Source organism: Heteronotia binoei, chromosome 9 (assembly GCF_032191835.1).
Source record: "Heteronotia binoei isolate CCM8104 ecotype False Entrance Well chromosome 9, APGP_CSIRO_Hbin_v1, whole genome shotgun sequence".
Taxonomy (NCBI): domain Eukaryota; kingdom Metazoa; phylum Chordata; class Lepidosauria; order Squamata; family Gekkonidae; genus Heteronotia; species Heteronotia binoei.
The window spans coordinates 36,829,156-37,117,513 of NC_083231.1; the positions used below are offsets into that span (position 1 = coordinate 36,829,156).

The 288,358-nt window shown below is 43.4% G+C and overlaps 2 protein-coding genes across 2 annotated transcripts; one reads left to right on the forward strand and one right to left on the reverse strand.

Moving 5' to 3' along the window:
• Window positions 1-44,884: 44,884 nt before the first annotated feature.
• Window positions 44,885-46,278, forward strand: CLDN22 (claudin 22). Its single transcript, XM_060247314.1, has one exon. It carries the CDS (start codon window positions 44,934-44,936, stop codon window positions 45,600-45,602), a length of 669 nt encoding a protein of 222 aa, XP_060103297.1. The 5' UTR covers window positions 44,885-44,933; the 3' UTR covers window positions 45,603-46,278.
• Window positions 46,279-48,204: 1,926 nt separating this feature from the next.
• WWC2 (WW and C2 domain containing 2) lies at window positions 48,205-242,466 on the reverse strand. Its single transcript, XM_060246480.1, has 23 exons — window positions 242,258-242,466; window positions 176,182-176,291; window positions 136,894-137,097; window positions 135,450-135,526; window positions 124,092-124,171; window positions 119,732-119,861; window positions 113,229-113,375; window positions 111,834-111,907; window positions 105,810-106,049; window positions 93,866-93,955; window positions 89,461-90,077; window positions 84,177-84,300; window positions 81,453-81,533; window positions 81,267-81,353; window positions 78,052-78,244; window positions 73,832-73,996; window positions 72,947-73,080; window positions 70,249-70,447; window positions 65,568-65,726; window positions 61,645-61,737; window positions 59,666-59,908; window positions 55,891-56,018; window positions 48,205-51,902 (listed from the first exon to the last, which is right to left on the reverse strand). Exons 1-23 carry the CDS (start codon window positions 242,386-242,388, stop codon window positions 51,836-51,838), a joined length of 3,573 nt encoding a protein of 1,190 aa, XP_060102463.1. The 5' UTR covers window positions 242,389-242,466; the 3' UTR covers window positions 48,205-51,835.
• Between the last annotated feature and the right edge of the window lie 45,892 nt (window positions 242,467-288,358).

Sequence of the window (288,358 nt, forward strand, 5' to 3'; positions counted from 1 at the left end):
AGAAATTCCCACCTTTGTTTTGTTCCTGCTGCTAGATACACCTTAATTCATATTAAAGAGCACATTACCTCTATATACAAATTGGGTAGCAAGAGCATAGCAATTACCACAATTAGGCCTTCCTCAAAGGAGCTCACAGTGGCATATGTGCTTCTCCACATCATCATTTTATTCCCAAAACAATACTGTGAAGTTGTTTAGGCTGAGAGTAAGTGGTTGATCCAAAGTCATCCAGTAAGGTTTTTTTTTTTTAAAAAAAAAATAGGGATTTGAACCAAATTGTGCTTGGTGCTAGTCTAACACAATAGCTATTATACCATCCCGGTTTTCTGCTGGTACCAGAGTCACTGCTGGTGGGAAAAGGGAGGTGGATGTTATTTTGGGCAACTCCCATCAGTGAAGCCCAATGTACCCCATGCATTTTGTCAACAAGCTTCCACCAATCTCACATTTTGAGAGGTTGCTGGGAAATATGGGAAAGAGATATATCCATGAGTGCCTTCTACTGGCAGCTTGCAAGATCAAACTCATTGTATTTAATGCCATGTAAGGTAACTGGTCTATCTATGATAGACCATACAGGTAAGCCACTCTAATGCATATGCATACATGTATTGGCCCAGTTCATTGCAACCTCTTTCTCATGCAATAACATTTTACTTCTTAGTGAGCACTGAGTAGAAAAATGTTTCCCTATAACAGCTTTTTTTTTCTGGAAAAAGAGGTTGCAGAACTCTTAGAAATGAAAGAGAAACACACAATTGTCCCTCATGAACATTTAAACATTTTTTGAGAATTTTGATTCCATAAAGAGGTTCTGGAATTCTGTTCTGCCACATTCCACCAGAAAAAAAGCCCTGCCTTGTAAAAAGAGTACTGGAAACTTGATTTTTCAAAATAATAAAGGCTGAGCTGCTTGGAATATCTTGGAAAGAAATGGACTGTTGAAACAATGCTCCCTTGGCTTGTCTACTGAGCCCTTGTAATCAATGTGACATTTGTACAGTTTAGCACAGTTACTCAGGAGAAAATTTCCCACACTAATAAACAGAGGAAGTGAACAGGAAACATGCTGAAAGCATGAACTGTGTTGAAGGAATTAATATTTCTGAAAGGAACTCAAGTAGGCCTTCTGGCAGCTCCTCAGCCCTTCACTTCTGTTTGACAGACACATGAGATAGAGATTTTATTAGAATGAAGTGAACCGTCAATAATGAGCTTGTGGCAAGGCAGTGCGGAGCTGTGTAGTGTAATACGCCCAGGCATTGCAGATTAAGGCTTGACACCTGTGAAATTATGAAAATAATTAAAATTAATAGCTTCCTGGTATGGAGATGGCCGTTCTTCATGTTCTGTAAATCGCCTGCCCTGTGTATGACAGAAATGATCCACAAGAGCAGGGTGTTCCTTTTCTGAAAGGGGAAAAAAATGGTGCAGCAAAGGAAGTCTGATATTTTGGTTTGCACCCATTTTCTTCAGTCCTTCCTGATAGTATCTGCAGTTACTTATTTTCCACTCTATCTGCCAGGAAAATTTATGTATGCCAAAGTCATGGACATTATAAAAGGGATTTTGAAAGGAGATCTTTGAATATGCTGCGTTGTGCACATGACTTCTAAAGACTTCACAATGAATGTAACTGAGAATGTACAAAGAATGCGTTATGAAGTTTAAAGAGATATGTTTAGGATGGATTAAAAACAAATTTGATACGTGGCAAAGACTGCACCTTTAGCATGATGAAATTGGATTTGGGGGCAGCCGCTGGTTTCACTTGATATAGAGAGTGCAAAGTGATTGGAGAAGAGCTTGGATTCACACATACACACATTTTGGGGGGGAGGTGGAGTTTACTATCTCTGGTGAACAAGATTTTGCAGGGCTTTTTAGTACTTCAGAAACCACCAGAACCTGTTAGTACCCTGAACTCGTTTGTTAGCTTAGTTTGGGGACCTATGTTGTGGGAGGTGATATGCATAAACTGGGTGCATTTATGCCTCTGATGGTATGCCAGTAATTCAATTCAATTCAATTTTTTTATTTATACCCCGCCCTATCCCGCAAGTGGGCTCTAGGCAGCTTACAACATTAAAAACCTTACAGAAACAGTAAAGAAATCACATCCAGACTAGAAAATATCATAATTACAGAATTCACAAAAACCATGATCCACATCATTGGCTTGTAGTGTTCAGCATAACATAAGCACCTAGATGGTAAGGTGCTAATAAAGTGCTGGGGGAAGCGATGATTTCAGGGGACACCTGCTGGATCAATTAAAAGCCTGGCGGAAGAGCTCTGTCTTACAGGCCAAGCGAAACTTAGATAAGTCCCGCAGAGCCCAGATCTCCAGCAGGAGCTCATTCCACCAGGTGGGGGCCGCCCTGGATTTAAAGATAGTCTATCCCAAGCTAGGATTTTTCATGTATGAATTTAAATTTCCAATAATTAAGTCCTGCATACTCAAGAGGTTGATTCTTTTCTGCGGGGCCCAAGAAGGAACAGTCCTGCAGCAGCTTCTACACTGCCAAAGTAACAGGAGTCTAGGGTCTCACTTGGATTGTGGTAGGATCCTTGCCACACCAGTAGTACCAGTATGATTGTACCAGCTGTGGGCCAATGTCCATATCACAAGGATATTTTTGGTAGATGCTCTGTAATTGTGAAACTTCTTTAGCCTTGGAAACTCTGAAAAGTTTTATCATGTGATAGAAGTACCACCTTTCTGTATGTGCTGCCTTTTAATATCCAGGATTAAATAGCCCTGACCTGGATATCCCAGGCAAGCCCAATATCTTCAGGTCTTGGAAGCTAAGCAGGGCTGACCCTGGCAAATATTTGGAAGGGAGGACCTCCTTGGAATACCAGGACTGGGAGGCAGAGGCAGACTGTATCAAGCCACTTCTCTGAACATCCTCCATGCCCCAGCAGGGGTCCCCATGACTTCCAGGCATGCATGCACACACACACACACTACAAAAAATACAAACAAAATCTAAGGTTAAATGCATTTTCATTTGAGGATTATGTTGATTTGTGCTTAAATTGGTCTAAAATTGTGAATGTAATACGTACTTTGCCTGAGAACTCACTGGATTTCATTCCATATTCTTTCCTACAGTAACATGCACACATGGCGCATATAGATTCAAAGGCACTTTTGGTATCTCTTGAGCAAAAGTGGTATAGAAGCAGCCTTGATCTGATAATGTTGTGGGTTGGGTATGGATTTTTCAGTGCAATCCTATAAAGAATTACACCTGACAAAATGGCTTTAGAAGAGTGGAACTTTGTTTAGGACTTCATTGTTAACATCATAAATTGTGCTAGGGTTTCGGGTTATTTTAAAAAAATTCTATACCTGCAGCATTTTCTGTCATTGGCTTTGGATTCACTTCAACCCATCAAGACTCTCTACCTGTTTGGGTAGCAAAATGTGGCTTACAGAAGAAATTGACTGCCAGATTTCACCACTTTATCAATCTTTTTTATTTTTGCCAGAACTCTGGTCCAAATTTTAAACAAAATGGGTCATAGCTCTTCTAATCTCTTGAAAATGGATCAATCCATGTTAGACCCTTTCAAATTAACTGCAATGCTTTCCTGTTATTCCCATAGCTACTAATTTTCCTTAATCACCTATTCAACCAGGCTTTTGGTCTTGTTTAGACTTGAGATTTGTCCAGTTAGAGGGCAGCCAGCTATTGGCAAGGCAAAATGCATGCAGGCAAAACCCAATGATTTAAACCCTTGTTTTAGAGAAGAATAAATGCTATGGGTAAAGCTGCTTTGTCCAAACAAGGTAGGGATTTGACATTTCAGCTTTTCCAATGCTGACTGCCAAAAGCTGGATTCCAAGCAAATCCCCAACACAAAAAAAAGCCTTTGCCACAAGCTCTCTAAACCTTCAAATATAGAAACTGTTTCTGCATTATTTTGTTGATATAATTGAAAACTCAAAAACAATGGAACAAACAGTAGTGTTCTACTAGATTAGGAAAGATCAGAATGTTAAATTGATGATGTACAGCACTGGGTTAGGTGTGCCAATGTACACATCAAAAGACTTCTTTAAAAAAAGAAGACTTGGCAAATTGCTCCAAGCAGAGAAAGTGGGGAACTAGTCCTATAGAATTCACTGCCTGCTTCGGGATACAGGAAGCCTCCTCCTTTGCAAAAATACAAAACCCTTTGCAAGTTTGGAATACCATGTGCTATAGATTGATCTCTTATCTCCACCCTCCACCTGTTTGAGGAGCAAAATGTGACATTTAATGCAGTTTTTGGGAACATAATGCCGAGGTGCAGAATCTGGGAGTGCTCCTCTTTAAACCCCTATAGATAAGTGCTCAGAGAAAGGCAATGGCAAATGGCAAATGCAATACAACTGGAACCCCCATGCTATATATATATATAGCATATAAAATGAAAAGTTGAGAGACTAAACCCAATTAATTTAGCTTTCAGCTCTCCTCCTTGCAAAGCATCCCAAAAGCAAGTCACTTCCATCTAACCATCTCTCCTGTCTGAAGAATAGCGCTAAGGGCAAACTTTGTGTGAGATGGATGGAAGTAAATGAAATAAGGTTTAATAAAGATAAATGTAAGATAATACACCTGGGGAAAAATAATAATCTGTTATACAAAAATGGGAGGTTAGTGTTTAGAAAACAGTAACACAGAAAAGACCAGGAAGAAGAAGAAGAAGAAGAAGAAGATATTGGATTTATATCCCGCCCTCCACTCCGAAGAGTCTCAGAGTGGCTCACAATCTCCTGTGTCTTCTCCCCCCACAACAAACACCCTGTGAGGTGGGTGGGGCTGGAGAGGGCTCTCACAGCAGCTGCCCTTTCAAGGACAACTTCTGCCAGAGCTATGGCTGACCCAAGGCCATTCCAGCAGGTGCAAGTGGAGGAGTGGGGAATCAAACCCGGTTCTCCCAGATAAGAGTCCGCACACTTAACCACTACACCAAACTGGCTCTCCTGTGGACAATTAATTACTGCAGATATGAACCCAAAATGTAACACTGCTGCAGAAATGGAATCGTATCCAGAGACCTAGAGAGGAGGTCTGGCTTTTCTGTGTTAATAGAATTTTTAGAGAAAGACAATAAAAATTTTAATGTCATTTGTACTGCAGAGCGGCATACTGAAAAGAATTATAAGGGCACAGCCAGATTCCTGCCTCTTCCACAGTTTATGCATTTGAAATTGCTACTGGTGTGGTTTATATGAAGAAGCATTTGTTTATGCCGTCATGATAACTTACACCAGCCTGCAGAACATTATCATGCTGGACTGCCTATTCCACAGAGAATTAAAGACTAATCCCGAGAAGGATATATCTGAGAAACTGTGTATAAAGCTAAAGGCAGCTGAAAGCAATCCCAGTCCATTGCAATATATAAACATGATTTGATTTAGCACAAGGACTTTCTTTGGCTGAGCAATTAACAGTAGCTTTTTTTTTTTAAGTCACTTAGATTTATAAAAAGAAGCACCTGTTCACTAAAGCAGGTGAGTTGTGTAACAAATAAAGGAGAACAAACATGACTTCAAAGAACTTTCAGAGGACCTTGTGAGAAGCTTGATAGAAGAAAGGTGAGCTTCTTCATGTATGGATGCAAGAATAATCAGCAATGAATATATCCAAACAGAAATCCAAGACACAACCAGATGTCTAGACATGGAACTTTGGTCTAAAACAGAAGAGAGATCAAAGGGGTACTTCTGGCACAGAAGGTAAAAGATTTATACTGTTGTTTCACTGAGACCTTTGCCGCATATGCTGTTTTCGATAACTTCAGAAGGGTTGGCTCTGGTGTCAGTCCATTACAGCCCCTCAAAAAGAACAGAGGGGAGTTGGAGGGCACCTTAAAGGCTACTATGGATATTGTAGCAAATGCTTTTGTGGACTAGAGTCCATTTCATCAGAGTCATTAAGTGTATATTCCATTAGCATATGGACAGAGAGAAAGGTCTTAACCCCCGGGGCAGTCTTACCTATGGGGTAGCTTGGGCAACTGCACAGAGCCCTGTGGTGGGGCGGGGGTAGAATGGCCAGTGGGGCCGACAGAAATTTGTGGTGGAAATATAGATAAAAATGCAAAGTGTGGTGTGTTTTTGAAGGGATATTCTGCATTGTGAAAACTGAGCAGTATTCTTGGTCAGAACAGGTTGGGTGGGAATAAAGTGGATATGGGCTGCTCATCAATTTTTGCCCAAGGTCCCAGAATCACTAAGACTACATAAACCCCAACATTAAATCAGTATAGAGGGGGAAAAATGTAAACAGCATCGCTAAAAAAAGCTCTGAAATGCAAGAGGGGCTGCTATATATAAGATAATCAGTGCCATTCACAATAGCAGTAATGGGTGACAATACCATCTTTCATCTTGTCAAAGCCTAGTAAACACAAGCAGGGGGTGAGAAAACTTTGTCTCAACTAAGACTGAAAGGGCTATAATCAAGCTTTCTTTGTTGCATTTTACAGGGAGATTTCAGCATGAAATGCTTGATCTTAAATTCACCTGGAAGTCAGCAGTTGCTGTGAATGGTCATTGTGCTGAATAAATTTCAGTTTTTCATAGGAGAGTCTGAGACTGTAGTACTTTGCATTTCATGTCATTTTGGCCCTGCTGTTTCTTTACCTCTCACCACAAACACTTGGAATTTCTTATTCATTACATGTGTTCATCATTACATAGCCAAACCTGGGATTTTAGGTCTGGGACATCATAGCAAAACCTGGGACATTATAGGTGTTTCCTTGCTTGGCAATTAGTGAATTATCCCTGTATTTTTAAAATTAAACCTTAACTTTACATAAGTACATTTTGCCCTGAGTTTCCTTTATTTAATGGCCCCTTGACATTGATGTGTTGCTGTTTTTTTAAACCCTTACAATAAAATGACTACAATGTAGGCTCTAGTCCATGTGTGCTCACACTGGAATAAAATTTTGTTAGTCTTTAAGATGCCATAAGACTCCTGTTTATTTTTGCTGAGACACAGCTGCCCCTCTGGAATTATCTACAGAATTTTGTTAATCATCAGAAAGCTCCATATGGCAGAAGTCTGTATCCCAGAAAAGGATGTTCTAAACAGAAGCACAGAACAAGCCATTTGTTCCAATGCATTCATGCGTAAATGCTAATAATGTGCTTCAGAAGGCAACACTCCACATTATTTTGTACTGCTGCATTTTAAAATGCCACCAAATAAAGCCTTGATTTCCATGGATTTATTTTGTTTCCAGGCTCCTGTAAAATGGAACATCATAGCCAAGTAAAAGAACGTTTGCCACAAACTACTTCTTGCAGCTAGGAAATATCCATCATGATAGTATGAAAACATGCTGGCATTTCAAACTATCTCTTTGTAGTTCTGTGTGAAATATCTAATAATAGATCTGTGATTTCAATTATGTTTAAATAAATATGCACAAATGCTGCTTTTCTGCATAGCAAATGCATTTCAAGCACTCCACTGTTGATACAAATAGCATATGCTGCTTCTAGTGTGCACCACCATTGGTTCTTTGAGAGACTGGAGCCAGTTTGGTGTAGTGGTTAAGTGTGTGGACTCTTATCTGGGAGAACTGGGTTTGATTCCCCACTCCTCCACTTGAACCTGCTGAAATGGCCTTGGGTCAGCCATAGCTATCGCAGGAGTTATCCTTGAAAGGGCAGCTGCTGTGAGAGCCCTCTAAGCCCTACCCACCTCACAGGGTGTCTGTTGTGGGGGGAGAAGACATAGGAGATTGTAAGCCGCTCTGAGTCTCTGATTCAGGGAGAAGGACAGGGTATAAATCTGCAATTCTTCTTCTTCTTTGAAGCACCTTCTGTCAGTGCATGAATCTCTAGAGTGCCAACTAGGACTGCCAGGTCTCTCACTGGCATTCCCAGTTCCCTGCTTGTTGTGTCTTGCATTTCAATCCCAAAATTACAACACAGCGGACACTACAGAGGTGACCAGTGGAAGTCCACTGGTCCCCGGATGTAGCTCCACAAATACGCTCCGCCAATCAAGATCTGTGGCGGGAAGTTTAACTGGCCAGGATTGGACCTGGCCAGACTGAGGGTTGTTCTGGGGTATGTATATAATCGGGACCCGGCCCGCGTTGCCCTGCCTTGTGATGTACTCGCTAATAAAGCATGTTGCCTTCAACACGTCTCGTCACTCAGTACATTACAGTGGCGACGAGGATAGGATCCTAGCCAGGTAACTCCCCAAGCGGGACTTCACTGACCTGGCCGGAGACGAGGAAGGCACGCATTCGAGGGAGACAGAAGCGCCCACCGCCACCGCCGCCACCATGGGGAACCCAAGTGGGACGACAGGCCACATTGCAGAGTTCGACCCCGCCAACCCCGATAGATGGGAGACCTACACGGAGCAGGTTGACTGCTACCTACGAGCGAACATGATTACAGATGACAGCCGTAAGAGAGACGTGCTCCTGAGTGGCAACCAAGCTGGTGACTACAATGTTCTGTAAGGGGTTTTTCCTCACAAATGCCCTCTGAAATGAAACCATCTTACTTATCTTCCTAAACGTGGCAGGTGAATATGCCTAATTGCACCCATTCTGGTAAGCCAGTCCAGAGGAACAGATCTTCCACAGAAAAAGCCGAGTAACCAAACAATACCATACAAACAATCCTAGAAGAGGGTATCATGACTGGCATATGGGAGTATAGCAGAATATATGTTGTAAAAATGAAATTGAGGAGGAAGAACTGTATGGCAGTAGGTGATTGTTAAGGTATGCTGATCTCAAATTGTAAAAGGTTTTAAAGGTCAATGTAAGTACTTCAGCTTGGTCCTGGAAACAAATGGGGAGCCAGTGAAGATGGACCCAAAGTGGAGTGATATGGCCTTTATGATATATTCCAGTTAGCATCCTGGCTGCCACATTCTGTACCAACTGAAGTTTTCAAACAGTTTTCAAAGGCAGATGCATGTAATGTGTATTGCAGTAATGTAATCTAGATGTTACCAGGACATGTACCACAGAAAGCAGGTCTTTATGTCCTAAAAAAGGCTACAGCGGGTCAACCAGCTGACACTGGTAAAAGGCAATCCTAGCCAATGGTGCCACCTGCTTATTTAACAGGAGACCCAGGTCCAGCACTAGCCCCCACCTATGAATCAGCCCCTTCATGGGGAGTGCAACCCTATCTAGAACAGGAGAAACCTTAAATCCCAGGCCAGTCTTACTGCTCATTCATAACATTTCTGTCTTGTCAAAATCAAGCTTCAGTTTATTGGCCTACACCCCCTCTTAAACTGCTTCTAGGTACTGGTTCAGGGTTTCTACAGCCTCCCTGGCATCTGCTGGAAACATGAGACAGAGCTGAGTGTCATCTGCATATTGATGACAACCCAGTCCAAATCTTTGGATTGCCTCTTTTATTTATTTTTTTGGGTTTTATCCCACCCTTCCTGCCAAAGGTGTAAGCTGCCCTGAGCCCAATATAAAAATCATACAATAAGATACATTATATAAAAATATAGTCAAAAAAGAAAAAAATCTAAAATTACATCAATTTTCATAGGTCATTAAAAACATGGAAGAACAAGATGGACATGGAAGAAGAAGGTGGAAACCTGCTGGACTCCAAGTAGTCAAGCTGCACTCTCCCAACACCATCTTCTGAAGCCTACCTTCCAGGTAAGGCTGGAAACTGCAAAATGATACCTTCCATTCCCAGCTCCAAAAGGCGGTCTGGAAGGTTTTCATGATATGTGGTATTGAAAGCCACTAAGACTTCAAGAACAAGTTGGGGCACATTTTCCTGTCCATCTCAAGGATCTCAGACTGGGTTAAAGCCTTACCCATCTACTGTCAGTTATTCTTGTCTAAAACCTGAATTTAAGTTAAGTTTTTCATCATTAAGTTTTTTAAAACCCCGCACAATGGAGAACTATTTTCTGTGTTGGGTAAGGAGTGGCCAGTTGATTATAAGTACCGGTAAGTAAAAAGTATAAATTAAACTCATTCTATTTCGTGCTATCGGACACGCCCTGGCTGGTTAAATTATGGTTGTCAACCACAGACCTGAAGTTTAATAAAGTCAGAAGAAAGGGTGATTCTGTCTCAACCCTGTTCATTTTCTGAGAGAATCAAAACAGACATTCAAGAAAATGAAATGTTCTGGCAGATGACTATCCAACAGATTTTATGCAAAGTCATTTGCATACTGTCTGATCTCCCCCCCCCTCCCCCAGATGTACCAAGCAGTTAGGCAGGACATCTCATAGCAAATGTGGCGCCTTAGAAATTGTAAAGCTTGTGACTTTCCAGTGTGAGGCAAATCATATTGTCTGTATCATCAGAAGAGGTTATTTTGTGCTTGGATTATGTGTATGCTTGACACATCCCCATACTCTGGAGACTGTCTCCTTCTCCCCACCCCAAAAGCATAACACTTGCCTGAGTGCACATAAAAATTAATAATCTTTCTTTTCTCTAGATACAAAATTGTTGACATGTTAGAATAGAGGACAATATTTTATTTGCTTCCACAAATTTGAAAATAATGGCAATTGACGTATTTACGGTGGATTGAAAGAAAAAACAGTGCTCAGAAGAACATGGCAACACAGATGCCATAGAAGCTGTCTTCAGCAATATTCTAAAGAGATGTCCACTTCCCAACCACCTTGTTGCTGTGTCTCAGTTGTGTGCCTTAATGTCCCCTTCACCACCACCACCCCAGGAGGGAAGACTCAAATTTCCAGGAACACTTCAAAAATATTGGAAACAAAATCACAGTTCATTTTTTCCTGTGACTTGTTATTTCACAGTCCATCCATACTAGGCTTACAATTAACAATACTGTGAGATTTCAGGACTTGAGGGCCATCAATGACTAGGGGCGTGTAAAGATACCCTTTTTACCCTAAAACACAATAATTTAGATCCTTCTCCACATTCTTCTTACTAGCCCACTGGTCCTTGTGGCTTTCAAGGCTCACTTCTAAGAAAAGTCCCTGCACTCCCCGGGTGCGTACAACAAGGATTTATGTCAGACTGAGGTGGCTTTGGCATACCTTGTTGATGACAGCAGAAATCTACTGCCATAGGACACACCATCAGACCAGGCACTGCTGAAGGACACTTATGATTGGAAACAATAAATTTACAGATAACAAAGCAACAATCCTCATTATATGAATTGATTTTATACATTTGACACTGCTTTGTTCACAATTTTAGCCACATTGGTGAGGCAACATCACAATGTTAAAAAAAATAAAATAAATAACTTTTCAAGTGGAAGATTGTTTCACTCAGAACAATAAATCACTTAACACAATTATGATTGACAGTCTGGACCTAGTATACCTAAAGCAACAGAAATTATAGATCTTGGTGGTTATATTATGACATTTTAGTACAAGAAGCAATATTGGGACCACATTGGTGCTTGGGGATTCGGATTCCCCGCTTTGAGGAAATTAGCATGAGAACAAAGCTTTGGACCAGGAAACTCTTTATGTCTTGTCAAAAGGGACAAGATGTGTGGTGATCCAAACCTTATTTTGGGTTGCTGAGGGCATGTGGTTTCTACAGTTCTTTATTTAAATCTGCTTTGAAATTCAGGTCTCTGGGTGGCAGTCCAAATAGAAGCTTGTATGCCAGAACCAGTGCTTGGATCGTGCACCACTGTATGTCCTCTTACAGAGGAAGTCTCTGGAGTGTCTGGATCTGTTGTATGGGGTGGTCCAAAGATTATTTTGGGGTGTGGAGGGCATGCAGTTGTTCCAGTTCCTTAGTCAAATTATTGAAATAGGGGCTTCTTGGTGGCAGTCCAAATAGAAGCTTGTGGCGCCAGAACCAGTGTTTGGACTGGGCATCGCTGTATATCTTCTTGTAGGGAACAATCTCCAGAGTGTGAAGATGTATCATTTGGGGTGGGTCAATTATTGTTTTGGGGTGCAGCCTGGCCACAGTGTCTGCCTGTGTGATTGTCCTGGGGGCTCCCCACTTTGGAGCAGCTGGCACAAGAACTGTACTTTGAACCAGGAAACAGCATGTGTCCCCTCAAAGGAGTGAGTCTCCTGAATGTGAGGGGAATGTGGTGGTCCAAACCTTACTTTGGGGTTCAGAGCTTTTAAACTCTTCTTAGTGTTTTTTGGCTGAATTCTTGAGTGTCACAGATAAGGAATTGGGAACCAGCTTCAGCTTCCTGGCATTACAATGGTTTCATTCCCTCCTGGCTGTTGCAATTCACACCACTAGAGCGGAGGGGTTCTGGAGTGCACCGTGCACCTCCAGCCATGTGGGGGGTCAAGCCGAAACCAGAGAGGAGGCACTTGTTAGAAACCTTTCTAGGCATTCCAAATATTTTCTCTATGACCCATGGTGGGATGCAGTAGGAAGCAGGGAAAAGAAAAGGTGGGAGGAGCTTCTGGGGCCTCCTGCAGGCCATCAAAAGCAACAGAGGTGACCAGTGGAATCAAGCATATGTTTGCTAAAGGGCTGTAGTAGAAGTCAAACCACCAGCTAATAATTAGAGTCTGCACATCAAGGACCTTGTCCCATGGGGCAGTTGTTTTGAGTCCTTTTAAACGAGAGATATGGAGTGTATCTGTACCTTGTCTCATAGCTTATAACATTAACTACTTTCCCATTCCATTCTCACCAGAACCCTTGTGAGACTAGTGGGGGTTGAGAAGGGAAAGAAAGTGGGGATGGAGGGGAAGGGAAGAGGGAATAGTGGAAGTAGAGAAGGAAAGGGAAAGAAGAGTGATAAGAGTGGTGGGAGAGAGAAAACGGCAGACAGTGGCAATGGTAATGGTTGGGGGTTGTTTTGTAAAAAATAGGTGGTGCAGCTCATTAGCATAACTCATTAGCATATGCCTCCCCCCCCAGCCAAAAGCAACCCGATGCAAGAAAGGAGAGCTCCGGGTGGGTGAGGCCTGCTTGGGCTGACTAGAGATCCAGCCAGCCCAAGCAGGCCTCACTTGCCTGGGACTCTCCTGGTCTGCTCCCCCTCAGTCTAAAGGCCAGCAAGCCACCCACTGCCCAAAATTACATAAGAAGTGAAGAAAGGGTGGTGTGGGCTTCTCCAGGAGTTAATGAGGGCTGCTGGGGGCTTGGCAAAGCCTCTGGTGGCTGGCTGGCTGCCCGCTCTCCTAATCCAGGGATTGTTATGCAGCTTCACCTACTATTCAATGGGCAAGGTAGGTGAGGAGGAAGAGGGGGAACCATCAGAAAGGTTCAGGAGCTTCACTCCTATGAGCTCTTGCTGAATCTTAGGCCTGGTGGCAGTAATGGGTTAGAGGACACAGTGGAGGTAACATGTTAGAAGACTCAGTGGGGGTGGTTAAAAGATAGAATACAGAGACAGAGTTGGTGGAGGAGGGAGTTTCAATGTGCTGGGGGGGGGAGAGGATCGAATGGGAAACTCCAGATCATTGCGTCTTCAGCACACCCTTTGCCAATCTTGCTGTTTCTGGAGCCTTTGAAACAATGTAAACAACAATTATAAAAACCTATTAAAAGTCGCAATTTTATTTATTTATTTAATTTAGGGTTGCCAAGTCCAACTCAGGAAATATCTGGGGACTTTGGGGGTGGAGCCAGGAGACTTTGGGGGTGGAGCCAGGAGACGTTTGTGATGTCATTTCCTGTGATGTCATTTCCAGGTCAAAGGTCAAGTGATGTCACTTCCACCCATTCCAATGGTGTCACTTCCAGCACCAAAACCCCGCCTCCTCATGTGATGTCACTTTCTGGGCACTCTCCCAAATGTGCCCGTTCCTGTGAAGCAATGTCCATTTTTACAAAATTCAAACACTGTTATATATCACTTCCCACCCCCACCTTTCCCCCATTTTACATTACTTTTAGGCATGTAGGCCTGCACCTCTGGCCTGCACCTCTGGGGCAGCAATCCTGTGCATGTTCAAACTAATTGGTATTGTATTTTTAAATGGCACTTGAATGATGCATTTCTATTAAAAAGTCACACAGTAATGTGTGTTGATAAAAAATAGGAACAGGATCCATGCTCCGTTAAGCACATGTATTGGAAGACTCAAGGCAAAACTACTGATCAAACAGCATAAGACATCTAACAATGCAATAGGACTGGGATTACAAAATTAGAAAATAATGCAAACAGAGACCTGTGTAAGACATGACATACTATAAACAGTGCAACAATGTAGGAGTCTAGAAGCACCTTTAAGACCAACCAAGTTTAATTCAGAATGTAAGCTTTCATATGCAGGCATACTTCATCAGACAATGGAATGGGGTACAGTCTGATGAAGTGTGCCTGCATATGAAAGCTTACATTCTGAATAAAACTTTGTTGGTCTTAGAGGTACTACTAGACTCCTACATTGTTCTATTGCTTCAGACCAACACGGCTGCCCATTTGAATCTATAAACAATGCAGAAAGAGAATCACTAAGGTAAAGTGGTAAAGTGTTACTACTTTACCTTTGTAATCCACTTTCTGCATTATTTAGACTAGAGGACAGTTAGAAGCTAGAGTACACATATAAGGGTAAAGAGAGTTTTAGGTATTTAGCTGTGTTGGTCAGTCTGCAGTAGAAGAGCAAGATTTGAATCCTTAAAGACCTTAAAGACCAGCAAGATTTCCAGAGTGTAAATCAAAGCTCCCTTTGTCAGATACCTTTGCCAGATACGATGAATGCTGCACCAGACTACAATCTTCCCTGAGAACCAACCTGGCAGAGAGAAATGAGGGGGCGTCAACAAAATCACGGCTGCGCAGCCGCTCGCAACTAGATTGGGAGGGCTGTGAACATATGAACATATGAAGCTGCCTTATACTGAATCAGACCTTTGGTCCATCAAAGTCAGTATTGTCTTCTCAGACTGGCAGCGGCTCTCCAGGGTCTCAAGCTGAGGCTTTTCACACCTATTTGCCTGGACCCTTTTTTGGAGATGCCAGGGATTGAACCTGGGACCTTCTGCTTCCCAAGCAGATGCTCTACCACTGAGCCACCATCCCTCCCTGTGGCTTAATTCCACTCAGTCACCGGGTCATCGGCTGAGCGGACAGCTGCTCTCGCATGTGCGCTCATCCCGTTCTGTGGCTCTCTTTCCCCCGTTCCCTTCTCTGATTTTACCTCAGAGAAGTGGCTTCGCCCGCTCCGCTCCCCTCTGAGGGAAAATGAGAGATGGGGAGGGTGGAGGCAGGCCAGGAGCGTGGCGAGTCCCCAGTCCGGGTCCTTCTGCATAGATCTGAGAAGGGGCCCATTTGCACAAGCACCACATTTGCATGCAAGGGGAAGTGGATTCCTGCTGGGGTGGGGTTGGGGGCAGGGGAAAGAACATCCACAGCGTTGTTTGCTGGGAGCTCCAAGCTGCTGCACGCTCGCTCTTGCAGCCTGAGTCCTGGCCTGGCCTGCGCCCTCCCCTTCTTATAGACGACCCCCTCACCTCAGGACTGGAGGAGAGCTGAGCCGAGCAGGCTGCCGTCGCTGTGCGCTGCTTCTTGCAGCCTGAGTCCTGGCCTGGCCTGCCCCCTCCCCTTCTTACAGACGACCCCCTCACCTCAGCTCAGGACTGGAGGAGAGCTGAGCCGAGCAGGCTGCCGTCGCTGTGCGCTGCTTCTTGCAGCCTGAGTCCTGGCCTGGCCTGCCCCCTCCCCTTCTTACAGACGACCCCCTCACCTCAGCTCAGGACTGGAGGAGAGCTGAGCCGAGCAGGCTGCCGTCGCTGTGCGCTGCTGCCCGCTCGCTCTTGCAGCCTGAGTCCTGGCCTGGCCTGCCCCCTCCCCTTCTCTGATTGACCTCAGAGGGGAGGGGGGAACAGAGCAGGCCGACGCCGCCGACGCCGCTGTGCGCTGCTGCTGCCTCTTCTCTTCAACTTGCTGCTATGAAGGCCCCGGACTTGCGGCCTTTGCGCCGTTTCCCCCCTCCCCCCCTCCCGCTTCCGTTTTTTGGGACACCGGGGGAGGAGGGTGCAATCCCGGGGTTCCCCCGCCAGGGCGGGAGGATTGGGACCCCTAATTTAATTCCATTTATATCCTGCCCTCCCTGCCAAGGCGGGCTCAGGGCGGCTTACATGCTCATGCGTATGCATGAGTATAAAACATATAAAGACATAAAAATGAAAAACACCAAGTTGGACTGCCAAGCATTCAAAACTAATGCAATCTTCAATAAAACTGTCTTCAGCTGCCTCCTACCCACCTCCTGATTCACCACTTCCTATCTCCTGCCAACCATCCTTCTTCCCACCAACTTCCACTTTAAAATTTGTCATTGGCCCTCTTGATGATTTACCATAAGCCCAACAGCGGGCCTTTTTCAAGCTATCAGTTTGAACTTCTGAGTTTACAGCTGTGAATCCAACAGCCAAGGCACAAGCATATTTATACATCTCTGTCTCCCTGGAGCATTGCGATGCTGGAGATGGTGGAGTGAGACAAGACAGCTGGATAAAAGTCATAGAACTTTATTCTTATATATGACAGCAGCAGCAAGATTATTATACACGAAAATGGAAAAGTTCGATATTACCCACATCAGAGGAATGGTTGGTGGAAGATTATGAAACTAGCAGAGATGGCTAAACTTCCTTCTTTGATTAGAGAAAAATCATTATCTACATTTATTGTTAACTGGAAACCCCTTACAGTTCAGTTTAATAGCCCGTAAGCCATACGTCGTGTCATTTGGGGTGGTCCACTCCAAAGATTGTTTTGGGGTGCAGCCTTGCCCCGGTGTCTGCCTGTGTGATTGTTCTGGGGGCACCCACTTTGTAGTGGCTGGCATAAGAACTAGACTAGTATGTGACTAGCCCAGTGCCACCTGGAAGCTTCTTTGGCAGAGTGGAGTTTTGAACCGAGAGTTTCCAAGCTCCTAGGGCAACACTAACCATTACCCAACACAGAAAGCTATCTTGGCAGAGATGGGTTTTAAACCTAGAGTCTCTCAGATCCTAGCTACTACTCAACGCTATCCCTGTTCATATGTTACACTGAATGCTTGTACAACCTGCATGTCCATGCATACACCAGTTTTTAAGAAAGAGCCAACTTGACTTCACCATATTCATAAACCAGGGAATTGGTACCAGGATAAATGTGTGGTTTTGATAATGTATTCAGCTGTACATGAGTTAAATGTAACATAAGAATTACTCAATGCACATACAAAGAAAAATCCAGTGTACACTATACATGGGTTGTATTTGTGTTCACATGGGTTGTATCTGTGTTCACAGGGCTTCTGGCTTTGACAATTCTGTGCAGAGTCACTCCAGTCTAAGCCCATTGATCTGGATACTGGAATCACTCAGTGTAAGTTTGCAGAAAATAGTACATAGACACAATCTGATCCAGCCTTCATATTCCCTGTCTGTAGATAGGATTGGAGCTCCTGCTATTCCTACAGGATTGTAAACAGCATGAAATAACTTATTAACTCATCAGGGGGAAAAAAACACAGCCTGGATACATTTGGGGGTCATATTCTTATTTCCATGACAGTTGGAATCTTCACTTAAAACCACCTGCTGTTTATTTTTCAACACCTAAGAGCAGGAAGTGATGTTCGCACCTTGACAATGTGTGTTTCAGTGAGGAAGACAAAGTTATGGAGGCATGTTCAAGACTGGAACACATTGCTGAATTTCACCTTGCTGATCTAATGTTTGATAATGCAGGCAGGATTCCCCCGCCTCCAGAGGAATGCATTAAAGATAACAAGCTGCTCTCTTCTGGGTGCAATTAATGAGAGCTGTTATTCTGAAGAGGAAGAGATTATATTTCCTATAGATAGGCAGTATGTATCACTTTACATTCTTGGTCATGGATTTTTGGAATTTATACAAGTTGATGTCCTGCTGCTCTATTACTTTGGTTTTAAAATCTACCCCCACAACAGGGCTGTGTTTACAAAAGGGACTTTTAAAGTTATCTCTAAGCATGCATGTTATCATGCCTTCCAGTTTATTCTATTTCAAGGAAACACTAGTTTTTCCCTCCCTCCAATAGGAATTCATGTCAGGCAGACATTTTCAAACACAAATTAATTCAAACATTTTCCACACCGTTTGTTATCTGACATGAATAAAGAGGCTATTTTTAAAGCATTTAATAGGTATTCCAGTTGTCATAAAAATAGACCAGAACGATTTTTACAGAGGACAGAATAAATATGCAAATACAGCATCTTTGTCTTAAAATTAAAAATTCAGACAAAAAAAAAGATCATGCATGAAACTAAGAATATGAGATGTTTGCCCTGTGATAAGAAATAGCAAATTTGATTAATGTTCGTTTACAGCTCCCAGCCTAAAAACTAATTTCTGAATCAGGATCATGTTTATGATTTTAAAAAGACTTATATGTCTTGTACTTGAATACAGAATCTCACATTTGTATCCCTCCTTTTCTTCATGTAGATCAAGATAGTATAGACTAGGGGTGACCAAACTTCCTTAATGTAGGAGCCACATAGAATAAACATGAGATGTTTGAGAGCCGCAAGACATGAACAAATATTGCACACACATTCTTTGCACAGAAGAATGATAACGTACATTTGTATGCACTTTACAACACAGCCCTGCTAGAAGGAGACTTTTTAAAAAACAAAAGCTGGGAATAACAGTTGCCATAATACTGGTGTAGGGAAAGGTTGGGGAATTATTTTTGACACCAATGGGAGAAATAAGCACACATGTACCATATAAATCGCTGACCACTGTTTGCATCATTATGCATCTCTCTTTGTCTTGACACCAAGGTTAGTAAATACAGCTCTTACAAGAGCTATGAGTCTAAGGGGTAACCCTGTGCCCCCCTCTTTAATTCCGTCGCTCCTTCCAATGGCTCCCTTGGCTCTTGTGCTGTCTTTCCCTGCTCTAGGACTTCTGTGATGGAGGAGGAGAGCTTGCAAGCTTGCCTATTTTGCCCTCCTTCCTCATTTCACACACTGCAGAAATAGTCACCTACCTATGGGTCAGTGCTCAGAGGCTAGGCTTGCCAATCCCCAGGTGGGACAAAATTAAAAAAACCTGAAACAATATTTATAAAAACATTTGTGAATATATTATAATACTACAGTTGTGTGATTCAGCAAAGCATAAAAATAAACAGAGCATCCAAAACCCAGATCCACAGTCCTAAAATCTCTCAGAAAAGCAACTCAAGGCACACAATATTGCACACAATATAGCTTGTTTGGGATTGGTTAGTCAAACTCTGGATCAAACTGTCATTAGCCAGAGCTCAGTCTCAACATTGAAGTTAGGCCAGTTAAAGAGATTTCTCTAAGGGCGTTTTCGCACTGACCTTAATCGGCAGCGACGCCCCTCTTCACCGCGCAGGATCTGCGCGGATTTCGCACCAATTGCCGCAGAGCACCCGGAAGAGCCGCAAAGTCCCGCGGCTTTTGCGGCGCAAATGGAAACCGCCAAAAACCAGTTTCCATTTGCGCCGCAAAAGCCGCGGGACTTTACAGCTCTTCCGGGTGCTCCACGGCAATTGGTGCGAAATCCGCGCAGATCCTGCGCGGTGAAGAGGGGCGTCGCTGCCGATTAAGGTCAGTGCGAAAATGCCCTAACAGTGTCATCCTCAGCAGAGCTGCATCCTTCTAAATCCATTGAAATCAGTGGGTGTGCTTAAGAAAGGTGGAACTCTGCTTTGGCACAGCAAATGCCTTAGATACAGGAGTGGTGATTAAGAATGTTGGACTCATATTCAAATGAACACAGATTTCATTTGTTCTAGAGTAGAGTTACTATGTATAGCTGAGATCATGTGATTCTGGAGAGTCTGAATTGGATTCTGTACAATTAGAATTGCAGTGGTTCTCTGGGGCAATTTTGTTGGCTTCAGAAAAAGATAATTGTAAAGTCTTTTCCCTTTTCAATGGTCCCTTCCTTATTTTTTGACAGGGGAAATCCAGGAAGAATTGCGCAATTGTGCATTGCTCAGAATTTTTAGTATTTATTTCCTTAATGCAGGGCACTGCAACATGTTTGAGAATCACACAAGTTTAATTCATGTCATTTTACTTGTTTATAGCTTGTCTTATTACAATTTAAGGCAGATTACAGAGTAAAGAAAGAGAGAGATGGCATCGTAGAATTTGAGGCTGAAATTCACATTTTACAAAATTTGCCTCAACATTTTATTCATATAAGCAGAACTCTGCACATGTCTGTTTTCAAGCAAGGAAGCAATAGATCGTGCTAATCCACAGCTCAGGTCTCTTCCACAGGCCTGTGTCCCGGTGACAGCATTTGGCAAACTAGTTGTGGAATTGGGCAATTTTGCCTTTTTTCAGCTTGATATTTGCATCACATTCCAGTGTGATTCCAATGCACATGCAGGTACAGCAGCTTGATGTACAATTGAGGACTTTGATCTTCAAGCAAGAAGCACCCACCAAAGCTCTAAAAACTTGTGGTTTGTCTTGTTGCATTTTCTATGTGACACTGTTGAGTTGGACATCAGCATGCTAACTTACCACTAAAGAAAGAGAGGGAAGGCACCTGTATGGGAGATTAAGAAAAGTCCTCAAAGTTACGGAGGAATGAATGTATCGGTGCACAATGCATTCTAGATTAAGTGATTCTTCCTCATGGTAACTAAACTAGTCTTTCAAACTGCTTAACCAGTTATGCATTATCTGATGAAGCAACCCATGGCTATTTGCAGTGCTTAGTACTTAGAGAGTCCTAGGAAAATGTTATAGTTAAATCCTCATGCTGGTCTTCTCTTGTGACAATTTTGTTGTTCAGTCTGATTTCTGTGTTGCCCATCAAGTGATGTCCATGTGTAGAGTCATCTTTTAGGTTGTTGGAAGAGGATTTTGCTATGACCAGCTTGTTTTCTTGACAAAACTCTATTAGCCTTTGCCAAGCTTCATTGTGACAATACACAGCTGTATTTCATGATGTAGCAGTCCAACCATTAGTCTGATTGGTTTGCTAAACTGGTGGCATTTGTTGAAAACAATACCAGCCCTTGAGATCTAAAAAAAAAGGATGGATCACAGATTTAGAGTGTTCCTCCCCACCAATAGCAGCAGAAGGACAAACTAATCTGTTGGTTTTAATTAGTTGGTTTTAATGTAAGATGATAATATGTATTTATGATTTGTAAATTGTTTTGTATAATCTTGTTTTTAACTGTTGAAATGTAGCATATTATATTATGCTATGTGAGCCACCCTGAGCCTGCTTCGGCGGGGAGGGCGGGATACAAATTAAAGATTATTATTATTATCTTTTATGGAAATGTCCTTCATCTGGGAACTGACTTGCTGCTCTGGGTTGATGAGCCCCAGGGTAGCATCTGAGGCCAATCCATTACTAGTAAGGGGAGAGGAAGACTTTGGCATGTGGTGTGTTCAGCGCACCTGGCCACAATTTACAAACCAGTCATCATTCTACAGGGTAGAAGCAAGAGAACTTGCGAAGGGAAGTTAATGGAAAACTGCACTTTTGACGGTGACACACTTCAAAACACTGCGTGACTGTATTCCTCAATATATAGTTAGACCAAACTGTTTTATTCACTTTGAACACTGTGGGATCTAATATCAACTGTGGTAACCCCATGTGGAGAGGCACTTCCATTTCTGTAATCAGCAATGAGACTTTATTCTCTTGACACAGTCAGGTTCTAATGCATCTTAAATTGCATACCTACTGATTTAACATGATACCTGGAGAATGGCATCCTAACTTGTTCTCTCTTGCATGCCACCAGGTGCTGTATCCTCTTAACTCATCATTCCCCTACCCCAGAAGGAAACTGGTAAAGGGACAAGAAAGAAAAAAGGAAGAATAGCCCTTTTAGATATGGAAAAGGCAGCATAGCAACTCAACCAGCAGCACTATATTTCCTTTATTATATGCTTTTGTTCTTTTGTTTCATGCTCTATTCACACAGGTAAAGGTTCTCCTCCACCCTCCTTCCCTGTTTTGAAGAAAAAGGGGCATGGAGTCACCTCCTGTGCCGTGTTCACACAGCCACTTCTATGATATGTGTAACCAGGGCTTTTCATAAGAACATAAGAGAAGCCATGTTGGATCAGGCCAATGGCCTACCCAGTCCAACACTCTGTGTCACACAGTGGCCAACCCCCCCCCCCCAAGCGCCATCAGAAGGTTCACAAGTGGGTCTAGAAACCCTTCCACTTTGCCCCCCCCCCTTGCCAAGCACCAAAAATACAGAGCATCACTGCCCCAGACAGTTCCAATAATATACTGTGGCTAATAACCACTGATGGACCTCTGCTCCATATTTTTATCCAATCCCTTCTTGAAGCTGTCTGTGCTTGTAGCCACCACCACCCCCTGTGGCAGTGAATTCCCCATGTTAATCACCCTTTGGGTGAAGAAGTACTTCCTTTTATCCGTTCTAACCCGACTGCTCAGCAATTTCATCGACGTTTCTCCAAGCTAAAGAGTCCCAAGCGTTTCAACCTTTCTTCATAGGGAAAGTGTTCCAGCCCTTTAATCATTCTAGTTACCTTTTCTGGTACCTTTGCTGACTTTCATACCTTCTGTAAGGTCCGCATTTATACACAACCTTGCATTTTGTTCAGAGTATATTGCTTTTATCATTCTTATACAATTTTCTCCCGGCTCCATTTTTTCCATTACTGCAAACATAAAGTCCCAGTTTAAATTGTCAAATGCTTTCTCTGCTTTGTCTACTTTGTAACGCCGCTGTATCATTGCCCAAAAAGGGTGATCTGGAGCGTCATTATAAGGCTCTGCATAGCAATAAGTTTGATGCTGATTTTCCACCCAAAAGTGAAATTCGTAAACTGAAGTTCAAAGAACTTAAATCTAAATTGGCTGCATAGCAACAGTTGATGGCGAAGTCAAGGTCACATTCGGTCAATGCAATGGTATCCTTCAAGGTCAGCAACCTGATTGCAAAGAAATGCAAACCTTTCAATTTGTAAAAGATTGTTTTCTTGAAGCAGCAGACAATCTTTTTGAAGGATTTAAGAATAAGAAAGAGATCATAGCTGCTGTTCAAGATGTACAATTGTCAAGAAACACCGTTGTGCGGTGAATAAAAAAGATGTGTGGAGACACAACTGAACAATGTTGGAGGATGTTTCAGTTTGTGTTGCTTTCTCACTCCAATTGGATGAATTTACAGACATAAGAGACATAATCTAGTTACTAGTCTTTATCCAGATGGTTTTTGAAGACTTCAGTGTTAAAGAAGAACTACTTGGGATGATTTCTTTAAAAGAGAGAACTACCAGTCAGGAAATATTCAGCTCTTTCCATTCTTTTGTGTCAAAGTGTAATCTTCCATTGCAAAACTTGTTTCCATCACTACTGATGGAGCAAGAGCAGTGATAGGTGAGGTTAACGGTTTCATAGGCCTCTGTAGACAGCATGACGACTTTCCAGATTTTCTTTACCACTGCATCATTCACCAGCAAGTTTTGGCAAGCAAGAGACTCAATACAAAGACTGTCATGGATATCACTTTCAAAATTGTAAATTCAGTTCTTGGAAGATCGCTTCAAAGATGGCTTTTCAATCTTATTCTTGATGAAGGGGCAGCAGAAATCATTTTGCACACAGATGTAAGGTGGCTAAGTAGGCACAAATTTCTGCAAAGATTTCATGATTTGCTGAATGAAATAAGAAGGTTTTTGAAGTAGAGGGGAGATGACAAAGCAGAGTTGGAAGATAAGGAGTGGTTATGTGATCTGGCTTTTCTCGCTGACTTTACAGGTGAACTAAGTGATATGAACCTTGAACTACAAGGTAAAAACAAATGCATTGCTGAGATGATGAGTGCAGTTTCATCCTACAAGAGCAAATTTGAGCTAATGATGGCTGACCTTGCAAACAACACTTTTGATCATTTTCCTAATACGCAGGACCATCTGGGACAATATCCAAATTTTATTTTTCAGAATGAGAAGTATGTGACGGAAATCTGCTCTGTTATCCAGGAATTCGAAAAAAGATTCTGTGACTTCCAAAGAATTGAAAAAGTTGTGGAGTACTTGACATACCCATTCAAAGCAGATATGGACATTAAGGAAACTGCAGCTGCTATCAGTAAAAATTACTCATTGAACAAGGCATCTCTTGAAAATGAAATAGTAACCCTTAAAAATTACATTTTTCTCAAGACCCGTGCTAAGCAAGAACCGTTTTGGAAGCTAGTGCCTAGAGACAAATTTCCCAACTTGAGAAGATGCAGTGAAGCTGTACACTCCTGTTTCAGTTCAACTTATTTGTGTGAATCTGCGTTTTCCCATCTGAAAATGATGAAGAGTACACAGCATTCCAACATGACAGATGAACATCTCCAGGATTCCCTGAGACTGGCCCTCACGCAATATTCACCCAACTTCAAAAAGCTGGTGGATGAAATGCAGGCTCAGACATCTCACTAATTAGCAAGAGCGAAGTTTTAAAGATTGCGCAAGATCAGCCTGGATCAATACTTGACCTGCATTTAACACAAATTACTCAATAAAAGTTAAAGAAAGTTATTAAAACAGTTAAAGAAAGTTGTAACAATAAACATTTAAGAAAAACCGTTCGCAGTTCTTTCTGGATCTTTGTTTCTGTTTTGGTTTTGCTTATTTTGCTTACCAGTAAATGATGGTGCATTGTAAAGGGTGGGGGGAGCGGAACCCAACTTTGGTGGGTTAAAATCTAATTCGAAACTAATTTGAAACTTAATTTTCACGGTGGTAGATCACCAGCACTTTTGTCCGGAAAAAATAAATCACGGCCTGTTCGAAGTTGGACATGCCTGCTCTATATGACAGCCCTTCAAGTACTTGAAGATGATGATCATCTCACATTTCAGTTGTCTCCTCTCCAGGCTAGCCCAGCTCCTTCAACCTTTCTTCATAGGACTTGGTCTCCAGACCCCTCACCATCTTCATTGCCCTCCTCTGGATCCGTTCCAGCTTGTCTATATCTTTCTTAAAACGTGGTGCCCAAAACTGAACACAATACTCCAGGTGAGGTCTTACCAGAGCAGAGTAAAGCGATACCATCACTTCATGTGATCTGGACACTATACTTCTGTTAATACAGCCCAAAATTGCACTTTCCTTTTTAGCCCCCACATCACACTGTTGTCATCCAAAATCCTCAAAAGAATGAAGCCCTTATAGTTAGTAATAGCACCAAAAGGCCCAGGTAGAGGCTGGTGTCAACATACCTTGGAGAGGGGTAGCTGCCAGGGCCTGGAATTTTTGGTGTGGCCCTCTGCTACTAGCCCCCATCTCCTTTTGTCCACTCTTCCTCCACCTGCTCGCAAGTGCTCCAGTATGTGTGCTCTGAGCTAAACATGCTGCTCAGCATCCTTGGGAATGAGCATACAGGGGTTACATGGCAGGTGCGCTCCTGGCAGCCAGAGCCACATCACCTGCAGCCATACACACTGTGCATGATTGTCAGACAAAAGGCATATAGGTGGCATGGGTAGCTGTGAGTGTGAGTGGTAGGAAGGTTTGCATGCAGGAGAAGGAAACACAGGTGGTCCTAGGCCCCAGGTATCTGCCATGTCTGTGTCAGGAGGTCATCTATATGGTTTAGGTACTTAGAACTTGTAGCTTAACTGTAATGTTCTTCCAGGAGCCACTGCACAATCTGTAGCTATCCTGGACTCATGTCCTCTGCCCCATGCAGAATTTCTGAAACTTGGTTTTGCAAATGCTTTTCTTCTTATTCAGACCTCCCACTTTTACTACAATCCCTTAATGTGTTCTCACAGAGATGGGAGTGAAAATTAGACAAAAGGAAGATTTTGCATTCCTCTTTCAAGAATGAACTCTGGGTCCATGCATATGTTTCCAGAGCATACATTTCTGATGGAGGCATCACATGGATCTCTAAAACCATTGTGTTTATGTGTGCATGTTTGTGAAGACAGGCAGCTTTAAAAGTTGCATAGAATGAAAATTCTCATGCCCATTGCAGCTTTGTGGTGGGAAGACCCACATATAATTTTATCCAGTTCTTCAGAGTCTAGGAACATGATCTGAAGGTTCAGGTTGTAGCAATATTGCTTAGGCAAAACAGGTCTGGGTATGGTTGATGCCTGGATGAGAGTCTGATAGGAAAAGGTGGGAAATCAAAGAAATGTGGGCAATGTAACAAATAATCAAATGTAGAAGCCATTCAATATCAGCAGTGGGAATCTTTAAGGAGACAGAATTCTAAAACATCAGAAATAGAAAGTTTGTCTGCTCATTGCAGAATGAATTTGTCAGCCTGCTCATGTATTTTCTTTTCTTAGAAAGTTCTACCAATTCTTGCAGTGACTTTCCAGTGGAGAATGTGAATGCATAGATACGATAAATACACATATATAGTCAATTGTATAAAATATATCCATTACTTGTTGTTTCCGACTCTTATCATTTAAGGCAGCAGATGAACAATGTCATACAGGAGGAAAGTCTGCTGTCAATGTGTGTGTGTGCATGCGTGCGCGCGTAAAGCACAGGATGCTTCAGATCCTACATTGCTGTTGTTTTGAAGACAAACATTTTACAATATTTGAATATTTATGACCTATTGCTGGCATCAGTGGACAGCATTTTTTGAAATACAAGAAATGAAGCAAAAGGCAGCCCAAGGGAAAGAGTGCTTGTTTTCAGAGCACTTGCCTTTGCCTATTGCTTTTCTTTTGACAAGATGTCTCCCCCCACCTTAAAATTTACATTTGAAATAGAGGTGGGTTGCCTCATTGCCTTGGTTCTTGTCAGTCATCCATTGTTCTGCCTGAATTCGGACTATAAGGGCAATTGTGTGTAATTCTCAGATCCCGTTTGTAGCCAGCATTTCCCCCTTTTTTGTAGAAATCGCTTTTTAATATAACATGATTGATTTCTCACAGCTCTGTTAGGATAATAACGGAATAAGGGCTTCTTATGCTACACCTGACAGCATATATTTCCACCAGTGACCCATCCGCCCACTGGCACTTGACTTCAGATCAGGTGGGAACAGCAGCAGGAGATTAATTAAAGCGAGATCTTCTTTTCATGTAAATGGCCCCAGTGTAATGCCCAGCTGTGCTTTCTAATGACTCAATACTGCTACTTTCTAAGAAGCAGCTGTGCAGTCATGTGATACTAGCCTTGGGGGACAGGAAGAATTCTGCCTTTGGAAAAGAACTGCAATGGGAAATGGAGTGATGGATTTGGAAGGCACTGAAAGATAGTCGCATTCACCAGACAAAGAGTACCCCACCACTGGTCAATGTTACTTGGAAAGGCTGGGCAGAGTCAAAGGACATTTTCTTTCCCCACATGTTACATTGCTTTGAGAACATTCCCATTGCAACGCTATTGGTTATTTCATATCTCTAGCAGTTCGAACTTAAACAAAGATACACCCTTTAAAGTCCATTGACAGGATGAAATGGAGAAGAGGAGAATGATGCAAGCTGCTTGGCCTACAGAAGTCCCCAGGATCAATCCATGGCAGCTCCGGTAAAGATCAGGTTGTAGGTGATGTGTATTGGGTTCAATGTGTGTGTGTATAAAGAAGCTTTATACACTATCCCCAATCTTCCATGGTTCCCAGTTTTGGGGAAAATGCTGTTCAAATTACAAAGATGATCTGACTCCAATGGTAACAAGAGAAGGAAATTTTACTTACAAAAATAGAAGCACATCTTACATGACATATTAATGTAGGTACATTTGATATACTGTGAACAGATTAACCTCATAAAGGTTAATATGCTACAGCTCCAAACCCATGTAAGAGAGAGGAGAGAGAGTCTATATAAATTGAAAACAGAAGGCAAGCAAGGGCCCAAAAGGCTCAATATCTAATCAATGAGAGGGTAGCCAAGTGTACCTGAGTGAGAGAATTCTCTTAATCCTTTCCCTCCCAGATCCTCCTGCATGTAAAGTTACAATATCTGACAATGGGTGAAGGACCTCAGCCTGAGACCTTGGAGAGCCACGTCTAGTCTGAGCGAACAGTACTGACTTTAATGAACCAAGGATCTGATTCAGTATAAGGCAACTTCAAGAGTGCATGTGCTTTGGATTCTGATTGGAAAGAATGGAAGGATAGACATGGAGTAAGTAAATAAATAAACTCTACTTAGGGAGGTACTGCAAATCTTTTAAACTGCAGAAAATAGGGATGCAGCTAGGACTCCACGCAAAATACAAAACCAAAGATTGACCACACTTCATATTTCCAATAGACTCTGGTTACTTCCATAATATGAAATGGGGCGGGGGGAGAGAAAGCTATATGTGTGGGAATAAATTTACAGAGACCTTTTCAACACCTCAGTGTTGCCACTGCTTCCTGGCAAGTTGAATCTCCAGGTGATGCTCTAGCTTTGCAGCACCTCTTCTATAAAAGGACATTTATTTTGGTGATTTTTTTCTTGAATTCAAATCTGACCCTCCCCGTGTGTTCCACATGTCCTTTGAAAAGGGGTTGTGTGGCTGTATTGTCATGCACTTCATCAGTGATGGAACCTCCTTTTTTGTGCATGTGTAGTAACATAACATTATTTTTAAAAGGCTGGATGTATCATGAGGAACAGCATGGTTGTCACAATTTCAAAGCCCCCCTGCTTCTCCTTAGTCACCAACTAAGAAAATGGTTGGCGTTCATTGAACTGGATACAGCAATTCATTTAACTGTTATTCAGTAAGCATACTAAATGTGTTGTCACGTACTTCATCAGTGATGGAATCTCTTTTTCTTGTGTGCATGTGCAGTAATATTATAACATCATAACATTTTTTAAAAGCTGGGTGTATTGTCGATGACAGCAGGGCTGCCGCCATTTCAGAGGTCCCTGCTCCTCCTTAGCCACCAACAGAGGAAACAGACAGTGAAGATTCCCACAAAATCCCAATGAAAATAGTATTCCATTCGTGATCGTCAAACTGGAGACACAAATTCATGACAGTGTTATTCAGTAATTATGAAGCATGCTAAATGTGTCATCATGTACTTTACCAGTGACAGAACCTCCTTTTTTGTGTGCACATGCAATAGCGTTATAACATAACATTGTAAAAAGTGTTGGATGTATTGTGGGAAACAGCATGGTTGCCACCATTTCAAAGGTCCCATGCTCCTCAGCCACTAACTAAAAAAAAAGTGACTGGCAATTGTTGAACTGGATACAGCAATACATAATACTGCTTTCAATAATTATGAAGCATGCTAAATATGCCACCATGTACAGAACCTCCTTCTTCCACATATGCAGTAATGTTATAACATCATAACATTGTAAAAGAGCAGAGAAGGGGGGAGAATGAAGAAACAACACAAGCATCTGGCATCAAAAAAATAAAAAAAACAGAAAGAAAGAAAAGAAACTTCATGGACAATTAATTGCAAGGAGATGGCTACATGAAATCTCACTACTTGTTTTGTCCCAACATTTATAACATTGCTATATTATGTTAAAATTGTGTCATAATGCAATCAACACGATTTTGTAAAAAAACTTGTGGATTGCTCAGGGGACAACCTGAGGGGTCAGAAGGATGGAAGGGGGTGATCATGTGATACTGATGACAAAATTCGAAATCAGTATTCCTTACTGGAAAACTGCAAGTTCAGATCTGAAGCGGGGAAAATCATGGAAAAAGTGGATTTTGAAAACAGTAACAGGGCACTAAACTTAGATCTACTCCTTGGGAGGCAAAAAGTTGTGCAGAAAGTTTTGCAAACTTCTATTATTTAAGAATGCCGATGTGGAGGTTTGCACTTGTGAGGAAATAGAGTCTCTTCTGGAACGGCTAATAGAATCACATTTCTATTAACAAAAGCAAATGCGGCCATGTTTTCTTTTCATTCTTTCATTATTCACAAGATAAGAAATTTGACCACATGCTTACGCCTGCCATGTAACTGCAGCTGTGAGTTAGGTTATCATGCTTGCCTCAAATGAACACAGAAAATGCTTCCTGAAATGAAAACGGTTGCTAAATGTGTATTAGTTCCTTTCCCTTTATATTTTTGCTGTATTCATAGCACATTTTTACTATTTCGTTATTATAATAGATCTCTTTATTGAATTATTGAGCAAAAATTTTAAATAAAACATCAAAGGATATTTCCCTGCTATCAGTTCTTCCAGAGTTATAGGATGTATATCGACCCTCAGGACTGTATTCCCTACCAGAATGCTAACTTTGCTGGATTTATCATTTCTAAACATATTTTGCAGAAGAATGTCCAGCTTTTTCCTTTCAAAGGAAAGCAAGCATCTTATAAATATGAAAAACCAGATTGTTAAACAATCTTGTGTAATGTCTCTTTCTGTTCTCTAATTTGCATTTCTCCTACATTGTGGAAGCAACGGATAAATTACACTCCTTGTATTCAAGATAAGCCTGCAGATATGTGCTGCACTAAAATGGAATTGCAGAGAACACTAGATACCTACAGCCAAAGAAAGGTTCAGATCACTGGAAGTTCAGCCCTCTGTCCCATGGGCCTCTCCGAGACCATGATTGGGGGAGGGGGGATGTTAGAATTGTTCTAGGTGTGGCTTTTGCCTTCAAAGATTTACAGTGATAACAGAAGCTACATATGATGGAACTGTCTCTTCTGTATAGTTTTGAAATTTGGACCATCTTAGGTATGAGCCTGTCAATTCGGTGCCATGTTGGCTTCCTGATCTACATTCCTCAACCTCCTACACTTCTTTTGTTGTTCACACCTAGGTTTGCATTGACCTTTTCTTTCTTCCTTGTATCCACTACCCATTATTTCACTTTTCAGTTGGCCTATGGGACAAAACTACATTCCAGACAGAGACCCACATGACAAACCATTCTAGCTTACTATGAATACGTTTCCTTCCTCCTGTGTTGTAACATTCACTCTATGCATTTTAAACATTCATTTTATTTGTAAGATGATCGCTAAATCCACTGTCACTATGACATCACAATGACCTAGATATCAGTGTGACTCATGGTGATATGATTATAATGAGTTCTGTTCTATTTGTTGTTTAAAATGATCTACGGGCTCCAAGGGCAGCAAGTAACAGCCTCACAAATCCTAACATCAAGAAAATTGATGTTATTTAAAACCCCTAACAGCATGGGGGATGGGCAAAACTCCCAACAGTATAATTAGTGAAATGAAGAAACTTTGACTGAGAATGTTACTGAGGTACCTTCATTTGCTGAAGGTGTTGCTGGTACACACATTGTTGTATAAACTCAGTTATGTGAAAAAGCAATCAGATGCGGCATTGATATACCCTTATTTTGAACAAAACTAGTTTTACACCAAGGGAGTGGGTGCACAAGGAGAGCCACTGTATCCTGCTACCAGGAAGAATAGTTTGCCAACGAACAATGGATTCTAGTTCCACCTAACTTATTCCATACTCGTTACTTCCTTTGTTTTTATGGAATGCTGCCTGCATCAATTTATATCAGGCACATTTTTTGAAATGCTAACTTGACACTGTGTGCTTGAAATGAGAGATATGTGAAATGCATTTTTGTCAAGTAGTAAAAAGTTATGTTCAGTGGTTTTTTTAATTCTAACATCCTCATGTACTCATCTTTTCCACTCAGTTGATTTTGAACAAAAACACTAGTCTTTGTTGGAATGTTATGGTTGTTTTCAGATGAAATAATAAAAAAACCCTTTGTTCCAGTAATAAAGGATTCATTAAAACCAACATTAAAGTTCAGATGGAAAAATGCCCAGTTTGTCAAAGCAGTTTATTATGTAGCTCTGCAGGAGGCAAAGCAGTTCACAGAACAAGTGTGACTCCAGTAGACCTGTTATTGAACAGAGAAGGTCTGGTTATTATGATGTCCTTGAAAGACTAAAAGAAATTGAGCCCACTTATCTAAAAAAAGAGATGAGGTGTTTGAAGTGCTCAAAGGAAAGGGCTTAGCAAAAAAAAAAAAAGCACTGAATATCCATATAAAGAGCTTGTCTTCTCCAGCATGTTTGGATCATTCTTGCAACTTTTACTTGCATGTGTAAAAGGACCCATTAAAAAAAAAGAACGACACCTAAAACCTCCTGCCTTCAACTCATATACTACCTAGCACTCCCTTGAAATTCATTGTTATTATTAATCTCATTCAGAGTGTTTGGTGTCTCTTAAAAATCTTAATTTTCTGTACAAATTATGGGTTTTGATCCAGTTGAGTAGTTTTATAGCTACTTGCTATGACTGGGCATGTAACAAATCTCATGGGGAATATGGTAGTCAGGTGGGTACAGGGCCAGATCTGGGGGGGGGGGGGGAGAGCAGAGCAGAGGGGGCACTTGCCCCAGGTGCCACCAGAGGGGGGAAACACCAAATTGGGTATGGAGTCCATTCAATTCTATGGTCCCATAATATAGAATGGGCCCATAAGGGGGTGTCATTTTTTAATTTTGCTCCCCCCTCAAAAAACATGTAGGTCCTGGGTGGGTAACCATATTGGTCTGAAGCAGCAGAACACAGATTGAGTCTAGTGGCACCTTTAAGACCAACAAAGTTTTTTTTTCAAGTGTAAGCCTTCATGTGCATGCACACTTTGAACATATTATGTTCCACTGCAGAGACCAGATATGTTTCCTCTAAAGAATAAGGAATGCTCTAAAGCAGTGGTCCCCAACCTTCTTGGTACTGGAGACCAGCACCAGGGCTGGCTCGCCCACCGTGGCCCCAGGGCCGGCAGGTTGGGGGCACCGAATTTTTCCCCACCCCCTGTGGCACTGCGCAGCCTCGCCACCCCCCCCCTGGTGCCATACAACCTTGCCGCCCTGCCCCCGTCTTCTCACCACTGGCCCCTCGCAGCGCCTCTGCAGCGGCTGGCAACCCGCTGAAGAAGCAGCCTGCTGGAGTTAGCTCCATCGCCCTCCCCGTGTGACGAGGCTCAGGTCCCCCCCCTCCTGCCACCTTCCCTCTCTTCCCGGTGCTGCAATGCAGTGCAGTGCTCTGTCGTCGCCCTCCCCCTCCTCCCTCCCTCCTCCCTCAGATTGAGCATAGCAGAGTCGAAACTGGGCCTTACCAGTTTTGATGAGGCCAGCGTGCCATCTAACACTTTGAAGTACGCGCGAGAGAATGCTTCTCCCCTCTCACTTACGGTTCCAGGAAGGAGGGGGGAGAAGCATTTTCTCACACAAACTTCAAAGTGTTAGATGGCGCGCTGGTCCCATCGAAACTGGTAAAGCCCAGTTTCAGATCGGCTTGGCGCAATCGGAAGGAGGGAGGGAAACAATGGAGCGCCGCACTGCATTGCAGCACCGGGGAGAAAGGGAAGGCAGCGACAGGGGTTGACAAAGTTAAACTCTGTGAGGGGGGCTGCCAGGCTTCGCGGCCCACTTGCAGACAGGCCGCGGCCCAGTGGTGGTCCCCGACCCGGGGGTTGGGGACCCCTGTTCTAAAGTATTTGTGCCTTTGTGTGTAGGACTGCTTTGCCTCTAGGCCAGGGGTGTCAAACTCATTTGTTATGAGAGCCGGATCTGACATAAATGAAACCTTGTTGGGCCACACCATGTCGGGTTGAGCCCAGTCATGTTGGACCGGGCCATGTGTGTACCTCTTTAAGTTTAGGTAGGAGAGATATAAATTTTATAAAGAACACAGACAAACACAAATATATATATTTTAAAAAAACTTAAAACAGCACTCATTGGTCTTAAAGATGCTTTCTTTGTATTTCACCCATGGGATCCAGGGAACTGGACAAAGGAAGCTCTGGCTCTTTCCTTCCTTCCCCAGGGGACTGGGGGGGGGGGGGAACCTCAGTCAATAGAGGTTCGGTTCAGTTGCTCTGCTGTGCAATTGAGAGAACCTGGCAAGGCAAGCTATTCCCCCCCACTTTCTTCCTGAAGGGAGGAGCCTCAGCCAATGGAGAAAATAGAGGTTTTGCTCTGTAGCTCCTTGGCAATTGAGCAAGCCTTGCAAAGCAAGCTGTTATGCAGAAGAAAGCAAGATATAGGAAGAAGGAAGCAGATGACAGCCGGTTGCTTGGGGGCTTGATAGGAGTCCTCTGGGGCCTGATTTGGCTCCCAAACTGCATGTTTGAAACCCTTGCTCTAGGCTATGAACGAGCAGCAGGCAGCATCACCGAAGAGGCAGGGAGAACCGTAGGCCATAGCCAAGTCTGTAGGTCCTTCTGCTCCTTCCCAGGTATGCCAAAAACCCTCACTGATTCTGCCATTTAAATGCTTTACATCCCATATTTCAGTTCATTCAGCTTTCCAGCATAGCTGATACATAAAGCTAATGATATCATCCATAAAACCCAAGAAGCATAAGACAGTCCACTTTCTAACAATTAAAACAGAAACAGTATAACAACAATTAAAGGGTGGGGTGAATGAGCTTGTCTTCACATGGTGCCCAAAAAACTAACAGAGAAGGCAGCAGGAGGGTGTCTCTGTTGAGGGAATTCCGTAAGTTGTATGCCATTATAGAAAAGGCTGTGTCTATGGTTGTCCCTTGCTTCACCTCTGAATGGGAGGGGCACCTGAACAAGAGACTTATTAGGCAATCTTATTGGTGGTTCCATATGGGAGAAGGCAGTTCTTTAGACACCTTGCTCCCAAGTCTTATATAGTCAAAAACAGAACTTTGCATTATACTCAGTGAAAAGCTTGAAACCAGTGAAATATTTTCAATACTGCTGAGATGTGTTCCACTCAGTAGTCTAATGGCTGTATTTTGAACAAGTTTCCAAGTAGTCCTCAAGAGCAGCCCTACCCACATGCCTTGCACTATCTTATCCTAGATATTAACCAAGACATAAATAACTGTGGATACACTATCTCTGTCCATGAAGGTTGCAGTTGCCACACCAATAGTAGCTGGCGGAAGGGTTCCTTGCCAATGGTGTCAGGGGCAAAATCTCATATTGAACAGGTTGAATACTTCCTCCTAGAGCAGTTGAACTACACAGCAATGGAATCAATCTCTGTTTTGTCTGGATGGAGCTTCAGTTTCTTTGTTGAAAATATTTGTATATCATTCCTCCATCATCAAAGTGTTTGAAGCCTTCATTCAGACCTACTGAGTTCATTGTCCTTTCTGAATCAGATGAAAAGCAGAAATAGAGTTGTCTGCATATTAATGACACATCACCCCAAACCCCTAGGTGGTCTCTCCTATTGGTTTTATGTAGATGTTAAACAGCATGGGGGAATAAAACAGAACCCTGAGGAACCGTGAAGTATAAATGACATGATGCAGAAAAGTTATGTATACAGCTGTGACCTTGCATTGAGTGAGCTTGTCAGGGAGAACATGGTATCTTCAGCTTTTTAATTTGACTGGCAAAAGAAAGAAGCACACTATTTCTCAAGATAACATAAGAACATAAAACGTAAGAGAAGCCATGTTGGATCAGGCCAACGGCCCATCCAGTCCAACACTCTGTGTCACACAGTGGCAAAAATGTTTATATATACACTCACACTGTGGCTAATAGCCACTGATGGACCTGTGCTCCATATTTTTATCTAAACCCCTCTTGAAGGTGGCTATACTTGTGGCCGCCACCACCTCCTGTGGCAGTGAATTCCACATGTTAATCACCCTTTGGGTGAAGAAGTACTTCCTTTTATCCATTTTAACCTGTCTGCTCAGCAATTTCATCGAATGCCCACGAGTTCTTGTATTGTGAGAAAGGGAGAAAAGTACTTCTTTCTCTACTTTCTCCATCCCATGCATTATCTTGTAAACCTTTATCATGTCACCCCGCAGTTGACGTTTCTCCAAGCTGAAGAAGATAATTCAAAATGTTCTGCTAGTAGCTTTAACACATGCTATTTGTTAAGTCTCCAGGTTTTTCTTTTTAAAAAATTTGGGTCTGAATTTTCAATGATGTCATTCAGTTCTTGTGCAATTTTCTCATTCACATATTCTTGTGAGTAGCTATTGGATTTTCTTGTTTTTGATGTATATATTTCTTCTATGTAATTGTATATGTTTTTCAAAATAGACTTTTCGTATGGTTCGCATTGTTAGTGGATAGTTGCCTCCCCCTCCCATTTGTGCTGCTGCACTTTTTTGTAGTTTGTTTTGAGGGTTAGGATTCTGGCTTCTTCGTCATGAGGCAGATCAAAACACCTTCAAGCACCATATTTTAGCTCTAGTCTAACAAAGAGAGCTTGGAAGCTTATAACCTGAAATAAGAACATAAGAACATAAGAGAAGCCATGTTGGATCAGACCAATGGCCCATCCAGTCCAACACTCTGTGTCACACAGTGGCCAATATATATATATATATATACACACACACACACACTGTGGCTAATAGCCACTGATGGACCTCTGCTCCATATTTTTATCTAACCCCCTCTTGAAGCTGGCTATGCTTATAGCCGCCACCACCTCCTGTGGCAGTGAATTCCACATGTTAATCACCCTTTGGATGAAGAAGTACTTCCTTCTATCTGTTTTAACCTGACTGCTCAGCAATTTCATTGAATGCCCACGAGTTCTTGTATTGTGAGAAAGGGAGAAAAGTACTTCTTTCTCTACTTTCTCCATCTTCTTGGTCTCTAAGCAGAAACCAAATTCCTGGAGTACAGTTTCTCAGGCAGACTGTCTCGAAGATATCATGCTTGATGGTAATAGAAACTGCTAAGAAGTTAAGGGAAATGGTCAGTCACACATTCCTGGTATTTCTCCTGTTCATACTAGGGTTGCCAATCCCAAGGTGGGGGCAGGGGATCCCCCGGTTTGGAGGCCCTCCCCCTGCTTCAGGGTCATCAGAAAGCAAGGGGAGGGGAGGGAAATATCTGCTGGGAACTTTATTATTCCCTATGGAGATGTATTCCCATAGGAAATAATGGAGAATGGATCCGCGAGTATCTGGGGCTCTGGAGGGGGCTGTTTTTTGAGGTAGAGGCCCCACATTTGCAGCGTAGCATCTGGTTCCTCTCCTCAAAATACCCTCCAAGTTTCAAAAAGATCGGACCAGGGGGTCCAATTCTATGTGCCGCAAAAGAAGGTGCCCCTATCCTTCATTATTTCCTATGGAAGGAAGGCATTTAAAAGGTGTTCAGTTCCTTGAAATGTCATGGCCAGAACTCCCTTTGGAGTTCAATTGTGCTTGTCACAACCTTGCTCCTGGCTCCACCCCCAATGTCTCCTGGCTCCACCCCCAAAGTCCCCAGATATTTCTTGAATTGTACTTGGCAACCCTAGTTCATACTGATAACCAGGGTGTCCATGATGTTTCACTACCAAACTCAGGCCAGAAGATACATTGAAATGGATCCTCTTTATCAGGGGTGGAATTTTGGCAGGAGCTCCTTTGCATATTAGGCCACATACCCCTGATGCAGCCAATCCTCCAAGAGCTTACAAAAAAGAGCCTTGTAAGCTCTTGGAGGATTGGCTACATTAGGGGTGTGTGGCCTGATATGCAAAGGAGCTCCTGCTAGAATTCCACCCCTGCTCTTTATAACTATCATTCACCCACCTACCTGCCAACGAGCACCTTTTCTTATCCCACAAAGGAATAAGGTGGTTTTTACACCCTGCTTTTCACTAAAGAGTCTCAAAGCGGCTTACAATCTGTCCCTTCCTCTCCCCACAACAGGTACCTTGTGAGGCAAATGGGGCTGAGAGAGTTCTGGGAGAATTGTGGGTATGATCAGACCTGTTGCTGCAGCAGTTTCCTGGCTTTGAAAATATTGGTGCTATTTGAGGTGCACTGTGGCAATCAGACAGTGCTCGCCCGGTTCCAAGGAGAGGCATGGGCTATACACAGGCCAGAGGAGTGTTCATACCACTCTTGTGCATGCGTGGCGTGTGTGTGGCATGCCCCAGCTGTTCAGACAGCCAGAAACATGCCATGAAGGCACAAGAAATTTGCCCCTGGGAAGTACCCAGGGGCTATTAAACACACAGCTGAGGCATCAGAAGATGAGGTAGGTGTGATTATGTGATGTAGGTCAGATGCATGTGTGTGAACACGCCTCTTTAATCTGGGGGTAGGGGTGGCTATGGTGGGGCAAAACTCTCATCTGATCACACCTTGCGACTGACCTAACAGTCTTCATGTGTGGAGTAGGGAATCAAACCCGGTTCTCCAGATTAGAGTCCAGTACTCTTAACCACTACACCACACTACAAGGAAAAATTGCAATAGAGCAGTTGTCAGTGTCCAAAGAAGACTTGATGGTCGTCTTCTTAAAATCGTTCAGGGTTACCCCCTCTTGTAAGGAGCCATTTATCATCTTCTGTATCCAACCAGCTACATTCACCCTGGCAAAATGTTGTAAACCAAAACGAACAAGGGCTAAAGAACCAGTGGTCAGGCTCACCACATCAAATGCCCTGTCCCTATCCTTGTGCTTGATCCAGATAGGCAGCCATGCTGGTCTGAAGCAATAGAACAAAGTTGGAGTCCAGTGGCACATTTAAAAACAACAAAGTTTTATTGAGAATGTAAGTGTTTGTGTGCTAAAATCACACTTCATCAGACAATACTATGGGGTGGAATTAGCAGTCCTACATGTATAGAGAATGGGCAGCGAATTAGTATGCAAAATAGTAAAAATGTTTTTAGCCCGTTTAAAAGAATGACAAGTTGAAGTCAGGTAACTGTCGGTTTAACCCCAGTCAACCCAAATTGATGATTAGCAGACCCCAATTTGTCATTATTTTAATTTGCTAAAAACATTTTAACTATTTTGCATACTAATTCACTGCCCACTATCCTTGCGCTGTAACACCAGAAATTCAGCCGTAGTGGTGTCCAAGTAGAGCAATTTTATCAGTGAACTTGTGAGCTGCTTAGCAAATAAGTCATCAAGGGTCCTCTTGAGATTCCTTAGGGGCTTACCAGAAGGAGAACCTACAGTCACTCAGAATAGCTCAGCAGTGTGTCACTGTAGAGATGTAATGGGAACAAAAGAGCGTCTTTCTTTGCTACCATCACCAACACACAGGGAAAGCACTAAATCAGGTGTAGGCACCTTTTCTGACCCAAGTGCTGAAATAAATGTAACGTCTGCTCCTGAAGATGTCGGTGCGTTAGCAACATAACTTGAGTGGGGCAAATATAAGAGTTGTACTTGGCCAGGTCTACTTGGAGCAAGCCAAACCCCAACAGCACTGCCAACATCTCTGTGATTTGCCTTACACTTGGCTGGTGGCTGTGTAGTTCTGGGAGGTGTTTTTCAAAACCATGCCTGTTTCCTTCTCACCTGCTGCTGGTCCAACAACGCTGCCAGTGCTTCAGTACTATGGGCAGAAATCTGGGCCTAAGTGCCAAGCAAAATGTTCTGGTGAGTCATTGTTGGTCTGCGTGCCAGAGACTACCTATCCCTGCATTGCATTAAAGTTAGTTCTAGGTTGAGTTTGGCTTGAGTTTTAATCAAGTATATAGAGTTTCCCAGATGCTGCTGAAGCTGCCAATGCAGTGTAGTGGCAATTGGGTTTTCATGGGGCAGATTTCCGCAAAGTTTTCCTGGCCCAGTGCTCCAGCAGCAGCCACCGTTCACCCATCACCAGGGCTTTTCAGGTTTTTGTTTTTAAAACAAAAAGGCAGCTAAATATTGTTGTACTGCTATTATAACAATATGTATAGCAGGTAATCTAGATGTTTTGCTCTCAATAGAGTAAATTTCTAGCTCTAACAAAACCAGTCTTTAGTTTTGTTGCAAAAATATGCCTTCCCTTCCCAATGAAAGGGATTAGGCACTTTGAAAAAAAGAAAGCTGGAAATTCAGAGAATCTGTTACACATATTCTTATACTGTTCACTTTAACAATATTCAATTGCCAGATTTTAAAAAGCCCCCAGTGATGGGGGAAGGAACTGATTGCTGTGGATAAAATGGCTGCCATGTGCACAGGAACAGGAAACCCAAACTTTCCTACCCTCATGACAGCCATCCAGGATTTGCTGCAATCATTTCCAAAACTTGGCAGCAAAGCAGGTTTGGGAAAGATTGGAAAAAGCCAGTATGTGCACAACCTTCTTCCCAACAGTACTGAACTTGAGGTAAATGTAGGATTGCCAGGTCTGTGTTGGAAAATACCTGGAGACTTTGGGGGTGGATCTATGAGAGGGTGGGGTTTGGGGAAGGGAGGGGCCTCAGCATGGTACAATGCCATAGAGTCCACTATTCAAAGCAGCCATTTTCTCCAGGGGAGCTGATCTCTGCCAGCTGGAGATCAGGTGTAAAAACAGGAGATCTCCAGGCCCCCCTGAAGGCTGGCAACCCAAAACCCATGCAGAAATGACGATTGTCTCATGCTGTAGACTGACCACCGTGGGCTAATGAATAACTGCCTAATATTTGTGGTATGAAAGTCACTTGGTCATATTAACTTCCCATTTAACTACATATATACCTTATGTATAGTAGCTCATCTTTCCGAAGAGAATCAACCGCTTTTAATAATATTCCAATATAATGTTAATATTCCAAGATTCTTGGAGCACAAAAACACAACAGTACTTAATTTCATGAAAGATCCAAATTACGAGCATCTCCCTATCCCAAACTCTACCCTTTGTGTCATAAGATAGACAACTGACGGCAGCAGCTATTATTTTCCGAATCTTCATTTTGTAAATTCTTAGATGTTTGTAACTGTACCTCTGAGGGCTGACATGCTAATTTTATGTTATTAGCCCTAAATATCAGTGTACCTGTTTGAATGGGTCATGCTTAAAAGAAAGGTCTATCGAGTTGGCCTGAAACAAGAGTTTTCTTCTAAGACAGAGGAGTAACACAAAACTCAAAGCTTTTTTTTGTTTAAGCAGGCAGGGGGAAAAATGCTTGCCTGTTGCACTTTGTAAAGGAAACTGAACAAGGAGGCTCATTTAAACATATGTATTTCAGTGGAGCTGTTCTGGCCGTGCTTTAGTGGCTTTTCAGCCAGCACGGCTGAAGGAAGCATTGACAAGAAAAAGCCCCAGTAAGAATGCAGCATTCAAAGATCAAGCTGCATTTAGAAATTCTGGAAAGGCAAACTTTCTTTTATTCCCACAATGCTTATACAGTGCCGCTTATGTAAAGCCATAAGACAATAGAGGTTGCCTTTCTTTTATGATCAGAAATTCTCTTTTTTCCTTTTCCCCCTCTTAAAGATTTTCACACTGTCCTTATAAATTAGATATTTTCTATTAGTAAATCCCCACGGCCATACAGTGTCTCAAGGATACAATATTAATTATCTAATACATACTGTATCTAGTATTTCAAAGGATCTTTTCTGTGTTTCGATTTGCAACATTTCTGCCAGGCACTGCCTCGAAGAAATCACCCCAGTTCTTCCTTTCTTTTGCCCAGCATACCATGAATTCCACTAGATGTATTTATTTTTGCTGCTGGTAGACTTTCTCAGATTGAAGCTTTTAACCCAAAAAATTCATCCTCACTTGTAGCAGAAAGCTAAAAAATACTCTATCTGTTCCCCAATATGGCTGTCTGCCCCCCCCCCCACAGTTAATATTTCAATTGACTTAACAATGTCAGTCCTGCTGTTGAGCCTTTCATGTTTTCCTTTCACTAGTCTTCAAATGCTGCCAAGTTCTTCCCCTTTTTCTGCCCTTGAGAAAACTTGCTGAACTCTTTCACGAACTTTGTATTTCCATTCCTGCTGTTATGTGTTATATAGCCAAGTGAATACAGCAAATCACATAACCAGAGTTGTCCCCTTGAGGTTGTGGGAGTGGCCGTTAGGAAGGTGAGGGGCTTCAACAGGATAGAATACCATAGATCCCACCAGGGCCCACTGTAAGCTCTTAGAGGATTGGCTACATTAGGGGGAGTAGCCTAATATGCAAAGGAGTTCCTGCTACAAAAGAAAGCTCTGGATTCCACCCTCCAAAGCAGCCATTTCCTCCAGTGGAATTTCTCTCTGTGACCTGCAGATCTCCAGGTGCCATCTGAAGGTTGGCAACCCTGCATGGACAGCAACTAAGAAATTCCCCCATGGCCACTCTGGAGCTTGCATGTTAATTGTACAGCAGTTGCTTTGTATTAAAGGGTGAGTTCCCATATGCATGATAGTGTCATCATGGGATTTTATTTATTTATTTTATTTATTTACATTAGACTTTTATCCCGCCCTCTCCACAAGCGGACTCAGGGCGGCTTACAACAGCCGTTTACACGATTAAAACAACAAGTCAATAAAATCTATAAAACATTAATACAATTAAAATTTTAAAACTATTCCACGGTGCTGTACCATTACTATGTTGGTGGTTCTGCTTTTCAGACGGTTGGTCACCGGGAACTCTAGCTGATGTCAGGTGGCAGCTCTCTCTCAGTTTAAGCATCGAAGGCCTGTTGAAACAATTCAGTCTTACAGGCCCTGCGGAATGTAGGAAGGTCCCGCAGGGCCCTTATGGCCTCCAGGAGAGCATTCCATAACTTTGGTGCTGCCACCGAGAAGGCCCTGGCTTGTGTCAAACTCAACCTGGCCTCCTTTGGTCCAGGGGTGGACAGCAGATTTTTTGTCCCTGAACACAGTGCTCTCTGGGGGATATATGGGGAAAGGCGGTCCCGCAGATAAACAGGGATGACCTGCATGCGAATCATCAATCGATGATCAAACTGCAAGGCTAGCGGGCTCCCTGGGTATGGCTGCCAACCTCCAGATGGGTCCTAGACATCTGGAATTACAACTGAACTCCAAGCAACATAGATGAGTTCCCTTGAAGAAAATGCCAGCTTTGGAGGGTGAATTATATAGCATCATAACCTGCTGAGATCCCTCCCCTCTCCAGGCTCTATCCCCTAAATTTCCAGGAATCTCCCAGCCACAAAGTAGGAACCTTGTCACTCGGCCTCTTACTGTAGGCAGTGGTCAGGACAGAAACTACGATTTCTGTCCTGAAAAGTTTTGTCTGACAGGGTGTAGCCTAAAATCAATTAGAAGCTGGCAGGCTCTTTAAATGCAGGGGGAGGCCACCCCAGCTGCTTCTGCTGGCACTATCCGTGATCGGGAGAGTGTCCAGGAGCAAGCGCCAGCCTCACCAGGCAATTTAAAGGCCCTACCGATCAGCTGATTGGTGGGACCTTTCCCAGGCACAGGAAGGGGCAGCAGCTGTTCCTGGGTGCCCTCCCACACAATTTAAGTCATCCAGGCAGGAAGGTGCGGCCCCACCTTCCCAGGGGGTGCCCAATTTGGTGATGTTCTGGCCATGCCAATTTGGTGCCCCCCAGGGTCACACCCTAGGCAACTGCCTAAGGTTGCCTATTGGGTGCACCAGCCCTGCATGGTGGTTCTTTATAATGTACTATGCCTCTCTAAAACGTTGTAACAAAATCTAGCAGAGTCTTATCAGGAGCAAAACAACAACAACAACAAAAACCACCCTCCCCTGGAAAGTAAAGATTAGTGAATATGTGAGGTAATGAAAGAATACACTGAAACCTGCAGAATTCTAGGAATGTTGGTTGTGCTTTGCATTGACTTTAGCATATGTTCCTCAGGTTTCTCCTTGCTATAGCTTCACAAGTAGGCTAATGCTTGCTGCAAGTTGTTTGTTCTCAAAGATTACATTATATAGGATGCATAGTAGGATTTCTCATGAGATCAGGATAAACCAAACACCATCCACGGAGTAATGAGCTTAGTAACCTTTTTGATAATATTTCTAGACCCCTTTCAATAACTGAAGACCTCAGAAGAAATGATATCATTCAGAATTCTGCTTTTAAGCTTATGGATAATATGGGCATGCATGTATGAATAAAACAAATTCCAGCTTTTAATGACTATCCTTTTGGAATGAAGCATAAGTCCAAGGAACGTATTTGCCACATGTTTTGTATAAATCAAGAAAAACACAATAGTATATTTTTCTAAAACCATCCCCTTTTATCTTGTATATATGGAATCAATTATCAACTATCTTACATCACTCCTGGCCACTCCTGGACATATGGTGACATCCAGCAAGGTGGTTCTTATCTTCATAAACTAGAGAACATTTTCTAAGTTCCATATTTCATGTGGAAAGGGGCTCCAGAGCAGTGTACGTAAGAACTGCACATGAGAAAAACCAATTAATATCCATGTTCCTCATGCACAAACTGTTTTGCATAGCTTATTATTTCATTCATCATAAGCCTAGAGAGTTGCAAATTTGTCATTTTACAGAACATGGCCCTAGTGGGAGACCTCAGTGGAAGCCGGTATCTTAGTGGGGAATACTTTAACATAAAGCAACCAACGGCACTATTTAAAATGAATAATGAATACCCCATAATTGGTGGTGCATGCTACAGGGCTGTTTCAGAGTATTTTGAGCTATCACTACTTGCCCCATTGTACTTTTTAAAAGGTCAAATACACAACAAAGCTTACTTATAACATATTATAGGTAGAGCACATGAGAAAGCTCTTTTACAGTCTTTTCTGTAGAGGTGAAAGATGAGGAGAATGAAATACAAGCCTTTGGGTGTATATATACATATATTGAGGAAGTCTAATAATACAGATTATAGGAAAACAGTCTACCTTTCTTTACAAAGGCCTTGATTTGCAACCCTGAAATCTCAAATTTAGCTATTACAATGAACTCCTGTTGCAGACAGAGCTGGGTTTTTTTATCACCACTTAAAATCTAATTAATCCGTATTGAAGCACAAAGATTTCTGTTGTGTTTTAGGGTGAGGGGTCATAGAGCGTTCTTTGTTCATCCGCAGACTTGTAATCATCAGGCATTGGGATATAATTTTACCAAGCAAATTGGAAGGTAACAGATCAAATCCTTATCAGAAAACCTAACTCATGGTTAAGCAAAGTCCTTCGTCCTTTACAAGAAACATTATATTCAACAGAACAAAAACACATTTCAGAGCTCTGAAAGGGTTAATTCTCAAACCTTATATCCTGGGCAGCAAAGAACTAAAGATCATCAGAGCGGCGGCTGCCATATAAGGCTAGTAGTTCTTATATAGAGAGTTGGCAGATAAGACTTTTCCGTCATTGCAGCTTCAGGGTTCTGCCCTTGGAATGGCTTTAGTGTATAGAACTACGATGCAGTTAGCTGGCATTTTACTGTGTTTGTTGGGATGGGTGTTATCCTGTCTTACTACCTACTTACCACAGTGGAAAAATCTCAACTTAGAACTGAATGAACTGGAGATCTGGACAATGGGACTCTGGCAAGCTTGTGTGGTCCAAGAAGAAGGGGGAATGCAATGCAAGGAATTTGATTCTTTTCTGGCTTTGCCACCCGAGCTCAAAATTTCTAGGATTCTGATGTTTGTAGCAAATGGATTAGGACTTTTGGGCCTTCTGCTGTCAGGTTTTGGACTGGACTGCTTAAAGGTTTGTGAACAACAACAGGATCTAAAGAAGAAGTTACTGATGTTGGGAGGAATCCTCTTCTGGATATCAGGAATAACAGCCATAATCCCAGTTTCATGGGTTGCTCACATGACTGTGCAGGAATTTTGGGATGAGACCATTCCAGAAATTGTTCCCAGGTGGGACTTTGGAGAAGCACTGTTTGTAGGCTGGTTTGCTGGATTCTGCCTTATCTTTGGAGGCTCCCTGATGAATTGCACCTTCTGCTCAACTGACGCTCACTCATCCTCTCTTCATTATACTATGGCAGAAAAGCAAGATACCTGTCAACACTCGGAAAGTGTCAAAAGACCCCAAAGCATAAGAGTTTGAGAAGACAGAAAGGCTTCTTTTTCTGTTCAGACTCTTAAAAATGCCAGACAAAACTTTGCTCAGATTAATATTCAAAGGACTCTTTGGTCCTTTGCCGATTCATTACTCTTGGGCATCTAAGTCTTTCTTCCTCTGCTTTTTATTTAAACAGCAATGTTTTACCTTTGTTCTTCCAAAGATGAAAATGCTGGCTTTGCAGGAAGGGATTAAAATGACTGTCTAGAAACTACCACCATATAGTTTTGTCTGTTTCAATGGAAATGTAAAAACAAAATGAAAATCCACCAATGTTCAAATAAGACATAAGGAAATTTAATGATTCCTCATATCACACAATTACACACTACCAGATTCAGCAATTAATTTCCATGCGTGGTCCTTTGACTTTAACGTCCTGAACAAACTAGAAATGGGTGGAATATTCTGGTGTTAGGGATCTAATCTACTACAAGAAACCAGTCGAACTGATGCAATGAAAAGTTTTTAGTTGCCAAGTACTCTGCAAGATTGGCATAGCGTTTAAAGGATTCCTCTGGCTTGATTAATGGTTATCTTCTATGGAAGAACTAGCGAGTCAACACATGGAAAATGCCAAGTTCTTTTTCAAAAATGCTCACCTGGATACACTTGTGTCTGCCTATATTTTTTAAAATGTGGAAGCAGAAAATAAACCCAAAAAATCTACAAAATGTTATATTTTGTTCTTGAATATAATCAGTGCTGTTTTAAATAGCAAAGGTTTGGTCTGAAGCCTGCATAATCACCTATATTTCCTAAAAATCTGAGAAATACTGCATTCATTTTGCTATATGAAAGAAGCATCCTCTTTAGTTTCATTCGATGGTCTTGCATGTAATGGTCCCATGAATATGCAACTTAAAAAGCCTTTCTTTAAATAACCCGATTGTTAATAATTTAATAATACTAACATATTAAAAGCTATTAAAAAGGTTAAAATAAAACTGTAACCCGTATTAAGAAAAGACACAAAAGTTTCTGTATTAGCCTGATTAGAAAATGGGCTTTGTTTCTTAGAAACAATGGTTTGCTGTTGTTTCCCAGTATGCAAAGTATTTCTAAATGGTATCAGACAATATAAAATGTACTTGATGTCCTTCAGCAAAAGCAGGCAGTTATAAAAGAATTTCAAAGTGTGAGAATATAAATTTCTCTCTGTATTAAGTACTAAACAGTATCTCTACCTGTAGCAAGTTCAGAAGTTGGTGCCAAAACCTGAATAATACTGACCTTACATTTCATGGAAATGTTACAGTATTTGCTAAGAAACATACTAGCTGATGCATTTAATCACTTGTAAGAGTGGAATATTAGATTTTTTTTAATGAAGAAAGGATAGCAGGAACTTTAGAAAATGTATGTGTTCCAAGAAAGTACCAAAGAAATGTTGCATAAAAATTCTAACCTTTTGCTCTCTAGCTGTGCTAGAAGAAGGCATTTTGGAAGACTGCAGCAACTATGGGGGTGGGGGAAGCTCTTTGAATTGATGAGCGGGGGGGGGGGGGGGGTCTTTGAATTGATGTACAGTGAAACAAGAAGAAAGTATAATTGTTTCTGACTTGAGTGTTTGTTGGGGGGGGGGGCAGAAATTCAAGCCTTGCTTTGCTTCCTTGGTTACCCATTTTGAAGAAATTTCATAAGAAGCACTAAAAAGACTGCCGCTAGACAATAATGTGATTACTTTGGTAGATTCCTCATTCTTTGCCTAGTAATTGGACATTCATTCATTGAAATTCTTCAGTCTTTTAGGCCACTGCAGGCTACTGTCAACTGACAATACAGTCAGGGATAAACTGGTACATTAAAATGATGAAGAGGAGTTATCCGCAGATAAGACAATGCAATCTTCATTTAACTAAAACATTTAAAAACTAAAATACTTTCTGCCAAATCTTGAAGGTTTTACTCAAATCTTGAATGAAAAATTTAGCCCAAACTGTACAGTGACCTCACATGTTGCCTTCAGATTGTTCCTGATTTGTACGAAGAGCTGTTTACTCATGATCACCACTCATAATTAGGGGAAATAGCATGACCATTGCCCAACAAATAAGCAGTTTCCTGCTCCTTCTAGAATAGAGGCTAAGCTGCCAAGGGTTTAAGATGATAACCAACAGGCTCCTGTTTGACCAGTTCATTCAGTTTATCCAGCAGAGACTGGCTGTAAAAAAAACCTGATACTGGCTGAACCAGATTTCATTAATCCCATTCAAAAAAGGTATATTTGATGCTAGAGTTTCATGTTTCTCTGTTCCCACATGAACTGAGAAGGACATGAGCGTAAATGCCTATATTTCCTAAATTCATGCATTTGTTTGGTATTCTAGTTTTCAGGCGAATCATATAGACAACAGCATATATCACTGTCCACCTACACTTTTTAATCAGGTCATTGATGGTAAATATAAAGATACAGCTTTACTGATTAGTGATCATGAGAATGAATTAACCACTAATATTGCAAGCAGTAGCTCTTCAAATAAAACCGAAAGTTTCTGTATGTAGAGACCTTTTTCCAAAGTCATGACAACTTGATCTGGCTGAGAAATTTTTGTAAAAAAAGAACACTACCAAGCAAGAGAGCTTTGTTAAAAAAATGTATTTTTTTTCCAAATCATTGAAACACATGGAAAGTGCAGAGATGAAAGTTAATCTAGGTGATGTACATGTGTACATTTATAGACAATATTAGCAAAGAAAGACATTCGTGATATAACCTGATTAAATATTTAGTTCAGTCCTGAGCATTTTATACTTAATTGTAACAAGATAAAAAGTTGAAATCTCATTTTCATCCTATAAACAATTTGCTATACTTTTGTTCATTTGGCTAAACAATAATATTGCCTTGTACCTGTAATACTTAAAATTTAGCAAGCATATCTGCACTAATATACTGATAATGGGATCATGAAAGATGTTTGTTATAATTCTTCTGTTCCTTGAAGAATAACATCCTGCATTAAATGTGGTATCTGTATAGACTGGAATTTGTCCATATTGATTAAAAAAAATTGGCATGCTGTTTTATCACTGTAAAATACCTGGGCCAGTTTTTTAAAAAGCCAGAACTCTTTAAAATGTATTTTTGAGTTATATGTGTACCCTTGGGTAGTAACCGGGCATATTAAGGCATGGAAGATCTCTCTCATTTAAAAAATGAAAAAGTCTCATAAATAGCCAACGATATTATTTGCCAAAATCTACGGGTTACTGGAGAAAATCCATTTTTAGTCCCCTTCTGAAATTCATTTAACTTGTGTCTCTCTATATAAAACAGGTTGCCTGCCAAGAATCAAGAAAGCTGTATAATCTTTCTTACAGTTGTTTTTTTAAACCTGCAAATTTAAATGGCCAGAACTGAACTATATTAAACGGTAACATAAATAAGACTGAAAATAAATAAATCATAAGGTACAACTCTATACATCAAATCTATGAACATTTTATAGTGTCAAAACTGAGAAGCTGAGACAGTCAACCTTCATTTCTATATTAAATAATTTCAAAACTTTTAGCTTTTAGAGACTGACCTCATCACAACGAATGGCATGTGTGTGCTTATAACTAGTTCTAAAATATATGTAAAACAGTAAAGGGGATCCATGAAGTACCAAACACAGTTAATTTCCCTAACTGCCTCCATGTCTGAAGTCATGTTTACAGGATCTGAATAATTACACAGACTTGTGCATAACAAGACAACCCTCTGAGGAAATTTACATTTTAAAAAATTAAGGCACAGGTGTGTGGGTGTGTGTTTTAAAAATACACCAGTTGTTCTGAAGATGGCAACAAACATATTGTAGTTATGTTTTCCTGATCTTTCAACAAGGCAATGACATCCCAGCAAAAGAAAATCCTGTATCCTGGTGGGCCTAACCATATAATATTTTGCTGGTTCCAGCAGGGACAGTATTCAAGCAGCTTCTTGTTTTCTCCCTCGATTTCACATGTAGGTGTGTTTTTCTGTATATGTCACATATCTAAGCAGCAAGTGTCATCCTCTTGTGCTGATCAAATGATTCAACCAATCTGTACTCCCAAGGTGTAACTGAAAAGCCCTTCAAGCAGAACCTCTGTGGCTTACAGTTCAGTCTTATGAACTACAATGAAAACAGAACGGCTGTTGTAATTTTGCAAGTTTGCAAGAAGTTAGAATTCAAATTCTAAGGTCTTCCGATCCTCTTCGGCAATCAACTGCCTTGCCCTGGACTGCTCAGCCACTCTATGATACAAGGTTGCCAACTTTGGCTTGGGAAACTCCTGGTGATTTGAAAGTAAAGCCAGGGATGAAAAGGGTTTGGGGTGGGGCCTCAGCAGGGTATAATGCCATAGAGTTCACCCTGCAAAGCACCCATTTTCTCCAGGGGAACTGATCTCTGTGGTCTGTAGCTCCAGGCCTAGGATTCAGCGGGAGCTCTTGAACCTTTCTGAGAGTTCCACCTCCTCCTTCCCACCTTGTCTACTGAATAGTAGGTACAGCTGCATAACAATCCCTGGATGAGTTCCACCACCTATTTTTCTACAAAACGACCCGTGTAGTTCACTTATAATTCTGGAAGATCTCCAAGCCATACCTGCGGCAAACCCATTGTGACATCACAGCAGCCAGAATGATTACTTCTACTAGCCAAGCCCTATTGTGACCTCAGTGAAGACCAGCTATTTGTGGCAAGATGACACTCAGAAAGAATATGCCAGTATATACGCATCCACTTACACACTTTCAGCGTTATGTTGCTTAAAAAAGTAATTCTGGAAGATCTCCAAGCCATACCTGTGGCAAACCCATTGTGACATCACAGTAGCCAGAATGATTACTTCTACTAGCCAAGCCCTATTGTGACCTCAGTGAAGACCAGCTATTGTGGCAAGATGACACTCAGAAAGAATATGCCAGTATATACGCATCCACTTACACACTTTCAGCATTATGCTGCTTAAAAAAGTAACTGGAAACTTTTGCTTCCCAGTACCAGCCCTGAAAAGCACATTCATATTGTCTTTTGCCTTTTCATCAATACAAACAGCTATTTAAACAAACCAAGATTCTAGTTTCATAGACACAATTATTTCTTTTTGTGCTACACTTAATTTAGGAATCAGCTTCCATGGTGTATTTAATCTTTTACCAAAACTCAACTTTAAGTGCTCTAATATCATGCAGTTCTCTTTAGAAGACATTCCTATACCAACAACAGGTTCGGCACTTAGACGAATTATGCATTTTGCCAAGAACCACTTATTCAAAAATTGCACAAGTCTCTTAGGGCTTCATACGCTTGACTATTCCTATAGGCTACTGGCTGTTCTGCTAGACATACACATTACACTGACGTGTTAGTTTTATATGTTAAGTGTTTGACTCCTCAGGTTTAAAATGTTTTGCATGAACCTGAGTCCAGTTTCAGAAAACAGCTGCCCTTGGGTAAGTTCAATTTAAAACATTTCAGGGTTAGAGGGTTACCACACGTTGCCTTTCCTTGCTTTCGGATGCAAGGAACCTCGACAACCTGAGTGCAGCCCAAGGTCGAGTACATTCACAAAACCATGCTCCTGTAGGTCCATGTCACAGGACTTTTTCTTCATATATATAAAAAGTCAGGAGTTCTTAGTTAAAAGTTCCAATCCGGGGGACAGAAGTCAACAGCACCTGTCTATATGAGGCAGCCTTGCTGTTTTGGAAGAAGAGCTTTCATTTGTTGCTAGCTAAAAAAAGAAGTCACATGTTTGTACAAAAATATTTGCGTGGCCTAGCAGCCATCTTCACAGTCTGCTCTTGTGAAAAAAAATAACAGTGAAAAGAAAGCTCCTGCTGAACATAATATTTCTTGACAGTGCAGTTCAACAGGATATACTTGGTACTGCCTTTGTTCTTTAGATCCATCTTTACAAAATAGTAGCACATCTGCAATACATACAAACTATACAAAATTAGCAACAGTGTACCAGAAATAACCTACTTTGGGTTTTTTTGGTATGGGAAATTTGCACAGAGGAGAAGAGAGAGGGGTTTTTTTTGCATTTAAAAAAAACACATATAGGAGAACAATTTACTGTTGTTGGTTTTTTTGTTTTTTACAAACAATATCAATAACTGAGATGTAAAATAGAAGGCTTTAAACCCAGGTAGCTATACTACAAAATCTGTCATCTTGATATAAAAAAAGATGAACAAGTAGAAAAACACCTTGTGGAGATGGGGGGGACAGTTAGACATCATCAGCTGGAAGTGAAGGTATGCTGATTTTTGCTCTTGTGAAGTATGCGATCTTCTCCCTTTAAAAAAGAGGGAAGGGGGTAGAGAAATGCATGGTCAGAACTTACAGAGTTTGCTGTGGTATCTGCTGTTAACACGCACTGCAGCTGAAAAATAAATGTGTTGGATCTAGTGGCAGAAGAGATCCACATCAGTGAAGCTTCATCACCCCCCCCCCCCATTCCTTTGCAGTCCCAAATGCTGTTCCTAGAGGACAGGTGAAGTGGCAAAAATCACACACACACACTTCAATTTGTGAAAATTTACTGCTGGATCCAACTCAACATGCAAAAAGGATCTAGGGGTCTTAGTGGACCATACACTGAACATGAGTCAGCAGTGTAATGTGGTATCTAAAAAGGCAAATGCAATTTTGAGCTTTATCAACAGAACTACAGCATCCAGATCATGTGAAGTGATGATATCTCTTTACTCTGCTCTGGTTAGACTTCACCTAGAGTACTGTATTCATTTTGGAGGCATCACAATTTAAGAAGGATACAGACAAGCTGGGACATGTCCAGAAGAGGACAATGAAGATGGTGAGGGGTCTGGAGACCAGGTCCTATGAGAAAAAGTTGAAGGAGCTGATCATCATCTTCAAGTACCTGAAGGCCTGTCATATAGAGGATGGTGAAGAGTTGTTTTCTGTTGCCCCAGAAGGTTGGACCAGAACCAGGAGTTGAAATTAAAAGAGTTTCTGGCTAAACATTAGGAAGAACTTCCTGACAGAGCAGTATCTCAGTCATGGGTTCTCCTTCCTTGGAGGTTTTTAAACAGATAGCTAGATGGCAATGCTGATTCTGTGAATTAGGCAGATCATGAGAGGGAAGACAGGAAGGGTGCATCAGTGCTTAGTTCTTGTAGCCCTTTCTTACATGCCCAGGAAAATGCTGATTGACACTTTGGGGTCAGTCAGTAATTTTTCTCCAGGCCAATTTGGCAAGGGATCCTGGAGGGTTTTTGCCATCTTCTGGGCATGGAGCAGGGGTCACTCTACGTGTGTGGGGGGAGGTATTTGTGAAGTTCCTGTATTGCTCAGGGTGTTGGACTAGATGAACCTGGAGGTCCCTTCTAACTCTATGAGTCTATGGAAAAAATAAATTCCCATCCAAGCAAACAAATCTCTGTATACTTGAAGCTTTGCCTTTAAAGTACTTTAAAGACTTTATGAAGTCTATTAAAATATACTCGCCAATGTCATTGACTGGGCCCTAGCATTAATCATCCCAGTCCTGCAAGGGAGGGTTGAGGGTGGAAGCAGGCTTGCAGGTGTGCAGGTTAATGGGGCTGGAGATTTGCATTGGGATGTGCAGCTGCATCTATATGGCAATATTCATCAAGGTACCACTGAATCCACATCTTTGATAAAAATGATGATGCACTGTATGTGTGGATGAATGGATCAGATCCCAGACTACCAAGTGACCACCACAATCATCTTTTTAAAAGACAGTTTATTATTGCCATGTTTTAAATTGCATCTTCCTCCTAGCAAGAGTGCTTCTGTCTCAATCCCCTCTCTCTAGTCTGTATTAGTCTCACTATGCAAATGCTAATAGAACCATCTGAAGGATCTGGTGACTGGAATGCAGATCTGAAGAGCAGCACTGCCCAGTGAAAATGCTTAATGGTAGAAGAAATAGTGTATCAGAAGAAAGTTTATCCACTTCCACTGTACCAACAAACAGCTAGATTGCTTACGCATCAATGTCAAAATCAGCATTTCATAGACTGAATATCTACAGTGGTCAGGAAATTCTGTAGTTTCCCATTGATACTAATTCTGTGTCTTGTATGCTGATTCATGAGCATGTTTTATAATACTGCCCACACACACACATTAAGATTCTTTGTTATCACTCCCATTCTTGTACAGAAATATTGAAAATAGCATGAAAAGGACAACTTGCATGCTCACTTCCCACAAGGGAAAAGTGAAAATGAAATAAAGCTTAAGTCAAAACAGTGGGGCCATGAAGTTCAGTAGCAGCCCTGCTCAGTCCCTGCTCACTAGTTCCCTAGTTGATGAGATCTCTGGGTGGCTATCAGCCACAGTACAGAACAAAGACAGTGTTTCCAGGCGGCAAGACTTAAAGTAAAGCGGGAGAAGTGCTCCCTCGGGGTGTCGAGGGTAGAGTTCTTGGGGTTTGCAGTAGACGCCGTGGGAATCCACCTGACGGCCGACAAGACCAGGGCTATTGTCCATGTCCCAGCCCCCATGTGCAAGATGGAGTTACAAAGTTTCTTGGGATTATTAAATTTTTAACATTCATTTTTGCCCCACAAAGCGGCCATCGCAGAACCCCTTCATAGGCTCCTCGATAAAAATGTCCATGGGTCTGGGGAAAGAAGCAGGCCGCCGCTTTTCAGGCAGTCAAGGACCTCCTAGTTTCCAATGATGTGCTCCACCATTTTGACGAATCCTTACCAGTGATTCTGACTTGCGATGCTTCCCCGTACGGGGTGGGCGCCGTTCTGGGGCACCAACTCCTGGATGGGAGGGAGGTTCCCGTGGCCTATTATTCGAGAACCCTGACCCCCGCGGAGCGCAACTATGCCCAGATAGACAAGGAGGCCTTGGCAATAGTGGCGGGTGTGCATAAATTCAATGACTACCTGTATGGTAGGTGTTTTATGATCGCCACAAACCATAAGCCGCTACTGGGCCTCCTTGCCCCAGACCGCCAGACACCGCAAATTCTGTCACAGCGCGTCCTGCGGTGGAACCAGTTCCTCAACTCGTACACATATGCCCTGATCCAATGCCCCGGCAAAGCTATGGGACACGTGGACGCCCTCAGCCGACTGCCGCTGCTCTCTATGGACCCGGATCCCGCCCCTGCCCACCATGTGATGCTTATAGAAACTCTACCAGAGAGACCCCTGGAAGCCCTACACGAAATACACCCAGGGATAGTGCGTATGAAGGCCCTGGTACGTAGCTATGTATGGTGGCCGGGGATGGACGAGGAGATAGAAGGGTGGGTTCGAAGGTGCCAACCCTGCCAAGGGTCCCGACCTGATCCTCACAGTGCCACTGTCCACCGCTGGGAGTCCAACAGGAGGCCGTGGTCCCAGTTACACCTACCATACCAGGGCCAAATATTCTTTATCCTAGTTGATGCATACACCAAGTGGTTGGAAGTGATTCCCGCAGCTTCAACCTCCACCGCCAGCCACGGCGGCTGCTCCAACTCCCCAAAATAACCCCGAGGAGGTCGACCCAGGAACTCAGGGCGCCAGCCTACTTGAAAGACTTCGTGTCTTGAACTGGGGGGGGGGGGGAGGAGTGCTGTGTCTTGCATTTCAGTCCCGAAATTACAACACAGTGGACGCTACGGAGGTGACCAGTGGAAGTCCACTGGTCCCCGGATGTAGCTCCGCAAATACGCTCCGCGAATCAAGATCTGTGGCGGGAAGTTTAACTGGCCAGGATTGGACCAGGCCAGACTGAGGGTTGTTCCAGGGTATGTATATAATCGGGACCCAGCCTGCGTTGTTTTGCCTTGTGAAGTACTCGCTAATAAAGCATGTTGCCTTCAATACGGTTCGTCACTCAGTACATTACAGAGAGGCACAAATATACATGCCTGTCTTTTTCCTAACCAAGGCACATATGCAACTGATAGGGACGCAGTGTCACTAAAGGAAATGGTGGAAGGGGATAGGCGTTTCCAGCTCCAGGCTGGAAGATACCTGGACATTTGGGGTAGTGGAGCCTGAGGAAGGCAGATTTTGAGGAAGGACTTCAATGGGAATAAACCTTCCCAAGTGGTTATTTCCTCTAGGCAAATACACTTGTGCCTCCTGGAGATTGCAATCCCAAAGATCTCCAGCTACCACCTGGAGACTGGCACTCCTACAAGAGGAAGGGTTTAACTCTCCTTCCTCACTGCTGCAGCCCTGATCCATGTGCTTCCCTGAGGCTGATTTTTTAGGCCTGATTGGCTAACCTAGAAATTCTCACAGATTGTCTAAGTTCCAAAAGATCAGAGCTCTCCTTACCGAAATGACTGCACTTGTAGCGGCACCTTCTGGCTCTGCTCTCGCAACCGGCACACATCCTTTGACGCTTTCCTCATCAATTTTTCAGCACTTAAACCCTGGTTTTTTTCCTCCTTTGATTGTTCAGCCTGTTGAGGGAACAAAATTACAGCTACCATGTAGCAATTGACAATATGATAGAGGACTCGGGAAGGCTGGGAAGGAAGAGTACCTATTTAAGCCCATCAGGCAAAATTTCTACAACAGAATGCAATAATGGGGCTCAGTGTGAACTTGCAAGAAGAGGAGAAGTGTACAGTGCTGCAGCTGGAAGCAGTGCATTGTTCAGGTTAGAAAATGAGAACCCCTGGTGGCACAATGACTAAAACGAACTTCGGCTGAAAATGGTTCCATGCAGCCTTGCGTCTCTTTTCAAAAGGTTCTTAATTCATTCACTAGGCCCTATGCATACCATGTTTACATACCCAGAAAGAAGCTTTGCTGGCGCGTACATGTAGAAGCTAAGAGAAGGCTGGAAAGCCCTTTAACCAAGATTCTGCATGCAGTGATGTAGAGTTCAGTCCCTTTTTTCATGCACAAGGGTTTCCTTTAGGATGAGTTAAAAAGAAGGTATGGATTTGGATACAGTGGAATGTTTCTGCAGACAATTTCTACCTGTGGAGCACAACTTTCTTGCCTCCTCCTCCATTGCTGCGAAAATGAACTCCCCCCCCCCCCCCCGCAGTGCTGTTCCTGAAAGAAAGAGGTCCTTTAAAAACAACATTTCGGGGGCTATTTGGGGCTGCAGCAAGAGCAAGGAGGAGAGATTCATCCTCCATGGGCTGAAATACTCCTGTCCACAGACACGTGCTCCACTGGATTCAAGGCATAACCCATGTTTATAACCAGACAGCATTCACACATTGCACAGTAAAGTGTCTGAAAACTCAAAGGAAGAATGCCCACTGTCCCTTAGCTCTTAAAATCAGATTCTATCTGTATCATGTGTTGCTGATCAGCTTTTATAAAATGCTTGCCCATTGTGTTAATAAAGTGTGTTTCATTTTCTCCCTGAATTTTTTTTTTTTTACATTAGCGCACCAAAGGCCCTGAAGTGTCCACTGACTTTTGCAGTTCTAATGGACACCTGACTTCCATAATAGACACAGATCTGGTTTGTGGAGCAAACATATTACACCAAGGACACATACAGGCTTTTGAAGATTTGTGGCATTACATGGGCTTTAACAATGAAAGAAGTATTTTATATGCTTAAAATAGATGCTAAATCCAGCTCTTCAAATGAAATTTCTGTGCTCTCAGATTTATATTAAGAATAAAATATATACTTTAGAACTTTAATATTTAAAATAGGTTTTAGAGATGAAAGGAAAAAAATAGGAAGCAGAAATAGAAAGCTTTTCCTAATATATGGGAGATAATGGGAGAGAGACAAATAGTCTGGACTTCTTTTAAATATCAGTGAAGTGAATGCAAAATCCCAGTGACCTCAAAGATTTTAATTTAAGTCTATGAATAGCATTTGAAAAATAAGAAAGGCACTCTTTTATTGAATCCATTGCTGCTGGCATGGAATTTTGCAAATTTGGATTGCAAATAATTTTTTTAAAGTCTACTAAAGAGCTTTGTTAAGTTTAAAGGCCAGTGAAGTTTAAAGGCCTATACCAGTAAAAAGTGGTTCTAGTAAAAGATTATGGGTTAGATCCAAGGGGTCTAGCTAAGTGAGTTCTTCCGATAGAGGATGGCTTCTTCATCAAAAGAAAGCTCCTTTCAATGGAAGAAAACTCCTTGCTTAGCAAAAGAGAATTCTTGGATTCAATCCACTAAGTATTTTGAGTTTTTAGTTTTGCTGTGGATTAGGGATGGGCATGAACTTAGAAATGAGCTGCAGTTTGAGCATGAACTGGTCCAATTCGTGGTTTGTTTAGATCTGGTTCATTTTGTTACATCATTCCTGAGCCAAAAAATGAACTACATTTTTTCCATGGTGGTTTGTTTGGTTCATTTTTGAGGTTTTTCTTCAGACAGCCTGGCGCCGATTCAATTAATTCCTAGGCAGCGTTGGGAATGGAGTTGCGGAGAGCCTAAAAACACCCAAAGCAGTTGTCTGTAGCTCAAGTGGCAGCTCTGGGAGCCAACCACAGGCAGCGTTGGGAATGGAGTTGCGGAGAGCCTAAAAACACCCAAAGCAGTTGTCTGTAGCTCAAGTGGCAGCTCTGGGAGCCAACCACAGGGCTTCCATTCTGTTCTATGAGAGCAGTATAATACCACACCTATATACCAATATAATACCACACCTTGATTCAGCTGCTTTCACTTTGAAGCACAGAGAGAAGAGTTAATTCAGTTTCCTACTGCATGGCTGATTTAGGGAAGGGACTACTTTCCCCCACACACTCTGGGCTAATTTTTTAAACACATCTTCCGGCTGGGAAGGTGTTTCTTTCTGTGGTTTCAGAGACTGAACATGAAGCTAGAGCTGAGCTTTCCTGAGGACACCTGTTTTCCTGGGGGCTGTAACTCAGATATCCCAAATCCAATCTTCGCCAAACTTGGAGGGCTGGTGGAGGAGAGCCTTCTGAAGAAGTCCTGTGAGTTTGGCATCTATAACTCATAAAGGGGCTGTTTTACCACCTCCCAAACCAAACAAGCCATGAACCAGTTCAGGAAATTAAACAGACCATGAACCATTGGTTTGTGTAATCAAACTAACCATGAACCACCATTTTCCCAGTTTGTGCGCATTCCTAATGTGGACAAATACAGTATATGTCAATTATATGTCAATTATAACTGTTATTATACCAATATTTTTTTCAAACAAATTTTATAAGTAAAAGATGGCAATCTAAGTTTTAAAATATTTATTAAAAATCCATAAATTGTCTTTAAATGATGGACACAGTGAGGTAAAGATCAATATTTATTTTTCAAAAAAATCCCAACTACCTCCTTGTTCAAAACCAGAGATGGGGCCATTTCATAGTTCCATTCCCTTACCAAAAAATGAACTAAAAGCAAGTGTATTTATAGCTCATGTCCTGGTCTTAGGATGGTGACCAAGTAAGCAAATCCCAAAGATTCACTGTTTCCAAGGATCCTTCCACCAATCCTCAAGAACAGCTTTGTAGGGCCAGAGAGACAGAACTATTCCATGAACTCATTCCATTCATGGTTCCCTGGAAATAAAGCTGTATCTCTGAGCTTCAGGTTCTACAACTTCACAAACATGGACCATTCAGAGTGAAATTAATGTAGCTGCTATAGATAGTGAAATTTTGCATGTGGGTTCTTTTCCATAATCCTTTCAATGAGTTGAAATTAAATCAAAAGAGTTTTCAGTTAAATATTAGAAAGAACTTTCTGACAGAGTGGTTTCTCAGTGGAACAGGCTTCCTAGGGAGGTGGTGGACTCTCTTTCTTTGTAGGTTTTTAAACAGAGGCTAGATAACAATCTGACAACAATGCTGATTCTGTGAACTTAGGCAGATCACGAGAGGGAGAGCAGGAAGAGTTGCATCCGTACTTAGTTCTCATGGCCCTTTTTTACATGCTTAGGGAAATGCTGATCGCCACTTTAGGGTCAGGCAGCAATTTTTCTCCAGGCCAGGGATCAGAAGGTTTTTTTGCTATTTTCTGGGCATGGAACAGGAGATGTGTGGGGAAGGTATTTTTGAATCTCCTTCACTATGCAGGGGAATGGACTAGATGACCCTGGGGCCCTTCCAGTTCTACAATTCTGATTTAGAGATGTGGGAAGATTTCTGTTTCATACCTGCTTTTCAGCTTGTTTCAAGAGCTTTTGGAATCTTTCGTCCTCCAGCACACATGGAGGAAGCTCTGTCTGCCCTCTGGCTTTCATGTCCTCAAGTTTCATTTTAAGTTCACGTAGAGTTTGCAGTTCATCATTCAGGCGGCTCTGTCGGGTCCGAGAAGCCTGGAGATCCAGCTCCAAGTCAAGGGAGGTACGGACAGGGCGCTCTTGTGTTGCTCTTCGCATGTTAGGCTGGCAAGTAGGCTAAAGTTTTCAGGAATTCCAAGAAATAAAAATTACTATGATACATTGAAAGCCCCCAAAAGACACAACCCCGTGTGGCACCAATATGCTTCTTTATAGTATGCCTCAATACTTTTTCTCTACATGATGGCTTCGAGTCTGCCTAGAATTTCCATGGGTGCAAGGAAAGGAGTGATTTTTGCTGATCCCCCCCCTCCTGTAGAAGTCCTTAGATCCCCCTGAAGTTATTTTTTGGGGGGATCCCCTGTCCCACAGGGATAACATTTCAAGGTGCGTGTGTGTGTTGGACCAACAGAGAAGGCAGAATATCATGAAAATTGCCTGCCCTTGACTACTGAAATTCTAGATGGGGTCCAAACCACATAACGTATGTCCAGAAGATTATATTTACTGTAGGGTTGACAGTAAAGTTGTTATTACAGTAACAATGCAATCCCAAACAGAATTATACCTTCTTAAACCCACTGACTTCAGTGGACTTAGAAGAGTGTTACTCTGCTTAGGATGGCACTGTAATTGCCATAAGGCCATTGATTTTGAAGTTTTTCACAAAGTGGACAGTATTTGAAGCATCACAGGGTAATCCACATTAGCAGTCGATCATTGCAGCGACTTTTAGCCCTAGACCATTCTGAATTATCAACGAATTCCACATGTCTTATCTTTCCCATTATAGCAACATACTTTTAAAAAGTTATGAGCTTTCTTATTTTCTGTCATAGAGGTTCAGCACAATTTGTTTTTCTACATCATTTCAGCCATAGTGTCTATCCACTGTGCTCTTCAAATATCCCTTCAATATTTAGTAGTTGCACACTTTTCCATTGCCAAGAGATCTTTTTCATTCCTGAAGAATCTCAAGTCCTTCATAAACCAAGAGTGATTTCTAATGAGAAACTGGATACTGGGTGGATGTATCATTTGCCATGAGTCTCAAGTAAGAAAGGCAGATGGTTAATAAAATAAAATAAATCATTAGGTGGCTGAGGTAGATCTGGGGACTCTGGCTGCAGATGAATAGCTACAAAGTCGCGGAAGAGTGCACTCTGCAGAAGAGAAACAGAACTGAACCATCATTTTACTCTGCAACCCTCATTCCCAGCTGGGAATTTCCTAGATAAGTACTGGCCACATATCTGAAGTGACATACCACAGGGGGCATGGTTCCAGGCAAAGAACAGTTGTCAGGGAAAGGATTATGTGCCCTACCAAGTGCTCTGCCACAGCCACCTCACAGCTGTTCCATGTCATCTGGGATGCCTAGGGCCATGTCTGTCCCCTATAACCATCTATTTCCATTCACTGTTTCCCAGATCTGAGCATAAGGGACGGAGAAGGTAAAATAAACAACTCGAGCATTATTGGAGTTGGGAGAGGAGGAGAGAGGAGTAAAGTTCCTTCAAGAACATCAAGTTTTAAACAAGACTGAGTTTAAAAGGCTTCTGTTATAAATTATGAGTTAGTGGGAGACTGAATATTCCCCAATTTAAAGAAAACTTCCTGCACTGGACAAACTACCATGCCAGAGAGAAGAGAGATTCCAAAATGATACTTCTGAATGTGCAGGGTCATTCTAAGTTTTACCTGCTGTGGAACAGTTAAAAATTGGTTAATTCATATAAGGTTATTTTAACATGAAACTTTCCTGATCCTGCAGCTAAAACCCACCAATCAAAAAAAGTGTATGAAATGAAATGCAAAGGTCTGTAGCACCAGCTCAGTAAAACAACACATACCCTTTTGATTCTCAAGCTCCGCCGTTCTGTGGCATTTCTCACAAAGAGGGACTTTTTGGCCAGTGTTGAGCTGTCACTGTCACTCCGATTCAGCTGTCAATGAAACAGGCAGGATTCATAACATGAAGTGGATGGATTGTAAAAAGAATTCCTCCTCCTAAAGTTAAACAAAATTTGAATTCACTAACACCTTAAAGACCCAGGATATAAGCTTCTGTGAGCTTTCAAAGTTCACTCTGTCAGTTATTTTACACCCTAGGAAATGTTGTTGGTCTTTAAGATGCTACTGGACTCGAATTTTGTTCTACTACTACACACTAACACAGCTACCCATGGGAAATTATCCTGAATTAACGATACCAAGAGTAACTATAACAGGCTTGATCCAACCATCCTCCAAGGTGTCCTCCTCCAGTGTAAAGAGCATTCCTGCAATTTAAGTGGCTCTTCCTCCCATAGAAGGCTTCAAACTTTGCTCAGGGGAGTGGTAGGAGAAAAGCAGGGACCATCTCAGTACGTGCTGTCATTGTCTTATCAGCTATTTATCACAAGTTTTTTTTATTGCAATTCAGTTACAACTAATTTTTATACCAGGGCAGGGGGGAGAGACATGTACTGTGATTCTATGATGTTAGAAAACACTATTCAGAAGCTACCAACAACTGCCTTATTGTCTTTTTGTTTTAAAGTTTAAGCCTCAGTTTCTTTAAAGGAAACCCTTGTGAAAAAAGCAGAAGCAAAACAACAGTTCTCTCAATGGTTCATGTCCACATCCTTTCTAAGTCATCATGATTCACAGTCCTACAGAAAAAAACCCTTATTTTACATGTTATTATGTTCCAGTGCTACCCAGAGTATAATCAGATCCAGAAAGCAACTAAAACCATAGATTAAGAAAGTACATACTGAAATCTAGAAAACAAACACATGGGGACCAAGGATATCATACTCTTTCCTTGATAAACATAAAGGAAATGCTGAGGTCGGACTGAGTATAATACAGCCATTTCAATGGAACCCTAAAAGCCCATCAAAATGTCTTTTCACCCTTAAGATAACAATGAATTCAATGAAAAAAAACCAATGAATTCAATGAGCTCAGAAACTGATAGATTTCATCAGTCTAGGATTACTGAATATCATATTTGCTGGGAACACGTTTTCACCGACACAAGCAACATGTTATGGTCTTGTCCAGGCACTGCCCCATTTTGGTGAGAGCTGGAGTACAAATGAATCAACTTTTTCTTTGACTCAGTCTTAACTTTTCCTTCTGTCAATTAAATCTTTACACAAATGCTGTCTTCATGAAAGATGGCTTTATAAAACAAGGATTGTGGAGTCTTAATGGCAGCAGTGGTTATCCTTTACAACATTGGAAAGAGGCAACTTCATCATATTTCAAAATTAAGGAACCTTTAAGACCTGGCATATACAACATTTAAGAGGCATGACACTTCAATAAATTTAATATTATCTGGGTTTCTGGAATTCTTTGAACTGTAAATCTCTCTCCTTCTGTTTACTACTTCCTACTCTTTCCTATCCCCCCCTCCTTTCTTTCATCCCCTTTTCTGTCATATGTTAGTTGGGTTAATACACATTGTGTGAAAGGATGTGAATTCTTATGAGGCTATTTTGTTTTGTTGTATAATGAAGATGCCATATATTTTTTTTAAAAATTAAAAATATAAAAGGAGACTACATAAAAGACATGATTTTAAGTTCTTCTGGAAGACGTATTAAGGAACCTTATTTACAAAAATTATACTACAAAATTTTCAATAATTAATGAGCCCTGAGCCTTAAAATATGCTGATGGCATTAGCATCTGAGAAATAGCTGTGTAATCTAGGCTTCTCTGTCCCCAAAGAGACATTAGTTTTCCTACCACAGGAAGCGAGCTGTTAAGTGATCATCGATAGTAATGTCCATATGTTAGTACTTAAATGTCACTTACACAAGTGAGGAGGTACAAGTGGAATCAGAAACTGAGCTTCCAATTGCACTGTTATAGGAAAATGGGTAATAAAGAATAAAAAAGAATAGTAAAACTATTTGTGAGTTCCTAGTGGCAAGTTGGGAAGATTTGTAGCAGCTTACCTAGGTTTATTAGGAACAGAACAACTAACCCACCTATCCATCTTGGTATAGAAGGTTTTTTACATACTCCCAAATGACACCCTATTCAGAAAGCTCTCAAGAAGTGCAACAGACACCAATCTCACATGGAAACCATGAGAGGAAGGGGGGGGGGGGATACATGCAAAAGTTTGATCTTGAATTGAACAAGAGAAAAAGAAGCACAACCAAGGCAGAAATAGGGCTTTTCAACATTAAAAAACCCTTACTGTTCCTTTGACACATGGCAATAAAGAATTTTTCAGGCCTTTCTCTGCCCTTTGCTCACCCTGAAGCATTATAGGGGGAGACATAGAGGAGTACAACCCCATATTATTTATACACAGGGCTTTTTCTGAGCAAGAACGCACAGGAATGCAGTTCCGGCTGATGGACTCGAGGAGGTGTGGCCTAATATGCAAATTAGTTCCTGCTGGGCTTTTTCTACAAAAAACCCTCCTGCTTATACATCCCAGCCATATTCCTCCTTGTTCAGACTTTCCAGATGGGATCAAGAAACTGGAAACAGAGGAGGGCACTGTACATGAAGGAAGTGAGCATAACTTGCCTAGAAATCCACAGCTCTTGTGAAGTCATTTCCCCTGGCCTATTATATCAGAGGATACCTCGTTCAGTAGCAATATATTAAAAAAACCAAATATGTCAACAGATGATGCTGTGACACAAAGATCACTGCTGTTTTCATTCAGCACCCCCAAAAGTCACAACCAACAGAAAGAAAGCTAAGAATTGAATCCTAATCAGCATTATACCCTTCTATACACTAAATGCAAGGGAGGAAGGATTTATGCTGTCTTCCTCTCAGGTTCATGCACACTTCCTCCAGTCCCTCCTCCTCTTCCACAAATATAACCCAGGTTTCCTCCTGAGAAATGTCAGTTTGCTGTGTCTCCTGAATTCAGGCACTGCTGTTTTTGGTTTGTTTGGTTTGCCACAGTTTAATTCTAGTTTTGATTCCTGGTTTTCAGGCAGGAAACAAATAGCAATTAGTTAAAGCGCTCAAATTTGGATATCACACAAACTGAGGTTTCTTTAAAACAAGGCAGTCTTGCCTCTCTAGATAACTAGGAACAGTGGAGTGCATGGACCTGAGAATAGACCAGATTTGTTTTTATTATGAACAAAGTTTAAAGCAAGTTAATGGATTCAAAATATCGGGAGGTGAAGGGATTATTCATACAATTCTATCCCTGATGGGCAGAATATAAGCCTCTCATGAGAATGCATCAGGCAATGGATTTTTTTTGAAGATGCCCCATATGAACATGACTCTGTCCCTTGTAAGATCTTGACTTTGAGCTAAAGGACAGTAAACAAAATTGCTCTGCAGCAGTGGCTGTGTGAAGCTCCTTCCAGAAAAGATAGTTCTGAGAAGTACCTGCGCAGGAAGTGTCATTTTCACACTACAGACGTTAATCTAAAAATTATATGTGGCTGGAAATCACAGAGAAGCAACACATCGCTTATGAACAGTTTTTACTAGAACAGTTTGAGAGATCAAAGGGCCGAATTAATTTAGGGAATTAAAGTGTTCAAACAGCCATTTGCTTATACAAGCTCACTGCAAAGGAGTAAATTCCAGCATATAAACAGCATTTTGCGAAAGGATTTGTCATGTACCGTTTCCACATGCTATCTTAGATGAAAACGGCAATTTACCACTCTTTAGCAGTGATAGATGGGTTTCCCAGTATATGACTCTGCCTCCAATGTGCCATTGCCAAAGAAGTTAAATGAGTCTTTAGATAATAGGACCTTGCGGAGAGCGCTCTTTATCTTACCCTACAGATATACTGGTTCCGCTCGCCTGGAGAGAAGGTTTGTGAGCGGACAATCATGCTGTTCCTGACAAAGGGATGCTGCTGCTGAGACTTCAGGCTGGCTCTGTCCTTGGGCCGGACAACCACACTCTCACCCTCCGTGTTAGTTTCTTTGTCGACCTGTTGAGGAGTCATGTACATTTTTTAAAGTTAAAAAACCCCAAAGCCCTAGCGCCCCCATCCCAGGCTTGATTTTCATCCTAGCTTGTCACAAACCACTTAAGAAGAGGCACAAGTCATTTCAACGCCCTTGTCTTTCCACTTATGAAAACAAGCAGGGATGTTTAGAAGTAGGATCATACTCCTTTTAAGTTACTAAAACCAGCACCATATGTTGTCCAATGCTCCCTCTAAACCGTGGAGTTTTGTGAACAAAAATTCTGCTTGGTGAGCTACTGGCACCAAGCCACCAATTAGTTTGCTCTGGGGTCATCCTTCCTGACCTAAGACAAAAATGTGTGAGCCGAAAGCTAAAAAACTGTGAGCTAGCTCACACTAACTCAGTTTAGAGAGAACACCGATGCTGACCTATCTCAACTTTTCTGATTATTTCAGTGCAACACACACACACAAACAAACAAACTCTGGAAGGTGTAAGGATGTATAAAGCTCGTGTTTCCTTTTTTTTTTTTTTTAAGTCCTACTGATTGTTTAAAATTGTTAGTTAGGTCTAAGGTTTGCTAGATAGAGATCGCTTTTCAGGAGAACTACCAAGAGCCATTAAATTATAGTGGGTAGTTTCAGACCATAATGGACCAGGCTCAAACTTCCACTCAGCTATGAGGTTCAGGGCCTGCCTACATGTTACATTTTCCTCACAAAAGTCCACTGGCTGGGTGGCAAGGCATGGTCTGAAATTCCACACTTCCCTGATGACAGAGGTCCAATTCAGTTTGGAACCATGGCTCCCAGCAAAGAAGGGGTCAGCCCATTCCCTTGTGCCATTTTCTTAACCTGAAATGACCCCAGCAGGGCTATGTGCTCCACTAGGGAAACATAATGTGTAGCTCATCAGTACAAGTGCAGCCCCAGCAGCTTGGGAAAATGGCATAGAGGGGGAAGGCTAAACCCCCTCTTTGTGTGTTGTGATCATGGTGGAAAGTACCAACATGGTGACCCTACAGTTTTCAAGGAGAGAGACGTTCACAGGTAGTTTGCCATTGCCTGCCTCTGAGTCAAGTCCCTGAAATTCCCTGGTGGTCTCCCATCCAAATACTAAGCAGGGCTGACCCCGCTTAGCTTCTGAGTTGGACTAGACTGGGCCATCCAGGTCAGGGCTGTGGTGCAGATGTGAATTGGGCTTGCAAATGCCTGGAAGGGTATAGAACTTCAGAATATGCTGTCCACCTGACCAGTGGAGATATCCCTGGGGAAATTTATTGTGTAGTTGGGACTTCAGTGGGTAATTATGGGTCAATCACTCACTCACTTCCAGCCTAACCTACTTCACAGGATTATTTGTCAAGATAAAATTGAGAAGGGGAAGAACTACACGTGTCCTGCACTCCTTGGAGGAAGTGAAGGCTAAAAAAATTAAAAAGGAATAGGCTTTGTCAATGATGAAATGAAGGTGATGAAATTACCGATTGAGAAGAAAGAAATTCTTCTGTAAACCCTGCCCCCAAACCCCAGAACAAAGACAGGTTAATGGGGCTAGCTGCCTATGGTTGCAGATCATGTTTCTAAGCTTCTCAACCACATTTTAACTTAAGATACCATAACAGAGTCCTCTTTTTTTCTATTAATATTTTTGTGGCCAAGTTTTGGATCCAGACACCACATAACAAAGTGCCCAGGTACTGCTCAAGTGTTTGTGACAGGGATCCCAAGAGACAAAAAGTACGGCTCCTCACACAAGGAAAATCCCTGATTTCTGCAGAATGCACCCCCACCCCTCTGTGGCACTCCACAGCATATATTTCATGTGATTCCAGAGTGTTCGATGAGAAACAGAGTGCTGCAGAAGGGAGAAAATGGGGAATCTCCATTCCATTAGTGGAACTCTGTAGTTTGAACCCAGGCTGTGGTACGAAGGAATCCTCAGGGCAGCATACATGGTTCTCACCTCTGTTCTATTTTATCCTCACAACCCTATGAGGCAGGTGAAGTTAAGAGAGCATGAGTGGCCCAGTATCGCCCAACAAGCTTCCAGAGCAGAATAGGGATTCAAACCTGGATCTTTTCGATCCCAGACTAACCTCTATACCAGGGGTCCCCAACCTCTGGGCCATGAACCAGTACTGGTACATGGCCTGTTAGCAACCGGGCCGTGAGTTGTATAATTATTTCATTATATATTACAATGTAGTGATAATAATAAGATGACAACATTGGATTTATATCCTGCCCTGCACTCCAAATCTCAGAGTCTCAGAGCGGCTCACAATCTATCTTCCCCCACAACAGACACCCAGTGAGGTGGGTGGGGCTGAGAGAGCTCTCCCAGAAGCTGCCCTTTCAAGGACAACTCTGTGAGATCTATGGCTGACTCAAGGCCATTCCAGCAGCTGCAAGTGGAGGAGTGGGAAATCAAATCTTGTTCTTCCAGATAAGAGTCTGCACACCAAATTCATAGAAATAAAGTGCACCATTGTATCATCCCAAAACCATCCCCCCTCCCCTGTTGTGTGGTGATGTGTGGTGATGCTCTGATATGAGAGCAAAACTCCATGGTAAAATCATCCTCAAACCCCAAAGCCAGAGCGTTGCTGCATTATGTCACTTCTGCATGACATCACTGCAGGAAGAAGCACCAGAAAGAGGGGGATCCTCTGTCCAGAGTCCTGGAAACTGGAAACCCTATCTTGAACAGTGTTTAGAAGCCTCAATTACAGCTGGTTTGGGCCAGCTACAGGGAATACGTGACCCTGATTGTGGAAGGAGGACAAGATGGGGCTCGGTGGGATCAGCACCCCAGGTGCATTGGCCCAGGTATCTTCCCAGTACCAAGTGTGAGGTCCCAGTCAAGGGTTCCCAAGACAAGACATTCCAGTGAGATGGATATGACCCAACATGCATTCCTAGGGCAAGGCTAGATAATGGTCTTAATAACGCTGGGAAGAAAGGGCGTGCTCTCAGACATGAGGGGATTTGAGTGGATCTACAGGAACTTGGGAACAAGGCTCCAAGGGGGAAAACCAATGCTGGGGTGGGCTTTAAAAGCCATGGTATGGCATTCATTGGGTGGCCAGAAAAGAAGGAAGAAATTATCACATTGTAGCAGCAGCTGGTTGACTGGAACCACAGCTATCAAGATAATAAAGAAGATAGTTGCATTGTTCTCAGGCCTCATGTATTGTGTGCCTGGTGATGGAATCTCGGTCCCCCAACTAGCCTGCTGTGACTGCCAACCACCACGAATTATGCTGGTAGTGGCTCCTGATCTGATCCCAAACCCAATTCAAGGTGTTGACTTTGTCCTTTAAAGCCCTATATTTGAACTGGAGTATCAGAAGGATCATTTTCCCCCATATGTTCCTGGCCATTAATTAAGATCCCAGGGAGAGGCCCTACTGACTGTCTCACCAATCAAAGAAGCTGGTCTTGTGGGGACATGAGAGAGGGACTTTTCTCTCAGCCCAAGATTATGCTATAACCTCCACAGGGAGATGCACCTGGCCCCCTCACATTTGATCTTCAGGAGGCAGTGAAGGCAGTTTTACTTAGGACTGTATTTCACTAATTAGTTTTTATTTATCAGCAGTTCTTATTGAGATTTTAAATAGTGGTTTTAATTTTTTTTAAAAATAATCAATGTTTTATTTACATTGTAAGTCACCTTGAGTTCCACAAGGTAAATAAAACCAGGAAGCTGACTAATTCCCAGGTCCTTTTTTTGTAGCAGGAACTCCTTTGCATATTAGGCCACATCCCTCTGATATAGCCAATCCTCCAAGAGCTTACAGTAGGCCCTGTAAGAAGAACCCTGTAAGCTCTTGGAGGATTGGCCTACATCAGGGGTGTGTAGCCTAATATGCAAAGGAGTTCCTGCTACAAAAAAGCCCTGCTAATTCCTGTGCAAGAGTTATTGGGACTCACTGTGATGTCTGAACAGATCGGGCCATTGCTTCAAGAGAGGCCAACAGAAGAGAGCGCAGCACCAGTAGGAAGGAGATATGATGCCACTCACTGTTATATTTCTAGGCGAGTTTGTGTGTCTGTGTGTGTGTGTACATGCAAATTTCCTATATTACCCTAAAGAACTCTCACTATTAAAACTTCAAAACAAATGCAAGAACAAAAAAAAAATTCTACTATATACGTGTATGCAAGTATAGCTTAAACATTAAATAACCTATTAAATATTTAATACATTCATTATTAAACATGAATAATCTACCAAATAAACATTAAATGTTAACTAGCAAAGCTGAATGCTTTTTTTCTGGAGTTCGGGCTCTCTTTTTTCTTCCTTTTATTGTATATCAAAGGAAAAGTAGCATCCTGTTATAAAACAGTGGAGATTTTAAAAGCTGGGCTGACTTTCTTATTTGTTAATGACACCAAACACTATAAACCAACTCCTCATGACAAACTTCAAGGCTTTAAACTTAAACACACACCCCTGATGGGCTTGGAACAGCCATGGGTTTATGAAGCTTTCTTCATAGTGCTTTAGGGAAACATAATCTAAAATATTCACCAGCATGGGTGATACTGTTGCTAGCTCATTGCAGCACACATCTGCAGGGCTGCCGTCTACTTCCTCCTTGACTTCATTCACTTCTACCAATTGGGAACAGAAGCTGTCATCTTCTGCACAGGCACCTCCCTCTGCTCCTTTCACATGGTCCTCTTCTTCAGTCACAGTCTTGCTGGATGACTCTGCCAGCATCCCTAGCCTGTGAGGGGAAAAACAAACAAACCTCAAGTTTATCCTTGAACCAGCAAAACCTGCAAAAACAGGAAGTTGCTAGCCTGGCTGGAAGTTGAACTCTGTGCAAAAAGATGTATTATTGTGGGCATGTTATCTTGGCACGAACTAGATTAGAATTTCACTGATCCCTCCACTCCGCACCATATGAATGTATTATATTAGTTATCCTCTCCAAGGAAAACATAAACATTCTGTTTCAAATTGCCTCCTCTGGGGCATTTTGATATAAACACATTACTTGGAACTTCCACACACGGTAATGCATCATGTTTCCCTTTCAGAGCATTAACACATATTAGCAATTACAGACTAAGTCATATTGTATTCTCAATTGGCATACCAAGAGTATAACTCAATTCAAATATAAATCTGTAGGTTGAATCCAGCAGCAGATTTTTGCTAATGGAAAAGGACAAGTGATTTTATTGATTTCCCCCTTCCACGGCAGGCCTCTGACGCAGCCTTTATGCTGTTATTGGGAGACAATTAGGGTTGCCACTTGCCAGGCTGGTCTTGCCTCCTCACCTGCAGGGAGTGGGAGGGAGCTTTCCAGGAGTGGGGGACGGTGCAACGTCCCTGATGTGATGCAGAAGTGGCATCATCATACTGAGGATTTGGGTTGCGGCTGTTAGGGGCAGGGCTTCCCCCTGCTGGCCAGTTGGTTGGTAGTGGTAGGAGCCCATGAAATCAGGATAACCCCTGCTCCCACCTGAGGGGTGCTCAAATTAGATTATCTTCTGTCAGATAGGAACCACCAACTGGGGGGTGACAACCCAAGGGACTAGTCCTCCCAGGAGTAACATTTTGGGGCTCAGTAGAACAAATGTTGAGTCCAGTGACACCTTTAAGACCAACTTATTCAAGATATGAGCTTTCATATGCAGGTACACTTCCTCATTTAGGCTGCAGCAGGACAGGAGAGGTGAGAAAAGGTCCATTCCATTGACGGAAACTCGTTCTGCTAAAAGATACTACTGCTGGGGGTGATCCCATGATTTGGCACTAAGTGAACAAACCCAGCATCAGTGTTACTACTGTATGTTTCCTTGTCTCTTTTGCTACAACTACATCCTTCCCCTGCTGTTTGAAAAAAAGCCATAAATTAAATTTGAGATGGTCTGCATGTTCTCTCCAAACCAGAGTTGCAAAGCATGAATGAAAGGCAAGCAGGCACTCACAGTTTTGTTAGTTTGGATGTAATGCCCTCCAATCAGGAAGGGGGGGTGTTAGAGTGGGATTGCAGCACATAAAAGGAAGGCAGAGGATGAACAGATTCCTTCATATTTGCAATTGACCTGAGCAGAGATGCATTTTTTTCCAACTGAGAAAAATATCCACACATTTCTACATTTGGTCTTAATATAGGGGGGAAATTCACACTAAGTATCTCTAAAAAGAGACCAGTTATCAAGACTCCATATTTATTATAACCAGGGCTTTCTTTGTAGAAAAAGCCCAGCAACAAACTCATTTGCATATTAGGTCACACCCCCTGACATCACCATTGTTTTGCACAGGGCTTTTTGTAGAAAAAGCCCAGCAAGGATTAATTTGCATATTAGGCCACACACCCTGATGCCAAGCCAGCCGGAACTGCATTCCTGTGCATTCCTGCTCAACCCCCCCCCCCCGATCATAATCCTAGAAGAAGAAAAAGTTTTATACTTTTCTCTCCCTTAAGGAGCCTCAGTGCAGTTTACAATCGCCTTCCCTTCCTCTTCCCACAACAATGACTTTATGAGGTAGGTGGGGCTGAGAGAGGTCTGAGAGGACTGACTAGCCCAAGGTCACCCAGCGGTCTTCACATGGAGGAGTAGGGAATAAACCCAGTTCTCCAGATCAGAGGCCGCTGCTCTTAACCACTACACCATGCTGGCTCAGAGAGTGATGTGCACTATGAAGGGCAAACTGTTTGTGCAACTGATGCTTTGTTCACCAGTCTCCTCTCAACAATCCCCACCACTGAAGAAACAAACAAGTTTTTTTTTAAAAAAAAATGGTTTGTCTCTTCAGCAGTGGGGGGAACCTGTCCCAACTGAAGCATGAAACTTGCTGCAAATTCCTTGCTGCAACTGAAGCATGTGTGATTAGGATTGTCACCTCTGGGTGGGGAAATACCTGGAGATTTTAGGAGTGGAGCCTGGGGATGGTGAGGTTCGGGGAGGGGATGGACCTCAGCAGGGTGCAATGCCCCCCAACACAGCCATTTTCTCCAGGGGAAGTGATTTCTGTTGTCTGGAGATCAGTTGTTGTAATAGATCTCCAGGCCACACCTCCCAATGTGCCTGAAGCATTCAATTTTTTATTATTCCATTTAGTAACTGATGGCAAGCAGAGGGTTATTTCAGTGGTCTGTTTCACTGTGTTTTGTGGTATGGAATGCTGTTTTTGTGGTATGGAATGCTGTTTTTGTGGTATGGAATGCTGTTTTATACCTCAAATTAACCACAAAGCCACAGTTTACCATTCTTGTTCAGCACTCTGTGATTCCTGTGATTCCTTTTCTTCCTCCTCTTCTTCTTCCTCCTCTTCTGCCAACTCTTGCTCTACTGCTTCCAGTTCAGCTGAAGTTCTTTCTAGTAAGGCTGATACAGCATCCTATCAGAGATTTGAAAGCAAAGCTGCTTATTATAGTAGACCAGTGTATTTTTTTAAATAGAGAAGTATTACTATTGATAAAACCTATTCCATAATATTTGTGAATACTGACAAAGTGTACTTAAAGAACAGTGCCAGTCTTGTGTGCTATACTGAGGTCTACTGTAGACTGTCTACATTTCAGATCAAATTTATTGTGAAAACATCTGCTGAAGCACACTGATAACAACAGAGTAGTGTTTCAACCCACTCCAGATTCAATTATTCAGTTCCTGAGGTGACACAATCTTCCAATATGATTGTTATTACCTCAGATTTCACATAGGAAGTTCAAAAGCAAAGTTGATTCACATTTTTTTTAAAAAAATATTTTTTAACAAAACTGTATTTTAAAACAAAAGTAAACACAGCAATAACAATCAAACCATTTGCAGCCCAGAAAGACAAGGTTCTCACTGGAAAAAAATAGCAGTTTTAGACAAATGTAACCCATTTGGAACTGATACTATTAATATATAGAGTGTAACACAGGGACCCAAATACAAACACAGAATGCATGTGGGAAAATGGAATGATTAAATGTTTCTTGATGTAAAACAAAACAAAACCCTCATTGAGATACCAGTTACATTAAAATGACACCCCACCCCACTTGACACCGTCACTTGGCATTCAACTGATAGGAATGGCAAAAGGGAACACATTACTAGGTAGAGAAATTATCTCACAGAAGTCACCATAGACTGCTCACCAAGTCCAAGGAGCCTGATAACTGACTGGCTGGAACAAATATAGGACCCTCCTTTGGCTCCTTGTTCTTCTTGCCAGGAACCTGCTTGCAAGCCAACAAATTATACCACAGAGTAGAAGTCTCATTTGAAAACGAAAAGTCTGCCAGGCTTATCTGCGTTCCAGCCTAGGTAGAAATGACAAAGAGAAATACATGCGGTCATTTTCAATGTATTGTAATGTAAAAATGATAAATTGCAAATATTTCTAAGTTGTTTTGCAGCTGGAAAAGGGTTTCGCATGTATTTACACGGGCTCTTCAAATGCTATGTACCACTTAACAGAAACCCCTCTGACACACCTGTACCTTTTAAAATACAGTGAATGCACTTCAGTCACCATTCAAACAGAAGTGAAAACAACTCCAAGGCTACCTTTATACAATTACAAGTGGGGGAACTCACAGAGGAGCAGAAATTTATTTTCCTTCCTTCCCACTGTCTACAGTTTCCCTATCTCTCCTTTCTCATTTGCTCTGGCAATCCCATAATATCAACCTTGATCTCATAACATAGTATTGTAGGTTCCCTAGCAGCATTTTTTTTTAGTTTGCAGAGTTTTTTTAAATAAACCTTTTCAGATTCTTCTGCAAACTCAAATATCTCCATATTGTGCAGATTTCTAGATCCATATTCTATCTACAGTCAAGTTTGGAAGCAGATCTATAATCAGCCCTTCAAAGCTAGAAGAGGAATGAGCATATGTCCCTCCATTCCATCATGTATATAAAAACAGTGAGGTGAACATTTCATGTGAAGGCATACTTTGTGTAATTTTTTCCCCCTTGCAAAAGGTCTCAGTGTATAGGAACATTGTATGACTTGGGCGTGGAATGCCTACTGTAGACATTTCATTGGCATATGCTACAGAGATGACTGGCTTTTTAAATGCATGAGCTGAGCCCTTGCAAAATGGACAGGTCAAAGAAGAGGGAAGTAAAGAGTTAAACAATGGAACTGTGAAGGTAAGAGTGGGATGGGGCAAGATTAACTAGGCTACCTGGGATCAGTCAGCAGAAAAAGGATAAAGAAATACTGAAAAGACAATAGCTGCTTGGTTTGTAGAACAGAAAGAACAAAGGAGTTCAAGGCACAGCAAGTGACATTGCAGAAGTCTCAAATGCAGGAGAGGCGCAAGGAAACAAGGGGAAATTGAAAGAAGGTACATAAAAATACATAACTCAACTATTCTGGTTTAATTGGTTTTCCCTCAATATAAGGATAGCCTGGCTTGGTTGTTGTTGTTTTTTTTTTAAAAAAAATAGGTAAATAGTCTCAAAACATTAAAGAACAGAGGATGCATGTCCACAAGGGGGAAAATAAGTCATTTATATTCTGTAAATCTAATCAAGTGTAATAGATCCATGCAACACAGAGGACTGGCTAAGTTGATGCCTGGGGCATAATATAGTTGGCCTCAGTCCATTGTCTTCATGAGAGGAAAAGTGGTTTTATATGCAAGGGAAGAAAAGCCAAGCTCACATCTGGAAGCTTTGAGAGCCCTATTGCGCCATACGCCTCAGGCACCAGTGCTTTGCACTCTGGAAGTGTCCACAGTTATTAAACAATATGGTTTGGTGGGACTGGGCGGCTACAATGAAAAATAAAGCAATCACCGTCTTCCCATCACACAAAGGAAAGTTGAGACTTCTGTATGATACACCTCCGCTACAGAGCCAGCAGGGCTTTTTTTGTAGCAGGAACTCCTTTGCATATTAGGTCACGCACCCCTAATGTAGCCAATTCTCGAAGAGCTTACAGGGCCTACTGTAAGCTCCAGGAGGATTGGCTATACCAGGGGGTGTGGCCTAATATGCAAAGGAGTTCCTGTTACAAAAAAAGCCCTGAGAGCCGGGAAGGCAGTCTTAGCTCATTGGCAGAAACATGCTTAGCATTCACAGGGTGATAGGCTCAGTCCTTGAATTGGCCATTAACAGAGCTGGGAAAGTCTTCTGCTTTGGACAAAGAGCTGCTGCCAGTCAGAACTGGAAAGCAGGTACCAACCCTTTAACCCAGGCAAGGCAGCTCTATATGTTCACCTCAATACTGGACATGAGCTAAATATTAACTTTGAAGAACTCTGTCTTGTATATCATTCCTGTGTTGATAAAAGACAGTATTTGCCACAGCATCAGATATTAACATAAAATGCAACCCTGAGGGGAAAAAGACTAGGTTATTGGACAGCGTCTTGATGGGGTTTGTCAGAGCCATAGCAAGGCAACTTGGTATTGGTAGTGGAGAGAGCTGCCTCTAGATGGCATAAGTATGCCTCTAGATGGCCATAAGTATGACCATTTCTTTAGTGTTTTCAAATTCTTGGGGGGGAAATGTCATGGGGAAAATTAATTCTGCTCCTTTATAGCATGTTTAAAACACAGGGGCCACTTTAATAAATTCTGTTTCCTACAACTACTATTCTTAATAAAATTTGCATCAGTTTTTTTCAGTTTAGGCATCCCATAGGCCAGATTTTTATTTTACATTTTTTTTCATGCAAAAGGGCTAAAAGGATTATTCACTGATATTTTAGGAATAAAAAAATTTAGATGCTTCATTTGAATGCAGGGCTTTTTTGTAGAAAAAACCCAGCAGGAACTCATTTGCATATTAGGCCATACCTCTGACACCAAGCCAGCTGAAACTACATTCCTGTGTGTTCCTGCTCAAAAAAAAAGCCTTGATCACAAGTGAGGCCCATGCTACAAACCTAGGAATTTCAGTTTTCATTAAAGTTCATGGTTTTAGGGATGGAAGGGGACTGGAAGAACAATTGCTAGGAGGTCAGAACCAGGGAGACAAGTACAAGTAACTGCGAATTTTTTCAACTTCTAGGCTCATAGATGAAGAACTGCAGGACTCAACCAACAACATCCAGTTGCATATAGTCTACCATACAACATACAAAGCATACTTTGTCCTGCATCCTTGAGTGCCTCAAGGATCTGTCCTGGGACCTGTTTTGTTCAACATCTTTATAAACAATTTGGATGAAGGAATAGAGGGAATGCTCATTAAATTTGCCAATGATACTAAATTGGGAGGGGTTGCAAATACAGTAGAAGACAGAAACAGGATACAGGATGACCTTGACAGGCTGGAAAACTGGGCTAAAACCAATCAAATGAATTTTAACAGGGATAAATGTAAAGTTCTGCAATTCAGTAGGAAAAATCCCATGCATAGTTATAGGGTGGGAGAGATTTGTCTTAGCAGTAGTATGTGTGAATAGGATCTAGGGGTCTTAGTGGATCATACACTGAACATGAGTCAACAGTGTGATGCGGTGGCTAAAGAAGCAAATGCAATTTCGGGCTGTATCAACAAAAGTATAGTGTCCAGATCACGTGATGTGATGGTATTGCTTTACTCTGCTCTGGTAAGACCTCACCTGGAGTATTGTGTTCAGTTTTGGACACCACATTTTAAGAAGGATATAGACAAGCTGAATCCAGAGGAGGTTGACGAAGATGGTGAGGGGTCTGGAGACCAAGTCCTATGAAGAAAGGCTGAAGGAGCTGGGCATGTTTAGCCTGGAGAGGAGGTGACTGAGAGGTGATATGATCACCATCTTCTAGTATTTGAAGGGCTGTCATCTAGAGGATGGTGTGGAATTGTTTTTTGTGGCCCCGGAAGGTAGGACCAGAACCAATGGGTTGAAATTAAATCAAAAGAGTTTTCGGCTAAACATTAGGAAGAACTTCCTGACTGTTAGAGCGATTCCTCAGTGGAACAGGCTTCCTCGGGAGGTGGTGGGCTCTCCTTCCTTGGAGGTTTTTAAACAGAGGCTAGATGGCCATCTGACAGCAATGAAGATCCTGTGAATTTGGGCTAGGTATGTGTGGGTTTCCTGAATTGTGCAGGGGGTTGGACTGGATGACCCTGGAGGTCCCTTTCAACTCTATGATTCTATCTACAGCTATTCAAATTCTATGCAAATTATGCTTATTAAATGCACCTTAAGCATATTAGCTACAGCCTTCAAGGCCATGATACAATTTCACTGAACCCTTCAGTGAGGAACCAAATGTTGTGATCAAAAGAGTTTTCATTCATTCATACAACATCAGAGATGAGTATAATCAGTTTTGGAAGTTGGCAATGCATGCCTCAGAAATGTCCTATCCATCAACAGGAGGGGGGAAAAGGACATCAAAGCAAGCCAATAATAAAGAATACTTACCAGGCATTCTTCCCGACAAGTCTTACTGACAGAGCAGATATCCACTCTCAAAGTCTTCTGATGCAAGGATGCTTGGGAAATGGCAACTCTGAACATCTCACTAAACAAAAGAGTTTCAGCAGCAGGATGGACTTTTGTGCGGAACAGACAGCTGATGTCAGCTGAGGAAGGGAGGACTGCAACTCTAAAATACCTATGAGGTAAAAGAGAAACCCAAATATGCATCACGTTTACTTCAGTGCTATAGTGGTTTAGCACTATAGTGCTCATCTTAGAATGCTAAAGGGGCAAGGGAAAGTGGCACTGTTTGAAATTACCATAACGTTTCAGAGATTGCTCATTAATGGAAAGACATTCACTGTATGAAACCCCCCATCCCTGTATCACTTTAACTGAAATCTGGCCAACAATGAATAATAGCCGCTTTAGAATGGTAATATGAAAACAGCTGTTAGAGTTTTACAAATAAAACATATAAAAATACCATTAAAAAGACAATGAGAATGGCAAACATGATTCCGAGCAAAAAAGAAAGAAAGAAGCAGCTTGCCTCTAAAAACAAAGACAGGAGCTGAAAGATAAATATCCTAGAGTTTACCAACTATCTAACGGCTAGCTCCCCCATGCAAATTGTCAAATTTTCTCACAAAGCAATCACTGTAGCCATTCTCAAGAACAGGATCTCCTGGAAAAACATCAATGTGAATCTAGCTGGATATGAATATGGTCCAGCAGTAGGAAGGAATTTTAGTTATCACAATGTATTTTTCCCAGCTGCAATGACCAGAGGAAATGCTGATGCACAATTTTCATCAACAGCCTCCTCAGTTTGGTATGTATATTTCTGCACTTGCACCAAAGACTCAAGGCAGCGCATACAGGCAGGCAACAAGAAGTTGTAGTAACAATTTACAGCAACAGCTCAGCAGGGTTAAAAGAACTCACATGTACAAAAACATAGCCAAGCCTTCCCAGCCATACCTTCTCCCAAAAGCTCTCCAAAATAAAATGTTTTTACATGCTTTTCAAAAAGCAGGGAGCAAATGGGCCCTCCTCTCCTGTTCTGACAAGCAACTGAAAAGTACCAGCCCCACAATAGAGAATGCCCTAATTCTGACAGTTACCAAGTGAGAGCATGCTGTAAGGAAAGGAAGAGGTCAGCGGAAGAATACAATTAGCGTGGGGGAGGATATCAGGAGATGTGGTCTATGAGGAACAAGAGGTCCAGACCATGAAGGGCTCTAAAGATAATAACCAGCATTTTAAATTGGACCTGGAAGCCAAAAAGTAACCAGTTCAGCTGCTCAGAGCGCTAGAATGATATGGTTTGAATGGCTGCTGTCACATAAGAGCCATGTTGCTCCATACTGTTATAACCAGGGTAGATAAGTTTAATAAGTATGTAATGGTTGAGATTACAGCATAATGACAGGAAGAATCCGGGAGGGGGGGCTCTTGTGCTGTCTTGCGTAACATGTTATTATGCACCATATGGAATGGTCTGTGTGCCATTTAGGACCTTGAAAAGGTCTGGGGGGGGGGGTACAAGAGTGCTTCAGTGCAGGCAGCATTTTTATACTGTTTTAGATGATGTTGTTGTCCATTGGTTGGACCTATGGATGCTGTCATGTCTAATTTGGTCCTAAGACTCCTTTTCCTGCTGCTACAGTTTAACAGTGTTGGAGTGTTCCTTGCCCATATGTGGACGGGGTAAAAACCAGCAAATAAAACCTGCTGCTTTCCCCACAAAGATTTATTTGTGATGCACTATCATATCATGAACACACATGAGGATGCCTCATAGTGAATCAGATCATTGGTCCATCGATGTCAGAAATGCTCTGACTGGCTGCAGCTCTCCAGGGTCTCAGGCAGAGGTCTTTCCCATCACCTGCTATCTGATCCTTTTAGCTGAAGATACCAGGGATTGAACCTGACATCTTCTGCTTGCCAAGTGGATGATTTACCACTGAGACGCAGTCACTGCTATCATATTATGATATGGAAAACAGCCCTTAAACCACAGAACTATTTTCACAAACTAAACTACCTTGACTGAAACAAATGAGCCTAGTAAAACAGGCACTTCTTGTGTTAAAAAAAAAAAGGTATTCTTCTGCTGATCAAATGAGAAAGTCAAACCACACTCACTTTGAAATGCAAATATCTCACACACATACAATGAATGCTTAAAACTGTCTCAAGGTAGCCTCCGAATCTCAGCGACAACATAAAAGTATGCTCAATTTTAAGGTCAGCTCCTTCTGGAAAAGATTATCTAGTTGACTGTCATATTGATCCCTAGGAAAAAAAAATCCAAATCCTTTCCCCCTCTACAGTATCTATCCTGGCCTTTCCTAGAATCTAGGCACCTGCATTCATTTCTAGGGAAAGGCCAACAAGTCTCAGGGCACCAGGGCAAAGAAACTGAACAGCTTGCAGTGCTGCTGGGATTGTTTGGTTCAACTTGGTTGATTCACCCACCCCTTCCTGACCGTCTGTGAGGCACACAGGAATGTCTGAAATCCACCTGCTGACCCCCGCCTTCAGCAGCTAAGGAAGAATGAGCTTTGCTGAGTATGCAGGGTAGGGGAGCTGCTTGGCGCTGGAGATAAAAGCAAGACGCGTGCTGGAGAGAAGCATATATCCTTCAAAGGGGAAAAAAAGAATAGGAAAAAAAAAATAAAAAGGGGTTAAATGGCAGGGCTTTGCTGTGAAGGAGAGAGCAGAGTTTTGCATTTTTTCTGTGCAAACATTCATCTGGGACAGGGATAAGTGCTCACCTTTTACTGAAAAGAAAATTAAAAACAATTTTTTTTACAAGTGCAAAACTCTCTGCGTGAGGAAGGATGAAAGGAAATTCTTACCACGTGGATTTTTGTTCTTCTCATTGACAGGAGGGCATTCAGCAGCAGGGTTGCCCTAATATTGAATACCCTCCTGTGCTGAGGAAGAACCGCATCTTTTGCTCCCCCTACCCAACCGGTGACCATGACAGTATCTCACAAGAAAGAGTCTTAGAAGAAGACGGGGTGTTGGGCTTGACAATCGAGTGTGGCTGCTGGGAGTGCTGAAAGAAGGTGATCTCTTGATCACAGAGGTCCAGTCTGAAAGGAAGATGACTGTCAAGTGCAGTCAATTTTTTATTTTTTGCAAAAAATGTAGATTTTCATTGTTAAACTATCAGTCATTTTTTAAGGAATTCCTGTACTTACACTTTGGAGCCAGGGGAAACAGAAAGGACATGCAGGTTTTGTAACTGCACCACAATTATCACAAAACTTGAGCTGTTTGTATCGTATCTGTTAAGAAAACAAAAAGAAACAAGGGAGCGGCATCAGACATTTGCAAATGCATTTGAAATGCTCCATAAGCAGCTATTTCTGCAAACAAGGACTTACCTGAGTCCGATCTGCACTTGAGCAGTTTCTAGGATTGTGGCGTCATCTTCACAATATGCAGCTTCTTCGCTATCATTTGGTCTGGAGAACAGGGATAAAAGGGGTTTAGGAGTGGCAAATGGTTAAGAAGGAACAATGTTTAAACCTCTGAAAATTCTACTTATATCCAAATCAAATGTTGATTGGAGCATCAATCAAATCTGCAAAATTTTTAGTACTCTGTCTAGTAAAGCTCTCAGAGTGAGACAACATGAAGCTGTATCTTATTTATGGATTTAGGAAATAATGCTAAAGTTTCTCTCCTTCATGGTCACTTATTTGAAAGAGTCCTTATAGTTTATGATTGCCTGCATGAGCAAAGAAAGAACAAACTAGTCACTCTCCATTTTCCTCAACTTTGCAAAACCACCCATTTTCTTCTTTACTGTTTAAGCATGTGTGTGGCATCAAGCTGCAACTAACCCAAGCAAGGGGCTTTCAAAACAAATGAGAAGCAGAGGTGGTTTGTCATTGCCATCTTCTGCAGAGTTGTCCTTGATGGTCTCCTATCCAAGTACTGACCCTGCTTAGCTTCAGAGATTGGACAAAATCAGGTGATATCAGGGGTGGCCAAACTGGCTTAACATAAGAGCCATACAGAATAAAACATCAGATGTTTGAGAGACGCAAGACATGAACATCAGATGTTTGAGAACAGAAAGGAAGGAAGTGAGGAGGGAGAGGTCAAAAGAAATCAACTTTAGCTTTAAATGCATTTTTCAAGCTACCGGCTGGCTTGACTTAGAAAAGTGATTTAAAGAAACAAATGCCTTCTCCAAGCTGGCCAATGAGGCAGTGGGGGCCTCAAGAACCACACAATATGTGTGAAAGAGCACATGCGGCTCCCAAGCCACAGTTTGGCCACTCCTGGATTGTACCATCCCATCCTATATCCCACTTTATTATTTACTAGGTTTTTTATTCTGATTATTATACATAGATTTTTAAAAAGCTACTTCTTAACCACAAATCAAAATCCTTCTGTCCGTGAAGTCACTATATGGGGATGTGAAACCACATCTCCATTATTAGAGCCCTTAATACTGGGAAATCTTCAGTCTCCTTTCCCTTTTGCTAAAACTATTTATGCCAGTGAGATCAAGGTTACAATGGTAACTCCCCTCTCTATTTTTGTATGATGTTCCCTATGTAGCCTGCCCTTTTTCTCACTGAATATGCTCCTCGGAAATGCCCATCACATTCTTCCAGTTCCCAGAAAAAGCCATCTACATAAGGGAGAAGGAAGCTCTTTGTCTGGGAAGGTATCAAAATACACCCACCTTCACCTCCAAAACTGTGCAACTATTGATTGGGATTTCCAACAAGTGGGAGGAAATGCCAGCTGCCCATCAAAGTGACCCCCCCCCCCAAAAAAAATCATATGATATGATGTAAGCTCTGCCAATTCCTTTAAAATCCTACAACATAGTAACTCCTACACACATTTTTCTCTGGAGCACACAAAGAACACCTAGTGTCAGTTTTGTGCTGGGAACGCATGTGCTTGGATCAATAGACTAACATAAGCAGGATGCTAGGAAAAAGTTTTAGCTAGCAGAGTCAGGATTTTGTTTTGTTTCTTTGCTACTTTTCTCACCCAGCTTCTTTCCTATCTCAGTTCTCTCTGAAACAGCCTTCACATCCTTTCCCCTTTTTGTTATCCTAATAAAGTTTTTCTTCCCAAAAACTAAGCCTGTGGCATCTCCCTCGCATCTGCTAGATACATTCACATAAACTGAGTACCCTGGTTTGGTAACTCAGGATTTCAGAAGTGGATGAAAGGGTTGGCAGAGGGTCTCCCTATCTGCTCTTGGTCTGGATATCTGAAGGTCAGGTGGCAAGCCGTGCTACCAGGTCCTTCCCTCCTGCTTCTAGCTCATAGAAGCGAAGAGGACAGGAGCGTTCTCTTCCCCCTCCTATTGTGACTGAGTACATGGTCCCCTCTTTGGTTTTAAATGATGCTTACATTTTTTTTCAAAATGGTGCATCACCTTCTTGCTTAAAAATATCCTAAAACGTATTGAGTTTTTACATTATTCAGCTTTACCAACTCTCCACTGTCTGAACAATTGTGATTTTTAAACTTAATTGAAAGCTGCATAGAAGGTTCGAAAGCAGAACCTCAACACAATAGAAGATACAGCATCTCAAACTCCAAATTGGTTTCAACCTAGTTGGCATCTGTGTTGTGCCGGTTACACATTCTCTGGGTTGCTGCTTCTTGTTTGTGCAATTTCTCTAATTCTTCCTCTTCTCAGTACTCAGCCTCATTTGTCCTCACTGCCATCTAATGTAATTGGCTGCGGTGACCCCGCTTATGTTGTTTCATTTCAGAGTGTCATTTCATGACATTGATGATGTCATTTCAGAGGCAGCAGAATCATGTCATCAACCAAAATCCCAGGGTTTGCTACGGTGACCTGTGATTAAACAACAGCTTGGGCCAATGAGGCTCAGAACTGTGAAGAAAAGGGAAAAGGTGAATAACAGCATCCAACCAAAGTAAATGTGCCACAAGTGCCAAAATTTCAGGCAAACAACCATATGAAGACATGAATTCTGAAACACCTCTAATTTAAATGTATACTGATGCTCAAATTGCTGCAAATCCCTAAGAATGACAGCACCAGATGCTGGAACTTTGTTTCTAAACAGACAAAACTGCTTTTCCTCCTCAACACCTACTGTTTTAAGGAAGCTTCGTATACACCACTGTCTCCAGCCATGGACTCATCAGACACTGCAGCTGATACACATCCTGCCTTCTCCTCAAGCAGGTGACCTATGGTTCTTCTTGGTAAGTCAACATCTAAGACCAAGAAAACAAGAAAGATTTTTAGATCAGAGAAGAAGAAGAGATTGGATTTATACCCCACTCTTCACTACCCAAAGGAGAAGAAAAAGAAGATATTAGATTTATATCCTGCCCTCCACTCCGAATCTCAGAGAGGCTCACAATCTCCTTTATCTTCCTCCCCCACAACAGACACCCTGTGAGGTGAGTGGGCCAGAGAGAACTCTCACAGCAGCTGCTCTTTGAAGGACAACCTCTGCCAGAGCTTTGGCTGACCCAAGGCCATTCCAGCAGGTGCAAGTGGAGAAGTGGGGAATCAAACCTGGTTCTCCCAGATAAGAGTCCGCACACTTAACCACTACACTAAACTGGCTCTGACATAAAGAGTCTCAGAGCAGCTTACAATCTCCTTTCTGTTACCCTCCCCTCAACAGACACCCTTGTGAGGTAGGTAAACTGCAGAAACTGCTCTTGAGAGAACAGCCTCATTGAGTTATGATTGGCCCATGGTCATTCCAGCAGGGGCATTTAAAGGAGTGGGGAATTAGACCCAGTTCTCTCAGATAAGAGTCTGCACACTTAACCACTACACCAAACTGGCTCTCTGATGAACTGTATATACAAAGCTCTGAAGTCCCAGTAAGGCTGAAAAAGATACCAGGCAACATGGGAATAGTTTATTTTTATATTTATGCCCTGCCTTTCCCCAAAACTATAAAAAACATACAAAATACAATAAAACCTCAAATTACACCCCCTTTAGTTTCATTATAATGCTTTATAAACACAAGACGTATGATTGCAAAGGTTTCAACCTTTTCAGTTGCAAGATATTTTAACTCCAAACCAATAGTTACAGCTTGTTGTGTGAGACTGAGGAAAGCTATGCATATTGAGATGCTTCCTTTTTCAGAACTATTGAAGGTACAGGAGATATTTCCTTCTTTGCAACAAGTTAATGTCTGATTTTCTCCTGCTCATACTCATACTCCAACACATGTCCTAAACAGACAGACAAAAAGGGGATGGTGTTCTACAGGTGCAGCCCATCTTAGGTTGCAACCAGTGTTCCCTCTAAGCTGAGTTAGTGTGAGCTAGCTCACAGGTTTTTAGCCTACGGCTCACAGGTTTTTGTCTTAGCTCAGGAAAAATAGTCCCAGAGCAAACTAATTTATGCAGGAGCTCATAACTTGAATGCCAGTAGCTCACAAAGTAGAATTTTTGCTCACAAGCTTAGTATTGGTATTGGATACAACACAATAGATTTGTGGGCCCCAACTAGAAGTGTAAAAATTCTAGAAATTTTGAAGCCATGAAAAAGTGCTTTATTCTGTTTTTTAAAAACTTAGTATGCTATAATAATGTAAATATGTATGGAATTTAAAAGTTATCTCTAGCCCATTCCCTTGTGCCTTTCCCCTTATACCTCTGCAAGGCAAATGACTAGAAACTTACTTTTTAAAAATGAAAGCTGGGAATTCAGAGAACCTGCTAAGCATAGTTAAAACATTCCAGAGATATATTGCTATTTTAGTGCCATTTTTTAAAAAAAAGGGGGGTGCTATGATGCCTCCTCTGATGATAACAGCATCTGCATTATTGATGGCATGTGAGGAAGAAAACAAACTGACTCCACAACTATAAAAATGCACCCGGAGGGCAAATGTGTGGAAGATCTGTGCCCTGTGCTTGTGGACTGATTCCCAAGAAAACTCAGGGAAGTGTATTGTGTTATATTCTTCCCCAATCCTTTCTCCCTTTCCCCTTTTCAAGACAAGGGTCAGGTCTGGGTTCACACTTTAAATGTAGAATAGCATCAAGAATATGTGTATTCGTTCTGATAGCATTTAACGGAGTTACTGCATTGCAAACAAACTTACAGATGGCATGTTGAGTGAACCAGTTAAACCAAAGTTCTCACTTTGCTTGGTCAACACAGCAATCAAACCCCATGGCTGCTGTTTACGAAAAAATTAGATAGAAATTCTCTCTCCTGAAATCCCAGCAAGTAATAAATACTAATTCTGCTTTAGCTTAACAGAATAAGCTTCATGGCCACTACCAACAAGGGAATCTTCAGGGCCAACCATTACTTCATTTAAATCTTCAACTCAGATTCGTGTGCTAGTGCCCTGCAGAGAGCAAGAAACATTCACTATAAGCAGCATCCTGTAATGTAATAAGTTGCAGGCCTGTGGAGTCCTTTCATCTGCCAAGGAGCCAAGTGTATTGGTATGCATTACGCCCCCCTCCTGAGTCATGACTTTACATCTTGTTAAGATGTTTAAATTTTAAGGCTCCAGATTAGAGGATTGATTGCTGCATTTCTCCTTTCATTTGTAGCAGTGGGGATGCTTTTTCCTTGATGATGAAGTGCTTTTTCTTCCACTACTTTGAGAGGGGTGAAGGTGATGACATGATTTATTGATTACCCCTAGGAATAACTGCAGCAGTCTGAAATCGACTTTGACAATGACAGAGACTGTCTGCAGAAGAACTTCACGGTTATTCTAACTCTGTGGCCACAAAAGATATCCTGCGCAGGAAGACCTCTCCTGGAGAATGTTTGTGCAGGGACAAAGTACCCTCCCCACCCACAACCAAAAGCACAGGTTGGGGGGTGGGGCGTTTCAGTACATGTTTAACTTTCCTCCTGAAATCTATAGGTTGAAAAGTGTCGGACTTTGAAATGGGCATATAGCAGCCTTTTGCGCAAATGTATATGACATCAGTGCTTTGAATAAGATATTAACAGAACAGATAATATACTTTTATTTAGTTTGCAGTTTGAACAGATAATATTTGGAGGTTTTGGTCAGGCAACAAGGCAAGTAGTGGGGAAAATGTATGATGATGGATTTTTGGCAAGCAACACAGGGACATGTAGGAACAGAGACTAGGGCCAGTAGAACCATAATCATGCCTTGGCCTTATAATAGGGTTGCCAGACCCCACCCCCGGTGGAGGCAGAGGTTCCCCACTGCCAGGCCCCATCCCTCAGCTGCTGATCAGCTGGCCACAGAAGTGACTTATCAAGAGAGAGAGGAAGACTCAGGCCATGATGCCGATGCCACACTGGAACTGATGTCATCACACTAATGATGTCTGGGTGATACTTCGATATTTGGGCAAAAACTCTATGGTAGAAGCTGTTTTACCGTAGAGTTTTTGTCCAAATACCAGAATGTCACAGTGACATTGCAGCTTCATGATGTCTCTTCCCACGTGACACTAGCAATGTGGCCTTGGCCACCCTTTTTCTCTTGGTAAGTCTCCCCACCATTCCCTGCCAGTTCCTAAGAAGGGCCTGGCAAACATAACCTCATGACGGCTCACTCAAGTTAGATTTGACATCTGTAATATTGGCAGACACTAACTTTGTTTCAAAGATTTTCACCTTGGTAATGAGGGGCAGAATATTTCTCTATTTAAAACGCAAAAGTTTATGGACTCTCAGGGCTCCAAGAGTCCTGTCAATTTACCACACTTTGTGGCAGAATGGAAGCTGTATGGATTTCTAGTCACCCTGCACAATCATTCATATACAGTGCTGTACTTTAGGAAGATTTTTGGAGAGCTGTAGCACTGGAAGAGCACTAGGGAAGGTTAAGAATTGCCAATAAAAATGTCACACTGCCCCCAGCAGATGAATGAAGACCCTTCCCTCTCAGCCCATGAAAGTTGAATGCAAAGAAAAGCCTTTCTTGAAAATATCTGCCTTTGGCCATCTGTGGTTCTTACACTTTGGGTGAGGTAGAGAATGTACTATTTCCTAAGCCCAGTCAAATGTGTTAATTCTGAGTTAAACACTGAAGTACTGTCATTCACATTACTAATAGCTTTTTTCCCTTACACAGGCAACCAAACAGATGGTAGACAGCCTTGGGAGACCATCTAAGGACAATGACAGGTGGCTATCGATACTGCATGTCACCTATCCACTTTAGCTGCCGCCACTAATTCTTTGCTACAATAAGGCCTCTGCTGTGAAAAAAAAATACTTCAGCTGACACAGGAATCCCAGTGTTTGACCAAATCAAAGTTCTTTAGTAATCCAAATAACCAAGTATCGATATTAGCAATTTCTCTCCATAACTATCATAATGCTCTGTAACAAGAGGAAAAGGAATCTGAAATTGAAAACCTTCACCAGAAGGTGGCAGAGCAATACTGAATGTCAGAAGTGGGGAGAGGTTCTTCTAAACAAGCACAAGAAGACATTCTTAATGAACACAACAGAGAAAGCATCCCTAAATGGCCTCCGGGTTAGAAAACTCCTTGAGATTTAGGGGTGGAGCCTGGGAAGGGCAGGGTTTGGGAAAGGATGTCAGTAGGATGTGATGCCACAGAGTCCACCCTCCAAAGCATGCATTTTCTCCAAGGGAACTGATCTCTGTGATCTGGAGATCAGTTGTATTTCTGGGAGATCTCCAGGCCCCACCTAGAGGCTGTCAACCTTACAACATCCTCACCATCAAAAATCTGAATGACATTCTCAGAACATGTTTACCCCTTTCTAGGAGTTCAAAAGTAAACTCTATTCAAGTTAAAACTGAATTCAGTTTATGTGCAAAGACACAGAATCACAAATACTCCAGTCAAACTACCTTTGACTACCTCTTCCCCCCCCCCCCCCCACTATTATATCCAATTCACCCAACTATAGCTTGTGCAGAACCAGTTCAAGACTTGTTTTCCAATTCTGGTCTAGAGGGCAAGGACAAACCATAATTTGCCAGTTCAGATGTAATGGCAAACTCTGGTTTGCTTCAAAAGAGGAAATACAGAAAGAACTGGAGGATGCAAAGGGAGAATGGAAGAAGGCGTACATAAACCTGAAGCAAACTTGGTGGTGGAAAGTATTGTCAAGTCCCAGTCAACTTAGGGTGACGCATAAGGGGTTTCAAAACAAGAAACAGAGGTGGTTCTCCATTGCCTTCCTCTGCACAGCAACCCTGGACTTCCTTGGTGGTTTCCCATCCAAGTACTAACCAGTACCAACTCTACTAAGCTTCTGAGAACTGATGAGATCAGGCTATCCTGGGCCATACAGGGCTGAAGAAAGCTTACGTAAAGCCAAATCAAGCAACAGAACCATAGAAGAGTTTCAAGCAGCAAGATGTACATCCACACACCCAAATATTAGATGCAGGTTTGACACTATAACATTTTTACCTGCATTTCTCGAAGGTGACGTGATCTCTCTAACATTTTCACTGAGGTCTTTATCATCTGTAAGAGACTGAGAAGATGTTCTGTTTCCAGAGTCCAACAGGATTTGGTTCTCACAGAGGCTAATGCCTGCAAAATCACTCGGCAAATCGCAGTCCTCAAAGTCTGCTGTGAGGTGGTGCAATGGAGAGTCTTGAGGTGGCACTGAAAAAGCACCTTCTAAAACCAAAGGTGATCCAGGAGGGGACAAGGAGGAAAGGGAGGATCTTGAAGACAAGGAGGTCACTGATTTTGGAGGTTCAGTTAATTTGGGGAGATAGCTTGTTGCCGAAGAGCCAGAAGAATCACTATGACCCACTCTCCCATGGGAGTTGACCACCTCGTTTTCATGTATGGTTGTGATAGGGCCCGATGGAATGTAACCACATTTCTCTTGCAACATGAAGTCCAGTTTATACTGATAGTCCAAGTCTGTGGTTTGATCACCTTGGTTATAATATAGATCTGTAGAGCTGAGGGAATTCAGTGATCCCCTGCTAGATGTGTTCAGAGACCCACGACTGGATGCCAGGGACCCCAGGCTGCTCCCAGATGATACAGATAATGTACTGGCAGAGAGACTACAAAAAAACATGAAAAACAAGCCACAAATCAGTTTGAACTATTATATGCCTGATTATTAACAGTTCAAAATAAAAGGCAAAATATTTAATATAATCCAATCTGTCTATAGAGCAGATAAGCATAATAACACTCTGTATAAATATAATGTTTTGCAGTCTTGTTTTTCTGTTACAGCTTGGTGAGAAATTCTAGGGTCTCATTTGCTAACGATAACAAATCTGTTTCAACCTGACAGTGTCCCATGAGGGTGTACTAACAGAATATTTTGTACTTTTCAACAATTGTCATTTTTTATGCAATTGGTTTGCAATGTATGATGAGAGCCCACTCATCTTTTAATTTACTATTTGGAATGACTTGTTCTTCTGTCTTTTGCATTTTGTGTTCCTTTCGTTAACGGAAACAGACAATGCATACACACTGCAAAAATGCCAGAACTTTTATTGACAAGAAGAATAAAAGAACTGTCAGAGTAAAACAGAAAACTTAGCTGGCCATTTTTTTGAATGCAAGAAAATAGTGCCTTCTTTTCTGTTTATCAGTCTGATTCAGATTAGCCTCAGTGCACAGTTACCCAGAGCAGTGGGCCCCAACACCAGTGACCCCCCAACATCTTTTTGGCACCAGGGCTTGGTTTTGTGGAAGACAATTTTTTCACGGACCGGTGGGGATGGGGATGCTGGGAGTTTTGCTGCCCCAGGCTGCCCCCCGTGGGTCTTTAAATAAGGAGTAGGTGAAGTCTCTGCCTCACTCTGCGGCCTGGTTTCTAACAGGCCACGGACTGGTACTGGTCCACGGACCGGGGGTTGGGGACCCCTTACCTAGAGAAAAAAACTGTTTTGCACCCAGGAGGTGTTGTGCACTTCCTGGTGATCCCTGGCCTATCCACTTAGTCTCAACCAAGGCGCGGGCTTTTTTGGCCCTTGCCCCAACCTGGTGGAACATGCTTCCACTCAAGATCATGGCCCTGTGGGGCTTATTACAGTTCCGCAAGGCCTGTAAAATGGAGCTGTTCTGCCGGGCTTTTGGCTGAGGTGGCAGATGTTCAAATATTCAGACATTCTGGCCTCCCGTGCTCATGCCCCAACAAATTTCTTGGGGTAAAAGATTTTGAGAGTCAAAGCTCCTTTTGCTTGGTATTTGATAAAGAGAGCTTTGCCTCTCGAAAGCTTATACCCTGAAAATCTTGTTGGTCTCTCAGGTGCTACTAGACTCCAACCTCTCTTCTACAGCAGACCAATGTGGTCACCCTCCTGAATAGGGTTGCCAAGTCCCATTTTAAAAATATCTGGGGACTTTGGGGGTGGAGCCAGGAGACTTTGGGGGTGGAGCCAGGAGACACTGGGGTGGAGCTAGGGGGAGGGGGGGAAACGGCGCCGGGGAGCGTAGCTGCTCCTCTGAGATGGGCTCAAATTGGGCCCCTCTCGGAGGAGCAGCTGCGGGGGAGGGTGGGGGCAGCAGCGCAGCGGCGTCGCGCGCTCCGCCTCTGGGTTGGAATCGGGGGCTGCTGCAGGAGGGAGACGCGCCGGCCTACCGCGGCCTGCTGGCCCAGTGCCTCGTGGGGCTGCCCGCCCCGCCGCCGGCGTCGCGCTGCTGCTGGTGCTGCTGGGCGGCGGGCAGCGCGGACGAGGGCGAGGAGGCGCCCTTGCCGCGCGGGGACTTCTTACGGGACATGCTGGCTCAGGGCGCCGCCAGTGCTGCCGCCGCCAGTACCGGCCTTGCCCGCCCGACGCAGCTCCAGCCGCCCCTCCTGAGCGCCGCTGCCACCATCCCGACCTGCTGCTCGCCCGCCTTCTCTTCCCTTCCTGCGGCCCGCTACAGCCGCCCCGCCTCGCCACGCCTGCCCTCGGCACCTCTCTCAGCCACTGGCAACACCGCGCCCGCCCCGAGCCGCCCAGCCAGCCCCCAAACCCGGCCAGAGGGAGCGGCGGCTGCACGTACGAGCAGGGGGGCCGGGGAGGGCAGCAGGCCCCCCTCAACACTCCGCCCCCATTGCTTCCCCTTTGGGAAACGGCCGCTGGCTGAGAGCAGAGCCCCCTTGCCCGCCCTCGGCAGCCTTTGGCCCAACAGCGCCACGGAGGAGCAGCTGTGGGGAGAGGGGGCGGAGTCATCCGCTCCGGGATGGGGCGGCTCGCCATGTTCGTGGCACCGTTTCCCCCCCTCCCCCGCTTTCGTTTTTGGAAGTACCGGCCTCGCCCGCCCGACGCAGCTCCAGCCGCCCCTCCTGAGCGCCGCCGCCACCATCCCGACCTGCTGCTCGCCCGCCTTCTCTTCCCTTCCTGCGGCCCGCTACAGCCGCCCCGCCTCGCCCGCCCTCGGCACCTCTCTCAGCCACTGGCAACACCGCGCCCGCCCCGAGCCGCCCAGCCAGCCCCCAAACCCGGCCAGAGGGAGCGGCGGCTGCACGTGCGAGCAGGGGGGCCGGGGAGGGCAGCAGGCCCCCCTCAACACTCCGCCCCCATTGCTTCCCCTTTGGGAAACGGCCGCTGGCTGAGAGCAGAGCCCCCTTGCCCGCCCTCGGCAGCCTTTGGCCCAACAGCGCCACGGAGGAGCAGCTGTGGGGAGAGGGGGCGGCGTCACCCGCTCCGGGATGGGGCGGCTCGCCATGTTCGTGGCACCGTTTCCCCCCCTCCCCCGCTTCCGTTTTTGGGGGGAGCGGGGGAAGAGGGTGGAAATCCTGGCGTCCCCCGCCAGAGCGGGAGGGTTGGGAAGCCTACTCCTGAAACAATCTGCAGTGGATTTATCCCTCTCCCCACTTCAGTGTAGTCTGGAGCACCATGGGAAAGGGAAATCTGGACAGTTTCAACAATTGCTTTAGGGGGGTTGGTCAGCTTTGCTCCAATGGCTCTAAGTTAATGTGAACACTTCATTTTTGCTAGCATGTGAATCAGACTATCTGACAAGAAAATTCCTCTGCACCGTTCAATACTAACGATGAAAAGAAATTAAAAAAAATTTACATTCCACTTCTCATCTGTATCTTGTAGTTTTGCTGTAGCTCAAGCCACAGCAGCAACAGGACTACCCAAGTAGAGAAAAGAGCGCAATTAGAGTTGCTTTAAGAGAAGCAGCTCCTACTGTTGGCAGTCTCCACATGGGGAATGGAGATCTCTCAGAATTACAACTGATTTCCAGACTACAGAGATCAGTTGCTCTGGAGAAAAAGGCTGCTTTGGCAGTATACTCTGCTGAGGTTCCTCCTCTCCCCAAATTGTGACCTCAACAAGTTCCACCTCCAGATCTCCAAGAATTTCCCAGTCCAGAGCTGGTCACCCTAAGCTCTGTCCTGCCAGTGACTGCTGACAAGTTTTCTTGGCAACTGCACCTGAAGGGTCTATGTCCTAGAGAAATGGAACATTTGTCCATTTTGTTTCCCTGTTTTCTTGGCAACATCACAGACAGGACAAACAAGTTAAGGTTGGTCACTACCCCCATCTTCTTTTACTTTTTTATTTATTAGGTTTTGCTGTAATTATTTTTGTTTCAAATTGTTTTGTTAAGCTTTGTAATGCCCACATTGATCAAATATGAGGTAAAAAGGCTCTAAATTGATGAAAAATCAATAAGTAACTATGCACCGTATAGGCCATGTTGACATGGAGCAGACCTGATAAAAGCCGTAGAGAGCAAAACATTCCATAGCAGCTACAAAGCACATTTTTGTGTGACAAAATGTAAAAGTGTTTTACAAAATCTCATCTGGAATAAAATAGTGATATTTAAAATTAGACAATGATCTTGTCAAACAAGCAGTGCACAAACAGCGTAAACAATCCAAACTCACCTTTTAAGCTGCAAATGCAAATAAGTAGTTAGTTTAGTAGTTTCTTCAAGTTTTTTAACTAAGGTTTTTCTTCTCTCTTCCAATTTTAACCTAGAAAATATAAGCATCATTGCTATTGTATAAAAACAGCTCTGACAAAGCAGTCAAAATCTATGTTGCAGATGGAATACAACCTCAAAACCCTCTCTCATTGGTATACTGCATTTTAGCTGTTAATCCATCTCTAAAAGGCCGATTTTGCAAGTGACTAGCAATAATTTAGATTATGGCCATGCAGAGAGGGGGATTTAACCCTTTTATTCTGCTTCATTATGCTAATCAAAACCAGGTTCCCTCTGCTTTAAATGGAAAAAGACAGGTTATTAAAGGATGCATCTTTTCCCCTTTAAGGTACCAATAACAACACGGGAAGTTCAGTTTTGATTAGCAAAACTGGGTGCGACTGAAGAACTAAATACTCCCCCCTACCTGTATGGTGCTAAATCTAAACTAGGGCCATGGGAACACAATTTACCTTTACAGACAGATTATGTGACTTTCCCCATGTCAATTAATGCTTCAAAGTGGGAGCTCTAGGGTTGCCAGGTCCAACTGGGGTGGGGACAGGAGACTTTGGGGGTGGAGGCAGGAGCAAGGGTGTGACAAGCTCCTGAAGGGAGCTCTGGCCATCACATTTAAAGGGACCACACTCCCTTTAAATGCCTTTCCTTCATTGGAAATAACAGAAGATGGAGACACCATATTTGGGGCTCACAGAATTGGACCCCCCTGGTCCAATAATTTTGAAACTTGGGGGGGGGGTGCTTTAAGGAGAGCGTAGCATTTTCAACATAGCATTTGGTGCCTCTACCTCAAAAAACAGTCCCCCCCCCCACAGCCCCAGATACCTACAGATCAATTCTTCACTATACCCTATGGGGACCAGTCTTCATAGGGTATAATGGAATGTCCACCGGACTTTCAACCCCCCCCCCCCGCCCTCTTTCTGATAACCCTGAAGTTGGGGGAGGGCCTCCAAACCAGGGGATCCCCTACCCCCAACTGTGGATTAGCAACCTTAGACCTCAAGGAAAGCTATAGTGTGATTATATTGGTTAGAGTGCTGGAGTAAGACTGAGAAGACCTAGGTATAAATTCTCACTTGCCATGAAACTTCCAGGCTGACCCTGGGTCAGTCATTCTTTCTGAGCCTACAAATTCTCAAAGGGTTGTTACCAGGATAAAATGGAGGACTGGAGAATCGTATATGTTGCCATGAGCATTGGAAGGAGGCAGGATTAAAATGCAGGATTACTACACAACTTTGCACTGTTGCAAACAGTACGCAATCAAGAGATATTTGCATCAATAGACTGAGCTTTCCCAATGCAATGCAACTTGTATAGTCCACTGTGGTATATGGGTATAGATACATACCAAACAACCAATAAGGAAAGACAGTAAGGTTGTACATGGCTTTTATATGTTCCTCATACCTCATACTGTTCCTCAAATACCACAAGTTTCATATTATCTTTTTTTAAAAACAATTTTCATAATTAACTAGATAACCATTACAATGTCTTTCCACTAAGGGCTGTAAAGCAGTTCCAATTTCATTGACTTTATTAAGATTCAAAGCCACCGATGTAGACAGCACCACAGCCCAAGGAGCCAAAAGCAGGACAAGCAGTGCTTCCAGTAGACAAGTAAGAAAATTACTTCTCCAGTCTAGAGATGTTTGCCCTTTCTGTTCTCTCCTTTTATTGCTTTCAATTCCCATGCTGAATTTCAACACCTTCCTCCTTTGTAAATTTTAACAGTTTAAACAAAAAGTTTGAAATGTTGAAAAATTAAAAAAAGATGACAAAAAAATCTAAAGTTGTGTAAGGCTGAATTCAATTACGGAGTAAGGATTTTGAAAACAGAATTCTTTTATTGTGGAATTCATTGCTGTTCCTCCCTCCCTCCCAGTAATCATTCTAGCTCTGCAGTGCCAGATTAAACCCTGTGGAGGCCCCTAGGCAGTCAAAATCTTGGGGACCCCTTGCAAATTATCTCAGAGTTGGAGCCACCACCCTGCTGCCTGTGGCCCCCACTGCAGCCTGCAAGCACTTTCCCAAAAGCCCCTTTGACAAAACTGCAGGAATGAGGCAGAGAGAGGCAAACTTTGTGACCACACCAGCAGTAGCCACACCAGGCATGTCGGGCAAAGAGCGGTTCAGTTGCTGGCTCCGTGTGGAGGCTGGGAGGGCTGCAAGTAGGGGAGGAAACGAGGGGGAGCCAGCCTGGGGCCCCTAAAGGCATGGGGGCCCATAGGACAGTGCCTACTTGGTCTAATGGTTAATCCAGTCCTATAGCTCTGGGGTTGTTGCAGGGTCACCAGGTCTGACTCAAGAAATATCTGGGGATTCTGGGGGTGGAGCCAGGAGCAAGGGTGTGACAAGCACGACTGAACTCCAAAGGGAGTTCTGGCAACCACATTTAAAGGGACTGCACATCTCGAACATCTTTAAAACGTTTTTCCTCCATTTGGAAATAACAAAGGATGGGTCATCTTCTTTTAGGGCTCATTGAATTGGATCCCCTGGTCCAATCTTTTTGAAACTTGGGGGTATTTTGAGGAGAAGTAACAAATGTTATGCTGAAAATTTGGTGTCTCTGCTTCAAAAAACAGCCCCCCACAAGCCCCATGGACCAATTATCCATTATACCCAATGGGAATCAGTCTCCATATCATATAATGGAGTGCCCAGCAGACATTCCCCTCACACTTTCTGATAACCCTGAAATGGGGGGAGGGCCTCCATACCAGGGGATCCCCTGCCCCCAACTAGGGATTAGCAACCCTAGGCCTGGCAACCAGCAAAAGCCTGGGAAGGGGGACATGGGGGGACGGGGCCAGTGGCCACCCTACTCCCTAAGCTCCACTCTCAAAATTTCTAGTAATTTCCTACTCCAGAGTTTGCAACCCTATTTATAAAAGACCTATATACATTAAGTATGGGGCATAGGGGAAACAGCTACTAAATTCATGAAGGACTCTATCATATAGTTTTGTTGTTGTAATACATTTGCCTAATATCTAAATCTATTGCATTGTTCAGCATCAAGATGAAAATATAGGCAAAATGCATTACAGCTCTGCTTTTAATAATGCCTTTTTGTAATTCTACATATCACATCATACTGTTCTGTACCATTCCTCTCTCCAGTGCTGTTTTTAAGTTTCCAAAATTCATTTTCGTTGCTGTTTTATTATGCAATATTCAGATATTAAGACTGACTTAAAAAGTGTGCAGTTGCCCCCCCTCCCCCCTTCCAAAGTTTTAAACTTGCTATAGAAACTTTCCCTTCGGGAGCCTTCTCTCTGAAATGCAAGTACAAGGGCAGGTTTCAAATGCACACATCCCATCAAAGGTACAGCTTGGCATGCAAAATAGACATTTAAGCTCTGGGGGTCTTAGCACTAAGGTTTATTTCCTTTGTGATGCAGACACCTTAAGGGAGAGGTAAAGGCCTCCACTTTAGTACAGCACTAAATACACATTGAAATCTACTCTTGTTCTGTGTAGGATTCTAAATGCTCCATTACAGACCTACAAAGAGAAGGTAGAAATGCCTCAGTGGAAAGCACTGAGACTTGGTTCCTTAAATATCAGGTTTATATTCCCCCCCTCACTTTTCTTCCACGGGCAATGCTCATTTTTGCCACATGCATGAAAATCAGCCAAGTGGCCATAAGAGTGTATCTTTGATGTCTTTTATTACATTAAGGGATTTCTATTAGATCTACTACTTATTGGAGAAAATAACAACCCTATAAAAGCTAGTGGATGCCTCTTATTCTGAATACAGTATGTATTCTCCTCATTTTAAAAGTTTGATCTGGCATTCAAAATGGCTATAAAGAGATCCCTTGAAATAGTCAGGGCCATGTGTTCTTTCTAAGCTGTAGGAAAAGGTCAGATAAATACAAAACCACACAGAGAAATGAATTCATGCCAGCTAGCCAAAAGGATTGAGTAGAATTTTCCAGAGCTTTCTGGTATTTTGGCTAATGCCATGCCAGTTCTACAAACAGGTGAGCATAAGCAGATGCCTGATTTTACAAAATACATGTATGCAACCGTACAAAATGTTGATGGACACAGCTGGAGGAGTAACAAAGAACAACATAAACTTGCATGCACTATGCAGGTATGGGAACTGGCAGGGATTTTTTGGTAGAAAAGCCCAGCAGGAACTCATTTGCATATCAGGCCACACCCCCAATGTCACCATTGTTTCACACAGCACTTTATGTAGAAGTCCAGAAGGAGTTCATTTGCATATTAGGCCACACACCCCGATGACAAGCCAGTTGGAACTGCGTCCCTGTGGGTTCCTGCTCAAAAAAAGCCCTGGGAACTGGAATGTTGCTTGCTTTCCTCCAGGTGACCTGACTGCCAAATGTGCAAAGTTTCCCACTGTGGCTATGTCACTAGAAATTCTGGTTTACTCTGAGAGGGGAAAGATTAACATTAATTAAAATGGCTGTACAAATGTGATAACTGGGTTTTTACAAGATCTGGGGCACATATAAATTAATATTTGAAGACTATTTTGAACAGTAATTTCCCCTTTAGCTGGCCTATAAAAATCAGTTAAAAATGGGCCAAGTGCTGTTTGTAAAAAACCCCACCCCACTCTGATGTTCCAGAACAATGAGTTAAGGAACAACTTTGGTAGCAGTCAGAATTACATGTGGAAAATTTATGTCACATGGCACCCTCTAGTCATGGAGGAAATGTTTTATTTACTTTTCTCTAAAAATATTTTATTGGTAGTTTTTGATCCCTGAACTAGAATTCCAGTAATCTGGTCATTGTTTTATTGATGACAATTCTTATGGAATTGTCCACAAGAAAAAATATTTACAAACACTACTTCACAGCCATCCTGATGCCCACCTATAAGGCCTTTGTTCTGGTCTCCCTTTTTCCTAATGGGCTTATGGGAACCCTAGTTGTTAGATCCATCCACACTAAGACCGTTTTCGCACACAGCTTACCTCGCAGTCACAATCCTGTTCCCTCCTCAGCGTCTGGTAGGATTTCCCATCTGTGCCAAGTTACAGGAAGTGCTGCAGCTTTTGCGAAGCAAGCGTAAACCACTAAAACCCAGGTTACATTTGCTACACAAAAGCCGCAGCACTTCCTGTAACTCCGGCGCAGATAGTGGGAAATCCAACAGACGCTGCGGAGGGAACAGGATTGTGACTGCGAGGTAAGCTGTGTGCGAAAACAGTCTAACACTTTGTGGTTTTTAATTCTGTGCAGAAACATGTAAAACGCCAGATTGCACAAAGGTCCAACCAGTTCATAGAGGACCAAATTTCCTAGGTCATTAGCACCTGACAGCACTCTCCACCACTGGACAGGCTGGTATCTATCATAACCTGAATTTAGGAGGGTTTTGTAAAGGAAACTCTGCTGATAGGTTCAAACAGAGAGACCACCAGGATCTTAACTCCTGTTGGAAGTATCATCTACAGTTGGTTTTCTACATGATTAGCCCCTGAAGAGTCCAGCAGTAGGCTCAATAGCCTCAAATACAGATACATTTAGGGAACTAAATCTATGGTATTATTTTTTTTGAATGGTAAAGAATAGTGAATTGGTCCTTGTGTACCTTTGCTTTTTGACAACGGCACCTTTTTAACTGCTCTTGCGATGGTCTGTGGTTGTGTTGCCCCAGATCTGGTTTAAAAAATGAAGCTAGCCATCTACTAAGAAACCGCTGGCATCAAGTCTCTGTGTTGATCTCCACAATCACTGGATTGGGTCTAAACATGAAGCTGAGAGCACAGGTTGGTTGCACTGCCAGTTTCACTGATTTATTCATAATGGTCTGGCTTTTCCAAGGTCTGTAATAACTGTTCTATGACTATGAAAGCAACAGGGGGGTGTTCCTAAGTCTCTGATAAAGGTTCTCTGTGTAAAAAAAGAACTGGTATCCATAGGGGTTTTCCTGTCCTCTTTTCTGAAGGGAAGGGCTTTTTTGTTGTATTTGGAAAATGTCTTTAATAAATGAGAAATGGTTTTGAAAATTTCACCCTCTAAAGACAAATGACATTCGGAAAGGCCTTTCTTACAATCCTGAGTTTCTATTAAAATGTCTTTAAGTGATCATTCAAAAAGCTTATATTCAAAGTAAGGAAGCAGTAGTGAAGTTTGCCTTGAAGAAAAGGTCCAATGCCCCTAGGGTTGCCAGCCTCCAGGTGGGACATGAGGAACCCCTGGAATTACACCTCATCTCCAGATATCAGTTTCCCTGGAGAAAATGGATGCTTTGGAGAGTGTACTCTATGGCATTGTACCCCACCTGATCTCTCCAGGTTCCATCCCCAAATCTCCAGGAGTTTCCCAACTTGGATCTGGCAACCCAACTGCCCAGTGTTGAAGACAGAGTATGGATTAGATCCAGTGCAAGGCTGGGTGGACTGCAGTGTGGGGGCAAGAGGCCAAAATCACTTTCTTTTGTCTCTTGTGTGACCAGAGTTCTGCTGATGTAAGAGACAGAAGGAGGTCATTTCACATCCTTCATTCTCCTCACTGCAGCCTTGCAATGCTCATGGGCTATCATTGTACATTGGTCCTGAAATCCTGGGTCCTGAAATTTTCTTGACATTAGAAATGGCTGCTGGAGGGGAGGAAGACCTGTAGCCATCCCCATCAGTACTGTTTGCAAGTAAATTGCAGGATCTAAGACACTGTAGTACATAAGTACATCTGTTACTAAAGATCTATATGAGCATGGGAAGGCCTCTGTGGAAGAGTATGGAATGATCCATGGCACTTTAGAGAACATAAGAAGATCCCTGCTGGATCAGAACAGTGGTCCATCAAGTCCAGCATCCTGTCTTACACAGTGGCCAACCAGTTATTATGAAAGGCCAATAATAGGGCATAGAGGCCAAGGTCTTTCCCGGATGTTTCATTCTGGCACCGGTAGAGGTTTACTGTCTTTGAATGTAGTCCCATGGTCACAGATAGACCTATCCTCCACAAATCACCTTTTAATCACCTTTTAAAGCCATCTGTTACTATGGCTATTAATACATCACCCCCTGGCAGTGAATCTGGCAGTCATTATTACATCCTCTGACCCTTACTACATCTTCTGGCATTTTAATCACTCACTGAGTAGAGGTCACGTGCTCAAAGGATCAAGGGACTTGTAAATATAGAGTTGGCTGTAGATGCCCTGATTGCAAGGACTGTAGCTTTGTGGTCCACCAAAGTACAGACTGTACCTCAGTGGTCACTGGACATCTCCTGTCCATCCTTGGACATTACTGCTTTAGAAGTTATGGCATCCACTGTGATATTCATTAGTAGGAGACTGATGTAAAGCTTGTTTGCTGAATCACAAGATTTCTCTTTGTTGCCAGTTTGGTGTAGTGGTTGAGTGTGTGGACTCTTATCTGGGAGAACCGGGTTTGATTCCCCACTCCTCCACTTGCACCTGCTGGAATGGCCTTGGGTTAGCCATAGCTCTGGCAGAGCTTGTCCTTGAAAGGGCAGCTGCTGTGAGAGCCCTCTCAGCCCTACCCACCTCACAGAGTGTCTGTTGTGGGGGGGAGAAGATATGGGAGATTGTAAGCCGCTCTGAGTCTCTGATTCAGAGAGAAGGGTGGGGTATAAATCTGCAGTTCTTCTTCTCTTTGAAACAGCTTGTGCCATTCCCTATCTAGAATCCCCCCTCACACGCACACCAAAAGGGAGGAAATAGTGGATATGAGGTTAATGATGCTGGAAAAAACTTCTGGAACCCTTGGAAAGCTTCCTGTAATATCAGTTCAGCCATTTTCTTGTATTAGCTGCCCTTCCTCCAACTGAAGATTCATACTGAGATAGTAACTGCTTTACTGTGGATTTCGTTGTGTTCTAGGATCCAAGCACTTTTTCCTTTTCAGCCCAGTGTGTGCAAGTGGGATGGTTCTAGATGTTTTTCCTTTGTATATACCTCCCTCATTCCCTGAGAATGCAATGTTTCCCAAGCTGGTGTATCATGGACATTTTAATTGTAAGACTTTTTTGGGAGCTAACTGGACTGAAATGAGGGTTATAAATATATCAAATAAACACTTATGGACTCTAAAAGGGTAGTTTTTCTGTTTTGTTATGTTTGTTTATTTGAGCTCTTTAACTTGTGACTTCTATTGATTATTGTTGGTTTTAGGTTTTGGTTGATTTTAATTGTTTATTGATTTTGCTGGATGTCACCTCAGGCATCTATATGGAGAGACTGCAAATAGGCACCCCAAATAAATAAAGTCTTCCAGCAACAAGTCCTGTCTTTTGAAACACCCTTTTATTTTTCTCATGTGGATTGTAGAACCAGTACTGGCTCCTCTCATAGTGATTTACAGGACAAAATTCAGTTTTTAATATTACCCTGCATCTTTTCTACAGGCCTTGTCCAATAACTTCCTGAAGGATCCCCTTTAAATTTGAATCAGGACTTTAATATATAGCAAAAAGAGCTAAGGGAATTTGTCCTGTCACCACCAACTAGTTGAATGGTGCCATATTCACAGGAGATATTTCTATTAGCAAAATAAATATGGTCTATAATAGCCTTTTCTTCCCCTCTTTTAAAAATCCCTGCCTATAAAACTTGCATTCTGGGACATTGTTGTTTGGGGAACAAGAATACAGTCTGATTTTGGCTTTAAGCCTCCCCCTACCCAAGAGAGGAGGAAGTATTTTTTTTAACTGAGATTTGGGTTTGAGGGAATGTAAGTACGGCATTTCTTCTCATGCTTCCAGAAATCTCAAAACCTAGGATTTTGGGTTGTGTTTATTTTTTAGCATAATTAAATAATATTTTTGAAAAATCTATATCTTTGTTCTGTATCAATTTTTATTAATATTTGCATTTCTCCTAATAGTTTTAAATATTATACAAGGTTGCTCCAGGGCAAATTAGATTTCTTAAATTAATTGCTTTAATTTGAATGTTATTTTGGGTGTTTGTCTCACATGTATATATGAAGCATTTTGTACTGATTGTTATGGCTTGTGGCTGAGATAATAAAATGAACTGTATGGAAAGAATTGAATTGCTTTTTTTGTTTTAACAAGGCCTGATATACAGTAGATACTATGCCCGGGAAATATTTTACAACTCACAATTGCATTCAGAGCAGTTCTTATCTGCATTTGTGCAACTTAAGAGTCGCCTTCTTTCTTTGCTATCTCACTTTCCACTTCATCCATTTCTGCTTGTTAGTAAACCAGGCACCTTGTGCTAAGTTAGAACTGGATGAAGATGCCTGGGATCAATAATGCTGCTGGCTATACCCTGCTGCAATATCTAGAAGAAGAAGAAGACTGCAGATTTATACCCCACCCTTCTCTCTGAATCAGAGACTCAGAGAAGTTCACAATCTCCTATATCTTCTTCCCCCACAACAGACACCCTGTGAGGTAGGTGGGGCTGAGAGGACTCTCACAGCAGCTGCCCTTTCAAGGACAACTCCTGTGATTTGCTATGGCTGACCCAAGGCCATTCCAGCAGCTGTAAGTGGAGGAGTGGGGAATCAAACCCAGTTCTCCCAGGTAAGAGTCCACATACTTAACCACTACACCAAACTGGCTCTCATCGACAAGTCTAGCCAGCTATTGGCATAGCCATGAAAAATATAGGGTAGATGCTCCAGAAAGTTCTGCATTTCCTTTGGTACTATGCGTCTCTGGGAGCATACTATCGCAATGGTTCACCATAGAGTCATGATATGAATGTTTTTATGTCTTCCACCATTACATAGCTCCAGAATCCAGCCCAGCTTCAGTGTTGACAGACCTCATTCTCTTCCTCAGCTGAATAGCTCTGCCTGCTTCCTGCCCATACAGTAAATGCAGAGAAAGCTCATGGAAAACATGGTATTATTTACTTTCAAGACTGGCCTTTTGTTCCTCTGTGACTAAGCTAGTACCTTGCCAGAGGCAGAACTGCACATAGGTTTGTAAAGCATTAAAGTAAAATGTTTCCTAAAATGGAGGCACACATAGAGGGGGGGGGAATCATACCCATTAAAATATTTCCTCAGTAAATTATCTGGCTTATATGCAGATACTTGAATGCACCAAAACCCTTAGGCTTAAATATCCAACAAAGCACAATGGGTCCTTTCAAAAGTCCAGGAGCAAATAGCAAAATCAAGTAGCAAACCCCACCTTCTCCTTGGTTCTCAAAAATGATTCCTCTTCCACTTTGAGGTAAACAGTGGCTTTGCTGAATACTTTTCACAGAACTGCAGCAGAGTCTACAAGGAAGCCCCACAATACCTTTTCATTCCTGGCCATTCTACTGCATCTTTTTTATTAGTACAGTCTGTGACTGACAAAGAGGAAGATGATTTTTACTTTGAGCTTATTATGTATTATAACACTGTTTTGTAGTGTGGTGTGGTGTGGAAAGTACCATCAAGTCACAGCTGACTTATGGCAGTCCTGCAGAGTTTTCAAGGCTAGAGATGTTCAGAGGTGGTTTGCCATTACCTGGCTCCATGTCGTGACCCTGATATTCCTCAGACATCTCCCATCTGAATACAAGTCAGGGCCAGCTCTGCTTAGCTTCCAAGATCTGAGGCGACTAGGGTAGCCTGGGCTATCCAGGTCAGGAGACTGTGAGCCTGGGTTGTTTTAGGGATTGTCTCTTCCCTCAACACATGGTGGATTTAGATTACCATAGTGGTTACAATTATCACACAGAAGAGCTTGATGGTTTGGAGATTTGATCCCATGTTGACTGGCTGTTTGGTATAGTGGTTAAGTGCGTGGACTCTTATCTGGGAGAACCGGATTTGATTCCCCACTCCTCTACTTGCACCTGCTGGAATGGCCTTGGGTTAGCCATAGCTATCACAGGAGTTGTCCTTGAAAGGGCAGCTTCTGTGAGAGCCCCCCCAGCCCCACCCACTTCACAGGGTGTCTGTTGTGGGGGGAGAAGATATAGGAGATTGTACGCTGCTCTGAGTCTCTGATTCAGAGAGAAGGGAGGGGTATAAATCTGCAGTCTTCTTCTTCTGTTTGCAGAAAAAGTCAGGTAACATTTTATAACTACTTCTGCATGAGGGTAGCAGCTGGGACAGCCACTTCAGCTGTCCTCACAGACTGTCTGGCACCCTAGGCAAGGCTAACTTCTAGAACCCACTCCCACTTTGCACTGATAATGTCACCAAATCACATAGGGGTGCCCAGTTCGGTACCCCCAGATGGCCAGCGTCCTAGGCAATCGCCTACTTTGCCTAGTGGCAGGGCCAGCCCTGCTCACAGATTCATTACCCTATATCTGGGGTCTTGTTAATAAATTGGCAATACTGATAAACAGAAACTAAGCTATGCCTCTTATATAAATTATATTTTTCCCATCACAGATTTCCATCCTTCTTTCTCAAACTTATTTGCCAAGTTTGGAAGGCTGGTAAGTGGCAGGGTGGGCTACAGGGCAAATGAGAGGCCTCCTCCTTTGAAATAAAAACAGTACATCTCTCCTTCCCTCCCCCACATGTGGGCACCTGTGTGTGGAATAACATTTCTAGCAAGCATTTTCAATTCTGAAGCAAGGAGGATAACATTTTACAATGCAGAGTTTACGCAGGTCACAACTATTATCCTGAAACCTGCCAATGATGTCCTGCGCACTGCTGGCTTTCTTCAGCTATTTAGCATCCAGCGCAGGCATTTCCATGCTGGCCACAAGTGTGGAGCAACAGATAACTTGGAATAATGCAAACTCTGTGAGTTCTGTCACGGTGTGAAGGTCTCCTTGCGCTACTGCCCAGTGGACTAATAATACATTTAATTAAAACCTATACAGAACAGCTAGCTGAAGGAAAATGGCACATCAGGACACAGCTCAGACTGAAGAAAGAAGTACTTAATGTTTGGGGGAGTGGGGAGAAAAGTCGTACCGTTCTGTAAGTGCGTCACTCGGTGTGCTTTTCACAGACAGCTCCTCTTCCAGCCTTTTCCTTTCTGTTTCCAGATGCTCCAATTCATCTTGAGTACGTTTACATGGGGTGACAAATTGAAGTTCTTTCAGAAGCTCTTCCTTTTCATTAATCAGCATCAGCTTTTCCTTCTCAATGTCCAAGGCCCCAGGCCAAGCTTCACTTTCTAACTTAGACAGTTCAATCTTAAGGTTGGCCATGCTAATACAGAAGTGAACACACATTTCAAGAGAAAAAGAAATAGAGAGAAAATAGATGAACAATATGTACTTAGGTGTGCCAAAGAAATCCTGTTTGGGGAGGAGGGACATCGTGCAGCTTGCACCAATGCCACACAAAACAAAAAGAAGACAATATTCGGTTTGAATTTGGAATATAACGAAAACCAGTTTACACCATAACCGTTCACCATCTTAAATGTTAGATCTGCTTATCCAGATATTTGATTTAGACTTCCTTGCCAGTCATGACAGTTGCCATTATCACATGATAACTAGGCCATGAGAATATTTCACTACACAGTGACTCTAGAAGTGTAACATCTATTTAATCATATCATAGATAAATAGATAATGTACAGAAACAAGGGTGCAGTTCCTGCTCTCTGAGTTCCTGTGAAGGAAGGACAATATAAAAAACTAATCTAAATCTGTTGTATAACTGTGGAATTTCCTTCCAAGAAAGATCCACCTCACCAGCTTTTTCTAGTAGGTAAAGACCTATTAGACAGGAGGCGCCTCTTGCTTTTCTTATTAGGCTGTTTTGGGGGTCTGATATATGGAAGCCTGTAGCATTTTTATAATGTTGTAATTTTTGATTATACAGAGCCATGAATATTATTTGTTTGTACTATTTTAAGTTTGCTATTTATATGGTACGTACTTTTCAGCTCACTATTTTTGAGAGTGAAGTGGCTGGAACTTGTTGGAATAATAAAAAAACATGTTCTGTGCCCTCTGAGAGAGCCAAGAAAGGTAAAGGTCTCTGGACTTCTTAAATATGCGCAAAAGTGTGACTTTGTAAATTAGCCAAAAGGAAAAAAAAAACCCTTAAAACCCAGCATGGTGAGTACTAGAAATGTTCCAGAAGGAACAAAATGTTGGCAGCAGCTGAAAGTCAGTTAAAGGGACAAAAGGGAAATGGGAGAAATCAGACCTCTCATGCTATTGAGAGCTCAGAGAATGCTGGATAATGCTGCCCTCGCCCCAATTCCTCACAATTCCTTCTTGCTTGTAAGTAAAAGGGAAAGTTCTCTTAGCTATTTGATCCACAGTTAGTGCACTGGCTAGCAGCGAAAGCAAAACCTCTTGTTAAACACTGCTAATTTTTCAGGTTTATAAACTGTTATGTTTCAAGATTATAAACTGTTATGTATTAAAGTTCATACTGCTGTTCTAGGCTCAAGCTTGAAGCTTGCTTCCATTACTCTCAGAATCCTTACATTCTGATTGGCTGTTCTTTTAGAATCAGCCAATCAGGATGCAAGGCATTTCTTAAAGGAAATGCAAATGAGAGCTCCTGGAGAGACCAATTGGAGGGATTACTGCCAACTAAAGAGTGTGTGTTAAACTCAGCCACGGTGAGTTTACATGGAGTTGAGTTGCCTGTATTGTTCGTGACTGTTCTTGTTTAATAAACTGTTACCACTTACCTACTTCGCAATATAAACCATTTCTTACCTACTTCGCAATATAAATCATTTCTTCAACACGGTAAAAACCTAACGAAACGTTTAATAGGCCTGATTATCCATATGAAATCAGGAACAGGTATTCTGCAAAACACTGACTGCCCCATTTCCTTGGGTCACAGACCAGGAGCAAAAACCTTGATTTAGCCTTAAAATCCTTTCCTCAGCTGAACAAAAGCTTCAAAGAACGTCCTACATCTCAGATTATATTCTGTCATATGATGGTCTTCATTAAATAAAAAAATTTGCCCTACAATAACAATGGCAAAATCACTTTGGAGGAGGAAAAAAGAATTTAAATCCAAAAAAACTGCTGAGGAAATCAAATCGATTTATATATTTTAAGCGATATAGTTCCCTGTGACATCTGCATATGGGATATTCTGAAGAAAAACCAGATTGATAGCCTAAGACTGATAATGGAATGCAGAAGCTTTAATCTCTGGGTCACTGGTTCAAATTTATCCAGGCCTGGTATTATTTGAAAGCAGGCACTTTTGACAGCTGTTCAATGACTTACAAGATGAGATGGCGTTCTCACAGGGACTCCCTTTTTCTCTCTACAACACTTGACAGTTATCTGCTATCGTAATTGGCACCCTTGTTAGCCATCTCGTAAAAAGGACCCAGGATAACAAGGACAGGAACACTAAAATGTCCTCTTACCCTCTGAGTGCAACATTTCCTGCACAGTGTCAAGGCCCTTTATAAACACTGCATTATCTCCCTCTCACACTGCACTTGTTCTCTGTGAATTAAGATTCCAGCCCACCTTGCAACGCACAGTTTGTCAACACCAATGTTCATTTTTAAGGCCATGTTCTTTACCATCCAGAACTCTCTTTTTGGAGAGTGGGAAAAGTCAGTTGTGACAATGGAATCCTTTCCATACAAGCAGAAGGGTATTATTTGAGGTGTCTCAAAACTTTACAGAAATTGTACCACAAACTTGTTAAAATGATAAGGGAGGGGAAAGGATGATTACTTTAAATCATACACTCTGCTGTGTGATATACTATAAACAGACCCTGATCTCAGTCAGCTTGACTTGCGGATCTCCCCAGAATCTCCCTGTCTCTTGCAAATCCTTCCTTGGACTATGCTGCACTGTGATTTGGGGCTTGCTGTGTTATGACTTCCCTCCTATATTTCTCTCTCTTCTGCTTGTCCAAATATTGTTTTCTCCCCCTGTACTCTGGTGTTTTCTGTGTTACTCATACTTCGTAAATTGACTCAACCATGGTGCTGATGGGCAAGAAGAAATCCACATGTCTGAATATTCAAAACAGCTTTGCACACCAAGCTGTTTTGGGTGGGTAGTGGTGGCAAAAAGAGTAATTAAGTTGCAGCTGACTCATGGTGACCCTGCAGGGTTTTTAAGGCAAGAGGAAAAGAAAGGTGGTTTGCCACTGCCTGCCTCTGCATAGCAATCCTGACCTTCCTTAGTGGTCTCCCATCCAAGTACTAACCAGGACTTACCCTGTGGGTTGCAGCCCAGTTTAAATGAGAAATGTGGGATGTGCAAAGTCACACCAGTAAGTTCTTCCTGCCTGCCAGCATCACGTGTAAATCAGGCCTAAGACACCAAGACAGAGATGGTGTCTTTTATTATGGTATGCAGTGACCATCAAATTGATGTTTAACTAATGTGAAAGAGGGTTGTGTTAGTAGACTGTAGCCGTAATCCAGAGAGTTCCTATGGATGTTCATAAGAACACAAGAGAAACCATGTTGAATTGGGCCAATAACCCATTCAATCCTAAACACTGTGTCACACAGTGGCCAAAACCCAGGTGCCATCAGGAGGTCCACCAGTGGGGCCAGAACTCCAGAAACCCTCCCACTATGGCCCCCCAAGTATCAAAGATACAAAGCATCACTGCCCTAGACATAGTGTTTCATTTATACCTTGTGGCTAATAGCCACTGATGGACCTCTGCTCCATACATTTATCTAATCCCCTCTTGAAGCTGTTTATGCTTCTAGCTGCCACCACTTCCTGCAGCAGTGAATTCCACATGTTACCTACTTTTTGTGTGAAGAAGTACTCATTTTATCTATTCTAAATCTACTGCTCATCAATTTCAGTGAGTGCCCACAAGTTCTCGTATTGTGAGAAAGGGAGAAAAGTACTGCTTTCTCTGCCTTCTCTATCCCATGCATAATTTTGCAAACCTTTATCATGTAGTCCCCAATCATCATTTCTCCAAGCTGAAGAGTTCTAACTGCTTTAACCTTTCTTCATAGGGAAAGTGTTCCATCCCCTTAATCATTTTGGTTGCTCTTTTTCTGCACCTTTTCCAATGCTATAATATTTTCTGTGAGGTGCTCCATCACCCAGGAGTTCCCCAACCTGAAGCTGGCAACCCTACCCCCACCCCACCTCTTGCTGATGGCCAGGGGGATTTGACATCTCTACTTCTGGGCCACTTCTCCCAGCTCTCTTGCACTTCCATCCTCTTTGATATTGGTCTTTATCTTCTTCATGGTCATATACTTGGTGTGTACATTGGTCAGCTGCTTGTGCCCAATGTTGACATCTGGTTCCCTGGACTGTGGCCTAGGATGGCTTCACAAGTTATATACTGACAACATGGCAAGTTCTATACAAGTGGCATCCTTGTCTAAAAACATTAAACAGAAGACAGGCAAATACCTACAATCAGAAACTGAGGTGACTTTATTACATTTATATTCAGGTTTTGGACAAAGGGGTGACTTGAATTAGAACTCCATTATTAGTTTGTAATGTGGAAACAGGTCATTTCAGCAGCAGGAAACTAGGAGTAAGATGTCCCTTAGGATATGCTCGGCTGTACAGGGACAAGGCTCAGTATCGAATGCAGTTACATGTCAAGAATTCTGTCACAGCTGGGAAAACCTTATAGTCAGATGGTATTTATTATGCCCACAGATATCTCATGGAACTGGTAAGAATAAATTTTTATGAGGACTTTTTGTACCCCACAGTAGAATTATCTATAGGCTCTGAATAATCAAGTATGGAGAAAGCTGACACTTGGTTAAATTGCTTCATAAGGGCTGAAAATATTCATAGCAAACCTTCGCACCATTTTCCAGTTAAGAATCAGACTAACTTATTTGTTCAGTTTGTAAGTAGTGCTGTGTAATACTGTATGTCAGTGTGACAGTTTTTCTTTCATTATTTCAAGAACAGTTTTACAAATAAAAATGATTTTTACTAAAAGCAATGCAATTTCAAGATATATTTTGGGACTGGGGGCATCATAATGATAAATAGTTCTTACCAAACAAAAAACAAAGAACTGCAATTATAAGATTCTCAAACCACTTACGCTAGATTTAGGGTTATTCCATACTAATGTTAAATAGATTAAGGATTGGGAAGCAAAATTACAAAGAATTACCGTTAAGGCATTGATCTGAAAAGTGCAATCCTATGTAGAGGAACTCTGGTCTAATCCTACTGAAATCAATGGGTTTATACTGGCGGAATACTGCATAAGAATTGCACTGTTAATTGTCAGTTTTGAAGTGCAGAATTAATGTTCCTCTTACTATGAGTTCAAGAAACTGATATGTAAAACAGAGTTTACAAATAAATTTCTGACTTTCTAACCTGACATTTTAGTTAAGTTCACCAATGAAGAGCTGTGAAATTAGTTCATTTCTGCTGAGCTCACTGAACAAACTGTGTATAGTTATATGGTTTGAATACAACCATTTTTTCCACTGGTGAAAAGGGGTGGATGAGGGGAGGGGTCTCCTCTGACCAGCAAAAAAATGGTGTTGGGGATCCAGGCAGCTTTATGGACAAAGCCATGTGAGACAGGGCAGCAGTAAGGAAGAGAGAAGTCAGCTGGATTCAACCAACCTAGAGCCAACTCTGCATTGGGAAATTTCTAGAGATTTGGGGGCAGAGCTGCCTGGAGAGGGAAGGGTTTAGGGAGGCGAGGGGCCTCAATAGGGAATCATGCCATAATGCCCACTTTCCAAAGCTGCCACTTGTTCCAGAACTCCAGAGAATAGTTTGGAGATCAGTTGTAATTCTGAAAGATCACTAGGCCCCTATCTAGAGATTGGCAGCCTTGGTCCAATCCCAGGTTTTCAGTACTCACAAAACAGTGCAATGTTTAAAATTTACGTAGTCTGAAAAAGATATGTTCAGCAGTCTTTTCATTTGAAAAGAATGTTCCATGATCTTTCCACAGATGCATCCAGTAGATGTCACTGCATGCCTGAAATCAGCTGCAAGGCTACATAAACTCAAGATTTCAATCCACACTTTACAAAGAAATGAACCCTGTCATTACCTTCTTTTGGCTTCTTCATATTGAAGACTCAGCCTGACCTTTTCGGCTAAATTGGACCTATTTCTGACACCAACCTGTTGAGAGAATCATCAAGGTTATTAATTTTAAAAACACACCAATAACAGAGTGCAACTTGCAAATTAATGTAAAGTTCTCTAGATAAAGAACACTAAGTAGAAGCACATTTCAAAAAACTAATAATTGGTTTTCTGCACAAACTCTAGTAATTATTCAAATATTTTCAAGCAGAATTTACATTTTCAACTGCAAAATCACTGCAGGACAAAATTCAGTAAAAGCAGGTGCAATTCTGTTAAAGGCCTACTTTGAACAAACGTTTAATTCATCCCAAGTTGTTGCTTACTACTTTTAACTCAGAACTTTGCTGGAGATCAATGAAGTTCAAAGTAGAACTTCAATGAAATTGAGACTGCTAAAAACCACATTCAAGTTTGGGAGTCTTCTCAGAAAATCCCAGTACAATCACTGCCATAGCCTTTCATCACACTACCTTAAAGGAATATGCCAGCATTTGGAAAACATTTGTGGATGCAAACCAATGGCTGGCATATAGGTCGATGAGATCCTAAAGATCTTTAAGTTGCTGAAACATTAATTCCATCAGTCAATGTCAGATGTAGAAAAATACATTTTCAATGAAATATTTGCTCACCACTTTCTGAAACTGGGTAGCTTTGAACTTGACCTTTACATTCATTTACCTTGACAATTTCCATTAAAGGAAAAACAAACAACATCCACATAAATCTAAGAACTGTAAGATAATTACGTGATCTTGCCAGGTCATTCTTCAAGGACCCTTTTGATTAAATTAGTTTTTGAAGGTTTTGTAATTATTTTTACTTTTAAAATTGCCACAAAGATGGTTTACGTTTCAGAGAAAAGATCTTTGCTACCAATTTAAGTTTTTAAAATGCATTTTCTGAATACTTGTAGTTATTCTCAAATGCATAATGACAGGTTTTTGCAAGGTTCTTGCAAGGAAGGGCCCCATTTTTAAAATCTTATCTCCTGAGGCGTTATAAAGGTTGTGATGGGGGGCGAGGGGAAAGAGTTCATAATTTATACTGCTTTTTTCCTGCTTCAGCTTCTGGGCAATCAGAAAAACCATACAGAAGAATCCAGTTTCCACTGCTCTAAAAACGTTCCTGTGAAATCTACTCTTCAGAATTTCACATATACCATAGAATATTTTATCTTACACAATAGTCCATTTTGTGATGAGGAAAGTATTTCAGTGTGGAAAGTTCTGTTCACTCTACTAGCAACATGCTTTGCCAGCCATTCGATTCAAAATCCTTTCAAAGTAGAACTTCAATGAAATGTAACAATTATTTTGTCCCTTTACTACCTTCAGTGGCTTGAAAAACTTACATCACCAGAAATGTCTGTCTGTGAGCCTGCATCCAAAGTCTGTCTAGAAAGGGAGAGCTGAGAATGTGCTGGGCTGCAACTCAGATCGGGTTCAGATCTGCCAATAGTTTGGTCAAAGAGGAATCTTTCTCTCAGCTTTGCAAGACTCTGGGGGGGAAAGACAAAAATTACTTGAAAACTTGGTTGAATTACTTGGTTACACATAACCAAAATATATGATGGAAACACACGCCCATAAAAAGAGTTTTTCAGAGAAATTCCCTGATAATTCACCGTATCCATGTTGAGAGTCAACCAGGATCAACGCTACTAAGTAGACCAGGTAGGTGGCCGCTTAGGGCGCCTATCTGGTCACAGGGGCGGTGGGCATCCCCTCCATCTCCCCACACATACTACCTGAGGCGTGCCACTACCTCTACTTCCTCCTCCCCACATCCAGCCAGGCAGCTCAGGTAGTGCCTGCTCCCTCCCTCGGCACCTTCCCCTTTTCCTGAAGCTGCCTCACTGAGAATGTGAGAGAAGAAGCAGTAGCACGAGGAGAAGGTGGAGGAGGAGGCCTTGTGAGTGGGCAGCCATATTGTTGGGTGCCAGGAGGGCCAAGGGTGGGAGAAAAAGGGAGCTGAAGGGTGAACAGCATGCCACTGCTTCTTCCTCTGGCTTCCGAGGCATCCAAGAGGCAGCAGGCAGGGGGCACCCAGGGGGTGCTGCAGCAACACCTGGGACTGTCCAGGTAGGACAAGCACAGCAGAGGCTGGCTGGACGTAGCAAGCAAGCCTGGTACTTTCTTCTTCTTCTCCCCTCTGCACGCTGCACTCGCCTCCTGCTCTCCCTCCCGGCATGGCCCCTGCTGGGACAGACGGGGAATCTTGGTAAGAGCCATGGTCTGTGGTCTTCCTTTCACTTTGCATGTGGAAAATACTGGGGCCTTTTGGAAAGGCTCCCCCTTCTGCAGCCTCCTCCCTCCAGATCACTCAGCCCACACTAGTTCATATCGATGAAGCAACCAGACTGGGTTTGCTTATGGTTTTGTGTTTGTTTCCTCCCTACTATATTATCTGGTTCCCCCAGGTCAAAACCTTCCTGCTGTTTTCTCTGCAGGGTGGATTTTAAGCCACCTGACTGATGGCACTTATGGAGCCATTAGTCAAACAACCGACCTTGATCTTGGTAGCGCCTCTTTCTTCTCTGGCAATGGGTAGAAAGAGAGAGAGCACCATGGGAGGCAGCTCCAGGGAAGAACATCCAAAGGCTTTCTTTCCGCATGCGAGAGCAAGCAAGCAAAAGGGAGAAACTGTCAGATAAGGCTGCTAGACTCTCCCTGCAGCCTTTCAATTGTTACCTCCCAATTGGCTTTTAGTGTCTCTTTTTTATATATTCCTCCTTGTATCACGTTTCCCACACTCATTTCAGAAAGCTGCCCAGAGATTCCAAATGTAGTTAAGAAAGTGGAGCAGGGAAGAGGCAAGTTCCTGGCACAGAAATGAGCAACAACTAAAAGAGAGGGGGTCAATCTCACACCCTCCAACTGAGTTGGACTGTCTCTGCCAACAATACAGACTCCTTGGACAGGTTTGCTGGCACACATTTCCAGCCTCTGCCTTCAGCCAGAGGCACAGATGTGGGAAGGATGGAGCCCCCCATAATCCCTGCCTCTGGCTGGCTGCCTGCCTTGGTGCTCCTGGGCCTCCTCCTGGCTCCGGTTAAGGTGGAGGTGCCACTGGGCATCTTGCGGGTGGGCAGGCAGGGCAAGGAGAAGCGCAGGCAGCAGGGGCCTTGCCTAGGGCATGAAAAAACCCTTACAGCAGGGTAAGAATTATGTAGGTATGACAAAAAGTAAGCTATAACAGGAGTGTAGATGTGGCCAACCTCCTTGTTAAAGCTGCATTGGCCTTGTTCTTCCACAGTGGCAGGCCTGCAAGGCCTCAGACAGGAGGGGGGAAGGGGTTGTATCATCTGATTCCTCCACCTTTCTGTATCTTCCACTTTCACAAGCTGTTTGATTAGGGATACTTAGGGTTGCCAGTGGGAGATGGGGGCACCAACATGTAGGGTGACCATAATGTCTGAAGGCCAGCCAGGGACACTGGGGGGTGGGTGGGTGGGTGGGTAGGGGTGCGCGCGCGCTTCGCGCGCCGCCGGAAACAGGAAGTGACGTCGCTTCCGGTGACGTCACTTCCGGTGACGTCATGCCACCACCGGAAACAGGAAGTGGCATCACTTCCTGTGACATCATTTCCCCCCGCGTCACCTGCCGGAAACGGGAAGTGACATCACTTCCTGTGACATCATTTCCCCCAAATGCCACTGCCGGAAACAGGAAGTGACTTCACAGCACTTCCTGTGACGTCCCCAAAAATCCCCCAAATATCACCGCCGGAAACAATTTTGTTCTCAAATCCTGTATATACTTCATCAGTATATGGGATAAGGCACTTTCTCAACTGTGCTGCATAATGCAGCCTATTTATTTTGTCCTGTTGGCTCTGTTGGCTCTATCTGCGCCACCTTCATCACTTTCGGGGTGTGGATCCCCCAGTGGGGTGGTCTCCCGACTCCCTCCGCCGACTGTTTCTGATAGCCCTGCGCCCCCTCTTTCATTTGATATGTGTCCCGTGCGGGTGCCACCCTCCCGCCGGGAGATGCCGCAAAATGAGCCCCCTTGAGGCTTATGGCGGCAGGGCTCGGGGGAAGCGAGCTAGACTGCTGTTCTTTTGAGGGGTTATAGAGTGTTTCGAGCCCGTCCCTGTGGCATCGGTCCCATCGTTGTGGGACCCAGGGGGCCGGCGCAGCGGCACGCCGAAGCAGCCTGTCACTAATAACACCGGTCGAGATGCAGGACAGGAACCTGGAAGTGACCGACAGGCTGCTTCAGCGTGCCGCTGCGCCGGCCCCCTGGGCCCCACAATGATGGGACCGATGCCACAGGGACGGGCTCGAAACACTCTATAACCCCTCAAAAGAACAGCAGTCTAGCTCGCTTCCCCCGAGCCCTGCCGCCATAAGCCTCAAGGGGGCTCATTTTGCGGCATCTCCCGGCGGGAGGGTGGCACCCGCACGGGACACATATCAAATGAAAGAGGGGGCGCAGGGCTATCAGAAACAGCCGGCGGAGGGAGTCGGGAGACCACTCCACTGGGGGATCCACACCCCGAAAGTGATGAAGGTGGCGCAGATAGAGCCAACAGGACAAAATAAATAGGCTGCATTATGCAGCACAGTTGAGAAAGTGCCTTATCCCATATACTGATGAAGTAAATACAGGATCTGAGAACAAAATTGCACTAGAAGACACAAACACAAAGCTCCCTTACACTGAATCAGTGCTTGGGTCCACCAAAGTCAGTATTGTCTACTCCAGTCACAAACACAAAGCTCCCTTACACTGAATCAGTGCTTGGGTCCACCAAAGTCAGTATTGTCACATAAGAGAAGCCCTGTTGGATCAGGCCAGTGGCCCATCCAGTCCAACACTCTGCGTCACATAAGAACATAAGAGAAGCCCTGTTGGATCAGGCCAGTGGCCCATCCAGTCCAACACTCTGCGTCACATAAGAACATAAGAGAAGCCCTGTTGGATCAGGCCAGTGGCCCATCCAGTCCAACACTCTGCGTCACATAAGAACATAAGAGAAGCCCTGTTGGATCAGGCCAGTGGCCCATCCAGTCCAACACTCTGCGTCACATAAGAACATAAGAGAAGCCCTGTTGGATCAGGCCAGTGGCCCATCCAGTCCAACACTCTGCGTCACATAAGAACATAAGAGAAGCCATGTTGGATCAGGCCAGTGGCCCATCCAGTCCAACACTCTGGGTCACATAAGAACATAAGAGAAGCCCTGTTGGATCAGGCCAGTGGCCCATCCAGTCCAACACTCTGGGTCACATAAGAACATAAGAGAAGCCCTGTTGGATCAGGCCAGTGGCCCCTCCAGTCCAACACTCTGCGTCACATAAGAACATAAGGAGGGAGGGAGGGAAGGAAGGAAGGAAGGAAGGAAGGAAGGAAGGAAGGAAGGAAGGAAGGAAGGAAGGAAGGAAGGGAGGAAGGAAGGGAGGAAGGAAGGGAGGGAGGAAGGAAGGAAGGAAGGGAGGAGGGAAGGAGGGAAGGAGGGAAGGAGGGAAGGAAGGAAGGAAGGAAGGAAGGAAGGAAGGAAGGAAGGAAGGAAGGAAGGAAGGAAGGAAGGAAGGAAGGAAGGAAGGAAGGAAGGAAGGAAGAAAGGAGGGAGGGAGGGAAGGAAGGAAGGCCACCCCCTCCCGCCAGCCCCCCCCCCGGCCCCCTTACCTGCGGCTAGTCCGGCGGCGGCGAGTCTGGCAGCGGCGGCGGAGAGGCCTTTCCGACGCCCCCCCCGGGCGGAGGAGAACGGGGGGGGGAATGCTAGAGGCCCGGGAGGGCGTCGGAAAGGCCCGCGGTGGTCGCTGGAGGGCCTCCAGCGACCACCGCGGGCCTTTCCGACGGCCCCCCGGGCGGAGGAGAACGGGGGGGGAATGCTAGAGGTCCGGGAAGGCGTCGGAAAGGCCCGCGGGGGTCGCTGGAGGGCCTCCAGCGACCCCCGCGGGCCTTTCCGACGCCCTCCCGGGCGGGGAAGGACGGGGGGTGGGCGTTCCGAGGCCCGGGAAGCCTCGGGAAGGCCCGCGGGGGTCGCTGGAGGGCCTCCAGCGACCCCCGCGGGCCTTTCCGACGCCCTCCCGGGCGGGGAAGGACGGGGGGTGGGGGTTGCGAGGCCCGGGAAGCCTCGGGAAGGCCCGCGGGGGTCGCTGGAGGGCCTCCAGCGACCCCCGCGGGCCTTTCCGATGCCCTCCCGGGCGGGGAAGGACGGGGGGTGGGCGTTCCGAGGCCCGGGAAGCCTCGGAAAGGCCCGCGGGGGTCGCTGGAGGGCCTCCAGCGACCCCCGCGGGCCTTTCCGACGCCCTCCCGGGCGGGGAAGGACGGGGGGGTGGGGGTTGCGAGGCCCGGGAAGCCTCGGGAAGGACCGCGGGGGTCGCTGGAGGGCCTCCAGCGACCCCGCGGGCCTTTCCGATGCCCTCCCGGGCGGAGGAGGACGGGGGGTGGGGGTTGCGAGGACCGGGAAGCCTCGGGAAGGCCCGCGGGGGTCGCTGGAGGGCCTCCAGCGACCCCCGCGGGCCTTTTTGACGCCCTCCCGGGCGGGGAAGGACAGGGGGGTGGGGGTTGCGAGGCCCGGGAAGCCTCGGGAAGGCCCGCGGGGGTCGCTGGAGGGCCTCCAGCGACCCCCGCGGGCCTTCCCGACGCCCTCCCGGGCGGGGAAGGACGGGGGGTGGGCGTTCCGAGGCCCGGGAAGCCTCGGAAAGGCCCGCGGGGGTCGCTGGAGGGCCTCCAGCGACCCCCGCGGGCCTTTCCGACGCCCTCCCGGGCGGGGAAGGACGGGGGGGGTGGGGGTTGCGAGGCCCGGGAAGCCTCGGGAAGGCCCGCGGGGGTCGCTGGAGGGCCTCCAGCGACCCCCGCGGGCCTTTCCGACGCCCTCCCGGGCGGAGGAGGACGGGGGGTGGGGGTTGCGAGGCCCGGGAAGCCTCGGGAAGGCCCGCGGGGGTCGCTGGAGGGCCTCCAGCGACCCCCGCGGGCCTTTCCGACGCCCTCCCGGGCCCCTGCCGCCACCGCCGGGCCCCGTGCGCGGGCAGGGAAAGCGGCGAGGGAGGGAGGGAGCGTCCCTGCGCGTGCGCAGAGCGATCTGCGCACGCGCAGGGTCGCTCCCTCCCTCACTCGCCGCCTTCCCCGCCCGGGCGCGCGGCCCCCGGCTCTCTGGCTGGCTAAACCGGGACCTCTTAATGGTCCCGGTATACCCAGCCCGGGAGCCGGGAATTGGGGGCCAGAACCGGGAAAGTCCCGGGAGACCGGGACGGTCTGGCCACCCTACCAACATTGCACATGGCTTTATGTTACTTTCAGGGGAAGCCAGAAGTGATGTCATAATGCTTTAGGAATCACTGGATACACTACCATTTACCAATTCCTAGAGAGACATGATGTCACTTTCAGATTTTTCCTGGAAGTGATGTCACAACTTTTCTCTTGTCACCTGAAGGAATGGTGGCAGGAAAAGAAAGTTCCTAGTGGGAGGCCTCCTGCCACAGTGGGAGACCCAGTAATCCTGGGATACTCCATCCTCCCTGACCTGCCATAGATCTTTCTTAAACAGGCTGCCCTTCCAATCCCCTCTCAAGGCTGACTTCTTCCATCCCCCTTTCACCCAATCAGGAACTGTCCTGGAACCTAGTCTCAGCTGCAGCCATCTCCTGGACAGGGGTTGGTGATGTGATAAACTTTGTGCCAAGCTGCCAAACTTGATTACTTATCTCAGAGACTGCAGCCCCACCCTACTTGTTTTGGGCTAATGTGTCTGTAAGCTATGCATGGCTTGCCTTAGCCAAGGCAAGTTGTGTCTGCGAGTCTGGGACAGGTCCCAACATTAGGTGGGATACATAATTAGCAAAATAATCCATTAAAATGTTGACACTGCAACTCTGGGAAATAAATTATATCCAAATACCTGCATTAAATCCTGCTTCTCTTTCTCGCCTGAGCTTATGGCCTTTCTGATAGACTTCAGCTCATTCACAATGGCTTTGGCTTCACTTAGTTCATACCCACTCTGGCCTCCAGACATTTTTTGGTCAATTCTGTAGAAAGAGAGAATAGCAGTAACTAACTCCTCAAACAGAATGTTTCGCTTTGAGTTTGGAAAGAGATCTCATTAGAATGAATGGAGAAAAGATTGGTAATATATTTTCTCCCATACTAAAATAGCTATCTCCAACCCGACACAAGAAGATATCATTTTATGGAATCATCATGATGATATACATAAGAAGTGTTTGCCTCTCATCTCTGATCCCTTTCTTCAATTACTTCCAAAATAAACTGATTTTATAGGAAAGTTCCACTAATGCTGCTGTAAGAATTTGGCAGTGCTACTGGGATGTCTTTAATTGACTTGGTGTCAAAGACTCAAGCAATGTGGAAAGCGAAACTGGCACAAACTGAGGATCATCCAGAGAAATCAGCTAGTATTTTTTTTTGTTATAAAAGCCCAGGCTTCAATTTGAATAAAATATACAATAATTTTACATTTTCATGAAAATAGAGATGTAACCCAAGGCAAGTTAGCCAGACAAAATGCAGAACTTGATCCTTGCTAATTTGGACTTTCTTTCCCAGGCATGAATTTCAGGATCTTTAAAAAGCCTATATTTAACTGAAATACCTACCTACCTACCTATCTATCTACCTATCTCTTTCTGCATGCTTAACGTAGCTTCAGATTACAGCCCCCTTCTGTAAATGGCTTTTTCTGGAGAGATTACAAAACACTGCGCACAAGAAACATACTGATTTTTTTAAAAAAAATAATCTCTAAGTACAGTGGGTATCTCCAGATGCGTAGTTTAATAAAACTCAGTTGTAAAAAATTAATTACGTACTACATTTTTAGAAGAAATATTCTCAAAGCCACTCATATTAACAATAAAATAAACAATGGGTGGGATCCTACCAACTGCAGGCAGAAGGTGCTTGTGGGTACACAGTAGGAACCTCCTGGTCAACATGCCACAGGCCAGAGAAGGCTGCAGTGAGGAGGATGTAACCATGTCAGTGGAGCCTATTGGGCCACTGGAAGAGCAAGGGGGGGGTTAATTTCTCCTGATTCTCTCTCCTCCCACATCCTGTCCCATTTTGTCCACAAGGTGCCTAGGATGCCTGCATCAGCTTTTTGGTGGTCTCAGGAAACTGCTGATGAAGGAGGTAGTCCATGAATGCTATCTAACTTTCAGTTTGTTTAGACACTGTTTCAAATTTGACCAAAACTTTAAACTAGCTTCTAAAAGCTGTCAAACAACAGCTTTATATTAGGAATCAAAACTTCTCCAAAGAACTGGAATTAAAGGCCAGCATATAGAATTCTTCTTTCTTGTTCTTTTGGTCATCATCTATTATTTTCAGTTGCAAATTATGTTCAAAGAGAAGGGTGCGCTAACGGTTCAAAGATAAGAAGCAGTCTGCAGCAATATGTACATATTCAATATCTTACATAGAATTTGTATGCTGAAGAGGCAAGGTGTTTCTTGACTTTGACATTAAGGTTTTAATTTTTAAAAATTAAATTATCTATGTAAGTATTATAGTTCAGTTTCAGGGATTAAAAAGTACTTTTGTACCAGTAATACAGGAAGATTGACACTTAATTACATTATCTGAGTATGGAAAGGGAAATAGTAGGTTGCACTGAACAGGAAGCCAAATTTACAAAAAGACTTGATAACCAATGGGTGAGAAACTTGTCTGAAAGAAATACATGTTGAGACACTTCTTCATTTCAGTGAGCAAAATTTCAGCCAAACTACAGACGTGCAACTGGTACATATGCTGTGTTCATTACCCATATAGGCTTGTCGCATACCTGGACAGCAAATGGCTTGGATCCAGGAGGAGCTGATGTATATAGGCTATGTCTGACAGGATGGCTCTGTTCAGGAGTATGCTGTGCCCCACTGGTGTTGCCTGCCCCTCAGGGACTTGCCTCAAACCTGGGCAGCAGCACGGTTCTGGGAAATAGCAATGGGCATAGCACATACCGATGTCTCCTTTGATGCCACAACCAGCTGGGAGCAAGCCAAGCCCCAGCAGTGTGTTGGCACCCTCCTGGGAGGAGAGCCAGCTCTGCACAGCAAGACCTAGTCTATTCACATTGTGGAAGGGCATAAGGAGAGTCGTATCACCAGGGCCAGTACTTTGGAGGCAGCCCACAGAAGAACCAGAGCAATGCTGGCATGAGGCTCTCCCATGCTAATAATTCTGCAAGTGTCAAGTTCAGCAGATAAAACAATATCAAAATAACTATTTCTTATATGGCGTACACAATAATAAAATTAAAAACATAGAACCTGAATATCAGGCTGTATTAGAGTCAGAACAAGCTTTACGTAAACTGTAATAAGTTCCCATACAAAGTTGATGAACATCTCAAATGACCAAAACAAGAACATTTGGCTTCAATTGCTGGTTGATGACACACACGTCCACAAATAATGGAAACCTTCAGATTATTATATCAATGAAGATTTATGTTTGAGTGCAGCTACCATGTGAAGAGACCCATGGCCTTCTTTATAAGTTTACATCATACCACACAATATATGAGATAACAACACCTGATCAGGATTGATATATAGTAGTGCCTGGATGTGTTTTTTCAAAAGCATGTATTGTTGATGACTGAGGAAGGCCCTTGAGGCCAAAACGCATATGGTCTTGCATTAGTCATTTGACATGTTCATCTTTGTATGAGAAATTATTTGTATAAGAAATTAAAACTTGTTCTTCTGACCCTAATTCTATTCAGACCCTATGTTATTAATTTTACTGTTGTGTATACTATAGAATAAATATTTATTCTGATATTATTTTATCAGCTGTAGCTTGACCCTTGTAGCATTATCGGCATATTTCATGTTTTTCCCCCTTTTCCTTCGTTTGCTCTCCCATGTTAAGCCATTTGTGTTCCTCAGTGGATATCATCTAGTACTAAAAACACCCTGAGCAAATGTGCCCCAAGATAGGTGTGTCTAATTTGTGATTAGGTAGGTGAGAGAGGTTAGCACTAATAGCACCTAACCTGAATAACTGCATACCAAACCAAGAGACGTGAATGAGAAGTTTTATGGACAGGGAATGTCTACTGCTTCAGAACACAACGTTTCACATTTCCACCTGCAACTGTTTATCTTTAAGGCAGAAATTAATTTTACAAAGGGTCTCCAACATATGAGATTTTGACTCCTTATTTTTAATTAATGGAATTAGTGCTAACCAAAGGGTGGCTGCTTGAATCTTTCCAATAAGTGTCCATTGTTTGCTTGCGGTATGCCACAGAGAGTTTCCCAAACATGCTTTAGATTCCTATCAAAATTGCTTGTGAGCAAGGTGCTTTAAAACAATACTTCATTGTTACATTAATGGAATTCTACCAGCATGTTTGGCTAACCTTTAATCTTGGGATAGTAGCAGGTTTTAAACTTCAGATCTAGTTTTCTTCTTAAACAGTATGCTTTAAAGTGAAATCTAAATTAAATAAATACCAGCCAGTTTTTCTGCTTTCTTTCTCTCTGACATTTATTTAAGTGTAAAGACTTGGAACCGTGCATTGTGTGTAAACTTCAGTATTGGTCTTCATTACTTGGCAACATACTGGTTAAAATCTTGTTATGATCAGAAACAGATATCAGTTTCACTGTAGAATAATCATGGCTTCGGCAATAGCCAGATTTGGAATTCTTGACCTCCCAGATTGCTAGTCTAAACATTCTGAGTAGGATTTACTTCTGAGTAAACAGATGTATGCTGTTAAGCTGGATGGGTTGCAGCCAAAGGAAGAAGAGCACAAGGATTCTTGTGAATCTTCCTGCATTGCTTCAGCCAATCTCCATGACCTCTGAAAAGCTGATGGTTGCAAATCATGAGACCTTTGCAGACAAAAAATGAGAAGGAAATTGCCCTTCCCCCATCATCTTCTAGCAGAAGTAATTTTGGGTAAAAGGATTGTAAGAACAAGATGGGGGTGACTTTACCTGGATCCATCTCACTACACCTGGAAAGCAAGTGGCATGTGGAAAGATTGAATTCTACTGCTTTGAAACAGTGTTATGGTTTTGTGTTTTCACTTTCTAGCTGTCTACATTTTAAAAAATTCTTATTTTAAAGCAGCAGTTAAGATCCCTGAAAGTAGGTTTTTCTCAGCCTTCTCCTTATTCCGAAGCTTTGCTCTGTAAATGGATGCAATAATTCTGTTTGATTTGGTCCTAACCAGCAGACTGAATTATTTAAGTCCATTTCAATTATCTTCTTATACTTACTGTTGCAGCGTTTCAAAGCCTTGCTCTTTATACAGTAATTCCTGCTTCATCTGTGAGAGTTCTCTCTTCAGCTTTTTAACCTTGTACACAAAATGGGTTTTTAAAAAAAATTAGAAATTTTAGGCAACCGTGCACATGGTTGAGAATAGTTAGTACTTCTGCAATCCAAATATGTGATTTTCCCTGTTGGTTCTTTGTGGCTTCTGAAATAAGTCTTGCTCTGACCTACCATGCACCAGAACAACACAACCCTGTACCACAGCAGGCTGCCTTGCATATTATATTTTGTGTCTGAAACAGGGCTTTTTTTTTGGTAGGAACACACAGGAACGCAGTTCCAGCTGGCTTGGTGTCAGGGGGTGTGGACTAATATGCAAATGAGTCCCCGCTGGACTTTTTCTACAAAAAAGCCCTGTGCGAAACAAGGGTGATGGCGGAAGGTGTGGCCTAATATGCAAATGAGTTCCTGCTGGGCTTTTTCTACCCAAAAAAGTGCCCAGATTTAAAATGCTTCTCTTCCCAAGCTCTGCTGTAAGAGATCTCAAAGAAATAAAAGGGCTCTGAACCAGTGGTATACCTAGCCGATTTCACCCACTGGGCAGATAATTTTTTAATGCCCCTCCTCTGTTGTTTTTTGTTGCCATCAAGTCACAGCTGACTTATGGCGACCCTGTATAGGGTTTTCAGGGCAAGAGACGTTCAGAGGTGGTTGATCATTGCCTGCCTCTATGTTGGTCCTGCTTAGCTTCTGAGATCAGACTAGGTTGGGGCTATCCAGGTCAGGGACCCTCCTCAATATGACAAAATTGTTTTCAGTAATAATCACAAAACAAAACAAAAATTAGTAATGGCCAGAAAACAAACACAGATGCTGAAAATGTTATTTAATTTGTATATATAATCATGACAGTAAAAAAAAAAAATCAATTCCAACATGAAAGCCAGCATGGCGCAGTGGTTAAAGTGTTGGACTAGGATAGACAGGTTGCTTACCTGTAACTGTAGATCTTCGAGTGGTCATCTGTGCATTCACACCCATGGGATAGAGTGCCTGCGCCGATCCCCAAATCGGTATCTGAAAAGCCTGGGATTTTTCCGCGCTTGGCGCCAATGGGCATGCGCAGGCGTCCCAGTACGCATGCTCACTGGCGCCAGCGCAGGGATCCCGCCAGTTCCTTCCTGACCGCTGGAAGCCCCTACTGGAGGGAGACCGTCAGCAGTGGGGAAGGAGGGCGGGTAGTGTGAATGCACAGATGACCACTCGAAGATCTACAGTTACAGGTAAGCAACCTGTCTATCTTCTTCGTGGTCTCTGTGCTTCATACCCATGGGAGACTAGCAAGCAAGACATACCTGGAGGCGGGAAGACGGTCAACCGGAAGAAACAGCTTGCAGCACCGCAGTTCCCAACCGAGTCCTCTGCTGAGCATGCACATCCAGCGCATAGTGCTTCAAGAAGGCATGCGGAGAAGACCTGGTGGCAGCCTTTCAGACATCAGAAAGGGACACGCCTCTTAGGAATGCCACCGACGTGGCCATCGCTCTTGTGGAGTGTCCACGAACAGGCCCAGGTAACAGCTTCTTTGCCAACAAATAACAGAGTTTAATCGTCTCAGTGAGCCATTTTGAGAGCCTCTGAGACGAAATCCTGGAACCTCTCTTGGGAGCAGCATACGAAACAAAAGGCTGCTTATCCTTACGAAAAACCTTTGAACGTTTCAAATAAAACAGCAAAACACGCTTAACGTCCAGAGCATGCAACCTACGTTCCTCGTCTGAGGAGGGACCAGGGTAAAAAGTGGGCAACCAAACTTCTAAATTGAGGTGGAACTGAGAGACCACCTTTGGAAGAAAACTAATGTCCGGAGCCAGGGAAACCCCAGCCTCTCGAAAAACAAGATAAGGATAATCAGACCACATCGCCGTGAGCTCCCCAACACGACGTGCTGATGTGATGGCAACCAAAAATGCAGTCTTCCATGACAAGAGCTGCAAAGAGCACGTAGCCATCGGCTCAAAGGGGCGACAGGTTAGTTTGTCCAGCACTAAAGTCAAGTCCCACATCTTGATGGTGGATGCAGCCTAAACAACCCCTTCAAAGATTTCTTGGACTGAGGGTGTGCAAAAACGGAGTACCCCTCCACCGGATCATGGAAGGCAGATATTGCCGCCAAATAAACTTTGACGGAGGAGAAAACCAGGCCTGCGTCCACTAGGGACAACAAAAAATAAAAAATTGCTGGCAACCCCACCCTGCTAGGTGAGACTGACGGGTCAACTAAAAACTTAGTAAATCTCTGCCACTTCCTGTCATAGGAAGCGCGGGTGGATGGTTTCCTGCTGTTCATAAGGACCTGCTGGACCCTGTCAGAGAACTCTACTGGTCGATGAACCACGCTGTCAGCTTCAGATGGGGCATGTTGTGATGGAATACATGCCCGCCTGGAGCTGACAGAAGGTCCGGTTCTGCCGAGAACTGGTAGAAGACCCCCCCCCCGCCGACAGTTGGAGCAGGATCGAGAACCAGTTCTGGCGAGGCCACCAGGGAGTCACCAGGATGCAGCGTGGTCTCTCCCTTGCTATCTTGTTGACCACCTTTGTCAACAACGGCAGAGGCGGGAACATGTAGATGAATCGACCCTCCCAAGGAAACAGGAGCCCGTCTCCCAGAGAGGCTGGATCCACTCCCCATCTGGAACAGAACATGGGGCATTTCTTGTTCTCGGCTGTGGCGAAGACGTCCAGCTGCGGGTAGCCCCAAAGCTGGAATACAGGCTTCAGAAAATGCCACTGCAGTTCCCACTCGTGTGGGGAGGCCCCACCCCTGCTGAGGGAGTCTGCCTGAATGTTGAGGACCCCCGGAAGATGTGCCGCCTTCACGAAGAGACACTCTGACCAGAGATCCATCGCCAAAGCGCAGAGCCGACGAGACACTGTCCCTTCCTGCCTGTTGATGTAGCACAGGGCAGTGGTATTGTCCGTAAGCAGCGCTACAGTCTTCCCCGCCACTAAGGGAAGGAAAGAGCGTAGGGCAAAGTGAACCGCCAGCAGTTCCAGGTAGTTTATGTGGACTGAGTCAGTTTTGGTGGCCACTGGCACCCCACACACAGGCCTTCCATGTGGGCCCCCCAACCCCACAAGGAAGAATCTGTGGTGATAGTCACAGTAGGAGTTGGCAGATGGATGGGAGCTCCCTGGCAGATGTTGTTCTCTGACTCCCACCACTGTAGCGTCTGAAGAGTCCCGGATGGGATGGTGAACCTCTTTCGAGGTGAGTCTCTGAGTGGGCGAAACTGGTGAAGAAACCACAACTGTAGGCCTCTCATTCTCAGTTTCGCAAAAAGTAGCACACTTGTCGTTGCCGCCATCAGGCCCAGCATCCGCTGAAGCTGCTGTGCCCCACTTTCGCCTCTGAAGCAGTTGTACCAGACCGACAATGTCCTTTGCCCTCTGCGAAGGCAGGTATGCACGATGCTGGTTTGTATCCAGCAAAGCCCCTATGAACTGCACTGTCCTTGACGGAGTAAGATGAGATTTCTCCAAATTGACCTGCAACCCCAAGGTGTCGAGAAGACGTAGAGTGATGACAATGTGCGTTGACAAACTTTCCCTCGACTTCGCCACAAGGAGCCAGTCGTCGATGTATGGAAAAACGACAACTCCCTGGAGATGGAGGTGGGCAGCCACAACACTCATCATCTTCATAAACACCCGAGGTGTAGTGGACAGGCCGAACGGAAGGGCTTTTAACTGGAAGTGCTGGGAACCCACTGCAAACCTGAGGAAACACCAGAACGCCGGATGGATGCTGACATGGAAATAGGCATCCTTGAGGTCCAGGGTCGCCATCCAGTCCCCTTGGTTGATGAGGGGCAGGATTGTTTGCAGTGTGGACATTCTGAACTTCTGGTACGGAATGAATTTGTTCAGATTCCAAAGATCCATAATTGGTCTTAAGCCCCCGTCCTTCTTGGGGACCAGGAAGTAGCGAGAGTAAAAACCTCCCATCCTGGCCTCCATCGGAACTCTCTCTATGGCTTGTTTCTGTAGGAGGTTGTTCACCTCCGCCAGCAGAGGTGGAGAAGGAGGAGTGGTGATCACCACGGATTGGTTCGGAATCTGTGCAAACTCTATTTTATAGCCCTCTTGTATAACGGACAAGGCCCACCTGTCTGAAGAGATCAACTCCCAGGCAGGTTGGAAAGGGCGGAGGCGGATAGATGTTGAAGTAGGGGTGATGACGCGTGCCACGAGAAAGTCAAAGGCCCTGCTTTTGAGGGCGAGCACCCTTGGATTGGCCGGTGGTCTGAGAACGGTAGCGGTTCCTGTTGTTGCCTGAGTACGATGGTCTGTCAGGCTGGGTGGAGCGAGGTCGCCATTGTTGTTCCGGCGAAAATTTTTGGAAAGGCTTCTTGGCCCACGGTTTGTGCCACTGCTTCGCCTTGGGAGCCCTGGAGCTAGCCTGCACACCCAGGTTCCTAGAGGTCTTCAGGCTCTTGTCTATTTCCTGCAGTGCACTGTCTGTGGTGGTGCTAAACAGGCCATCCCCCTCGAAGGGCAAGTCCTCGACAAAAGCCCTAGTGTCCTGCTGCAGGGCTGTTGATCTTAACCGGGAGTGCTGACGAATGCACACAGTGGACGTGATTGCCTTTGCCAACACGTCCACCATGTGCTTTGCTGCAGCCAATTGCTGCTTGGCCACAGCAAAGCCTTCTTTCTGCAACTTCCTGGCAGCAGCCTTTTTGTCCTCGCTCAGGGAAGAGAGGAAAGGGGTGAGTTATTCCCATACGGAGTACTGGTATCTAGCCATGCAAGCCGCATAATTAGATACCTTTACTCCTAGGGCCCCTGTAGAATAAACCTTTCTTCCCATGTTGTCCAGCTTCTTTCCCTCCTTGTCGGGTGGGGATGAATAGACCTTTCGTGCCTTGGATGAAGACGAGATGACCACTGAGTTCGGTTTCAGGTGGGTGAAAAGGAACTCAGCCCCTGTCTCCTGGACCCTGTACATATGGTCCAGCCTTCTGGATGACACTGGAGTTGAAGACGGTTTCTTCCAGGGCTCCTTCACTGCCTGCAGAATCACTTTGGTGACTGGCAAAGCGACTGCTGTGGATGTGTCCCTCTGCATAATGTCAAAGACATTATCATCCACGACGGGTTGTGGTTGCATCACAGGCAGGGAGAGGGAGGTTGCCATCCTCTTCACAAGGTCGCCATAGGACTTCAGATCCTCCGATGGCGAAATCGGGAGATCTTCAGTCGTCTGGGACCTTGGCGAAGGCTCCAAAGCACCCTCCTGGGTGTCGGCACCGCTCTCAGAGTCCGATGAAGAAGACTCCCGATGCTCAGAAAGGATCAGCGTCGATTCCCGGATCGGCGAGCGGATCGATGTCGATGGTCGCTGACGAGTCTCAGCCGCTGATGTAGTGCGCCTCTCCGGAGGGATCGATGCCGATAGTCTTCGGGAATGGTGCAACAGCCTCGATATACAGGATGCCTCGGACTGTTGATCCCATTCCGCAAACTCCCTTGGTGGATACCACTGATAAGGAGGGTACGGATACAGATAGGAGGGCGGCCATTGACGCTGCTCCCAGGATGGCAGCGGTGGGAAATGGCGTGGTGCCATGGAGGGCTCTAGCTCCCGTCTGCCTCTGGGTTCCATCGGGGGAGATGGATCCATCAGCGCCGAAGTTTCCACTTCTGAGATCGACCCGCTCCTACTGTGATGTCGTGACCCGGATGACGAGGATCGCTGGGTGAGGTCGATCTCCTGCTCGGACATCGAGAGATGGTGTTGTTGGGTACTGCCTCTCGATGCCGATGGGCTGTGGCACGGGGACGCCAGGATCTTCCTCGGTGGGGCAGTCGGTGCCGAAACGTTGCGTGATGCCGATGGAGTGCGGGGCCTCTTCTGCTTCTCCTTGGCCTTCTTCGGGGCGGATGCTCGGGTCCCCGAGTCATCCCGACGCTTTTTAGTGGGCGTTTCCATCCCATCATGGAGGTGGTGGCGGCCACAAGTATAGCCACCTTCAAGAGGGGTTTAGATAAAAATATGGAGCACAGGTCCATCAGTGGCTATTAGCCACAGTGTATGGAGCACAGGTCCACCAGTGGCTATTAGCCACAGTGTATGTGTGTATATAACATTTTTTGCCACTGTGTGACACAGAGTGTTGGACTTGATGGGCCGTTGGCCTGATCCAACATGGCTTCTCTTATGTTCTTATGTTCTTATGGTTTTGTGGAGGAGCATTGCTCGATCGGCATTTCGGTCACGACCGGGGTCACATCTGCCATGGTCGATGCTGATGGGCCCGATGCCGATTTTTGAGGGCGGAGTGCCGATTCGGTTAGAGCCGCCGAAATCCGCGCCACCCGGTTCTTCCTCATTTGCTTGGAGAAGCGGAGGCAATGTGGGCAGGACTCCACATGGTGCGCTTCACCCAAGCAGAGAAGACACAGAGAATGGCCGTCTGGGGGGGGGCAATCTTTTTCCCGCAGGAACGGCAATATTTGAAAAAACCCCAGCGACTTTCCATAGACTCCAGTCGATAAAAACCCGCTCAGAGTCCTCTGAGGGGAAAAAACTTTGGGGGAAAACAAATGAGGGGGAAGGCCCCGGAGGGCAGTCCGACAGACACACACACAAACTTTTTTTTTAACTAACTAACTAACTATCTATGCTAAGGAAAACAACAAACGGGCTATCTACAACGATAAAGGCAAAAAAACAGTATCTCACCGACCGGGGACACGAAAGGCAAACCTCTCCGCGCAGCGGTCAGAAAGGAACTGGCGGGATCCCCGCGCTGGCGCTGGTGAGCATGCGTACTGGGACGCCTGCGGATGCCCATTGGCGCCGAGCGCGGAAAAATCCCGGGCTTTTCAGATACCGATTCGGGGATCGGCACAGGTGCTCTATCCCATGGGTGTGAAGCACAGAGACCACGAAGAAGATCTGGGAAATAATTTCAGGGCACAGACATATATACACACAACTTCTCTGGTCAAATTTCATCCATCCACTTTCTCGGCTGAAGCAGGGAAGCCTCAGCTCTGTGTGAATTCCGTGAATACTGCCAACACGCTCAGCAAAACAGTGACATGTCTACAGCCATGAGAATGTGGTACAGAAAGAGACACTTATATGAAAGCTCCTCAGGAGCTGCTCCTTGGGATGCAATCACACTTGGAGATTAGGCGTGGTATTATCACAGCTCTGAAAAAGCCGTTTCTCTTTTATCCATGCCCCGGCATTCACACAGTCCCCGCCCTGCTGCTGGGAGAGGTACCAGCTGCATATGTGCAAGAGGAGTCTTCAGACTGCTCATGCACATGCTGGGTGGGTGTGGGTGTGGCTGCAGTGCGTGCCCAGCCATTCAGCATACAATTTAGAGGTTTGCTACATGGAAATTCCCGGTAGCTATTTAATCCAGTCCCAGCCTATCCTGAGACAAGGCAGGTACGTGGGAGGGACTCAGGAGGCCGATGCACTCGTGTGGTAGAACACATTAAAGCCGGATGGGAAGCGTGGCTAGGTCGGGCCAAATCTCTCAAGTGATTGCACCCTTATACTGTCCCGTGCACATGGAGGATTGCAGCTCAGAAACTCTAGTCAAATGCTTTAATTTTGCAAGCTGCCTTGTGGAATCTGGTTAAGAGTGAGGCAGTGGCTAACAGTGCTGCAAACAGTAAATAAATAATGTTGCAAATTGATGTCTCAGAAGGTGTGAGCGTTCAAAGGATAGTCATCATAAAGTTGACTCAAGTATTCAGGGAGAGAGCAATACACTCTTAGTCTAAGCATGGAGAGAAAGAATCCTTGACTGAATGTCCTCTGCCATTAAGATCCCCTTGCATATGGAAAGCTTGAATGTAAGTAAGAACCTTTCTCCCTAAAAAGCTAGCTTAGGCAAATTCATAACATGGGGAAATGAGCACACCATTGGACACATTTGCATTCTTTGTTGTAACTGTCCCTCTTCACCAATTTAATAATAATAATATTTTATTTATATCCTGCCCTCCCCGCCAGAGCAGGCTCATTTGTAGCTGATGCAGGTCATGGGAAGAAGCATTGGCTTAAGTAAGCGTTCCTTATGGACCACATGTCCCTGTGGATAACATGCCCTCCTCATGCATAACTTTGGCCTGAGTATTTTGCATTTGCTCTCTTATCTCCACAACTGTTAATCTTTATTAGTGTTCGCATAATATATATAAGAAATGAACATTTTGCAAGGGTAACAGGGGTATGCTAATGCTTATTAATATGACAGGTGAAATAACTGGTCATAAAAAGAACCAATTGCTCTGTAGAAAGTACAGCATATGTCAGTATTTAGCTATGTCTGCTAGCATAATTTCTCCGTGTCAACACAAGCAGCCTTGCTATCACATATAAATAAACCCTTGTTACTATTTGATGAACACAAAGGAATTCTATCTTCCTCTTGATGTTCCTAAACAAGCAACTAATGTAAGAGACGTGCCAGATTAGAAGACATCTCTTTATTTGGATAACCTCATTACAGTAATTAAACTTGAAATCCACATTTAACTCAACTACGTTAATTTGTCATTGGCTGGGTGTGCATGCCACCTGTTCTTATTAAGGAGAGAGAGTGAGAGTACCTACTGGCATTGTTTGAAAGAGAAGGACAGTGTACATGCAGGGAAGGGTTCTCAACATTCACTTTCAAGGAGCCCTGTACACCATAACTTACAGGGCACAGGGCAATAGCTGGGGGATCACACATTTCCCATTTATCTGGGCTTGCATTCTGAACTGTAGTTACCCAGACAGGGGCCCAAGCAATAGTCATATGAACTGCATTTCAAATAAATGATATCTAGACATCCAAATTTTCTCTAGACTATACACCTCTATAAAATATCGGGGTGTATCCAGCTGTTTTTTTCAATCAGTTTCACTTAACTCTATTCCTTATTACAGTCCTCATCCTTCTTGTAGGCCTTATGATTCCCAACATAATCTTTTAGTAATCAAACAGATTCCCACCCCCCTTCTTCTCTAAGGCTGCCAATTCCAGGTTGGGAAATTCTTGGAGATTTGAGGGTAGAGCCTGGAAAAGGCAGAATTTGGGGAGAAGAGTGACCTCTGAGGGATATAATGCCATAAAGTCTACCTTCCAAGGCTGCCAATTTCTCCAGGGGAAAGGATCTCTGTCTGGAGATGAGCTGTTATTCTGGGAGACCTCCATGCTTCGCCTGGAGGTTGAGAACCCTACTCTACTCTCTTTTTCAGCATGGAACCAAACCATCAAGAAAACCTAAAATCAAATTCATGTCATTTGTATTTGTTCATTCATCTGCGCAGGGAATATTTATTTCAGATGCTTAGGACAGTTTAGTGTCCAGATACAAAAAAATATTTTAATTCGATTTTCAGTCTGGTTTTGGGCTTGAAATTGCCTTGTTTTCTGGTGGAAAAATAGTGGCCACATGATGCTGTTAACATCATCAACTGTAGTATCTGGACCGTTGGCTGTGAGGTATTATTGGGGGCATTACACTTCAGTGATACTGTTCCTGTGTGGCTGGCTGCTGAGAACACTTGTGCTATAAGCTCCATCTTGTCCTGTATGCTGTCACTGTGTGATATCTACATGGAAGCACTGGATGTCCAAAGAAGTGTTAACAACAGAGCTCAAGTGTGGTGATTAGAGTGTCAACAGAAAAATCTGTTGACCATTCCCGGGCCGAAAGAGGTGAAGCTGCAAAGCACCCACGACCGGGCCTTCTCCACTATGGCTCCACGCCTATGGAACCAACTTCCAGAGGAAACGCGGGCCCTGCGGGACCTTGAACAGTTCCGCAGGGCCTGCAAGACTATCCTCTTCCGACTGGCCTTCACTGACTAAGAGGGAAGCTGCTAGGGGGCTTGCCATCAGAAAATAGCACTAGCATATTATATTATACTATTTTATTAATTTTAGAATTTTACTCAGAATTTTAATTAAACTGTTAATGTAGTTGTTTAAAAATTTTTTGTATAACTAATGTATGGAATTTTGTTGTGAGCCGCCCTGAGCCTGCTCCGGCGGGGAGGGCGGGATATAAATAAAATTGTTATGTTATGTTATGTTAGACTGGGATCAGGTTTGCTGGGTGATCTTGGGCCCCTCACATGCTCTGCCTCACCTACCTCATGGGGATTTTGTGAAGGAAAAATAGAAGATAATAGAACAACGCATGCTGCTCGGAGTCCTCATTGGGGAGCAAGGAGAAGTAAATAATGCTTAAATATGAAGCAACATTACTTCTCCTTTTCAGGTCTGTCAGGTGAGACGTAGACATCCTAACTGAGCAACTGGAGTTGGTACTGGGCTAGATGTAGGCCAATAAACTGCAGCTGAATTCAGTTAAGACTGAGACACTGTTCATTCACAGTGCATCCAATCAAGTATTTCAATTTCTGCCTTTCAGGATTTCAATTTCAGGGTTGCCAGATGCTCTGGGCAGGAATAAACATGCAAGTATAAATTTCCCTATGTGGCACATCAGTGCCTTTAGCCAGTTTGGCCTGGTGTACCAGAGACAGTCAGCCATGCCTTGGTAACTTCTAGGTTAGGCCTGTTGCAACACATCCTTCTTGAGGCTGCTTCTGAAGTCTCTTTGGAAGTTCCAATAGGTACAAAATTGCAGTGGCAAGATTGCTTGCTGGAATGAGCTTTAAAGAATACATTTCACCAGTTCTGACAGATTTAATCTGGCAGTGAATTCACTTCTGGATACAATTCAAGGTGCTTTTAAAAGCCCTAAAATATCTGGGATCACACTATTCAAAGAATTGCCTTCTTCCCTATGAGACCGCTCATCAGCTGGTTTATTCAGAGGCAATGCTGTGCCGACTCCCACCTTTAGAAGCTGGGCAGCTACATACCAGAGCCTTTTCTGTCATCATCCCTTGATTTCAAAAATCCTTCCCCATGGTAATTCTTCTGGCACCCAGCTTGCTGAGCTTTAGACTCAGGCAAAAACATTTTTATCTCCTGAGTTTTGTTGATTTAGTTCATCATTGAGATTTTTTTTCTGTCCCAGTTTGATTATTTATTTTACTACTTTCTTTGGTTCTCACTGTTTTTATGTGGCAGAGTTTAGTGAAAAAATGAGCTTTTAAAAACTGATTGATGGTTCTGTTTCTGATCGTGATTGCTGGTCTCACTGCTGGCTGCAGCTGATTATTGATTATTATTTTACTTTGTTTATTTGGAAGATGCATGATTTGCAAACAGTACAGAATATAAATATACTAAACAAAATTTAAAACCCACATGAATTGGAAGAGCACAGACCTGTATCTTCCAATACACTATTAAGCACTCTTACCCTTAATCTTGTAGTGGAGATTTCCGCCTTCAGAATATCAGGGTCATACTTAGTGCTAGAAGAGGAGCTTGAGAATACTTATGAGGAACATGGAATAAAGGAGGAAAACATTATTCAGTCAAAATCATTATTTCTCTGCTTGTGTAGTTTTAGAACTACAAAGTTAACATAATATTACATATACAGTGCTTCTCTCTAATACAATATACTGAAAGTTCCTTTATGTAAATAAATATTCAAAGCATGTTTTGTTTATATCATAGCATTCAAATATGAAGATAGGCAGAGGCATGACTAAATATTTCATAACACAGTAAATGACTAGGTTTTCTCTTAGCATCAACAACACGTAAAATTCAAAGGAAAAAAGGCATGTTCAGGGTTACAGACATACAGGGTAAGCAAATTCTCCAGAGATCCACAGAGTCTCAGAGGATTTTATGTTTGATAATTTATGATGGTATTCTTTGACTTGTATGCCACCTTCAGCAGACCTCTGGAGAGGTGGCATATAAATTCTGTTAATAACTACATAAATTCTGATTCAGGTTAAAAATTCTTTATAGACCTAAGTCTAACCCTCCCTTTTCCTAATACACTGACTTGTTTGGATTAATCCTGCTGATCCCCTGTCCCTCTTGGTCTTTCACACTAAATTCCCATTGGTTGCTCAGGGGATATTTATCTAGGAAACTAAGACTACTAGAGGGCAAGTCAGGAAATAGGAGAGGAATGTCAGGATTGCGTTACTCCAAGAAAATTAGCCACAGAACAGCAAAAAGAATTCTTTATGCTTCTAAATATGCTGGGCAATCAATTTCTATCCAACAGAAGGCTTAAAACTGAACATGAAGCTGTCTTATCCTCAGACAGATCGGCAGCAGTTCTTGGGCAGAGACACCCCCATCCCCACCATCTTATACTTCAGATGTCATCATTTGAACCTGGGACTTTATGCATGCCACTGAGTAAAACCAACACTATGCCTCTCCCTTCGCTACTCTGAATTATCACACCATTCCATTTTAACCACAATAGCAGCCAGAGTACAGGACCAGAACAGGGAAGATTTGGGATAAAATTCCTCCTTGGCTGTGAAGTTCAATGGATTATTTTGGGCCAATCAAATATTCTCAGCTTAACCTAACATTTTGAGGACAAAATGGTGGTGGAGGAGAGAACTATGTAAACCATCCTGAGATCTTTTACCTAGCAAGATAAAACCATACTAGAAAAAAGTACTAAATTTTATCCCTTCCAGTCTCTATTGCCACGTTTTCTGTGTCTGTATCTTCTCTTACATCTATTTGCATCTACTGTGCAAATGAGCAACCAGATTCTACAACTCACAGAATCAGGAGAAAACCATCTCGGTCACTGGTTCTTGAGCTGACAATGGTAAATGAAACTCACTAAAATAGAGGATGCAGCACATTATACTTACAGCTTGTGTGAGAGCTTGACTTTTCCTTGTAAGCATCGTTCAACCTCACATACTCATCCAAAGCAAGTGCCAATCTCTGTTCCTTCACATGATACAGTTCTTTTTGAGTGCTTAGGGCATCTTGTGCTACTGTAAGATAATCTTTTAGCATTTTCTCTTGCTCTTGCCTCCATTGTTTTCTTGGATCTTCTATCTGTGTAGTTTCTGCAAAAATACAGTTGCACAGGCTTTCATTTACAAGCATAACAATGTACAAGTCAGTAATAATATCTGAGACTTCAAACACTTTTTTATCTTGCTAGTTTTGAATGAATCGCATCAGAATGAACCTCTGAAGTCATTTACCATCTTCATCTGCACATAGACAATGAAATACTGTGAAATGTTTGGCCCATGAACGTTTTTAGATCAGAAGTGTCAAACTCATTTGTTATGAGGGCTGAATCTGACATAAGTGTCACTTTTTTGGGCTGGGCCATTAGTGCCGTAAAATGTAACACAAGGTACCATTGACATTAACTTTATAAAGGTGATGTCGAATGGTAATAGCAGGTGAATGACAATAGCATGCTTGACTGAATGAGGTGTGATATGCAAATACATAGTAGGCATGGCGATACCAGCACTGGTAATGATACAGGAAACTGAGATCTCAATTCCATCCTGAAGGATTCAGTCCAGGAGGATGCAAAGAATAAATGGTCTTAAGTCTGACATTAGAAACAACAACATTCAGTTGCTGACCTAAGAGCAGCAGTGCTGTTATAAAGGAATTTCGCAGGGAGGTTAGAAAGAGAGACTGCTCAATTGCAACTGATAATGAAGCTCAAGAAGACAATGCATCTTCCAGGGCTGCATTGAGAGTTAGTTTTCCTGTCTCATTACCAATATGTGCTATTATCGTTTGGCATCTGAAATTATTCCACTCTCCAAGATATAAAGACCAATCAAAGTGTTCTAATTGCTAATCAGGGTCTTTTGAGGAAAAAATAAATCCAGATAGGAACAGAGAAATCCAATATATATATATATTTTTAATTTCAGAATAAACCAAAATAATGTTTCTCAATGTACATCATGCTTGTCAGATGAATCCTCCGTCCCTTCAAAGAAGAAGTGTGCTTGCACACAAAAGCTTTTACCTGGAATAAAAATTGTTGAACTTAAAACTGCCATGGAACTTCAACAACTTTGTTTTCTCTCTCTCTCTCTTTCTTCCACCCTCCCTTCCTCCCCAAAAGAGGACAAACAGCCCTGGAAAAGGAAGCAGAAGCTCTGTATGTGTAGGATGGGGGGAAGGATTGTTTTCGTATCTCTCCCACACAAAGCAGGAAGCAACCACTGAGCGCTCTCTGTGTGTGTAAGAGAGAGAGAGAGAGATAGTGCAAGGGAGAGGGGAGGGAGGCAAGAGGTAGGAAGCAAAAAACAGGAAGCAAAGAGCCACTGAGGGAGATGGATAAAAAGCAAACTAAGGTGCAGCTGCAGCAGCAGCCCTGGAAAAGGAAGCAGGAGAAGGATGTTGCTCAGGGAGCTGATCTGAGCCCTCTGTGGGCGGGATCTGGCCTATGGGATGCTTGTTTGACACTGATTTGGATAGTATATTTCATAAGATGCTTTAGAAACATTCTCAGGTGTAAGATATTCTCTGCTCTAACCTGGATAGCCCAGGCTCACCCAATCTCATCAGATCTTGGAGGGTAAGCAAGCACCAGCCCTGGCTCATATTTGGATGGGAGACCTCCAAGGAATATCAGGATCATGACATGGAGGCAGGCAATGGCAAACTACCTATAAATGTCTCTTGCTTTAAAAACCCTATAAAACACATAATTCAGCTGTGACTTGAGGACACTTTCCACCACCAAAATATTCTCTGTAATAAAACCCAGCAATTTTCACTTACCATATGTTTTATTAACCGGGTGCTAGCTATGTAGCCAGTATATTCGTAATTATTCATATTGCAAACACCTGCAATTGGCCTCTGATTTCCCCACAATTCATAGCCCTATTTTCTTGATTATTTGAAAGTATACTTCTTGTTACTTATGATTTTCATTCTCAGTTTCATCCATTACAATCCCCTCTCCCCTTCCCAAAGACTGAAAGCATCCACTGAATAATGGAGATAAGAAATGCATGCTGGAAGCCTCTTCTTTATAAAACAGACTCTGAGTAAAGGTGCAAGTGTTTTGTATTCTTCCTTCCTAAATGGAAAGGAAGGACAAGAGAACTGAGAGAAAAAGAAGAGGAACTACAGCACAATAAATCCAGTAAATATATATATATTTTTAATATTGGAAAGGAAGGAGAGGAGGTGCCCCCGACAGATCTCTGCATCCCATCTGCTTCTAACAGCCAGTGTAGTGTATTGGTTCGAATGTCCGACTAGTATCTGGAAGATCTGGGTGCAAATCCTCACACTGCCCTGAAACTTACTGGGTGATCCTGGGCCGGTCACACACCTTTCAAACCCATTTTACAGGGATGTTGGGAAGATAAAATGGGGATAAGAGAACCATCTAGGACAAAGGACAGGATAAAAATGGAATAGATTGACAGATAAACACAGACTAACAGCTAAAAATCTGTGGACTCCAGTTCCATCTGTGTACAAAGTACTGCGAGGGAAAGAATGCTCATGAATTCCTTTGAAATCCTGCAGCTTCCTGGTTATGCTCACCATGTTTGAGATTTCACCTTGTTCAAAATCTGAAATATAATAATTTTTTGGTAGAATATAATAGTATACTATAATAATTTCCCCACTATTCATGTTACCTGAGAAGATGTATAAATTTCTCTGGCACTGGTGCATCATTATAAACACATGGCAAAACCTCAGCAGACTATTCCAAATCTCTGCAGTTCCATTACAAAAACCAGAAGCATATGTAAACTCTTGGGGCATTTCAGATAAAGATTTTAGGTTTTCAAAGATTTCAGTCAATGAGTTCAATTTGAGCTGACGAAAGGTGATCTAGCGTATAGCTCTTATACGGCACTTTACATCTTCAAAGCTCTCTAGGAAAACATTAATCCGAGCTACTGATTTAGGTTCAAGTGCTTCTCCTCGCCCCAACAACATTAGTTACATATCCCTCACTAAGACACTTTTCTCTACTTTTGCCTACTTAAATTATCCAGAGCAAACAGTAACTCAAATGTGCCACAATGGAGACTTTAAACATATGTTTGGTTAGCTTCTGCTGCAGCAAAGGAAAGTCCCTAGTGGTCACAATTGCCAATAATGCTTGATAGTCCTACACATTTAATCTTCCTGGTGCTACATTTTCATGGGAACTCAAGAGGCAAGTGAAAATGAGAGAGCAGCTAAAAAAAAGATCAAAATGTTTCCCATGTGCCCCCCTAGACTCAAATATATTCAGGTATGCTCATTTCTGCGGGAGAGGGGAGGACTCCTTGCAAAATGGACTCTAAAGAAGAGTACCGACAGATAGCTCTTGCATTAAAAAACAGACACACAAATGAAAATTCAGGAATACCACTATGGATTTACTGTAACCCACTCAGGGATCCCAATCTCTCCAAATAATTTTATTTACAAACATAAAAATGTGTGTTACTAGCCCCCGCTCTTCTCAAATAATTATAGGAGACTGGCCTCTTTTTACCATCCCATGAGCCAATACATGAGTTTCCAAGCCTCCCAATCTTGTACTCAGGGGTGCAGCCTGGAAAACAAAGATTCTTACTTGTTGAGCACTGCCATAGTTTGGAAGCATTTTGTAGTTCAGTTTTTTTTAAAGGCACCTCAAATTCTCTTCCAAACTCATCTCCAGTGCAAGATAATTGGCATCTTTTCTCTTGTGTTTTCGAAGAAGATGATATTGGATTTATATCCCGCCCTCCACTCCGAAGAGTCTCGGAGCGGCTCACAATCTCCTTTACCTTCCTCTCCCACAACAGACACCTGTGAGGTGGGTGGGGCTGGAGAGGGCTCTCACAGCAGCTGTCCTTTCAAGGACAACCTCTGCCAGAGCTATGGCTGACCCAAGGCCATGCTAGCAGGTGCAAGTTGAGGAGTGGGGAATCAAACCCAGTTCTCCCAGATAAGAGTCCGTACACTTAACCACTACACCAAACTGGCTCTCCACTACATTGTGTCTGTGGTGAAAGGATACTCCAGCTAAATTAAAAAATGACAGCTTTTCAAGATATACGTTAAATTTTAATTCGGTAAGGTTCAGGGCACTTTCATCTGGATAACTCAAACTAGCCTGATCTTGTAGCATCTTGGAAGTCAAACAGGGCCATCCCTGGGTAGTACTTAGATGGGAGGCTGCCAAAGAATTCCAGCACAGCTATACAGAGACTATGACTCTCTTGCCTTAAAAACATAAAGGGGTCACCATAAGTCAACTGCAAACTGATGGCAAAAAACAAACAAGAAGTAGCGAGAAAAACTGGGACTGTTTCCTGGGTAACCAGGGATTGTACATAATCAAGGAAAACTGCAGAGACCCTACTGGGAGCTGGCTGGTAACTTTCCATTTGGTAGGATGTGGATGGGGTGTGTGTCTGGTGGACTATTATACAAAACCACTATCCTCTTTGAGTGAAGTGAGTGACCAGAGAATTGAGTCAGCCCTCAACAAAGAAGGGCAATAAAATGGAGGCCACAGAAAGGACCATGAAACAGAACCCAGAACAGAACCTGAGAATGTTTTTTTAAAGGGATCCAGAGAAGAATCAGAGAATTACAGGCCAGTTAGCCTAATGTCTCTCCCAGGCAAATTACGAGAAACTATAATTAAAGACAGAATTATTAGGCACACAAAGGAACAAGGCTTGCTGATGGGAAATCAGCATGGCTTCTGCAAAGGGAAGTCCTGCCTCAACAGCCTTCTGGAGTTCTTTGAGAAAATGAACCAACATGTAGACAACAGTGACTCAGTAGATATGATATACTTGGACTTCCAAAAGGCTTTTGTCAAAGCACCTCACCAAAGACTCATAAGTAACTTCACCAAAAACTCCTAATCCTAAAGAGACTAGATAGATCCATGGAGGATAGGCCTATCAGTGGCTACTAGCCATGGTAACTAAAGAGAACCTTCACATTTGGAGGCAGTAAACCTCTAACTACCACTGCCAGAAAACAGCTTCAGGGGAAGGATTCAGCCCTGTGATCAGCTGTTATCCCTCTGGAGTGATTGGTTCGCCACTGCATGAGACAGGGTGGTGGACTAGATGAACCACTGGTGTGACCCAGCAAGGTTTTTCTTAAGTTCTTATGTTCATAAACTTATTCTGCAACTTCTTAATTCACAGGAAATAATTTTAGATCTAGGGTGAGGATGCACTTTTCATTTTACTTCCCTTTACTCAGTGGTTGTTAGATTTTGTTCCAGTATATGCTTTTTTTGTTATTAATAATGACTGCATATACAACTAACGTTATTTTTTTCCTGAAGTGGGTGTTATGCTATGCACCTACTTAAAAGCTTAACTTGGCTTATACTTAAAGGTAAAGGTAGTCCCCTGTGCAAGCACCAGTCATTTCCAACTCTGGGGTGGCGTCACATCACAACATTTTCACAGTAGACTTTTTACGGGATAGTCTGCCATCACATTCCCCAGTCATCAACACTTTACCCCCAGCAAGTTGGGTACTCATTTTATCAACCTCAGAAGGATGGAAGGTTGAGTCAACCTTGAGCTGGCTACCTAAACCCAGCTTCCACTGGGATCGACCTCAGGTTGTGAGCAGAGCTTGGACTGCAATACTGCAGCTTCCCACTCTGCACTACAGGGCTCTGTGGCTCATACTTTCCAAGACACAAAAAGAAGGCAAGGAGATACCTGCATGCAGGGCGTTTTTTGAAGGAAAAACCCCAGCAGAAACTCATTTGCATATTAGGCCACACCCCTGACATCATCGTTGTTTTAAAATAGAAAAAGCCCAGCAGGAACTTATTTGCATATTAGGCCACACACCCCGATACCAAGCCAGCTGGAACTGTATTCCTGATCTAGAAGGAGGAGGAGATTAGATTTATACCCCGTCCTTCACTCAGAGTAGTTTACAATCTCCTTTCCCTTCCTCTCCCCACAACAGACACCCTGTGAGGTAGGTAGGGCTGAGAGAGCTCTTTCAAGAACTGCTCTTTTGAGAACAGCTCTGACAGAACTTGTGACTGACCCAAGGTCACCCAGCACAGCAGCTGCGTATGGAGGAGTGAGGAATCAAACCCAATTCCCTAGATTAGAGTCCATGCACTTAACCACTACACCAAACTGATTCTCCTATGTGATCCTTTTTAAAAAATTGGAGATGGCTTGGATTCAACTCAGAGCCTTCTGCATGACAAGCAGACACTCTACCACAGAGCTACAGCTTTCACTTCTCTCTGTTAGAAAGATAAAGACATGAGACTGGAAGAACATGCTGGAAAAGAGATGGCGAGTTAAACTTTGGAACTGGGATAAGGCTTGGCATGGTTTCTAATGAAAACACACACATACACACCACACCTTCTGGCTACTTCCCTTATATTTATTGCCTTCACTGGACCCCAACAATTAAGAGAAAATGCTACAATTTTGGGTCAGACTCAGAGGTCTGAAGGGTCCAGAACTATCCCTTATTTATTTTGTTCTTGTTTTGATGAGGCTGGCTTGGTGTTCGGGTGTGTGGCCTAATATGCAAATGAGTTCCTGCTGGGCCTTTTCTATTTAAAAACCCTGTGAGGAGCAACCTCTTTTATTCTCTCTTTTGAACATGCTGAAAGAGGTTGTATAAACTTGAATGGAGACAAGAGTTGGGATGGCCATGTGGAAAACAGCTTGCTTTTGGTTCTACACCTTACATTTTCACTACCTCCCCAGGGCATCTGAAAAGGTGACTAACAGTGCCATGCTAAGCAGAGAGGCCTTTTTCTAAGTCCACTGACTTCAGTGGACTTAGAAGAATGTAAGCCTGTTTAGGATTGTAATGCCAAACTCTGAGACTTTAGCCAATCTTAACACAGAAGAGACCCCATTCTATTGCTCCTGTGATTCTAGCATCTTTGCATGCATACCAATTTATGCAAAAAATAATAAGTAAATGATTTTTTTTTAGACATCAAGTACTCACAAAGGCAATCACAAAGCATCAAATAGCTTTCATAATGAATCAACAATCAAATAGGATAAAGGCAGTTCGGTTGGGTTTTGGGGATGGATGTAATGACTGTAGTTGTACTTTAAGAGCAGCACTAGTTGTAATGGAAAATAATCTCAGAAGAGAGGAAAGCCATATCTGCGAACACATTTCAGGTAATTGCTCAGTAGGTTTAAGTCAGGATTGCTCAATGTGTGGCCCAAACTGCAGGAGTAGCCTGCAGAGTCCTAAAACGTGGCCCACAGAAACACTGTCCTTGTAATTATAGGACAAGGACAAAGCTGTTTTTTACTGCAGGGTGTTTTTTTTGTATGTGTGGGGAGGGGGCTTAGCCCTTTTGTTCTCAAATCAAGCAATTTTATTTTTCTTTATTACATCTCTGAGAAACCTCGCACAGCCACTTCATTTGTTTCTGAATATGAAAAAAAAATCACGTACAGCTTTCTGTGTCATGAAGAAGTGGTAACACAGTCTGTGAAAAGTGCCAGGTTTAAAAAATATATAAGATCTTTTCACTGAATAGCTTGAAATACACATATTCTCTCAAAATGCCTTTCACTCCACGGTCATAACCTGAAACAGCATAACAGATTCACTGACTGTCAGATGGCAAACAGGTATATAAATTAAGACAATGTGGGCAAATTTTGGCCTATTGGTGGTTGCAGAGACCTCTGTTCTTAACAGCAGGCTAATGTACTTTTACATTCACATAGCAGCAGGATGAAAGCTTGTCCTGCTTATATTAAAGGTCACGCTGCTTCTTCAAGGTAGCCAAAGTCAAGGCTCTGCAAATATCTGCAGAACATTTGCTGCAGCCTTGCTTTTCTGAAATAAAAGCAATTGGAACAGGTCAGGCAGACTTCAGGGTTTTAGTAAGAGCACACCACAGATATGCCAGTGGTTCAAAACTGCTCTGCCATTATTGTTGTTGTTAGTCTTAAAACCAGCATACAGTCTGGTAAGACAAAGAGTACTGTAATAGAAATTCAAGTTTAAGAGCTTTTAAAATCCCCATAATTTAATAACTTTGCCATTTAAATATGGATCCATTGATTAAATCTATAATGCCCCTTCTTCAATTTAAGATGTTTATATGGTCACAGAATTTATTTATTTATTTTGCATTTCATTGTAGTCCACATAACCTGATCGGGCACTACAATCTACCTGGATAAATTTCAGCGCAATTGTGATTCTATAACAAAGAGTACTTCTCTCAGCTCTGTCAGGCTTGATGGAAATGTCATACCAAGGAACTGATATCTATTCTTTGAGTAAACTGCCCTTTTGTGTAATGCATATGGTCTTCCTGGGGGTCATGAACATTTTGTATTCTTGTTCTCTAGTAGTGGGGAACAGCAGGCAACTTTCAAGGTGGATTGTCAATTCCTCGTGTGTGTGTGTGGGGGGGGGGGGACTCTTAAACCTTTGGACGCACTTGCTCAGCAAAGCTCCTGGCTCATATAAAATGCATGTGCAGTTTAAAGAAGCAGGGAAGGACCAGAGCTTTCCCTTCCTCAGAGTAAATAGGATATGGGCAGCCATTTCTCATCATTTTAAACAAAGATGATAGAAATGAGGCTCTGAGATATAAAAAAAATTGGACATGCATTGCCACGTATGCCCTTTCTTGGTGGAATATAACCTTTTAAAAATTAGGAATCATTACTTGCAGTTTTTAAAAGGTAAAGAAACGAATAAAATACCTGCGACTCATGCATTTACAAGCTGGGTTTTTAATTATATATTTCAAAGAGCTGTGTTCCTTTTTCATGCCCCTCTAAGCTTGGGGGAAACCTCCCCACGAGCAAAATAATTAGCACATAAGGTATAAAGCTTATGCACCTACCTATTGTTCAAATTTCATGCTTACATTGCATTCACATGTGAGTGTATTCAACAGAAGAAAGTTTTGGGAGGGCTTTCACTTTGTGGTAGACCAACACTTCACACACAGAAGGTCCAAATGTCAACCCCCAGCATCCCCCATTATAAGGATCATGTATAACTGTGCAACTGAACAACAACAACAAATGAGGTGATGTGAAGGACTTCGGGCTGAAGTTGAGTTGCCAGCCTCGAGGTGGCACTGAGAGATCTCCTGCTATTACAATTGATCTACAGGCGACCAAGAACAGTTCCCCTGAAGAAAATGGTTGCTCCACAACATTGTATATTGCTAAGGTCCCTCATCTCCCCAAACCTCACCCTCCCCAGGCCTTGTGCAATTATATGATTCAGTAAAAGGCAGTTTCATGTACTTAAAAAAATGGCATGCTACAGCTGAAGAGGCACAGACTACAGCACTAACTCAGCAATCTACCACCACATTCTGTTGCTTATGTAGGCCAAATTTTAGACTAGCCATTCTAGGGTTGCCAATCCTCAGTTGGGGGCAGGAGATCCCTTAGTTTGGAGGCCCTCCCCCACTTCTGGGTCATCAGAAAGTGGAGGGGAGAGGGAAATATCTGCTGGGCACTCCATCATTCCCTATGGAGACTGATTCCCATAGAACATAATGGAGAATTTATCAATGGGTATCTGGGGGCTCTCAGGAGTTGGGTTTTTTGAGATAGAGGCACCAATTTTTCATCATAGCATCCAATGCCTCTCCCCAAAACACCCTCCAAGTTTCAAAAAGATTGGCGCTCCAATTCTATGAGCCCCCAAAGAAGGTGCCCCTATTTTCAATTATTTCCAGTGGAGGGAAGGCATTTAAAAGGCATGTAGTCCCTTTAAATGCAATGGCCAGAACTCCCTTCAGAATTCAGTCATGCTTGTTATAACCTTACTCTTGGCTCCACCCCCAAACTCCACCCCCCAAAGTCCCCAGATATTTCCCTCTGCAACTCTACCATTAACCCTACTTTATTCTTTACTGTTTTATCTGTTGTAAAGCAAAGTTATAGTTTTAAATTTTAAAGTGGAAAGGGGATTATTCCTCCACTAGACTATTCCTTCATTTAACTGAACTATTCCTTCATTTTGGACAGGTACATCCGGCCCGCAAAGGGCTCCAATCAGGCCCTCCAGCAACTGGCTGTAGTCTGCTTCATTCTCGCTTGCCTGCTATGTTTGGTCACCATTTTGTGTTTCTCTCCAGCGATCAGTCAGCCAGCAAAGCAGCCTTTCATGGCTCCTTCTCTCCCCATCTCCCTTTTCCCAAAGGGAGGAGGATCCTCAGCCAATGAAAGAGCCTAGCTCTATAGGTCTGATTAAGTTTGCCAGATTCAATTAATCACCCTGCAGAGCTACTGAGCCCAGCCCCTCTTCTTTCCTGGCTGAGGTTCCTCCCTCTCCTTGTGCCCTGGGGGAAGGAAGGAAAGAGACAGAGCTACCTTTGCCCAGTCCTCACCATCGGGAGAAATACAAAGAGCATTTTTAAGACTAGTGAGGTTTTATTGAAGGTATGAGTTTTTTGCCTTGCTACAGAGAGAGAGGGAGAGGGAGGAAATTTGTTGGGGTTGTTATGGGTGCAGCTGGGTTTCCCTCATCTTTTTTATTGTATTCATGCCCTCCAGTCTTTCTCAATAGGAAAGTATGTGAACTATTTAGAAGAAAAATAATAAGCTAGCATTAGCCTGAGTGTATGTGTGTCTAGCTCAGGTTTACCCAGGAAATTTCCATTGATTTTTCTTTCACATTTTCCTTTGATTGGGGAATTTGAATTTAGACTTCCCAGATAGTACATATGAACATATGAAGCTGCCGTATACTGAATCAGACCTTTGGTTCATCAAAGTCAGTATTGTCTTCTCAGACTGGCAGCGGCTCTCCAGGGTCTCAGACAGAGATTTTTCACACCTATTTGCCTGGACCCTTTTTTTGAGATGCCAGAGATTGAACCTGGGACCTTCTGCTTCCCAAGCAGATGCTCTACCACTTAGCCACCGCCCCTGATACTAATCATTGCACATGGTTGTCTCTGTTCTTGTACTGCTACATAGAAGTTGTAGTTATTTTTCTGGAGAAGACTATAGTTTTACAGACAAGGACATAGCCCTCAGTCTGTGCCATGGTACCATAACATAATCTTGATCAACACATGAAGCAACTTATATATAAAAGCTCACAATGCCCAGCCGCTTCATGTTTTCCTCTGGGTCTGAGGCTCAAAGCATTGTCTATGAGAGCTTTGTAAGGAATGTCAATAAATCAAAAGTAGGATTGGTACAGCACAGACATTGTTCGCCATTTTTGATGCAATAATTCATAGCAAGAGATGACATTTATCAGATTGTAAAACAAAATATTGCAAGAGTGCTAATGTTTTAAGAAAAAAAAAAGTTTGTCTGTGCCCCCTTTATACAGTTTATATGTCCGCTATCTGGCATTACATTTTATGACACACATGGCCCGGCCCGACAAGTTCTCATTTATGACAAATCCGGCCCTCATAACAAATGAGTTCAACATCCCTGGGCTACACCTTTATGCAATGGTCTCACTTGTATAAGTGCTGAAACTCAGGGTCACTGAAAAAGACAGATCAGGAATGCACAATTCCAAAAGCCCATGACTAGAACATCTTGAAACAGAAAGGGCTTTAGGTGGCTTAAGCTAAGTGCGAAAAGAGAACCCAGCTGACTGAACAAAAGTTAAACATCTTCTAAATAGTGGATTTTTGATGTTAACCTAAAGCCCAAAGAAAAAGAAGCTACACAAAGGATTGTTTGTTTGTTTTAAAAAGTACATTATTATATAGTCAATTAGAATACAATTGACAAGAATACTTAATATTCTTTTGCTTTATTTTTCTTTCTCCTGTCTCAGGTTGGTGTCATGGTGACAAATTTGAGACAACAAAGCATTTCATCAAAGAACCACAGGGTTTGATTCCTTTACATTCAGCACTGAGAATTCTGGAAATACTTTTTGGTCTCAAACTTGACATCGTGAACCACTCACCTAAAACTACAGAGGAAAACATAAGGTCTTTGGCTTTTCTGGCAGGGAAACACCTTGCCACTGGGTTAGATAACCTTACATATTTTCTTTTCTGACAAGTCTTTAAAAATTACTTTTTATTTCTACTTGTTGCATGAAAGAACACAAATCCTCTCCCAGCCTCTACAGTCAGGGCTTGGTGGTAGTGGGGAGAGGGGTCTGTTCCCTTCTCTTCATGGATGCTGGGATGTCTTTTCTCTCCAGTGTTAGAGGAGCTATGGTGGTTCTAGTAGAACATTTTCTTTGAAGGTTTGGTGTCTTTATCACAAATGAAATGCTATAACCCTAGATTAAACCAACACAAATGCTTCATAGTTCAGAATGTAGTAATTGTGTTCTAAATTGTGGTATGTCATAAATGGGAAGATTTTGAAAAAAAACTAAATGTCCAGAAGATAAACATTAAGGAAAAATAACTCTCTTATGATGAACTCATAATTAACCCTGGCTTTTTAGCATTCTTCATGATACAGTCATTGAAAACATCATATACCACACATTGGGTATACCACACATCTCATTAGTTGCTGTCAATAGTTATGGTTAAATTTCTGCAGTTCTGCTTTCTATTCCCTTTCTTTTCCTTGCATAAAACAAAGTTGCACTTTCCTGTAACTGTTGTTCAGCAAGTGGTCTTCTGTTGCAGGCACACATTGGGATTGTGTATGCGCAGGCCAGTGTGGAAAGACCAGGAGTGCCACTCCTCCATCTGCTGCTTTCTCATCCAAATGATCACATGACCAGGAGGAGGGGTGCTACTCCCTCAGTACTCTCCATGCAACTGCCAGAGACCCCAAAAAGGTTCCAGTGTTCACAGCAGGGCAGGAGGGAGGGATGTGTGCCTGCACAGAAAACCACGATGAAAAACAGTTACAAGTGCTACTCTGTTTTCATCATCATGGCTTCTGTGCAGTTCTACATGGGGAGATTAGCAAGCTCACTGAGTGAAGGAGGTGGGTGTGAATCTCTCAAAGGTAGAGACCATGGAGAACCTCCTTCTCAGCAGTTGTTTAGTCTCACATATTGACTTTCCACTTAGAGAAGAAGACCATAGATTTATACCCCGTCCTTCTTTCTGAATCAGAGTCTCAGAGTGGCTTACAATCTCCTTTATCTTCTTCCCCCACCACAGACACCCTGTGAAGTAGGTGGGGCTGAGAGAGCTCTCATAGAAGCTGCCCTTTCAAGGACAACTCTGCAAGAGCTATGGCTAACCCAAGGCCATTCTAGCAGCTGCAAGTGGAGGAGTGGGAAATCAAACCTGGTTCTTCCAGATAAGAGTTCACACATTTAACCACTACACCAAGCTAGCTCTCAATGTACAATGTATGGTAGTGAAAGAGTGGTGCTGGCCACTCGGGAAAGTTGGAGGCTACTGTTACAATGCAGGAAAGGAGCCGATCAAACTACCAAAGTTGTCAGCTGGAGTGAGAATAAGCAGATTTACGCCATAACAATGAAGGCAGTGAAAACACATGTGACATGGCCAAAGAAAGTAAGGACAGGATATGCCATAAACAATCCTTGTGTAGCTTGCAGAGCAATCTGTTCAGCAATACAACCAAAGAAAAAACATAAAAACAGATTATCTTGCCGAGGGATTAGATGGACGTTCCCAATGACAGGGGTCCCAGTCAGGAACAAAGCAAAAAGGACAGGGCAAAAGGAATGTCCCATTGTAGGGCAAGGCCAAATAGCCCAGTTCTCCAATCATAATATCAGGTAGTTGGTCTGTGTCAACGAAAACATAATTACAGTGCATTCCGTGACTATGTGGAATGTTTGAACTAAAACAAAAGACAAAAGTAATGTATGCCTAGTGCTCTGGTTGGAAGTAGTGATATAACAAACTAATTTGGCAGAACACCAGGAGCCACTGGAAAACATCCCCACAGCAGGACCTCCCTACTATAGGGAAGGAAACAACTGAGATGACACTAATTTCCAGAGGCTCAAAGCAAAAGAATTGCTCTGAGAAAAATGCAGTTTTTAGATTACAAGAATGGTGCACGTTAGGTCTGTCTCAGAAAGGATTGGCTATATCAGGGGTGTGTGGCCTGATATGCAAAGGAGCTCCTGCTAGAATTCCACCCCTGCACATAAGAATCATTCAAAAATCACAGGTTTTTTTCTGTTCCAGGAGTAGTACCAGAGTGAATAATCTAATTAATGGGAGACAGGAAACCTTCCCTTAGAGGACAAGTGGGGAAGATATTGGGTCTGAGCCTATGAAGTGACAGTGTTCACACACACTAAATAACATGCTTTGCAACTAGAGTTTTACTGTGTAAGAATAGCAAAATCCACTTGCAAACAGTTGCTGTGTGAAAGCACCCATAGACGTGAAATGAATTCTAGGAAACTTGGTGCACAAGCCAGCAGACCAGAGAATTTTTTGTTTTTCTCTTGTAGAATGAATCACCATAGAGAACAATTTAATGAAACAATTTAAGGGATGTTTGATTATCAGAGACTTTTATAGAAGGTGATGTCAAGGATAGAGTCTGGCATCTTGCATATGGGAAAAATGAGTGCACAACCCTAAGACACCATGGTACATGAAGGAAGGGAAGAAGAGGTGACTTAAGGATCTGACAGCAAGCCTGTTACTCCCCACAGAGTGTTGTCCAAGGGAACTGAAGAATTTATAGCCTCTCTGTGAAGCTTTTTATTTTTTAACCCACTAATTTCTAGCATGGACTAAGGTAAAGGTGGTTTGCCATTGCCTTCCCCAGTCATCTACACTTTCCCCCCTACAGTACTGCAGCTTTACCACTCTGTACCACAAGGGACTAGGGCAGTGTAAAAAGACTGATCTTGATTAAAGGGACAGATTTGTCATGTCCATCACCAGCACAGACTGTGTGTCACAGTGTGTTAAGATCCCTTCAAAAGGGATAGTAAAAAGGCCACATCTATGATTCAGGAAAGAAAGTGCAGTAGAGAAAATTCCGCTTCCCACCCAGGTTAAGTTTTCAGCAATGCTTGAATTACACTTTGCAATGCTTGAATTAGAGATGAAGTGTCATCAAGGACAACAGAAATGACCAATGGAGTCAAGGCATATATTTGCTAAGGGATTGAAGTGGAGGCTGAAATATCAGTAGTAATTTACAGTTTGCACATCAGAGACTTAATCCCATGGAGCAACTGTTTTGAGTAAAAAAAATAAGATGTCTTTTAAAAAGATTGGTATGGAGTTTATATTACTTCCCAACAAGGACTCAAAGTGTCTTATAATATTTTATACTTTTCCATTCCATTCTCACAAGAACCCTGCGAGGCAGGTCAGGTGGAGAGAATGTGATGGCCCAAGGACACTAGCAAGTTTTCAAACAAAATTATATTTGAACAGGGGTCACCGTCTCCCAGATCCCAGTCCAACTCTCCAACCACTATGCCATACTGACCTTTGCTACGAATGGTGTCACAAAATAGATACATTGGAATACTGTCTTTTAGAGTGTAGCCTATTCATGCATATAAGGAAGAAATGTATTGTTTACAAGGAGTTATTGATATGCCCGTAGGTGACAAATTGAAATTTCTGCTGGCTGGGTCAGATCCTAATGTAACCTTATTAGTTGCAAAAAAACAAAATTCCAGGGTAAATGATAGAAAATAATTGAGTGATTTTATCACGGGGGATTTTATTATAATTCAGCTCATGGTCTTTAGGTCAGCAGTAACAACCCTAAAAAACCAAGTGACTGCAAAATTAAATGTTTCTTAAAACACCAGGACTTATTGTTTTTCAGGAGTTTAACTTTCAAAACATTCTTATTAGCTAAGAAACTCCAGTTGTTAACATAAGACGCAAACAAAAAGAGACAAGAGGAAGGGAGGCTAAAACCCATTCAATCTGACCAATAAAATCTCTTTGGGAAGAAATTAACATGACTAATAGACAATGTGTTAATCTACTCAGACACTTAATCAGCACCTTGCAAAAGGATATGACATGCCATTATCAAACCTAAAGTGTGATTCCCACATCCTTTCTGCAACTTTTTTTTTAAAAGCTGTGAGACACCACTGCACAATTCAGGTTATGCAGACTGAGGCACACCACAATTTTGTGCTGTAATCACTGCTTCTGAAGGTCTTGCAAGCAATGCGTTGTTGATTATCTTCCCACAATCAAAAAGAGAAAGAGAAAAAGAAAAAGAAAGGCTTCTAAAATCATGGAATATTTGCTTCTGAGGCTAGAGTTTCTTTCACGAAGGGTGAGGTCAGACGTTCAGAAAATCCCACTACAGGCATGAGTGGAGTCCGGAAGCATGTCGGATTTTAAGCGGTTGTCCAAACGTCAGCATCTGCGAATGGTGGTTAGCTCGTTCGGGTCCCGCGTTGAGACGACTGGGGCGCGGACTAATTTGATACTGCTTTAAATCCGGAACAAAATTCTTCTGACAGTTCCTGAGCAGAATTTCTCTGTTTGAACGCTCCATTGTTGGCGACTCATCGGAAGCGCACCACCGCTTCCCTCCCAAAGCCTCCTGCAAGTGATATCACTGCGCCAGTGAATGAGTGAGCGAATGTTGGCTCGATAAATCGTTTACCTGCCCCTATGTCCGGAAACAAAACTCACTTTTGAAACTAGATGTGAACTAGATGTGAACTGATTTGAATTCCTGGGTTATTTTCTGCACGCGTAGTGCTCGTGCTGGAAAAGTAGTGCCAACGGACTAGCAAAACTGTTAGTGATCCGACCCATTTAAAAGCGATGTGCATCCCCGCCCTCGAGAACAAGGTCATGGTGGGTGTGTGAGGTCTCTCGTGGAGAAGGGAGGAGACGCTGGATCTGCTTGATAGTGCAGATAGCAGGCATCACTGCGCTTATGCAGATTGATGTCCCATGAAACGAGGTCCGGTAGAGCACTCTGATCAACCAGCGACGGGACCCAGATGGGATAGAACGGGAGCCTGGCTGTTGTCTGATCGGAAAATTGGTTGTGCAGATTATAATAGAGGCACGCTGCAGATGGATTTAATGGTGAGTGTGACCGCCCCCAAAGTGAGATCACAGCAAGTTTTTTGCTTATCAAAGACTGGTAACAGAGGGGCAGGATCAAGCCCAGCCTCACTAAGGTTCCATGAATGTTAGAGAATTCTAGTAAGTGTGCCGTCCTTACCTGCTGCTCTTAATATCAGCTAAGCAGTGAATCTTGCATCTCTTGGGAACAGCAGGAAAACAGTGTTCAGTTGCTCCCCCTACAGATTGAATTATTCCAATTGGAGATGAAGTCGGATTTTAGAATCATGGTTTTTGCAGGAAAAACAAACTCACCCTCGCAACTGAACGTTGACATCATGATGAACTGGGAGCTTTTCAAAAGCTTCCTGGACCCAGAAGCCTTCAATTGCAATGGTGGCAGAGGAAAGAAGAAAGGCAAACACAACAAGTCATGACTAGATACAAGCATGATCTAGTTCATGAACTTAAATTTGGCCTGAACTTGGGTCACTTAAGAGTTTGTGAACCAATGTTCAGGGAAGGCGCCTTCCCTGAACATCTACTGGATTTGTGGCTAGTTTGGTTTGGCTATTTGGGCCCAGCCATTTAAACTTAACAGCTGACCAGTGGACCCATCCATTAAACCTCTCAGTTTCTCTCTCCTCTTCAAAGCCGGGGGAAGCAAAACCAAGGGGTTAAATGCCCAGGTGTTCTCCCCTTTGTCCTGGCCCCGGTGAGCCATGGCCAGGAGAGAAAGGAAGGGAAGTCTTTTCCAGGGCAGTCCCTGCCCCCTCTCTCCTGGCAGTGGCTCACTGAAGATGGGAGAAAGGGGGAACTGAACTTGCTGGACTGGCTCATTTTGGGTGGGGCCCTTTTGGGTTGGTTCGGGGTCATTCTGAACCTGAGATTGAACTACTTTGGGGGGAGGGGGCTGCAACCAACAAACTACAGTTTCAAGATCTGTTGGGACATAAATCGGGCACCTGCTTGTTAGCACATTTGTGCCCCTTGGAATTTAAGGGTTAAAAGGAAAAGTAGAAGTATTATCACCATGCCTGTATCTCCACCTTCCCAGGCAGTCTTTTTTTTTTAAAAAACCTGAACTAGACATAAATCCTTTGAGGATGTGTCCAATTATGGTCTTGTCTGTGTAGACCTCAGGTCTGGCTCTAGTTCTCTCTGCCTGTCAGACTGCCAGCTTCCTGGTACGCTTGCCTGAACTCCTGCATTCATGTTCCAGCTTCTCTTAAAACACACTCTTCAACTAGCACCTTGAGATGGTGCTACATTTATGCATTCCCGTATGGCCTTCTTGTGGAATCTGTCCCCGTGCTCCATCTTCAACCTAATCCAGTCAGGGCTTGCCCTTAACACTTGGTGTGCTCAGCCATCTGCAAGCTGGTGCTGACAGACACCAAAGAGGTAAAGGCTATTGGGCAAATGAACTTCTTGCTGCCATCCTGTGCCAACAAATTAGGCTTCACCAGAGTCTCCCAGGTACCAGTGAACAGTTTGCATCTTGAGCAAGACAGCGGTGTTTCTGATCCATTTCCTCAGAGAGTCACACAAGGGAACCATTTATAAGTGGTATGAAGTCAAGAACAATGGATGCAAATATGTGCAAGGCCACATGATAGGAAGTCATGAAAATTATAACATAGTTGAGAATCATCAGACAGAGTGAAGCTTGGTGGCCATTTTACAAAGAGAATGGTTTATGTGTTGAGAATTCAAGTCACTATATTTATGGTTGTATGTGTTTTTAATAACACAAACATAAATACTCTGTTTTATCTATCAGCAGGGCTGAAATCTTGTATTGGTTTGAAAAAATAAAACATAGGGGAGGTTAAATGAGCACAAGAGCCATGTTACATAATGTAGCTCATTTCTGCTGATGATAGAGGAGGCACTTAGATCAGGTACCATTTCCAGAATACTGCGAAATATTCTGGTTGAGCAAATAAATGCTAGAAGATAAGAAAGTATTTATGTGAGAAACTATTTTTTATTGATAAGATTGAGAAGCACTTTAAAAAAAACCCAAAGGTATTGGCGGGCTGCCTAGTTTAGAAACAATTCTGTCAGATTTTTAGGACTATCATTTCTTTGAAAAGGCACAGCCACCTTTTGACTTTGAGGAGAAATTTTGTACAGAGAATTAGAAAGGCAACATGACTTCTTTGCTTAGGCAACTCACGTTATATGGTTTCAACTCTTTTTGTTTGTTTGTTTGGAAAGAAGCCACAGGGTGCCATAGGATTCTGTTTCATGTTCTCCTTCCTAAATTTCTAGTGCCTGATCAAGCTGCTTATCAAAGACCATCAAACTTACAATAGCCATTAATTATCAATAACAGAATTCACTGCCACTGGATGCATTTTGAGATCCAGGAACCGAGCACAAACAGTAACTAATGATGTCCTATGATGAAGAATGTGCCACTTCCCTGCACATGTTTTTGAATACACACACACCATTATATTACAAACAGACACACACAGAGTGCCTCCTTCCCCCTCACATTATTTTGGATAACAAGATGTGTTTGAAGAACCTTCTATTGGTAAATATGTTACTATTTGCGATACTGTCATTCTGGAAGAGTTTAACATGAAAAGCTTGAGGCAGTTTTTTTTTTAAAGGGGTGGGTGGGTAAAATTGGCTGGCTATAGTTTATGAAAGCTTATTGTGCAATATACCTGTTAGTCTTTAAAATGCCCCAAGACTTCTCTGTTCATAGGGAGGGAGGAAGAGTGTTTATTGACCTGTAGTGCTAAAACCACACTAAGGTAGTTCAACAGAATCCACATTTTGGAAAATAATTTCAATAAAGGCTACGAGCCAATAATAGCTCAAAGAAATGATTAAAAACTACATTTTTACACATTTCAAAAGTATATCTCTGAAAACATATCCAAAGTCTAGGAAAACTGAGCAATGACCACCGTTTTGGAAAGCCATGACTGATTTTTATTCCAAGCAAGATGAACTTGGGAAAATGTGCGTGCAATTACTTTAGAACATACTGAGCAGCTTCTATAAACAAACATACCGACTTATGTCAGCAGTCAGCAAAAAAGTGCCCTATCTATATCAGCCAAAAGAATTCTGGAATGAAACTTTCTTACATTTCTTTCTGAAAAGCAGAAATGAGGGTACCTTTCTGACTTCTTCAGGCAGAAAATTCCACAGGGTTAGAGTTATAACCAAGAGGTCATGAGCTCAGACTGAAGAAAAGCAAACACTCCTATGGGATGGAACAGTAAGCAGAGGTGGCTGAGAGTATAATGCGCACACAGAAACATATGGAAAGAGATGATTCCTCAGATCAATAGGTCTTAGTCCCATAAAACAGGTGGTAGTCTTGTAAGGCTATGAGCATAAGAATCAGCAAAATAAACTGAACCTAGAAACTAACAGGAAGCCAATGAAACTGGTCCCAAACAGGTTGATATTAATTGGATCACATCAGTCAACAAATAGACAGCTATGTTTTGCATTAACTAAATTTTCCAGCTTGTAGAAAATGTTACAGTAGTCCATCCTCAAAGTTACAATGGTATGGATCAGCATGATAATTGCCTCCAGATGCCAATTTTGCATGGGAACTGCCACTTCTGGAGGTTTTGTTAACAAGTATAGAGCTGGGTGTTATCAGAATTTTTATGTGACCCAACCCCAAATCTCCAACCACCTGACATAACTAATAAAAAGCAGATCCTGGAAGGCTGGGATACTGGAATTATTGTACCTATTCATAAGAAAGGAGATAGAAATGATCCAAATAACTATAGACCTATTAGTCTTTTAAGTATCCTAAGCAAATTATATGCCAGCCATCTTAAAGAGAAACTGTGGGAGTGGATCGAGCATAATAACATCTTGAGAGAAGAACAGGCTGGGTTTAGACCGGGATGTTCCACTTTGGACCATTGTGTAGTATTGGACCATCTTATTACCAAATATTCCTCTAACAGCACCGCTGCCCTATACGCTGCCTTTATAGATTTCAAATCTGCCTTTGACATGGTACAGAGGGACATACTGTGGGAAAAACTGAGAGGGATGGGAATCGAACAGAGGCTACTGGCATTGATAAAGGCATTATATAGGAACACCAAGATCAGGATAAGGATAAACCCGAAGGGACATCTCACGAAAGCTATCCAAGTAGGGAGGGGAGTTAAGCAAGGCTGCATCTTGGCCCCACTCTTGTTCAACCTCTTTATAAACGATCTGGGGGAACATCTAAGTGGTCCAGAGGTGCATGCTCCAAAGATTGCAGATAGGCATATCCCGCTTCTGCTATATGCAGATGATGCAGTGCTGATCTCTAGGACCCCAATTGGGCTAAAGAGAGCAATGAAGATTCTAGCGCATTACTGTCAAGTTAACCAGGTTGAAATAAATTACTCAAAATCAAAAATTTTAGCCTTTGCAAAAAGACCTAAGGTATATCATTGGAAGATAAACGACAGGGCTATTGAACAGACACGCTGCTTTAAGTATTTAGGGGTAGTTTTTCAGGCCTCAGGGGCCAGGAGGGCACACGTGGACTACGTCACAACTAGTGCAGCAAAAAGCTCAGGAGCCATAGAGAAATTCTACTGGACCTCCGGGGGGCAGAACGTGGCGGCTGCAGTCAAGGTCTTTAAGGCCAAGGCCCTCGCCCAAATGTTATATGGGGCACCTTTGAGTATAACACCATATCAGCATCTCTGGCAGTTAGCGGAGAAAGTGCAATCCAAATTCCTTAGGCATATACTACAAGTCCCTCCATGTGCTCCCAACTCACTTATCAGAGTAGAAACGGGTATGGTTACAGTGAAAGCAAGATTGTGGATTGCTGCTATTCTCTACTGGTACAAATTAATGATTCAGCCCACCAGTTTGGCGGGGCTGATAGTAAGAGATTCATTTGTTCCTCTGTGGATCAGAGAAATGGAGTCCAAGTTGGGCTATTATGGACTATCTAAACAATTTTTGCTCAATATGGAGCATAATCTGGTTAAACCCTTTCTTAAACAGAGGATCTTGGATGTTGAAAGACAGCATGATCTGAATCAGCTTAAAGGCTATTTACCAGGAATAGAGGAGTTACATAAAATAACACTGATGCCATACTTGCAAAATCTTGACAAAGCAGAGTATAGGAGAGCATTTACTCTTCTCAGATTTGATATGTTACCGTCAGCTATTATTGAAGGCAGATACACAGGACAATTATACGAGGAGAGACTGTGTATTTGTGGGGACAATAAACCGGAAGATAGGGAGCATGTACTATTCCAATGTAAATTATATCAGCATATTAGGGCCGAGTATATACTCCCGATCTGTGCCAGTGTCCCTGGAAGAAATATTAGATTTCAGCTAGACAGATTATTGGCTGATAGGAACAAAGGAACCACTTTATGTGTGGCAAAGTTTGCTTCGCGAGCCATAAGTCTCCGGAAGCAATTCTTAAGGGGAATACCCAATTGAACGCCTTGGTTCTGGAATTTAATCAGTGTTTTGGGGAGGAAATTATATTTTATACTGTCTATGTTTTATTCTCATTATAGTATTGCCTACTTATATTTTATACTGTGCATGTTTTATTCCCATTTTACTATTGCCTGACTGTATCTTATTAAGTTATTTGTATTTAATTGATTGGTCTTTGACCGTATTAAATTTTTATTCATTCAACTAATAAAAAGCATAGGGGACAATAATGTACCTTATGGAATTCTACAAGTCAGGTCCAACATAGCTGTTTCAACTTCTCCAATGGAAACTCTCTATGTCAGCTGAATAAAAAAGATGGAGATCACCAACAAGCTCTCTCTGCAATGCTTACCCCCATTTTCCCGCTGATCTACCAGGCTGGGGTGACTTATCACGTTAAAAGCTGCTGCATATAAGTTCAAGAGAGCCAAGATAGAGTGGCCCTATCTAGCAATAAATGAAGACTATCCACCAAAGCAAAAGAGCCCCATGGTACAGAGTGGTAAAGCTGTAATTCTGCAGTCCTAAGTTCTGTTCACGACCTGAGTTTGATCCCGGCAGAAGCTGGGTTCAGGTAGCCAGCTCTAGGTTGACTCAGCCTTCCATCCTTCCGAGGTTGGTAAAATGAGTACCCAGCTTGCTAGGGGAAAAGTGTAGATGACTGGGGAAGGCAATAGCAAACCACCCCGTTAAAAGTCTTCCGTGAAAACTTTGTGAAAGCAATGTTACCCCAGAGTCGGAAATGACTGATGCTTGCACAGGGGACTACCTTTACCGTTTTTTACCCACCAGAGCAAACCAAAGCATGCCAAACCCATGGTAAACTGAACTAGACAAGACAAATACAACATTTAAGTACATCTGAAATTGCTCTACTCCATCTTCTTATCAAAAAAAAGAAAGGTTGGATACAGACAGTTCATGTGGTACTTTGCCTAAGAAGGGCTTTAAACTACATATCTAATCACTGATTGCTTGTAGACACAGCATTCCTGAATCAACTGTTACCAGAATTATTAGTCCTTGTTTTTAGGGAGGAGGGAGGAAACTAAGTACAGATTTTCACTTTGCAGTCAAAACCACTGTTACCTTTTTTGTTTTATACTGTAATTTTGTGATCATGAAATTGCCATTAAAAAAAATGGCTTGAGCTCCAAAATTGAACTTAAAACTCTCCCCCACAATTGATTAAGAAATGCCATACTTGGGAGAGAACAGGAAGTAATTAATTAGGCTTTAAAAAAAACCAAGGTCAAAATGTGGAATGTGTGATGAATGGATAGATTTCACAGTAAATGTAAAGCTGGATTTTGCCCACAGGGAAGAAGAAATGCAGATTAATACCCTGCCCTTCTCTCTGAATCAGAGACTCAAAGCGGCTTACAATCTCCCATATCTTCTCCCCCCACAACAGACACCCTGTGAGGTGGGTGGGACTGAGAGGGCTCTCACAGCAGCTGCCCTCTGCCAGAGCTATGGCTAACCCAAGGCCATTCCAGCAGGTGCAAGTGGAGGAGTGGGGAATCAAACCCGGTTTTCCAGGATAAGAGTCCACACACTTAATCACTACACCAAACTGGCTGTCCAAGAGCACGACCATAGCCAGCAGGGGACACCTGGGGCTGTGCCCCCTATAGAATCTGCAGCACTCTTACCCAATCTTACCCAATCTTCCCTTTCACTGAAAAGGGAAAGATTAGGTATGACTGGGTGGGGGTAATGCAGATTCTATAGGCAGCACAGCCCCGGAGCCCCTCTGCTGGCTACAGACCTGAGGATGAGAATTGCTGGATTTTGGCGGGGGATTAAATAAGATGGGTCTGGCTGATCCAAATAAGGTTCAGTTTCTTTTGAAGGATGTTACTCCTGACATAACTGTAAACACTGCCTTATTTCTGTAGTGGGCCAAATTGATTCGTCAAGACAAGGAACAGTCTTGTTGTCCCATTTAACTGTGTTCTTATGTAAATGTACTTTAATCCTGATGTCCAGTATTTTAACCTATTTTCTGTTTTTCAACCCATTGTTCTTTTAACCTGTTTTTACATGCCATTAAAGGTTGATTGATTAAGATTATATGATATTACATGCCATGCAGAAACCCAGTTTCAGTTCTACTTGCTGTTGGTTTGGAGAAAAGGAATGAGTTCGACTGAGTAGCACAAAAGTATTCTATTATAGAAGTATTACATTAAAATTTCCTACATATGTACTAGGGTTGCCAGCTCCCAAGTTTCAGGGTCCTCTGTTCGCCACTGGTCAGCGGCGGGAAGCCCCAGCAACCCACAAGATGTCTCCAACATGGAAGTGATGTCATCATCACAGCGATGCTCTGGTATTTTGGGCAAAACTCTATGGTGATCATAGAGTTTTACCCAAAATACTAGAGTCTCACCATGTGATGTCCCTGACATGGTGACATCACCCTGCATACTCCCAAAGAGCTCCCTCCCACCCCCCACCAGTGTCAGGTAAGGATTGGGCAATCCTATCATGTACACAATATTTTCTTGTGTTTCTATATACTACATTCTCACTCTTTACTTGCAGTTAAGTGCATTTCTTTCCCAGTGCCACAACTACTTTTTCAGACAAGCTGTTGCTACATATAACACATCTATGTACCCTTAGGTATACAAATAATTTTTCTAATGCTTTGTCTTGGAACCATCTTCAAATATCACATAAAGAAAGAAAAATGGAAAGAAAAGCATAGCACTCCAAGCTGAATGAGACAGATTGTCATATTTACATTCACATTCACAGAATTTCACTTCCCTGGGATCAAGTCACTTGAACTATATGTTGAATGAGGATAGTGAAAGGAAGATCAATTTATGTCCATACATCTTTTTGCTATCTGCAGTGAATTTAAAGTTATAATGAAAAAAAATGTTACAGACTATTACATGACCACTTTCATGCAATTTCATCAAGTTTCTTGAGTGAACAATTCAAGACAGCTTCATAGGTCTTCGCCTTTAATTTGGCACAAGTTTATGTGAATTGAATCATCAGAGGGCCTGTTATGTGCATTTTTCTAGGTTCATGTTGCTTCATGGAGTAAAAGACATTGAATATATTTTGGGGGGTATTTCTCTGAGTTTTAAAAAAGTAATAGCTTTTATTTCAGTTTCTCTGAGAGTTTCCTCTTTTTTGCTTTCAGAAAATGTATTTTTAAAAAACAATGGTTTGAATCCTAGGAATGCCCTGTGACCTCTGAAATGGCATTGTTGAGGATCTGTGGCATCTTACTGCCTTCATTTTGGACATTAAATCCCCATTTTTGTGCTGAGGCCTGCTTTTTCACTTTGAGAGCAACATCTCATTATGACCTGTAAATCTTCACAGCTCTATGTATCTGAAGGAGTCTTCTCCAATGTTCCCTCTAAGCTGAGTTAGTGTGAGCTAGCTCACAGATTTTTAGCTTCCAGCTCACACATTTTTGTCTTAGCTCAGGAAGGATGACCTCAGAGCACAATCATTTATGCAGTAGCTCACAACTTCATTGCCAGTAGCTCAGAACTTTAATACCAGTAGCTCACAAAGTAGAATGTTTTGCTCACAAGACTCTGCAGCTTAGAGGGAACATTGGTCTTCTCCCACATATTCCCATGTGCCAACTACTGTGGTATTCAGGCTGCCATCTGCTGACTGTTCCCCCTTTTAGAGCCATTTGCCTGGCATTTTGTAAGGGTGAAAATCTTTCAGACCATGTCTCACACAAAGGCCAATATTCAGAGATGACTAGACCACAATTAGGAACCTCCCCTGATTTCAACAGTGGGTCTTTCCCCACAAAAGATACTCCCTGCCATCATTAACATAGCCTTATGTTTATTACTTATCAACAGTACTTTTCACCATTAACTTATTACCTAGTGTTTCCAACTCTGAGTTGGGAAATTCCTGTAGATTTGGGCATGGAGCCTGGGGATGGTAGAAGGAAGCAAACCAGGGATATAATTAGCATCACCTCTGGATTGTGAAATTCCTAGAGATTTTTAGGTGGATATGGGGAGGGCGGAGTTTAGGGAGAGGAGAGTCTTCAGTGGGGTATAACCTTCCCTAGAGATTGAATATGCCCCTTCTCACCCAACTGGCATAGTCTGTGCATCCTCCTGGTATCCATCCTCTGGTCCTCTGTTTCCAAAACAAGAAGGAACAGATTCATTTCTCTGTGTGCCTCACCTGTTTGTCCTATATTGCCTGCTCTTAGACTACGCTATTCTTTTTGGGGCTCCCATTTGAAGCACAACATATTGTCCTGTTTTCTCCCTTTTAGGATTCACTGGTTGCTCAGCCACCTGGATTCTTGTATTGATGCTGGAGTCTCTTCTGCATCACAGGATTGGTAGCTACAGATCTCAGTCTCTCCCTCAGTCTTTGTCCTGCTTTCTTTCCTCTCCATTTGTGTTCCCCATTCCTCCGTCTGAATGGGTAGGTTACTCATGCTCTTGGTAGTTGGATGTATTCTCTTGTTCAGATTACTATTTCCCCTTACTCTGATGATATGCATAATCTCCTTTTAATAACCTCTACTTCCCTGTATATTCCTTTCTACAATTATTACATGTATTTATTTACTTCATCTAGTATACCCTTCTATAGTATAGCCCAATCTCATCAGATCTTAGAAGCAAAAGCAGGGTTAGTACCTGAATGGGAAACCACCAAGGAAGACTTTGTAGAGTAAAGCAACAGCAGACCATCGCAGCTTAATCACTTGCCTTGAAAATCCTATGCTGTCACCATAAGTCAATTATGATTTATAGAACTTTACATGCATGCACGCACGCACGCACACACACACAGAGATTCTTGCTGAGATTCAAGGAAGCTTATACAATTTAAAACAATGCAATAAGAACAACAGAAAATATACATCCATCAGCAAATAGGACTGGATTACAAAATTAGAGAGGGATGCACTAAAACAGGACCATAGATACCTATAATGAAACAGAGCTCATTTGCACAGTTGGCAATGCAATAAAGATTACAGTTAGCAATGTAAAATCTACATAGAACAAAAGCAATGAACACTGGCTAAATGTAACTGTCATTAAACAACCTTACTGCCTATTATAAAACTGCCCTACTGAATAGTTCTGCTTCACACACTCAGTGGGATGATAACAGCCTCATCAGAACCCAGGTATGAGAAGCTGTCCATCTTACCCATTTGCAAGGTAGAACCATTAAAAGGCTTTGCTCAGAAACAGCCTTATTCCCTATTATAAAGCTGTCCTCTTGAACAACTGTGTTTTATACTGTGCTTTATACATTATGCAGAATGATAGAAGTGGGGGAAGCTTTCCTGACCTCAACAGGCATGTTATTGCAACTGGTGGGAGCCACAGCAGAGAATACTCAGGAATGGGCAGATGTCTTACCCCTTTGCAGTATGCACCTTCAGAAGGTTTTGATCAGCAAAACTGTCACTTTGAGTATGATGAGAGAGGCAATCCTGTAAACATAAGAGTCCTAAACTTCAGTGAGCCCTGTAAGTGATAACTAGCTTGAATTAAACCCAGTAACTAAATACTATCTAGTGAAGTAATTGTAAGATAAGTGTAATAAACATGTTCCACCTAGTTCTCAGCAGTGTTCATGCTATAGCATTCTGTACCAGCTGGATTTTCCAAGTTGTATTCAAGGACAGGCCTGTGTAACCTTATAGTAGTCTAGTTGTGATGTTATTACGGTATTAATGTAGGCAGATAGGATGGATCAAGGTAGAGAGCTATTCTCCACACAAAATGAAAATAAAACTTTTTGTGGCAGAATTAAGTTGCTTCTCCATCAGTAATGCTGGGTCCAGTATAGCCACTGGACCCTTAACTAAATCATCTGAACACCACTGAAAATGGAAAATATGCCCCAAGATCTCAGCCTTTCTGACCAGCATCATCTTCTTGAGATTTAGTTTCGACTTATTCACTGTGATGGACAGTAAATGGTTAATGCTGTAAGTTAGGCTGAGGACCCTGACTGACAAGAAATTAAGATGGAATTCTTCAGTTGACAGTTTAAGGAGTGGGAGTTGACAGTTAACAGTGGGAGAGCAAATCAAACTCTGAGAGGATAAAGAAGGATCCTGCGTTAGGGAAGTGGGAAGCTTGGCCTATCCCTAGGTAGCAGAAATATAAACTTTATAAAGGACACAGACACAATTAAAGTTTTTTTAAGAACCTAAAATATGCTTAAAACATTAGCACTCATTGGCCTTAAGAGTGCTTTCTTTGTATTTCTCCCATAGGATCCAGGGAACTGAAAAAGGGAAGCTCTGGCTCTTTCTCTCCTTCCTCAGAGGACGATGAGCGGGAGGAGCCTCAGCCAATAGAAGGATGAGAGGTTTGGCTCAGTAGCTCTGCTGTGTAGTTGAGAGAGCCTGGCAAAGCAAACTCTTTTTCCCCTCCTTCCTCCCCAAGGGAGGAGCCTCAGCCAATGGAGAAAATAGAGGCTTTGCTCTGTAGTTCCTGTGCAATTGAGCACGCTTGGCAAAGCAAGCTGTGATGCAGAAGGAAGCAAGGGAGAAGGAAGCGGATGACAGCCAATTGCTCGGGGGCCTGATAGGAGCCCTCCGGGGGCCTGATTCAGCGCCAGTGCTGCATGTTTGACACCCCTGGTCTAGACCACATGTGTGCCTGCCCATGCTGTGACAATGCTGTAACCCTTGCGAACAAAAAGCCAAACAGGTCTGGAAGCCGCAGTGGGGAGGAAAATAAGGCAAGATTGCCCCTCGTCCCTCCTTCATCACTTGAAGGTCCATAAGGCTCCAACCAGCAGTTTGAGATACTTCTTAATGCAACAATAATACTTGGGATTTACTTAATGTCTTCAGTGTTTATTTCTGTTCTCATAAACTCTCTCAATAATCCTTACAAATATCCTATAAACCAAGCTAGTACAATTTCTGCCATATTGCAGATGGGAATGGAAGCTAAAAAACAGTGATTTGACTAACATCGCCTCATGAATTCACAACTAAGGCGACATTTGAACCAGGGACATCAGGGTTTAAGGCTCACACGCTGACCTATAACTTTACACTAGCTTTCAAGCACACACACACAAAATGTAGAATGTAAACTGCACAAAACAGCATGAGGTTATGTGTGCAACTTTATCTTCTCTTCGCCCTTAAAACAATACCTGTATTGTAAGGTGTTTAATTTTTTAAAGGAAAATGCCCATGGATCAAACAAAGCAAGCACAAGAGGGAAGTCTTATTTGTTGCCACTGCAGGAGATACAATAGTTAATCTGTCATCTATCCTTCAGCAGAATTGATAACATATATAAAAACAACCCCTGAAATGCTGCATCTACCGTTAACAGTTAAAATGTTTAGCGAAGTCCTGTGTGCTGCAGTTTACAATGATTAGACCATTACATTCCAGTCAGGTGAATTAAAGCTATAATCTCAACTTTAGCATGTAAGACAAATGACCTTCTTTTGACCTTTATTACAGGCAAGCTTACCTTCCAGTGATTCAAACAAAGAGAGCTCTCTTCAGAATACCAGTTCCTATACCCAACATACCTGAGCTGCAACACAGAAGCATTTCACTAAAATCGCTGCATCAAAGTGGATGAAAATACCACCAAGTGAGCATTTAAGTACCCAAGTCATTGGTCTTTAACAAAGAAGGGAAACCAGTTTACCTAAAAGAAAGCACACTCATTCCACTATCCTCCATCAAACACTTTTCCAAAAAAAGAAAGAGTGGTATAAGGGGTGGAAAGGTGCATAGGAAGCAGAATTAATTTAAAATGTCTGTATTTCCTTGTGCTCAGTTACGATGTGATCTCTGGTAAAGGTTTGCTATGCAACTAAATTCCAACAAGCTCTCTCGGATTCAGATTTGCTATGAATTGTACATACCACACGCTTGCTTGTTTCCTCATCCTTTGGGCCCAAAGTCTGTGATCTTTTATAAGGTAGTCCCCTGTGCAAACACCAGTCATTTCCAGCTGTGGGGTGACATTGCACCACGACGTGTTCATGGCAGACTTTTTATGGATTGGTTTGCCATTGCCTTCCCCAGTCATCTATACCAGTGTTTCCCAAAGTGGGCGATATAGCCCCCTGGGGGGCGCCGGAATGATCCAGGGGGGTGGTAATAGCTTTTGGTGCAATTGTGGGTCGATGAATAAAAATAAGGGGGCAGTGGAAGCATAAATGGGGGAGGGGAGGAGAGGAGAGAGAGGGGTCAAAACATCACATTTCTGGGAGGGGTCTGTCACGTTCTCAGAGTGCAGGCAGGCAGGAGTCTAAAGCCAGTCCAAGGTCAAAGTCCAGGAAGTCAAGCAGGAGCCAAGTCACCAATGCAGAATCACAAACCGGAATCAGAAGTCAATGTCCAAAAGCCAAAAGGTCAGGGTGCCAAGGAAATCAAGCAGGTCAGGATCAGGAAGGAGCGTGGATGCAAGCCAGAGAATAGCTTTGTTGCTTCCACAAGTTTACCAGGTCCTGGGTGGGAGCCTCAATCAGCCTGCTCCCTGGGTGGCAGTGACTCTGCTGGAACTCAGGGCTAAGAGATCTGAAGCATCGGCGTGCCTCATGTCTTCGTTCTGAAAGTTCTTTCCAGAGCCTGCTTCAAACTCTTGAGATGGGAGGGTGGGAGCTTGGAGGAGATTGATCGTCAACAGCTGACACTGGTGCCTGGAGAGTGATTGATGGGCCAGCTGCTGTTTGTTCAGCTGAGGAACTGGCTGGCAACTCCTCTAGGTCTATTAACCCTTCCAGCTCCTCCTCGTCAGGGCTCATGACACTATCCCCACCCCACAGGACCCCCCCACGCACACAGACGGGCCAGGCCGGTAAGGGTAGGCTGTGTGGAGCTGCTGCATGACGTCAGGGGCGTGTAGGTTGTCCATGGGTTCCTATGAATGGTCCTCAAGGCCATAGCCTTCCCAGTCCATGAGGTACTGGAGATCCCCGTGGTGGATTCAGGAGTCCAGGAGCTGGTAGAGCTCATATTCCTCCTCATCATCAACCAGGACAGGTGAAGGCGGCGATGGAGGCGGTGGTCAGATGGGATCCAGTGGTGTAGCAGGAACAAAAAAAGACTGGTGGAAGACCGGGTGGGCGCAGAGGGTGGCCGGAAGCTGTAGCCGGGAAGCAACAGGGTTGATTTGGTCTGTTATCAGGTAAAGCCCCGCAAAGCAAGGGTCCAGCATGTGAGACTGGCCAGGCAGACGCAGGTAGTGTGTGGAGAGCAAGATGTGGTCCCCGGGCTTCAGTGGAGGCCCCACCTGTCGCTTTCGGTTGGTGGCTGTCTTGTAGGCCTCTTTAGCCTGTTGGAGCTGCTCTCGGAACAACTCCTGGAGAGCCTGGAGTTTCTGCAGGTATGCATCAGCAGCAGGGACTGCTGTGGGGGGCAGGACTGCAGGGAAGAAGTGAGGGTGGTACCCATAGGTGGCTGCAAATGAGGTCTGTTGCATGGACACATGTACGGCGTTGTTGTACGCAAACTCGGCCAGGGGTAGCAAGGTGGCCCAGTCATCCTGCTGGTAGCTGGTGTAACAACGCAGGTATTGTTCCAGCGTGGCATTGGTGCGTTCAGTCTGCCCAACCATTTGGGGATGGTACGCTGAGGACAAATGCACCTGGGTGCCTAAGTTGGAGTGCAGGGCTTGCCAGAATCAGGAGGTGAACTGGGGGCCTCGGTCTGAGATCAAGTGTGCTGGGAGCCCGTGAAGGCGAAAGATGTGCTGGAGGTAGAGCTGGGCTATTTTAGGAGCCATGGGCAGCTTGGAACATGGAACAAAGTGAGCCATCTTGATGAAGAGGTCCACCATCACCAGGATGCAAGTGTGCCCCTTGGACCTGGGGAGCTCGGTGATAAAGTCCAGGGAGACGGTGTCCCAGGGTCCTGCAGGCATGGGTAGGGGATGCAAAAGCCCTGGGGGCTTGGCTGGTACATCCTTGGCCCACCGGCAGACCTCACAGGAACCGACATCGGCATGGCCACATCGGCATGGACGCAAGGCCACCAGAACTCCTGCGTGAGCAGGTGCAGTGTCTTGTGTTGGCTGAAGTGCCCCACAGGAGCAAAGTCGTGGGTCAAGTGGAGCATGTCGGCCCGGAGGGGCACATATAGGCGCCCACGGTGTAGGAGGAGACCTTGATGGGTAGAGAGGTCCCCGGCCGAGCTGTCTTACACTTCCAGGAGTCGTTGCTGAGCCCAGGAGTCTTGGGCCTGGCTGGCCGGGATGTCTGCAGCCAAAGTTGGGTGAGTCGTGGTGGCAGCGAAGACCGAGGGTGCAAGGATGAGCACAGTTGGGGTCTCCTCTGTTAGAGGCACAGTGTACTCCAATTTTCGGGAGAGGGCATCCGCTTTCCAGTTCTGGTTCTGCGGGATGTAGGTGATCCGGAAGTCAAACCAGGAAAAGAAGAGCATCCACTGGATCTGACGCTGGGTGAGGCATCGAGCAGTCTGTAGATGCTCCAGGTTCCGGTGGTCAGTCAGGACCTGGGTGGGGTGGCAGGCCCCTTCAAAGTGATGCCTCCAAACCTCAAAGACAGTCTTAATGGCCAGGAGTTCCCGCTCCCAGATGGTGTAGTTGTGCTCTGCGGGCGTCAGCTATCCTGAGTAGTATGTGCAGGGTTGTAGCGGCTGGGAGGGGTCCTCCCGATGGGATAGCACTGCACCGAGGGCCACGCTGGAGGCGTCAGTCTTTACTGTGAATGGCAGCTGTGAGTCTGGGTAACGCAGGAGCGGCTCAATGGTGAAGCAGGTTTTCAGGGTGCTGAAGGCATGGTCTGCCTCTGGAGTCCAATGAAATGGCTCTTTGGACCGGAGGAGATGGGTCAGAGGCGTGGTTATGCCGGCATAGGCAGGGATGAATTGGTGGTAATAATTGGAAAAGCCAAGGAACCGCTGTACATCCTTGCAGTTCCACAGCGTCTTGACTTTGTTCAGGTCCATCCCATTGGGTGAGATGATGAGGCCAAGGAACTTGACTGCTGTTAAGTCGAAGGCACACTTCTCTAGCTTGGCGTAGAGACCATGCTCGCGCAGGCATTGCAAGACCTGGCAGATGTGCCCTGCGTGCTGGGTGGGGCTTTGGGAATAAATTTAAATGTCATCTAAATAAATGATCACAAAGCGATCGAGCAGGTCGCGAAAGATGTTGTTCATCAGCCTTTGGAAGACAGTGGGGGCATTGGTCAGGCTACGGGCATCACGAGATACTCGTACTGGCCATAGCGGGTCCCGAAAGCCATCTTCCATTCGTCTCCAGCACAGATCCGCACCAAGTTGTATGCGCCCTGGAGGTCCAGATTGGTATAGACCTGGGTCCCCTTAAGGCGATCCAGTAGTTCTGGGATAAGTGGCAAAGGGTAGCGGTCCTGGACGGTGATTTTGTTCAGGACCTGGTAGTCATTGCAGGGCCAGAGCTCGCCGCCTTTCTTCTTGACAAAGAGAACAGGGGCGGACAGTGGAGACATGGATGGCCGGATGAAACCCCGTTCCAGGTTTTTGGCGAGAAAGTCCCGCAGGGCTGCTAGCTCCGGTTTGGACATAGGATAGAGCCTCCCCATGGGCAGGGGTGCCCCGGTACCAAATTGATGGTGCAGTCATAAGGCCGGTGCGAGGGGAGCTGGTTGGCTCCTTTTTCCTCAAAGACATCAGCAAAGTCTGTGTAGGCCAGGGGAAGCAGAGGGCCAGCATCCGGGGCGGCAGTGCCCAGGGTGGCTGACAGGGCCTAGTGAGGACAAGGGTCCTTGAAGCTCAGCTTTCCCTTTGCCCAGTCCACGAGGGGGTTGTGCTTTATGAGCCAGGAGAGTCCCAGAATGAGGGGAAAGCGGGGCATGTGAGGAACATCGAATTGTACTTGCTTGTAATGGTGCTGGATCTGGAGCGTGACCGGGTGGGTCTCCTGGGTCACCGGAGCAGAGGAGGCACTTCAACCAGGGTCGGGGTGTCTTTGTCCTGCACCGGGATCTGGTGTTGCTTCACAAAGGCCACGTCGACGAAGCAGTGGGCGGCCCCGGAGTCGACCATGGTGTAGACTAACAGCCAGCACCTGTCCGGCAAGCCAAGTGTGACCGATACGAGGAACGGGCCCTGGCCGGTAATGTAGAGTTCAGGGGACCCGGCTAGGTGCCCCAAGTTGGTGGGTTCACTCAGACTTTGGGCTTGTCTTTTACTGGCGGCAATGGCATGGTACTGGGCTGGGTGTGCTTGGCGGGACAGCCGGAGAAGTGCCCTGCCCCTCCACAGTACAGGCAGAGATTCTGTGAGCAGCACTGTGCTTTTTCCTCAGGGGTGAGCTGTGGGCATGCAGCCCCGAGTTGCATGGGCTTGGGGTCATCAGTCTCGGGACTGGTGTGCATCAGGGTTGTCACCATCGCTAGGCAGCGGGGCAGCTGAGAGGGACGGATGCTGCTTTGCGCTTGGCGACAGCTTTACAGACGGCTATCGATGTGGAGACACGGCGTAATTAGGCCTTGCAGCATGGCCAGTCAGTATACTCGTACCAGCTCATCAAGGACCTCATCAGCCAGCCCCTTTGTATACTGGTCCATGAGGGCAGCCTCATTCCAGGCCAGGTCTTGGGCCAGAAGCTTAAACTCTGTGGAGTACTGGGAAATTGAGTCCCTACCCTGCTTCAGGGTCCCGATCTTCCGACTGGCGGTGGCTGCTTGCTGGGGGTTAGCAAAGGCTACCACCATTTGATCGTGAAAGCCCTGGTAGTCAGTCAGCGGGGGCAATGGGGCTAGAAGCAAGGGGGTAGCCCATTTAGCTGACTGCCCCTTTAAGAGGCTGACAATGAAGCATGCCTTGGTCTTGTCGTTGGGTAAGTCTCTGGCACGTAATTTAATATACAGTTTGCACTGTGACAGGAATGCAGGAAACTCCTCCACCTTCCCAGCAAACTTCTCTGGGGGGAGCACCGGGCACTCGGGTGGGGCAGCGACAGTAGCTTGCTGCTGCTGTTGCAGGTGAGCCACCATTTGAATGCGGTGCTGTACCTGAGTGAGCAAGGCTGCTAGCTGCCCAGAGCCTCCGCGTGCCTCCTCATCCATCTTGTGGAGTGAGTGTGTAGGTGGAAGCAATCTGCCACGTTCTCAGGGTGCAGGCAGGCAGGAGTCCAAAGCCAGTCCAAGGTCAAAGTCCAGGAAGTCAAGCAGGAGCCAAATCACCAATGCAGAATCACAAACCAGAATCAAAAGTCAATGTTCAAAAGCCAAAAGGTCAGGGTGCCAAGAAATCAAGCAGGTCAGGATCAGGAAGGAGTGTGGATGCAAGTCAGAGGATAGACTTGTTGTTTCCACAAGGTTACCAGGTCCTGGGTGGGAGCTATATGGGAGCCTCAATCAGCCTGCTCCCTGGGTGGCAATGACTCCTGGAACTCAGGGCTGAGAGATCTGAAGCATCGGCGTGCCTCATGTCTTCGCTCTGAAAGTTCTTTCCGAAGCCTGCTTTGAACTCTTGAGATGGGAGGGTGGGAGCTTGGAGGAGATTGATCGTCAACAGCTGACACTGGTGCCTGGAGAGTGATTGATGGGCCAGCTGCTGTTTGTTCAGCTGAGGAACTGGCTGGCAACTCTTCCAGGTCTGTTAACCCTTCCAGCTCCTCCTCGTCAGGGCTCATGACAGGGTTCAGAATTTCTAATTTAGAGAAAAATTCCAATTAACAAAAACAGAGGGTTCCTTTTTGTCTGCTACTTAGTCAGGGCCAGTATGTGGGAGTAGGCCAAGTAGGTGGGCGCCTCCCTGCGCCCCGCCGGCCTCTGCCTTCCCACCGGCCTCCGTCCCCACACGTCACTGGCTTCCCCGCATCCGCCAGCCTATGTCTCCCTGCGCCCGCTGTCGTCCAATGACACTTCTTCACGAGCGCTCAGGCTGCCCCCCACCCCCGCTTCAAAGGGAGCCAGCTGGCTCCCTTTGAAGCAGGAGAGGGACGGGGGTGAGTGCTCGTGTGAAGTACGAGCAGCCCGATGACGTCACTTCTGGTAACGTCATTGCACGGTGTATGCTTTGCACACGCAATAAGGAACAGGAGGGACAGGGGAACAGGTCTCTGCCCAGGGGCACCAGTGCCCCTACGCCAGGCCTGTACTTAGTGTGAATTCACCCAATTAGACTAGTAATGAGGACCAGAACTTCTTCCAATTAAAATATAAGAAGGATACAGTTATTTACAAGACAAAATTAAAAAATAGAGGTGTACAGACAAACAAGAAACACAGAAACAAAAAAACCTTACTAGTCTATCCTAGCCAATACTTTCTACAGCTAGCAGCTTCTCAAGGTTGCTTGCAGTTTCTCTCTCAGCAATACTGTTCAAATCAGGACAGTGGAAGCAAACTTCTCTGAAGAGTTCCAACCTGTAGTTTCTCCTCAAAAGGTTTTCTGCGGAGCATCAGGCTTCTTACAGTCCTCTGGTTACCAGGTGGTTGCTTCTGTTGATTTCAGCCAACTGCAACGCCCCAGACACAGAGTCTCTTCTGTAGGACCAGTGCATGGGAGTAGGTGGGGTAGGAACCGTCTAGGGTGCCACCCTGCCAGGGGGTAATGCTTGGCGCCTCCTTACTTCCCCTTCCCACGTGGCACAATTGCAAGCCAAGAGCCCCAGAAGGCACTGCTGTGCCACCGCTTTTCTTTGCAGGGCAAACGTTGCCTTCCAAGGAAGCCTCTGAAGAACGCCTCATTTTACCGCTCCCTGCTGCTTTTGGGTTGAAAGAGGCCGGATGGTGGCACCTTCCCATTGCACTAGTCGGAGCTGAAGATTTCCAGGGGGCGCTGAGTATTTTTTTTTCTGAAAAGGGGGCGTTAGGCCAAATAAGTCTGGGAACCTCTGATCTACACTTTACCCCCAGCAAGCTGGGGTCACACTACATGATGGTATATTTCTATGAGGATTTGCTTTAGTATAAATTTAATTTTAGGCTCACTGTTGACACAAGGTTATGAAATAACTGTCAGGTATGCTGTAGAAAGTCACCTTCCAACATTTATCAGGATCAATTAGGCTGGGAATGGTTTAACTCAATTATCCTTTTCTTCTGTTGGTATACATTTTTAGGAGACCAGAACTGCTATAGATCCTTAAAAAACCATTTCATTTTGTATGAGTATAGTAAGTGAGACTATACTGTTGCAGATGCCAATGATAATTTTTATTTTTATTTTTTGTTGCTACAATCTACCACATATCCGATGAAAAAAGCTTTGACTCTTGAAAGCTTATGCCTTGAAAATCTTGTCAGTTTCTAAGGAATTGAAATCTAGCCAATGATGTTGGGGCGGGGGGGGGGGGACAGTGAAAGCACTTCTAGAGTTCTGGCCCTGCTGGTTGCCCTCCTGATGGCACCTGGTTTTTGGCCACTGTGTCAGAGTGTTGGATTGGATGAGCCACTGGCCTGATCTAACATGGCTTCTCATGTTCCTATAACCCACGGTACAGATATCAGATATTTTTTAAAAAGTTACTGCCATTATTTTTGAATAGGTAATACTTGTGTAGCACAGAAAACAGAAATGCTTACATTACAGTGAAATAACAGGAGTTATTTTGACATTACAGTCCACAAATGTATGTCTATGCCTCAGGTCAAAACTGGTGCATTTGACCACACCCAGGTACTTTTCTTTGTTGTTGCTCTGTGAAGTGTTACATTTGTATTTCTAAATTACTTTAGATTACATCAGAGTGCTTTGTCTTAAAGTCCAGATCCTATCCTATCCCAGCACCAGACTGTCATTATATGAAATATGCACTTATTTGTTTCAGAAAACCAGTTTTCTGATACGGAAAGCAACAAATAACAAACAATCTTCTATAACTCTTCACTGGGCTCACATCTGTCAGTCAATCAGTAGTTCCCTCCTCCAAAAAAATTCTTCCAAGGAACTTCTTGCGCATCAGCATCACCAAAGAAACCCCTACAAATTACAGGTGGTTGTTTATGTGTCATGGTGTAGGGCATGCAGCCAGATGGCACAGAGCACTAGTAAGGCCTGTTGGGCCGCACTGTTTTCTATCCTAGAACAAATACAAAATCCCACCAGTGGCTGCACAATGCAGGAGAAGATTAGACAAGATTAGACGAGTATGTTCTCCTCCTTGCACATCCTGATACTTTCTCTCTTTGTCTTGTAGGTTGCCATTACAACTGAACTGAGCAAAATGGTTTGTGTGAACCACGCATAACCTGCAAGCCAGAACTGGAAACCCCAACTGAAATGCTTATCTCTTTGAGGAAACCGTGATTTGAAATCTGCATTAAACTGATTCTGACATGTCATTACTCAATACAGTTTCCTATTAAAACATGAATTGTGAACTGCTCCAAACACATCCTGAACTTTGCTTCAGGCTTTCAACACTGTCTTGCCCAAGCAGCAGATATGCAACCAGTTAGAACGTTACCTTCAGCCAAAGCAGGACAGCTATTTCTTACGTCTGAATATGCAAAAAAAAATTAATTAGTAACACAGTTTTAAGGTTTGTACACTGTTGTGTAATAAGTGAGCCCTGTTGTATACCCCCCCCCCTGTTCATAACGTCTTTGACAGGCAGAAGGATATATTTTTTTTAATTAGACATGAGGGGAAGCAGTGATAGACAATAGTTTATTTTCTTAGTAAATGCACTAAGAGAATTGCTGTGGGGAGTTTCAACTGTCTCATAAGAAATCTTTCTTCTTCCAGTCCTTGCTAAAGAGTCTAACAACAGAGTCTAATCTGGCTAAGCTTTCTTATATAATCGATACAGCACTTAAAGAAAACACTTACGGTTTATGTGGTCGATATAGTAGACACCAATCTGAGGATCGTATGCCGCTTCCCACCCCCATGGTAGCTCATCTCCAACACAGTCTGCAAAGGATAATGGCTTTGTTAACCTAAAACAAAATCAGAAAGCAATTAAATTAAGTTTATGGGATTTTTCTTAGACATCCAGAGGCAGAAAAGTAAGCAAATTATTTCAAAAATGTCGTTCAGGCACTATTCTGTTCGATATTCCTACATTCAAAGAGTAAATGTACAAAGACTTTAAGAAATATTGATAAGGATAAATGCTTCTAAAAAGAGAAATACCTTATGTTCCCCAGCAGCATTAAGAAAACCCTAAGCATACATGTCTTTTCTTAGGGCTAAATTAGATGTTGACCTCAGCCCAAGCATGGGTGGGAGAGGTTCCCTTTTTCTAGAGTCCAGAGGAGGCCAGGATGGAGCATAAGGCCATTGCTATGATGTGGTCTACTTAGGTAAATCCAGAAATAAAACAGAAACCTCTTTTTCATGATTGATGAGTTCATATGTATAAGATAGTATTGTGGAAGGGGTGAGCATTATAAACATGCATTGAATGTCAAGTAGGCTTGCCAATCCCCAGGTCCCAGTGAGGGTTCTCCTGCTTTCCCAGGATCCTTCCCGCTCCCAGACAGCTGGCCAGCAGGGGGAAACCCCACCCCCACAGCCACCATGTGCCTTTCCACCTCCGGGGGCTTCAGACTCCATTTGGAAAGGCTTCTTCTTGGGGTGGTGTGCCTGTGTCTTTAAGACTGAATAGAAGCGGAGGGAGTAGGCAGAACAACATGGCTGCTCCCAGTGGCTGTGAAAGCAGCCCAGACCCTCTGTTGGTTGCACAATCTTTTCACAGGTCCTTTGCATAGGAAAGGTAAACTTGAACCTTTGGTTGCTCTGTGTTACTTTGAAGAAGTTGGAAGTTCAGCAACTCATGGGTAAAGGGGCCAATGCCCAGATGAAAGCAGGCCCTCCCCCACTTCAGAGTTGTCAGAAACAGGGGGGGGTGTCTGCTGGGCACTTCATTATTCCCTATGGAGATCGATTCCCATAGGGTATAATGGAGAATTGATCTGGGGGTATCTGGGGCTCCAGAGGAGCTGTTTTTTTAGTTAGAGGCACCACATTTTCAGCATAGCATCTGATGACTCTCCTCAAAATGCTCTCCAAGTTTCAAAAAGATTGGACCAGGGCGTCCAATTCTATGAGCCCCAAAAGAAGGTGTCCCTATCCTTCATTATTTCTAATGTAGGGAAGGCATTTAAAAGGTGTGCGGTTCCTTTAAATGTGATGGCAAGAACTCCTTTTGGAGTTCAGTTGTGCTTGTCACAACTTTGCTTATGGCTCCACCCCCAATGTCTCCTGGCTCCACCCCCAAAGTCCCCAGATATTTCTTCGAATTGGACTTGGCAACCCTAATGCCAAGAAATTATGCTTGGGCCCCAGGACATTACCCTGGCAATCTGTTTAGTTTTAACCTAGGGAAATACTTGGAGACTTGGGGGTGGGGAGATGGATCCTAGGAGGGCAGGGTTTGGGAAGCACAGGGACTTCAGTGGGTTATAATTCCACAGAGTCTATCTTCCAAAACAGTCATTTTCTCCAGGTGAATTGATATCTTTCGCCAGGAGATCACTTGTAACAACAGAAGCTCTCCAGCCATCCCATGGAGGCTGGCAACCCTATATGTAAAGCAGGAGGCAGGGGTTCAGTTTGTTGAGAGTGGGGGTCAGAGCAGCTTAAACTGTTGCTATGGCTTGTCTTACCACATTCTTTCCCCCTGGCACATTTATCCTCAGCTGGGCCCTGATACTAGGCATCAACTCAGCTGGGAGAACAGTGCTTTCAGAGAGAGGCTAACTTAGTACAGAATAGTTAACGTATCATTCTTAGCCCTACCTCCAGTGTCCAAGAAACAGTTGTGGTTAGGGCTGCCAAGCCTCCTGCTATGGCAGGAGACCTCTCACAAACCCCTGTCACCTGCCAATGCTCCAAGTGGTGGCAGGTCAGTGTCATTTGTGCTGTGATGTCACTTCCAGGGAAAACCCAGAAATGATCTAGGATATAGTAAAACCATAGAACATTCTGTGATTCCTAGAGCTACCCTATGTCACTTCTGAGTTTCTCCCAGAAGCAATGGTGCCGCTTTCACAGGTTGCCAGGCATGGCATTTGGCATTCTACCAAATAAAATACAACTGAGGTGACTAAATCACCAAACAGTAGTTCTAAAAACAGAGGGAATTTATGGGAAGAAGGCAATAAAGGGTTGTCAGTCTCCAGGTGGTGACTGGAGATCTCTCAGAACTACAACTAGCGTCCAAATAAAAGAGACCAGTTCCCCTGGAGAAAATAGCTGTTTTGGAAAATGGACTCTATGGCATTACACCCCACTGAGGTCCCTCCCCTCCGCAAACCTGGTCCTCACCACACTCCAACCCCCCCCTCCCGCATCCCCAAGAATTTCACAATTCAGCACTGACAACCCTAAAACAAAAGAGAGGTTATTTTAAAAACTCAGGAAAGGAAATGTGTCATCCTTTCTCCTCCCTTCCTCCTTCAGGCAGCTAATCTTCATGACATTTAGACTAACAATAAAGCAGGAATATTCTGAATGCATTTTTTTCTTCTAATAAAAATGACACCTTTTTTTTTTAGATTTGTTTTAGGAATGGCAGTCCTAGTATGTGTCCTGTGGTAAGATTAATTTGTAGAGTAGTTTTGATCTTTCTTCACCCAAAGTCACTGTCTTGTACATGTGTCCCTGATTCCTGTCTCTTGAAAGTCCAAACACATTCGTGCAATGTGGTTTGGCTACATGTGGTCTATCTATGATTGTCTTCACTTTAGGGAACACTGGTCAATCTAGGACAGTTGTATGCCCAGATCTAAAACTTTCTGAATCATTAAGTAACTGCTTCACTTAAAATCAAGGCGACAACCATTCTCACCTTCCTGAATGTAGCTAAATCCAAAGATGGGATGTTTAGCATGACAACTCTTGCCTTGAAGCTGAGAATAAGTGAAGATAAAGGAAGGGAGTCGCATCAGGTCTTAAAAGTCCTTGTGAGAATGATTCCAGGAAAGGAAATGTTAGGAGGGAAGCAAAAATCAAGGGTTGCAACACTGATAATCTAGAGCTGACAATAAGGGAAAAGTGCTGCTGTCTTTAACTGAGTAGTGACTGAGATAGGGCAACCCATATGGGCAGAGACTGCTGTTTACACAGCATCACACCGTGTTGAAAAATAAGTGCACAGACTGGTGCTGCAGTGAGAAGACAGTAGCTTGGTGACTATGTTTACAGCTACGATTGCAGAAAGTCAAAAGAGCAGGTTTCAAAGAGAAATAAGTTGGGTGGCTCTGAATGGCCTGTTTGCAGAACTGCACATGGATAAACAAGTGCATAAACACAAGATATTGACAGCTAGAGTTATTTTATTTCCAGGCTTACATCCACAGAGGCTATTCACTCCTCCCCAGCTATTAGAAGGTTTCAGAAACAGATAATGGATCTGAGACACTAATTGTTTCAAAGGCAGCTTAGCAAACTTTGTTTAAATTCAGTCTACTAAACATCAGTAAGACATCTTACAGTATTAAAGATCCCAGCACAAATCCATATAACATTGGGGTGGCTGATGGTGGCTTTGACAATAGGGATATCTTGAAGTTCACGATCTGATGGAGTCCATTATAGTTTGAAATGCCATTGGTAACAAATCTTGTTTTATTCTTACAACACTGCCTTTCAACACCATTTAATATATATAGATTTGCTTTTCTGCCCTGTCCCAAAGACTAATTTTATTAAGAGATTAATGCAATGCTGTATATGCTGAGAGGCAAAGGCTTGTTGAAAATAACCCAGTAAACTTCATGACTGAGCAGAAATTTGAACCTTTACCCCCCCCCCCTCAGCACCAGCAAACGTCTATCCTGTGTAAACACAGCAATAAGCACACATGTCACACCATCACATTTAAATCAATACAGCTGTTGTGTATGAATTCTTATATAGAGCAGCCATCTTTAAAGAAATTTTACACTGTGTGAAACAAAAAATAATGGCACAAAGCTGATTAGACAGACAGAAGCGAAGAAACAAGTTAAAGGATATTGCTCAGCTGCTAAGAGAGGGGGGGGGGGGAATTAAGTACTGCCAAGATAGGAAACCATTAACCAGAATACTGAATACACACACTATCTAAAAAGAGAAAGTTTGATTACAGCTTAATACATAACCAGTTCTTGACAGAGGAGGTGTAAAGGAATTCATGTCTTTGACCAACTTTATGAAGTGTTCAACATGCAATTTATCTCCACTCTATTTTTATACATGTATGCAGAGCTTCTTATCAGATTTTACAGACAGAAACTAATTTAAACAGCCTCAATTAATAAATAACATGCTCGTTTTGGATCACTGAATGAAGTGCAGAATGGAAATGGATGCTTGATTGCTTACTTAAGATTCATGAGCAATCCTGAGCCCAATCTAAGACGGTTACAAAGTTTAGTATCCCACATCAATGTATTCAGATTAAGGAAGACATATTCCATGACTACATGCAAATGAATGCAGTAGTTTTGATCCAGCAGAACTCCTCACAAACATGCTCAGCTCTATACACATAAGCAACTTCCTGTGCTCCTGTCATGCTTACAGAATGCTACAAGCTGCTTTACCAAAACAAAGTCATGGATTGCTAGCTTTTCCTGACTTACAGAACAAAAGTTTCAGGTGTCAGTGCAGGTAACAAAACCAAGATTTGTCAAAACAAAATAGGATCTTAAAGGTAGCCTGAAGGCCACATTCTGATTTCACAAACTAACTGAAGTTAAATAAACCATAGTCTTGCATCATATTCTGCTTCTGAGCTTCCATGGAGGTATATTGCCTGGTGGTCCTGGATTTACTTTGTTCTAAATCACAAAGGCTGAATAACCAAAGCTGCCTCAAAATGAATTAGCTGCTGGTCCATCAAGGCCAGCGTGGTCTACTCAGATGGCCAATGGCTCTGCAGGGTCTCAGACTGAGTTCTTTCACATCACCTAATGCCTGTTCCCTTTACCTAGAGATGCTGAATGCTAAGGAGATGCTCTGCCACTGAGCTATGGCCGCTCCCCACATAGGTTATGAATGGTGTTGCCAACTCCAGTTGGGAAATCCCTGGAGATTTGGTGGTTGAGCCTGAGGACGGTGGGGTTTGGGAGGGGACAGTGTGTGTGAGGCAAGGCACCCTGATCCCCCCTCAAGGGTTAACATGAATATTGATAGGCCTGCTCCAGCTTGCAGGTGTCCATAACTGGGCCTCCCTGACCGCACCATCCTTATATCTTTCAAGGCCAGTTTCCAGAATGTGGTAACTGACTAACCCTGGGAACCTGTGTTCAGCTCTGTAACTAGATGTGAGGGGAGAAGTAGGAACAGATGTCTTCATCTTCTAGAGGGTTCCATCAAGCGAGCTCCCTGATTGGGTTTGGGAGACCACCTGATGCCAAATGACCAAAGTCTATAATTGAACCACAGACAAGAGGGAAGTCATGATCATGATTCAACTGGACCATGGCTCAGACTATGCTAAGCCCCACTGCAATGAACTGCTATGTAGACAAATCTCTAGTTTGGACTCTGATATTCTAAAAGGTGTGCCATCTAATACCAGACATTAATGTATTAGAGAAGTTAGCTTTTCTTATTTTCTTGTTGGAGGAGAATTGTAGAGAGTATTGCCTAGTGATATCATATTTTCTTAAAGTATTTAAGAAACCTTTCTATATTTTACCAAGGCCTGGTTCTTTGTGTGCAAATAACCTTGAGGACCCACAACTCTGAGCGCTGCCTACTTGCCCAAGGGGCAGTGGCTCAGAGAGACCCAGGCTTGGGTCCTTGATAGTGTAGTATATTGCCATAGAGTCCACCCTCCAAAGCAGCCATTTTCTTCAGGGAAACTGATCTATGTCACCTGGGGATCAATTTTAATTCTGGGAGATTTCCAGGGAGGGTTGCTAACCTCCAGGTGGTGGCTGGAGATCTTCTGTGATTACAACTGATCTCCAGGAGATAAGAGATCAGTTCCCCTGGAGAAAAATGACCTCTTTAGAAGGTGAGCTCTACAGCATTACACCCCATCTGAAGTCCCTCCCCTTCCAAAACCCTCCTCAAGCTCCACCCCCCCAAATCTGCAAGTATTTCCAAATGTGGAGCTGGCAATCCTGTTTCCAGGCCTTGCCTGGAGGCTGGCAACCATAGCTTTGAATCACATTTATTGCAAAGTAACTGCTGTTCTTTTCAATAGGGCTGCTAAATAGATTTAAGGTTGCAGTTTTAGTCATACTTACCTGGAGTAAATGTCTCTGGATTTCTTGGGATTGGAACCTCCGGCAGCCTGCTGCATTGTGGCGTGGCTGCCGGGGAGATTTTGCCCCCCTCGGAGGGAAAAGTGGGCGATCTAGCATGCTTTAGGCGCGTCTTTAGGGGGCAGGGCTTCAGCGTGCCTTCTGAAGCCCCTGCTCCCCTCTCGGCGGTGCTCGGGTTAGAAGGAGCGTGCTTTCATGCTCTTGGCTGGCACCGGGGGGGGGGGGATTAGGCCTGTAGAGGCCGTTTCGTCGCAGATCGTAGTGTCGGGGATTTCTGAGCGTGTCGTGGGACCGGTTTCTGGCTTGGCATTATCCTTCCCTCCTTACTGTGGCCCCTTTTTTACATAAGGGCTGGTGTTGCCTTAATCTCCTCATTGTTGGTGCTTTAAGGGGGGGATTGCAGGGGCGCTTCATGGGGGCCGTGGGAGGCTGCCTTGTTTTAAAGGCATCATTTTCCCAACGCCTCCTTTCTTTTCTTTTTCTTTTTTTTGACTTGTTGAGCCTCTCTCTTATGGCTTTGTGGCCTTGGCGGCCATTTTAAGTGGGGTTGAGGTGGCAGTCAGGGGGTGGTGAGGTTCGGCCATTTTGTAGGCACTGGGGTGGTTGTTCTTCCTCCTTGCCTCTGGTGCTTGGCGGCCGTTTTATGCTTGGTTCTTCTTCCTCACCCCTTGTCCTTGGGGGCCATTTTAAGAGTTAGTGAGGCGGCAGCCATTTTAGGCGTGGGCTTTGGCCTTTTTTCTGGTAAGAAAATTGAGTGGTTGGGGGGGGGGTTGAGACTCAGCCCCTGGCACAGTGGTAATCTGCTTTACGGCAGTTCATACTCTCTTTAACTTTGTCTTGTGCCGTGATCCCTTGGGGTGACGAGCATGTTGGGGCGTAAAGGTGGTGGAAAATCAAAGGGTAAGCAGACTGCACATAAGGCTCCTTAGCCGCCCCAGAAGCGTCCTCCACCCCCCTCGTCTTCTGATGAGGAGGGAGAGGATGATGTGAACGCAGTCATTTTTCAGAGGTTGCAGGCTCTGGAATGGGCATCTGGGTTTCCACCTTCTCAGATGCCAAGGAAAGGACGGGTTCCTAAGCTGGCTTTGCAGGCAGATAAACTGACCCGTTTATCTATTTTGGAGGGCAGGTCTGCTGCAACTGCTAATGGAAGAGCTGTTGGGCTGGTCAGCTTGGATGCTGGATCGGGCCCGTCATCCGGTGTGGGAACAGCATTGGTGCCTGCTGTACCTCCTGGTAAATTGGGGGATGGTTCTTTGCCCTATACTGGGCCTGTGTGGCTTTGGGGGTCTTGGGGATCTGCCGCACCTAAAGGGGCTGGTGCTGCTTCAGGTAGTTCTGGGACTTCTTCAACTTTGGGCATAGGACAGCAGAATAACTGGATATGGCCGCAGGGTCAGTTTGGCCCATTCAGTAATTGACCTGGGGCGGGGCAGCAGGGGGCAGCTGCAGCTTTGACTGGCGGATGGAGTTTCCCATCTCCTTATGGGGCGGTCCCTTTTGGCGCTATGCCTTTTGGTGAGGTTACCTTACCTTTGGGCGATCACCTGCTGCCTGCCACGAGAGACAAAATCTTTAAGGGGGAATATGTTGACATATTCTCCCTTTTATTTAGAGAATTAGAAAAGAAGGACGAGGAGGAACTTGATGATAAAGAGAAGGAGAAGCTTAAGAAGAGGAAGGTGGATCGGACCTGGGCCAATTGGCTTCCAGGGTTTTTTATATATGTGGGACTGATAGTGCATGCTGAGCCCTGGTGGGCGGCAGCGCTAATCCAATACATGGACATCATATATAAAGGGTATACAATGTTCAGCGGCCCAGCCTGGATTCAATACAACCAGGAATTCAGGATGAGGGCTGCTTTATACCCTTCCCTCTCGTGGGATTGGATTCACCAACAGTTGTGACTGCAGGTGATGTCACCTGCACGGCCCAATCTGGGGGACTGCTCTGACAGCGGTCACTTAGTCGCTAAGGGTTCCTCTTCTCCTTCCATTTAATCATCATCTTCCCGCAGCTCTGTGGGGCAGGCAGTTCAACCCCGCCTGCTTTGCTAGAAGTTCGGGTCTCAGGGGGTGTGCAGTCGGAAAGCTTGCCAGTTCAAGCACAAATGCCCCCTGTGTGCTGGCCCACACTCATTTAACAACTGTCCAAGAGTTCGGCCACGTAAGGGTCAGAAAAGACAGGGTGGGGGTCCTTCCCAAACTGATAAAGCTGGGTCCTCTTGAGCAATGGCTCAAGTAGGGCCCAGCTACTCATGTAGGGCTGACAGTTTATATTTGTTGAACGGTTTTAAGTTAGGTTTTAGAATTCCTTTTCAGGGTTCTCGAGTACCAACTTGGTCTCAGAACCTCAGTTAAAGGTTTAGAGCACGTAGTGGTAAGATTGCCAAGGAGCTGGCGGAGGGCAGGATTTTAGGCCCATTTGCTAGTCCTCCAGTGGTTAACCGTAGGGTTTCTCCTTTAGGGGTGGTACCAAAGAAGGCACCTGGTGAATTCCGTTTGATTCACCACCTTTCTTACCCCAAGGGTTCTTCCATTAATGATGGGATACCTGAGGAGCTATGCTCAGTTAGGTATACTACCTTCGATCAAGCCGTGGGCGTCGTTCGACGCCGTGGTCAAGGGGCTGAGTTGGCTAGATACGATATCAAATCTGCTTTTCACTTTCTCCCTGTCTATCCAGATGATTTTGAGCTTTTGAGTTTCTCTTTTGCAGGGCAATTTTACATGGACAGGGCGTTGCCTATGGGCTGCTCTGTATCATGTGCTGTTTTCAAGTGTTTCAGCACATTTCTCGAATGGGCTGTGCATGAGAAAGTGGGTTTACAGGATGTTGTTCATTATTTGGATGACTACCTGTTTGTGGGCCCCGCGGGTTCTGGACGCTGCGCTCAGTTGTTGTCCGGCTTTATTGAGCTGGCTGCTGAGTTGGGTGTGCCATTGGCTGAGGAAAAAACTGAGGGCGCGGCCCATTGCCTTGTGTTTTTGGGGACTGAGCTGGATACTTTGGCGCAATCGTCCAGGATTTCTTGCCAGAAGCTGGAAGATTTGAGGGTTAGGATTAGTACCTTCCTCCTCAAAAAGAAGGTTACACTTCTTGAGCTTCAGCAGTTAGTTGGGCATCTTAACTTTGCTTGCAAAGTGGTTGCCCTGGGTAGGCTTTTCTTCGTAGGTTCTGTGATGCTATGGTGGGCCTTCACTTGCCCCAGCACAGAACCAGGGTTACTAGCAGCATGAGGGACGACCTGCGGGTGTGGCAGGAGTTTTTGGAATCTTTTAATGGGATTTCTTTTTGGAGAGAGGACGAGGCTTGAGGCGGAGCTTCAGGTCATGTCTGATGCTGCTGGGTCATTAGGTTTTGGGGTCTACCTCCGTGGACACTGGTGCATGGAGGTGTGGCCTGATTCATGGGTGCAGGCCGGCTTGAGCCGGGATCTCACGTTTTTGGAATTTTTTCCCATTTTGTTTGCGGTTTGGTTGTGGGGGAGCAATATGGTCGATCACACTGTTCATTTTTGGTGCAATAACATGGCTGTTGTTCATGTTATTAATTCCCTTTCATCCAAATCGCAACGGGTTATGAGGTTGGTGAGGGCCTTCACTCTGCGTTGCCTGCGGCTTAACATTTTGTTTTTGGCCAGGCATGTTCCGGGGCTGAATAACGGGGTGGCTGACACGCTCTCTCGTAAACAGATGGAGAGTTTTCGTCAGCTGACCCCGGACGCCGATCTGGAGGCGGCGCCGATGCCCCAGGAGCTATGGGTGTTGGTGACCTGAGGTGTGGGAATGCAAACTGTTCTGGAGACTCGATTGGATGGGTGCCTTTTGCTGAGATGCGCGTCTGGTGTCTGGGCCCTCCAGTGCGAGCCTCCCTGCTGGGCCTGCCTGACGGAAGCTGTGACACACAGCTCCGGCTGGGGGGGCTGGGTCTCTCGCCTGCTGAAAAGGCAGGGGAGCGGTCTGAGGAGACCCCTGGCCCTGACCTGGCCGCAGTTTGGTTGTCCTTGCCGTTGCTGTGTTATTTAATAAAGTAGCCCATAGTTTTTACCAATTTATTTGTGTCCGTCTCTTTATTCTGACTTGGGGGGCAATTGCTCTTGTGCAAGAGCCTCAAGGAAACATCTACAGGGCAGCAACACTTTAGCTGCCAGCAAAGCTGTGCACATTCTATGATCATATTGTTCAAGTCCATAAAACTCAGTATTGCACTAAGGTGCTGTCTACTCTTTTCTTTACAGACAGAAATCTTGTTGAATGTCTCCAGCTGTTGCACTCCTTCCCCTTTTACCTTCCCATGTAGAGCAAAAAAGGTAGCTGGTTGGGGTCTACTGCACTTACTGGAATGTGGTTTTCTATGACCCCATAATATGTCTCTCTTTTCACTTCAGGGGTGGACTGCTGCTGGGTCAGGGAGATGTCATATTCAAATAAACACAGCCCACTTTATCGGGCATGTTTTATGTGCGGAAAGAGAGCAGGTGAGGAAATACACGTGCCTGAGACTCCTAACCAGTTTGGTTTCTCTCCAGAGAGTAACAAATGGAAAGGGCCAGAGTGCCAAAGCAACACAATTCTACATGCTTTGTCCTCAAAACACCTAATTAAATAGCTTTTCTTGCAGAATACTGCTTAGACCAGGGAATTAGAAGCTAGGCAGTATATTTATTTTCTAGCAAATCATGCTCATCTCTTTACTCTTTATTCCTCTTCATTCTCTTCTACCCCAAATGAGGCTCACAGAGCCCATGCCAGGAACTATCGCTTATCGCTTCAGGCAGTGTCATGTGAAACAAAAAGAACAATTAAAATTTTGGCATATTTCTGTTCTTTGTACAATAGTTTCCTACAGAGATTATCTACCACATCAGTGTTCTGTGTAACTGAGCATAACTTTTCACAGTGAAAATATGTCTGTCAATACTGATGCACATGAAATACAGACTGTCTTTTCTAATGAAAACACACCCCAGAACTGACAACATCCAGCTGAAACTACCATATATCATCAGAAGCACACTGTTCTTTATTACAGCTTCACATGTTCAGGACTTCACAATGAATTAATGCAACAGCAGATCTCCACACATGCTAAGTAAACTAAAGTTTAGGGCCTTGGGACGAAACTACACATTATGTTTTCTGTCGAGTCAGGTGCAGAGAACCCAGACATAACTTGCTGTCGCCTCTGCATTTTTTGCTAGTACTATTTTTGATAAGGCCATGGGGCCTCTTAAACCTGACATGATATAATCTGTCTTAATCTGCACCCGCACAAAATGCTCTTTCCATAGTTCATCTGATTTAAAATAAATCCCGGACAATCTACTATCCAGCCTATTCCAATCACCTGGCCAGTGTGGGGGGCCTTACCAGGAGCAGGAGGGAAGCCCAGGCTATGTTGCTTGTGACATGGTGATGTCACTTCTGGTATGTATTGCAAGTGACACAATCACGTCAGCACCATCACAGCAATGCTTTGGTATCTGGGAAAAAACTCTATGTGAGAAGCCATTTTTACCATAGAAATTTTGCCCAAATAGCAGAACATCAATGCCTTGTCACAATGCAATGATGTCACCATGTTGCTGAAAACATAGCCTGGGTCTCCCTCCTGATAAATCCTTCTGATAAATCCAAAAGGGACTTGGATGCCAGGGCATTGTACCCTCTAAAAAAGCTGGCTTTGTTTGTATTTCCCATGTGCATTTGACGTTGGAAATGACAATTTAAAGGAAAGAACCTAGCTTGCTCTTTGTGCTTTAAATCTTCAGTAGCTAAGTCTCTTTTAGATGAAGGATACACATGGTTGCCAGCTCTGGGCTGAGAAATACCTGGAGATTTGAGGACCAAAACCTGGGGAAAGTGGGCTTTGGGAAGGCCTTCAAAGCAGCCATTTTCTCCAAGAAACTGATTTTGGTTATCTTGAGATCAAGCAGATCTCCAGGTGTCACCTGGAGGCTGGCAACCTCAGTGTTCATATCCATCTCTGTCTCATCTCAGTGTGATTGTCAGCACTCAAAAGCTCACTTGGGACCTTTTTTTTGTTTTGGGGGGCCTTCTGAAATGATACAAAATGGAAATTTAGGTTCTGACTGTACTTGTTTCTTCAAAGCATGTGGTCGCTTGATGACAGAATGAGCTTTCAAATTGGGGAACAAGGGCAGTTAAGGAGGTAGCGAGGTTACACCAAGTGTAATTTAGAGAGAACAAACAACTCAGTAAAGTAACATTCCTTCTTGACCTGGGCCAGACACAAAATTCAAGATCCACAATATAGTGGACTCAGAAATGCCAGTTGACTCCTTAGCTTTCCTTAATGACAACTACTTTCTACCTCACAAACTTACTCACTGTATATCTTGCTAGTGTCAAATATCAACACAGCACTACATAATACATGAAGCTGCCTTATACTGAATCAGACCATTGGTCCATCAGTGTAAAAGTTGTCTACCCAGAATGGCAGCAGCTTCCCATGGTCTCAGGCAGAGGTCTTTCAACCTACCACATGGTCCTTTTTAATTGGAGATGCCAGGGACTGAACCTGAGTCCTTCTGCATGCTAAGCAGATGCTCTACCACTGAGACAAGGCCCTTCACAAACTCATAATATTTCTCCTTTCCCATTTATCCTATAGGAGAGACAAGTTAAATATCCTTAGACTGAAATACTGGAGCATGCATAGTCCAGTACAGAACACATTCAGTTTGCATCTCAAACTCCAACCTACCAATGGTTTAAATCAGCTGTAGGGTCCACTTGACTGAGCCCCATGCCGCAGAGTGGTAAGCTGCAATACTGCAGTCCAAACTCTGCTCATGACCTGAGTTTGATCCTGGTGGAAGCTAGGTTTTCAGGTAGCCGGTTCAAGGTTGACTCAGCCTACCATCCTTTCGAGGTTGCTAAAATGAGTACCCAACTCGCTGGGAGTAAAGTGTAGATGACTAGGGAAGGCAATGGCAAACCACCCCATAAGAGTCTGCCAATAAAACATCGGGTTGTGACATCACCCCATAGGTCAGTAACGACTTGGTGCTTGCACAGGTGACCACCTTTACGTTTTTTTCCTTAGGGTCCCCTTGGTACATCTGCTGACTGTGACTTTTGCTTGGCACCCAGGGTCAGTTCTCTGCCCATGCAATCCAGGCACTGATAGAACTGCTGGGCTCAGCACTGTGCAGAATGTGACAGGCATGGCTCACCTCATGCTCATATCTTAGACTTATGCAGCCACTAGCCAAATCCAAGATGCTGAAAAACCAATAACATGGGATCACAGTTCATTTTTGGAGGCAATACATCTCATAAACCTCATCTCCTCCCCCACTGCCACCAATTCTGTTTGCAGTCACACCAACATTTTTCTTTTCTTTCCTTTGCACTCGGGGCTGCAAAAGGACAAATGCAGTTTGGTCCCAGGTTCCGGTCTGTAAAATTATGTTCTTTAGCCTAGGTATCAATACCCCCCACCCTTTAACTGCACATGTATCCCATGTTATGGTGCCTCCACCTTAAACTATAAACTCTTTGAGGCAGGAACTTGCTTCTTTTAAAAAAAATCTTATGTTACTCTGTGAATCACCTTAGTGCAATATAAATGGTACATAATAAAAGGGAAATATAGGGGAGTTCTGGAGACAAAATAAATTGAGCAAACAAAAAAAATGAACTCATTATGAAACATATCCAGCAAGAAAACATGGATGGAAGAGAAGACCACCTAACTGGAATCTGACCTATTTGAATATGTTCTCTCCTATGAAGAGTCTAGGTAAAGATTATGTAATAAAAATTGCAGAAAGGCTTCTCTGACATTCAAAAGTCTTCCAAATGAAAGAAAGCAGTGGCAATGTCGTTTTGGTTTACCTCCTAGGGCTCCCTGTAACAGTGTGAAGCAACTTTAATTAGGATGAATACTCTGAGAAGAAACGTATGATCAGCTTCAGCCATTTCCTCACCTTGTTTTGCACCAGGGAGCTCTAAAATGTTAAATCCTTCCTTTGTTCCCAATTATTACTGCAGTTAGGAGGTCAAAGAACAGCACGCCTGATAGTCCAAACAGGTCAGGGAACAGCATGGCTAATAGCCCAAGCAGGATAAAAGTCTATTTGGTTGAGGTTTGACCCCATTAATTGGGAAGAACAAATGAGTAAAAATATGAAGTTAACAATTATCTAATGCCCAGTTTGCTCTCCAACCACAAAAACCCATGTGGGTTTGCGATGCAAAAGCAAACAAGAAAACATATGCTAGCGATTAAGAGAGGGGTCCAGAATAGGCTTTGAATATGATGCTGTACATCAGTGCTGGTATACTCTTCTCCTGCTTGACACTAGATGACACTATGTAAGACATCATCATCAGGGCAATCTACAGCAGAAAGGTGCTACAACACAGGAGGACTCAAATGCTCTAGCAGCAAGGAAGCAATTAGGGAAATGTTATATCTGCCCAGTAATATCCATTTATATTAACTGGTAATCAACAATACAGTGTGTAACTTTCTAACACATCTTGTGGGTTTGTGGGGGGGTATCTTACTTCCTTTTCCCAAAGCATGAAACATTTATGATCATCCAGTGAAGCTCAGTATTTATTTATAGCCCACTTTAACATTTCAATTTGCATATTTTATAAAAATCAAGGTCCTTGGGTTGCTGAGAACTAGATGGACCTTGGTCTGAATCCTAGGAATCTGTGTATTAAATGCAACAATTCTGGTTCTCTGCTAAAATTGTGTTTCAGTTTTCAGAATATGTATCACTCTATCCCAGACTGCTCACAGTTATAACATCAGGCAAAATTAAAACCTATTTATGCAAGGGTGCCAGTAAGAGATTCAGTAAACGTCGTTTCAGTCTTGCCTAGCACACCACTTATGCTAACTAAATGTTTAGTAGTGTGCCCGACATACAGTATTGATTAGGAAACTGTATTTGCTTACTTAATGGCCAGCATCCATCAGTACCCACTATTGTGAAAAAACAATGTTGTTCTGATGTTTTTTTCATTATATATAAAAACTAGCAATATGTCAAACCATGCTCAGTAAAGCGAGCAGGAGCCCTCCACCAAATTTTATGAACTGCATGATTGCCTTAGGAGGACAGGTATGCTAGGGTGAAGAATGAAAGTAAACTCTCCTAGCAGCAGGCCTCAGATTCAGTGGGAGCTCACAGGAGTGCAGCTCCTGAACCTTTCTGAGAGTTCCATCTTCTCCTTCTGTGAGTTCCACCTCCTGGTCCATTGACTAGTATGCGTAGCTGCATAACAATCCCTGGATGAGCTCCACCACCTATTTTTCTACAAAATGACTCCTGCCTAGCAGAATTACAATGTTGCATTCTTTGATAGTTTTTTAATTGTCTCATGAGCAATAAGGCCCATTCCTTGACATACTTCAAAGACGTAATTAGTTTAGTACAACAGGGTGACACCTAAATAGGGTTAAGTTTGCCAGCTCTAGGCTGGAAAATACCTGGAGATTTTGAGGGTGGACTCTGAAATGGGCGGAGTTGGGGGAGGGGAGAAATTTCAATGGGCTATAATGCTATAAAGACCACCTTCCAAAGCAGCTGATAAGTGCAGACTGAAATGAGAAGCCTCTAGGCCTTAGTGCCTGTATAAGTACATCAGGAGATTTTTTTTACTTGTATAAGAACCAATTCCGCTTGAAACAAACTTGGGTTGAGTGGAGCTGAGGGCAGGGCAGGTAGAGAGAGCTGAGGTAGATGGGCAGAACGGGATATGGCACTTGGAGCAATGACATTAGCTCAATCATCTACCCTAATAGTGCAAGAAGTTGTACATGGTACTGGTGGGCTGACTTCAACTTTACGTGGTATACATTACTAACTTCTGAATCACAATGCGTTATTTAAAAGCAAGGCTTTTTTTGACCAGGAACGCATAGTAATGCCGTTCCAGCTGGCTTGGCATCAGGGAGTGTGGCCTAATATGCAAATGATTCCTGCTGGGCTCCTTCTACAAAAAAAAGCCCTGATTAAAGGTCCTAAACTAACCTACAACGCACCACTATGAGGTTGGGGGAAGGGAAGGGAAACCATGTACATTGTCTTGGAGTCATTGGAGAAAGGGTACAATTAAATGCAATACATAAACTAATCTGTGCCATGTGACCACTATGCAGTGTCGCTTGAAAACATTAAATGTACTCCCAGGTCAAACCACAGTTGACCATGTCTATTATTTGAAAACAAAATCTTAGCAGCCATCAGGAACTAGATGGTCAACCAAAAACTGGTCAGTGATCTTCTAGAAGACTGAGGGGTGAGGTCAGACGTTCATAACATCCCACTACGGGCATGAATGGAGTCTGGAAGCATGACAGATTTTAAGTGGTTGTTCAAACGTCAGCATCTGCGTTTGGTGGTTAGCTCGTTCGAGTCCCGCGTTGAGACAACTGGGGCACGGACTAATTTGATACTGCTTTAAATCTGGAACAAAATTCTTCTGACGGTTCCTGAGCAGAATTTCTCTGTTTGAACGCTCCATCATGGGCGACTCGTCGGAAGCGCACCACCACTTCCCTCCCAAAGCCCCCTGCAAGTGATATCACTGCGCCAGTGAATGAGCGAGTGAATGTTGGCTCGATAAATCGTTTACCCGCCCCTATGTCCGGAAACAAAACTCACTTTTGAAACTAGATATGAACTAGATGTGAACTGATTTGAATTCCTGGGTTTTTTCTATACGCGTAGTGCTCGTGCTGGAAAAGTAGTGCCAACGGACTAGCAAAACTGTTAGTGATCTGACCAATTTAAAAGCGACGCGCTGCAGATAGCGGGCATCACTGCGCCTGCACTAATGCAGATTGACGTCTCATGAAACGAGGTCCGGTAGAGCACTCTGATCGACCAGCGACGGGACCCACATGGGACAGAACGGGAGTCTGGCTGTTGTCTGATCGGAAAATTGGTTGTGCGGATTATAATAGAGGCGTGTTGCAGATGGATTTAATGGTGAGTGTGACCGCAACCTGAGGTGCACTTTCTGCCCACAACCAGCACATGTAGAGAAATTGAAGGATTTCATACAATGTATTTTGACAGATCTAGCTTATTTGCTGCCTGTTATCTCTTTGTTTCATTCCTGTTCTTTCACCAAATTCCTAGAAGACCAAAGGAATAACTATGATCCACAACAATTTAAACATTAATATTCAGTTCTCTTCACATCTACTTGTTGGAAATTAATTTTGTACCTCCTCACTTCATAACTAGTAACCTTAATCACTGCCAGGTAGTAGAAGTGTTTATTCATTGTACATAAGGAAATATACAGCTGTTCATAATAATGCTTGCATTATGCAAGCAATCCGCTTTAGTTTTCACCCACAGAGCATTATTGACTCTTCAGATTTGAATACTTCCATGTGGAATAGCACTATTACAGCCCTTACTAACAATAAATATATTCCACTTATGGTATCTAGAATTCTAAGTACACATTCATGAAATTATTGTTAGCCGTTAAAAGTTTTTAAAAAACCTGTGTGACTGATTAAAATGCAATGAACTGATAGAAAAGCATTATTTATGTGCACACCATAGTTGATTTTAAGCTAAGGTTTTCTCAATTAAACAAGAAGGACAAAGCATTATTTTTTTTGGGGGGGGGGGAATCTGGCTAGATGAAGCAAAAATTAAAAAAAACCACAAGTACAGTTTGCTGCTATGAAAAAGCCATACTGCACAAGTTTGACTCAGGGAATCACTTATCCTGAGCCAGATTATTGGTTCATCTAGTCCATTATCTCTGACAGACAGCAGCTCCCCAAGATATAAACTATTTCATTTACCTGGTGATGCCAAGGACTGACCTTCTGCATGCAAACCTGAGACTTTCTTCCCCATTACTGTCCATCCCTGACTTTCCCCCCACCTGTTCCCCTTCCATCTTGTGTAGACTATGAGCTCTCTAAGTAGCAGCCTTGCCAGACCACATGGAAAAAAGTACTAATTTAATAAATGCTTAGTAATTAGGCTTCCCAACCCTCCCGCCCTGGCGGGGGACCCCAGGATTTCCACCCTCTTCCCCCGCTCCCCAAAAAAGCGGAAGCGGGGGGGGGAAACAGCGAGCCACCCGATCCTGGAGCGGGCGAGGCTGCCATGCCGCTTCCGCCCCCTCCCCGCCCACCGCAGCTGCTCCTCCGAGATGGGCCCAGGCTGAGCCCATCTCGGAGGAGCAGGCAAAACCAGAGAAGGGGAGGGCAAGGCAGGCCAGGAGCATGGCGAGCCGCGAATCCGGACCCTTCTAGGACCCGGACTTGCGGCTCGCCACGCCCCCGGCCCGCCTCCACCCCAGAGGCGGAGTGGGCGAGGCCGCCGCGCCGCTGCCGCCTCTTCTCTGCTCGCCGTGGCTGCTCCTCCAAGATGGGCTCAGGCTGAGCCCATCTCGGAGGAGCAGCCCCGGCTCGCGGAGAAGAGGCTTCAGCTACGGGGCGGCTCGCCACGCTCCCCGTGCCGTTTCCCCCCTCCCGCCTAGCTCCACCCCAGTGTCTCCTGGCTCCACCCCCAAAGTCTCCTGGCTTCACCCCCAAAGTCCCCAGATATTTCTGGGGTTGGACTTGGCAACCCTATTAGTAATACTACCATATAGATACAAACATAATCACTCTGCACCTGATATGTCAGCACCAACTTGGCTGTGACTTCAGAAATCAGCTTCAGGATGAAAGCAGCTAGGAGAATCATGAAGAATTTCTGAACAGGAGGAATGCATGAATTTTTTGTGGGTATATTCAACTTCGGTGCTGTACGCTGCACTGAAAGGCTGGTGCTGCTTTCACCTCACTCTGAAAACTTCCCTAAACCACATTCATTGCCTACAATTAGAATGCAGTTAGGAGAGAGAAAGAGCAAAACCCAAAAGGGTGGACACATTAACAGGCACCCGGTGGAATTACAGGGAATCAGGTAACATGGCAGAGGGAAGCAGGGCCTCTAGCTCCCTATCCATGGAGGACAGTTCTGATTAATATCAAATTAATGTTTTAGACTTGGTAATAAAAATGTGGCCCAATTGATCAAAACATTTTGCAGCAAATTGGTCCCAACAGACCAATTGAAAAGAAAGACACTCATTCAAGACAAAGTATTTCAACCTCATTACTAAAAAATATTCTTGCTTAATTTCAGAAATCATCCTTTGTGCTAGAAAAAAGTCCTATAATTTGATTTTTTTTTAAGTTAGCTATGCATGACAGCACAGGGTGATCATTAATGCCTTCTCCCTAACATTATATGGAACTGATTACTATGTAAATAATATAATCATAAATCATTATACAAAAATACATTTCAGGCAATGCATTTCACATCGGGAACAAATGTCATTCATTAAAAGAAACAACAGGAAAATGATTCCGTTGCTCCTTCCTGCATCTGCAGTGAAATAACTACCCTTTGAGATTTATGCTAGCACAAACTGAAGTTCTGCTTTCCCACTTCATTGGATGGGGAACATAAGCAAAAAGGAAAACAAAATCTTAAGAACACTTTCCTGGGAGAAGCCCCATGGAATAAAGTGGAGCTTACTCCTGACTAAACCTGTGTCAACCAGACTTGTTTCTGCAATGATGACAAAACTGCTGTTCTTTCATTAAAAAAAATCTGTGCAGTCACATGACAATCCTAAATACATATATGCAAACTGTGCCCCAAGCATTTCAGTGGAATAACCTTAGTTGTTTGAGTGGATTTGCAAACTACAGTATGAATTCAAGTGCAAGGTTAGTTTCTTCCCACTGTCACAGGTATACCAAAAAAGGAGGGGGTCATCTTATATCCACATGAAAGTTACAGTTATTCCCAGTCATACTTGTGTGTGTGTGTGTGAACATTTTAAGGGGGTCATTTTTGCTTTCTAATAAAGACAGTAGAATTAGTAGGCAATACTAATACTAACGCAATAGAATTAATAGGCCCAGATGGCCCTATTCCACCCCAACCCACCTTCCCAACACCTGGGGCAGCTTTTCTCTCTCTCCAGTAACCCTCTAAGCTCTGGAGTCTTGTGAGCAAAAATTCTACCTTGTGAGCTACTGGCATTAAAGTTGTGAGCTAGCGAATAAATTAGTTTGCTCTGGGACTATTTTTCCTGAGCTAAGACAAAAATGTGTGAGCCAGAAGCTAAAAAACTGTGAGCTAGCTCATACTAACTCAGCTTAGAGGGAACACCACCTAATCTTTGAAGAACTGCCTGCTGGGAGGGTCAGGACTCCTAGCTTCCCCTCCAAGTTCTGAGGCCTTGCCTCTGTGACTCCTATGGACCAGCACCTGGTCACCACAGAGACTGTGAGCCCCTGGTAGAATGGCCACTTGCCAACTGCCTGCCTTCCCTTTGGCACTCCTTTTAAAATAGCATGTCTGAGGTCGTGGAGGTCTGTGTGCTACAGAGAACCACTACTAGCATCAAAAGTTATAAAGTATTTGTTAAAAAGAAAATGTTCACAAGTATACTTTTAGCTAGCATCAGACTGAGTAAGATATTCAAAATAAATGGATAAAATGCAAATCCTCTGTCCTTAGGGTTGCCAAGTCCTCTTCATCCCCCAGCGGGAGACATTCGTGTGCACGATGTGCGCGCGCACAACAATATGACGTCACCCGGAAGTGACATCATCAAAATGGCAGTGCCCATGTGGGGCCGCTCTAGGCATTTCTGGGAAAACTCTATGGTTTCCCTGGATGCTCTAGCCATTTGGGAGGTAAAACTCTACGGTACAATAGGTACCATAGATTTTTAACCTCCCAAATGACTAGAGCGCCTAGAAAAACCATAGAGTTTCCCTGGAAATACCTACAGTGGCTTCGCATGGGCGCTGCCATTTTGATGATATCACTTCCGGGTGATGTCATCACGCCAGCAACGCAGGGGGAGGTTCCCCATCTGGACCGGGGGCTTGGCAGCCCTATCTGTCCTTCTCTCTATACATGCCCTATCAAATGTTAAAATATAGGACAGTTTATTTACCTCAGGAAGTTGTAAATCTCTACAGAGTTCCATTACCTTTTTTTAAAAAATCTTTACTTTTCAGTTTTTCAGAGAGTACAGAAGAACTCTCCAGCTCTTCAGTTAGGTAAGCACATGGTCAATGGCCACCTGCTTCAGATCTCAGTTAAGAGTTCTGTCTGCTCTGATGGACTCTGCACTCAAAGTGAGCTCTTATATCTCTTTCTCCACCCACTGACCAAGTCAGGCCAGATCAGAGAAGCTTTTCCTGAAGATTCTTCCTGAAGCCTTTCTAGCCTGAGTCCTCCAAACCACTATTCCCTGCTTGGAAAAGGGGGCGAGCTGGACCCACCCATTATCTCTCCTGCTTGATCTGCTAGCATTTGTATGGTGGAATGAGGTACATCTGGAAAGCACTTGAACTGACTTCCCCCTTCCTGCCTGTTCTCTGCCCACAGAGAAAACAAAACTTTTAAAACTCTGAGTGGAAGTTTTGCTCATTTCAAACCTCTTTGCAACTATATATGCTCAAATCTCATAAAGATATAACTACCGGGAAAAGATTTGGGGGTGGGGAATTGTTTAGTTTATATTGTCTCATGTCTCTATTCTGTAGTTCTATGGGATGGAGAAATAATCTGATGGTTTGTTAGAGTTCTTCCAGGTAATGTTCTCATTTTCATAGTCAGGAAAGAAGTAAAATAGAATCTGGTGGATTCAGGTGGATAGCCATGTTAGTTTGAAGTGCAAAACAAAGCAGAACTCAGCAAGGGGCAAAAGTGCAAACAATATTGGACAGAGATTAAGATTATTTCACAAATTTCACCATCTTAATTACCGTATTTTTCGCACCATAAGACGCACTTTTTCCTCCAAAAAAAGTGGGCGGAAAAGTGTGTGCGTCTTATGGAGCGAAGGTACCTTCCTGGGGGGGGGCGTGATCCGCTGCCTCCGTCTCTGATCCCGGAGTTTTCCCCATGCCTGCCTACCTGGCTCCAGCTTCTTCCAGCAAGCGCTGGGATCGCTCCATGCTGCCCCCACCGCAAACCCAGTGCTTCGCGAGCGCCAGCTGCGGAGGGGGCAGCGTGCTTCCTCCGTGCCTGTCTGCCTGGCTCTAGCTCTGACGCTTACAGCAAACGCCAGGATTGCTCCCTCTGCCCTCCGATCCCGGCGCTTGCTGTAAGCATCAGAGCTGGAGCCAGGCAGACAGGCACGGAGGAAGCACCCGCCCCCTCTGCAAACCCAGCACTTTGCAAGCGCCGGCTGTGGAGAGGGCAGCGTGCTTCCTCCGTGCCTGTCTGCCTAGCTCCAGCTCTGATGCTTACAGCAAGCGCCAGGATCGCTCCCTCTGCCCTTCGATCCCGGCGCTTGCTGTAAGCATCAGAGCTGGAGCCAAGCAGACAGGCACAGAGGAAGCACGCTGCCCCCTCCACAGCCGGTGCTCGCAAAGCGCTGGGTTTGCGGTGGGGGCAGCGTGGAGCGATCCCAGCGCTTGCTGGAAGAAGCTAGAGCCAGGCAGGCAGGCGCGGGGGAAGCGCCGGGATCGGAGGCGGAGGCAGCAGATCGCCCCCCAGGAGGAAGGTGCGTCCTATGGTCCGGAGCGCCTTATGGTGCGAAAAATACAGTATTTTATTTTTATCTGTATATTGAAATTGAAATTTGAAAGAAGGATCAGTTTTTAAAATGGCATTTCTCTAAAATGCTCCCTAATGCTTTTCATATAAATTAATCACAAATTTGGTACTTGCACAGTATTGATGCAGTCACTTTGCTCAGCCTTATTAAAATGGCTTCACTGTTTTGTCGTTTGATGTCATGTTATGTGTCTTTCCAATAATAAAAACCAACTTTTAAAAGGTGGACATTGATTTGGCATATCTTTATCGCTATTATGCAAGTATTTAGAAGAACCTATATTCTGGCTACTGAAATCCAAGGATGCTTTCATGCAACACCATGCACAAACATGCATATCTTTGTAACCACTGTTGCTGTTATAACCATTGTCTTAAAATAAAACACATTTCTAAATTTAACTAAGCTTTCTGCGAGGCAGTTTGCTACCAGTCAACATAACTGGAAGTTAGTTAAATATGTGAATGCGCATTCACACAGAGTGAAAACTTAATTTTGAAGCTACAGAACCATAAAAACAATGACTATTGAATCACAGCTCTTGGCTCAAAGTGGAAGAAAATATTTTGCTAGGCATCACATTCTTTTTTAGCTCTTGCTATGACAGTTTTACTGCATTTCCCCCCCTACACTTCTCAGAGAGTACAAGCCTAAATATTAGACAAATGGAATGCCAGGAATGTCTGATAGCCATACCCTGTGCAGGGATCATTCCACAGCTATAAACCAAATGATATGACCTTTGAGCTTTCCAGAGGAAACTCTGAAGCAACGGTATTATAAAGAAGTCATTATGCTGGGAGCCAGTTAGCATGCAGTTTTACACTACACGTTAATGGTAAAAACGGAAACTGTGGAAATAATACAAATCCAAAATATTCATTTTACTATACAGAATGACTGAACCTTAATGCTGTTTATAGCTATGATGGCTTCAGTCCCTCTGTTTTTACTGAGACATTTAACAGCAGGTTTCTGGTAAACTTGATTTACTTAATAATAAATTTATTTAGTTAACAGTCTTAGAGTTAGGAAATAACTTCAAAACAACCCTATAATTTTATAGATTATTTAAACAGTGAAAATAATGAGATGCTTATCAAAAATGTTTTTGACCAGTCAAAGTAAATGTTAAACAACTGTCATTTTTAGAGACCATGCCAAGAAGTGACCAAATTTACCTTCAATGCTTATTAAGATGCAGCTATGAAAAAGCCATACTATACCTAAACTCAAAGATTCATTTGCACATATCACAACACTTGAACCATGGCTCACTTCACATTATAGCCCAAGACCTATAAAGAAACCATATTAATGAGCCATATGATAGACTTTGCAGAAGCAAAATGTACTGGAAAAGGACCACCGTGATTTATTTTGACACAAGTCAAACGTTTCTAAAAGTCAGCAGAACATTTTCTACCACAAAACCTACTTCCTTTTCACCAGAAAACCCTCTCTTACCTAGGTCACTGAATACGTATCAGTAATAATCTGGTTACTTATGCATTATGTTTCCTCAGTCCGGAATGAAAAGGCATGTTCTTTGTGGTGGGGTGGGAGCAGGGGGAAGAAAGAGGGGAGAATATGATTCCCGGTTCTGGGTTGGGACTATGACAATTTTGCCCTCCCTCACAAGATAAATGTATCACTCACAGGATAAATTTCTCTTTATCTTCTTTTTGGCTGAGCAGCACCTCTTATCCCCTCCTGATGTCGCCAGCACAATGATGTCACTCGTAAGTGACGTCATTGGGCTGGCAGCTCTAGGAGCTTCCAGGAAAACTCTATGGCACCATAGTTTTCCTCCCAAATTGCAAGAATGTCTGGGAAAACCATAAAGTTTCCTGGAAGCTCCTAGAGTGGCTGGCACATGACGTTGCCGGTGCAATGATTTCACTTATGAGGGACATCATTGTGCTGTGCGTACTATGCGCACAGTCAAAAAAGTCCCCTGCCAGAGGCTGCAGCGGACTTGGCAACCCTAGAATCAGGTATAGGTCTTATGAGGTGAACAGGCAACAGGAATTAGTAATTTTGTATAAACATAAATACCAAATAATTTGTCGCAAACAAGTAACTGTTTTTGTTATTCACACATGTCTCTTAAGAAGAGAGATTTCTTGGCAGTCTCTGCTTACATAAACAAGCATAAGCTTCTTAGTATCACAGGCACTAAAGTCGGTGAGGTCAAAAACATTCAAACAAGTTCCAATTTCCCTTCTTAAGCACTTAATAGCAATCATACACACCCATCTCTAGGAGCTATTTTCCTCAGACTGGATAGGAATCCCCCTTCCCTTTTCTAGGAGCTATTTCGCTCAGACTTGAATGGGGATCCTTCTTGATCCTTTCACTCCCTTAGCCTTTCTTCCCAGTCAACTGTCAATTCTGCACTCCTGACATTCTCAACTGAAGAATTACATTTGAATCCCCTGTCATTCAAGGTTCTCAGACATTACAGCATGAGGGTTACAGCGTTATCCATTTACTGTCCACCACAGGGATATTCCCAGAAATTTGGAGAGTGAAGCTTAGTGAGGGCGGGATTTGGAGAGGGGCCTCAGTAGGGTATAACAACACACAGTTTACCTTCCAAAGCCATTTTCTCATGAGGAATTGATTTATGTAGCTTGGAGATCAGTTGTAATTCTGGGAGATCTCCAGGCCACACCTGGAGGTTGGAGAGGGGAGATTTTACTGTATACCATACAACAGTGTTTTAATCTTTTACAGTCTTCTAAAAGTACAGATCTATTCTATTTTTTCTCACTTTCCTGATGTTTTTTGGCCATTATTCAGGTAACATCTGCAAAGAAACAATATAGGGACTAATCTCTCTGTAGATCTGTTGCTTAGGATACTTAAAATGGAGACTTGAGGAGCAAGTAAATCCTATTCCTTGGAGCCCCCAGGTCTTGATTCTGCCCCTTGCCTCCTTGCATACATACCTTTCCCAGGGGCAAAGTTAAAGGAAACGGTTTTTGTGCAAGTGGAAGGTGGCAAAAACTGGGGTTGAATAGTGGCGAGGGAACAGAATTTATGTGTTCTTAACTTTTAATCTGTGTTGGAGATAGAGTATAATTCAGTTTCTAAATTACAAATGTACAGGGAGGTGTGCTGCTCCATCCCACCCTCAACCAATGTGAGACAGGGGGTAGGGCTTGAGGGCACCCCAGTAGATGGGGAGGCAAATGCCCATCACAACACTGGTTTGTGGAGGCACACTAGCATTGGAGCTGAGGAGGCAAGCAAGGGCTCTTAAAGTCCCACCAGGCCTGCTCTCACCTAGCTGTGTTATTTAGTTGTAAGTGAAATGTACTGAGTATGTGCATTGTAAGTTAAACAGCATTTACAGAGGAAAAAGCAATTGTTCTGTAGTGAGCAAAACACTTCACATATGCTCAGAGGTCACAACTTAAGAAGGACATAGACAAGCTGGATTGGCTGGTCCGAAGGTAGTGGGTTATTTCAATTGATTGTTCACAGTCAGTTACAGATCTGGATTTCCTAGATCTTAATCTGACATTTCAACCACCCCACTGGCTCTCTTTACGTAACACTAAATTGTTGACAGGGACCAGTAATTTTTAGTATGGAACCTGGAGTGGGAAATGTAAAAATAAAATAAAATAAAATCTTAAGAACTGCTACTTAGACTGACCAATACACCATTAAAAAATTGGGAACAAGTATGCCCCATCGCTGAAAACATAGATGTTTAAGAGGTAACAGTAGATATAAAAACAGATATATTACTGATCTAGATTTTGTATTCCTCCCACTCTACCTGGAAAACGTCAACATTTTCTTATAGGTGGGTCACAAAGAATCACAAAAAAACTGGTCAGAGACTAACTTCGTATTTTTGAGATTTACTGCTATGTCTCAGAATTATGCTGATGGTTTCCCCAAATGGAAAGAATAATGGGTAAATCTCAACATCTACCATGTTTCTGACAGCGATATACAACTAATAAGTCAGCACGAAGGTATTATATTCCTCATTTGTATTCTTCCACCTACATTTCCCCTAGACATCCTAATGCAGTCTAAGGAAGCCTATTCACCATCATGGAACATCCTGAATTAAACAATTGAAAAATATAAGTTTTTAAAATTTCCAGAACCAGGAGGAGAATAACTCAAGTGGTCTTACTTCCATGGTATGATTTTATTTCTCATGCATCTTGCTTCAGTCCTGTGCCTTTAATTTGCAATTACATCAATTTATTTGGAATACTAAATTATCCTCAATTTACAATGAGACCTAAAGTCTGAGAAGCACAAAACATTTATGTAACAGGAAGCATCTAAATGCTATGTGGCTACTTCCTTCCTTCACACCCTCAGAAAATCTCTGTTGAACATTTCAACAATTATAACAAAGCCAGCATTGTGAGAACTTCAGACAAACAAAAGTATGGCCTGTTTAGTGTTATTTGCTTGCACCAATAACTGTAAACTAAATCCAATCTCACTTCCTCAGTCCACTAATTAAAGTTGCTACTCTTTTTTTTCTTCCTTTTTTGCTCTTATCAGGACATGAGGAGAGGCAGACCAACACAGCACTGCAGGAAGAGGGACTGCTATCACAAGTGTGCTGTAAAGGCTCTTCTACAAAAAAAACCAAAGGTATTAGAGAGGAGCTGGGGTTCAGTGAAAGAACCAAAGGTCCCAGGTTTGATCCTGGGCATCTCTGATTAAAGGGATGAGGAAGTAAATTATTCAAGACATCAACTTCAGAGTACCATACTTTTCTTCATCTCACCTATGATCCTAACTTGTTTGTATATTATTAGTTCTGCCTCTTCTCTGTGTCCTCAAAAGGATTTTCAGGCTGGGACGAATGCCTCTAGTTTGTCTGATACTTAAAAACAAAGTATCTAACAGCAAAATACCCTACTTCAAAAACACCATAATACATAGTTCTAGCTGAGGAAAACTACCCCTGACTTTGATAACCCAGGCTAGCCTGATCTCCACTAATCTTGGAAGCTACGCAGCATCAGCCCTGGTTAGTATTTGGATGGGAATCCAGGGAATACTAGGGTCACTATGCTGAGGATAGGCAATGGCAAATCACTTCTGAATGTCTCTTGCCTTGAAACCTTTATAGCAGGGGTGGCCAACAGTAGCTCTCCAGATGTTTTTTGCCTACAACTCCCATCAGCCCCAGCCATTGGCCATGCTGGCTGGGACTGATGGGAGTTGTAGGCAAAAAACATCTGGAGAGCTGCTGTTGGCCACTCCTGCTTGATAGGGTCCTTACGACTTGAAAGGGAGGGGGGAAAGCTTCAGGGATGTAGCTAGGTCAAGGAACCCATCACTGTTTTCCAATCCACCTGTCTTCTTTGGAAAGATCTCTGAATCTGAGACACATCACATTATTGAGGGTCTTGGTAATGTGAAGCATTCCCTACTTGCAAGGCAGTGACTCATAAAAGTTCAGCAGCAGTAGACATGAGAAAAAATTAATTTTATTTATTTCAAACATTTATTAGCTGCAGTTCTACCTCGCAGCACTCAAGTCAGCTTACAATATAAAGAAAGCAACATCCGGCTGGTAAGCACCATCAGGAAACAAAAGAAACTGGTACCTGTGACAGATGACAAACGTGCAATTGAGACAAAAAAGATGCTTTGCTCATCTCTTTAAAAATGCAGAAAATGTTCCAATTGTACCATATTTTGATATTGTACCAAATTTAAGTCTTATCAGTTTGGTGTGTTAAAGAAGGCTTGTTGTTGCGTCAGTGCTTCTAAGAGGGGGAAAGATGTAAGATGCTGTTGCTTTAATGGTAACACGCTGTCTTAGCACATTGGGCCAGGGCAGCCGACCTCAGTTGCTGCTCTGCTTTATAGTGCAGTAGCTTTGTCTCACAAGTTTGCTGTGCCTTCATTCCTGCCAAACACCAGGGTCTTTTGCACTTTTCTCCTTTCCTTCTCATTTTAAGACATCTCAAGAATATATTTCTTTGCAAATCCTGCTGACAAGGAATGTTTTTTTTTTACCCAGATAAGGGGCTGTGCTTCAATATGACAAGGGGACTGCAATCATCACAAGAGTTCACCTTTCATTTAACTTTTCCCAAGCAGCGAACAGGGATCCAGCTGTAAGTACATCTCATGCTGGAGAAGCAGAACGGAAAGGAAGTTTTCTACCTCCCCCGCCACAAACTACAGTTTTGGAGGCTCGCTGCATTAGGCTGCAGCAGAACAGCTCAATTCGAGTCCGGAAGGACCTTGGAGACCAACAAGATTTTAGGGTATAAGCTTTCCAAGGAAGACCTAGTCACTTATCTTGCTGGTCGTTAGGGTACTACTGGACTAAAATCTAGCAGCTCCACAAACTGTAAAGCACTCCTTGGCCAGAGTTGGCATCCTGACAGGCAAATTAATTGAGCCCAATAAAAGTTCAAAATGCTGGCATTTTTCTCAGAAGTGCTCTGCGGGAGGGTGATCTTGGCAAAGTTTGCCTGCCAATGCAGATTAAGCACAGGAATGTTAAGGGGTAAGGACCTTCTCTTGCTGCCAAGGAGCTAGTAATTCTTCTCCCAGACACCACCAAAACAACGTTCTCAAATTCTGAACATTTTTAGAAGCATTTCCCTTATCCATGTCGTTTAGGAGAATCAAGTGCCAGTAGTATTCTTTTAATTTCACTCCATAGCAGAGCACTTGCTTCTATCATTTTATACATATGCAAAGTATATTCAGTCAAGAAAATTTTATGCCTGCAGAACTTCAATTGCTTTGGGCCTGGTGTCAACAAAATTAGGCTAGGGAAGCAAGTTGTTCGACAGGCCTCACTCTTTGTCTTCCTGAAACATTATTATATGTGAACCCTGAGTGTGCACAACAGCCTCTCAAAAATACTGCAGCATTACAGTTGTATTAATGTTTTTAAAATTTATATCACATACTCTCAGTCCTTATGGGTTTCTGTAGCTGCTCAAAATAATAAAAATACAGTACAATGAAAATGTTTTAAAAATTAAAATAAATTAATAACTCAGCGACAGAAACCCTGATTAAAAGTCCCAGTCTGTAGCCATAAACCGCCACCACTCTAGAAAACAAACAAAACAGTAAAAGCCCTCAGTTACAAGCTTGAATGCAAAGGACCATTTTAATCTGGTGCCTTAAACCAGAAAGACTTCCTTAAATGAAAGACAGCACAGGAAAACCCTGGTCCTAAACCAGTGTTTCTAAAATGGGGGGAGGGGGAGAAACCTTTCAAGGGTCCACTAGTAATGCCCAATTGTCTTACTGAAACAGGGGCCAGCCATTTGACCTGAATGGAGGGGCTTGCTTACCTTGAAGGCAGGGGTGTTGAACATGCAGTTCGGGGGCTGAATCAGGCCCTCGGAGGATTCCTATCAGGCCCCCGAGGAACTGGCTGTCATCTGCTTCCTTCTCCCTCTCTCTCGATTCCTTCTGCAGAACAGCTTGCTTTGCAAAGCTTGCTCGATTGCACAGGAGCTATAGAACAAAACCTCTATTTTCTCTATTGGCTGAGGCTCCTCCTTTGGGGAGGAAGGGGGGGAAATAGCTTGCTTTGCCAGGCTCTCTTCCTTCTATTGGCCTAGGCTCTGCCCCAAGTCCCCTGGGGAAGGAAGGAAAGAGCTAGAGCTTCCTTTGCCAAGTTCCCTGGATCCCATGAGAGAAATACAAAGAAAGTATCTTTAAGACCAATGCTATCGTTTTAAGCATGTTCACTTCTTCACTTTAAACCCACACCCAGGAGAGGAGGTATCCCTCGGAGGAAGTTTCAGGTTGGCAGCCTCCAGTCAGCCGAAGTTAAAGCTGCCTTCCAGGCAAAACTCCAGTCAAGAATTGAGGACCTCAGTTGCCCCACAGACCCTTCTCCAGAAGCACTCTGGGAACACCTAAAAACTACCGTCCTGCAGATCTCTGAAGAAGTCCTCAGGTTCTCCACAAGGAAGAACAAGGACTGGTTTGATGAGAACAATCAAGAGATCCAAGAATTACTGGCAAAAAAGAGATCTGCCTACCAAGCACATCTTGCTCAGCCCCCCTGTCCTGGGAAAAAAGCAACCTTTCGCGCTGCATGTAGCAACCTCCAGCGCAAGCTTCGAGACATTCAGAACGAGTGGTGGACCAAGCTTGCAGAGAGAACCCAGCTGTGTGCAGACACTGGTGATTTAAGAGGGTTCTACGAAGCCCTGAAGGCAGTATATGGTCCATCATATCAGGCTCAGAGTCCCTTGCATAGTGCAGACGGCCAAGTGCTCCTCACAGACAAGGCATCCATACTGAACCGGTGGTCGGAGTATTTTCAGGTTCTCTTCAGTGCCAACCGCGTAGTTCAAGATTCAGCAATCCACCTCACCCCACTTCAACCGGTGAAAACAGAGTTGGATGAGATCCCCACCCTAGAAGAGACTGTTAAAGCCATCAAGCAACTGAAAAGTGGCAAGGCAGCAGGAGTTGATGGAATTCCACCAGAGATCTGGAAGCATGGGGGCACAGTACTACATAGCTCACTTCACAAAGTACTTGTCACCTGCTGGGAACAAGGCAAATTACCACAGGACTTTCGCGATGCAATCATCATCACCCTATACAAGAACAAAGGGGAAAAGTCAGACTGCTCCAACTACCGGGGGATAACCCTGCTCTCCATCGCAGGCAAAATCCTTGCCAGAATACTCCTGAACAGACTGGTGCCCACCATTGCAGAAGAACTCCTCCCAGAGAGCCAGTGCGGCTTCAGACAGGAGCACCACCGACATGGTATTTGTTCTCAGGCAGCTCCAAGAGAAATGCAGGGAACAGAACAAGGCTCTGTATGTGACTTTTGTCGACCTTACCAAAGCTTTCGATACCGTTAGCAGGAAAGGCCTGTGGCAAATCTTGGAACGTTTAGGATGTCCCCCAAGGTTCCTCAGCATGATCATCCAGCTACACGAAGACCAGCGAGGCCAAGTCAGACACTGCAACGACCTCTCGGAGCCCTTCCCAATAGGCACAGGTGTAAAGCAAGGCTGCGTTCTCGCGCCAACTCTCTTTACGATCTTCTTTAGCATGATGCTTCAAAGAGCCGCAGTAGATCTAGATGAGGACGATGGTGTCTACATCCGCTATCGCACCGATGGCAGCCTGTTCAACCTGAGGCGACTAAAGGCACACTCCAAGACAATGGAAAAACTCATCCGAGAGCTACTGTTTGCTGATGATGCTGCACTCGTCTCCCACTCGGTATCAGCTCTGCAGCATATGACGTCCTGCTTTGCAGAGGCTGCCAAGCTATTCGGCCTAGAAGTTAGTCTGAAGAAGACAGAAGTTCTCCACCAGCCTGCACCCCAGGAAGATTATCACCCTCCCTGCATCACTGTGGGTGAATCAGTTCTGAAGACAGTCCAGCAGTTCAGCTACCTGGGGTGCATCATCTCCTCAGATGCCAAGATCGACAAGGAGATTGACAACAGGCTGGCAAAGGCAAACCGTGCATTTGGCCGACTGCACAAAAGAGTGTGGAGCAACAAGCATCTGAAAAAAGGCACAAAGATCAATGTTTACAAAGCGGATGTGATGACAACCCTCATCTATGGCTCCGAATCGTGGGTTTTATACCGTCATCACCTGCGACTCCTTGAGCGCTTTCATCAGCGCTGCCTTCGCACCATCCTCAACATCCACTGGAGTGACTTTGTGACCAACACTGAAGTCCTCAAGCGGGCAGAGGTTACCAGCATCGAGGCACTGCTGTTGAAGACGCAGCTGCGCTGGGCAGGGCATATTTCTAGGATGGAAAACCACCGCCTTCCCAAGATTGCCCTGTATGGCGAACTCTCCACCGGCCATCGAAATAGAGGGGCACCAAAGAAGAGGTACAAGGACTCCTTGAAGAAATCCCTTAGCACCTGTCACATCAACCATCACCAGTGGTCTGACCTAGCCTCAGATCGCAAAGCATGGAGGCACACCATCCACCAGGCTGTCTCTTCCTTTGAGAACACACGCATAGCTGGTCTTGAGGACAAAAGGAGATTGAGGAAGAATCGCACTGCTACAGGACCAACCCTAAATCAGACTTTTCCCTGCAGCTGCTGTGGCCGGACCTGCCTGTCCCACATTGGTCTTGTCAGCCACCAGCGAGCCTGCAGCAAACGTGGACTATTGCACCCTTCTTAAATCTTCGTTCGCGAAGCCAAGCCGAGAGAAGCATGTTTTAAGTTTTTTAAAATATATATTTGTTTGTCTCTGTCCTTTATCAAATTTATATCTCTGCTACCTAATCTTAAAAAGGTACACACATGACCCGACAGGCTCGGCCCAACAAGGTCTCATTTATGTCAGATTCGGCCCTCATAACAAATGAGTTTGACACCCCTGCTTTAAGGCATTCCTGCTATGTTAGACAGTAGTGATCAGGGAAAAATGTTTGAGAGATGGAGACCTAGGTCTTGAAAGGGGGTGGAGACCTCTGCCTCTTTCCAGACAAAGCACAAGGCAGGGGCAAAGAAGCAGAGGATGAAGGAACAGATAACATATGACCTTTCTCCAGTTCTGCAAACATGGAAACTGTTTGAAATGTGGTAGGTGATGGAGAAGAAAAAGCCTTGGGGATCCACAAAATAAATAAATAAATAAAAAACCAGGGGTCCTTGAAGGGCTACATTTTTAGAACTGCTTTCCTAAACTGTTTAGGACTTTATGATAATGACCAACACCTTGTTTTGTCCCAGAATCAAACTGCCCCTGCAGCTTTTCCTGTCTTAGCCAATCACATTCTTTCAAAATTTCAAAATGTGATTTCTGCAGCCAGCCCTAACAAATAATCTGTTGCAGGGGCTAAGCAGTTATCAAATTTAGAGAGGTACATATTATAAGTAAGCATACGATGTTTCATTATGGTGTTTCAGTCTTCAAGTCTGGTATTGTGCCGCATTGCATTTCCTGGCACACTTGAAAAATGGTATAAAAACTGAGATTCGGGTTTGAATCTGAAATACAGAATATGGTTCTAAATATGCAAAACAGTCATCATTCCAATATCTTAATCTTCAGGGAAACTGTCACCTTGTGCTGTATTTTACATTCCACCCCCCCATCCAATTTGAAAGCAGGTCCAGAGATTGAAACATACAATTGTGCCCTCAGCACATATACGAACCTTCACTACAATATCTCAGTGTTGGAGTCACAAAATACAAAGATATAGAATGTTAAACAGGTAAATAAAATTGAAAGCCTAACTTTGGTTGCCTTATACTGAAAATAATTTTATCCCCTGCCAGACCAGATTTTTATTTTTAAATAAAGTCTACCAACAAGTCTTTTCTTTGTTTTAAAGAGTAATTATGTGAGTATATTGGAGTTTCCAATTCAGATGTAGACAATTAGGGCAGAAACTGGCTTATAATATTCAGCACACAAAATATCTGAATTCCATAGAATGTCCCCACCATATAATGACCATTCTAATAAAACTAGTTTTATAAATTACACTTTTTCCCCATTGCAATCTGCCTTCTAATTTTGATGTTATAATAACATCTTCACACTTTTATAGTGTATTTTCTTCTTCTTTTCTTAATTTTTAATGATGCAGTAGGATCGCTGGTGGGGAAGGCAATGGCAAACCACCCCATAAAAAATCTGCCATGAAAATGTTGTGAAAGCAACATCACCCCAGAGTCGGAAACAACCGGTGCTTGCACAGAGGACCTTTCCTTTCTAGGATTGCTGGAGAACATAGTGGTCAAAGGGATAGCCTTGCTAGTCTGTTGAAGAAAAAACAACTGAAAGGCCTATGTATGCATCTGGTGAATTTGGTTCTAGTCCACAGAAGTTTATGCCGCTAGAGATCCTTCAAGGCAGGGATCCCTGTGGACACCTCTAGAATTCTGACACAGCATGGTGGGCACGGCCACGGCCACAAAATGACTGACACTAAATAGCTACCACAGGACACAGAGCCAGCCATAAAATGGCTATCACAGTTTACCTTCAGTCACATAGTGAAGATCCTTGTGCTGTGGTGGTAACTACTGCCAAACAATTTGTAAAAACCTCTGCAGCCAATTGAATTGTCAGTGGCCTATCAGAAGCTCCACGAGGAAAAAGTCCTACCAGGTCCCGCTAAGTTTGCCCAGTCTGAGTTGAGACACACTTGGAGATATTCCAGGTGGAGCCTGAGGACGGGCAAGGTTAGGGGGAGGGACTTCAATGGGGTATAATGTCATACAGTTCACTTTAGGAATGCCGATCCCCTGGTTTTCAGGGCTTCCCTCTCCTGAACAGCTACGCCCCTACACTACATCCCTGATGCAATGACATCACATGAAAGTGACATCATCATATCAGTGACATCGCATGGTGACGTTCTGCTTTCTGGGCAAAACTCTGGTTTGAGCCCAATTTTACTATAGCGTTTGCCCAAAAAGTAGAGCATCACTGTGCAACACTGCTGATGAGATGATGTTACTTCCATGCATTGGGGACGTCCCCACCCACTCCCTGGACGTCCCCCAGATTCCCCCTGCTGATGAAATGAGGGGACCTGGCAACCTTAGTCCACCTTCCAAAGTGGCCATTTCTTCCAGGTGAGTGATCTCCTGCCACTACCTAAAAGTTGACAACCTAGGTTCTGCCCACTTTCTAAAAACATTTGATGGGCACCAGCTGAGGAATTGGAAGGTGCCATGGCACCCATGGGCACCACATTGGGGAACCATGCTTTAAGAAGTCACCAAACTCTTGGTTGTTCCTAACATACCGCATTGTGTAATACTTCTCATAGTATCTCGATTCATGGGGGGAATGATGCACATTACACAATCCAAGTGAGGACAATGTACTAAAAATTCTACATCTGTGCTTCTTAAACTTAAAGTAAGATCTGAAAGAATAATAAGTGAAAACAACACACACAAGCCAGAAGGCAGGAACGTGATCCCTGAGGCCTGTAAAGTACAGATGTGGGTTTATCAGACCTTCAATGTAACTATTCTTCTTTAGTTGTGGCCCCTGGATGATAGCCAAAGAGCTATTCCAGGGGAACTTTTTAAAAACTTAATTTCTACAAACAGGATTCCTCTGTATCACATCACAAACAGCTTTTTGAAATTGCATTCAATATAAAAAATGGTTTGCTATGTGGCATGGAAAGGAAGCTGTTGTTCAAGAACCAAGCCAAAGCCTCCTGGGGCTATGAAACCAATTGCCTGGCTCTTTGAATCCTAGCTTTTATATTTTTCCTGTTTTCCCATTATTCTGAGAACTGTACTGTATTCTATAACGTTTTCTTCATAATCTGCATTCCTGTTTCTTGATTAACATTAGTTACCCATCCTCTATTCTTGCCTGACATCTATTTTTCCATTTTAAGAATATGAGCCTTTTTTGTATTATTACTGCATATTACATAATTGTCCCCCTGCACACACCTGAACCGCCACCGGCTCCCTGACCTGCCAGGCCAGCCCGCCCCCCCCACCCTCGGCAGCAGGAGCAATGCACCCCTGCCCCCAAACTCACCGGAGGGATGAGGAAGCCACCGGTGAAGGCGGTGGCCCCAGAATCGGTCCTCTTGGAGGGCGGGGCAGCAGCGGAGGCCTGCAAAGATGCAGGCAGAGGGAGCCACTCAGCAGGATGACGGGTCTGGCCCCAACCCCAGGCGCCACATCAGATGGCCACCCCAGAGGCTCCGCCAGCCAGAGGGTCAGCTGGGCGGAGCGAGGAGCAGCGAGTGTCGGGGGGAGGCAACCTGAGCCACAGCAGACCCACAGGGCGAAGGGCAGCAGTCAGCCCCAGCAGGCTCAGCAAGCCCCAGGGGAGGACGGGAGCAGCTGGGCGTCTGCCCTTAAGTTAGAAGGCGGGGCCGGGGGTGAGAACCAATCAGGGCAAGATCAGGGAGGGGAAGCAGGACGGCTGATCAGGGGTTTTTTTTTTTTTTTTTTTGGTTTTAAAGCATTTATTAGAATCTTTTCACATACACCGTCTATATACATAAACACCGTCTATTTTCTATAAGAAAAAAAAACTTCATTAACAACAAAAAAAAAACAAACAAGCGAAAAAATCATACATGATTATTTCTTAGACATTCTCCCTCCTTCCCCCAATAGTTCTTAATTCCTAGGTGGAGTGAAGACTGTGGTCTATACATCAACCATCGCCAATTATTATTCTAATCATTCAGATAATATTTGATTGAAATTCGTATTAATTATATCGTAATATTAATTATTTTCTAACCATAAATATAGTTTTTCCCATCTCTCTTTAGCTTTCTCTTTCGAATTACCCTTAATCATATTAGCTAAAATATCCGTTTCTACTGTAATCATTATTTTTTGAATTATCTCTTCTCTCGTCGGGAAAGTTTTAGCTTTCCAATACTGAGCAAATAAGGTTCTTGCTACCGTTATGATATATATTGCCATAAATTCGTCTTCCCGCGGAATCGTATCTCTCACTAACGATAACAGCATAAGTTCTGGCTTCAAAACAAAATTAACCTTGAGTATTTCCACCATAATTTTGTGTATTTCCTTCCAAAATTTTTTTGACACATTACAGGACCACCATAAATGATAGTAAGTTCCTGTTTCCCTTTCACATTTCCAACATAAAGGTGGTATAACTTTATTAATTTTATTTAATATAACCGGTGTTATGTGCCACCTATAAAAAAGCTTAATGAAATTTTCTCGAAGGTTAACTGGTTTAATTATCTTAAAGTTGTTCCTCCATAGGAGCTCCCATTGTTCTAATGTGATAGTATATTTCAGGTTCTTTGCCCATATAATCATTACATGTTTGACAATCTCCTCTTCGAGTTTCATATGTAAGAGATAATTATATACTTTCTTAATCAGTTTTCCAGTTTTAGCTGTTAATATTCTATCGAAGTCAAAGTTTGATTTTGTGAATCCCTTACTCTTGTCGAGACCAAATTTAGCTAAAATTTGCGTCATTGTCCACCAGTCTATATATAAACCACTTAACTCTAAATCCTCCTTTTTTCTTATTTTATCATTCTCATCTAAAAGATCTGTGTATCTTACCGTCCTCTCTGGTGACCACAGTTGCGGTCGCATTGTGGCCTCCATTGGAGATATCCATCTTGGAGTTTTGTCATATATTTTTCTTCTAATTTTTATCCATACTTTAAATAATGATTTTCGTATTAGATGGCTTTGAAAATACTTTTGGGGTTTTTGGATGTACCACATATTAGCATGCCAGCCAGCCTGCAAATCGGCACCTTCAATTGTAAGTACACGTTTATCTTCTAGTATAACCCAGTCAGTCAACCATACTGCTGAACAAGCCATGTGATAAATCTCAAAGTCGGGGAGACCAAGACCTCCATTTTCCTTTTTATCAGTTAAGTTTTTCCAATTTATTCTTGGTTTTTTCCCCTGCCATACAAAATTTTTAATCAATGCCTTGAGCCTAACAAAAAAAACATCCCTCACGGCAAAATTTGCCGTTTGAAACAAAAACAAAACTTTAGGGAGTATTACCATTTTAATTAGCGATATTCGCCCCATAAAAGATACTTTAAGGTTAGCCCATTTCTTAAATAATATGTCTATTTCTTTCAATAAAGGTTCGTAATTATCTTCATAGATTGTACTGCATCTTTCTGATATAACTAATCCTAAATATCTTATTTTTCTAACTCTTTGGAGACCTGTTCTCCTTTCTAATTCAGAAATCGCATGAATGGTCATATTTTTCGTTATAAATTTCGATTTATTTATGTTAATCTTTAAGCCGGCAACTCTTCCGTACTCTCGTAGGTGATTTAAAACTAGCTCCGTCGTTTCCAAGGGGTTTTTAAGAACAAAAACCATATCATCCGCATAACTTAAAATTTTATATTTTTCCCCTCTAACCTTTATGCCTTCCACCTTGTTGTCTTTCCTGATTATATCCATTAAAACTTCTAGAGTAAAAATAAACAACAACGGTGACAGAGGGCAACCTTGCCTTGTACCTTTACTTAGAGATATTTCCTCTGTCAAGTCACCATTGATTATTAACCTAGCATATTGTTTATCGTAAATCGCTCTGATGTTACTTACAAATTTTTCACCAAAATTAAATTTCTCTAAAAGTGCCAACATAAAACTCCAATCTGCATTATCAAATGCTTTCTCCGCGTCGAGAAATAAAAATGCCAGTTGTTTTTGGCTGTTTTGCTCCGCGTACTCTAAAAAATTGAATAACATCCTGGTATTCGTACGGAGGTATCTCCTTGGTAGAAACCCGGTTTGGTCAGAATGTATGACTTCCCTTAATATCATCTTGAGTCTATTAGAGAGAATCATCGTGAATATTTTGTAATCAATGTTTAGTAATGAGATAGGGCGATAATTCCCAATATCATCTACTTCTTTCCCAGGTTTTGGAATAAGGACCACATTACTGTGGCGCCAAGACTCTGGAATTGTAGCCCTATCCCAAACCTCCTCCATTAACCCTTTAAATGGATCTAACAGATTCTCTTTAAAAGTTATATAATATTCCGGAGGTATGCCATCCGGACCGGCTGCCTTGTTACCTTTGATTTTGTTCCAGGCTTCCATTATTTCAACCATTGTAATCGGGTCCGACAATACCTTTCTCTGGTCATCCGTTATTTTTCTCCCAGTCTTTTTCAAAAGATATTCTCTCTGTTCGTCCTCGTTTCTCTCCTCTTTGCTGTATAGTCTCTTATAGAAATCTTGAACTATTACTTTCATTTCTTCCAAAATAGAGGTGTTCCGACCATTTTTATCCTTTAATGTTTTGATTGTTTTCTTTTCCCTCTCTTTTCTTATCCTGTATGCTAGCCATTTGCCTGGTTTATTAGCATTTTCAAAAAAATATGCTTTAGCATAGGCAATCTTTTTTTCCATCTGATCCAAATAGGCTAATTGTACTTTGTGTTGTAAATTTCTGATCTCAGCCCTAAGTTCCTTAAGTGTAGGGTTAGCTTTAAACAACAATTCTTTACTTTTTATTAGGTCGGTCCATTTTGCAAGATTATAACTCTCCTCCCGCCTCTTTTTAGCACTATAACTAATGACCAAACCCCTGAAATAAGCTTTACTAGCTTCCCATACTGTTATCTTTGATATATCTTTCTGCACATTTATTCGAAAAAAGGATTTCATTTCCTCCTCTATATATCCAATAAACTTTTTATCCTTCATTATATTTGAGTTCATTCTCCATCCCGATTTCTTCCTAATATTGTTTAATGTTAACATAATAGGGGAGTGATCGGCAATTGTGGAGGGCAAAATTTCCGTTTCAGATACCTCTCTCATTAACCCTAACGTTATCCATATTGAATCAATCCTCGACCAAGATGCATGTCTACTAGAATAATATGTGTAATCTCGCGTCTTAGGGTTAAGAGTGCGCCACACATCGACTAAAGCATATTCTTCCACTAATCTCAAAAACATTTCTGGAAGAATATTACTCCTGTTTTTACTCCTTGATTTCTTTTTCTGTTTTGTCGAATTTCTATCCAGTTCTGGGTTTTCCACCGCATTAAAGTCTCCTATGATACAAAGATTATCATACTGCACCTCACTGACCTTAACATATAAATCTTTATAAAAGACTTTTTGGTTCTGATTCGGGGCATAAACATTAATCAAAAGAAACTTTTTTGCATCTTTTATTATTTCTATTCCTTGTATTCTCGCTTCTTTACCCTCAAAAATTAATTTCGCTTGTATACCCTCTTTTACGTAAGTTACCAACCCTCTCTTTCTCTTATCTTCCTCCGATGTAATATATGCCTTGCCTAACTTTTTGTTGAGCAATAACATCTCGTCCTTTTTCCGCATATGTGTTTCTTGAATACATAAAATATCAGCTTTGAGTTTACTTAGCTGTAAAAAGATTCGTTACCTTTTTCTGGGGGAGTTTAGACCATTAACATTGACCGAAATAATCTTTAAGTTATTCATTATAGAATTTTTCATTATAGAATTTTTCTTAACCTAACTATTGAATTCTTTTTTTTTTTTGTAGCCTTGTTTCCCTTTTTATATCTTCTGTTTGCGGTACTTCTCCTTCTTCTCGATCCTCTAAGTCTAGCAGCTGATATTCTTTTTGTGGGTCAGTTAATATTAACTGACTCTCTCGCTCACTTGATTTGCCGCCCTTATCTATGCCTTTATGCCAATTACTGCTGTAAGTTCTGGTAAACTCCTCCAACTTCATTGTGGAATCTATTCTAAATCTGTTATTAACATACATAAATGTAAGACCCTCTGGGACTAACCACCTATAGGGAATTCCTTTTTTCTGAAGTGCCAAAGCCAAGTGCATATATTCTTTCCTTCTCATCCTGACCATCCACGGTACGTCTTTCATCACCTTTATTTTAACCCCTTTTATAGTTAGCTGCTGCTCTCTCGCTTCCTTCCATACTTTTTCTTTTACCAACTTGCGGACAAATTTTAATTGGACCTCCCTACTAAGTCCGTTCCTTCTAGCATAGGTAGTATTTACTCTATGAACCCAGTCCAGTTCTTTTTCTACCTCCGTCTGGTCCAGTGACAACAATTCCGCAAGCGCCTCACTCATGACATCAACCAAATTCTCACTCTTTTCCTCGGGTATGTTTAAAAACCTCAAAACATAATCTGCTTGGCTCACTTCCATTTGTATAGTTTTTGTCTCCAGTTTTTCCTGACTTGTTTCTAATTCTTCCATTTTACCTTCCAACATTCTAAATTTACCTTCTATTGATTTTGTCACTTTAACCACCTCGTTTATATCCTTCTTTGTTTCGGCAAATTTGTTATCAAGATCTCCCATTTTAACTGCAAGCCCTTCTATCTGTTTTGTTAGATCTTCCTTCATTTGGTTAAGTGCCTCTAAGTAATTAGCTTGCATATCTTTCAGTGTGTCTTGTGATAATGCTGCCGCCACAGCCTTGGGTTGACCTGGTGAATGTTTTGTTTTCCCTATTTGGGACATTATCTTCACTATTATACGGACTTAGTATTAAAATTATTGGTATTGTTATTAATTCTCTTAATTCTCTTAATGTTATTCTTAATTTCTTATTTCTTATTTCTTATTTCTTGTTTCTATGTCTGGCAATGAATAGAATAAAATAAATATATATATCTATCTTACACTGAGCCAACCTTGAAAGTTATTATGCCACTACACAATTATTTTCCTTAACCAACATAACTCACTACTTAACCAAAAACACAATACAAACAGCTTTTCCCTCTCTTCTTCTCTTCTTCTCTTCCCAAAGTTCCTAGTATGACCCCCAAGTCCGTCACGAATCAACTGCCTTTCAATTTTCCAGTCTTGCTTTTCTCTTCCTTGCTAATGTTTACAGTCCTCTGTCTTTCCCTTGTCTGTTTCACCTATTTCCGTTCCGCACCGCTCCGTTTAGCCACTCAGCCTTCTCGCCTCTCTCCCGTCGATGTGCGTCAGTATGCGTCAGCACGCCGCTCGTCGTTACGTCGCCCTCATGAAAGTCAGTTTTTTTTTTAACCCTTTGTAGTCTTCTCCAACCAACCAAGAAACTCAAAAATTGTACAAAGATGGGCAAAGTCCGTCACTCCGCCGCCTCTCTCCCCCCGGTGAACAGGCCCACTTCCCCCGGCTCCGCAATACCAGTCCTCCTCGGGCGTCTGCTTCGAACCGTCTGGGCCAACCGTCCTTTGACCGCGCCTCCGCTGCTCCGCGTCTCCTCCTGGTCCGCGGCCCTCCCACAGCACCTCCGGGAGACTCCAACAACGCGGACTTAACGAAAATCTTCCCCGGATGTCGGGTAAGCCGAAAAAACAATCAGCTTTCTCTTTATCTGTCAGTTTCTCCTCCACCGCCCACCACAGTTCACCCCCGTTCTCCGGTGGCTGGGGCTAATTCGCCGTACAGCGCTTTCAACCTCGGTGTAAAGGACTGAGGTAGAACACTTGGAGGCAGCACTCCGCGCCCCCACTATTCTCCTCGCTCTTTTTACACACTTCCTCCACCAACAGGAGTTTGTGCGGACCCTAGGGCCCCCCAATAAGGTTGAAATTACGGTTTGTTTCGAGGAGCTCCCTCAAAACGCTACCGCTCCACTCCGCCGGAACCGGAAACCCCCCTGATCAGGGGTTTGATGATGATCAAAGGGTGAGCCTGGAGATTGTGAGCTGCACAGAGAGAGAAAGAGAGTTCAAAGCAGGCAGAAACCAGCCCTAGGGGTGTCAGGGTGCAGTAACCCGGCCCACCACCCTTCCCTGAGACCGCAAGGCAATGGCAGCACGAGGGACGGGGTCCCCAGAGGAGGCGGGGCGTGACAATAATACTTGGCACTTATAGTGTTTAGCATTTTCAGATGTTCAAAAAAGTTAACACGTTTACTAACCAGAGGCATAGAGCATTAAAAACATTAATTAAGTAATTAAGTAATTAAAAACATTAATTACTTACAGGTGTCATGAAATTAAAGGCACATAACCTTAACAGACCTACAATGTCCAACTTTACATCCATATAAACGTAAATTTGCCGTAAACTGTGCGATTTTGTCATGTATTCATATAAAATTTAGCTCTAAATTTAGTCCTCTGGTTGGTAAATTGACCAGGATGAGTGGATGCCTTTGGTTTAGAATCTATTGTTGATAAGTATTATTGAATAGAATTTTTCTCTGCTAGTAAGTATGACAATGTGGATCTGTGGTTTATTATGAGTATTTGTAATAGGACCATTTTTGAAGGGTATTTTTTTGGTATTACTTAGGGTCCCAATTTTGATAAAGTTCCTAGCAAAACAAGCAACGAATCAACAGCTTGTTAGATGGGACTTCAAGTCTTTAAAGAGGGACACTAAATTTGTATGGATTTATATGGACTTCTGATCTAAGGACTGCTCTGAGAAGGAACAGCAAGTATTCAAAGATTCCTCCAGTTAAGACTTCTTCATGAGAAGAGGATTTCCCCTTGTTTGGAGTAGAGTTAATGTGTGCAGACTCTAATCTGGGACTCTGATCTGGGAGAACCAGGTTTGATTCCCGACTCTTCCACATGCAACTGCTGGAGTGACGTTGAGTCAGTCTGTCCGAAGCTGTTGGGTCTGCCTGAAGCTGTTCTCTCAAGAGCAATTTATGTCAGAGCTCTCTCAGCCCCACCTACATCACAGGGTATCTGTTGTGGGAAGAGAAAGGAGATTGCAAACCACTCTGAGACTTCTTTGGGTAGTGAAGGGCAGGGTATAAATCCAAACTACTACTACTCCTCCTTCTTTGGCATTCTGGTTTGAAATAAGCGGACTTAATCTTTTTCACATGAGATATTTTTTTAGAGACTGTGATGTATATTTTTTATATTATTATATTCACTTAAATCATTTGTTGTTACAATTGGTAGTTGGTAAAGTTCATTTCATTATATAGAGTTGTGTTTTGTATTACACTGTATGCTCCTGTGCATCTCTCTCCTGCTTTTTTGATTGAACCTCCACATGATGCCTAGAGATCTCCCACTACTACCACTAACCTCAAGGCAACAAACATAGTTCACCTGGAGAAAATGGTTACTTTGGAAGGCAGGTTCTATGGCAGTGAGGTCCCTCCTCTTCCCAACTCCCACCCTCCTCAGGCTCCACCCCCAAAATCTCCAGGTATTTCCTAATCTTGAGCTGGTAACCCTGTGGTGAAGATTACTGTGCAAGTTAATAGCCGAGGCAAGATTTGAACTTGAGACCTCTGGAATCATAGATCACAGCAGTACACTGCTTTATGACAGTACTTCATGATCCCTAATGAACTCAGTTTAAGTTTTCTGGGGAGATAAAGGTCACAATATTATTTTTAACAGTGTGGAAAATTACTCAAATTGACAGAGTCTGTTTAGAACTTTGCTCCAAAACCACAGTAGAAAAATCCCAAACTGTCGAGTTAAGTTATATATACCTAAGTACTGAATGGGCATTGTATAATTCTTGTTGGATTAATTGCACAACTATTTAATTGGGAAATAAATAAAGGACCATGCCCTGACCTGGATAGCCCAGGCAAGCCCATTCTCATCAGATCTCAGAAGCTAAGCAGGGCCGACTCCAGCAAGTAATTGGATGGGAAACCTCTTTGGAATACCAGAACCCAAGGGCAGGGTCAGGCTGTATTCAGTCTCTTCTCGGAATATCCTCCAGACCCCCAGTAAGGGTCAGTCACCAGAAGTCACCATGACCTCCAGGCACACACACAAATACATGCACATATACACACACATGCACAAATAAATACAGAAATACTAAATAAATAAAAGGTGAGGCAGCTGCCAATGCAGAGGGCCTTCTCATCAGAATCCTTGTGTTGTATGTCTTTTCCTTATTCCATTCCCTTGTGGTGCATAAATCAATCCATGTGTAGAGTTTCTGCATAAAAATATTCCAACCAATTGCTTATATATTAAGTGGACTGCCATGCAACAAATATCTTAATATTTTACATAAACATTGATATATATATGGAAGCATGAAACTCCATTAGACAAGTTATTTTACAACAGCAGCATACCTGAATTTTGAAATGGTGATGTGAATCATGAGGCTGGCATTCGTGGCACTCAGCATTTGAATCTCCGTTATTCTTGATTACAAACAAAAAGTAAAAACTTGCTAGACAACTGCAAGTGAAAGACATTCCAGTTTCAAGACAGATTCCATACAAATGAAGCATGATATATTCTGAGGGTGGAAGTCAATTTATGCTGAACCTTGTAATTTATCATACAAACTCTGGCGATACAAATGAATGTCACAGTGCTATTTCTTCATATCATAAATATTGGAGTCTTTCATACATCTTTTTAAAAAGCATGGAGTTTCAAAGCCTTGAATCAATCTTTTTTCTATAGAAAGTATTACAAGACTCATGAGAAAATATATTAAAAGTCTCTTGTCAGGGAGAGAAAATCCCCTTCAGATCACTGATCTTTTGAATAATCACATTAAAGAGCTTTTCTGTTCTTTTTTAAAAAAAGACAAACTATTAAAGTTAGCAAATTTTGCAAAGCACAAATCTGGAACCATAGTCCAAAGGACAAAAGGGATGCAACAGAGTCAAAATTAAGATAATTAGCTATAATTCTCAAGACTAACCATGAACACACACTGAAAGTGCAATCAAGTCACCTTGCAACCTAGCATTTTACTACTTATGTGGGAACATTTTCCATTGCTGAAATGAGTAATGCTTGTGCCAACTTACTGCCATGAGAATATCCTTTAAAACAATGCTAGAAACTTCTGAAACAGACTCTGCAAAAACATTAGATGCCTACACCTGTTGCTACTGGTGGCAAAAAATCTCCCCCAAAGCAAACGGGATCACCTAGCCTGGTAACCAGTTGGAGACCAGAAGGGAAGGGTGGGGATATGGAGGGTGGTTGCTGGCCACAGCATGACATCACTTCCAAGAAAGCCCTGGATGTGCTGTCACAGCTCTCTAAAAATCTCAGAAAACTCTATGGTTTTACCATCAAGTTGCTATGATTTCTAGAGAACCATGATATGACTTCTGAGTTGTCCCCAGAAGAAACATCTTGCTAAAGGCTCAATAGTCGGTTTTTTGGTTTTGTTTTATTCTTTTTCCACCACTGCTCAGTATGGCAGTGAGAAATGGGAGCTGGGGTATATGAGCTATCCTACAAGCAAGTGATGTTCATTTCTTTCAAATGGAAAATTTAATTTTAATTCTAAGTCACAGTGACAGGTAAGTTCTTAAGGCTGGATCTCATGTCTTTCCTTCCTCTCCTTTTTGGGAGACTGAACCAAACACTATGAATGCATTCTCCCCTCTCAAACTGAGAGGCAGGATGGAAATACATACAAAGCCTCTCAAACACACCTTTCCCTTGTAATTCAAAAGTGTGATTGGGACACTTGTAGGGGAGGCTTACCTGGTGAGAAAAAAGTGTTTATGCCCCTCAGTGCAAACCACCGAATGGTGACAGAAGGGGGTACTTGGAATTTCAGCACCCTTAAAGAGCCAAAATGCTAATGTTGTCCCATCTCTTCCCATCTAAAAATAACTCCCAATATATAATTTTCATATAATGTCCCAACTGATTTCTCAAAAACTTGCTTGCTGTCAGGTCTCTTGCAGACAGTAGAGATGATAAGTAAAATTAGTTGTCTGTCCCAGGTCCAGAAATGACCAATTGAGGTACAGATTGTAAGTAGTTGCTCAAGCCAACCTGACTTCTTCAAACAGCTTGGGAAGTACAGGTCTTACAGAGATCTTTAACCGATCCAGTAAATGTAGTACTAGTACTTCTCCAGATATGTAAGGAGCAATGTTTTCTCACATTGCAGTAGTTTAGTTGTTGTTTGTCTTTGTTGATCAGAGACCACTTCGCTGTAAGATTTCAAATTAAACTTGTTAATTTTTCTCTTCTCAAGAATGGACTTGCTGAATTTTTTTAAATGGGCAGTGATAACATAATGGAACAAGGTCAATATAAATGAAGTAATTTTTAAATTATAACTATTTGTAACTGTCCACTTAGAGAGCCAATGAATAAGAAACAAATCAGTCAACACTATTAAGACTGCAACATAAAGCACTGACCTCTGGGAGTTGCAAATGGGATGTATCCTGACTGAAGGTGAGTCATACATGAAGTACAAGAACACTATTATCTTTTTGTTTATGGTTATTTTTTACGATAAGATTAAATGTGCACCCCTGGAGAGGCAGGTCACTAGGTACAGAGAATGGAACAGAGCTCCTTTGCTATTAATTACTGCTGAGAAGAATTTCAACAGGTAAAACTCTGTATGAGATGTGTTCCTGCCAAAATTCCCTCCTTTGTGTCTGGTTACCATGGAAAGATATGAGAGGGAGGGAGGGAAAGAGAGAGACTGTCCTGGATCAGATATGCTGTAATGCCTCTCTAGAAATCTCAGAAATCTCTATAGTATCACCAGAGCTGGGGTCTGAAAAGATTGAAGGCTGCTCATCTGAAGACCAATCCTGAACTGGAGAGTTAAGAAAGGATTTGGCACCCCCTTTCTGTTTGTTATAAGACACCTAGTACCCCTGAATCCATACTACTAGTTTAAACTCTACTTCTCAAAAATTAATCCCACAATTTGAAGAGTGGCTGATTAACAACCAGGTCAACCTCCTCCACGCATATTTTAGTGTCTGCCTTGAGGACTTCTCTGCTGAAGTTAAAAACAAAATAAATACAATGTGTAGTTTCATAACAAATTAAAACCATAAAAAGTCTACGTTACTGAGAAATAAAACATAGGACAACATTGGATTACTAAGTGAGTTACAGATATTTTCTCAATTGCCAGAATAAACCACAGAAACCTAACTGAACAGAGTTAATGCTTCACTTCTCTCTCTCTTTGTGCCCCATAAACTCTCTAATCATCTGGATACTATTTCAGGAATGTTGTAGAAAACATGTCAGATGATTATTAATCTCTATAACATTCCTTTGTTTGCACTAAACAACTCTCGTTCTATTAGTGGTTTATTCTGTATTTAAGTATGATTCCAATGTGGAAAGTCTTCATATGTGTTCTAGTCCACTCTATAAGGCAAAGTAATAACTTTTGCCAGTGTAAGATAGTGGCCCAGTGCCTTTCCCCAAAAAAGACTATTGCACCAGAGAGTGTCAAAAACAGCCTTTTCAGTACATTTTCAACCATGGTGTTGTTTATGTGGAATTATGAATACCAGAAGTTAATTCATGGTTCTTAAATCAATAGCTTAACCTCAAGCTTATTTGCTTTGGCAGGAAATGTTATCCACCCACATGTCTTTGCTCATTATCTTGAATCTTTTCAAGAAACTATGTGCTACCTGAGAAATTTTCCCAATCCCACATACCTAAAATAATCTAGGTATCACTGTGTTATTTATTTAAATTATTTATAAGCTGTGCTTGCATAAACAAAAGAATTCAAGATGGCTCACAACAACATAAAACTTCAATCTAAAATTTAACACACTGACAAATAACAGATAATAGTAATTCAATGAATGAAATTAGAAAATGAAACAACCTAAAGCAGCAAAATGAGAGCAAGCAAACACTCATTTCAATAAAATGCTTTGGTAAATAACAAGGATTTCACCTGACAATTAAAAGATCAGATACCAGAACTGATCATTACGTTGTTCAGAGGTAAAGTCAAGATGACGAAAAGGGTCCATAATTATTTAGAACTTTTTTCTTCCTTTGAACTCACTTCAGCCTCTGATTAACTCCTTGATCATTTAAACAAATTAAGGCATATATGAACTTAGTGGGTTCTTATCTCAGCATAAGTGATCATGTATTCAAGCCTGAAGTGGAATAATGAATGACACTGCAAAATAGCATAACTGTATCTACATTCTCCAAGCAAGAAATAGAGGCTGCATACATCTAACATTCAGGCACAGAAAACATGTGAACTACATTGATACAGATAACAGTTGCCAACCTCAAGGTGGGGCCCGGCCATTTCTTGGAATTACAACTGATCTCCAGACTAGAGATCAATTTCCCCGGAGAAAACAGTTGTTTTGGAGGATATTGTATGGCATTATAGCATGCTGAGGTCCCTGCTGTACCTAAACCCCACTCTTCAGAGGCTCCACCCTTTCAATCGCCAGGAATTTCTTAGCTCGTTGCTGGCAACCCCATTTAGATCCTTCTGAAATAACAAAACAATAAAACCACATCTAAAAGATATAGGGCATGAACAGAGCTATACATACTCTGGATGAAACAAAATTATCCTAAGGCAAAACCTTGTTCTGAGTAGGGGTATGCACCCCCCTACCTGTCCCCCCAATGGTACTTTTCAGTTCGGGTCTATTGGACCCAACATTTTTTTTTTGTATTTCCAAAAAATCTCAGATCCCAATAACAGTATGTTTTGGATCCAGGGTTTTTTTGGGGGGGAGGGGAAATCCCAAAATTGGAGGGGTTCAATAGACCCAAGAAGACCCAGGTGTAAAAAAACCCAGCACACCCCTGGGGCAGGCTTGAGTTCTCCTGCAGTGTGGTTTAAACTGCTCTACAGGAGAAGCGGCTCAGGATCTGTGCAGACCTGGATGGGAAGCAGACCTGGATGGGAAGGCTTCTCTTGCAGTGCAGTTTAAACCGCACCACAGGAGAAGCTGGCCAAGAGAGGATCAGCAGGGGCAAGCAGGAGCTAAGAGCTCCCTGAGCCCACCAGCCATTGGGTATAGCTGAATGTACCCAAATAAAAGCCCCCCCCCAAAAAAAAAATTGCTTGAATTCAGGCTGGAAAGGTATTTTTGGATATTTTTTTCAGTATGGTTTATGCCGAATGTACACTGCTAGTTCTGAGCCATGGAAAGTCAAATTCTACTATTTGCATAAAATTATTTAACAGGGTTGTATTTACTTAAATAATTTATTTTGCTCCTCATGGGAAGGGCAAATAATTGCCAGGGTAGCAAAGCACTGCTACCTGACTGCTAGAAATCCTGCTCAGCACCAACAAATCCTCGGAATTTCACCAGAACTGCCACACACTAAGCCCAACTTCACATTATTAAAGAATAGGACTTTGTGAGCCAGTGTAGTTAGTGTCAGATCAGGATCTGTGGGTTCCCTCTCTGCCATGCAAACTCTTTGAGGAGCCTTGGGCCAGTTACTCTTTCTCAGCCTAAGCAACCTCCCAGGGTTGTTGTGAGGATAAAACAATGGAGAGGAAACTATTATAAACCACTTTGAGTCCCCACGGAGGAGGAAAGCGTGGTATAAACATCTAAATAAAATAAATAAGAACACAATTTAAACACAAATTTTACTGCATAAAATAAGAACAAAAGTGGTTTATAATCGCCTTCCCTTCCTCTTCCTACAACAGTCACCTTGTGAGGTAAGTGGGGCTGAGACAGTTCTGAGAGAACTGTTACTGGCTTCCAAGGTCACCCAGCAGGCTTCATGCGGAGGAACAGAGAATCAGACCTGGTTCTCTGAGTCCTCCACTCTTAATCGCTACACAATGCTGGCTCCTGGGAAAAGATCATATGGCCTTTTATATAGAGAAAACTGTTTTCGGGGTTTTTTTGTGGCATGGAGCTACTAACTGATACAATCCAAATTGTAACTCAGGGGGCAACTACACAGACTGATTCAAAAGTTGGCAAGTCTATGTGATATTGAATGTTTTTAATCATGTAACAAGCTGTTATGCATAAAACAGACCATCCAATTTGAAAGTAAAATCTTTTTAATGTGAGCCAATCAAACCCCAATGAATAACACGCTGTGCAAAAGAAATATAAATTTCCCCTCTACCAAAGGCAGATAATTGTAAATCACTGTACAAAATGGCATGTTTGCTTTCAACCACTCATATCTGAAGTGAAAAAATACAGTACACTCCCTCTTCAAGACTGTGTTCTATGGTTACCACTAGTTATAAAACTGCTTCACTCTTTATTCAACAGCAATCAAGTATAATACTACTCTGCATTGTAAGAAGTTACTCTTCCATACCATTCACTGCTAACCGTCTCCCTCCTTGGGGAAAAAAACAGAGGCATCATGCATCTCTGCCCAGAATCAGAATCAAATTAACTGTTCCCTGCATCAAGTGCACAAAACATTCAGACTTCATTCTGCATGATTGTCCCCTCAGGCGTTTTTGTGCAGCATATGGACTTCTGTTAGAAATCTGAGAAGAGGAACTTTTAAAAATGTTCTTTGCTCTCAAGGCTGCACACAAAGTTCCATGACATAGTTCAGTGTGTAGTAAAAACATGTCACCCTGTGTTAGGGATGCCAGCCTCCAAGTGGGACTTGGGGATCCCCTGGAATTACAGCTCATCTCCAAACCACAAACACCAGTTCCCCTGAAGAAAACAGCAGCTTTGAATGGTGGACTCTACAGCACTGTACCCCAATGAGGACCCTGTCACCCCCAGGCTCTATCCCCAAATCTCCAGGAGTTTCCCAACCCTATCTTAATATCAGTGTTTACCCAGAACTGTTCAATAAGTTTAATAGAGTTTACTACTGAGCAAATGTGCCCAGGATTTCCAAATTAAAAATCACATACACAATATTAATTTTAATACATTTTATTTTTCATCTCATGAGTCTTATAGTTTGTTTCACACATTTTAAAAAATTAAATTTCAACATGAAGGGTTAGCAGCCCCTGAGCTCTTGGACAAAGCAGCTGAAAGACAAAGCATTCTGGAATCAATACTGATTTGGGGTTTTTTTATCTACAAACAAAATACACAAAGCCGCAGTACTGGTAAAGCCGCAGTACTGCAGATGGAGCCCTCTACTCCCAACCTGAGTTCGATCCCAGCAGAAGCTGGTTCAGGTAGCCAGCTCCAGGCTGACTTAGCCTTCCATTCTTCCAAGGTCAGTAAAATGAGTACCCAGCTTGCTGGGGGGAAAGTGTAGATGACTGGGGAAGGCAATGGCATACCACCCCGTAAAAAGTCTGCTGTGAAAACATGAAAGCAATGTCACCTCAGAGTCGAAAACGACTGGTGCTTGCACAGGGGACTTCCTTTCCTTTTCAGGGCACCCGAAGAAGGAGAATTAACACTCCCCCCTCTCTCTCACACACACACCATTTGCCCAACCTGAAATGGACCACATAAACTATTTGCCCCACTGGGAGTTGAGAAATCCAGGCAAGCTGTATGACTCAGGGATATCAAACATGCAGCCTGGGGGCCAAGACAGGCCCCCAGAGAGCTCCTATCAGGCCCCCAAGCATCTGGCTGTCATCTGCTTCCTTCTCCCTCTCTCTTGCTTCCTTCTGCATAACAGCTTGCTTTGCAAGGCTTAATCGCACAGGAGCTACAGACCAAAACCTCTATTTTCTCCATTGACTGAGGCTCCTCCCTTGGGGAGGAAGGGGGAGAGGCAGAGCTTGCTTTGCCAGGCTCTCTCAATCACACAGCAAAGCTACTAAGCCAAGCCTCTCTTCCTTCTATTGGCTGAGGCTCCCCCCCCCCCTTCCTGGTCCCCTTGGGAAGGAAGGAAAGAGCCAGAGCTTCTTTTGCCCAATTCCCTGGATCCCATGGGAGAAATACAAAAGAAAGCACCTTTAATACCAACAAGTGCTAATGTTTTAAGGTTTTTCTTTTTAAAAAGTCTTTGTGTTTGTCTGTGTCTTTTATAAAGTTTATATCTCTGCTATCTAATCTTAAATAGGTACACACGCGGCCCGGCCTGATATGGCCTGGCCAGACAAGGTCTCACTTATGTCAGATCCAGGCCTCAAAACAAATGAGTTTGACATCCTTGCATTTCCTCCAACAGGACAAGCAGCAACAATTGTTGGGCATATATTTGATAGTGGGAAAACAATGCAAGTGGAAGGGAAAAAATCTGAATCACAATGTCTTGTGTTGGCTATGCACCAATTAAAATGCTCAAAAGATCCATTTGTAGATCTTCCAGCAACTCATCTGGTTTTGCCTTAAGTCCTATTGATATAATTATGGTAGCCCAAGACTAGGCTGTTTAACTCGCTGGGGCTTATTTTTGAGTCACAGGGCTTACTCCAAAATCCATCTGTATGGGGATGTAGCCTTAAGAAATTGCATTTTCATGTAAAAATAATAAGTAGGGCAACATTCTAGCTTCCTAGATGCTGTGTCCTTTTTGTGTTTCTAAGTTCCCCTTTCCTAAAACAGCCCCTCCAATCTTCCAGTAACTTCAAATCAAAGTTACTTGGCCAGGAATCCTTGAAGTCCAAGTGAACCAGAAACTGAGGCTGATGGAGAACATCCAATAGGCAGTATTGTGTGCAGTATATAATTGTGTGCGGTATATAACTGGGGAGACCTGGATTCAAATTCCGATTTGACCATGAGGTCCACTACATGATAGTTAAACATTAACAGAAATGTCTTAATAGCAAGGATAGTTTGACAACTGAACCAATTAACAGCCTCTCCTCTCGCTGGAGGTGGGATTTTTTTTGTATAAATGATTTTATTAAAGGTATGGGAAATGTACAAATGACAAAGATATGTAAACAATATAAACAAAGAACTAACAGTTAAGGATGCTCCAGTTTTGGATTAACACTTTCCCCCCCAAACAGCTCCTTCCAGAATCATTTTATGGCCTTGGGCCAGTCCTTTCTCCCTCTAACCTGTTCTAAAAGGTTGTTATGATAAGAACGACAGCAGAAGCTCACTGGAGGAAAGGCAGCAAAATAAATGCAGCTTTAGGTTCTGAATCCAGGACAACCGTTCATCTCTTGGGGGAGGCGGAATATGAATCAACCCAACAAGTCCTGGTTGGACTCAGGATCTGATGGGCGTGAGAGCTTTCACTTTTTTACCATTGATCTGTCATTTATCTTTTTGGAAATGATGAAAATCAAAAGCAATCAATCTATCAATCAATAAAAATAAGCAAATGCATGATGAAAAATAGCAGGAAGATAAGAACAATTCTATTATCCCCAAAAATGTATCAACAGTGACTTCAGACTGACAAATACCATTATAATATAATGGACAGAATGCAATCCAAACAAAGGCAAGAATGTTAAAGTTCTACAGATTTAATTAGGAGAGATTACAGCACGTGTTTTTCCAGTAATGTTCATGTGACTTCAAAACACTTAACTACATCATGCCATATATTTTATCATAAGGGAGTCACACATTCTACACTAAAAAATTTTATTGCTAGTAATAATACTACCTATTATCATAATGCATCAGTCCTACAATTATAATTGTATTTTCCCTCCATCTAAAATCTTGTGGAGGAAAATATGTAGCTATATGCATTGTGGGTGGCTATATGTTCCCTCACATTGTCAGACAGATGGAAGACAAGGATGCAGATGATACCAAATTATTCAGGATGGTGAAACCTAAAGCTGACTGTAAAAAGCTCCAAGAGGATCTCCACAAACTTGGTGAGTGGGTGACAATGTGGCAAATGAAGTTTAATGTTGATAAGTGTAAGGTGATGCACATTGGGACAAAAAAATCCCAACTTCAAGGATAGGCTAATGAAGTCTGAACTTGCTTAGACTGAGAAGGGAAAAGATCTTTGGGTCATAGTGCATAGCTCAATGAAAGCACCAGTGTGCTGCAGTGGTGAAAAAGGCAAACTCTTATGTTATGGCCAATATTGTAATGACCATGTACAGATCAATGGCAGGGCCTCATTTGGCATACTGTGTACAGTTCTGGTCACCATATCACTAAAAAGACATAGCAGTGCTAAAAAAATTACAGAGGAGGGCCACCAAGGTTATTAGGAAGTTGAAGAACCTTCCTTATGAGGAGAGGCTAACAAGTCTGGGACTTTTCAGTTTAGCCTTAGAAATGTCTAAGGGAGGACATGATAAAGGTTTATAAAATTATGCATGGGGTGGGGAGATTTGACAAGATTTGACAAAATACTACAACTCAAGGGCATCCAATGAAGCTGATAGGCAGTAGATTCAAGATGGATGAAAGGAAATACTTCTTTACAAAGAGAGTGATTAAAATGTGGAATTCACTGCCAGAGGATGTAGTGATAGCCATAGGAATAAACAGCTTTAAAAGGGGATTAGCTAGATTCATGGAGGATAGGTCTGTCAGTGGTTACTAGCCATGGTGACTGAGGAGAACCTCCACATTCAGAGACACTAAACCTCTGAATCCCAGAGCCAGGAGGCAACATCAGGGGAGGTCTCAGCTTCTATGCCCTGTTGTTGGTCCTCCAGAGGAACTGGTTGGCCACAGTGTGAGAGAGGATGCTGAACAAGATGAATCACTGGTCTGATCCAGCAGGGCTTTTCTTATGTTCTTATCTCCCAGTGTTACTCAAGCCATTAAGTAACAGCAATGTCCTTCCACTCTCCATATTCGACAAACATGTCTATTCCTATGCAAAAGAATGGACATAAATTTGACATCAAAAACTACAACACTCAAAAAACCAGAGGGAGAACATTTTAATCTTCCAGGACATTTCATTGCTGATCTAATAATGGCAGTCCTACAGAGAAGCTTCAAGGGGAGATTACACTCATTCATAAATTCACAAATTCATTCACAATGGACCTCCTCCGGACTGAATAAAAACATAGGATTCTTATCTCAGCACAGGTGCTATGTTTCTGCCCCCAAGCATTTGTTACCTACTCTAATCAAGCTAATAAATTTTGCATTGTACCTCTGCATCCTGACTCCTTTCTAGAGTTGCCAGGTCTTACCATGGCTGGGCTGGGGAACTTTGGGGGGCATTCCAGGGGTAGGTGGGGCATCACACAGAGGGCGCTCTGGTATTTGGGCAAACTCTTTGTTTTTTTTTCAACATCAAAATAATAGTTTCACCAAATACCAGGACATCCCTGCACAACATCCTCGCCACAATGATATCACTTCCAGGTGATGTCATTGCGTTGGGGATGTTGCATGGTGACATCCCTGTTTGGGAGTGGTGTCCAAAAATCAGGGGCTTCCCTGGCACCACCAGGGAAATGGTAACCATACTCCTTTTTCCTCAACACCCCTCCCACCTTCCGTCTGAGATATAAGGACTCTAGGATCTCTGCTTCGATTTGCCCTATTAAGGGAGCTTTGACTTTCAAAAGCTTATGCCCTGAAAATCTTGTTCTCTTAGGTGCTACTAGACTTTAGCTAATATTCTTTGGTGTTCAGGTCACTGTGCTATGATATTGTTTAGACAATTTTACAATGCACAGTATCATCAGTGAAAAAAAGATTAATGAGTATAATGCAAAGTCATCACATCTTCAGCCATTTAATATTATGGTTGTGCAAACATCAGTTTGATTTTGGTACTTGAAGCCTGTCTGTCTGGTTTAACCTCAGCAGCCTTTTGTGAAGTAACTGACATTTTTATTGTTACCAATCATATTTGCTATTTAAAAATTACAGTCCACTTCAGTGTCCCCACACTGTTTTATTAGGCATTGTAGCAATATTCCTTCCCAAACTAGACATGCACCATAAGAGTGAGAGATTCTTTTCTTTACTTGGCATTCATATAGGAATCACTTCATCATGGATATGGATTTTGTTATTCGCACATGACCCATCTATTTCTTACTTATTACAAAGATTTTTACTCTCATTCAACAAAAGTTCTCAGATCAGTTTACAAATGCAGTACAATAGCAAAATAGAAACAGTCCATTTAAATGTTAAAATACATTATAACAGTAAAACCTAAATAAACAGAAATAAAATATCTTACTTCACCTCTGCAGTTCACAGAAAGCCATATTTGCAGTAACCATCAACCAAAACAGCCACATTTACTTCTATTCCCATTACTTCCATCAAACAAAGAACGAACCAAAATTCATCCGAATCAGGCCAGTTCATGCTTTGGGAGCAGGGGGTTCAGGAGAATGTGTTCCCCCCAATCTGCCCATGAGGTTCATTCTAGCTACAAAGGCATTTAATATGTTGTCGAAGGCTTTCACAGCTGGAGTCCATTGGTTGTTGTAGATTTTCTGGGCTGTGTGGCCATGGTCTTGGCATTGTGAGACCTGACATTTTGCCAGCAACTGTGACTGGCACCCTCAATGGTGTAACACAGAAAACTGGTAGAAAGTTGGTAGGTAGGTAATTTATACTCAGGCAGATGGGGTAGGGCTGAGTCATTATCTCATGGGAGCTTCCCGGGCTGTGACATGCTAATGGAGGAGCTTACCTGAGGGGGTTCTTTTGTATATGGATTGGCTATTGAAATTCTAATCTTATCTGTAGTGCTGTTGTAAACTGTGCTGTTGTAAACTGTGTTTTTCAGGACTGGAAGCCATGCCCTATTCATTTTTAAACTTCCTTCCTTCCTGTTGAAATTGTGTTTATGTTTATAGATTGCAATGGCTTCTCCGTGTGATCTAACATGGTAATTGGAGGTGTTATCCAGCATTATAGTGTCCTGGAATAAGATACTTTGTCCTGTTTGAGTTAGAATATGTTCGGCCACTGCTGATTTTTCAGATTGGCCAAGTCTGCACTGTCTTTCATGTTCTGCCTGAGTAGATATAAATTACCTACCTACCAACTTCTTCTCAATTTTACCCAAAGAGAACTCCAGTTTTCAGAGTTACACCTCTGAGGACGCCAGTCTCAGTTGCTGGTGAAATGTCAGGTCTCACAATGCCAAGACCACAGCCACACAGCTCAGAAAATCTACAACAACCAGCATTTAAATACCTTGGAACTTACTTCTGGATACAGTGGCCTGACCAGAGGTGAGTTCTGAAGGCATTTAAATGTTGTCAGAGCCCAACGCCAGCCTGTGGCACAACTCATTTAAATGTCTTTGGAGTTCACCTCTGGGTCAGGCTGGCCCAACTGAGCTCCAAGAGTGAGCTTAGTTTAGTTGGGCTGCCCAACTCAACTGAGCTCCAAGAGTTAGCTCTGAAGGTATTTATAGATCCACCCAGCTTTTCTGCAAGTTAAAAAGGAAGGAAGGGTCCCCTTCTACCACCAAAACAGGCTATAATGGGAATCACTGGACTTGAACGCACAAAAGTTATGAGGAACTGGAGCTGTAATAAGGAAGGAAATTAAGTAAGATTTAGTGGAAAAATTTTCCTAGCTCCAAATCATAAAATAACTTAAATGACAATGCCCCCTCCAAAACTACTGTTTCTTCTCTTGTAATGACATCTCACAGTAAGTTTCCAAATGGAGAAAACAGCAGGAGCCACCTTGTGAAAACTGCATGGGTGGATGGGGGAGGGGGGGTGAAGCACCTTCTCCACAAATTATGGTCACAATCAGAATAGTAACCCTGCCTACCTAGAAGACACACAACAAAGAGTTCTTGTGGAATGTCACATGCTAATATTGTGTGAATTGGCCTGTAGTCTTTCTCCAAACTGCTTACATATCAGATCCCTTACCTCAAGCATCCAAATGGCAAGATGTCATGTGGGAACTTAAAATAAGGGTGGAATAGGAACATTCCATTACCAACAAGCACAGGACTGTGGCGGAACCGGCCCGATTCTGCCTTCAGACCCGGTCCCGTCTGCTCCCTATGGAGTCGCCAACTCCTGGAGGGAGCTATTTCTCCTCCTGCCCCTTGGGCTCGCTGCCACCACCTGCTCAGTTCCGGGGTTCAGATTGAGAGGAACAGGACTCCCAATCCCCCTCTCCAGCTATGAGGCCCGGCCTCAAGGTCCTCTGCCACCCCGCACTTGGGTTTCACAGAGACCTCAGCACTTCTTTGGGGCACCCCTGGAGGATTGGCACCTTATCCAACTGCATGCCTTCCCCCTTCCCCGGGGCCCCCTTCTTAACACAGCGTGGTCTAAAGCGGTCTGGGGATCTATGTGGTACAGAGTTTGACTGCCAGCATTTAAACAGTAAAAATATATTTATTTAAAAAGAGAAAAAGATAGGAAAACAAAAACAAAACAAAAACAGTTGCCTTTAAAAAGTTAGCACAGCACCGCACAACACAGCAAACAGCATAACAAAGGAAAGGTGTTTATAAACGCGTCCTGCTGGCCCTGACCTAAACTTGTCCTGTCTTGAGAATTACTTACTTAGTCTGCCTGCCTGGGGGCCTCCCCGGCAGGAGCCTCCATTGCTCACCACATGCTCGCTCGAGCCCCAGTTCAAATCTCGCTTCTCTTCCTGCCTAACACATGCAAGGAACAACAGCACTTCCTGCCTCTCTAGGAGATTTTCCCCCTAGCGTTGTTGGTTTGGCTCTGGAAGGGAGGGGGGGTGTGAGGGGAAGGCTACAACGCCGGCTGAGGGATTTACTGACCCCTGCCAAATGAAGCACCACCACTGACTAAAATGGCGTTTCTCCACAGGACCAAAACACATTTATTTGTGATGTATTCACATATTCATTCTTCTTTCATAATCTCCCCCCCTCCAATCCACCTGTGAGGAGCCATATGAAATTGTGCTGTGGTTGGAAAACTACTGACATTTCAGCAAACCAGATGTGCTTGACCCCTCCCACCTAACACTAGTTCACACCAACAACAGATGAAGCCACAAATCTGTTCAAATTAGGGAAGCATTCTAGCCTGGATTTCCACCAGATATCAGCCCTATTTGCAGAGTTATTCCCCCCCCCACATGAGAAACATCATACATTCCCCTATTTACAGTACAAAGTGATATTGTCCAAGATCAGTTTTACCATCTTGGCTTCAACATGTGTGACCTGCTCTAAGGCTGTACATATTTTCCGTAATCATTCCGCTAATATATGTTTTATTCTCCTGGTCCATGACTGTAATAAATTATTGATTGAGTGAACTGTACCTGAATCATGAGTAAGATCAGTGGCTCATATGTCTCCCTTCCTCTCACTCACTATCAACTGTAGGCAAGTAAATCCTAACATGTCAATTACTTGCTGGAATACAGCAGAATGTTATGCTGCTAAAGCTAAAATAGTATTCTATGCTAAGCTATGAGATTTGTCTCACTCTTTATTGAAACCTCATCACAACAACAACAAAAGAACAATATTAAAGTAGCACAGAGCTATCAAGAACATATGATATATGAAGGCAGGTTGTACAGATTTGGACCACTGGTCCACCTAGACCCAAATTTCCTATTCTGCCTGGCGGTGGCTCCCACAAATCTCTGGGTTAAGGCAGACATATACTTCAGCAAAGCGATACTGCAGGAAGTATATTTAAGAAAGGAAGATCAGAAGTCAGAAGGAATGCTGCCCTGCAAAGGCCACCCCCTAGTAGGCTCGAAGCCAGGATTTGTTAAGTTGGGGGGCATTTAATTTTTCCAGGGCATACTTTGCCACATCCCCCTATGTGCGGTACTAGCAGCCACTCTCTACGCACAGCCTGCCCAATGCATTCATCCCCCACCCCATTCCCACGCTTAAGGCAGAAGGGAAAGTTGATGAAGTGATGCAGAATCTGTATGGTGGCAACCTTTGGTTCTCAAGTGAGCTTTCTCAGATTTGTCTTTCCCTGTCTCTGTGTGCGTGCGTTCCATTTACTCCCAAGCAGCCCCTTCCCCATCCATGTCAAAGCTCCATTGCTAAATCAGATGAATGAGTAGGGGGGATGAGGGAAGCAGGCAAACTGGCAGCTGCCACGAAAACAGGATTCTCTGCCCACGAGCCCTCCCAGATTTGGAAGCAGCTCTCCTCATCTTGTGCCAGGAATCCCAGCCTGAACCTGGCTTCCTGTGGCTAAGCGTCACTTCCAGCCATCCTTCCCCTTCTCTGTGAAGGCACTTCATTTACTCCCAAGCATCCTCTTCCCCCAACCCATCTCAAAAACCCCTTGTTGACTCTGAGAAAGGAAAAGAGGGGGGGGGGCAGGTGAAAGTGAGCAAACCAGCAGCAGGTAGGAAAATTAGGATCCCCTTCTTGTGACTGAAGATCAGCCTAGTGAGACAGCATTGCTGGAACACGGGTGGTGGAAGCGGCAGCTGCTAATGATTGTAATGGAAGAGGAGAATACCGCCAGATGGGCTGCTTCTCCCTATGTGCTTCAGAGCCTGCTCTGCTCAGTCAGGGGGCCTATCAGGAAGTCAGGGGGCAGAGCTCCCACAGGCCCCCCCATAGCTACAGACCCGCTTCCAAGACCATTTTATACTTAACCTGGCTTATTTCAAGATCTGAAGCCCAGCAGATTGTACAAAATTGGACCATTGGTCCACCTAGACCCAGATTTCTAGGTGGTAAAAGAAAAAAAGAAAAACTACTTAAAAGAACTATAAAATATGTGGAGGGGAGAACAGTTGGTTCAGTACCATCTCATTTATTCTTTACTGAAAATCTCTTCAATCCCATTATCTCACATGAAGCTGGGACTATCCTTTTCTCTCTTACTGTCTAGTGCAGCCTCCAGAATGAGATCCTTTGCAGTTCTGCCACCTGAGCTTCTTTTAGCTGGAGATACTAGGGGCTCAGCCTGGAACTTTACACATGCAACACATCCAGCTGCAAAGTTATGGGCTCATTCTTGTGCCTCATGCCTGATTCTAGAAATTGCTGCCATATTGCTACACTCTGAAGACCACTAGCTTGGAAGTAAATGCCATTGAAAGCAATGGGACTAACGTGAAATCCTGTGGATACTTCTTAAAGAGTAAGCTGTACGATGAACTTGGTGGGCAAATCCCAAGCAAATGTGCATGTGATCAAACTGCATGAAGCATGTTCTAATCCACATAAGTTTATGCCACAATACATCTATTTGTTTTTGGGGTACCATTAGATGCTCATTTTCACCTCGCTATAGCCAATTAACATGGGTGTCCCTCTGGAATTTATAGACCATGAGGATAAAAATTCAAGATCAATGCCCGGATATACTTTTTACCATTTGTGCATATAGTTCCATTTCATAGCTGAGCCACATACATTAGTTATGGATTATCTCAAGTACCAAGAACAACGTGCCTCTTTCTGTTTGTTTTGTAACAGTGAATAATGAGATTGACAAGCATTAATGGAGTTACTTCAAACACTGTCTTCTACACTGTTTAACAAGGACTTCATTAGCTCTTACGAAAGAAAATACAGTTACGCTCAGGACTGAAAGTATCTCAAACCTCATCTCATCTCACACTTTAGACATTAGGAAAATAACAACAGAAAAAATTATAACTCCAAACCACATATGGTGAGAAATATAAAATGCAGTTCATATAGATCATATACTAAAACAAGTTGTGTCTACAACTCTGCTTAAAAGAATAAAAGACAGTTACTTATAGGAAGGATGTCCATCACGTTTCCAGAAAAAATCAACATAACCAAATAGTATGTTAAAAACAGAAAACAATATTTAACTTGAACATAACATAATCTGATATGCAGTATTATGCTTTGTATATTCTTTATTTGGACATGTTTCCCCCCTATAATCTATTTTGCAAACACAATTTAGAATGTAAAATAAACTGAGGACAGATTTAACTTTGTCAAAATTTTACCAGTCTTAAATGAAATTGAAAACATATGCAGAACACAGCACCATTATCCTCTCCTGCAGTCTACCACCAATGGTTACTTTACATTTTAGCAATATTTCAAAGTACAGAGAAAGTCAAATAAGAATGTTATAGTATCAATACGACTAAGCTCCAATAACACACTTGTAGGATTTTATTTAATTTACAAAAATTTATATCCTGCCACCAAGGCAGCCAACAAAACAGTCATAATAAAATCACTTTTAAAGCCATTTAAAACCACTCCCCATAAAAATAGACATCATTAAAACAATTAAAAACAGCCATAATGCATACACAAAGACATAAACGCAACAATTAAAACACAGGGCAAGAAGAAAGGATCACTGAGAGAATGCCAAACTGAGCAAAAAGGTCTTCACCTGCTGGTGGAGGCAACAGAAGGGGACAGATGGATCACCCTGGGCAGAGAATTCCAAGAAGGCCCTCTGCTAGATTGCCACTCACCTGGTCTCAGAAGGTGGGGGAACCTGAAGCAGGGCCTCCAAAGATGACCACAGTAATCGAGAAGGTTCATAAAGGTGTAGGCTGTCCTCAAAGTATGTTGGTCCCAAACCATACAGAGCTTTGAAGGTCAACACCAGAACCTTGATTTGTGCCCAGAAGCAAACTGGGAGCCTGTACAGATGGGCTATGACTGGAGTGATGTCCCTAAGACCCACTCCAATCAACATCCTAGTGGCAGTATTCTGTACCAACTGAAGCTTCTGAACTTTCCAAGGGCAGCCCCATGTAGAGTGCATTGCAGTGATCTAAGCTAGTTGTAACCAGGGCATGACCCACACTTGCCAGATCCTTTCTGCCCAGGAAAGCTATTATCTCTGTTTCCACAGAGGGCAGGCAAAGTTTCCTCACCCTGGTATGAAAGCAGCAGGGAGTGAGGTGGGGGAAGTGAGTAGATATCTAGGATCCATAAGCCCTGGTGCCAAGAAGAAGATGATGAAGATATTGGATTTACATCTCGCCCTCCACTCTGAATCTCAGAGTGGTTCACAATCTCCTTTACCTTCCTCCCTCACAACAAACACCCTGTGAGGTAGGTGGGGCTGAGAGAGCTCTCACAGAAGCTGCTCTTTCAAGGACATCTCTGCAAGAGCTATGGCAGACCCAAGGCCATTCCAGCAGCTGCAAGCTGCTCACTTCTGTCCCCACCTTTCTGTCATGCTGGTACCAAAGTGCTGACACAACAATAATCTTGCTGCCTTCAAGTGTGGTCCAGCGCCCACCTTCACAACTCTGTCACTTCAACTATGAACTTAAAAACAAAATGAAACAAAACCATAAAGGGCTGAAGGGAGAGGGAGAAAAATGATAACTTAACTCCACCATTCCAAAGTTTACTTCTGCTTCCTTCCCAGACTGGTTGCAGGCAGAGTTTAAAGGGGAAAGAGGGGTCGGTTTAAAGGAGGAAAGCCCTGGGGGCCCCCATGCATCATGTTCACAACATCATGTGGAAGCTCCCCTCCAAAAGCAAGGCAGGCTGTGGGTCACCTGAGGAAAAATCCCCATGTGGTAACCTCAGACTCTATGCACAAGGCACGCCAAAACATCCAGAGTGCCATGGCTCTGACACCAGCAGGACATGTTGCAGCCACCCTTCCCACTTCACCCAGGAAACATAAGCCAAGGCCTGCATAAATAATTCAGATGGGCTTGCGCCATAAATTTATAATGCCTCTTATTAGTTTGAGATAACTGGATTTCAACGAACTTAATAAGATCAACACTACAGCTGCACTGTGTGCAAATTACAACTATGTATCTGTATAAATCTCTACAAATTATAAACTAAAAGAGAAAAGTTTCCTTTAAAAAAAATTCCAAGGGATAACATCTCAGAATTACAATACTGTGCGGTTACAATGGGTCTGATTAAATAGAAACTTGAGCCTCTCTAAAAGAAATAGTTATGAGAAGTCTGAAACATGAAGCTGCTCCAGACATTTCTAAAAAAATCTCTCGTCTGAATTTAAAAGACTGCAGAAGACAGGGAGCATCTTATAACCTGAGGAGAGAGGAAGGGATGAAAGCGCTAGATGAGGCCTACTTCTAACAATTCAGGCATGAGGCCTGCGGAGACTTTGCAGCCTGCAGCTTCTGCCCAGGAACCCCACTTTGGGGAAGGATGGGATTGAGAAAGGGCTACAGATCTGGGGCTCTGTATACCAGAACTGCTAGCATGGCAATTTATTTCGTTTTTCTTAGTCAAAGTTTCAAAAATAAAGTTCAAAACTGTTAGGTGCCAAATTTCCGGTTAAAAAAAACCCCTAGGAAACTGCCAGGTGGTTTCTTGTTACCTTGGCCCATTCCAGAGATAAGATGGTTACAAAAGTTTTATCCCAACAGAACAAAGTACGTAAAATACATTCTAGCTTAATGTGCCAAGATTGGCGGAGGAGGGGGGGGGGGGCGTACCCAAATATCTGGCTGGACGTCCAGCACCTCTGTAGATTTTAAGAAGGAAATGTAATGCCGACTTCTACACAATTCTTTCATTGAAATGCTATGGAGATCTGTTATCATTTGAAGGACGATCCTTTCAAACTTCAAAAGGGTTTTTAAAAAACATAATAAAAGTTTTGCGCAAAGTTCAAACGCAGAGAATGTCAACCTTTTTGATGTTCTGACCTTTAAAAAAAAAACCCTAAGATGAAAGAGAGTCCAAGGCCTTACATGCCGGGGGGGGGGGGGAGAGAAGAGAGAAGAAAATGCGGTGCCCCGTCACGTTCCCAGAAGCTCCGGCCTTCCCTCCCAACTCTGCTTTTCGCTTCCCAGCGCTTAGAGTCACTTTCACTCTCCAACGCGCACGCACACACGACGCACACCCCTCGCCGGAGCCCGAACACATGCCATAAAAGACGCAGGCTCGCACCTACCCGCATTTCCTTGCAGGAGGAGACTAGAAGGAGGAACACACACACACACACCCATTCCCCGCAAATGATGATGATTTCTTATGTAACTATGTGGGACCCTCCCTTGCTCCCCTCCGCTGGGGGCGGCGGCGAGAAACTCCTGCCGAAGTTCGAACAACAAGCGTGGCCGTTGCCAAGTGCCCCGCTCCGCTCGTCCTCCTCCGCGTGCCTTCGCCTTCCCCCCCACCCCGCCTCCCGCGCCAATAGTGCACCCACCTGTCTCGGGGGTCGATCCAGCTGGTCTGCTTGGTGTTGTGGTCGATGTAGAAGACTTTCCCGTCGTAATCCCGCGCCTCCTCCCAGCCTTCGGGTAAGGGGAGCTGCCCATTCCCCGCTTTCCTAGGCATGATCGAGGGCAGGGGATCGCTGCTCCATAGGGACAGAAAACCAGAAAGAAAGGAGGGAAGCGGGAAAGAAAAGCGCTTTCCCCCCTTCCTCCTGGGAGCGGGGCGGGGGGGCAGACTCTTGCAATGGCTCGGGAAACCCTCCGGAGTTTAGTCCACCATGTCTGGACAGCCGCCGCCGCCTTCTGCCCTTAGTCCGTAGCTGCAGCAGGGCAGGGGGCGTGCGGGCTCTCTAGGTTCCGATCCGGGGGTTGCTGGGTTGGGGGGGGGGGGTTTGAGCCCTGCTCAGCCCCCGAGCAGCCGCAGCAGTGGCAGCAGAAGCAGCCGCTCATTAGCATGAGATTAGCATCCATCTCATCTGCATGCACATTCCTCGCTCTTGCATTCCTGAGCTTTAACCCTGTCCCTGCTGCCGGCGAGGGGAAAAAAGGAAGATTGGCATCCAGAAAAGGGCCATCAGCGCAGCACCTCTCCCCCCGGCCGGAAAATATGCTGCACGATGGAGAAGAAAGGAGCATCTAGGAAAGTGGGAGAAGAAGTGGTGGGGGAGAGAAGAAAGGGGACAAAAGGGAAAGGATGGGAGGCGGAAAGTGATGTTAAAAGGCCCATAAGGAAAAAGAGAATCCAGTGACACTTTAGAAACTAACAACATATATTCATGCACAGTGCAGCTCTGAACAGAGTTAGTTACTCTCATCTAAATCCATTGAAGTGGACGGCTTTCCAGTTCTCTCTCTCTTTAGGAATGCAGTGATAAAAGTGCAAACGGGGGAAAGGATAGAAAGTTCACTCTTACAATCAGAAAATGTCAATTTTGAAAATAAAGACCATATTCCACAAAAAGCTCCTCTGAAGCCTTTCAACTGACTTCACTTATAGGCCTGTTGCTATGGGCTGGAGTAAACTGTTTTGTACTCCAAGGGCTGTTTTCTGTGTAACATTTTTTAGTCCCATGAGTGTTCCTAGAAATCACTTCAGCTTCTAAGGACCGTAATATACCCACTTTCCAGAAGGATTCTTATGGTCTAGGCCTGCTTCTGACCTTTTGGAACATCCAGAGGCCTTTCTTTAAACTGGAATGTGACCAAACACCATTTTTGCTAACTTTTTTTTTTTGTTAGGGGAGTGACTTGCAGAAACATTCCTGTCAAATCATGAAGTGAGGACTGCAAGTTTCACCCATGACAGTTTCCTAGAACAGTTGTTCTTATTTGTGGTGAGACAATAAAGCCAATATGATCCAGTGAACAAACTGTTGGAACTTGCTATAACTCCTATTTCCTTGGTTAAGATGAGAGGAAATTCTTGCATTAAACTTACGAAGTGTCTGATACTGCTTGCCTAATAGGGTTGCCAGCTCTGGGCAGGGCCAGCCCTGCCACTAGGCAAACTAGGCAATTGCCTAGGGCATCGGCCTTCTGGGGGCACTGAATTGGGTGCCCCCCACCATGTAACTCAGTGATGTTATCAGTGCAGGGGGCTACACCAGAAGTTAGCTTTGCCTAAGTTGCTAGGGCCGGCCCTGGTTCTGGGCTGGGAAATACCTGGAGATTTTGGGGTTGGAGCCTGAGGAATGCAGGGTTTGGGGAGGGGGGACCTCTGAAGAGTATAAATGCTGTAGACTTCACCCTCCAAAGCAGCCATTTTCTCCAGAGAAACTGATCTTGGTCATCTGGAGATCAGTTGTAATAGTAGGAGATTTCCAGGTGACACCTGTAGGTTGGCAACTCTACTAATAGACCAACATAGCACAGTGTCTCAGATATCAGACTGGGACTTGGGAAAACTGTCTGAATCCCCACTTTGACCTGGAAGCAAGCTGGGTGAACAAGTTGTAGTTGTGAGAATAAGGTGGAGATGGGGAGAATGTTGTGAGAAGCCACTTCGGGCCCCTTTAGGGAAGAATATCAGGATATAAAAATAAAATCTCAATAAAACTTATGCTGTGACCATGGTCACACTGGATCCACACCCAGTTAAAAACCTCTCTTTGTAACTGTGACTGATTAGAATGAGTGTTATGTCACCCTGATACCATTTATCTTAGCCAGTTTGGTGTAGTGGACTGTAATCTGGGAGAACCAGGTTTGATTCCCTTCTTCTCCACATGCAGGTGCTGATGTGATCTTGGGTCAGTCAAGTTCTTTCAGAGCTGTTCTTTTAAGGGCAGTTCTCTCAGAGCTCTCTCAGTCCCGCATACCTCACAGGATGTCTGTTGTGGGGACAGAGAGGATTGCTAGTCTCCAGGTGGAACCTGGAGATCTCCCACTTTTACAACTGATTTCCAGCTGGCAGAGATCAGTTCCCCTGGAGAAAATGGCTGCTTTGTACCATGCTGAGGTCCCTCCCCTCCCCATACCCCTCTCTCTCCTGGATCCACCCCAAAGTCTCCAAGTATTTTCCAACACAGACCAGGCGACCCTAGGAGGGAAGGAGATTATAAGTCGCTCTGAAACTCTTGAGTGAAGGACGGGAAATACATTATTTTTAAAAAATATATATTTTTAAAAATAAAACAAAAACTCTCTTTTTCAACCCCCTCTCCAATATATATTATGTAGATATGGGTTACCACTGCTAGGCATAGCCTGGCAAACAGCACAAGACTGGGTGGCAGCCATCAATGATGATATTATGTCACTTCTGGGAAAACCCATAAATGACATTATACCTCTCTAGGAATTGCTGGAAACTCTATCTCTTCTGAGTTTTCTCAATAAGTGATGTGACACCACCTGCCTAATGGCCATTTAAAAAAAAATCCCATAGCCACTACGAGTACAGTGTGGGAAGCAAGAAGCATGCACTGTCCTGCCCCATAATCCTCCCTGTCAAGACAGAAGCCATTTTCTAAATAAAAGTCTATTTGCAAGGCTTTTCTCTGTTCCAGTCAGATAACAACAGATGCTTGCTAGCTACCTAGAACCTATAGACTGTTACTCCACCAAGGTCCTTTTCTCAGGCCTACTAATTAGCTCACGTTCAGCTAAATATGGATGGGAGTAGTGGGGAAATTGCTCATCATCCAGCAGATACCTTGGAGATAGCATGGTGACTGGTGGAAGGAGGTAAAGAGATATATGGCTGTGTTTTCTAGGCCTTACTCCTTTCCCAACCTTATTTTCCTTTCCCATCCCTTATAGCTGTTTTTGCCATATGCTATATCTGTTATGGACCTTGCTGTTTGCCTTGAATTGAATCTGCTAGAGCTTTAAGAAGTTAAGACCTGCTCTGCAGAAATCCTATTCAGTAAGTGTATTTAGGAAGTCAGCTTTATTATTTTCTCTGTGTTTGAACTCTGCACTGGAACTATGCTGTTTTTAAAATCTTTTCCTTTATTTTCTTTCTAATAAAGCTTTATTTTGTTTTATGGGGTGTTGCTGTGAGTTCACTGGTCCAGATCTAGGTTAACTTGGTTACATTATCACAGGGAGGCTTGCTCCAGGCCAGGGTCTCAGGTCTGAGTCAGAGGAACAGTTCTCTCAGATGAACACAGTTTAGCCTGCCCTTGACACTCCCACAATCACATCCTCTCATCCACTCAGAATACTTACTCCTGGCTTTCTGTAACTGGCCCTTCCTCTTTCTCTTCTGTCACACTCCACACACACACACACACACACTTTCCCTGCCTTCCAGCCAACATCCTTACCTTTAAAACCACCTGTCAAGAACTATGTACACAATGACAACATTTTATGACATTGTCTACAGATGCTATATGCATTACATCATAGTTGTCCAACAGCACATAACTGGTTCCCAGTCTTTTTTTTTTCAATACCTATCTGTAAGGTGGCACAAGATTCTATTTTTGATCTAATGCCTAGTTGCCCTCATGTTTCAATCCAGTCAGTTGCCACATAAACATGGCCCCCATTATCTTTGTAAGTTTTAAATATTTATTTGTTCTTAAAAATTATAACTGCACATATAGGAAGTTGGGTTCCAAATAGGGTTGCCAGCTCCAGATGGGGCCTGGAGATCTCCCACTTTTACAACTGATCTCCAGCTGGCAGAGATCAGCTCCCCTAGAGAAAATGGCTGCTTTGTACCATGCTGAGGCCCTTCCCCTCCCCAAACCCTGCCCTCTTCTGGATCCACCCCCAAAGTCTCCAGGTATTTTCCAACCCTAGTGTAAAACCAATGTTATTTCCTTTAAATATATTAAAAATCTGATATTCAGTCAAGTTTACTTCCAAATAATAGAATTGAGCATTCTTCCCTTTCATATAAATGTGTATCTCTCATACTAAGTCCTTTATAGTGATGGTCTTACATTGTTACAGTTTTGTGCAGCATATGAGCCCAACCAGATAAACTGGTTTTCATTTTATCAAGTGCACTTTGTTTTATTGGATAAGATTCAGCTGTATGTACATTGAAAAATGCCAGAGAGGAGATTCCTGAATCCAGCAGCCAGGTATTGATTTTGGCACCACTGCAGAACTTTGTGGCACAAAACCAGAGGAATTTATTGAAAACTGAAAGCAGACAGGTTTATGTTTTAGCATCCAGTGGTCTTTGACCTTTTCATACCCAGAATCTGCTTTTTAAACCCAAGCAACAACACAGTAAGCTGCAATGAGCTATGTGGCATGAAATCACATGATATCACACAGCCATGTGACTGGAAGAGATTCTCTGAACCTTTCTGGCCTAGAAAGGAATTTCTCTGCTGCTGAGTGACCTTGCCTTGCTGGCCTGCTGTTCTTCTTAGTGTGTGTGCAAACCATATCTGAACTGGTGCCCTTACTCTTTAGTCATGCAAAGCAACTGTAGATCCTTCCAAAAAGTAGCAAGAAAAATAGGGTTGCCAGGTCCAACACAATAAATTTCTGGGGACTTTGGGGGTGGAGCCAGAAGACTTTGGAGGTGGAGCCAGGAGCAAGGTTGTGGCAAGCATGATTGAACTCCAAAGGGAGTTCTGGCCATCACATTTAAAGGGACCACATGCCTTTTAAATGCCTCCCCTCCATTTGGAAATAATGGATAAGGGCACCTTTTGGGGCTCATAGAACTGGACCCCCTGGTCCAATCTTTTTGAAACTTGGGGGGTGTTTTGAGGAGAGGCACCAGATGCTATGCTGAAACTTTGTGCGTCTACCTCAAAAACCGCCCCTCCCAGAGCCCTGGATACCCATGGATAAATTCTTCATTATACCTATGGGAATCGGTCTCCATAGAGTATAATGGAGTGCCCAGCAGACATTTCCCACCCACACCACCCATATTTTCTGATGACCCTGAAGCAGGGGGAGGGTCTCCAAACAGGGCTTCCCTGTCCTCAGCTGGGGATTGGCAAACCTAAAGAAAAGACTTTATAAACCAGGCCCCGTGAATCAGCAGTTAAGACACTGAACTACATGAGTGTCCTAATCCACAGGCTGAAGAGACCACTGTTTTAGTCTAAGCAGTTTATCTGGTTAGGAATATGAATTTGTGATTCAGTTGCAGTACAGATAACTAATCTACTTTGCTTTTTCCTTTGCAATTAATACTGATACTTTCTAGACTAAGAAGTAGGGCTGCCAATCCCCAGGGGGTCTTAATTATTTGCGCCCCAAAAGAAGGTGCCCCTATGCTTTATTATTTATAATGGAGGGAAGGCATTTAAAAGGTGTGCAGTCCCTTTAAATGTGATGGCCAGAACTCCCTTTGGAGTTCAATTGTGCTTGTCATAACTTTGCTCCTGGTTCCAACCCCAATGTCTCCTGGCTCCACCCCCAAAGTCCTCACATAGTTCTTGAATTGGACCTGGCAACCCTACTAAGAAGAATTTTTATATTTGTTCTGTGTTCTGCAGTCAGGCCCAGTCAAGTTTCCTCAAGTGGTGTGCTCGCTTCGGCAGCACATATACTAAAATTGGAAGTTTCCTCAAGTGGTACCAGAGACCATGGTCCCTGTGGCTGGTCAGGCTTGGGGAGCAGGAGCTGGCAAAACAAGGTTCCTGCCTGGTGGGCTGGTTGATCCAGCAAGGCTCCCAGGGATCAGCCTAAGTAGGCTGGGGAGGGGTGCTTGGGCCCAACTGGTAGAAGCTGGAGTTGCTATTGTACATTGAGCAAGATCCAGAGAGGAGGTGCTATCCTCAGCACTCTGCTCTAAACCTACAGGGAGGTTGTGCACAGCCAGTCTGGCATTTTGCTTCCTTTCTACCTGTAGCGAGACAGGAATGGCAGGGGTGGGAAAGTGATGCCTTGAGAGTTACGGTGATAGAAGGCGGTTGAGGCACTGCTGTGGTTGGGAAGAAGAGGAGAAGGTGACAGATAGAACGTCCTTTTTGAACTGAGAGGGATAATGCATCAGCTCCCAGCCATTTAACTCTTTGGTCTTGCTCCCCACTGCTTCAAGGGGTGGGGGAGCAATACCAGAGGGTTAAATATGGGAATGAAGTGTCTCCCAGGGGGCATTTCACCCTCTCCTTTCTGCTTTCCCTGGCCAGCAAAAAAAAAAAGTGAAATGCCTCCTGGGGGGTGAAATGCCCCCTGGAAGACACTTCACCCTCCTTTCTGCTGGCTGCTGTGAGCAACAGCCAGCAAAAAGGTGGGGGGGGGGGAGATCTCTTGGGAAGGAACTCCCCCCCTTCCTTTTGTCCTTCTTGCTTGTCATGGGGAGCCCCAAGCAGTAGAAAGTGGGGGGAATGATCTCCCAGGAAGGGACTTTCCCCTTCCTTTCTGCTGGCCATGGGGAGCCCCAGTCAGTAGAATAGTAGGAGGGATGATTTCCTGGGTAGCAACTTATTTCCTCTTCCTTTCTGCTGGCCATAGTGAGGCCGGGCTAGCAGAAAGGTGGGAAGGAATATATCCCAGGAAGGGACTTCTTCCCTCCCATTTAAACCCTGGTTTCTGCTCCTCATGGCTTTTCAGAGAGCAGAAATCAGAGACATTTAAACCACTGTTTTCTGCTCCCAGTGGAAAGCCACAGGGGGGCAGAAAGCAGTGTGGTTTAAATGGCTCCAAGCAAGACCACCTCTCCCTATTATCTGCAGAACTACCTCTCCTCAGAGAGCTTTACACTCAACCAGTACCAACAAGCTGGTAGTCCCTTGTCCCAAAATGGTCCAGCTGTCCTCAATCAGGGCCAGGGCCTTTCAACTCTGGGCCCAGCCTGGTGGAACTCTCTTCCTAGTGAGAGCCAGATCCTGTGGGTCATGACTCAGTTCCACAGGGCCTGTAAGAGTAAAATGTTCCACTGGGCATATGGTTGAAGACAGCAACAGCTAGTAAGATCAGTGGTCTCCCAGGTTTCTTTCCTCACCTTTTTATTCTCATAACCCCTGGTTAAGAACTTTCCCATCAGTGGAATATGATGTTACACCATCTAATGATGCTGGAATCTGAACATATTGTATGTACTTATTGTTTATTTTATTCATATTTATTGTATGCTTTTACTCTGTACTGATGAGATATGTCGTGTGCCACCCTGAGCCCAATTTCAGTAAATGGATGGATGAAATCATCACCATCAACTAGCTGAGTGGCAGGGAGCTCGGAGCAGCTCAGCTGTTTCTCATGAAGAGCGGAACCTCCTTCCTGAACCATCACAAGCCACAACGAATTGCACTAAAATTTGTGGTAGTTCATCCTGGTTCTTCAGTTCATGAACTTTGATTAGTGAACCCCAAACAGGCCATAATTTCTGACAAACTAGTTTCAAAGTTTATGAGGACCAAATGACAGCAACATGTTTCCAGAGGGAGTGATAAAGAGTGATACCACCTCTTAAACACTTTACAAATGTACGCTCATATACAATAGAAAAACTAGGAATACAGTTTCATCGATCAAGCCTTACTGTTCACTTGTTCCACATGGGAAAATGTCTGTGTCAGTGGCTGAATGGTGTAGCTTTAAAGAGGAATTTTATTCCATGAGATCCTTGACTAATAGTGCATTTGTCAACAGAGGCACATCATTCTAAGTCCTTCAATTTCAAGGCTGTAACTCTCCTTTAGGACTGTACTAAAAGTTCTCAGGCATAAAGCAAAGGTACCTAGTTCAGGTAGTTTTCTTTCCATAGCACAAGGTGGGAACAAAAATATAGTGAAATGTATGTGTTGTCTCCAGAAAACTGTTCCTAATTTGGCACAACTATACAGGTTATAATTCTCAATTACTGGGAAAAACAAGAAAAGAAAAGAATCAGCTGGCACTGCATGTTGGTGTAAAATATGCATAAATCCTCATTTGGCAATAACTATTTTCTCTTTAAATAGTAATAATACAGTTACATTTGCAGTGTATTCAGTCTATGGGTTTGCATGAGAGGTTACTGAATCAAGAACAGAGATTGTTATGGGTCAACGTTTCTACTCAAAGCTGATGGAAGAATTGCCAACATTACTGAATGACCAGCCATTAGAGTGTCAGACAGATAGTGCAGTTACTATCACATATAGTACATTATTACCTCTATCTATATATTGTTATAATGGCCTTATTTGCTGGAACTGATATGCCTGTTTTTTCATGCTATCTTTTCATGTGACTGTAATAACAGTTTTAACCTTGGAAACCCAGGGAAAGGATGTATGGGCACGAATAAAGGCTCTCAGACAGAACAGGATTAAGTACATGTAAGCATGTTGCTGAACTGTATTGTGATGTTCTCTAACCCGCCTGTCACCCTCTCTCCTTTCTTTGCTGTTAGGAACACAGAAGCTGTCAGATACTCACAGAAAGAGGCATATTTTCTTTCTCTCATTTATAATCCACTGTGTGATATGGAATTATTCTGAATTTTGTAGTGGGCAGGCTACTAGTTTTTTCTGCATATGGAAACAGGATCACTGCTCTCCTGAAGTGTAAAGTTTGGATGTGTGGTCCATTTGTCCCATATGTTTAATTTTGAAGAAGGAGCTGAGGAAACCAAAGTTAAGGGAGAGGAAGTCTGGGTTTTGGAGGCAGTAAAGAATAAGGGAAGAGGTAAAAAAGAAGGTAGCAAAGATGCTAGGAACTGACAAAACTTGAAGGATACGGTCACATCTGTTGAAATAACAGGGAAAGAGAAATGTAGATGCAATTGGGGGTGTATGCTGATTGTGATCAAATCATCATGTTCATGCTCATGTCCCGCTTTTCACACTTAATATAATAATCCCACAGTGGATTCCCACTAAAGATTTATGACTATCACCCTTATGATTTAGAGCTTGAGTTGTTGGTGGAGAATAATACCAATAGCCAGGCATCTCCAACAGTTGCTGTGACATAAAGCAAGCCAAACTGTCATAACATTATCCTGTGCTTTGTGCCAACCAGTGTCATGACAACTGCATGTGCAGCACTCTCTATCCTTCAGCTTTAAAGAGCTATTACCTTGGGGGGAGGGTTAGATGGAAGAAAAAGGAAAGGTGCATATTCTACTTACCAGTGACTGGTTTAGCACTGAACTGAGCAATGAAGATTTTGTATGTGGGTCTTTCTGTTTGTATCTGGACTCTTTTAGGTCTAGTTAAGCAGGATGGTGTTCAGTTATAATGAGTTCTTGTCCAGTGGGGCCATTGATAAGAAATTACAGTCAAGTTGTTATGCATGTACAGCTCTCGCCTTCCTACTTGACTTGAACAGCTACTGCTCTCTTATTAAAAGGGAGAGATACTCCTGTTCATAGCCTCTATAGCGCTGCTCTGTGACCACATGGCCTCTTGGTTGAATATACTCTATGTGTAAATATTCATGCTCCTCTTTTGATTTTATTTTGGGACGATTCCCTTCAGAAAATTTCTGTGAGAACACTTTCCTTATTTGGGATCTTTTTTTTTTTTGCCCATACAATTGTGATTTATGGTTCTTGTTCTGTGTTTTTAACCAGAAAATATGAATTTATTAGCAACATTTCCCTACCATTTTTGTTTTTCTGACTCTAGATTCAGGAAACAATGGGAATGCAGATAAAGAAAATCTTAGCTAAAATAATACACAATAAGTGATATGTTTTATGGGTGCTTTGCAAGATAGAAGAAGAATATGTCCAGTATGCTGGACTCAGAGAAACTAATAATGCTGCACCTTTTATTGATGCATTCTAAATCAAGACAATAAAGCCCCTCCTGACAATCTTGTTTATCCCAAGAAGCGGTTCTTTCCAGTGTCATCATAGGACTTCAATGTGATCAAAGCTTGGTGTGTGTTGAGTCTAGAAATCTGTTCTCAGTGCCAGAGCTCAGCCTTACAGCATGTAATATAATAACAGACTGTTTCTGTAAACTTGCAAAGTGGCAGACTACTGTGTTGAATACAATGTTGGGAGAACCCTAGGGTTGCCAGCTCTGGGATGGGAAATACCTGGAGACCTGGGAGTGTTCAAAGTTGGCAACTTTATTTCACAGTGTAGCTACTAGTTGAGGACTTCCCCATCAGAAAATCCTCCCGGGGTGTGTATGGCTCTGAATCATCCAGGAAGCAGCAGATTCACAAGTCTATATCTGGATCTGGACATTACTTGTCATCAGGGGTGGAATTCTGTCAGGAGCTCTTTTGCATGTTAGGCTACACCCACCTGATGTAGCCAGTCCTCCAAAAGATTACAAAAGAGCCTTGTAAGCTCTTGGAGGATTGGCTACATCGGGGAGTGTGGCCTAATATGCAAAGGAGCTCCTGCTAGAATTCCACCCCTGCTTGTCATAGAGTTTCATGATACCCACACACATGCACACCACATTCCACTTGGCCAGATTCCATATTCAGTCCAAAATCCTGAGTGTGTCCAATATTCTGCTTTCTCACTAACTAATCTTAATATGCCAGTTTTCAAAGAGTTGGGAGCAAGATTTCTAGATCAGACAATATCTCTTCTATGGAGGCTTGAACCCAGTGCATTTTTTTTAAATGAAGCACTTTTTAATCCCCTGTTCAATTTCTGAAGGTTTTGAATGGCAAAAGCTACCCACAGCTTCAGCCTCCATTTGATAAAACACAGGAATAAATAAACCTCTTGGACAGAGTTCATTGCCTTAAAAACCCTGGAAAAGGTGGAAGTGTTTTGGAAATGAAACTATTACCTTGACAGTCATAGTCAACACTCAACAAAAGGTAATGCTGCCACACATTACTAATACTAATAAATCAGCTTGCTGTTATAAATGAAGTATATTGTACAAAGGAAAAAGTCATCCAGTCAACTAAATAATTTAGTAGCAATCTAAGCCCATGGAAATACACTCACTCCAAGGATTACCTTTACAATAGAGCTGGAATCTGTTTGTATTTCCATCCCAGTCTGGTATTCCAGTGCCCTGTCCTTACATGTGATCTTGATAGCTACCAGAGATGCATTGAATATGCTTCTGAGTACAACCTTGTACTCCCATGATCTTATGATACAAAAAAGAAATATAACAGCTTTGTTGGATCAGCCCCAAAGTCCATCTAGTCTACATTCCTTTTCCCAATGATGTCCATAGCATGGAAACTGCATGCTGAAGGACAGTCATCCACTATATGAACTAGAGTCCCAATTGCACTCTTCACAGCACCTTTTTTTTTCATTCCCATTCATCATGTCTTGCATTCTGCCTGTTCCCAAGCCTTGGGTGTTACAGCACCCATTTTGGTATGGACTTCTAGAGGTAGTCAAAAAGGTGGGGGATGTTTATTTTGTGGAGTGTGTAAGATGTAAATGGGGCTTTTTCTGAGCAGGAATGCACAGGAACACAGTTCTGGCTGACTTGGCACCAGGGAAAGGTGAGTTAAAATATTTTAATATAAGTACATGAAGTGTATCCTCCTATTTTGCCGTTGCCCAAAAGATGAAGCAAGTATTGTTTCCTACAACAGAGCTCTTTTCTAGTGAGTTACAGGGAGTACCTCATGCACTGAAAGAGTCTGTGTTACTTTTATTTCTTCTCTGGTTCTGTTTTGTGAGTGGGTAGGGAGAGACATGGTGACATCACAGAGCTGTGCCAGTATTGCCTTCCATTGATTGGCTCTTTCTATGGATGACACATGGGTGCTACCAGCATGCCAATTTGTAATTGATTTCTGTCAGCAGTATTGCTGTGGACTGCAATATTGTTTTCATGCTCTCAGTTCTCTGCAACTGGAAATGGTAGCAGAATGTGCTATCAAGTCAGAGCTGATTTATGGCTACCTGGAGGGGTTTTCAAGACAAGACATTTAGAGGAGGTTTGCCATTGACTGTCTCTACATCACTGTCACCCTGGTATTCCTTGGGGGTTGTGAGGAAAAGACCCCTCTTTCCCCAATGTCATAGTCACCAGCATGGTTGCCAGGGCGCCTGGAGAAGTGAGCTCGCACACCTTTGGCCAGAGGGTGTGAGCAAAACCATCCAGGGACTAAAAGGGACTCATGTGTACAAACAGCCTAAGTGTGCAAGCATTCTAAACAGGTATAGAGTGCTTGCCAACGTGCACGGACGTTTCCCCGTCACTGCGTGGGTCCGCCATGGTAGGGAAGAAGCTGCGCCGCCACGGAGCTATCCAGACGACCAGTGTTGAAGCGTTGAGCATGGAATCCACTGTGTCTCGCTAACACCACTTGTAGCCATCTTCCTGCCAGGCTGGACTTCATTCCTTCATAGTGGGAAGCTCACGTACACACCCTGAGTCACCCTTAGCCCGCAAGCAACCCATTTGCCCCATGAATGGATTAATAGCTCAACTGTTAGTCCTGATTGCCTAGCAATACCCTAAACAACTCTTGTCCAGAAGATGATGAGAAAAGAGGAAGAACATCTCCTGTCACAACCAAGTCCTTTTGTTTCCACCGGGGATACCTAGGTAAATATTTGATTCCCTATTGTCACCTTCCCAGATAAGCCCACTTGAGTTGGGGACATCATGTAATTTAGTCAGAAAACAAATTTCCTTTGAAAAGATTTTTTTATGAAAACAAAATTCTCAAGCTAAATCTGGCATGTTAAAATGAATTGTTCACTGAGGAACTATTCATGCATGAGTACAAGCTACTCAGCAGGTTTGGGTTTGCTTGCAGTACAGATTTTCTGTTCCTGCTATACTGCCACATGGTGGTAAAACCTGCATTACAGCAACAGAATCAGCACAGTCAGTCGTGCAGGATGTTACCAAAAGCACATCAAGTCCCACTCACACACACAGAGAACCCTTTTGTTGAAGTAGACAAACAAGATTCCAAGTTTACATAGACATATGAAAAGGTATAAAAATTAAGTATGTTTAGAACTTATGAAATAAATACTCTAGCTTGCATTTTAACAATACGTTCACTCAGCACATGGCCAATGTATGAAATGACTAGGGGTATGTATGTGATATCACGTAGTATACTGTACAAAAATTTTATTCTATACCATGCTGTCTTAAAAATATGATTCTATATTGGATTATAGGCTTCATATAGAGTTTGTGTCATATCTATGAAGTCTGATCATACATCAATAGAAATGGTTAGTTTAAAATTGTATGTTTAGAGAAAATATGTTACTCGATTCTCTGAAAATTACAATTGGTAATTTTTGTTCGCTTGGGAGGTGGACAAGGGACGATTAAAATGAAACAACATAGCGTTTTAACATATAGTAATATATTGTGTTGCTATCGTAATTTTACAGAACACCCACACAAGGATCCAACTCCAAGGAGCTAAGAGCATAGCAACTGCACTGCAACCCACCAATCATGGAGCAGCATGACAATGGTGTACCTATGTCAGTCATATATGGAAGCAGCAGCCAACTAGAGCATGCCATTGCTGACATATTTCCCTGATGTCAGTCTGCCACTGCCTATGTGCAGAACATCAAGAGGGAGGAAACAAAAGGGCTCTGCTGTATTTGTTGGCAGCAGAGGGTCAGAGGGTAGGATTCCCAATAATGGGTTTAAATTAAGGGTGGGAAGGTACCAGCTGGATATTAGGAAAAACTTTTTTACAGTAAGAGTTGTTCAACAGTGAAACCAACTACCTAGGGAGGTGGCTAGCTCCCCCTTACTGGCAGTCTTTAAGCAACAGCTGGACAAACATTTGTCAGGGATGTTCTAGGCTGATCCTGCACTGAGCAGGGGGTTGGACTAGATGGCCTGTATGGTCCCTTCCATGATTCTATGAACACAGTCCCCACGCAAACATTGTAGGCGAGGCCATGGTGGGACGAGTAGGGGCCTTAAGGCAAACACAGGTCAGCAAAGTCTTCAGTCTCTTCCAGCAACCACACTTCCTTTTGCCAGTAGGGTTGCCAAGTCCCCAGCTTCCTAGAGCAGGGGATTTTTGTGTGCAGGAAGCGCACATGCTGCGTGATAACATCACCCGGAAGTGATGTCATCAAAATGGTGGTGCCTGTGTGGGGCCACTCTAGGCGTTTCTGGGGAAACTCTATGGTTTTCCCAGATGCTCTAGCCATTTGGGAGGTAAAAACTCTATGGTACCTATTGTACCATATTGTGACAGGCCAATAGTTACCCAGATCCGCCTTTCCCCCCTTCTTGAAGATGGGGACAACATTTGCCTGCCTCCAATCTTCTTGTACCTTACCTGTTCTCCAAGAATTCTCAGAAATAGTGGATGAAACTTCTTTGCTCTGTGTATTATGCACAAGGTCCAGAGCAGAAATAACTTTTATAGATGTGAGATAGAAGGATGTGAAGAGCCACTTATCTACCCTAATGGCCCCTCACCCTACCTGTTCATGTGCCAGTATTATATATAGGTGGTAGCAGGGCTCACTTTGTAGCAGAAGCTCCTTTGCATATTAGGCCAAACACCCCTGATGTAGCCAATCCTCCAAGAGCTTACAGTAGGCCTTGTAAGAAGAGCCCTGTAAGTTCTTGGAGGATTGGCTACATCAGGAGGTTGTCATCTAATATACAAAGGAGCTCCTGCTACAAAGTGAGCCCTGGGTGGTAGGAGAAAACAGATCTGTTTTGTTTGGGGAATGCTTCACATGGATACACTACCTGCAGTGTTTTAGATCATACTCCAAGTATTTTATTTTCCTTTGTATTTCTAATACAATTTTAGCCATTTCAGGCATTACCATGCATTATGGTACCTGAATAATATATGTTAAAAGGTCCTTTTGTAGATGTATGCAGAATGGATTAAGGTGAACTAGATTTTATTATTTTTTTTCTTGAATAGGAATACCTCTTTAATCTGCTTCTGCTTCTGAACATACTGTAAAATTATAGCATACATAGTATATAATGTTTTTGGTTTTCACCATTTATTTGACAAATATAATTATTTTCAGGAAGAGGTCGTCAAATACACTTATTATTCCCACTGGATAATTCCTTTGGTCATAGATTCCACAGTAATCGTTGTATCTTGAGAGCTTATATTTTGTTATTGTTTTCATTAGGGAAAACCTTTAATAATATTTAGTGGGGAGTTTTTTTCTCTTGCAAAGCACTTTCCAGACCGTTGCTAATTAAAACCTTTATATCTTTTAGACAGTAAGAGTGGCTTTTCAAAACTGTAACTATTATGTAACTTTCTTTATTAGGGGTTCAGATATAAAGCCGGATAAACCTGTGATTTAATAACTGACACTCACTAACTGTTTTTCTTCAGTTTAGAGTAGTTTGCAAACATTAATTAACTAATTAATCCTTGAGTGACTCCTATAATTTAGGAAACTAACTACATCCCAACACATTTCCTTATAATTTAGGTAAATAAGCATTGTCTCATGCAGTTTCAAGAGGAAAGAATTAAAAAGGGTTGGGGAAAGAAAGAGAGTCCATGCTGTTATTGTAGCAAGAAATGGGATCCAGTTGTGGCGATTAGCTTCTTCTATAGTAATAAAAAAAACAGCATAGTTTTTAAAAATTTCTAAATTGGGGAACCTAATTCACTGTGCTAGAAAAGGTTTCGTGGTCATTATTGAAATGGATGGCCATGGATTAGTAGACTAGCTTAGGTTTTCCTTTAAAAACATCAAAATAATAATTCCCCTATAGTTAAAATCATTTAACGTGGGCTAATTTATAAGAGCCCCATGGCGCAGTGTGGTAAAGCTGCAGTACTGCAGTCCTAAGCTTTGCTCACGACCTGCGTTTGATCCCGGCGGAAGCTGGGTTCAGGTAGCCAGCTCATAGTCGACTCAGCCTTCCATCCTTCCGAGGTCGGTAAAATGAGTACCCAGTGTAGATGACTGGGGAATGCAATGGCAAACCACCCCGTAAAAAGTCTGCCACAAAAACGTTGTGAAAGCAACGTCACCCCAGAGTCGGAAACGACTGGTGCTTGCACAGGGGACTACCTTTTTTAACCTTTAATTTATATTTTAATTATACAGAATTGTAGGGGTCATCAAGGTAAATTGGTGGGGTTCATGTATGCATTTTGATCTGTGTAATTAATTGTGAATATGAAATCTGGGGGTGAAGGATGTTCTGTCTGGAATAGAAAACTCTGCTTTATTTATTTAAAGTGTTTTAAACATTTACACCTTTACACCATTTATAAGTCTCAATGTGATTGTGAATAGATGAGCGTTATCTAAGGCCCTGTAGAATCTCTACTGAGACATGTCAGTGGAGATTCTATAATACAGTACAGATTCTACAGTAAAAATTCTATCTGTCTTGTATGTGGTGAAACAGAATTAAGCCTGAAGGCATTTTATGTTGGGAATTAGAGTTATAATTTTTAGATGTTCTGTGTAAATTTGAGGAGCGGTAAGTTTTCTTACATCTTCACATTGTTTACTGGATGTATGGTACTGTTTTATTTCAATCTTCTCTGATGGGATAATCAAATTTTATTGCATTATTTATTGCATACTGGTACCATCCCATTTTATTGTATTGTTTATGTAAGTATTGTATATGTGTCTAATGGTGAGATCCAGCTTTATTACAATGTTTATTGTATATACAGGTATTTACTGCCATTTTTAAAATGATTCTGTTCTTCATCTTGAGGGTCCATGAGAAAGGCGGATGATGAATAAAGTAAATAAAATAATCATCCTGAGCACATCAACATTCAGAGTTGGTTCTGATATAATGCCAATCCATGGCTTGGCACTACGTGAACAAGGCTTGTGTTCATGTGTTCCTTCCTTCACTCTCTCTCCACTCATGTACTCTAATACATTAACTATGACTTCCTTAGCACAAACCATAGTTTACCATTATGTCCAAAGTGACTATCACTTGCGCTTGTTTTCCAAACCAGGACTGCTAACTCCAATTTGAAGTTTGCTACCTGGTTTGAATAGCAAGCTAAACCATAATTTGCTGCTCCAGAAGCAATGGCAAAAAATGGTTTCTGCTAAGGCAAAAGTAATCAACAAACTGGAACTCATGAGGGGAGGGAAAGAGGGAACCATGTGCCACACTTTGAATGGCATTATGCCTGAAATTATGTTCAGAATCAGGTGCATACTTACAGCAAAGTCTGACATCCTACACTATTATTTAGTCCCAAGTTTCATGAGTTGCAGCTGATACAGACTATAGACCAGGGGTGGCCAAACTTGCTAAACATAAGAATAAATTTCAGATGTTTGACAGCTGCAAGACCTGAGCATCAAATGTTTTGAGAGCTGCAAGGAAGGGAGGGGGGAGGGAGAGAGGGAGGAAGGAAGGAAGGAAGGAAAATATTATTATTATTATTATTATTATTATTATTATTATTATTATTATTATTATTATTATTATTATTATTATTTTAAATTTCTATCCCGCCCTCTCTGCAAGTGGACTCAGGGCGGCTCACAACATACATTTTTACAATTTAACCATTAAAACTACAATTTAAAATTATTTAAAACACTTAAACATTTAAAACATTTATGAGGAGGGAAGGAGAGGTGGTAAAAGCAACTTTAAATGCATTTTCCAAGTGGCTAGCTGGCTTGGCGTGAAGTTATTTAAAGAGACAATTGCCTTCTCCAAGCTGACCGATGAGACAGTGGAGGCTTCAAGAGCTACACATTATGTGTGAAAGAGCACCATGTGGCTCCCGAGTTGCAGCTTACCCAGAATACAAGTATGTTATGGCAATTAATTTCTATGTTGTAACATTTGAACAACCTCCAACTGTCCAACAGCAATGTTGTTTTCAAAGCTCTAAAGTGATAATGCCTGGAGTTTGGTTTGAAGGCTGTGATGCTGCAGCCTTGCAGAAGCCAAGCGTGTCTAGGCCCAACCAGTTCAAGGGAAATTGCCTTTATGCCACCATGAGCTGCACAGAAGAAAAATGGCCAGTTTGGTGTAGTGGTTAAGACAGGCCAACTCAGATCTGGAGAAGTGGGTTTGATTCTTCACTCCTCCACCTGAAGCCTGCTGCGTGACCTTGAGCCAGTCATTGTTCTCTCAGAACTCTCTCAGTGCCACCTACCTCACTGTCGACTGTTGTGAGGAAAAGGAAGGAAAGTGATTGTAAGCCACTATGAGACTCCTTAAGGTAGAGAAAAGCAGGGTATAAAAACCAACTCTTCTTCTTACTTCTTCATATGATTACATTAATGATGAATGTGGATCTGGATGAATTTCTCTAGAGAAATCTTACCATCACAAATCTCAGAATTTTTTTCAAAAGATTTTTAAATCTCACAATGTGTTTTGTGAACCTTAAAAAAGTGATTTGACTTAGCTAGCACCAGGAAGCTGTGGGACTTTGCTTGTATATTACATTGGTTAGCTGTCAAACTGAAGCTCTCAGTGTGAATTGGCTCTTGATAAATATGCTTTGATACAGGCTGAGCTACTGGTTACCAATCAAACCTTGTATTTGTCCATGCTGTGCATTGATTTTTTTTGTAAGCATTCTTTTACGTTTTGAGTTTTAATTCTGTCATTTATTATTATCTTGTTGTAATTAAAATGTGTACATTATTGATTTGCACAGCCCTTGTACATTATGTATTTTGCCATTGTTATTCCTAGCGACTCACTCCTTGTGTCTCCTGAACTACATGTAGGCAACAGAAACTATGGATAAGTAACAAATAAATAGAAATGCCGTCAATAAATAAATAAACTATGTATGCATTTTAAGCTCTGCATAACACTTTAATACAAATACAGAGTTTCGGGCAAACGGCATAATTTGCTACAATACTGAGGTCAATCTACGTATAGTTCTGTCCTTGACACTATGGCAATGCCAGAAAGCGCCGTGCAGGTGGAACATCTCTGTATACATCAACGCTCCTATGCATACAAGAAAAATCTAATGCATAACGTATCTGTTATGTATTGAACATAAGTGACCAGGCCTCATGGCGATCGCGACTAAAGGCGACCCTTGGGTCCCCGGATGGAGCTCACCTGAGGCCCCGCCCATCAAGATCTGTGGCGGGAAGTTTGACCGACCAGGATTGGCCTGGTCGGACGAGGGGGCTGTACCGGGCAATGTATATAAGCGGGACCCGGCCTGCGTGTTCTCTCTCTTGTGATGTGCTACTGAATAAACTAAGTTGCTTTCAAACCGTCTCGGTTCTCAGTACATTACAGTATCCAAAGAATGCATAAAAACAGAAGAATGCATAACATACTCAAATGACATCAGAGATTCTGAAATGTTGAAAAAAAATCATACTGATAAGTAACAGAAAAATTCTAATCTTTGTCATTTCCTTTTGTGTCTTCAGAACAAGTCTCAGGACCTAGAGAAAACAAAACAATGCTTCCAAGTTTTGCATCTTGCTTTCCAGGTTCCGTTTCTCTGTAGACCTCAGCTCTGGAGTGGGGGAGATATAATTTGTTCTTTTATTGTAGTTATAATTAGCCTTCTGCAAGAATAAGTTCTCTTGTAGCTTTTGTAGTGATGCATTGACTCTTTCATTACAGCAAAAACCCATGACCCCCAGTGTTCGACTGTAAACAATGATAGTTACTGGCCTCATTAGGCAACTAACAGATGGCTTATGAAGTTCTCATTGGAGCTTTTATCCATTTGTGGCTCGCCATGTGCAAATGTTTGTCTTTCTCGCAATATAAAGCCATGCCAAATGGGACTCTGTTTTCTGTTTTTATTAGTGTCAATATAATCTGTTCATTTTGTGGATTACCCTTATTTTGTTGTGTTACATAGCCGTTCCACCCCTATGTCATTAATGAGAATTGACAACTACAACTGGATATAGTCTAATGTCAATAGGATAAAAAAGCTGAGGGGAACACTCATTCACACTTTTTCAGCTTACACTAGTTCAGTTCTGAACATTACCCTCAAACTTTGGATATACTGTGAAACCTTTGGACCCTTGCTGACTTTGTAATATGGAGCAACCCCCTCTGCTATATTTTATTTAGTCATTGCATTTATAGTCTCTATTTCTTCCATCATGAAACTCAAAACAGCTTAAATCGGCTGCCCACGAGGTCTAAGATTTGCAACCCAGACCAGTTACCAATAGATGCCTCCATTGCCCTGGAGCTTGACCTTCCCATATATGGAAAAGGGAGGAAAATCAAAGGCTTTGCTCTGTCCGGGGACTAAGATGATTTATAATAATAATAATAATAATAATAATAATAATAGATTTTATTTGTATCCCGCCCTCCCCGCCTAGGCGGCTCAGGGCGGCTAACAACATTCCATACATCTACATAGATAAACAAAAACTCCAAATTTAACAGTTAAAAATTAAACATAAAAACCAGTTAATAGAATTAAAATACATAATTCAAGTTAAGTTAAATGTATCTGGCAGCAATAAAGATATTCCGGTGCTGGTTCTGCCAGTTTAATGGATCCATGATAATATAGATGGCGGTTCCTTTATTCCCAGCAACTCAGCAGTCGAATCAGTATAAGCTTGTCTAAAAAGGACGGTCTTGCAGGCCCTGCGGAACTGGTCAAGGTTCCGCAGGGCCCGCACTTCCTCCGGAAGCTGGTTCCACAGTGCAGGAGCCGCAGCTGAAAAGGCCCGTGCTCTGGTGTTTTGGAGCTTGACCTCTCTCGGCCCAGGGATGGTCATTTTATTTTTTCCAGTTGATCTCAGTGCCCTCTGGGGTTCATATGGGGAGAGACGGTCCCTTAGGTAGGCTGGTCCTCGGCCATATAGGGCTTTAAAGGTGATAACCAACACTTTGTACTGGACTCGGTATGTAATTGGCAGCCAGTGCAGTCCGCGCAGCCCCGGCCGTATGTGCTCCCATTTCGAGAGCCCCAGTAATAGCCTGGCCGACGCGTTCTGCACCAGCTGCAGCTTCCGGGTCCGGCACAGAGGTAGCCCCAAGTAGAGGGCATTACAGTAGTCCAATCTTGAGGTGACCGTTGCATGGATCACTGTTGCGAGGTCGCGACGCTCCAGGAAGGGGGCCAACTGCCTTGCCCGCTTCAGATGGAAGAATGCTGACTTGGCAGTGGCTGCTATCTGGACCTCCATTGATAATGAAGGCTCCAGTAAAACGCCCAAACTCTTTACCTGGCGTGCTGATTTCTTAGAAGATGTGTCAAAATCAGGACAGCCAGTAGCAAGTGTCAAAGTCTGAAGATGCTCACTTTTTTTAAAAAGCGCATGAGCTGCCCTGAAATAAGAGAGTACCTCTTAACAGAACTTACCGTAACTTCTGGTAACTCTGGCAATTAAAATGCATCATTATACTTTCAGATAAGGATGACTTCTGGATCAGATGATCCTAGACATCCAGGGAAAGTTGTTGTTGTTTAACAAATTCTTTAGACCAGGAGTCCACAGTATAATGTCCACGGGTACCACAATGCTGACCGACACCTTTTCTTGCACCTGCCAGGTGCTTTTAGAAAGTGGGCAGTGCCAGAAGAGGCTTTTGCCCAGCAGAACCTTCTGAAGGATCTTCACTGTGTTACTGTACGAATGCACAAAGAAATATATTTAAACAATATTTGCATTTTAAGAGGCCTCCTGGTAAAACACAACTTCTGTCTGTCATGCAGAAGACTTAGTATTAGATTTAAACAAATTTGTGATTAGCTTTGTCTCCTGCAGCAGCCATTTTGTCATTGTGCCTACCAGGGGTAGAAGTCTAGCAGGAGCTCATTTGCATATTAGGCCACACACCCCTGATGTAGCCAGTCCTCCAAGAGCCTTGGAAACATCAATAGGAGCCCTCCAAAGCTTAACAGGCAGATGTGGCTGCCAATAATGGAGTTCCCATTCTGCTCTATGGGTTTAGAATGCTATATACCAGGGGTGGCCAACGGTAGCTCTCCAGATATTTTTTTTGCCTACAACTCCCATCAGCCCCAGCCAGCATGGCCAATGGCTGGGGCTGATGGGAGTTGTAGGCAAAAACATCTGGAGAGCTACCGTTGGCCACCCCTGCTATAAACAGTATATATGCTCAGCTCAGCTCAGCGTCCTCTCCTCTCTTGGCTATTGGCAATTACACAGAGAGGCAGGGAAATTGTTAAAAGTAGACTAGCAGAGCACATTCATTTCTTCTTTCCAGATTGTGAACTCCTCTCCCCTATTGGGATTTGGGTGTTACTGTTAGCTAGACTCAGGGCTCTGAGCAACCCCATCTCTCTGCTCATGCTGGGCAGAGAGGCTTAGCTACTGGGTAACTCAGCTGAGGACCCACATTTTGATTGTGAACTCCTCTCTGCTGCTGGGGTTTTGGGTGGACTCAGGACTCTGAGCCACTTAGCTACTGGATGCCTCAGCTGATGACACTCATTTATAATCTGATTGTGAACCCCTGTGTGCCATGTGGGTGAAAGTAAGTGCAAAGGGTGCTTATTGGGATGAAGAGAAGTCTTCTACTTCCCCTTGGAACAAAGGCCCCCATTCCTGGGCACCAAACCCATCTTGCCAGTGCCCAACCCTTACAAGGAATCACCATGGGTCTCCGAGCCTCTTTTCCCTGATCTGTTCCTGGGGCTCTCCACAGAGACACCAAGTTAACACTGCTCAGACCCAGCAGTTGCTAACACTCTTTGGAGAGGAGGACTCTAACAGCAGTGATTGGGGAGGAAGCATTCTCCCCTTCCGCATAATAGCTTCCTGTTGCAGCTCCCACCTCAAGGACACCACTCCATGGCCCTTTGCAGCCCAGGGCCTGCAAGCAGCTATTACTCCCTATTTCCCCAGTCCTGGGGCCCTGATTCAAGCCCCCAGTTTGGAAACATTTCTGCACCCTCCCAAGTGATCCCTGTGTGGCAGAATGCCAAGTGTGCCGTACCCCTGTCCAGAGGGGTGCAGCCCCAAACACTTGTCCTCTTTTATCCTCCACAGGCACCTGCAAAGGGTGCACCCAAGGATGTTGCTGCCGGAGGAAGGAGTGTTGGCGAGCTGGAGGAAGAGGAGGCACACTTCCTTTCTGCAGGAAGAAGAGGATGGGGAACAGGAACTCGCTCCAGTAGAGGCTTCCCACACTCAGGATGCCGTGAGTGAAACATCAAGGCAGGCCACCCTCCAACAAGTCATTCCCTTTGGGATATCAACAGTGCCATCTAGAACGGCTACATGGAGGACCCACTTGCCTCATCTGCAAGATAGTTGCTGTGGGTGACCAGCCCTTCTCCCTTGTGGAGGACATAGACTTTCACCAGCTGTTGCAACACCTGACTCCCTGATACTCTGTCCTCTTGTGGAGTACCATAAACCGACAAGTCTTGTCCACCACGCACCACTCTGCAGTGGCAATGGTCAAGGCTGAGCTCTCCAGAGCACAAGGCAGAACTGTGCATTTCATGGCAGGCCTCTGGAGCAGCCATCAGCAGGCTTCCTCTCCCTCATCACCCACTGGTGGCAACCAGAGGACTTCTCTGTACAGACTGTCAGGCCACTGCCATGGCCCCAGGAGAGGACACTGCTGCCACCAGGCTACAAAGTGGTTCTGCTGCATGTGCAGAGGATAGATGCACACCACGTGATGCAAAATATCACCGCAATGATACAGAGTAGCCTGAGGAAGTGGGTGAGTGGTGGCAAAATCATCCATGGCTACAAGGTCACGGACACCAGTGCTAAAATACTGGTAGTGATGAGGGCTTTATGTCTCAAAGGCATTGTCTGCCTGGTGTACATGCTTCAGCTGGTGGTAAAAGATGCTCTTGGACTGGGGAGTGCTTTCTTGGTCACCTGGGATGCTGCTCCCCCCCCCCCTCAAGATGTGGTCCTTGCTTGAGACCTGCCAGCATCTGCTCGCACACTTCCAGCAAGCATCAAGGGGGATGAGGAACTCCACCTATGCCATGAACATGCATTTGCTGGAGCAGAAGAGCACCATGCAGGATGTCATTTCCTCCATAACCATCCTGCATGAAGAAGAGGAGCTCAGAATCAGCTCCAACAACTGACTGACCCTCTCCCAAATGGTGTGTGTCCTCAAGACCTTCAAAGACACTACTACTGTGCTATGAGCCCTTATGGTCAACTTGGGGCAAGTTATCCCCCTGATTTGAGAGATGGATTGGCCCTGGCCTCTTTACTGGAGCTGGCTGTTCTCCCATGAGTCAAGGCCTTGGCAGAGAAGTTGCAGGTGGGCGGTCCATGACTGGGACCCCAGAAAGGTAATCCACCCCTACTTGGAGAGATTGTAGAGGAGCGGGCAGCAGGGTGAGGTTCCCTCTGCATTTGGTGTGGCTAGTTTGCAGGGATTCCATTCTATACACTTTTGAACCTGCACCTGAGATTTTTCGTGGGGACACTTTCTTTGAGGAGGCATAACTCAGATCCCCGAAGTCCAATCTGCACATAATTTGAAGGGTATGCAGAGGAGGATCAGAGAGAGGTCCCCTGAGAGTTTGATGTCTCTGTCTTGCACAGGATCTGTTCTATACACTCCTAAATCTCCTAAGCCTGCACCTGTCATTTCCCCAGAAAGCACTTTCCTGGGTGCACCTTCTTTGGGGAGGCCATAACTCAGACTGGCTAAGTCCAATTCTTACCAAACTTGGAAGGCAGGTAAAAGAGAGTCAGGTGGGGATGCCTGTGAGCTTGGTGTCTCTAGTATGTCATGTGTGTGTTTTCAACCTCATAATGTAAGTCACTCTATGCTGGCTTGCCCTTGAAAGTGATTCGGAAACTGCAACAGGTGCAGAATGCGGCAGCTCACCTGCTGACTGCATCACCTGTATGGGTGAGCATACGGCCAGTGCTCTGCAGCCTGCACTGGTTGCCTATAGAGTACCAGATCCATTTCATTAGTTTTTACTTTTAAGCCTTACGCGACCTGGGACCAACATACTTGCGGGACCATCTCTTGCCGTATATGCCCCGGAGGTCGCTTTGTTCGGCCTCCCAAGACAGGCTGGCCATCCCCAGCCCAAGAGATGCCCGTCTTGCCTCTACCAGGTCCAGGTCCTTTTCGGTCCTGGCCTCAACCTGGTCGAATCAGCTTCCTATGGAGATCTGGGCCCTACCTGGCTTGCTGGCCTTTCATAGGACCTGTAAAACAGAGCTGTTCCGCCAGGTTTTTGGATGAGGCAGCGGGCATCTATCCATTAGATTGGTTGCCCCCCCCCCACTGTACTATTCTACTGTGCTGTACTGTCCTGCTATGCCATCTTATTATATTGCTCTGCTGGACCATCCTGATGTACTTGATATTATAATTGGTTTTATTGTTATGCTGTGATTTTATTGTAATTTTATTATTTATGATGTACTCCACTCTGAGCCCCTATGGGGGAATGGGTGGAAAATAAATAAACAAATAATAATAATAATAATAATAATCATCATCATCATCATCATCACAAGCCTCAGGAATGAAATCAATTGGGTTTGTCCCCAAAAGTTCATGACAATCTGTTGTTTGTGAACTGGCATGCCATAAACCATGGACTGAATCACATTTTCTCAGGTCATGCCCATCCCTACTTGTAACTCTGAATAATTCTGGATATACAATTTGTTTGTCCCACGAGTGCATCATAATTTAGAATCTGTGCCACAGAATATTCTTCTACCGTGTCATTTAAATTTAGCCTCCTGCATAATTTTTTCCCAACCAGCATCTGTACAGACTTTTAAACGACACAAAGCTCTTCCTCAGGCTCTGTGTCTTGTTGATTTTTTAAGAATCAAACTATCACTTTACCAGCTTCATCTCTCTCAAGAGTCTCATGTGCCTGTCATTGCTATATTATGTTTTTAAATTTTATTTTCTGTTTTAAATTTCATCATGTTGGATTATGATTGCTCTAGTGAGACACCATTGTCTCCTTTGGGGGGAAAAATCACCATTCGTTTCTGTAGTATGTGTTTTCTGCATTTATCTTCTCCCGCTTTTATTAGAAAGATATTTGCATTCAAAAGGATCTTTCTTAAGAGCACATCTGTTCCTTCCTCTTATTGCTCACCTGAAAATACAACATTTGGCTTGTGACAAGTTCAGAGAGGGATATCCGCAACAGGAGCAGATGAGCTCTTAAGAAACAAAGATCCCGTTTTCATGTAAATGTCCTACTAATTAAAAATGAATGGGAGGCGAGAAATATAAAATTAGATGTCAGCAAAATGTGGATCTTGCAGCACAATCAGGATAAAGATGGCTTCCAAACTCTCTTGTGCCAGCAGAGCACAATGCTACACCAATGCAGCTTGCTGGATTTGATTGCTAGTGCAACTGGTGGGATTCTGCCAACACAAGAGGACAGAGCTGAATTACAGTGGAAGACAAGTAGAAGTTAGCGTTGATGAAGTGTGCTTTCTGGGGGGCAGGAGGAAGGCCCCCAACCTTGCAGATACTTTGGAGGCTCAGTAAATCAGAGCTTTTCCAAGATGCTTTGGATGGCTTGTTGGTGGAGGTCAGTTGCCATGAAGAGGAGTAGGATAATGGATTTATACCATGCCCTTAACTCAGAGCGGCTTTCAATCTCCTTTTCCTTCCTCTCCCCACAACAGACACTCTGTGAGGTAAGTGGGGCTGAGAGTGCTCTTTCAAGAACTGCTCTTTTTGAGAACAGATCTGAAAGAACTTGTGACTGACCCAGGGTCACCCAATAGCTGCATGTGAAGGCGTAGGGAATCAAACCTGGTTCGCCCAAATTAGAGTCCATGCTCTTAATCACTATGCCAATCTAGCTCTATATGAAAAGTAAGGATGCCAGCCCCCCGGTGGGACCTGGTGATCCCCTGGAATTAAAGCTCATCTCTAGGTACAGAGATCGGTTCCCCTGGAAAAAATGGATGTTTTGGAGGGTAGACTGTATGGCATTATACCCCACTGAGATCTCTGTCTTTCCCAGGCTCCATCCCCAAATCTCCAGGAGTTTTCCAGCCTGGATCTTGCAACCCTACCCCCCATCCCCCACCAGTGGCCGGGGGTGGACCTGGCAACCCTACAATGAGGTAAAGGCTTGCTGTCTTCTTATCTGAACTGTGTTTTTAAAAGCTGGTTTTAATCATGTCAGCCACTTTAAGTCCCAGTAATCAGGAGAAAAGCAGGCTACAGGTATTATTTTAATAAGCACACACACAAATAGTAGAAATCTTGTGCTCACTCAGTTTAGTCATGCTCGTAACAGTGGCCTAATGTTATGAATGCATAAGGTGATACTGTAACTTTAAACATTCCTACTTAAATGAATGGAGAGTCCTAGATGACTGTCCCCTTCCCTTTGCTTCTCTACCTTGGACAAAAGGACTCTGCAGGCTGACACTGCACACCAGATCAAGAAGGTAAAACAGATTTCACATCAAGATTTTGAAAAGATTTTGCACACAGCACAGGGTTACATCAGTTTGCCCCAGGAGAGGTTGTAGTGGTTGTGTGTGGACTCTTATCTGGGAGAACCGGGTTTGATTCCCCACTGCTCCACTTGCACCTGCTGGGATGGCCTTGGATTAGCCATAGCTCTTGCAGAGTTGTCCTTGAAAGGGCAGCAGCTGTGAGAGCCCTCTCAGCCACACCCACCTCACAGGGTGTCTGTTGTGTGGGGAGAAGATATAGGAGATTGTAAGTTGCTCTGAGTCTCTTAATTCAGAGAGAAGGATGGGGTATAAATCTGCAACCTTCTTCTTCTTTGTCTGTGATCACACAAGTGGAGACTTTGGTGACACACAAAGAAAACAATTTGAATGAATATCAAAGGTCCAGCAGCCGAGGATAATGTTTATTAATTAATGGCAGATTGACAGACCCTGGCTTTTAAAAATCATTATTAGCCTCTAGACACCCACCAGAAATTTCAGTTCCTCTGTTGCAGTTGAGATGTATCATTAAACAAGGGAAAGGTGTGACTGAGGAGGAGGAGGAGGAGATGTTTCAAAGCAGGAGACCTGTATCTCCTCAAATCCCCTCTCCCTCCCAAAGATAAGTGTACAGAGCACTCATGAACTTTTAGCCACAGATAATAAGCAAGGCTACAGAGAATTTCCTCTGAAATTAAGGAATGTATTGCAATGCACTGGTTTAAACCACCCCTCATGTCATGCTCCATGGTCCTGATCCAAGTGACACCCATATGCACCTTGGAGGTACAATCTCCCAGAACATGTCTGCCAACCTGACGTATGGGTATTTCAGTGTCTGTATAATTCACCTGTCTTCATAACTGGGAAATTTATTTGGGCAGTGGAGTTCTGTACCACCACACCCTACCACCTCTCAGGGTCTTGTACACAGCCTTGCCAATGGAGCCTTAGCAAGAGGGAAGACAGAGATCACTGAAGCTCATTTGCCTCTATATTGTCACCCAAGATAGGATAAGCTCAGAAGGGCATGGCTGTGCCTCATTATAGGGGAGGGTGGGGTATAAATATAATAAAATAAAAATAATAAAATTATTGTTCTCTTCTCTACTTTATCCTCACAATAACCCTGTGACGCAGGTTAGCCTGAGAGAGTATGACTGGCCCAGAGGCATCCAGTGAGTTTCCATGGCATGAGTGGGAATTCAACCCTGGATCTTCCAGATACTAGTCCAACAGTCTTAACTACTACACCACAGTGACTCTCAGGTGAGGATGTTATTTCCATTGCATATGAAAGGTCTTAGGTTCAGTTACTGCATCTAGTAAGCACTGAGAAAGATCCTTTTTTGACTGAAACTCTGGACAGCCACTCAGAACAGCCAGTACTGAGCTGGATAGACCAATGGTCTGGCTCCCTCCCTCCCTTCCTTTGTATATGGCTTTCACACTGTCTGGAGCCCCTCACCAGTGACTGAACCTAGGACCTTACATATATTGAGCTTGTGCTTTTTCCACAGGACTAGTCCCTTCAGTACTTGGCTGTGGTGATGGTGGAAACTGCCACCAAGTCACAGCTGACTTATGGTGCCCCCTTAAGAGTTTTCAAGGCAAAAGATGAACAGAGGCAGTTTGCTATTGCCTGCCTCTGTGTCAGAATCTAGAGTGAGTCCCAGTCAAATTCCAAGGTCAGAGTCAAAGTTCATTCCAAAAGTCAGTTACCAAGAGACCAGAGTCCAGTTCAGTGCATTATACAGGAAGCAAGGTCCAACAGTTCAGAGAGGAAGATGTTAAGAGTCAAAAGCCGGTCCAAGGGTCACAGGAACAGAGCAGAATTCAGAGCTGTGGAACTGTTTGTAGGCTTCTGCTGTCAGTATTTGGATTGCCAGAGAATTCAAACTTCTTTATGAGGGGAGCTTTTGGACCTTGTGATGGCAGGTATCCATTGCTGTCCTCCTAAGCACTGCACTATGGGCGGCCTCTAGCAGGTGAGGTGTTGCAGGCTGTACCTGGTAGCCTGCTTCTGCACTGATTGATGCTTTCCCTGCACAGCTAATGGGCTCAGCTGAAGCATAAAGTTGTGATTGAAGGTTAATAGTGAAATTTCTAAGGATGTTGTGGTCCATAATTAGCTTACATTAGGCTGTTGCTGTGCTGTCAGTTTTGCTGTTGGAAGTACAGAACATCAAACCGCTGTTACACTGGCATTCGCCTTGGCATAGCAGCTGCCTAACGCTGGAGGTGGGATTGGTATAGGCTCAGCCAGCCCATGAATATTCCTTGACACTTGCTAAATAGATTAGTGCGGCTGCTCATGTTTTTCTCTGATAAACCATTGCCTCACAAAAATCCTGATTTTTTATGGCCTTGTGTTCTTACTGGCACAGTTCAGGCTTTGGTTAGCAGAAGGTAGAAGGTTTTGTTTTATTAAATGCACTTCTACACCAAGGCTTTCTGCTGCAGTTAACGCACATGACCACTGACTGGAGAAGGAGAAGCACCACTAAGGAAGAGCTGTGGTTCAGTGGTAAAACATCTGCTTGCATGTAAAAGGTTTAATCTCTGGCATCTCTAGTTTAAAAGGATCCAGTAGTAGGGGATGTAAAAGACCTCCATCAAAGGCCCTAGAAAGCCTTGAGACTCACCATGACCATGTGTTGCTCTGTGAAGCTCAAGCAAATATCCATATATTACCAGGATCGGGAAAGGGGAAAACCCTCTGAGCTTCTAAAAGTAGATATTAAAAGGTACTGTTAGGCTTAGCTGAAAATATTAGAACAGGCAACTTACTAAGTTGATGTAAATAGAAGCCAGTGTGGGGATGAGGAGGATGTAAGAGGAATAGACAGGAATAGTGAACAGAAGAGAAGAAACCACATATTGTGGGTGAAGAACCGTGTTCCTTCCTGGCCTGTTAATATCCCTTCCTTTATTTCCTGTTGTCCTTTACCATAATCTTATTAGCATCCTTTTATTTTTATCCTTTTCAGGTAAATTAACAGGACATTTCCCCCCAGATTTTGTGCAATTCATGGCAGATTGTTGGTATATTTCTGGCCAACCCCCCCCCCCCCATACACCTGTGTATGGCCTCAGTCTTGACGGAATTCAAAGTATTGGTTAAACTTAAAAGGGCTGTATGCAGGCAGGAACAACATTTGGCATATTATTTGACTTCAGGGGTTTAGTGGCTTCATATTTGTGGTCTGAAGTAGAAAAGGCTGGAATAGTTTGGAGAATTCAAGGGAGAAAGAGGCCATTCTTTCCAGCCCCAGTGTTATTTATCCAGTCTTGCAAACACCAACATAATAAAAAAAAGTATTATACATAATACATAAAGAAAGTTTCCTGTTTTTACCCTTTAGAAACCAGTGAGGCGAAGCTGGTGCTGCCTTGCATGGCAGATCTGATATCTCATCCTTGTTGTGCACTCAGTAGCAGTAATAGGCACACACACTGAGTACCATCTGCCCAGAGCAAAGGTTCAGGCTGCCTGGGTTGCAAAGACTCTGCTTTCTTAGTGTATCACTCACTGGGCCATATGGACAGGCAATGCTTTGTGTTTGTAGAGGAAGTTATCTTTCAAAAGCCAAACTCTGCTCACCTCATGGGATTCCTTGCTAGCAGATTTCCTTCCCTCCAACGGTGAGGAGCTGATTCAGCTCTGTTGACTGCTGGAAGGAGACAGGAAAGGATATTGTTTCCATCTCAGCAGAAGAAACGAGCAAGATGCAGTCTATGCAATTGCACCAGTACCAGGAAAACAATGAAAACTTGCTAGTTTGGTAAGCTATATATCACTGTAACTTTTGAAAGTTTGAACCAGCAGCCACTATTTCAAAAGTTTGATGTCAAACAGGAACAGCAGGAGGATATGGCATGTTAAGCATTTTCACTCTAGCACCATTATAAGTACAATTTTATTTGCAATTTTGCCTTAGGTCTCTACGATGGATGCCAGAGGCGGCTACAACCAGATCTGATCTTTCTTATTACAATACACCATTATAGCCAACTGAAACAGCATGTCTCTTTATAAGCAATTTGTTTTTTAATGGTTGATTGCCTCTCAAGATTATTGATTTTTCCCCCATTCAGAAAAAAAAAGAAAATATTGTCAGATGTTGCCTCAAACCGTATTCATTTTTATTACAGACATCACAGCTGAAAAGTTTTAACTTTTTTTACAATTATGGTTTTAGGGCATGAGGCAGACTATTTATAAAATTAGCAAACAGTCAAAACTATTCTTTGATCTCAGCAAGTGTTGACTTCTCTCTTTAATGACAGACCAAGAGATATGCATGATTTGCTGATATTCTTACTGGACATTTCTCACATTGGGCCATGCAATTTTTCAGCCACATAGAAGGGGAAAGAATGTGACTCTGCAGTTATTCCGTTTGCTGGGGATTCCTCTTGTTCTGACTTCCAGTGTGTTTGCATATTAGGCCACACACCCCGATGTAGCCAGGCCTCCTGGAACTTACAGTAGGCCCTATACTAAGAGCCCTATAAGCTCTTGGAGGATTGGCTACATCAGGGGTGTGTGGCCTAATATGCAAAGGAGTTCCTGCTACAAAAAAAATCCTGTATAGCCTTGTTAGTCTGTAGAAGCGGAATAAAACAGCATCTGAGTGGCACCTGACAGACTAACATTGGTTAACATCCACTAACACATTTCACCTGACACCCCCCGCCCCCAGGCATAATGGGAACTTTGGATTTTTAACTCATCATAGCTGCTAACATGTTACATGGCAGTGGAAATGACTTATGGTGACCCTGTATGGTTTTCAAGGCAAGAGGTATTCAGAGGTGGTTTCCCACTGCCTGCCTCTGTGTAGGGACCCTGGACTTCCTTAGTGTTCTTCCATTCAAGTATTAATCAGGGCCAATGCTTCCTGCTTAGCTTCCAAGATCTGACAATATAGGGTTGCCAAGTCCAATTCAAGAAATATCTGGGGCCTTTGGGGGCGGAGCCAGGAGACTTTGGGGGTGGGGCCAGGAGACATTGGGGGTGGAGCCAGGAACAAGGGTGTGACAAGCATAACTGAACTCCAAGGGAGTTCTGGCCATCACATTTAAAGGGACAGCACACCTTTTAAAATGACTTTCTTCCATAAGAAATAATGAAGGATAGGGACACCATCTTTTGGGGCTCATAGAATTGGACCCCCTGGTCCAATCATTTTGAAACTTGGGGGATATTTTGGGGAGAGGCACTAGATGCTATACTAAAATTTTGGTGCCTCTACATCAAAAAATAGCGCCCCCCCGAGCCTCCAATACCTACAGATCAATTCCCCATTATTCCCTATGGGAATCCTTCTCCATAGGGAATAACAGAGTGCCCAGTAGACATTTCCCTCCCCCCACCACGCTTTCTAAAGCAGGGAGAGGGCCTCCAAACCAGGGAACCCCCTGCCCCCTCCCTTTCTCACACACACAAATACTTACTGGGTCTTGCAACGATCTAGCAACGGTGATTCATGCCACAGTCACCTCGAGGTTGGACTACTGTAATGCCCTCTACATGGGGCTGCCCCTGTGCTGAACCCGGAAGTTGCAGTTTGTGCAGGATGCCGCCGCCCGGCTGTTATTAGGGCTCACAAGATGGGAGCACATTCGGCTGGGGCTCCGGGATCTGCACTGGCTGCCAATAATATACCAAGTCCGGTACAAGGTGCTGGTTATTACCTTTAAAGCCCTATATGGCCTAGGACCTGCCTATCTTAGGGACCGTCTCTCCCCACATGTTCCCCAGAGAGTACTGAGATCGAGCTCTCAAAATCTATTTGTAATCCCTGGGCCAAAGGAGGCCTATCGGAAATCTACCAGGGACAGGGCCTTTTCAGTAACAGCTCCTTGCTGGTGGAACCAGCTGCCGGAAGAGGTGAGGGCCCTGCGGGACCTTGGGCAGTTCTGCAGGGCCTGTAAGACAGCCCTATAACTAACTGACATTGGAAACTTTATGGAAGGTTATAGTGTAGCACTTTGGTAGATCGTTTGTTCTATATGTTTTATTATTTTATTGTTTTAAATTGTTGCAAACTGATGTATTTAAAACCAAACTTTATGTTAGATTTTGATGTTGTAAGCCACCCTGAGCCGCTTCGGTGGGAAGGGCGGGATATAAACTGAAATAAACTGAAACTGAATTGTTCCTGCAGAACTTTACTTCCTCTGAAAACGAAAGCAAAACAAAGGGAGGGGCCCTTCTCCAACGAAACTGTTACTGACCCTTTGTCATGAAGCCCTTCCTGTTTCCTACTCAGCCTTAAAGGCACACATTTTTAAAAGGGACCTGTTTGCAGGTTTCTAAACTTGCAGGAGCTCAAAAACTATATGATGACTGTGGGGGCGGGGCTTCCCCCGCCAGCCAGCTGGCTGGGGGAGGGGGGAAGCCTGTAAAAATGGGGGATCCCTCGCTGGGACCTGGGGATTGGGAAGCCTATGACAATATCAGGTTTGCCTGGGCCATCCAAGTCAGAGAATATCTTGCATACACCACCTCTTCCTGATATTAATTACTTCAGATATATTTCAGTAATTTCCTAGTATATGTGGTTATCATATTTCATCAAGTATTAGCATTTGTATTTTACCTACCCAACAACAGCTGTGGATGTCACACCCATTCTGGTTGAACTGACTGTTCTTTGGATTGGGTCTTGTTTTGAATTGGCCTCTCTCTATATTATCCCGCCTCTACACCTTTCTGTTATGTACATATATTGGCCTGATAGATGCCTGACTCATGCAAGCTATGCTGGAATAAATTTTGTAGGTGTACTTAGATGTCAAAAATGTGGACTCTAATCCAAGCTTAGCTTTATACCCACATGCTTAACTTAACCAAGTAACTTTATCAGGTTGCTGGACATGTTGAATATCATATTAATTACATTATTTTGTATGCAAAACAATGTAATAATATCATTTAGTTTATAACCAAACCTCAAATTATGGAACATTCTCCTTAACACATTTTATCAGGTGCCAGTATTGCTGATTTTTAGGTACCACTTTGTTTTTACTTTGCTCAGGCGTTTGACAGCATTTCTGATTGGCATGTTCACAGTTTATCTGCCATTTTAGTTACTGCAGCTTCCAGTAGTTATTTTTAATCTAATGAACTGTGGTTTTAACTTATCTGCTCTGAACTGCCTTGGAGACCATTAATACAGGAAAAGCAAGATATTAATCTTTAAATAAATAGATAACACTGCTAAGGTGTGTGTCCTGAGGGGACAACTTCTCTACTGGGTATGAATCCAGATTCACTACATCCAAGTGAACAAAACTACCACTAGGCCCAACTGGACAAAAATTGAGTGCCTTAACGATGCTTTGAAAATGTGACCAATTCAGCATTTAGCACTTTCCTCCCTTCTGTGTGGGGTTCCTCACGGCAGCTGTTTTTCCCAGATCTTGACATCTCTGGAGCAGGGCTGCGTGTTCCCTGCTTCCTCCCTGCCCTCTGTAAACATGAGAGCCAAGACCAGGACAAAGACTAGTGTGGAATAGGTCAGTTATATAAAAAAGTATCACTTTGCAGTCAGCAAAAAAGTACCAAAGTTGAAGTCACTAAGAGAAAATTGGTACAAAATGTTTTTCAGATGGTATATAACTCCAAAAGCAGATTGAGCAGGTACATAAAACACTGAGAAAGCAGATAAAAACTACAATGGAAAATGCTCAAAATGTCAAAATATCGGCAGAACTTTTTTTGTAGAAAAAGCCCAGCAGGAACTCATTTGCATATTAGGCCACACAACCCTAATATCACCATTGTTTCACACAGGGCTTTTTATAGAAGAAGCCCAGCAGGGACTCATTTGCATATTAGGCCACATCCCTGTCACCAAGCCAGCCGGAACTGCGTTCCTGTGCATTTTTGTTCAAAAAAGCCCTGGATATTGGAAATAAATACACCAAAAATGCAAAACATATTAAAGTTTAAATTCCCAGTGGAAGCCAAGAACATGCCATTAGGTTTCTGTCTAACAAATTACCAAACAATTTTAGAAGAGATATTCAAATATATGGTGACAGCAGCTAGAACTATTTATGCAGTAAAATGGAAACTAGACATCTGTCCACGTTTAGAAGAATGGGAAAAACTTGTTGAATATGCTGTAATGGCAAAATTAACAACCTATTTGAGAAACATGCCTGTTATGAAATTTGATGAGAGATGGTGTGTGTATTACGTGTATTATGATAGGAGACAAACTTGAAGTGAGAAAATATCATATACAAATATATGGTAATGAGAAAGAAATAGAATTAAAATCTGTTCCAAACAAAATATATTGAATACAAATGGTTCTTGATATGAGATATATAAGACTTTCTTTTGTACCTTGATATATTACTTATCTATTAAAGGTTCTAATGATTATGTAGATGTGGCAAAAATGTTTTATTGACTATGTAGTAATGAAATTAACAGCATACTCAGAATAGATATATATGAGGTTTGAAATTTAAACTTAAATGTTCAATACAACTACTGTATATAATAGACAATACTTTAAAATTATCATGAAGGGGATGTGAAGGAAAATATTTTCTGTCTTATACATTTTGTACTATATGATTGTCTTCAAGAAATGTAATTATGTGGTAGAAACCCACCCTATTTTTCTTTTCTTTACCACCACTGTTTTCCTAAACTAAAAACAAATAAAAATCATATAAAAAAACAAATAAAAATCATATATATATATCCTCTCTCCTGCCTTTTGGGCCACAAGGGAAGCTGTTAGGCAGTGGCTGTTGCTATGCTTTTGTCAGTAAAAGCCAACCAAACATGGTTCTGTCAGTAACAGGCAGAAGGAGGAGGCCCTTTCCAGGCTTATTTTAGCCTTTGAGCGAGAACTCATTGGGCCCAATCCTGATTACAGTTGCCAGCTCCAGGTAGGTGGGAAATTCCTGGAGATTTTCTAGTGGAGTCTAAGGAAGCCAGAGGGAGGGGAGGGGAGAGCCCTTAGCTGAATATAATGCTGTAGAATCCACCCTCCAAAGCAGTTGTTTTCTTCAGGGGGAGACAGATCTGTTGTCTGGAGTTCAGTTGTGATATCAGGAGATCTTCAGGCTCCACCTGGAGACTGGCTACTGTAGGCATGGCTGCTTGCTACTGTTCAGCAGCAGCCCTATGACAGCCAGTGTGATGTAACAGTTACTGCTTCAGAGAAGGGTCTGCCAGACCCAGGTTCTTGCTTTTGGAAGCTGACTGGGGGATTTCAGACCAGTCACAGACTTTCAGCTTAACCTGACAGGGTTGTTGTGCAGATCAAAAAGGGGAGAGGAGAATTATGTAGGCTGCTTTGGTTTCTCCCCCCTCCCCATGGAGAAATACTATTTTTTCGCTAGATAGAGCCTGCATGGAGGGGGGAGGAGACAGAAAGTTGAACTAAGATAAAGGTAGGTTGATAGTGGGCTGGAAAGGAGATAGGATTGCCAATTCCAGATTTGGATACTCCTGAAGATGTGAGGGGTGGAGCCTGGAAGAGACTGGGATTTGAGGAGGGGATGGGACCTCAGACAGGGAAAATACCATAGACTCCACCCTCCAAATGAGCCATTTCTGCCTGGAGAACCATTGTTGCCAATCTCCTGGTGAGGGCTGGAGATAACTCAGAATTACAACTGCACTCCAGATGGCAGAGATCAGCTCACCTGGAGAAGATGGCTGCTTTACAGGGTGGGCTCTGTGTCATTATATCCTGCTGAGGATGGTTCCCTCCTGCTTTGGTCCACACTGTGGAGAAAGACTGTACTGTTCCCAGGTATGGGCTGCAGGGAGGAGGGACAAGATGGAAAGCTTAAATCAGATAAATTCCCCTATGGAAAATGGCTGCTTTGAGGCACATACTCTATGGTATACTATAACACAAAGTTGCCAGGCCAAAAAACACAGCTCATGTCACAAGCACACACTGATGCTAAATGTCACAAGGCAAATAGGACAGGAAAAGGCAGTGAAAATGCATTGCAAGCAAAAGAAATGCTCAGCTTCAGTGTCTGTGTGACCATCATCATGTCCCCCTGCACGCCACCCCCATTATTCTTCCTTCTCTTCATTCTGGGCCTGTTTCAGTACTTTGAGCCACTACAGACACAAGGACACATACACACATGGTGGGGGGAGTGGGAAGACAGCATCTGTTTCAGCTGCAGGGTGGGTGGGAAGACAGCAGGGGTTGGGGGGATGGGAAGACAGCAAGAGTTGGGGGGTGAGTGAAGGACAAGGATTGGGGAGTGGGGGAAGACAGCAAGGGTGAAGGGTGAGTGAATTCATGGGTGGATGGAGTAGTGGAGTGCCAAAGGTGCAGGGGTAGTTGAGAGGGAGAGGTAGGTTGGTGGGTTAGTAGTTGGAGGGTGGGTGGCTGGGAAGACACAAAGGGTGGGGGGAGTGAATGCTTTCACTTGGATGGGTGGGAAGACAGCAAGGATTGCGGGGGCACTTGCCCAGAGCCTCTTTATAGAGCCTGTTGTATTTTTCCTCACAACAAGCCTTATTCCTAATGTGTTATAATAGTCAGGACTGCTTCCATTATAATTCTGGTTTGAATATGATCATTTTAATTAGCTAGAATCATAACATTCCAGCTTTCCTCAGACAGTGAGTCTGATGTGATGGAATATTCAGACATATAAATCCTCATATGCATTCTTCAGTAGAAGTACTATGTGATGCCATATGACAGTGCTGAAGTACAGATTCAGAATTCATGATATAACCAATATTCATCATTTGAAGCCCATCCCTGGAAGGCTTTCTCCAGCTGTTCTGCTTTTTAAAATGTGGTACATGGTTACTGGAGACAGGGTCTTTTCTGATGTTGCACCCTGATTATGTAACTACCTCAAGAAAGATGTTCACCCAGTGCAATCAGTAGAATCTATGTGGTGTAGTAGTTAGAGTGTTGAATTAGGACCTGGGAGGACACAAGGCAGGGGATATAGTCTGCTGTGAGTGTTTTAGAGGAAAGATGGGATAAAGCAATGAATAAGTCCTGACCTGAATAGTCCAGGTAAGCTTGATCTCATCAGGTACTGGAAGCTAAGCAGGGTCGACTCTGGCAGCTACTTGGATGAGAGACCTCCTTGGAATACCAGAGATGGAAGGCAGGGGCAGGCTTTATTCAGTCACCTCCTCAAATATCCTCCAGGCCCTCAGTAGGGATCAGTCACCAGAGGTCGCCATGACTTCCAGGTGCAAGCGCGTGCACACACACACACATAAATACAACAATACCAAAAACAAAACAAACAATGAATTTGGGTGTCTATTCCATTTACCTGAGAGCCCCATGGCGCACAGTGGTAAGCTGCAGTACTGCAGACCAAGCTCTGCTCACGACCTGAGTTCGATCCCGGAGGAAGCTGGGTTCAGGTAGCTGGCTCATGGTTGACTCAGCCTTCCATCCTTCTGAGTCACTAAAATTAGTATCCAGCTCGCTGGGGGTAAAGTGTAAGTGACTGGGGAAGGCAAACCACCCTGTAAAAAGTCTGCCATGAAAATGTTGTGAAAGCAATGTCACCCCAGAGTCGGAAAAAACTGGTGCCTGCATTGGGATTACTTTTCCCTTTTTTTCATTTACCTGAGCTTTTGACATCTAATGCCCCCCATGCTGTAGTTTTTATTGGTTGTAGGTATACAACTACTGTTTAATATCAGTGCCATATATATATATATATATATATATATATATATATATATATACACACACACACACACACACACACACACACACACACACACACGTGTGTGTGTGTGTGTAGTGTCATTCGGACTCTTACAACTCTGCCACAAGGCAGACCAAATCATAGGGAATTGGAGATTGGCTGTGAGGCTTTTGCAACAGTCTTCGTGGATAAAGTCTCGTTGCTCTGCCGTAACCTCCCTGCCACAATTGAAACAGTATGTGAGCTCAAGGCTCCGTGCCTGTTTTCTGGATCAGCTCTAGACAGTTTTACAACACTCAGCTTGGAGGAAGTTTACAGGATCCTCTCAACTGTATGCCCAACAAGTGATTTGGACCCTTGCCCATCTTGGCTGATTAAAGCATGCCGGATGGAGCTTCAATATCCTATGCGGGACATTATAAATAGGTCCCTCTTGGATGGGCTTTTTAAAAGGCCTCTCAAAGAGGCGACAGTCCATCCCCTCTTGAAAAAAACAACATTAGATCCAGCTGAACTGGCACACTACCGGCCGGTCTCGAACTTACCCTTTTTGGGTAAAATTATCAAGAGGGCAGTAGCGCTGCAGTTGCAGAGCTTTCTGGAGGACGGTTCTGTCCTAGACCCACACCAGTCCGGCTTTCGCCCGGGCCATGGGATGGAGACGGTGCTGGTTGCCTTCGTGGATGATCTCCAGTGACAACTGGATTGAGGCGGGTCAGCAGTACTGTTGTTGTTGGACCTGTCGGCGGCGTTCAACATGGTCGACCACCAGTTGCTGGTTCACTGCCTCGCCGACACGGGAATTCTGGGGTTGGCCTTGCAAAGGCTTTCCTCTTTCCTCTGTGGTTGGGGACAAAGGGTGGTGATTGGGGGACAATTGTCCCAGAGACATCCGCTCAGTTATGGGGTGCCTCAGGGGGTGGTGCTCTCTCCAATGCTGTCTAATATCTACATGCATCCCCTTGCCCAGTTCGTCCAGAGTTTTGGACTGGGTTGCCATCAGTACGCTGATGACACCCAGCTCTACCTGCTTATGGATGGTTGGCCCGCCTCTGCCCCAGAAAACCTGGGCCTAGCACTACAAGCCATGGCAGGGTGGCTCAGGCTGAGTCGTCTGAAGCTGAATCCAACGAAGACAGAAGTCCTTTGTCTGAGCCGCGGTGGCCTGGGAAGGGAAATCCCTCTACCAGCCTTTGATGGGACGCCACTGATACCGGCGCCCAAAGTCAAAAGCTTGGGGGTGCTAATGGAGTCCACATTGGCTATGGAGGCCCAGAGAGCAGCCACTGCGAGATCCGCCTTTTTCCACCTTAAGCGGGCATGACAGTTGGTCGCCTTCCTAGAGCACAGTGACTTAGCAACAGTGATTCATGCAACAGTCACCTCGAGACTAGACTACTGCAATGCCCTCTACATGGGGCTGCCCATGTCCCGAATCTGAAAACTGCAGCTGGTGCAGAATGCGGCAGCCAGGCTGCTATTAAGCCTCCCTATGCGGGACCATATACAGCCAGGGCTGCAGAGACTGCACTGGCTGCCAATAATATTCCGGATTCGCTACAAGGTGCTGGTCATTACCTTTAAAGCCCTATATGGTCAAGGACCTGTCTACCGTAGGGACCGTCTCCCCCCATATATTCCCCAGAGGGTACTCAGATCTGGATCACAAAACCTACTAGCAATCCCCGGGTCGAGGGAGGCGAGATTGAAGGCTACTAGAGAAAGAGCCTTCTCTATTGCGGCCCCCCCACTGGTGGAACCAACTCCCAGAAGATGTGAGAGCCTTGCAGGACCTTGCCCAGTTCCGCAAGGCCTGCAAAACATTATTTCGAATAGCCTTCAACCAAAGTACATAGATGCCCAACACCACTGAATGTATGGCATGAATTTTAGCACCATAACTACTGTTTTAAGATTTGTATTAATAATTTCAAATTGTTTAAACTGTTTTAACTTTTAAACTGAACTATTATTGTAATTGCTTTTATTGTTTATTGTTGCTATTATAATGTTGTTAGCCGCCCTGAGCCTGCCTCGGCGGGGAGGGCGGGATATAAATATGAAAAAGAAAGAAAGAAAGAAAGAAAGAAAGAAAGAAAGAAAGAAAGAAAGAAAGAAAGAAAGAAAGAAAGAAAGAAAGAAAGAAAGAAAGAAAGAAAGAAAGAAAGAAAGAAAGAAAGAAAGAGAGAAAGAAAGAAAGCATATACGTACAATGTTTAAAATAAATACAAATACAAACTTAACAAATGCTCTTCCAAAGAGCAACTCCTCCTCCTGAAACCCCATTTAATCCCCATGTTCCAGTCCTTTTGTTTCCCTATCTGTCTTTATGCTGACCAGATATCTAAGCTTATGCCACAGTGCTCAGCAAAGAACTCACCTGGCAGTTCAGGCATCCTATCAGCAGAGGTGCTAAATGGATTTGCATGGCTTTGCGGAACACCCACAATGCTTTACATGAACTCTGCGAATAACAAGATTGTTTGACTTCCATGGCGTTTGACTGGTACACCATATTTCCCCATTGCTTTTCTTTTTCGCCACTGATCACAGATCTTTGCTCCCAATTTTAACATTAGCAGAATGGCTTTTGTTGAAGCAGATCCTTGCAGTCTGTAACTATTTTACACCCTTCTCTGATCTCCCCAATCAAAACGTTTTCTTTGAAGAAAATGGGAAAACCTTTCCGCTGTAATATCTTCATTTGAAAAAGCAAATCCTGGCATTAACAGATAGGCATACTACTTTAACAGTGTCATCCCAAGCAGTTACGTCCTATGAAAGCTATTGACCTCAGTAGACTCAAAAGGATGAAATTCTGTTTAGGATTGCACTATAAATATCTTCATGCTCATGCTAAGGAACAAAAACCTGCCAGCACTGCAGGAATATAGAAGATGTTCAAACAAGGCTTGTTATTTCATGTTATTAATAAGCAGTTTGGCAGTAAGGGTATTTTTTCATATCTAAAGTTTCACATGTGTTTTATATTCACATAATATTAAACTATATTTTATTTTTCCTATTATACTGACATTTCTCTACTTTATAAGCCTTTTTTCTTAAAAAAAAAAAAAGAGAAAGCTCTGATGTGAAACTCATTTTAGAAAAACAGAGAATTCTAGTAAAATATTTCCCTCCTCTCCCATGTATTCCAGTTGGTAGCAGCACATCCATCTTCTTCCTTTCTTTTTGTAGATCATTATTGCGGGGGAATTTTCAAAAGAAAAGAGGGAGAAAATATTTTTAAAGGATTACGGTTGGTGCCAGCTGGCGATAGAACATGGCATCCATCAAAAATCATCTTACATTAGCAGATCTGTTTTATTGGACAATTAGCAAAAAGACATATGGCTTTATTAATATTCTTTTCAGCTCCAGCTTCAAGGCTAAAAGCATGAGCTCAGATGAGCCACACTTGTTCTCATATAATCTGTATCTCATTTCCAGATATATAATCTTTCATCGTCAGGTCAGAAACTGACAAGCTGCAAAAGCTGATACTTTCTTGGTGAATTGCCTTGGCCAATATCACAGGTTGGAATTTAAATGCATGACTGGAATTCTTTTGAAGCTGTATGAGGAGGGGGCCGGATTGCCATCACAATTGAACATCACAGTTTGTGGTGCTGACAACATGGAACAAATTATTGCAATGGGTTTTGGTGGACACTCAGGCAATGGATACTCATGCATTTAAAGTTCATTGGTCCATGCTGCACAAGGGCTGGGGGGAGGGGGAGTGATTCCTGTTACCATTTCAAGGGAGACAACAGAAACTTGCCCTGGCCGTGGAAGAAAGAGATTGGATTTGTACCCTCAGAACTCCTTCCCTTCCTCTCCCCACAATAGGCACCCTGTGAGATAGGTGGGCTGAGAAAGCTTTGAGAGAACAGCTCTGACAGAGTTATGACTAACCCAAGGTCACTCCAGCAGTTGCATGTGAAGGAGTGGGGAATCAAACTTGGTTCTCCCAGATAAAAGTCTGCACACTTAACCACTATATCAAAGTGGCTTGCAGCCCAACTGGCCCAATCTTGTCATATTTCAGAAGCAAATCAGTATCAGTCCTGATCAGTACTTATATGGGAGACCACCACGGAAGTCCAGTGTTGCTGCACAGAGGCAGGCAATGGCAAACTGCCTCTAAATGAAAACACCATGAGGTCGCCATAAGTTGGCTGCAACTTGATGGCAACCTCCTCCGTCTTAACCCCCAGAAACTTTCTAATTCTGTGCTTGTCATACTACCATCTGCCCACATTTCACTTGCATAAAACATAGCAGGCTTCAGCTGCTTTGGCACAAGGGCACTGTACTAACCTTCTGTAATGGCACAACATCCTGGGGTTCTGGGTACACTACCGCAATGCTGTAATTCAGGGAGCTCTTATTCACAACCTTATGGAATGGTTTGTGAAGCATCTCAGTGCCTTTAAAGTACTGTACCTGGCATGAGCTCATGTTCTAGCAATCAGATCCCAACCTTAAATAATGTTTTGTGGGACATTCAATTCATCCAGCATTTCATTTGTGTCTTCTGCATTTCAGTGGCATCTCTTCCGGGAAGAACTGGATCCCACACCATCCATTTCTCATCATTTCACTACCAATTCATTTTTAAAAGCCTATATAGGTTGAATTGTCCTTCTTTCCATGTGTTTCATTTCTGCTACAGCCTTTTCAAGATGCTAAGAGCCAGACTAAATGCAGTATCATTCGAAATACACTGGAGTAGCTGGATGTGGAACAAAACAAGCAAATCTCATACTGTGCTTTGGATTTTTAAAAGTGCAGGTGCTCTCCCCCAGATCTGAGCCTACCGTTCTTCCTCTAGCATTTACCCAATTCTCTGCTGGTTTTATGTATTACCGTCCACTAGAGAGCAGGCTGAGATCAGCAATCCTGTTTCATTCCTGACCCAAACCATGTTTGAACCCAGGTGTTTCTGGAAATGGTTAGTACATTAAAACACCTCACTTTCCAGCTCCCATTGTTAGCTTATAAATTGCTATCAAGGTTGATGGATATAGCTTGTGAAGCTTAGTGACCTACGGTGGTGATAATAAAGTATTCCAGAGACTCGATAACATTTTACTCTGTCACTATGGTTTTCTTGCTTTGGTGACATCAACTAATTTGTACTGCTTTAGAGGGAATTTCTATATCCAGCTCTTTAGCTTGGGTCTCAGTTCCCTAACATTGCTCTTACTCCTTTCTGTCAGAGTAAATTTCTTTCAAAGAGAAATATTGCTTGATATTGATTCCAAGGCACTAGATAATTTCAGGTTCTCACACTGTTGTTCAGCTGAAACCACGTTTTAAGATACTGAAGAAGCTTTGCAAAGCCTTCAAGCTTTAGATCTAAAAGGCCAGTGCTTAAAAATCCACTGAAAATACTCTTAAATTCCATTTAAAATCCTTCTCACCAAAGAATTATCTCTCGTTATCACATTTGTGCCATGTTTCAGGGAGTTATGCTAGCAAGAGTGGTACATTTTCAGATCAGCTTGAAGGTGGTTTTTTTTTTTTACATTGCTGTTAGACACCATCCTGGAGAACTGTTCTGAGAGAAAGGGTCAGGGATAGAGGGCAGTAGATTCCTGAGGAGGAGTATATAGAGAAAATATCCCATGGTATTTAGTAAGCAGAGAAAATTATCTTTTAATTTAAAGTGATGCATCAATGGTTTCTGACTCCTTATAAACTACAAAAGTTTTAGCAGGGCTTTTTATGCAGAAAAAGCCCAGCAGGAACTCATTTGCATATTAGGCCACACCCTCTGATGTCACCATTGTTTCACACAGGGGGGTTTGTAGTAAAATCCCTGCATGAGCTCATTTGCATATTAGGCCACACCCCCTGACACCAAGCCAGCCAGGACTGCTTTCCTATGCATTCCTGCTCAAAAAAAGCCCTGAGTTTTAGGATTCCAAAGTGGCTCACAACACAAAAATAAATACAAAACTACAGAAATGAACTAACAAGGAAAGGGGGGGGGATACCTCTTAATGCAGAGCAGGTCTTCCTCTGCCTGACAGGAGATCTTCCCGCCAGCTCTAGGCTACAATGCTTAGTCTAAAAGCTGAACGCCAAGATTCCTTTTAGCTTGTGTCAAAGGGCACATGTCCCTGATGACTCCCAAGCAGGCCTGTAGGGGGGGGCTGACTTCCAGGGGGTCCTCTGGGGCTCAGCTTGCTTTTCTTCTTTTTCTTTTGCCATGGCTGAGCTGGTGAAGCATCACCAGCAGCAGCTGGAACCAGGAGAGCTGAGCAGGGCACAGTGCACTGCAGCCACAAAAGCAGCAGGCAGAGAGGATGGAGGCAGATGAGCAGGAGGTGGAGGAAGCTGCATGGAATGGGTCAGGGAGGGAGGGACGGATGTAGCTGTTGGCTGTGAAGTGCTGTGGTGGGGGAGAGAGAGGTAGAAGGAAACCCTCCTGCTTGCACACGATGTGCAGTCCCTTCTTGACTCAAAAATTTTAGGTTGGTTGCTTCAACTTGTCCACTTTTAGAGCCTCCAGTTTTTGCCCCTACCCCAGAAAGCTTCTGAGAAGCAGCAAGCCCTGCAGTGGAAGGGAAAAGATGCTGTCATGCCCGCTCCTGACCCAGCCCCTGCTAGCCCAGAGCAGGCGCCTTTAACAGCTCTGGACGTAAGTCCTGAGGAGGCAAGTCGGCAGCAGGAGCCACCTGGAATTGATCAGGCCACGCCGGGCCCCAGCTCATCCCCTCCTGAATCTCCACCACCT

Bases quoted from the DNA above. Each gene is read 5' to 3' on its own strand.
- CLDN22 (XM_060247314.1), top strand. From the start codon at position 44,934: ATGGCTTTAGTGTATAGAACTACGATGCAGTTAGCTGGCATTTTACTG.
- WWC2 (XM_060246480.1), bottom strand. From the start codon at position 242,388: ATGCCTAGGAAAGCGGGGAATGGGCAGCTCCCCTTACCCGAAGGCTGG. The intron at 61,738-65,567 runs GTAAGATAAAGA...TTTCATTGACAG, and splicing joins GGAACCAGTATATCTGTAGG to CTGAATCGGAGTGACAGTGA. The intron at 51,903-55,890 runs GTAAGGAGAGCT...TCTTTTTTAAAG, and splicing joins CTACAAGTGCAGTCATTTCG to GGAGAAGATCGCATACTTCA.